Source organism: Eumetopias jubatus, unplaced genomic scaffold, assembly GCF_037043125.1.
Source record: "Eumetopias jubatus isolate StellerSeaLion01/CBP00866 unplaced genomic scaffold, mEumJub1_p1.0 scaffold_13, whole genome shotgun sequence".
NCBI lineage: Eukaryota > Metazoa > Chordata > Mammalia > Carnivora > Otariidae > Eumetopias > Eumetopias jubatus.
The window spans coordinates 26,675,240-26,887,537 of NW_028274819.1; the positions used below are offsets into that span (position 1 = coordinate 26,675,240).

General features: G+C 49.2%; 1 protein-coding gene across 1 annotated transcript; it reads left to right on the plus strand.

Annotated features, from left to right (window-relative positions):
* The first annotated feature begins 38,232 nt into the window (after nt 1-38,232).
* Nucleotides 38,233-207,176, plus strand: ABTB2 (ankyrin repeat and BTB domain containing 2). Its single transcript, XM_028087702.1, has 17 exons — nt 38,233-39,508; nt 162,510-162,656; nt 168,536-168,749; nt 188,063-188,215; nt 189,494-189,659; nt 192,436-192,525; nt 192,973-193,074; nt 195,030-195,126; nt 195,418-195,553; nt 197,523-197,752; nt 198,964-199,142; nt 199,531-199,636; nt 199,846-199,948; nt 200,424-200,514; nt 204,846-204,914; nt 205,522-205,635; nt 206,885-207,176. The coding sequence occupies exons 1-17, from the start codon at nt 38,626-38,628 to the stop codon at nt 207,080-207,082; spliced, it is 3,078 nt and encodes a 1,025-aa protein (XP_027943503.1). The 5' UTR covers nt 38,233-38,625; the 3' UTR covers nt 207,083-207,176.
* The last annotated feature ends 5,122 nt before the right edge of the window (nt 207,177-212,298 follow it).

Consider the following 212,298-nt stretch of genomic DNA (forward strand, 5'->3'; position numbering starts at 1 on the left):
CTTTGGTTACTTGACCTTGGAGTAAAGCAAATGGAAATAGGTTGAAACTTATTTTTTTTTGAAGATGTGTATTTCCAGAGAAATTCATGCCTAGCAAACAATAAGAGCCTGTGATTACTTAGCCATTAAGGCAATCCACAGACTCTTAAATCCATGAGGTATAAAATGATCTTGTTATTGATACAGCCCCCCACTGAGAGCTTTCTCTCCAAAGCCTTTTTATTTTTTATTATTTTTTAAATTTATTATTTTTAATTCCAATATAATTAATGTACACTGTTATAGTAGTTTCAGGTGTACACTATGGTGATTCAACAATTCTGTACATTACTCAGTGTTCATCATGGTAAGTGTGCTCTTAATCCCCTTTACCTAGTTCACCCAACTCCCCCCCACCCAGGTGCCTTCCCTCTCGCAATCACGGGTTTGTTCTCTATATTTGAGAGTCTGTTTTTTTGTTTGTCTCTTTTTTGCTTTGTTCGTTTGTTTTGTTTCCACATGTGAGTGAAATTGTACGGTATTCATCTTTCTCTGACTGACTTATTTCACTTAGCATTTACCCTCTAGATCCGTCCATGTTGTTGGAAATGGCAAGATTTCATTCTTCTTTATGGCTGAATAATATTCATATGTTATTCATATATACATATACATATACCTTTTCAAATTAGTGTTTTGTATTCTTTGGGTAATAGCCAGTAATGGAATTACTGGATTATTTGGTAATTCTGTTTTTAATTTTTTGAGGAATCTTCATACTGTTTTCCACAGTGGTTGTACCAGTTTGCATTCCCACTAACAGTGCACAAGAGTTCTTTTTTCTCCACATCTTCACCAACACTTACTGCTTCTTGTGTTTTTGATTTTGGTTGTTCTGACATGTGTGAGGTGATATTGTGGTTTTGATTTGCATTTCTCTGACGATTAGTGATGTTGAGCATCTTTTCATGTGTCTCTCAGCCATCTGGATGTCTTCTTTGGGATAATGTCTGTTCATGGTTCCTCCCATTTTTTAATTGGTTTATTTGGCTTTTTGGTGTTGAGCTGTGTAAGTTCTTCATATATTTTGGATAGTAACTGCTTATTGGATATATCATTTGCAAATATATTCTCCCATTCAGTAGATTGTCTTCTTGCTTTGTTGATGATTTCCTTTGCCATGCAGAAGCTTTTATTTTCATGTAGTCCCAATAATTTATTTTTGCTTTTGTTTCCCTTGCCTTGGGGAGACATATCTAGAAAAATGTGGCTATGGCTGATGTCAGAGACATTACTGCCTATGATCTCTTCAAGGATTTTTATGGTTTCAGGTCTCACATTTAGGTCTTTAATCCATTTTGACTTTATTTTTGTTTATGGTGTAGGAAAGTGGCTCAGTTTTATTCTTTTGCATGTTAGCTGTCCAGTTTTCCCAGTACCATTTGTTGAAGAGACTGTCTTTTTCCCATTGCATATTCTTGCCTCTTTGGTCAAAGATTAACTGATGATCTAATCATGGGTTTACTTCTGGGCTCTCTATTCTGTTCTATTGATCTGTGTGTCTATTTTTGTGCCAGTATCATACTGTTTTGATTACTACAGCTTTGTAGTATATCTTGAAATCTGTGTACTTCCATGTTTGTTTTCAAGATTTCTTTGGCTATTTGGGGTCTTTTGTGGTTCCATACAAATTTCAGGATTATTTGTTCTAGTTCTGTGAAAAATACTGTTTGTATTTTGGTAGGGATTGCATTAAATCTGTAGATGGCTTTGGGTGGTATGGGCATTTTAACAGTATCTGTTCTCCCAATCCATGAGCAAGGAATATTTTTCCATTTGTTTGTGTCACCTTTAATTTCTTTCATCCTTGTTTTATTGTTTTCAGATTACAAATCTTTCATCTCCTTGGTTTATTCCTAGGCATTTTATTATTTCTGGTGCAATTGTAAATTGGATTGTTTTCTTAATTTCTTTTTTTGCTACTTCATTATTAGTGTATGGAAATGCAACATATTTCTGTATATTGATTTTGTGTCCTGCGACTTTAGTGAATTCAGGTATCAGTTCTAGTCAGTTTTTGGTGGAGTCATTAGGGTTTTCTATATATAGTATCATGTCATCTGCAAATAGTGAAGGTTTTATTTCTTCCTTACCAATTTGGATGCCTTTCTTTTTCTTGTCTGGTTGCTGTGGCTAGGACTTCCAGTACTATGCTGAATGAAAGTGGTGAGAGAGGACATCCTTATCTTGTTCAGATCTTAGGGGAAAAGCCTTCAGTTTTTCATCATTGAGGATGAAGTTAGCCATGGGCTTTTCATATATGGTTTTATTTTGTTAAGGTATGTTGCTTCTAAACCTACTTTGTCGAGGATTTTTATCATGAATTGATGTACTTTGTCAAATGCTTTTTTTGCATCTATTGAAATGATCATATGGTTTTTATCCTTTCTCCTGTTGATATGATGTCTCACATTGATTGATTTTCAAATACTGAGCCACACATACATCCCAGGAATAAATCATACTTGATCATGGTGAATGATTCTTTTAATGTATTGTTGGATTTGGTTTACTAATTGTTGAGGATTTTTGCATCTATGTTCATCAGAAATATTAGCCTATAGTACTACAGGCTACACTACAAAAATGTAGTGTTTTTATCTGGTCTTGGTATTAGGGAAATGGTGGCTTCATAGAATGAATTTGTAAGCTTTCCTTTCTCTTCTATTTTTTGAAATAGTTTGAGAAGAATAGGTATTAAGTCTTTTTTAAATGTTTGGTAGAATTCAGAGCACCTGGGTGGCTCAGTCGGTTAAGCATCTGCCTTCAGCTCAGGTCATGATCTCAGGGTCCTGGGATTGAGCCCCACTTCAGGCTCCCTGCTCAGCGGGGAGTCTGCATCTCCCTCTCCCTCTGCCCCCCCTACTTTCATGCACAGTCTCTCTCTCAAATAAAGTTAATCATTTTTTTAAAGATTTTATTTATTTATTTGACAGAGAGACAGTGAGAGAGGGAACACAATCCCAAATAAAGTTAATCTTTAATATATAAATATTTAATAAATAAATAAATATGCAATTTTTACAGTTGTTATATCTTCTTATTGGATTTTTCCCTTTATGATTATGTATTGTCCTTCTTTGTCTCTTGTTATAGTCTTTGTTTTAAAGTCTATTTTATCTAATACAAGTATTGCTACCCTGGCTTTCTTTTCACCTCTATTTGCATGACAAATATTTTTCCATTCCTTCACTTTCAATCTTCATGTGTCTTCAGGTCTGAAATAAGTCTCTTAGAGGCAGCAAATAGATGTGCCTTGCCTTTTTTTTTTTTAATCCATTCCATTACCCTGTGTCGTGTGATTGGAGTATTTAGTTCATTTATATTCAAAATAATTATTGATAGGTACATACTTATTGCTATTTTGTTACTTGTTTTACTGCTGCTTTTGTTTTTCTCTGTTCATTCCTTCTCTTGCTCTCTTTTCCCATGGTTTGCTGGCTTTCTTTAGTGATATACTTGGATTCCTTTATTTTTTTGCATATCTATTACTGCTTTTTTTTATTTGTGGTTACCATCAGGTTTATATATAACACCTTGTGCAAAAAACAGTCTATATTAAGTTGATGGTCTCTTAAGTTTGAATCCATTCTTTTTTTTTAATTTTATTTTTAAGTACTCTCTACATCCAATGTGGGGCTTGAACTCACAACCCTGAGATCAAGAGTCATATGCTCTACCAACTGAACCAGGCAAGTGCCCATGAATCCATTCAAAAAGCACTAAATTTTTACTCCTCTCCTCCCATATTTTAGGTATATTGTGTCATACTTTATATCCTTTTATTTTGTGACTCCTTTGACTGATTTTTGTAGCTATACTTAATTTAATTTTATTTATTTTTTTAAATAAGTAAATTGGCTGTGGAATCCAACATGGGGCTTGAACACATGACCCTGAGATCAAGACCTGAGCTGAGATCAAGAGTCAGATGCTTAACTACTGGGTATTTACCCCAAAGACACAGATGTAGTGAAAAGAAGGACCATATGCACCACAATGTTCATAGCAACAATGTCCACAATAGCCAAACTGTGGAAAGAGCCAAGTGAGATACCCTTCAAAAGATGAATGGATAAAGAAGATGTGGTCCATATACACAATGGAATATTATTCAGCCATCAGAAAGGATGAATACCCAACTTTAACATCAATATGGATGGGACTGGAGGAGATTATGCTAAGTGAAATAAGTCAAGCAGAGAAGGTCAATTATCATATGGTTTCACTTATTTGTGGAACATAGGGAATGGCATGGAGGACATTAGGAGAAGGAAGGGAAAAATGAAGGGGGGGAATCGGAGGGGAAGACGAACCATGAGAGACTATGGACTCCAAGAAACAAACTGAGGGTTTTAAGAGGGGAGGGTGGTGGTGGAATGGGTTAGCCCAGTGATGGGTATTAAGGAGGGCACATATTGCATGGAGCACTGGGTGTTATATGAAAATAATGAATCATGGATCACTACATCAAAAACTAATGATGTACTGATGGTGACTAACATAACATAATAAAATAAAATAAAATTGAAAAAAAAAAAAGAGTCAGATGCTTAACTGACTAAGCCACCCAGGCGTCTCTGGATATACTTTTTTACCACTTTTGTGCTTCCTAATTTTCTTACTCCTGCTTATGGTCTTTCCACTCAAAGAGTCCCCTTTAACATTTCCTGTAAAGCTGATTTAGTCATGATGAATTCCTTTAACTTTTGTTTGTCTAGAAAACTCTCTCTCTCCTTGTATTTTGGAACAATAGCCTTGCTGGATAGAGTATTCTTTTTTTTTTTTTAAAGATTTTATTTATTTATTTGAGAGAGAGAGAGAAAGAGAGAGAGAGAAACAGCATGAGAGGGGAGAAGGTCAGAGGGAGAAGCAGGCTCCCCGCTGAGCCGGGAGCCCGATGCGGGACTCGATCCCTGGACTCCGGGATCATGACCTGAGCCGGAGGCAGTCGCTTAACCAACTGAGCCACCCAGGCGCCCCAGGATAGAGTATTCTTGATGGCAGGTTTTTTTTTTCTTTCAGCACTTTGAAAATATCACACCATTTTCTTCTGGCCTGCAAAGTTTTTGCTGAAAAATCAGCTGATAGCCTTATGAGGCTTCTCTTGTATATACCTGTTTTCTTTTCTCTTGTTGCTTTTAAAATTCTCTCCTTATCACTACATTTTAAATACTATGTGTCTTGCTGTGGACTTCTTTGGGTTGATTTTGTTAGGGTCTCGCTACATGTCCTTGATCTAGATTTCTGTTTCCTTTCCTAGATTAGGGAAGTTTTCAGCTATTACTTCCTAAAATAAATTTTCTGCCACTTTTTCTCTCTTCTCCTTCTGGGATTCCTATAATATGAATGTTGTTATGCTTGATGGTGTTGCTGTATTCCTTTAACCTATTCTCATTTTTTATTAATCTTTTTTCTTTCTCATGTTCAGCTTGATTGCTTTCCATTACTCTGTCCTCTAGGTCACTGATCCATTTTTCTGTTTCCTCTAGTCTACTGTTTATTCCATCTGGTACATTTTTAATGTCAGTTATTAAGTTTTTAATCTTTGATTGGTTCTTTATGTTTTCTATCTCTTTATAGAGGTCCTCACTGAGATCCTTCACTCTTTTCTCAAGTCCAGTGAGTATCTTTTTTAAAGATTTTATTTATTTATTAGACAGATTAAGAATGAATGATGGAGAGGGGGAGAGAGAGAGAGAGAGGAGAGGTGAAGCAGACTCCCTGCTGAGCAGAAAGCCCAATGCAGGGCCCGATCCCAGGACCTGGAAATCATGACCTGAGCTGAAGGCAGACGCTTGACCAACTAAGCACCCAGGCACCCCTCCAGTGAATATTTTTATGAACATTACTTTAAATTCTCTATCAGGCATATTACTTATCTCTATTCCATTTAGTTCTCTTGCTGTGATTTTGTCCTGTTCTTTCATTTGAGATACATTCCTCTGTCTCCTCATTTCGTCTAACTCTCTGTGCCTGTTTCTATGTGTTAGGAAAGTCAGCTGTCTCCTACTCTTGCAAGTAGTGGCCTTATGAAGAAGAGGTCCTGCGGTGCCCTGCAGTGCAGTGTCCCCTCTTCACCAGAACCTGGTGCTTCAGAGGTATCTCCTATGTGTGTTGCATGCACCTTGCTGCTGTGGCTGAGCTTTTTCCTTCTGTCCAGTCATCTTCAGTGACTCTCTTCTCCTGTTGTGGTCAGGGTCCTTGTGTTGTTAATGGGCCAGTCTAGGGCCATGTTGGCTTGAGTTGGGTCAGACCAGGCATTTCCCAGAGCTGTGGTAGCACTGAACTGCAGGGTGCTCTCCCTGTGTTATCCCCTGGGGAGCTTTCATTGGCGGGTGGGGCCTGCAGTTAGACCAGCTGTCTGCCCCCAGCCCACTGCTGGGGCTACAGTCAAACTGGTGTGTATGGTTATTTTCCCCTCTCTCTAGAGCAGGAATCACTTTGGTGTGGTACTGGCCCCTATCAGGGCTGCTCACACTTGGTGGCACCACTCCAAAGTCCTTTTTAGATATGGCCGCATTTGTCAGTGGACAAGGGGTGACCTCCAGAAAATACACCATTGTTAACCAGATGAGCTCGCTCACACTTCTGGCAAGAAAAGGAAATCTTGTGATTCCTGCCTGTTAAGATGCACATGCTATGGAACAGAGGCCCCTGTGTAATGTTTCCTATGTTGCCTTATTCTAAATGAGTTTAAATTGTTTGTATTATAGTTATCCTCTTCTTCTCTACCATTCTGTATCAGGGTATAGGGATGATGGAACATCTATTAGCAGCAATTCAACTGACCATGTGGAGCTATACCCAGATCTGAGAGAACTGAACACCATCCGGGGTCCTTATGTCAAAGTTAGATCAAGCAACTTGATAATGCTTTGGATGATCTCCTTTAAGTAGAGAGGCAGAGCTGGACAACAGGAACCGAAAAGCACCCCATGTATAGCAGAGAATCATATCTAGCCTTACAGTATGAAATGGGAGCTGGGGTAGAGCTTAACCACAGGGAAAGGAGTTGGTATAAACTACATGTGGTGGTTGGAGGAGGCAGAAAATACCATGTGGACAAGAGCTGACAAGTTCTGCACTGGCTGGATGATTGGATCCTATCACTACAGGACAGGAGCCCTGAACTTACAATTGTACACCTAGTTCTTGATTGCAGGTCCTGAAACTAGTGGAAGTCAGTTTCAAAAATGCCTGAACAGGATAGGCTTAGGACAGAGCAAAAGAGAAAAGAAACTTCTACTCAAGATAAATATTCAAATAAAATTTTCAGGGCATATAATGAGAATGAATAGAAATAACCAGCTAACGAACTCAGTAATGGAGAAATTAATTCACTCCTCATAAAATGCAACTAGTATTCCACTCTCAAAATTACTTTAAAATAAGTACATTTCAGAAATTCAAGAAAATAAGTGAAGCAATAATATACTTATAAAAAGACAAGAAAATGTAAAAAAAAAAAAGGCAGCTTAAATTGAGAACCAATAGGCATGGAAAAGAACCAATTAGAAATCCTGTAGATGAAAAATATAGTCCTGGAAATAGAAACATATGGTGAACTGGATATACAGGCAGTTCTCACTTTTCACAGTGTAGTGTTAACCCAACTTATGCACATCAGAACTGTGTCCTCACTTGCATCCTTCTGTGATCATTGAGGACACAGATAGGCACAAATTTTTTTTTTAAGATTTTATTTATTTATTTGACAGAGAGATGGAGAGCACAAGTAGGCAAAGCAGCAAGCAGGGAGAGAGGGAGAAGCAGGCTCTCCACTGAGCAAGGAGCCCGATGTGGGACTTGATTCCAAGACTGTGGGATCGTGACCTGAGCCGAAGGCAGCTGCTTAACCAAACCAACTGAGCCACCCAGGTGCCCCAGATAGGCACAAATTTCTTAACATGGTACCATGCAAGGCAAGGATGGCCTGGACCCTAGGCTGGACAAAGTCAAAGAAAGAATTTGTGAATATTGGAAGCTAGTGCAAGAATTCACTGATAGTAAACACAGACCAGTAAAGATATTAAAACATGAATGGAAAACTAAGAGACATAGGGACTAGATTAAAGCACTCTAATACACATTTTTTTAGGCTCTAGAAGAATAGAATGGAATAGAGAGAATATTTAAGGGTCAATAATTGAAGAAAAATGTTAGTTTTCAGATTTTTTTTAAAAAGTGCATATTAAGGGGCACATGGGTGGCGCAGTTGGTTAAGCAGCTGACTCTTGGTTTCTGCTCAGGTCATGATCTCAGGCTCATGAGATGGAGCCCTGAGTCAGGCTCTGGGCTCCGTGTGGAGTCGGCTTCAGATTCTCTCTCCTTCTGCCCTTCCTGCTTGTGTTCTCTCTCTCTCTCTCTCTCTCTGTCTAAAATAAATAAATCTTTTTTTTTAAAGGGATACCTTCCTTTTTTTTTTAAGATTTTATTTATTTATTTGACAGAGACACAGTGAGAGAGGGAACACAAGCAGGAGGAGTGGGAGAGGGAGAAGCAGGCTTCCCGCCCAGCAGGGAGCCCGATGTGAGGCTCGATCCCAGGACCCTGGGATCATGACCTGAGCCAAAGGCAGATGCTTAATGACTGAGCCACCCAGGTGCCCCTAAATAAATCTTTTTTTAAAGTGCATATTAAGTGGGACACCTGGGTGGCTCAGTTGGTTGAGCATCCAACTCTTGATTTCCGCTCAGGTCATGATCTTGGGGTCGTGAGATAGAGCCCCAAGTCTGGCTCTGTGCTTAGCAGGGTGTCTGCTTGGGATTCTCTCTGCCCTGTCCCTCTGCCCCTGCACCCTGTGTGCTCTCTCTCTCTTAAATAAATCTTTTTTTTTTTTTAAGTATGTACTAAGTGATGAAAGAGGAGGGCTAGGAGGATTGCAATAAACAAGGAAAGCCTGTCCATTTTCAGGCATAGAGCATTAAAATTCAAGACTTAAGGGAAAAAACATGTCTGTAGAGGCATGGTTTTAAAGATGGACTCAAATTATACTTCTAAATATAATATTTGACATCTTAATCTAGAGTGTTACCATTTAAGTCATTGTGTAAATAAAGGAGTCCATTCAAAGGCCTTTCTAAAACATCTAACCCAAAGTAAATGAAAATTTTCACTCCCAAAAACAGATACTGGTAGCATCTTTTAAATGACATTTCGCTATCTTACAAACAAAAACCAATGGTCCCACCAGGTACTCCATTATATCCACCTTCTCAGCATCAGTAGCATTAATATGCACACATACAGAGGGGGGAAAGCCTATCGTCTTGTAGCATACACCAAAGGACCCTTGATTCACTGATATGTGACAGGGTGGTGTTGGATATAAATAGACTAAACCACCCATGTATTCTTTTTCAAGTACATTTTGCCTTCTAAGATTTGGCACAAACTTTGTTTTTAATACTTCTGACTAGCTTTTCAGGAGAGGAAATTTTGAATCCATTTCTCAGGATGATTTGTTTCTTGAAGGCAATATTCTGCCCTTCCATTTGAGTATAAGCTACCATAGCTGATGGAGGACTATAACATAATATATGGCTCAAGTGGTTCTCATGTTATAAAATGGTTCTTTACACTTTTATGCTGGCTGAGTGGTATGCCACTGGTTTACCACCACCTGAGTCCAGTGCTGTTCGTAACGACACATTGATACGTCTGATCCATGCAATGACTGCTCCTTAGTGCTGGCTGCCCCCCTCTTCTCATTGCTCTACTTTCCTTTTCCCTCTCATGTTGTCTCTCATTTCTCCTGGGTTCCTCCCAAGCTTCTCAACTTTTGGCCAAAACAACAACATGAATAGATGTCATAAGAAAGTATTTCAAGTTCATGTAAGTGAACATTACCATTGAGAGCTACCAGAGATTTTTGCCAAGTCACAGTGATCACCAGACCTGTTCAAGAACCTAAAGAAGAAAGAGAAAAACAGTGCCCATAAATAACTGTCAAGTATCCAATAATGTACATGGTTTCTCTAGTCATTCTGTATACATCCCCATCACCTGGACCCATTGCTGCATATGTCTCCTTATTTTAACCCTGTTTTCCCAGATCTCTGCTGTTCAGTGGTAGGACTTTAGATTCTTTCTAGTTCCCACTATGAATTGGATCAATTGCAATATCTCTCCAGGTCATTGATTAGCTTCTCTGTTTCACTTGAAAAGTAGACATTCTCTGTTTCCTCCTCCAGATCCACTCTCCACCCTTCTCTATCTATACTCAGGAATCTTGACTTCATCATCCATTTGGCCCCATGGTACACTGGCTTCTTGCTGGGTTCAGCCAATAGGGGGGCTGGCATGAGTTGGGAGGTTAGGAGGACAGGCCAAGACATTCGTACCTCAGCTGCAAAGCTAAAGCTGATGAAGCTTCAACTTTAGAGTTCCTCACCTGTGCATGTTCCTGTTAAACTCCTGGGAAGAGTTCTCACGATGTGTTTACATGTAATGTATTTTCATCCAATTAGAAAAAGGGTAAGATATTTTAATCACAATTGCATATAACCATTGTCTCTTTAGACCCTGAATTCCCTTCCATCACACTATCCTTTTATCAGGTGTCGTTGGGGTGGCTGTGGTTATTTTTAGCATCCTGCTAAGGAGACACTGAGTTGGAGATTCACTTAGTTGGGTTTAGTGGAATTTAATTATGGTGGTACATAGTCTCTTCCAGGTATAGTTAGGTTATTGTTCATAAGGTTTCATAGGCTAGAAAGTGGCAGAGTTATGTCTGATTCTAATACTAAGGATCTGTATTGCCTTTCCCATGTCTGGTGATCATTAATGAGCCTTTGATTTCTCAGCCTCTTGCCAATATTTGACACCCTTTTCCCACTTCCCTTCAGACTCCAGCACACTTTTGTGGTCTTGTCACTGGGTCTTATCTCCCATTTCTGCCTTACCTGTACTCTTCACTCTACCAAGCTAGAATTCTTGCCTTTGCTGAAACTTGCTTGCATTGCCCATGTCTTGCCTTGGCCTGAAATAGTCTTCCCCAATTACAATCACCTAGGTTCTTATTAATTTCTTGCTAGTTTGAAGATGACATAAAATTCATAATACAGTATCACAGCAAGAATGGTTAATATACATCATCAATCCAAGGAGTATTTGGAATTAGCCATGACACAAGAAAATTCTAAATGTCCTGAAATCTTACAAATCTTATATAAAATAAAGTATTGCTTTCCTCAAATTTGACAATTCATCATTATCAAAAATACATTTTGTATTATATAAAATATGCTATTTTCCCGGATTTTGTGATGTGTATGGTACTTCCCAGATTATTCAAGTTTGTAAGTTGTGATTTCTTTTAAAGAAATAAAGGTTATTTTGTGTTCTTTTCCCTAATGAGGTACTGCAAATTATTTAAGTGTCAGACCCCCGAAAATCTGGACCCACCCCTACCAGGCCCACAGCTCCTCAAGAGAGCCATTTCCTACAGCTACAGGTGTAATTATTCACCTTTTGTCTTTGCCTCTTCTAACCCAGGGGTGGTAAAGCCTACCTGATAATCACAGGTGCTTCATCCTCCCCTGTTGCTTTCCCTTAACTCTAATCACACTTTTTGTGTAGGCCCTTCATGAAAATTCCCTTAATGATCCCTTCAGAGTGTGCTATCTCCTGCTGTGATCCTGACTGATACAACTTGTAAAAAGCAAAATAATGTGATGCATTTTTTTTTAAGATTTTACTTATTTATTTGAGAGAGAGAATGAGAAAGAGAGAGCACGAGGGGGGAGGGTCAGAGGGAGAAGCAGACTCCCTGCTGAGCAGGAAGCCCATGCGGGACTCGATCCCGGGACTCCAGGATCATGACCTGAGCCGAAGGCAGTCGCCCAACCAACTGAGCCACCCAGGCGCCCTAATGTGATGCATTTTAAGGAACAGTTTCTGGAGCTATTATAGGCCTATCTTGATCAATATTTATTTCCAACCAACATGGTATAGGGCAGCAATTCTCAAACTTTTTGACTTAAAAAGTCAAATGTTAAAAATTATTGAGGACTTCAAAGAGTTTTCTTTTATCAATGTTGGAATTATATTTATATATGGATAAAAATTGCAACTGAGAAATTTTAGAAATTTATTTTTTAATTTTTTTATTTTATTTACTTTATTTTAAAATAAAAACAATAAGCCTATTCAAAACAATTAGTGCGAATAATGAGATTGTTTTACATTTTAGCAAAACCTTTCATGGCTGACATAACAAAGGACAATTGGATTCTCATACCTGTCTTGGCCTTCCATCTTCTGCAATATCATGTCATGTAACTCTTGGCAAACTCCACCATATACTTGTGAGAGAATGAAAGTGGAAAAGGCAAGTAACATCTTAGTATTATCAGGATAATCTTTACCTCATTGACCCCTGAAAGGGCCTTGGGAACCTACAGGGTTTTCTGAACCACACTTTGAGAATCACTGGTGTAAAGAAATAGACTGATTTGAGAGTCAGGAGCCTTAGGTTTTGGTCCTAATTCTACCATCTCCCAGCAATGTGGTCTGCAAGAAATTATTTAACTTTTTTAAAACATAGTTTCCACATCTACTAAGTGAAGCATCCAAACGGAAGAACTTAGAATATTACTAATACTAAAATTCTTTAATTTATAATTAAATGTTTACTAGAGGAAATATTAGCTGTCTTTGAGTCACTTTGGAAGTTACCTAATGAGATGTCAGTATGGTTCATCCAAATGTTACTGGAAGTCAAGTGCCATAGTATTGAGCTTCATTTCTGAAGGTAGGCATCAGAAAAATAAAGAAAGAAAAAAAATATATCTAATTATGATTTGTTTTGTTGAGAAATCCATATTGAAACTCTCAATCTCAACATTGCTAAACAATCATTTAAGATACAATGTGGTTATGATGAGACATGTTAAAGCTTCCTTAGAAAATTACAACAATGATACCCAACTTCCCATGAGCTAGGAACTTAAAGAATTAAGTGGCAAATATGTGGCCAACCTCAAAGATACTTGGCATAAATGTTTTTAACCACCCCCCCAAAATGTAATTGTGAGCAAAACAATATTATTAAATTCTGAGGGTAGAAGTTCTCATATTTTAAGAACTGAAGTTTAGGAAAAACAATCTCTGCAGCTTACTGACTGTGTTGGACAAAGGGCAGAGATGGCTTTTATAACTCTCCCCACCCTTCCTGGGATGTGTCCAGCCCATTGAGCAGCTTTGTAATGCAATATCCAGTTATACTGGATCTCTGGAGGTGGAGCTGAGGTTGCACTTTGTCAATGTGAGAGCAATGCGCACCAGTAACACAATCCCTGCTTTTCCTTAATTTTTCCTGGGGCTTGATTTTATATGTGGACTCACAGAAAACTGCCACTGGCATAAGGGAAGAGTGATGATGGTAGATACCAGGGGTAAGGGGGAATAAAAAATATCAGGATCCACTGGGGAAGTCAGTTATTGTAGGTAGGGCAATGTCAATACAGTAGACATCTGTTCCATTGAGAAAAGACTTTTGTTTAACATAAGGAGCTTTCAGTGTAAGTCATGTTCTTTGGATATGTCATAAAGTGATCTAACCTGTCAATAGTAGGCTGGAGTATTGGAATCTCACCCCTTACACCAATGGAAACTGTAACTGAATTTAGTTTTCTTTGCAGTTTCTCCAAATGTACACTCATCATGAACCTTTTGATTCATAACTTAAGTGCTGTTAAGTAAAACTAGCTCTGAATTGAAAATTGAATTCTGCTGGCTAGCCCGTCCTCAGTTGTTCAGCATTCAAAAAGCTCTTATTGGGCATCTACATATGCAGGCAATGCAGGTTCAACAGTTAGTAAACAGTCATGGTCTCTGCGCAACAGACCTGAACATCTACTCTTTCTCCAGTTAGCAATATCATTGTTCCAGGAATTAGGAAGTCAACTGTTCCCAAAGGACAATTGACTAAGCCAGAAAGAACCATCCACCCCCCCTCAAGTTATCAATTTTAAAATAGGGGTTCAACTGTATTATTCACACACACACACACACACACACACACACAGGTTTTATGGTTTTGATGTCACATTTTCCATCTTTTTATCTTGTGTATCCCTTAACTAAAAATAGAAGGCATCCATACTGGAAAGTAAGAAGTAAAACTGCCACTATTTGCAGATGACATGGTATTATATATAGTAAACCCTAAAAAACTGTTAGAAAAAAAGACGAATTCAGTAAGCTTACAGGACACAAAATCAATACACAAAAATCTGTTGTGTTTCTATACACGAATAAAGAGCTATCAGAAAGAGAAATTAAGAAATTAAGAAAACAATCCCATTTACAATTGCATCAAAAAGAATAAAATACCTAAGAATAAATTTAACCAAGGAAATGTATTGAAAAATACAAGACATTAATGAAAGAAATTGAAGACTACACAAATAAGTGGAAATATATTCCATGCTCATGGATGGAAGAATTAATATTGTTGAACTGTCCATACTACCCAAAGCTATATACAGATTCAGTGCAATCCCTATCAAAATTCCAATGTCATTTTTCACAGAAATAGAAAAAACAATCTTAAAATTTGTATGGAACCATAAAAGACCGTGAAAAGCCAAAGAACTCGGGAGAAAGAACAAAGCTGGAGGCACTACACTCTCTGATTTCAAACTTCATTACAAAGACTTAATAATTAAAACAGTATGATATTGGCATAAAAATAGACACACAGATCAATGAAACAGAGATTTAGATTAATGGAACAAAATAGAAAGCTCAGAAATAAACCCATACATATATAGCCTATTTATGACATGCAAAGGAATGAAACTGGACCACTATCTTATACCATTCACAAAAATTAACTCAAAATGGATTAAAGACTTCAACATAAGACCTGAAGCCATAAAACTCTTAGAAGAAAAGATAGGCAGTAAGCTCTTTGGCATAGGATTCAGTGAGGAATTTTTTAATCTGACACCAAACGAAAAAGCAACAAAAGCAAAAATAAACAAGTGGGACTACATCAAACTAAAAAGCTTTTGCACAGTGAAGTAAGACATCAACAAAATGATAAGGCAACCTACTGAATGGGAGAAGATATTTGTAAAGTATATATCTGATAAGGGATTAATACCCATATATATAAAGAATGCCTACAACTGAATTGCAAACCCCCCAAAAAAAACTTGATTAAAAATGGGCAGATCTGGGGCGCCTGGGTGGCTCAGATGGTTAAGCGTCTGCCTTCAGCTTAGGTCATGATCCCAGGGTCCTGGGATCGAGCCCCACATCAGGCTCCCTGCTCAGCGGGGAGTCTGCTTCTCCCCATCCCTCTGCTTCTCCCCCTGCTCATGCTCTCTCTCTCTCTCTCTCTGTGTCTCTGTGTCTCAAATGAATAAATTAAAAAATCTTAAAAAAGGCAGATCTGAACATTTTTTTTCAGAAAAGACATACAGATGGTCAGCTTATACATGAAAAGATGCTCTACATCATTAATCATCAGGGAAATGCAAATCAAAATGCAAAATAGGTGTGAGATATCATCTCACACCTATTAGAATGGCTATTATCAAAAACACTAGAAATAAATGTTGACAAGAGTGTGGAAAAAAGGAGACCTATGTACTCTTAGTGGGAATGTAAATTGGTACAGCCACTATGGAAAATAGTGTGGAGCTTCCTCCAAAAAATAAAACAGAACTACCATATGATCTAGCAATTCCACCTCTGGGTATTTATCCAAAGAAAATGAAAACACTAACTCAAAAAGATATAGACACCCCCATGTTTATTGCAGCATTATTTATAATAGCCAAGATATGGAAACAAGCTAAGTATCCATTGATGGATGAATGGATAAAGCAAGTGTGGTGTATATATAGGGGCGCCTGACACTCAGTCAAAAGAGCATGCAACTCTTGATCTTGGGGTCATGAATTTGAGCCCCATGCTGGGTATAGAAATTACTAAAAAATAAACGAATTTAAAAAAAATTGTGATACACACACACACACACACACACACACACACACATATTTATTTATTTATTTATAATGGAATGTTATTCAACCACAAAAAAGAATGAAATCTTGCCATTTGCAACACATTGATGGACCCGAGATTCTGCAAATCCAACAAGCTTTCAGGTAGTGCTGATGCTTCTGGTCTGAGGACCATACTCTCTCCCTTTCTAGACCATACACCAGGCATCCTGCCCAAAGGGTCACATAGCACAAGCTTTGTCCATGGGTCCATCTTCCTGATTATAGCCCACATTACTGGTGTGCATACCACCAGGACTGAGGTCCACTCCAAGGAGTGGCTATTTGAGGGTGAGGTGACAGAGCTTAGACATGCAGGGATGTCCATGATTGCATATGAAAATCCCCATGGTGTGAGATGATGAAGGAGGGGGCACAGGAAGAAAAGAAGGACATGTACTAGGAGTGGGTGGGGGGTTGGTGGGCAGGGTCTGGCTCTCCCCACACTGCCAAATTCCAGTAGGGAACCAGAAGTCCAAGAATTCTGTTTGTTATGAAGTTTGTGAGTTTGTCATGTTTGTTATGAAGTTTGTTATGTAGTTTGTAGTTTGTTATGAAGGCAACTTTGTCAAGGTAGGGCAGTACAAATTTTATTTCATAGTTTAATATTTAATAGTTTAATAGTTTGTTAAATATTTAAGCAAATAGTATGTGAGCCTCCCTTCTTATTGCCCACCCTGACTTGGGCCATGCAATGTTAGGGACAGGTGCCTACAAAGAAGATTTGCTTCAAGTGAGACCAAGAGTCCTGTGGGAGCTGGAACTGGCCAGAACAAAATTTCACCAGGAATGTGCAGAAATTCTCGCGAAGATGTGCAGTGGGAGGCTTAAGCTAACATCTGGACTACATTTAAATGTTTGGAAAATAGCAAAATATGATAAGACTGTATATACTTGATAAAAAGATGATCTCATCCCCAGAAAACTTACAATCACATCAGAGAGGATGTAATCAAAGACAAGTAATACATTAGCGACAATTTATCTGATACATACAATACATGTCATGATACAAAGACAAGTAATACATTAGCGACAATTTATCTGATATGTATATACTATTGAATATATATACATATATATTCATATATATACATATATATTCATATATAATATATATATACTCTGAGGAACTGTTGAACACTCAAGCAAATTAAATAACATCTAAAATGTTGAGGGCATTGCATTAGTTTCCTAGCTAATAGAGAAATGGCAAAAACTAGGAGAATTACCAACATTATTTCAGTGGATCTATACTTGACCTTTCAATGTGAAGGGTTACAACAAGATTCCAAAACCACAGTCACACCTCTGTGTACACAGAAAATCAGAGCGCAAAATATTCTTTTCTTCACAAGGCTATTGAAAGTCCTGACAAGTGGAACATACTTGCTTTCACCAGATTTTCTTTCTTATTGGCTAACTTCAGTGGCTATTAGAGATCAAGTTTGGCAAGGTCAATTAGGAGCAGTATCAAGTGTGAAGAGTCTTGGCCCAGAAGTCAGAGCCCACCGGGTTTGAGCCTCAACTTTGGACTCTAATGAGCTATGCAACCCAGGGAAGCTGTTAAACCTCTCTGTGGCTCCTCTGTAAACTAACATGACTATGAGGGCTTCAGCACAAACATTCTGTGGTGTCTATGAATATATTATTGTTTTCATTCTTAAAGTACTGCTGCTGATGGTATGATTTTCTGTCGCCAAAAGAACTAACACATATTACAGAGTTAAAGAGGAAACAGAAGTTGAGTCTCATTTTTGCCGATGAGAATATTGAGGTCAAGTTCAGAAAGAATCTGTACCAGTTAAGGCTCCCATATCAGGGGAAATATATTGATTTGAAATTAAAAAGCCCAGGAATAGGCAAGGTTTTCAGTTGTTCATTCTTCTAGGTTCAAGCTCAATGAAAAGGTACTCACTCTTCAGTCTAGGATCTTATTTGAATTTGCCAATAGTCCCACAATTTAGGTATTATTAGTCCCCTTTATTAAATACAAGTACCTACTTCATGGATCTGTGTTGAATTTAAAATAAAGCCATGCATAAAAAAAGCATTCAGCACAATCCCTGGCACAAAGAGCAATAAGTAGCATCTATTTTATATATGTACATCTTATATATTTTATTATATATAACATGTCACATATATTTTATTGTCTATACTAGTGAACTTTAAATTGTGCTCCAAGGAAAATAAAAGTTTCCATGGTTTCCACAAACAATGAAATATCTGCCATCAATGATGAGAATTACTGAATAAGGAGTCCATCTGTTGCTTTTTTGAAATGTATTTTATGTATTTGTACGTTCCATGTAAAACTTTGCTGGAAAAAATGGGTTTGATGGCTAAAAATATACTTAAAAACCACTGATGTGTTCCAATCCATTAATTTACTAATTATAAAACTGAATCACAAAGAGCTGAAGTTCTTAAATTCTCTGCTTTGAACATCTTAATAAATCGGTTAGGACATACTCGATTATAAGTAACAGAAAATCCAAATTAACTGGCTTAAATAATAAAGGCAAATGATCAGTCACGTAACTAACAGAAAGGCCTGTAAGTAGGGCCTCTTTCCCAGTTGGATTGCTTCAACAGCTCAGTGAGGTCAGCACTGCCTGTCTGTCCTATGTGCCTCCCCAACGGTTTTATCTTGTACCTGGCTTCCCTGTGATGCAAAATGGCTGCAACTATTGCAGACTTGAAGACCATCCCAGGTATTCAGGAAGAGAGAATTCTGCCATGGCAGCATGCCATGGGAGAATTCTAACATTCACCTTGGTTAGAGCAGTTTGAGTCATGTGTCTACTTCTGAAACAACTCCTGTGTCCAGAGGGATTACATATGCCATTCAGGGTACAACCTTGAAGTTGAGGGGGATGTTGTCCACCTTCCTCCAAAGCACACAGGCTGTGAATGGGGGATATGCTCAAACCAAAGCCTGGAGATCGTTAGGAAGAGAGAAAGAGGGAACAAGTGCTAATATAGCCTAAAATGTTTGGTTTTGGGTAAGTTACTTCCCTTCTTTTATCAAATAAGATATTGGACTTGATCAGGGATCTCAAGTGTTAAGATGCCTAAAAATTGCCCAGGTTACTCATAAAACCTGCCAATTCAAAGACCCCATGCTAGGCAGTTTACATTTTTCTGAAGGCCACACATAGAGAAACACTGGACAAGATCAGGGCTACTCAAAGTGAGGGCCAAGGACATATGCCCGTTTATGAACTGTTTGCTAAGGCTCCGTGATGAGGTAAGGAGCTCATTCCAGAATACAAATCAACTGTGACACTCAGCACACTAATTGAGCTAATTTTTTTTTTTTTTTTTTTTAGTACCTATTATGTGCTTGACACTTGTGGTGCCTCAATAAAATGAGTAAAAAAAAAAAAAAAAAACTATGCCCTTGCAAAGTTTGTCTTAGCAAACCTAAATTAACCCAATTTCCCATCATTCTTGGTATAGAGAATAAAAGAAACATTGCATTAGATAGGAAATACAACAGAATGCTATGCAGTCCAGTTTAGGTAGAAAACAGATTTTTTTTAATGAAAAAAGCAGTATACTGATAATTGGATCAGAGAAGAGTTTCATTCTCCAATTATAATGGTTATCAGAGGGCAGCCTCTCTGCAGACACTGATAACCAGGGAATAGAGAAGGTGGGTCACAGTGAGACATATAGGGATCCAACACATAGGGGACCACAAGGCACTAGATGCTGCAAAATCTCACCCTTCAGGCAGCAGCTTGGAGAAAGTGAGGGCAGGAACACTTTACATGGTCCTGGGGACGTTTTACTCTCTTCATGCCATTGTTGCCAACCAGATAATACTTCCTTAATATGACACTCTGGGATTAGGTGGCTGATTCACAGGGAATCTAAATTCAGAAATGGCCCCATGACACTAATGAAGGCTGGGCAACAGGACAACCTGGCACTGATCCTTGTTTTCTTTAGCTTTCTTGTTGAAGCACATCCTTTGTGACAAATCATATATCCTTGCATGTGTTTGTTCCTCTGGGGTATGTTATATTATAAAACGTTATTCAGGGATAATATTTCAAAATTCTGTTGGAATGAGATAAAGGGGCTTAAATTTAGAAAATTAGATTTACCAATGTCAGTAACCTTGTATTTTAGAGTTAGATGAGTAGAGAAGCAGTGTTGGGTGATGTAAAAAGCCCAGACCCTGGAGATAAATAGATTTGAGTTTCAATTCCAGTTCTGTCCATTCAACTGTGTCACTTAGGCCTTATTTTATAAATGTGGGTAATATTTGTACTTACTTCTTAAGGTTGTTGTGAGAATTATAGGAGCAATTCATCTAAAGCACTTAGCACCCTGCCTAAGCACTTACTTAATTATTCAAATTAAACATAAACTAAGAAAAATCTAGTCAGCAAGTTAAGAGTGTAATAGATATGGCAGGCATACTGGTAGTAGTAAAGATCTGGGTTGGTGTAAGAGACATCCTTTTATTCTATTTCTGATAACCATACTCCAGTTTTGCTCTCAGAAATCACCTACATCCTGCCCCTCCCCCCAATCCATCTGCTTAAGCATGAGTTGATGCCACCCCCAGATTCATGACTAAAGCTTGATGGGTCAGGTCATTGGATGACACTGCCATTGTAATGGCTTTAGGGGTGAGAACATGACCCAGTTGCAGCCAGTGAGATAGAATGACAGTTTTGCTGGGAAAGCTGAGAGAAAGAAGCCTAACCTTATTCTGTTGAACTTGAAGCTTGAAGAAGGTGCCCACGGCTTTTGGCCATCTTTTGCCCCAGATAGGGGGAGGGGGGATGCAGGGAAGCCAACACAGAGAAAAGCAGAGCACAGTGATGACAAGAAAGAGTCCTGATGACATAATTTGCTGCCTAAATTCACCTGTGCCAAAGTTTTGGTTAAATGAGACAGTAAGTTCCCTTTTTGGCTTATGTTATTTTTGTAATCAAAAGAACCTAAACTGATACACCCACAGATTCACATTGTAAGATACTTGCATTAGAAAATAGACCTAGAAACTGTCCAGCTTATTTTCTGAGGCTGGTATATAAGTAATGGGGACGGGGAGGAAAGCATATGATCATCTCAATGGATACAAAAAAGAGATTTGATAAAATTCAGTATCCATTGATGATTAAAAAAAAAAAAAACTCTTAACAAACCAGGAATAGAAGGAACCTTCCTTAATCTTAATCTGATAAATGGTACCTGGAAAAAAACCCAGCAAATAATCAACTGAGTGAATCATTGAATTCTTCCCCTTGGAGGTTATAAACAAGACAAAGACAGTTCTATTCATAACCTCTACTTAATGTTGTTGGGTATACCAGAGGCCCTAGATAGTGCGATAAAGCAAGACAAATAAATAAAAGACACAGCAATTAGAAAAGAAGAAAGAAAAATTCATTTACCGATTATATAATAATGACATTAAAAAACCCAAAGAATCTACTTTATATTATTAGGGCAGTGAGAGATTTTAGCAAGGTTGCTAGGATACAAAGTCAATAAAGAAAAATAAACAACATTTCTGTACCAAAAACAAATAGAAAATAAAATTTGAAAAGGTGTTAGTATAACCAATATCATTGTTAATATTAAGTACCTAGAAACAAATTGTTTTAAAATTATACAAGACTTCTACAGAGAAAATTATAAAATTATATTGAGGTATATTAAAGAAGATCTGGTTAAATGGGAAGATATACCATATTCATTGGCCAAAACACTCAACAGAATTTGGGGTTTTGTCCTGTATTATTTTGTTTTAGAACTTGACAAGCTGACTTTAAAACATACATATATGGTAATGCAAAGGACCAAATATATCCAAGGCAATCTCTTTTTTTTAAAGATTATTTATTTATTTATTAGAGAGAGAGAGAGCAGAGCAAGTAAGAAAAAACACGAGTAGAGGGGGGAAGAGGGAAAAGGAGAAGCAGACTCCCCACTGAGCAGGGAGCCCGACATGGGGCTCCATCTCAGGACCCTGGGATTATGACCTGACCTGAAGGCAGACGCTTAACCAACCAAGCCACCTAGGTGCCCTTATCCAAGATAATCTTAAATAAGAAGCACAATGTCAGAGGATTTGCTCCAACAGATACCAAGATATGTTGATATCAAAGCTACAGTAATTAAATCTGTGTGGAATTGATACAGTAATAGACAAAGAAACCAACAGATAAGAAAAGCATATCCTAAAAAAGGACCCATACATATATGAACTTTGATTTAGACATAAGCGGCACAAGGCATGGAGAAAGGACAGTCTTTTTTTTTTTTAATGATGCCAAGATACTTGACTATATTTGTGGGAAAAAATGAAATTGGACCTAAAAGGTACTGACCTCATTGGTAAGCAGGCACCTGCAATTTAAAAATCACAGGGAGATACCACTGCACATGTGAGGAGATACCTCACACGCATACCAAGCGCTGTGAGGGTGTGAAGCAATAGGTATTTTCACATACAGCCAATGGGAGTGTAAATTGGCTCAGTCACTCTGGAAGACAGATTGACATGATTTATTAAAGGGGAAGAAATGCATACTCTATGACCCAGAAATTCAATTCTACTCCAGGAATGTGCCTATGAGCACAAACATCCACAAAGAAGCATATACATGGTTTGTCATGACCAGAAGCTGGGAACAACCCAAACATCCAGCAACAGTAGAATGGATTTTTACTGAAATGTGATATATTCATATAATGGAATACTATATAGCAATGATGATGAACAAACATTAGTTAAATATAATATGAGTGGATGTTCAAAACAGTCTAGAAGCAAGACAACAGAAACACATACTGTAAAACTATATTTTAAAGTTCAAAATAGGCAAAACTTAAAACATATCGTTTAGTACGCTTACAGAGGTGGTAAAATGATAAAGAAAAGCAAGGATGTGATTAAAATAAAAGCAAGAAGAAGCCTGATGGAGAAAGGCAGGTCTGGGGATGGTCAATATTCTATCAGCGCTGTCCAGTAGAATTTTCTGGGATGATGGAAATTTTCTTTATCTGAGCCAGCCAACTGGGTCAACTTGTAGCCTTTAGTCGTATGTTGCTATTCAGCACCTGAAATGTGGCTGGTGTGACCAAGGAGCGGAATGCTGAATTTTATTTCATTTCTTTCACTAAAACGAAGATTTAAATAGCCACCTGAAGCCAGTAGCTACTATATTGGACGATGTGGTATCTATTTTAGATCAGTCAAGTTTCCTTTTTTTTTTTTTAGGATTTTATTTATTTATCTGATAGAGAGAGAGCGTGCGTACACAAGCACAGGGGCAGGCAGAGGGAGAGGGAGAAGCAGGGAGCCTGAGGTGGGGCTCAGTCCCAGGACCCTGGGATCATGATCTGAGCCGAAGGCAGACGTTTAACCAACTGAGCCACCCAGGCGCCCCGGAACAGTCAAGGTTCTAATGGGAAACAGCAGGCTTACTCAAAATAGGGTTATTTGAGGAGTATTCATTTATAAGACAATAATTACAAAGGTACAGGTGTAGGGGAAACAACCCGGGGATAGCAGCAGCTAAATTGTTACCACGCCTAGGCCTGCAGGGACAAGGAGAATGCTTGGTTCCTGAAATCAGAAGGATAGAAAATTAAGTAGATTCTACCATGTCAAGAGGAGTGGAAAGGCACAGCCAGCCTGAGATGATCTCACATTAGGAACCAAGGGAACAGATGCCCTATCCCCACTCTCTTTCCTTCCTCGGATCTCCAGCGGAGGCTCCCCATCAGCCAGACCCAAGAGGGAGTCAGACAGCACAGTTGCTCATGGGTCCACACTGGTCAGCTTCCAGGATCAACAGCAGGTAGACAATGGATCTAGGGGGAGAAACAGAAGATGGCTAGCACATGGATCTTGACCCCAGTGCTTGCTTCATTATTATTTATTACATCATACTTATACATATTATTCTTTTTTTTCCATATGGGATTGTGGCACGCTCAGGAATGCTGTGAACAAACTCCACAATGGTGTGGACCTTTGGTTTTGTTTGCCTTGTTATGTGTTGGAATTGCACTTCAACATTCTGGATAAAACTAGAGCCATGAACTTGAACTGCAGTTTGTTTTTAAAGATGTGTCTATCAGTCAGGAATGCTTGGGCTGACAATGAAGGGCAACTGACTAACAGTGGTTTCCCAGAGACTATTTTTCACACATTAAAAAAAAAGATCTGGACATGGGCAGCTGTTGGTGTTGGCTCGGTGGTTCAATAGTTTGTGGGCTGGTATCTTCAAGATTCTTCTGAACTTTTCTTGCCGGTCACCAGTGACTAAAACGGCTCCAGGTATGAAGTTGAAGGCACCTAGTGTGGGGCAGGAGGAGGCTCTAGAGGGTATAAGCATCAGAAAAGTGGAAGTTTTCGTCCCTAACCCTCGACAAACTACATCTCATTGGCTGAACTGTGCCACATAGCTACCCTTAGCTGCAAGGAGGCTGGAGACAGGAGTATTTAGCTTTTGCAGCCTTGTTAGGGAAGTTGGCAGGAGCTAAGGGAGTTAGAAACAGCTGTTGCTCAACCAGTTCAGCTATGAATGCCTAAAATATTTCACCTGCAATGTCCAAAATATCTACCATGAGAATGATGAATTCTTTGGCTTGAGGAGTAATTTCTAGAAGGCCTCTATTTATATATACATGTGTGGACTGGAAGTGTGACATACCACCAACACACTTGTGCTCTTTACCATGTTAGCATTGATTCGTTTCTGAAGATTGGCTAGCAGTTGCTGAGTATAAAGCCACCCGTTAAACTAATAAGATAACTAGGCTTTAGCATGGTAGAAATCTACCAGGAAATCTCCAGACATTTAGAGTAGACCTTTAGTATCAGTAATCAGGTGAAGGCACTAAATTTAGCAAGCGGGGCAGGTAGGGCGGAAAGCGCTGAGAGGTCAATTTCACCCATGGAGCTTAGACCAGGATAACTCTCAAAGCCTACTCCTTCAGGGCAAGGCAGAATCTCTTCAGTATGTGCTGCCCTACCATCTGCCTCAAATCAACGAGACATGATAAATGGACATCATGGAGATATGATGACAGGGAGACACAGACCAAGATTTGTCCCCTCATAGTAGGGTGCTCACCAGGAGTGCAGACTCTAGGGCTAGACTCCCAGGGTCCAAATCCAGGCTCCACTCACTCTGTGACTTATTCACAGGGTTGTAATGAGGATTAAACAGTTAATGAATATAAGTAACTTGATGGCATACACAGTATATAGTTACGTGCGATGTAAGAGCTGGCTTCCAAAATTAAAACCTTTCTCCTCTGAACTTATTGATTTTAGGCTTTAATACGTGTATGTTTTTGTTAAAGTCTTAGTTTTCTTTGCTTTTCTTATTATAAAAGCAATAGAGGTTTACTACAAAGAACTTAGAAAAGACAAAGAAACAAAAGAAACTTCTAAGAATCTACAATCTCCCTCCTCCAGACACAACCACTCATCTATATATTTTTGTTTACAAAAATTAGGTCTACTTTGCATACTGCTCTGTATTATGCCCTTTTAAAAATTTTAACATTAAATTAAGAGCATCTTTTCATATTTGTTTATGTATTTAAGATTATTTATTTGTCAGAGAGACAGCAGAAACAGGGGGAGCGGCAGGCAGAGGGAGAAGCAGGCTCCCCACTGAGCAGGGAGCCTGATGCAGGACTTGATCCCAGGACCCTGGGATCATGACCTGAGCCGAAGGCAGGTGCTTAACCAGCTGAGCCACCTAGGTGTCCCATAGGAGCATCTTTTCCTATTTAGAAATATATTTCTACGGTATCTTTTTAGTTGTCACAAATTATTCCTTTAGATGGGTATTCCATAATTATGCTTGTCAATTCTCTGGGGTTGGGCATTGATATTGTTTGTTTTGGTTTAGTTCTTTTGTTCTGTTAACCTTAGAAATAGACACTGACAGTTCTTTTACCAGCAAAAGATGGGCTTATTTGGGAATAAAAGAGAATTGCAATCTGGCACAAATATGCTGCAGTAAAACCATAGGTAAGTCGGGGGACAAAAGAGAGGCCCCCCTTTTTTTAAGGAGAAAAGGGATAATTTGGAAAGGCTGTTATGAACTAAAAGTCCACTGGAGTGGGGAACCTGGGTGGCTCAGTCATTTAAGCCCCCAACTCTTGATTTCCACTGAGGTCATGATCTCAGGGTCCTGTGATCCAGCCCCATGTCAAGGCTCCACACTCAGCGTGGAGTCTGAGGATTCTCTCTCCCTCTCCCTCTGCCCCTCCTCTCTCTCTTTCATCCTCTCTCAAAGAAATAATCTTTATAAAACAAAACAAAAAAAAGTCCACTGGAGTAAACTAGCAGTTCAAAAGTGTGGTGGCTTCTCGTTGGCTGAACTGGGGAGATAAGAAAAGCATGTCCTCCTTCAGCTGGAGCAGTAGAGTGGTTTCCACATGCTTTAACCACAAGGTTAAATCTGAGTAAGGTTGAGTCTGTCTCTTCTTGTTGGGTCTGCAATTGACTACAGAGTGGTAGGGCATGAGAGCTCCCCCTGCCGAAACCTCCCGACTCCATTTTTTAGAGAGATTTCCCATTACTAATTTTCAGTTCTTTTATTTGTTTTTGGTATTATACATGGAACTGTTATCAAGATCCTTAGAGTGACTTTCTTAGGCACATCCACGATAATTTCCTTAGGATAAATTCTCAGAAGTGAAATTACTAAGTCAAAAGTTATGCTTATTTTTAAAGCTTTTGATGAATATGCTTCACCCGATCTCCAGAAAATATGCATTAAAGTATGCACTTATTTCTTTATCCTTCTTAAAAGCACTAAGTATTATCATTTGCTTTGTTTGCAGTTTTCCTGAATACTTTCTGAGATCCCAAACTTGATGGTGTCTTTGAGGTAGAACCCACAACACAAACATGTGATTTCTACAAATTATTTGTCTTCAGCCCTTGGGCCCCTGACCTTTATTCTTAACTTTGCCTGGAGGACCTCCTGTGGTGGATTGGATTTTTGGCATATTTACAGCTGGAGATTCTTTATGTCAGATTCTGATCCGGTTGTTTGAGAGTAGAGTTTCCAGATACTTCTGATCATCATCTAGGTTTGAAAACCACTGCTTTTTTTCAAATCAAAGTTTGTTTTAACATAAATACATCGACTACATTCTTAGGTTAGAGCAAGACAGATGGTGTGATTGTGAATATCATGCTTCGAAACTAAAGTTGAAATCTTTCAACATTCTTTGGTGTGCCAAATACTCAATTATTCAACATTTACTCATCACCCTCTCCATTCTAGACCTAGGTACTAGGGATATGAAGATGAATAATAATAACCCTAGCCCTGGAGAAGCTTGGGCTGAAGGGGAGGCAGATATGTAAACAGATACATCACAATGCAACGTGAAATATACTATTAAATCATTTTTTTCACACGTCATGACAGCACAAATTGCTCTGTGGGGACAATTGGACATTAAGTAACCTTCGGTTCATTCATTTATTTTCATAACACTTAATATGGCCAGGCCTTACACTTTTATTTTCAGAATGTATTGCTTTGCTATAACAAAGCAATATACACTCACTTCAGAAAGACTGGGAAATGCAGGCAAGCAAAAAACAAAAACAGAAAAACTCCAACTTTAAAACTATAACCCCATCTACTTTATCTACCTTGAGCCACTATTACCACTTCAGGATTTTAAGCTGTTTTCTATTTTGTTTTTTAAACAAAAGTAGGATCAAAACATACATGTTTTATAATCTGCTTTTTTCTTTTAATATATCATGAACATATTTCAAGATAAAAGATATTTCTACAACATCATTTTAAATGGTTACATATTATTCTACTATGTGGATATTCTATTATTTATTTTAGCAATCTCCTACTGTTATATATTTACTTTGTTTCTATCTTTTTAGAATCACTGACAATACTGCAATGGATTTTGTTGTTGCTAAATATCTGAGCTCATTCTGATTTCCTTACTACAAATTCCAAGAAGAGGAACCCTGTAACATTTAAAGTACTTCACCTGTAGTCAGATTTAGAGACAATGGCCACAACACAAGACTCCCAGCTCAGTTGTTTTTTGTGGTCTTGGGTTTTAGTACTAGCTGCTGTCAATAAACTCAATCAGAGGTGCATGAATTATGGGCCAAAGCTCAATGACTTTTACCGGTGTGGCTGGCTGGAAGATATCACCATGCTATAAAACACAAGATTATGATTAGTTCTGAAATGTAATGTCTTCTTGAAGCCCGAATGGCAGGCTGCCTGGGATAATTTGTAGACTACCTCCCCACTTTTTTTTTTTTTTTTTTAGATATTTTTCCTAATGTCAATATTTGTAACTCAGACTATCTAAGTGCACCCTTGGCAAGATCCTGCTTGGGCCACATTTAGCTGCAGCTTGCCAAAACCATGGGTATATTTCCTGCTTTGCAAACTTGTATGTGACCTTGCTCCACTCCAACCTGACTGTCAGCATGTTAATTTTGCTCAAATAAAGAGCAGTTTGCTCTCTGGGGGTTATAGTCTTATTCAAAAAAATGAAAAGCAAGACAAGGAGGTGGGAGATTCCTTCAATGACAATGAACCAGAGCCTCCAAGGCAGGTCCAATGATTCCAACACAGCTTGCCCAGTTCTTCCAACTTCACGGTGCCCCAGTTTATCAAATATTAGAAACAACCCTGGAATCACATTATAGAGCACGAAAAGACATAGTCCCCAAGAATATACCCTGAGTTCCACTAGCCCCTCTTAGGTCACCGGTTTCCAGACTAAGTCTGGCAAAGTCTTACTCCATTCTTTTACACTTTGAAAAGTGAATTCCAGCTATATGACAGATGAATTCCAACTATATGACATTCTGGAAAAGACAAAACTATGAAGACAGTAGAAAGATCAGTGGTTGCATTGGGGGAGGGGAGATGAATACGTGGAACACAGAACTTTTAGGGCAGTGAAGCTATTCTGTAGGATCTTATAGTGGTGGCCACATGTCATTATACATTTGTCCAAACCCATAGAATGTATAACACCAAGAGTGAACCCCAACAAAAACTATGGTGATGATAGTGTGTCAGTGTAAGTTCATGAGTTGTAACAAATGTACCCCTGCAGTGAGGGATGCTGATAATGGGGAGACCATGTATATTTGGGGGCAGGGAGTATATGGGAAACCTCTGTACCTCTTATTTTTGGTATGAGCCGAAAACTGCTCTACAAAAATAAAGCCAAAAAGAAGAAGAAGCAGCAGATGTCAGCAAAGCAGAGTTGCCCCATCAGCATTATTACATCAATTACTCCTGAAGAATTTCAGAAGGCAGGTTGTAATTTCAGACTCATGGGTGAGTGGGTGAGGCAAATGGCATTTATTCTTGTCATTAAGATGCCAGAATGGATGTGAAGACGGCCACAGTCTGAGTCATCACTTTATATAATTGTCATATTAACAATAAGCAAGAATAAAGAACATTGACTCTATTGCTTCTGCTCCCTGAAAATAGAATTTTTGTAGTTGAGGTAGTTAGGTAATTGGGAGACCTACTTCATTAAGTAATTTTTAACTGTGGACTGAGTGTTTGGGGTGGCTTTTCCTGTTTGCTGTCATAAATGATGTATCTTGTTAACAATACTGGTTTCTTTCTAGCTGATCTACCTGACCTTGAATCGTCTTCATTTTGAAGAAAGAGTGCTCTAAATTGTAGTTGCTCAGTGAGTATTTGTAAATCCTTTGCTGTACAAGCTTCACAAGCAAACTGTATATAGCCCTACGAGGAGATAGAGTTCTCAGTTTCTGAGCAATGAGTGTTGCATAATTCAGTGTAAGTTCACTGAGTTTGAGGCAACACATATTTATTGAGTGCCTCTTCTGGGTTTAAACAGTGCTAGGCTCTGGAAGGAAAAGGGTATAGAACAAGAGACATAGAACAGCTTTCTTCCAAAAAGAGGTAATGTTGTTGGAAAGAAAAGACACATACCCAAGAAACAATTCAATCATGTTTTGGGCATACATGATAAATGTCATTCATTCATCTATTCAACAAAAATACTGAATGCTTTCCCTGGGCCTGTACTAGGTAGGAATCAGGGATACACAGTTAAATGAAATAAAATCTCTGCCTTCAAGGTGCTTACAGTAAAATGGAAAAAATCAGACAAGTAAATAGGAGTCTCATCACACTATGATGAGGGATGATTACAGTAGAAGTGGGATTGAGGGGTGGTATAGGGTACAGGAAGGTTATAGAAAGCTTCACAAGGAAGATAACTCCAAGAGGCCTGACTCAAAAGAACGGGGGCTTTCTGGAGAAATAACAGATCCAGGTCTGAAGCAGGGAAAGGTAAGCCTTGTTAGATATTTACATTGTTTCTATCTTTTTTAGAATCACTGACAATACTGCAATGGATTTTGTTGTTGCGAAATACCTGAGCTCATTCTAATTTCCTTACCACAAATTCTAAGAAGTAAAAACCCTGTAACATTTGAAATGGGGTGAGGGCATAACATTTGCTTATTAAATCTCTCTAACAAAGTACATTGTTTTCAGAACAGTTAGGTATGAAACAGACAAGGGCACTGAGTGATAAGTAAGTTACAAATTCATACAGGCTAGACTACTAGACAAAATTTCACCTGGAAGCTAGGAGTAGGAACTCTGCTCAAAGGAAGATATGTAGGATTTGAGAAGGCAGCATACTAACTGGTATAACATTTGGGGGGGGGGATTTGTTGATACATATTTTAAAAAAATAAAGAGCATACCCAGTGACCCATAATCCCACCTCTAGAAATTTATCATATAGAAATAATTGAAAGGGGAGAAAGATTCATGTACAAGAAAGTTTATCACAGCATTGTTTGTACAGCAGAGGAGGAGAGACAGAAATGGAAGGAAGGAAAGAAGGAAGGAAGGAAGGAAGGAAGGAGAGAAGGGAGACGGAGGGAGGGAAGGAGGAAGAAAGAAAAAGACAGGAAGAAAGAAGAAGAGAAGCCCCTCAATAAAGGACTAGCTGAAGAAATTTGGTATAGCACACAATGGAATACTATTCTGTCTTTGAAAAGACTGCAGTAAAATACATTACTAACTTGGAAAGATGTCCACATTATCTTTTCACATGATGTCTTGCAAAACATGTGCATAACATAAACTCATCCCTGTGAAAAGAAAAGTGTGTGTGTGTTTATGTGTGTAGAAAAAGATGTATCTGTCAAGCTCAAGGGAAAATTCTGGAAGGCCCAATTGTTAAGGTGCATGAGCCTGAAGGAATAAACAAAGAACTTCTACTTCCTACTCTGTATAGTTTGTTAATTGGTGGGTTTATGGTTGGTACTTACCTTCATTTTATTTTTCATTTATATTTATATTTTAAATATAGAAAGACATGTAAATGTTAGATAAAGTTGCTATCCTAGACTCCTAATATAAACTTTAAAAGGATTTCTTTTCTAACTTAGGGGAGGGTGATGATTTAAAAACCAAAACCATACACAGGAAAAATAATTATTAGAGAATTACTCCCTTCAACATCCTATAGACAGCCCCTTGGTATAAGTGGGAGGTGTATTGGCTTCAATTCAGAAATTAAGAAAACAGATTAATAGTGGTCGTTCATACTGGTAACAACAATTATTTTCACATACGAGGGGAAAACCTCGTCAAGTGTACCCTAAGCCCCATAATCTAAAGCAGCACCCACATTTGCAAGTGTCTTCTTGGCTTCGGGGGCGGTATTTTGCAACCCTGGCACATGTTCTCTTAATGTGACACTCGCAGGACTCAAATGAAGAATGGTACTATTATGGGGCACCTGAGTGGCTCAGTTGGTTGAACAGCCTACTCTTGATTTCGGCTCAGATCATGACCTCACAGTCGTGGGATTGAGCCTGGCGTCAGACTCCGTACTCAGCATGGAGTCTGCATGAGATTCTCTCTCCCTCTCCCTCTGCCACTCCCGCTCATGCTCGCTCTCTCTCTAAAATAAATAAATAAAATCTTAAAAAAAAAAAAAGAACGGTCCTATTAGGCCTGCTTCAAACCACTGAGTCAGCCTAGCAGACAGATTTACATAGACATTACCAATGTTATGACCTTTGAGATTTGCTTTAAAAAATACTGGGAGATGGGGAAGTAGGTGACAGTGTAAGCAAGGCTGGCCACAAACTGATAATCATGAGAGCTGGGTTATAGGTACATGAGAGTTCATTATCAAATTCTGTCTACGTTTGTAATTCTCAGTAATAAAAAGTTTTAACTAAAATCATTCAAGTAGAAGTCAACAAATCTTGGTTATTAATCATATGTCTGATTCTGGTTTGCTGACCAAATTGAGTCAAGAAAAGTTTCCATGTTCCCGTGTTCATCTGTAATATAAGGGATCATCTCTAATGTCCACTAACCTCTTCAATTCCAAGTTGATTCTTTATTTTGGACTGCTTTTTAAAAAGACTAAAATAGGGTTCAATTTTAAAGCTTTGGTGCCAGGGCGCCTGGGGGGCTCAGTCGGTTAAACTTCTGCCTTCGGCTCAGGTCATGATCCCAGGGTCCTGGAATTGAGTCCGACATTGGGCTCCCTGCTCAGTGGGCCTGCTTCTCCCTCTCCCTCTGCCTGCTGCTCTGCCTACTTGTGCTCTCTCTGTCAAATAAATAAATAAATAATCTTTAAAAAAATAAAGCTTTGGTGCTAAATTAAGAGATATTCCCACCATAGTCTTGTCTTCAACCTTGAAATGGCTGAAGAGACCACTGCCTGAACTCTGAGGGACATTCCCTGCAGGCCCATCCCTGTGCTGGGAGCTGTCTATAATCACTCCTGTAATATTGAGCATCCTTGCTTCAGAGAAGACAGAGACATCTTCAGATTATGCAGTGAATTCATAAACAGGAATAGCTATTTGGTCCCAGAGCTATCCACTTGAGAAATGTAAAACTCTTTTATTTATTTTTTTTTAAGATTCCAGTCATTTATTCATGAGAGACAGAGAGAGAGAGGCAGAGGGAGAAGCAGGCTCCCAAGGAGCAGGGAGCCTGATGCAGGACTCGATCCCAGGATTGTGGGATCATGACCCGAGCCGAAGACAGACACCCAACCATCTGAGCCACCCAGGCGCCCTTTAAAACTCTTTTAAAGATCCAACTCATAAGTCAAGAATTTAATTTCTTTAACGAGCAAGTTTTTAGCAAAACGAACAAGAGCGCCACCTGCTGGAGACCTCTGAACTCCCTGCCCTGCAACTTGAAGAGCAAGTTTTCTGGACTCCCTGCACTCCAATCACCCGAGACCCATAGGTTAAAAATGATGTTTCATAGGCTCCAGGCCTACTGAATTAGAAACTCTGCAGGTATGGCTCAAGAATAAGCATTTTTATACCAGTCCCCAGGCACTTTGAGGTTTAAGAGACAAATGCCGTAGCATTCTGGGAATGCTTGTTGAAAATACTTTTACCTGGATCACACTCCAGGCTTCCTGAATCAGGACCTTCAAGAAAGGGGACTGGGACTTCAGATTTGCAATAAGAATGCCAGATGCATCTCACAAGATGACTGTTTAGTAAATATTGCAGAGTTGAATATCATATTCCACCCTAGATATTCTCTTTACCAGGACAGAAGAGCACAGCTGCCGTGCGTTGCTGACTGGCACGTAGAATATCCAGATGTGGGGGTTTGGCACTATTACCCCCATGAGGTTGTTCCTTGGTATTCTGTCCTCTTGTTTGAATTCAGCTCTGTAGTTTTGAGTTCCAGACCATCCCCTAAAATTCTTGCCCTTAATCGCCAGGTGCTGATGGTTTCGTCTCTAATAGCAGCTAACAAATCTATAATACCAGCTGCCTAATAAGCAGAATTTCCCCCTCGGAGAGACATCCCCCCCCATCTTGTTTACTCTGTAAACCTTTTGACTTGTGCCGGTGCCCAAACCCACACCACCTCCTTTTCCCCTGTGGACCAATGCTCTAGGTTTAGATCGACCTTTGGAGTCACATCTGTGTCTAACAGATCACCAAACTCAAACTTTATGCAGGGGTTAGATGGGGAACCTTGTTCCGTTCAGGGATTTATCTGGATTTCTTCCAAGGGTCCTCTGCCTTACCGCCACTGCCTGAGCAGACTCATAAAGCATGGTAACTGTCATTTCTGCTTTGAGCTAAATAAAAAGTCCCAGTTCCTTTGTAGCAGCCCCGGGGCAGGAAGAGTTCTTTGCCCAGTTAAGCCTGCTATATGCTGGGTTCAAGGAAATACAAAAGAGTCTGAAATAAAATACTGTCCATCATGAATATACTAGAGGGAAAAACACAATGCAGAAATTCCCAAACGTAACTACTGATCCTTGTTTCACAAACCAACCCCTGACACCATTCTGCAGAACGTGCTTGGGAGAAGTGTATTTCTTTTCCCCTGGGTCATCTTGGGGGCTCTTTGTTCTAAATGATCTGTATGTCTCTTTAGTCATGAGGTCCAGAAAAAAAAGAGAGAGAGAGAGAAACAACAACAACCCTGTGTCAGGATTGGGCTAACATGGGCTGCATGGAATGGAAGGATTACCTCACAGTTTCCACACCATTGGTTCCCTTTTCAACAACTGAGGGTTCTGCTTGATTTTCCGCCACAAAACTTCTCCGCTAACCATCACGTGCTTGTACAACTATTGGCACCTTTTCCAACCCTTCTTGCATTCCAGAGTATTTTCTTCCTTGGGTTTGTGCCATGTCTCCTCTAGGTGCAACCTGTGTGGTGAGTCAAGGAACTGGCAGTGGCCCTTAGTCAGTGGTTTCTGAGCAGTTCTGCAAAGCATATTTTGCAGAATAGTTAGTCTCATATGCTTGTCTCTCTGCATATTGGGCATGTGTGTTTGTGCGTTGTTGTTGTTGTTTTTAATGGCAGGAACATTGTCTAACGCACCTCCGTAGTGTCTAGCACAGTCCAGACCCAGTAGGTATTCAATAAATATTATTGAGAGAATTTACCAGAAATGATCCACAAACTAAATAGAAACTTGGCCACTCTCTAAATTAAGGACATAAGCTACCTTTCTCATACGAGAGTCTTGTCTGTACTTAGTTTTAACCCCTTCGCTTTCAAGATAAATTCCAGGGTATTTTGTCCCCTAATCTCCAGATTGATTTTGATTTTGTAAGAAATTGTATAACAAAATATGAGACATCAGCCAAGGTAAAGTTTCTGAACTGTATTTCAAGCTTCCTCCCTTATATAATTTTTGCATGGGCAATCCCAGATTTTTAATTACTCACTCCACTGGGAATTCTCCCAATGTTTGCCGTGGTTTCATCATGTTCTTTTTAACGTGTCCAGCTACATGACAGTTGTTTTTCTCCAAAAATGATGTTTGGGCCAGGCCTGGTTTGGGATGATACTTCCTTTTCTTCTAATATAATTTGCATTCCTAACATTAAGCACATTACCACCAGATTGCCTTAGTTAAGCACACACACGTATGTATAAGAAGCCATATCTTTTCTTTCTTGATCCAAAGTTTTTCACCCTGCTTGCCAACTTCCCAAATGACTAACTGAAATCAATCAGTTGGTTAATTTCTAACATGGCTCAATGTATCTTGTCCTCTATATCTTCCTCCGTTTCTTTCTCCCCCCATCACACAAAACACAAAGAGACACACTCCAGGTTCACTCTGTATGTCCAGTTCTCTAGTTGGCAATAGAAGACTTTGGTGAACATATGAAAGACAAGAGATCTACAATCTTAACCATCTTTCATAACTTTCTAGTCCCTTTACCAGATTTTCCCATAACAATTTTCTTCCCTTTTTTAATGAAAAAATTACAACACACATTTCTCTATGTATCTCTAAAAGATAGGAATGTTTAATAAACATACCACACTACCATTACCACATCAAAAAAATAACAGTGATTTCAAAATAGCAAAGATCTGGGCGATGTTCCTGATTTCCGGTTGTTTCATAATGTCAAATGTTTATTGAATCTAAAAAAATCAAATTCCAAATAAATTCCACACATTATGACTAACTAGTTGATATGTCTTAAGTCTTTTTTAGTATATAAGTTTCTAAACCATCTCTTTCTCTCCTTGTAATTTATTTATTAATGAAACTCAACTGTTTTTCCAGTAGAATTTTCCATGGCTAAATTTTGCAGAACAAATCTTTGCGGAGTAGTTTAACATCCACAAGATTCTGAAATTTGGCTGTAGGCATGTTTGATTGTCTTTACACTTCTATGTCATCAGGTCATTTAAATATAAGATAAACGGCATCCGCTCTTTCTCAGGTAACTTTTCCATTCAGTAAGTTCCCTGTTTTAAGCTTCCAGTTAAGAAATTTTCTCTGCTTCTTAAGGGTGTGCACAACAAGAAAGAATGAATGAAAGAAAGAAAGAAAGACAAGAAAAACAAGAAAGAAAGACGGGAAGGAAGGAAGGAAGGTGGGAAGGAAAGAAAAAAAGAATGAGAGAGAGCAAGAAAGAAAAGAAAAGAAAGAAAGAACCAACGGGCCTGTGAGCAATTTCTTTCCTCTAAATGTCCATTAGAGGGCGACATTTGCTTTAAAATTATATTTCCCCTAATAAGTTTTACATCCAATTTGTTTTCGAATTTTTGACATGTTGAACCTCAATACCCACTTTTGACTTCTTATCTCAGTTCTACCAGATGTAGTCCCATCTTGTGTCTTCTGTTAACTTGAGCTCTGCGGACTTGAGTCGTATTTCTCCCACACTTGACTCCGTTCCCACTTCTGACCACGAGGCGACAATATTGCATCAATAAAGACCCGCAGAAAGAAAAAAGCCAAACTGCTGCAGAAAGAGGAGTTTCACAGGGAAAGAGCCATTAATTTCAGAAGGAAAGAGGCAAACCAGACATTTCTAGCTCGTATCCAACTCACGGCCCGAGGTTGGAACTGTGTAAAATACAGCACAAAGGAACCATTCAGGAGCGCGGGAGGCCAATTTGGGGGCAACGCGTGCACAATCTCCTCCTTGACTTTGCGGTCAAGGGGGGCATATGCACGTTCGAGCACGTGTGTGTGCATAGTGCAGGACAGCAGCCGGATGGAGAGGACTGGGCGTCGATCTGCTGGAACCAATAGCGCTCTGACTGACCGCTTCTGGACACAGGCCCTGAGATGTGTTTACCCCGGCGCTGCTGGGAGGTCAGCACTCAATTCACCCTGGAGGAAACTGAGTACCAAGGGGGCGCAGGGCTCGCCCATGGGCACACCGTCAGGAGGTGGTGCATGCCGCCAGGTGTTCGGAGCGCAGGCCAGTGCTAGGTACATTTCTCACCTTCACACACACACTCGGACACGCGCACCTCGGACAGAGAGGATGCACCTGACAGCCAGCAGGACTGTACAGATGTAACAGGGAAGCCCCGGGCCGTTTTGTGAATCTGATAGAAGTTAGGACCCTCTCCCCAGAGTTAATACTCAGAAAACTTCGTAATTTCCCGTGGTGGGGAGGGAGGGGGACCACAGACCTCCTGGAGCCCGTCTATTCATCAGATCTGCTCCGATTGGAACCTAGGATAGCAACGTAAAGAAAACCAGACGGATCCGGGAGAAGCAAGAAGGGACGTCCCTCCTCCCTCTAAACGCAAGTGGAGTTTCATCTCAGAAAACGGGAAGGGCCTGCCAGAAAGTCTGGGAGAGAGGTTTGGTGCCTCGTTTGTGCCCCCCTCCCCCAGTCGGCTGTTCCCCCCACGCTCCCCGGACCCACACTTGACAAGTCAGCCTCGGTGCTTGGCTGCAGAGGGCTTGAAAAGAGGCTGCGAACGCCCAAAGCCTGGACGGCAGGCAGGGGGTTAGGGCACAGTGGCTTTTCCTTTAAATTTTTCTTTAAATCGTCAGCTCCCGTGCCTAACGCTTCGACCCCTCCTTTCCCGGTGTCGGCTCGCACTTCCCGGCGCGCCCGGTGGCTCACCGCCTCTCTTCCCCCTCCTCCACCTTCAACCCAGCGGCTTCACCCGACCCTCGGCCTCCAGCCCCGCCCCCGTCGCCGCGGGGTTTCACCCGCAGCCCCGTTAAATCTGCATAGTGACCGCCCCTGGAGGAGATCATTGGTGCAGCCCCTGCCCGTCGCGGCCGATGATTGGTGAGCCGCCCCGGGTTATTTGCATGCCGGCGGCGGCGGGGTACCCAGCTGTGCCGGCCGCCGGCGCCGCGCAGAAGTTTGCCGAGCGCTTTCTCGCCGCTTGGTCCCGGACTCGCGCGGTGCCGCGAGCCGCCTCCTCCTTCTGCCGCCGCCCTGTTCTCCCGGGATTCCTTCTCTGCGGACAGACGCTCTGCTGGCGGGAGGCTGAGGTGGGCCAAAGCGGAGCACCGAGGAGGAGCGGCGGGGGCCGTTCCAGTGACAGCTTCGCGTCGGACGCGGGGCGCGTGGGGCCCCGGCCGCCGAGAATCTCGCCCACCTTCCCGCGGCCTCCGGGCGGGCGATGTGGCCGCCGAGAGGAAGGAGGGCGCCCCGGAGAGCCTAGAGCCTGTTCCTGCCCACTTGGGGAAGGGAGCATGGAGTTGTGAGCGCCCCTCGCTCGGCGAGGCCGCCGCCGGCAGGCTCCCCATGGCCGGGACGTACAGCTCCACTCTGAAGACGCTGGAGGACTTGACCTTGGACTCCGGGTATGGGGCCGGGGACTCGTGCCGCTCCCTCAGTCTCTCGTCTTCCAAGTCCAACTCGCAGGCGCTCAACTCCTCGGCGCAGCAGCACCGCGGGGCGGCCTGGTGGTGCTACTCCGGCTCCATGAACAGCCGCCACAACAGCTGGGACACGGTGAACACGGTGCTGCCCGAGGACCCCGAAGTGGCCGACCTCTTCTCGCGCTGCCCGCGCCTCCCGGAGCTGGAGGAGTTCCCCTGGACGGAGGGAGACGTGGCCCGGGTGCTTCGCAAAGGCGCCGGCGGCCGGCGCCTGCCGCTGTTCTCCGCCGAGGCGGTGCGGCGCCTGGCCGGGCTGCTCCGCAGGGCGCTCATCCGCGTGGCCCGCGAGGCGCAGCGCCTGAGCGTGCTGCACGCCAAGTGCACCCGCTTCGAGGTGCAGAGCGCCGTGCGCCTGGTGCACAGCTGGGCGCTGGCCGAGAGCTGCGCGCTGGCCGCGGTCAAAGCGCTGTCCCTGTACAGCATGAGCGCCGGCGACGGGCTGCGCCGCGGCAAGTCGGCGCGCTGTGGCCTCACCTTCTCGGTGGGCCGCTTCTTCCGTTGGATGGTGGATACCCGCATCTCCGTGCGCATCCACGAGTACGCGGCCATCTCGCTCACCGCCTGCATGGAGAACCTGGTGGAGGAGATCCGGGCCAGGGTGCTGGCCAGCCAGAGCCCCGACGGTGGAGGGGCTGGGGGCGGGGAGGTATCCGCCGAGGCCCTGGAGATGGTCATCAACAACGACGCCGAGCTCTGGGGCGTCCTGCAGCCCTATGAACATCTCATCTGCGGCAAGAACGCCAATGGTAAGTGTGCGGGCCTCGGCCGTGGACGGATGGCAGAGAATTCCCGCCCTGGGCTACCCACGGGGTGAATTTCCTAGGTTGAAGCTGGTGGGTGTGCCAGGACCTGGGAGAAAACGTTTGCCCTGTGGGTGGAGTCCATCGAATGGCTCTTGGCAAAGAGTTCTTGGGGTGACTGGCTTTCGGAGGATAAAGTTGAGGTTGATGTACTACATCCTGTTCCTCTCGGCGTTGTCACTGTCTGGGTGCTGTTCACTGATTGAGGCTCTTGACCAAGCCATTCCTGAACCTCCCTTGCCGCGAAGCTGCCTGCCTTGCTGCTCTTTGCCTTTCTCAACTGGATCTCTAGGGTTCTTTCCCCAGCAGCAGAGCAGGTGGACTGTGGCTCTGACCCTGGATCTCTCCAGCCCAGTAACAGTAGCCAGAGGGTCCAAACTCTTAAGACCTGAGCCTTGGATAAGTGGGACGGGAGGAAGGGAGCTGGAAGCCCAAGACCAGGTGCAGCTGCCTTGGGCTTTGCAGGCTTGAAGGATGCACTTCAGGCCTCCTCCTTGGAAGGCGGAGAAGTAGTGGTGGGTTCTTAACTGTGTGCTCAGTGTTGTATTAAATGCACAACCTTATGGGCTTTCCTAAAAGAAATGATGACCCAGTAAACTCGGTTATGGGGAAGAGGTGTGGGGGATGGGCAGCTGCATGATTCGGAGTCTGAGAAAGGAACCTGCACTGGGTAGTTGCATTTCTCTGAGGGATGACAAGGCTTCAGTGCAAAGGGTGGAGGGAAGCACTTGACCTTCTCCCTGGTAAGGTTAGGGTGTGACATACATTTAACAGCAAACTGCCTACCAGACTCCAAGTTCAGAAGTCAGCAAACCATAAATTATTTAGAATGGTACTATGACTAGACATCCTTGCAATCTGATTGGAAGGCCATTTTGGGGACAGCCTTTGGTGGTAAACAAAGTAGTCTGTGGAAGAGGCCGGGTGGGTGTTGAAAAGGGATAAAGGGAGTCAAATTTAAACGTGGTTTAACATCAAAATAGCTAAAATGTAAAGTGAGCGCTTAACACGATGACAGTCACTATTCTTAGCACTTTATACGTTAACTCAAGAAATCTTAGCAACTCTATTAGGTAGGTACTCTCTAGTATGATCCTCATTATACTGATGGGGAACCCAAGGTACACAGCAGTTAAGGCATTTACAAAGATTACACAGATATTAAGTGACAAAGCTGAACTTTGAGCCTGGGCAGGCTCCAGAGTTCAAGCTTTTAGCCATCAGAGGCGAGGACACAGCTTCATTCTTAGGAGTCCAGTTTCCAAGGAGGGCAGCTGACACCTAAGGCCTCATTTTGGAGATAGTTTGTATGTAGCAGCATGGCTTGGCTTAGCCCTTCCTTGGTTTGAGTTTTAATTCTGGCACCACCAAAGGAGATGCCTGGAAGGGAATAGCATTTGCCTTTTAATTTTCCTCCTCTTAGGTCAGAGTTGAGGTCAGCCCAGAATCTGTGTTGATGATGTCACAGCTGATAATTGTGCTTTGCCTTCTGAGTTTGTGGTATCAACACCGGGAACATGAGCTCCAGGAGAGGAAGTGGAGGGCAGGGGGATTTCCACCCACCATCATAGCCCAGGGGAGAGTCCTGTACTTTGGGCTAAGGGGGAGGCCCAGACTGAGCTCAAAGAAGGAAAGCTCCTTAGCAGAAAAGACGGAGGCCCCGAGCCTATAAACCAGACTAGAACAAAAGTGGAACAAGAGGTGCCAAACAGAACCAAAAATGCCCTTCATGCACAGCTGGTGCCCAGCAGGTAGAAGAACTTCTCAGTTTTTCTAACTGCAAATTGAAGCTAGAAAGAACAGCTGCTTCTCCAGGGTCCTCTGAAAATGCAAAGTAGCCAGAAATTGCTAGAACACAGGTGTCCTCCACTAAAGGGCTTATCCCAAAGCGCCGTTTCTTATCTAGGGCCATAATTCCTTGGGATTTTCTTTACAGGATGAGTTTTTGACCCCATCACTGACCCTCCTCCCCTACTCCAAACAATCCTTCTCAAGCCGTGGTAGTCAAGACAGCAGGACTCCATGTGACAGACAGCAAAGTTCCCTGGATGTCCAGAGCAAGCGTCTCCCTCTGTGCCTTCCCTGGTCTCCTGGGAAGTCTCTCGCAGGCAAGGTGACCATTCGCTTCCACTTAGGAACACGGATGCTCATTTTTTATACATGAGATCCTGCTGGTGGCCTCCGTAAACAATAACTAGGCTGATTTATGAAGTCTGTTTAGACAAGGTGAAATGACTGTTTAGTAGAGGAGCAGTGAATTACTTATGCCTGAAAGCTGACTTCAGAGGGAAACAGAAATTGCTCAGGGAAGGAATGGAAGATCCAGACCTTTGCCACACTGAAGCCCAGCGCCGGCAAGGTTACCGGTCACGCAGCTGAAGACCAGGGGAGAAGGGGCTACACCCGGGAGGAGGGTGCCGGTCCGCATTCTTGCCCTGCCGGTCTTCCCTTTCAATTATATCTTTATTGTTGTTGTGCCTGCTAATCATACAGCATGGGTACATGCATTTGACTCAGCTATATAGGGCTCTTAAACTTTTAATGTCTTCCAACCAGGAATTTAAGAGCCCTAATCCCTCTACTCCTGGCCATTACTCAGAGTGCTGGGCAAATATGGTTTTGCTCAGCCCAAGATGGATGACAGAAGTTCTGTAGTGTTTATACAACATGATCTCAGCTTCATAGAGCAGCAGGAGTTCTATATCACTTGCTCATTTGGTATTGATGTCCGTGTTCCCAGGGCAGTGTCATTAAGGGATGATATCTCCGTGGCTTCCTTATGGGAGGTAGAGAAACCACTTTAATAGGGTGCTATTTATAAGCATGGAGCTGGCAGAAAATAGAAACGTCTCTGGTTCACTGCCCCCCTCCTCCCTGCCCGCTCTTCCTTATCCCTGTGTGTGAGTTTGATACCGAGACTCACTCCTGGGTTTCTTCTTGGCTGTTTGTCTTACGAAGCTTTCATGAGTGTTCAAAGCATTTGAGAAATCCTCTTCAGTTCCGAGACTGCATGTGAAATGAGAGGATTTTGCTGAGAATATTCTTACTCCAAATCAGTCACCAAGAAGTGCACAAGAGTAGCCCCATCAGAGGTAAGGAGTGCAAACTCTGGAGTCACAGTGTTTGGAGCTCACCTCTGCTGTTTATAAGAGTGACCCGGGGCATATTTCTTAACCATTGTCATCTGTATAATGGGAGGTAATAACAGCACCTAACTCATGAGGTTGGTATGAGATCATGAGGATTGGGTGAGATCATAGATTTAAAGATCTTAGCACGTAGTAAATGCTCAGTAGATGGTAGCAGTTCATTCAACAAATATTTACTGAACACTGACCCTGTGCCCATCGCTGTTAAAAGTGCTATAGATTAAGTGGAGAAAGGGGGAGGGGAGGGCCCGCCTCTCATGAAGCTTATAAACCAGTGACAAATAGGGATTTACCCTTGGTAGTAAATGTTATAAAAAAAAAAAAAGACAAGGTAATGGGGTAGTGTGACTAGAGCTAATCTAAATGACAGCCAAGGAGGGCCTCTCAGGCATGTCACTAGTGATAGGCAGTGTATCAATACCACTGCTATCGAAGAATCTCTAGGCAAAATATAGTGATTGGAGACTTTTCTGAATTATTCAGTTATTTATCATCTGAGGCAAGACCCAACAATCTCATTTATGGCCAAGAAGTACAAGGGCTAAATCTACAGCGGGGAATGTGCTGTTCTCCTGTAGGACACGGTTAGCAAGGAGGTTATAAGGAGATTTCCCTAAGATCATCAATGAAGGGGACAAGGGTTAATTGAGCCACTAGTTGCTATTTAATCAGTTCCCACACCTGGGTAGTCTGAGGGAGGAGGGCAGCTTCTCTTGGACTATTTTATTGAAGTCAAGGGAGCTGGTAAAACTGAAAGCAAGCTTTGGAAATGAAAACTTATTTTTTTTTCCCCTTGAATGCCTGAGAAATGCAACCCAGCCTCAAGTAGTTGGAGGAACAAGGTGGAGTTGTTCTGCTTTTCCCAGAAGGCTTTACCTGACTCCTCCACCCCCACCACCCCCACCCCAGACTGGAAGAGCTGCCCCTCCTTGACATTTCCGCAGCACCCAGAGCATATGCGCCTATCGTTTCCTGCTCGGGTCTGTCCCACCCACCCAACTGTGAGCGCGTTGTCTCCCCCAGTGCCCCACATGGCACCTGGTGCGTAGTGGGTGCTCCATACATACTCGTCAGGCAAATAAATGATTCCACCACACAGACGTTTAATTCCAGAAAGTTGATTTGAAATCCTTGGACACTATGGAAGAACCTTCCCCCTTTTACACCATGGCAGAGAATTTCAAGTTCTTGATGAACAGAGGCAGCGTTTTGGGGGTTCCCAAGCCTTAGGGACATCATTCAGCCTTTGATACCCTAATTTCTCGCAGGGTTCCCAAGGCCAGCTGTGATGAGTAAATGTAAATGGAGGGGTTTCATTTGTATTTCAAAGGTAAATAGGGGATCCCTTCAGGGTGCAGTACCCAAAGTGGGGGTGTCAGAGCAGAAGTCTAATAGGCAGCAGATAAATCAACGGGAGGACTGAGTTGAGAGACGGAGGCAGCCAGTTCCCCTAAGAATAGCATCCCCACCCCTCCCTTGCCCACAGAGCTGCCCCAGAGGGCGATCTCGGTTGATGACTATTGCTCAGAAAAGTTTCCATCCCCTGCCTCCAGTCTGAGAAGGAACTAAGGCAGTTGACTGCCGAGACACTCCTGGGATGCACGAGCAACCCCGAAGTTCCAAAACAAGCCAGAGATACCTTGCTTCTAATCCGCAGGTCTCCATGAGAGGCGGACCCTCCCCTCCCCCTTCTCCTAAGCACCCCAGTGGTCCTTATCCGCCCCACTGTCTGTATCTGTCCTTTGCCAGACAGGACAGGGGGAGGGCGCTTTGGCCTGTCTCCACACTTCCACACTCTGTGCAGCACCTTAAACATTTTTCATCCGTGACCTTACCGGGTCCCCATAAAAATCCATGGAACAGGACACCCTTTCCCAGAATTCACAGCGAGGTCACAGCCATGCCAGGACAGAGCCCCGGATTGCTCAAGCCTTAGGCCTGTGCTTTTCCTGTGAAGAGTTACAGAAATAAAGGTGTGGGGAACTGGTCAGTATGTGACCCTCCCCACCAAACTCTTAGCGACAGCAGTGTTTATTATAGATTTTGTTTGTTGGCAGCCTGCTGTGTCCCGGCACCCTAAATGCATTAGGCCAGTGAATCTTCATAACCAATGGCGAAAACTGGGCTTCAAGATCCAGGCATGGCAGGATCCAGGCATGGATCTGCCCCCAAAGGAGGCCGGGTTACTGTGCTTAACTGCAGCCTCCCAGGTGTCCCAGAGCATGCTCGGCAGGTGCCATCGATCTTAAGGAGCCGTGATTGTTGCTCCTGAGGGGGGCAGGGAGCTCTCCGCCCAGGGAGGGCCTTGCACGTGTCAGCTGCTTGGTGAGCAGTGAGCCCAGCTGAATGGAAAAGCTGCGGCCTCCACTGCCAAACTCTTATGGAGGATGAGTCAGGTCAGGGAAGGAGGAAACACAGTAGGAAAGGCACCCCAAGGGAGCCTGTGTTTAGGCCACTGGTCTCTGGGAGCTCAGCTCACTGGCTCTGGAGTTGGCAAAAAAAGCCTTTAGGATTTCCTTAGAGTCTGCTACGGTGTAGTCCTCACGGGGCGAAATGTCAGTGCTGGGAGCCTGGGGAGAGAAGCCCATATAGCACACACCGAAATGCTTTGGCTTTGAAGTCTGGGTTGGGGCCCAAATTGCTTTGCCTCCGGGAAAGTTGCTCCAAGCCTCCGTTGGGCTACAGTAAAATGAGGGCCTGGTTCTGCGTGGGGCGCTGCACTCGGTGCAGAGTGGGGGCTCCCAGGATGGCCGAGCTGCTGGGTTCAGCGTGAAGAGCAGAGCTGGGGGTTGGACTGCCTGGGTGTCCTTCCTGGCGCCCTTACTTGAGAGCTGTGTGCCTCAGTTTCCTTCTCTATAACAGGATTTCTGAAACCTTGTCACTGGACAGGTTAGACTGGATAGTTTTTGTTGTGGGGTTGGTCCTGTGCATTGCGGGATGCTTAGTAGCATCCGGGCCTCTACCCACTAGATGCTAGACTCTGCCTGACCTCTGTTCTGGCCCCTCTGCTGCCAGCTGTGGCCAGCAAAAGCTTGTCCAGACATTGCCAGGTGTCCCTTAGGGGGCAAAATCACCGCTGATTGAGAAACGCTGCTCTGTAAATAGGACTGAAAAGAGTAAAAGCCTCCGTAAGGAACTTTGTACTCTGGCACATAAAATATTGATCCTAATTATTGCTGTATTTTTGCAGACTTGGGTTGAATGTGCTGGTCATGTTTGCTTTTGCCATAGTGGGAGTCTCTAGGGCAGGGGAAGATCGTGACCCAAATCCCAGGGTGACGAGGATAAATCACAAGGCTTTCCTTGGTGACTAATAGGTAGAAGGAAATTATGGAATCTGGAAAAAGCACCCTCGCACCCTGCTCAGCTATGGCTCGACTGTCCCCAAGATGAAGCCGGCGGGCAGGGGGCAGTGATCAGACCCCTCTCCTCAAGCTCCTGTCTGCCCCCCGCACTGAGGACCATGGCAGTGTGCACGCAAGGCCCTGGGCCCCAGGGAGCCACTCCACTGTGGATATTGGACCCCGCTTGTTGCAGCTGCCAAGTGCTGAGCCACGAGACAGCAGGTGTTTTGTGTTTTGCTGGCTTGTCATGTAAACATACTTTGTGGTCTTCTTGCTTGTTTAAAAAAAAAAAAGGCCTAAATGGCTTTGCAGCTTTGGCGACATGTTTGGAGCCACATGCCAAACTGGGAGGAGAAGCTGAAGGAGCACGGCCCAAGTAAGCCGAGAAGTGCCACGCCGGCCTCTTTAATCGGCTGCTAACTGAGAGCCAGCTGCGGACGAGGCAGTGGGACAAGCTGGAGGAGGGCAAGAGTTGATCTTACCTGTCAGGGAGCGGGGGGTCTAGGAGGGAAAGCAGAGCACACGCCCGGATCCTTACACGGCAGTCCGGGGTCGCTGGCTGCAGTCGGCAAGGACGGCGCTGACTGCTTTCCATCAGCTGTTTCATTTCTGCTCCCAAGCCCTCCTGTGAGGTGGATGTCACGTCTGCCCTGTAGATGGGGACCTGGAAGCTCTTGGTGACGAGAGAGCTCAAAGGGGGAAGAGAGGAGGCCTGGCTGGCTGGGAGGCAGGGCTGCTTTATGAGGATGTGGTATCAGGGCCAGTGGGGTTGCGGCAGGCAGGGCTGTGACAGGGGAGGGGAGGCGGTGCGGGGAGCACAGAGGTTTCCACAGGAGGGAGCGATGTGTGCAGGGACCTGGAAGCCGAAAGCCAGAAGGTTCAGATGCAGGACGGGGAGAGCAGGGCAGATAACACAGCGAAAAAGGACAGCTTTCCCACATCTTTTATCCAGATGTTAAGAAGCCTGCCAGAGCGCAGGAAGAGAGCTTTCCAATACTCATTTTTATAATTCACAAACCGAGTGTCTGCTCCCCGAGCGCATCTCAGCCACAGCCCCAGTCCTCCCGTTACCCCTCTTGTTGATTGGAAGCTTGGCCTCAGCAGTGCCCCCGTCCGTTGTCCTAGCGGTGTAGGGAATGAGAGAAGACTGACCTAGCAGACCTGGGCTGAGAGGGCATGAAGAACAAGGCTTCCGTCAGCCCTGCTTCTCCCATTCAGCCTGGCTTCAGACTCAGCATTTCTTCCCAGGACCCTGAACGGACCCTTTCAGGCTAGAGCAATCGCAGTACCAAATGAAGGTCAGGGCTGACGGACTCGTTAATGAGGCCATCGGATTGACTCTCGCCAAGGCAGGGTTCTCAAATCTGGAGGTGGAGAGGGACATAAAGCAGGGTAAGATACTTTCTTCGGTTATGAGTATCTGACTTGATGTGTTCAATTTCCAGTTTAGCGTTGATCATTTTGGAAAGTAGTAGGTCAGTTCTCAGAGAGGTTTAGTCACCTTCCAGTTCTCGGTGAAGGTATTTCCAGAGCAATGATAATAGAGATTTCAGTCTTATTAAATGTTTGATCTGGTGGAACCACTCTGTCACTCCACGCCATCTGGATTGGACTCCCTAGGGTCCAGCTGAATTCCACTGACAATAATGAAGTGTGATAGGTCATCAATGGCCTAGCTAATAACTCTGCTGTGAGTGCTTTTCCTGACCCCAGTGAAGGAATTTTCTTGTCATTTGAAAAAGAGCCCATGAATGAAATATGCATATACACATATACATACACATATATATTTATCTTATAGTCATTTGTGGTTAATGATTTGGGGTTCATTTTTTTCCAGAAGTGAGTTGAGGAGAGGAGGGTGGGTTCAGGTCCATTATGGGAAAATTAAATAGGGGAACTAAACTTGGAAGTACCAGATAGACAAGATTGGGGTGGGGAGAGATTAAATTGGACCTCAAAGAGGGCAAAACAAGCTTTTAGTGCATAAAAACCATCCCTGAAACTGAGGCCAAGTTTTTGTTAAAAATGAAAAAAAAATTTTTTTTAGTCTGTATCTTTTAAAATGTGAAAATCAGCATTTTCTGTGAGGAGAGTTGTTAATAAACACAAGCTGAAGCTCACACACCAAGCAACTATATGTGCACAAACAGCTAGGACAGTCCAGTTCAGAGAGCAGAGGGTTTGGATCCAGAAAATTCTGTGTTGGAGCACGGCCCCTCCATGACCCGGAGTGAATCACACTGTCTGCTTGGCTCTCTGTTGCTTTATCCGTGGGGTGAAGAGGTTGGGCTAGATTCTCCAAGGGCCCTTCTGTCTCTGATAATGTTTCTAGACCCCACAAGGACACTGTGAAATCATTTTCCTAAGGTCAAGCCCTGTGATTAGTATCCTTGGGAAAGGAACAGCCCGGGATGGAGCTGGATGTGCTCTCTGAAGACCTGGCTGGGTAGTAGGACTAAACACCATCTTTTTCCATTTGGGATTAACTGCAATTACTGTATTAGATATTTCACCCCCTCCCCCCCATAGCGGAGGGATAAGTTCTGTCTCCTCCTGGCCGACCCAGCACTTCAGTGCTCAACAGCTGCGTCCAAACCCTGGCGGGCCAGCACTGTGGTGGGATCCGCTCCCTCCGAGGTGACTTCATGCAGCCGGGGTTTGAGGCCCGCCTACCCAGACTTGGGTATTTATAGCAGGGGAGCAGCTAGAAAAAAAAATTAAATATGCTACACCCATCTTCATACTATGTGGGACAGAGACAGGCATTGTGAGGAATTTAGAAAGCAGGGCTGTATAATCCAGCAAGATATTTTTAAATGTTGTTTGTTGCAGTTGGCAGGGCCGGTTTTTCAAAGAGGAGGGAAAGTAAGAGTAAGTGGGGATGACACGCTTCCAGCAACTCCAAGCACTAGGACGTGGAGCTCAGCAGTCCTGGGTGCATGGGTTCTGACCCCCAGTTTACCCCACAGCCACAAAGTTTGAGCAGGGCTTGGGAAGCTCACCTTGAGATGCTCGGCCAATGGGGTGGCTTATCAACCTCTTCCCCACCAGCCCATCCACCGGAAGAATCCCCAAGTTGAAAATGAATAAAATATTCTCAAGAAGGAGACAGGACAGCCCCAAAAGTTGCTTCTGTGAAAACCAAGGGCCTCGTGCTCGTTCTTTCACTCATCTCAGCAGCTGGGTAGATCAAGTTGTACACGAGCACACACTTTGGAAGCAAGTTACTTGCAGCTGTTCTTCTGGATATAACCCTCCTGGGACGAGCCAGGCAGGCCAGAATGATGCTGGTACCCAACTCAGCAGGTGAGCATGCGCCATGGTAGAGCTGCCTCTGAAAAGGCATCACGGCGAACCTTACCTGTATAGTGGGTGCTTGTACAAAGTATTCTAGGAGAGACCTGTGTGCCTTCTACCATGTCGAGCTTTGAGGAGACAGGTGGTGGGTCGCAGGGGTTGGGAGCACTAGAGAGGCCAAGAGTTGAGGTTAGGGTACATCTGCTTGTTCATCCAACAAATATTTACTGAGGGCTTACTGTGCGCTTGGCACTCTTCCAGGTCTGGTGAAAGAGGCCCAGGGGGATGGGAGGGAGCAGGCCTGGGGGATAAGGAGGAAGAGTAAGGCATGCTGGGAGAATCACAGCGAGGCCAGCCAGGCCGGAGCAGAAGGATCTGGGCAGGGGAAACAGCAAGTGCCTGGTGGGTTCCGGGAAACCAGTGTGGCTGGGCTGGGGCGAGTGCTGGGGAGCAGGGAGTGTTGGAGGAGATGCGGTTGGAGAGCCAGTGGAGGGGTGGTGAGTCAGCTCAGGCCTTGTAGGCCATTGGGTGGCACTTCGACTGTTAATTCGGAGTCTGCAGGGAGCCACTGGAGGGACTGACGCACAGAAATGACATGATCTGATTTGTACTTTAACGAGATCAGCCCCTCTGCTAGGTTGGAAAGGGAACATAGCATCAAGGATGGAACAGAAGCAAAATGGCCGGGGCGCCTGGGTGGCTTAGTTGGTTAAGCGACTGCCTTCGGCTCAGGTCATGATCCCAGGGTCCTGGGATCGAGTCCCACATCGGGCTCCCTGCTCAACGGGAAGCCTGCTTCTCCCTCTCCCACTCCCCCTGCTTATGTTCCCTCTCTTGCTGTCTCTCTCTCTGTCAATTAAATAAAATCTTTAAAAAAAAAACCAGCATGGCCGCTGGGAGTGTTTTACAGTAATCCAGGCGAGACAGGATGGTGGCTTGGATTGGGAGTCAGCGGGGAGGGCATGGGTGTGTTTTGAAATTAGAGCCAATGGGATATGTCAACAGCTTGGATGTGTGAGGCGTGAGAGAGCAATCAGGATGACACCAAGGTTTATGGTCTGAGCACTTGAAAGATGGGAAAAGATGGGTCTGAGCACTTAGAATGGGAACAGCTGTGTGTGGAAGAAGCCGGTTTGAGCCACAGGTCTGCGTGTGACTTTGGTTGCTTGTCCCTCACTTCTGTTTAGAGATATCAAGAAGGAGGTTGGCCTCCAGATCTCCTTGAACACCCTTAATCATATGATGGATTGAAACATTGCACTCCTTTGTCTGACCTGCTGGTGGGCACCGTCCAGCAGGGTCAAATAGGGCCTCAGGCAGGAGAGATTTATTTTCAGTCTTATAATTCCGTGGTTGATGGCCTTAAGAGCCCCTAAAGTTTGCTTTCTAGCTTCTTCATGGGCAGCCATCTGCCTTTAATGAAGATCGTCAAATCTGTTTCCCCGTCATTAACATGAGATCTGTTTAATTAGGTCCAGTTGTTCTGTGGATTGCTCTGACTTCGTGCATGTATCCTTTGGTCCTTGGAAAGTGAGACTCCATTTCAGGCCGTTTTGGGTTCGTAGAGGTCAAATCTGGGTCAGGAATTTAGCCCAAGAGAGAACCTTCTTGGGTGCTTTGAGAAGGTGAAGGGGACTCCAGAGCAGTCTGAGAAAGGCCCGGTGGGAGTGTCTGAGTGCCAGTTAGATGGTGTGGCCCCTTCTCCTCAGGAGGGCCATGCCAGTGCAGGGTGGCCGGGACACGGAGCATGAGTCCCACCGCCTGACTGCTAGCTAGTTACCCGGTCTCTGAGCCTCAGTTTTCCTCTCCTGTTTAATGGGTATTTATCATGGTTCCTGTCTCATAAGGTTGTTTCAGTGGCTCTTGACCTGCATTCACATTATAATCACTTGGAGAGTTTTAAGTGCGCACCCACACACACTCACCTGTGTATGTGTGTGTCTTAAGGCCCCACCTCCAGGAATTCTGATGTAAATGGCCTGGAGTGGGGCCCAGACCACGTGGGTAGCATTCCTGGGAAGTCTGGTGCTCCGTGAGCACTCAGACATTAGCTATTATTGGTGGTAAAAGAATCATTGTTCTAGAGTGCTCATTTCTGCCCCACCCAGGATGGTGACTTCCTTCACTTCGCTGCTTTGCTGCTTCAGCTCACTCATCTGGAAGGATCACCAGAGAACACCCAAGAGAAGCTTGAATTGTTAGGGTTGCATGGAAAGGGCCGAGTTCGATCTAGAATGGTAGTGGTGGGATATAACAAAGTTATTTATCCCATTAGTAAATGAGGTGGGTACTGTTTTGTTCCATCTTTAAGCGGAGGAAACGGAGTCTCAGGTTAAGTCACTTGGCCAAGGTCATGCAGCTAATAAGAAGTAGAGACTGTAATTGAACTCAGGCAGCCTTCCACCAGCTTCTCTACTCTCCGCCACACTGTGTTCCCTTTCTAGCCAGAGAAGCCAAGAGACTGAATTCTCAACTCAGACCCCCAGCACATACCTACCATGTGTGGAGCTTTTCCCAAGTACCAGGCCCTAGGCCATGCACTTCACCTGTATCCTACCATGTCATTCTTAAAATCGCCCAGTGTGGTAAGTCTTCTTACCCTGCCTTTCACAGTGGATGAAAATGAGGCTCAGAGAAGTCCAAGGGGCATAGCTAGTAAATGACACAGCAGGATGCAAACCCAGATCTGTCGGGCTCCAGAGTCCCCATTGACCCTGCTGCTTCTCTCCTTAGGAGTGGCCTGGGTGGGGAAGAAGCACATTTAGTGATTTCCTGAGCAGAGAAAGCGACAGGTTGGTCCAAGAGGGCGAGAGGAACTGAAGCAAGACCAGAGCATCCCTCGCTGCTTCTGAACAACAGAGTCATGTAGGTGCCTTAAAATAGTGGCCTTGCTCGGCGGGGTGGCCGATCGGACAGGCCTGAGGGCTGTGGTTGGAGGTGTTTGTTTCTCTGCATGTTTGAAGAGATCTCCTGCCAAGCTCATTGCTTCTCATCTGTTGCTGTGAATGAAATAACCTCTGAGAGATTGTATGTGTGGGTTGCTTAAAATAGTTCAAGAGGAAGAATGTTTGGAAGCTTTTAGCTCCCTGAGTCTATTTCCTCTTGATTTATGACACCTTAGAGAGTGCTGGGCCTCTTCTTGTTTATTCTTCTGGCTTTTCCTTTCGGCCATATTTTAGCTCTTATGTCACTGTAAACCAAAGGTGTTTGTCCCCAGAAAAAAGTGACAACCTCTCGAGTAGTTTAATGGGGGCAGGGGGCTACACATCTTTTTCTTTTAAAAGGAGAAGAAAAAAATGAGGTGAGGCCGTTTGCTTTGGAAACAGTCATTTCTCTCTCCCAGCTGCAAAAGTTCCCAGATCATAGTGATGGTGTTTGCTCTGGGGCGAGAAGAATTTATTTTATTTTATTCATTTGCACTAAGGCCTGCCCTGGAAGCGGGAGTATTCTTACAACCTTCACTGTGTGGTGCCCAGGAGGCCTGGGCTGTGGGGGAGAGGTGTCGCTCTGTTCTGTGCAGCCACGAACCATGTGAGACTATTTAAATGGAAATTCAGTAAACATTCAATGAGATTTAAAAAAAAAAAAATCACTTCCTTAGGCACGCGAGGCACATTTCTAGTGCCCACTCGTCACACAAGGCTGGTGGCCACCATATTGGACGAGGCAGATAGAGGCCCCTCCATCATGGCAGACAGTTCTGTGGGACACGTGACCATTAGAGTGGGTCACTTGGGGCCAGCTCTCTGGGTTTTCACAGGCCTCAAAATCTGAACTAGTCTCCGACCTCTCTAAAGCCCTCTTGTTTGCAGAAACAAGAAGATTCATGGAAGTGGAGATGAAGGCCATTGATTCTTGTGGCTCTAACCTCTCGACCCTTGACACAAGGTCAGGTTTTACCATTTCCAAGCTGCGTGGCCTAGGGCAAGTCACTTAGCCTCTCTGAAGCGGTGTCCTTGTACTGACAAGGGGTGACAAAGGGTAGTTTAAAGATACCTTGGGATTTTGTAAGGATTAAACAAAATGAAGAAATAGGTGTAAAACACTTAGAATGCTCCACGCATAGCAAGAACACACACATGCTACAAAGTTGTATATGCTTTTCTGAGGATTAAATGAGACAATGCCAAACCAAGCCCCCAGCCTGGTGCCTAGCACAGCCGCCACCAGGCGTGTGCCACCGGCCATCCTGGCGGTCACTGCCTCTGGGCAATGGCATGCGGCATGCTTTCACTTCCTGTGGTGCTCGTGTTTTCTACTCGAGGATGTATTATGTCTGGTTAGAAGAAGTGACCCAGAGGGTGTCAGCTCTCCCAGTGAATGGCTAGGTTTAAGTTTGTGTATCTTGAGCCTCCACATGGTCTTTTTTCTTCCTCCTCTCTTCTTTCTGGAGGACGGTGGGAGTAAAAAGCGTGCCTCTGTGCAGTGGTCATGTCAGGTCCTCACGTGGTAACCACCAGCCTGCTTCCGTCCTGCTGGTTCGGGCTGGGTGACCAGCACCGCCCCGTCCAACGGTGTAATCGGATCTGGGTTTGTTCTATAGGATTAATTTGTGGTGGGAAATGCCCGTATAGTTACGCAGTTGCCACTCGTTTGCCTACAGACAGAATGTGCTAAATCTGCCACTTGTAATGAAATCCACATAACTTGGAACCATGTATAGGGAATCAAATAATTTTCATAATTGTTACAAGAGATGGATTTCAATGAGGGCAATCCAAATGCCACCGAGGGTGGTGCTATCCTTACTTTCCTTCTATAGATGGTTCTACCGAGGGAGACATCACTTTCAAGTAAACACTTCTAAGAGAAGAAAGGAAAGATGTGGGGCCAGGATATTGCATTATCTTGATGTTATTTGTGTAACCTGGGCCCCCCATGAGCCCTTCCAGGCTGACCAAACCCTTGTCCTTTGTGTGGCTTCCCTGGAATTGACAAATCACTCGTGGTTAATCGGTAACTCGGAGCCTTCTTGGCAAATAGTTGCTTTGCTAGTTATCTGTGCCAGGGTCTCCTCCATTATTGGTGGGGCCCCTCAAACGTCAAAAGATCCCAGTGGGGGTGTGTGTGTGTCTGTCCATGTACCTGTAGTGTGAGCCCACACGTCTCCTCTGCCCTCCTAAAATGTAGGCAGTTCTTACATCAGTCATTTCCAGGCCTGGCTGGGGGCTGAAACATCTTGAGGCATTTTCAAAATTCACATTCTGGGCCCCACCTTGGACATAATAAGTAAAAACCTGGAAAACTGGGGCCAGAACATGTATATTTTCTAAAGGCCCCTCAGGTGATTCAGATTTGTGAATTGGCCAAGGTCCCGCGCGCGCACACACACAGCAGGCAGCAGGGGTGGAGTTTGACATCAGAGTTATCAGCCTTCAAAGCCCATGGCTTCCACTGCTGGAAGCTGGCTGGAATTTTAATCACAGTCCTTAGGCTATTGGGAGTGGGTCAAATAAGAATTCTGTATTCTGAATAGAATGTGAGATTTTCCAGAAGAGTCTGCCATGCCATCTTTCCTCACAGCACTGCCCTGTGGCCCTCCAGCCCTGACTTTCGGAGCCTGGTTCTTTCCGTCTGCAGACCCAGCCGCTGACCGAGACCAGCCACCAGTAAACTATGCCAGTCGTCCCTGAGCCTGTCTGTGTTTTAGTCTGCTTTTTCTCTTCTTCCTCCTCCCCCTTCCTCCTTCCCTGCCCGGCCCCTGCATGCAGCTCTTCTCCTGGGACCCAGGCCTACAGTCAGCGCCTTCCTCAATAAATAAATAAATCTGGATCTGGGAGTGGAGCCGTTACCGCCCAGGGTGCAAACTCCACACGGGCCTCTCGGCCACTATCCCTGTTCGTCACTGGTACTCAAATGGTTGTCCTGCTCTGCAGCCTGCGAGGCAGATAGCTTTGTGACGGAGGGGGCAGACATGCAGCGGACCACCTGGATTGAAAGCCTGGATCCGCTGCTTCCTTGATGAGTTTCTTTATATCTCCGAGCCTCAGTTTGCCTGTAAAATGGAGAGAATACTAACCCACCCCTTATGGTAGTTGCAGGGAGTAAGTGAATAACACTTTCTAAAATGCTTGAAATAGTACCTGGCACGTAAATGTCTGGTATGTTAACCATTACGATGATGATCATGAGGACAACGGTGACTATTGGGGGTGGGGGTCCTTGGTGACCCTTCCCAGTCTCATGAGGGCACCCACTCCTGTGTAAGCACATCCTCAGTATTACAGTGGAAAAGATCAAAGGCTTTAGAGACAAATCTGGGTTTAATCCCCACTAAGCTGTTTTTTTTTTTTATGTGAGGTTGGAAAAGCCCCAGAGCCTGTTTTGTTTTTTAATCTATAAAATGAGGATGACAGCATCACCTGCCTTGTGTCATAAAGGTGAAAGGCAAAAACGCAAACAAAGCATGGGCTTAGCTGGCAATGAGTGAATTGGGAAGAAAAATAGGAGTTGAATGAACCGTAGCAATGTAATAGGCAAAAATAAAAATCAGCCTCAAAAGATTATATGTGGCATGATACAATGTTTATAAAGTTAAAAACAAAGTTTTTAAGTGAAAAAGTATTGGAGGGGCACGTGGTGGGCACACTTAACACTGCATAAACGCTCTCCTGAGCGTGGGGGTGGTGAACACCGACGGTGTTTGTGTCCTGTGCAGGGAGGGAGGCCCTGGTGGCTGCCATGCGGAGGGTTGTCAAGGCTCTAGCTTTGTTTTGGAGGTGAGTTCACATTATTACAACTAAATACACATGGTCATGAACCGGGGATTACGATACATCCAATATGCATCCAAAGTGAAGAACTTAGTGGGTTCTCAGTAGGCGATAACTGTCATTATCCCCTGAACCACCTGGACCACACCCTAGGCCACCACGACTACCCTCTGTGATGGCCTGTCGTCTGTGCAAAATGCCCTGAGCACCACACCTTCCCACCCCTAGCCCCAGTGGCTTCCATGTGGGGGGTGTGGGACAGTGGGGAGATCTTGTTGCCTTGCTCTTTCGGTTTGTTGCAGGTCTTGGGCATCAGCTCCCGTGTGTGTCTAACACAGTTGGACAAAGACAGGGCTGTTTTTTGTCCTAGCTGTGCCAGATATAAAGACTTTCATTAGAATCACTTTAGGAGCATTCATGTTCGCCAGGAGATTTTCTTTCCAAGGGAAGGCAATGTTTGGGTTCGATCCGATGGTGTTTGTCTTGGTATGATCTTAGACCTCTCTGCTTTCACTGCCACCATCAAGCATCATGACCTTTGCCTATGGCTTTTCTTTACCCATGGTTCCTTCCCTTAACAGAAAGGGGAAGCGTGGAGGGCATTGGAGACACCCTAGTCCTGTGCCTCTAGGTCCGTGGCATCTGGATCTAAATGATCCTCATGTCCTGCCACCCTCTGAATTTGAAGGAGAGGAGAGAAGAGTATAGGTTTTGGAATTAGGGACACCTAGGTTCAATTTCAGGATCTTCACCGTGTCATTTTGAGGCACAGGTATTATTCGTTTTTCCCTATTTTAAATTGAAGGGCATTAAGAGCGGACTCCTAAATTCCCGTTCAGTTTGATGAAATCGCACCCAGACGTTCAGCTGTGTAATCGACCCAGGTGAAGTTCAAGATCTAAAGTACTCCCATGAGGAAGTGCCCTCATGGTCCTTCTCCCTCTGTACCCACCCCCCATCTGCCCCCAAGTAGCCATTCCCCTGACTTTTGTCACCATCCATTCATTTTGCCTGTTTTGGAACTTCTAGGGGTGGGAACATTATCAAACCTTTCTGATCCCCGTTTTTTTCTTTTCTTTTTGAAAGCAAAATTGTAGTACTTGTAGGGTTAAGAGAATCAAATGAGATACCACGTGTAAAGTCATTAGTAAAATAGGTGTAAAACAGTTAACACCTCCTCAGGTGAAGCTGTTTATTGTTGACTTTTGCCATGGTGGACTTCAGCGTCTTCCCCTGTGTCTCCCCTTCTGCACTCGCCGCAAGGCCTGCTTCCCCGTGCCCTGCACGCCCTTCCCTGCCCTGTGCCCTCTGAGCACCCTTCTGAGATGGTTCCATCTGTGGTTTACAGGGTTTCTCACTGAAACCAGTTCTTCTTAATAAGGCAGGGAAAATGGGCAGGAAAGGAGAGTTCTGCAGCTTTTGCCTGGTTGTTTTGTTTTGTTTTGTTTTTGTTGTTTTTTTCCAAAGAGGGTCTGTCTGTTCTATTAGCAAAATCAACAGAGGCATTGCTGGACTGACTTCCCTGAGTGGGGGATCCTTGGATGCTGCTTTTGCTGAAATGCCAGGAGTTGTGGTCACGGTGAGGTTTCAGAAGCAGTGGGAGGAGCCATCTCTTTCAGTTCCTCAAAAACAAAAAGCAAAATAATCTTCTGTGTTTGCCTGAAATTCTAGGATGATAATTCATTTCCTTAGGTCAAAGGGAGGCACTAATACCGAGTTTGGGCGGGGGGTGCGTTCTGTTTTCACGATGTATGGTTCCCTGTGACCTTGACCCAAATGGTTTTACCCTGTCCTTTCCCGAGGATAGGTCTTCACGAAGGAGGAGGTAGAACCGTGTGGATGGTGGCAGGCAGCGAATGAACAGAGGGCAAAGCGGGGCCGTGAAGGCAGATTCCGTGAATTTGTGATGAGGTCCAGGGCTAAGTCTGCCCACCAGACATTGTACACACACTTACAGAACATCAAGCCGTGTGGTAAAGTACAGGTGCCAAGTTCCAGGCCCTGCCCTTCAGGAAGTAACTTCCAGTCAGGGAGCAGGAATTAAACAGGCATTTGTCACATAGTCTGCTAGATGCTGTGCTTGGAAGACCACGGCCCCTGATCCAGATTGGGGGTGCAGGGTTATCACAGGCCTAGAGCTGGTGTCATTTGCGTGGAGAAAGGTAGATAGAGGTTAACCCTCAGACGTCTACAACACGCAGCCCCCATCTGGGTATCCTTGGGACTCTCACAAAACCCATTTCCAAGGATCACTTCCATCCACCCCATAAAGGAGACTTTGGTTCTACTGAACTGCTTGATGCCTTTGCTGGTGGCAAGACCATTGATAATTCCCCGCCCCGCCCCCCCCCCCAAGCAATGTTATAGCCTCTCTACCCTGGGCAATGAATGGAATGTGGAATACACAGGCCCTCTGATTCTGCAGGAGACTCTCACTTCCCCGCAAGGTGGGTGAGACAGGCCGGGTGGGGAGATCCATTTATAAACTGAAGACTTTATTAGTAAGAGTTTATGAGCAAGAGACGAGCCCTGCCACAGACCCAGAAGAGGGATGTGTTTGTTATGGAAGAAGATACCCACTTGGCATCCCTCACGTGGCCAGTCGCCGCATGTGGGGCCGGGATGCCAGATTGCTGCAGTTACCATGGGACCCAGACTTAGACAGGAAATCATGGTAGGATGGGAAAGAGTCCAAAATACACACGGCTGGTATACAGGCTGCAGTTAGAAAAGAGGAAGAGAACAATCTATCTATTTTCCTGCGCGAGTAGTGCAGAATCAAATGGGGTTGTTTTTCCAAGACTCCTTACGTTTTATGGACCTGATTTTCAAGCTTTAAGTTTTTCCATATTAAGCAATCCTTGGGTTATTTGAAGTGACCCTTTTGTATGTTTGTGGAGAGCACTTCTCAGGCTGGTTATGTGTTTTTTAAAGCTCCCAAACTAAAAAAGAACCAATGTCCCTTCAGCCTGGGGGGACTTTTTTTCTCCAGAACCTGTAAGGAATATCTTTTTGGTTTTGCCACAGCTGTCTCTTTCCTGCGAGCAGCCCCCGTGAAACCCCCACACTCCCTCATTTTACGGGATGTGCCAGTGGAAAATAGCAGGGTTCCTGCTGTAAAGCAGCACTCCTCACGGCTGGGTTTCTTGGAAATCTCTGCCGCCAAGTCCAGCAACTGAAGTTTCTCATTCATAAAGAAGGACCTTTTCATCCTGCCCATGAAGTTGTTAAAAGAAATAGAAAAATCAGGAAGGGGATCTTGCCTTGTACTTCTGCAGATGTAGCTCTGGAAAAGTTCAGAACGGGCCAGACTGTTCATAGCTTGGGAACAGTTCCAGGCCTCCAGAGGAACATTTAACAGGTCGCTACTGATACAGCTTTCCATGAACTGCCGTGATCTGTTTCTCGGGGAGCATGCTAAACTGTCGACGAAATGACAATTATGGCATGGGGTTCGCACCCCTGTGCCCCATTGACAGCTGTCTCTCTTTCTGCTGGGTCAGGTATGATTTATCACTTGAAGTCATTCTATTGGGTTGATTGCCCTCACCCCACACTATGACATTCTGACCACTGCCAATTCAGGAGTGAGGTGAGGGCGATACTCACTAATATGGGGACAGCGCCTTATGGTTTTTACAAAGTCCTTTCCGTTCTGCCTCATTTGAGCTCCATTATAGCTAACGTTTATTGAGCCTTTACTATAGACTGGCTACATTGCTAAACACTTTACAAATTTTACCATGTTTAATCCTTAAAACAATGCTACGTGGTAACACTCCATTTCTATTTTACAGACATGGAAACTGGCCCAGAGAGATTAAGCCTGTGACCTACGATCACATAGCTAGTTGAGGGCGGACCAGGGATTTGAACCCAAATCTACCCAACTCAAAGCCCATGTTGCTAAATGCCACGTGGTAGTGCCTCTCATTCTCCCTGTGCTCCAGGCAGATGGCTTCATTCTCTTATTAGAAGGAACCGAGGGTATGTTTGAGGTCCCAGGGCCAATGAGTGACCCGACTGGGGCCAGACCTCAGGTCTCCTGAGGGACCCATACTTTGTCATTACCCAAGACCTGTGAACCTGAGCAGTATTATCTAAGTGAGGTCACCAGCATTTTTTTTAAAGATTTTATTCATTTATATATTTGAGAGAGTGAGTGAGTGGTAAGGGGAGGGAGAGAGAATCCGAAGCAGCCTCCCCACTGAGGGCAGAGCCTGATGTGGGGCTTGATTCCAGGACCCCAAGATCGTGACCAGAGCCGAAACCAAGAATCAGATGTTTAACCAACAGCCCCCCAGGCATCCCAGGTCACGGGCATTTCTAAGCCAGGAGCCACTTGCTCAGAAGTGGCCAGCCCTGGACCCATTCTTCCGGGCGGCCAGATGGGAAGGATTCTGGGAATCCATGCATCATTCTCCTGGTCCAAGTTTTTGAAGCTGAGAAGCCATCCAGTTACTACTTACAAGTACACTTCTGTTTAAAACTTCTGTGTCAGGACTCCGTAGGTTGCAGACACATATCAAACTAAAGAAGAAAAACGTACACTGGCTTATTTAAAAGTCCTGAAGTAAGGCTGGCTTCAGGGGTGCTTTGATTGAGGGGTTCAATAGGATCTTTGAGGTCCTTTTTTCTCTTGCTTGCTCCCTCTTGATTCTGCTCCTCGGTTGGCTCCATTATCCATCAACTTTTTTCCTCATGATTATAAACTGCAGCAGCCTCAGCTTTAAAGCCTAATAGCAAAGGGGACAAATCTGCTTGCCTGGCAGCTCAAACAAAAACCCTGGACTTTGAGTCTTATTGGCCTGACTGAGGTCTTGGGTCCACCATCGAACCAATCGCTGTAGTCCATTGCCCACATACAGTTCCCATGCTGGAGGGAAGGCTAGGAGCCCTGCTGGTCACAGAACCATGAGGGGGCTCTGGGTAGAAGAGAGAAAAATGGATGCCGTGGAGACAAGGCACTGGGGGACCTGGGAGGCGGGGAGGTAGGCTGGGCGATCTGGGAGGAAAAGTCGGATGGAAAAACCAGTTTTATGGAGAAACACATTTGCCACGTTAGGCTGGGTAAGGATAACTTTTTTTTTTTTGAAGAGAGCTTCAACAGGCCATTAATGCAAATGTGAAGCTCACAAGTGTCTTTTTGTTGCAGCTATTAGAGCAATTATTCTTTATTATATTCACTGACTTCAGTGTACATTTGTTCTAATGTAAACTTTCCTCTCTGGAAGAAAAGCACTTTGGAGTGTGTCTTCAAGAGTCCGATTATAGGTTTGAGGGAAAGAGCCATTAGGTCCCGAATAGCTGGTGACTAGGCTGATTTCTGTCCTGATGGCATCTTAATTTATGCCAGATGGATTGAAGGGCCACCTCTCTTCTGGTCAGTCACTGGCCCGGTGCCACCTGCAAGGCTTAGTGAGACCGTTTGGTCTAAGCTGTGTGTTGTCAAGTATCACAGGCAAGTCCATCTCGCAGATCCTTGCTTTTAATCAGCTGCAGGTGCCCATGGAAGGTGTGATAATATTAGAGGCCACAGGTTTTCAGCATCCTGGATGGCTTGGTGGCTAATTTGCTTTCCATTTCTGAACTAAACCAGACAAGGAGGGGTGTTATTAAATGTTCCTTTTGAAGTACTTACAGCTAACGAGATCCAGATAGTGTGAATATGTAGCCAGCAAGGGTTCCTTGAATGCTTGCCCTGGACCAGCATCGCATAGGCATCGTGGAGGATAAAAAAGGAGTGGTTTCTATGCTGGAGGAATGATCCTGTGGGGGTACCAACAGGAGCTGTTCATTCCGCAGGTCAGGAGCAAAGCACTTCACGTGCAGTGGAGGCTCAGAGAGGTTAGGAACCCTGCCTCAAGTCACACAGCAAGCGAGCCGCAAAGCCAGGCTCACGGTGGGCTCTCCCCAGCTGCACAGCCCGAGTCTGTCACCCCAGTGCCCGTGGATGGAGCCTGTCACTACAGGATTTCTCACCATCCAAAAAAAATGAGTTCTCCCCTGATAACAGATTTCATCACTCATGAAACTGCAGGCCTGGGAAGAAGGAAGATTGCCTGACTGCTGAGGCCGATGCCTTTCCAGAAGGAGGATACTGGGTGGGCCTCCCGCCAGCCTGTCTGACCCACGTGATGCCTCCATCTGTCTGACTTCGGACTCTGAGCTGCTGGTCCAGCCTGTCTGCAACCTGGACAGCAGGACAAGTCTGAGCACAAACCAAATCTGGCTTCGGGAATTGGGTGGGACAGAGAGTTGTCAGAGCTGCTGAGGGCACCCAGTCTCGTTTTCACACACTGTGTGGCTGACACGTCGGAGGGTGCAGGCAGCGTGGGGGTTGGAGATATAAACCACACCGCAAGGAGCCGGGTCTGGGAGGCCAGGCAGCAGACAGAGCGCGTCCTAACTGCACACGCGTACTCCGCTGGGGGTTGTTTAAACCAGATCCTGCCAAGGTCGTAGGAGCAGAAAACATAATGCAGAACCCTTTCTCCTGGGCAGGATCATTTACTTTTTAAAGGCTTTCTCCTCCGCACCCCCCATATAGTTTCCCTTGGTAGAAATGTGAGGTGGGGGGAGAATAGAAGTGAGGGGATTTTTGCCCCAAATCCTTAACAGCATGGACGTAGAGCCCCATGAATCTAGCGTGATGCTGTAGAGTTGAGAATGTACCCCAAGGAATGAGGGTGTAATACTGGACTGGGGATGGTTTTTTCAACAAGGTCACTGATGCCTTGGGGTGGTTTTTCCTCAGAAGCGCATTGAGATTGGAAGGGAACGGGGTGTGAGTACAGAGAACTAGATGTACCTGAGGCCTGGGAGAGAGAGCCAGGCAATGCCACTGGACTCTGGGGCAGCTGAGATGGGGGAGACGGGGTGGGGAGAAGAGGGTCTTTTGGAATGGTTTCCACCTCATCCTGCTAGAAACTTCATCTTTTCTGATGCTTTATGTAAAAGCTAGCATTGTAATGGCCCTCTTTGTCCCAAAGAATTATCTTTGCTCTGAAGTCTACTTGATCTATTTTTTTTTTTAAAGATTTTATTTATTTGACAGAGAGAGAGACAGTGAGAGAGGGAACACAAGCAGGGGGAGTAGGAGAGGGAGAAGCAGGCTTCCTGCGGAGCAGGGACCCCGATGCGGGTCTCGATCCCAGGACCCCCGGGATCATGACCTGAGCCGAAGGCAGACGCTTAACTACTGAGCCACCCAGGCGCCCCTTGATCTGATATTAACGATAGCCACTCCAGTTTTCTTTTGATACATGTTTACATAGTTTATTTCTCTATACATTTAATTTTAACTGGTTCATATCCTATACCAAGTGAATATCTGGTAAACAGCATATAGTTGCATTTTTTTTCCTCTATTCTCACCATCTCTGTCTCCACTGGTGTGTTTAGCCTGTTTACATTTAATATAGATGTTGGTATATTTGGATCTAGGTTCTACCATTTTATTTTTTATTTGTCCCCTCTGTTTTTGTTCCTCTTTCCTTTTTTCTGCCTTTAGATTATTTGAACAATTTTTAGTATTGCCTTTTATCTATTCTTTTTACCATCTCTTTGTGTAGTTATGTTTTTAAAAGTGGTTGATCTAAGGTTTAAAGAAAATACATACTTATGTTTTCACATCAACTGAGAAATGATATCTTCATACTTCAAGTGCAATACAGACTGCTCACCACCATACAAGTCCCTCCATGTAAAATCTAGCTTTAGGGGAAATCATTCTAACCCATCAATCAAGTGGTGTAGAGGTGGGGGGGGGAATGAATGGAAGAATGAAATTTGGTTTATCTCATTTATTCATTCATTCACCTTTATCTAGCATCTAACCAGGCAGCAGAATCCCCTCCCTTCTAGGTTGGATAATCCAAAGACTAGTATTGGTAGTAAGAATAGTAATAATAGCTAACTTGGGTCACTTGCTATGTGTCATGCACTGTTCCAAGTTCTTTACAGGCATTATGTTATTAGTCTGACAACCCTATACCATAGGTACTGCAATTATCTGCATTTTATAAATGAAGAAACTAGGGCACAGAGTGTTTAACTTGCCCAAGGTCACCTAGCCAGTGAACAGCAGACTTTGGACCCATTGATTTTCTCCTGCTGTCAGAGGGTCTCGATGGAGGAACAACGTACTGGAAGGTGTGCAGACTCCTAGTCTGTCCTAGGGATCTTGCCTTCTCTACCATGTTGAGCTCGCCCCCTCCTTCTAGGAGCCTGCTGATGATCCACTAAGAGGCTCCTTTCCCTCTTCCCTATAATCATGGATGGGAGATATTCTCTGTGCCAGGGGTTATGCGCATAATATCAAAGCTCTGAAAATGGACCTCGAATCTGAGGTCAGAACTGGAAGGGACTTCTCTTTAGGTGTGGAATTGGAGGTGGTAGGAGTGAAGCAGCCTGCCATGTAGAGGCAGAGTCTGGACTGGACGCAGGTCTCCTGACTCCTGCTTTTGGTCTTTGTGCCTCCTTGTGCCTTCTTCTAGAAAGGTGTGGGAAGCGTCAGAGTAGCAGGGCTGGAAATTCTGATCTGTAAGTGATAGGGACAGCCAGCAGTCCCCACAGGGGAGCCCTTCCTTGCATGCCAAGCCTCAGAAGGCTTTGGCAGCTGGGCTGTGCTATTTAATAACCTTCTAGAGGTTGATCCAGTGGTCTGGCAATATCACTCACCAAGGCCAAGGTTGGTTTGGAGCCTTCGGTTTTGCATTTCCTGAAGAGGCAGGAATGAACCCCAGAAAGAACTGCTGGAGGGGGAGCTCCATCACACTGACACCTGCTTTTTAATAGCAAGACCTAGTATGGGAATGGCAAGTAGACCTCACCTCGTGGGCCAGGCCTAATCAAATGACCCTAACTGCCTGGAGCACTGTGTTGAATCCAGACTCTGTGGAAAGAATTTGGGGGTCTATCAGGGTTGCCTGTCCTGGGCCCAGGAATGGGCTGGAAGCCTCTTGGTCAGGTGTGTGTCACCTTTAGTGTGCAGAGGCTAAGTAAGTCTTGGACCTTAATTGTAGCACAAGACCTGCCCTCCGAGGATTATTAGAATTAAATGAATATACATAAATTGTTCATTAAATGGTAATCACTCCGGTTAGTGTCAGTGGGGGCTTTTAAGAAGAGAGAGAATTCGATTTCTTCGTTCACATATTTGAGTGCCTTCTATATGCGTGGTGCTAACTTGGCACCAGAGAAAGATTGTATAGGGTATGCTAGGTCATTCTTCTCACGGAGATTGTTCTAGATGGAAGAAACAGGCAGTGACTAGTAAACAAATAGGGTAACTCCAGGTAGCAATGAGTACTGAATGGCAGCAAAATCAGGCTAATAAGATAAAGATCGTGGGGGGGCGGAGTAAAACCAATGCGAGGAGGTGACATCTGGACAGAAGTCTGAGTGTGAGAAGGAGCCAGAAATGCAAGGATCTTGGGAAACATCCCAGGAAGATGGGAGAGAAGGTCCAAAGGGCCTCAAGGAAGAACAGCCTGAAGGCATAGTGAGCTTTCTGAAGGCAAGGTCAGATCATAGCATACCTTACTTACTAAATCCTTGTTACAAAGTATTTTTAAACATTAAAAAGAGTAGAGAATTGTGTAATGCGTGACTGTACATCCATCACCCAGATTCAATAGTTAGCACCATTTTGACACTGTCTTTCTGTCTTTATGCCTCTACTTGGCTGAAATAAATCAAATCCCAGACAGACATCATGACATTTTATCCCCAAATACTTCAGTATGCATCATTTGACGAAATAAGGATTCGCTTATATGTTATATAGCTTCTTACATTTAATTGCACAATGACATCATCATAATTCCTTGATGTAACCCAGTACCTAGTCCATATTCAGATTTACCTGTTGGCCTCAAAAATATCTTCTATAAGTTGGTTAGTTTGAATCAGATTCCAAACAAGATCTGCACATTGCAAATTGTTAACCCAAATGTGTTTTCATGATGGGTAGAATTCTGAGAAAGGCATTTGACATCAGACCCGCATATTGGGATGGTTTTTGCATGCCTCTGTGGCCTGATATATAGTTTAAATCCTTAGGAGCCCAGGAGGACTGTGAACTATGACAGATATTGTTGGGTTATCTCCCAAACTGAAAACAGAACTGCCCCCCCCCCCCCGCCCCATCCTTTGTTCTTGCCAGCGGAACTGTGGCTCTGTTTAGGAATCAGAAGTAAGGTGCATGATGCATCTGGGTGTCTGGGCTTTCCCTCCTGGCCCAGAGGTGAGCCCTGACTGTCCTGACAGTTGTGGTTCTTATCCCCTGAACAGTGATTGATTTAGGAATGGATCTGGGACCTCATTCAGGCCATTGAGGGAAGTCCGCTTGGTGGGGTTTCTGGAAGGGTTTTCCTCTCAAAAGGATGACCCAAGTTTGGGGTCATCTTTTCAGATTTTTGGATGTCATATGGGCATGTCTGGAGCTAAGGCAGGAGCCATCCAATGGCTGTGCAGGGAAATAGGATAGAGCCCACCATCCTGATACAGACTGAGGGGGGTAAGAAATAACTTGGATCCTTGATGATAATGCTGAGCCACAGAACCAACCAACCCTGAAACTCCCGTACCTGAGATAACTTAAGAGCTAATAAATCCCCTTACTGTTTAAGCTACTTTTTGTTGTTTTACACCCAGAAGCATCCCAATAAAGCATTCAGTTCATAGGCATCTTTCTGGAAAAAGAAATGTCATCCCTGATAGGTTTTAATTTTCTTTGGATCATAAAAGGGGAACTGACCTTCAAACTCTTCTTATCCTCCTGCTTAAACCTCTTGTGTGTTTGTGTTTTTTCAAATTGGTTGGTTAACGTTTCTCCTTTTCCTTGGAGCTCTTGGCACAGTGCTCTCTGTGGTTTGTCCGGAATGTTTATGGAGGTCTGACTTCTGTGGAGGTGGAGAGAGAAATCTGCTGATGTCCCTTCTCTCCTTGCAAAGACTGGACCCAAGGCGAAACATCTTTGAATGGTGCAAAGTAAAACTTCATGGGAGATCTTAGTGTACCTGGTTGAAAGAAAGATAAAAACTGTGTTGGTAACAGTAGTGAGCTGTTGTCCTCAGGAGAGGAAAGGCAGCAAGCAGGCCTTGCCCAGGGGAAATAAATTTGGTCCGGTATATATGTGCCAAGAGCATTTGGCAACCCTCTGATGTGGACACACAGTGCTCGTGGAGGAAGTGCTCAGTGATGGCTAGGTGAGTGAATGGACAAGGCACTCCGTGCCACCCACCCAAAACCTGGGCTTCCAGTTTCTACTCTGCTGTGGAGAAAAGAGTCTCCTGTGGTGAGACGTGTCCATTCAGGTGACCTGTTGTCATCAGTTTCTCCACTGGTGGGGAGTTGAAATGCCCATGGCCTTCAACTTGGAGATCATCCAGGGACAGTTTCTCCTCACCAACTAGACTGCTTCTGCCATCGACTACATTTCTAGGGCCCTGTCTCACACATGGCTTGCCCAGGAGATGCAAAATATTTTAGGGTTTGCCCAAGTTTAACATCCTTAAGAAAGTCTGCTCCTTCCTCCTATAAAAACATCAGTGCTTTCAAAGCTAGACTGGTTCCTGTTTGGGTCACCTGTGCACATGCATGGGATAGACAGATATCAAATCACATTCAGCCCTGTGAGCCAAGATCCTGGAGAATGAGCTGTGTGTTAAGAATAAAATTGGGGGGGGCTGCCTGGGTGGCTCAGTCGTTGGGCATCTGCCTTCGGCTCAGGTCGTGATACCAGCATCCTGGGATCGAGCCCCACATCGGGCTCCCTGCTCGGCAGGGAGCGGGCTTCTCCCTCTTCCACTCCCCCTGCTTGTGTTCCTTCTCTCGCTTTGTCTCTCTCTGTCAAATGAATAAATAAAATCTTAAAAAAAATAAAATTAGGAAAACTGTGTTAAGGGATTAGTATGTTCTAGGTCCTAAGCTCTACATGTTTCATACCTAGTAAGTCATTATCCACCTGCTCTCGAAGAAGGAATGGTGTCTCATTTTCCAGGTAACAAAACTTGGAGAGGTGACATAACTTCCCACAAGATGACCATTGGTGGCAAGGGGACTCACACCCAGGTCTGGCTAATTCTGAGCCACTTCCCAAAGTCGGCAGCACAGTCACTGCTCGGCGTGTGGTGGCCGGTCCCTTCTTGCCCATGGCACACCCATGGCTTGGAGCTGTCCTGAACCTAGGTTCCCCTGCCCTGCCTCTTGGAGACACTGGCCGGCCCAGGCATCCCTTGGTCCTGATGGGACCTGTACCTCTGTGACAAGGTTAGAAGAAAGCCCAGATGAGCCTTGCTGATGACTCTGTGGCCTTCTCCACCTGACTGTGGAGGGACCGCAGTGGGATTGTGGGAAAGAAGGATTGAACCAAGGCTTCCTATCCACCAGACTCAGGCCACAGAGCTTCAGTGCGCTGCCTTGCCTGGTCTCGATTCCTGGAGTTTGGGGTGGTCTTTGCTGCAGTGTCGTTCCTGTTACTCTGGAGGGATGACAAAATGTGGTCCCCAGCTGCAGGAGCCTTTGCTGCCACTCTTGCTAAGGCAGTGCTGGTTTCTGGCTCCAGAATTTTAGTCTGGGGAAGAGGTGCCTTTGGCAGTGTAGCTAACTCAGGCTAACAACTGGGACAGTCCTTTGAAAGGCAAGCCAGCTCCCTTCCTTAGCCCTAAGATGATACCTCTTGGTATTTCTTCATCAAAACATCTTGTTTTGGGGCGCCTGGGTGGCTCAGCCATTAGCACCTGCCTTCGGCTCAGGTCATGATCCCAGGGTCCTGGGACTGAGCCCCGCATCGTGCTCCCTGCTCAGTGGGAAGCCTGCTTCTCCCTCTCCCACTCCCCCTGCTTGTGTTCCCACTCTCGCGGTCTCTCTCTCTCTGTCAAATAAATAAATAAATAAAATCTTTAAAAAAACAAACAAACATCTTGTTTCTCTAAACACCAGGTTTTATGGATTCCTTGAGCTGGTGGTTAAGCTGCTCAAGGAAAACCTGAGAGCAACACATTGGATCCTTATCACACGAAGGGTCACCTCCCAACTGGGAACGTGGAGTCCTGACTCGCCGGCTGGCACTAACTGGAAAATAATCCAGTTTGGATTTTGGACTCTGTACTTACTTGGTGATTCACAATTGGGTAAAACCACCTTCTTTCCAAGTGCCCAGAAACCTAAGTTGGAGTTTTGATGATTGCTCCATCATGTAGTTAGAAGCTGAGACTCCAGTCACATCCTGGCTCGGCGACCAGATGGCCAAGTGACCTTTGGCCAGTCACCAGAACCCTCGGAGCCCGTACTTCCTTCTCTGGGGGGGAGGGGCAGGGCATGACTTCTCTAGGGGTGTCTGGTTTGCCCTTCAGATCTGCCATTGGCAGGCTTGCTGACCACTTCCCCTTACTGTTGCTTGTTACATTTGTTCTCTCTGGCAACGCCTACTCATTTGGTGCCCTGTGGGCCAAGTGCTGTCTTTGGAAGTAAGAATACAACACTGGGACAGGGGACATGTCCCAGCGCCTTTACCAGCAGGAAGATTATAGTCTCCAGGGTAGACAAGCCTGTCAAAACATGCTAATGACCGTGATAATGATCTGAACCTAGGGCAGTGGAATCAGAGGGCAAGCAAGGACTGCCTGAGCCTTGTCCACCGATTCTAGAGTAGAAACTAATCTCACAGGTGATGTGCGTCCCCTACCCGAGACAGGTTGTGTTTTTATGAAACATCTGACAGTGCACTCTGAGATGTCAAGAGGTCTTCTGTACATTTCTGGTTGGAGGTTGGAGTCACTCTACCTCTGTTGATCCAGTCGTTGCCTGCTAGTGGCAGAGAATGAAACAACCTTGATGTCTCTCCTGCCCCAAGCCCCTCCTGCAAAGCCGTTCTGGAGCTGATACTGATGGGGCCTGAGTGTTCTGCCCAGATCTTCAAGTTTCTTCCCCATATGCCTTTCTGGGCTTCCCCCCATGAGGTCACTGGCATATGGAGTGGGGAGCTGTGTCGTAGACTGCTTGCATCTTCAGCCTCACTACTACCTTATGCACCCATAGATCCTTAGTACACCCTTCATGCAGTCCATTATGATAGGCCCAGCTGAGTTTGATTCATTCTGGGAAGCTCTTTATTTTATTTTTTTTTAAAGATTTTATTTGGGAGAGAGAGTACATAGGTGGGAGGAGAGGGACAATGGGAGAGGGAGAAGCAGACCCCCGGCTGAGCAGGGAGCCCAATATGGGGCTCGATCCCAGGACCCCATGATCATGGCCTGAGCCAATAGTGGATGCTTAACTAACTGAGCCACCCAGGTGTCCCTTGGAAGCTCTTTATATACAGTCTTATTGTTGCAGTTTTATCACTTTTAAGTATGTGGTATATTTAAAATGTGTATGTGTAGGTATGTATTTACATATTTGTGTGTATGCTGAAGCTCACAGATTAGCAGCAGCACCAATGGAAACAGTAACTTGGCCTTGGCATTTTCACCACTCAGCCTGGTGCATTTGTACTTGATGATGAGATACTTGTGGCAAACACATGTTTACACTTGGTCACTGACTTAAGCCTGTCGGTTTTAGGAAAGCAAATGAGCAGAATGTAGGAGATGATCCAGAGAGTATCTTTGCCTCCCAAAGGATTAGGAGGTTCAGACCATTGGCTGGGCTGGAGCAGAGTTTACAATGAAATCATTTCTAGAAAGTGAATACTTACCTACTGAGGAGTTCTTGTCTCTTCAGAGGGTCCCAATTACTGATGGTTGAAAAAGGACAAAAGGGAACAGCTTGCAGCTTGTCTAATAACCCATGTGACAAGTGGTACTGTGTGGCCAGAGCCTGGGACTGACCACAGAACACGAGCTCATATTGGTTGCCCTCGGCCGAGAGCTGTTTCCACCCCATGCCGCACGGAGCACCCGTAGAAGGCTGGAACCATAGTTTCCATCCTGCTAGGTGGGTGAAGCAGAGTGATGTTAGCATTTTTAGCCCTTTTTGAACAAATCTGGCCACTGGGTCACGAAGTTGGTTCTGGCCATGTCAGGTGTTAGGACACTGCAAACCGTTTTTTTCTTACCTTACGACTTTAACTGTAAACATTAAATTAGCAGCTTGACACTGGTTGGTTAAAAGTTGCTATGTAAGCTGACCTGGACAAATTATCCTATGCCACTTCACATCCCTTCTTTGTAAAGGGACTGACTAGCACAGGTATTTGGGGATTCTGTCCATGGGTCAGAAGCACGGACATCCTGCCATGGAAGATAGCCTAACACATGAAGGGTGGTTGCTTTCGATTGCTACTAAGAAAAGAGAAATTGGATTGGAGACCTGTGTGCCTGAGAACCAGACTCATGGTGGAAAAATAAAAAGCCTCAAGGCTGTGGCCGGCCAGAGGTCTCCCTCTCCTCCCTGCTGCATCTGCTGAGGCTTGTGGGCGAGCTGGGATTTAGGTAAGGGGAGGAGAAACGCAGGAGAAAGGAGCTGGTTGTGGGGGAGAGAGGAGAACGGGAACCCAGAACTCATCCCTGGAATCAATCTAATTGTTCCCATTCCTCCTCATGAATATTTGGAGCTGTATTCCCCAGAGCTTTTTGACTGCCCCAAAACAGCTTTCCCTTGTTTCAGAGTTTCCCAGAGATGGGTTTTTGAGCTTCAGGGAGCGAGACCACAGACCCCTCCGATTCTGGGCTCAGGAGAGCCCTGGACACAGGTAATTTCAGACGGACCCCCTTCTCTCCATCAGCAGAAATCAGTCGGCCCGAACTGGGTGTGTTTATTCAGTGAAATCCAGGAACCTCAAGCCACTGGTTTTAATCAGGACAACTCGCTTTGTGGTAATTGGGGCTCCTCAACCAAGGATCTGGTCCCACTTAGGTTTCGAAATGCCGGCAAGCTTGTTTCCACAGAGTGTCTGCCACTCACGTGGCCCTCCTGCAAACGCAGACTATCCCAAACACAGACTCACTGAAGCACAGGCCTCCTTTTAATGTGGAATTCTGAATGCTTCTGGCAGAAATTTTTCCAGTCTTTGCTTTTTTTTTTTTTTTTTTTTAAAGGAGGGTAAGATAATACTTGATGGCCTTTCTGGAGAAGTCATTTGGAGAGATGAGCTGGAACGTGGCAAAGTGAAAATGGTCAGAAGCAATGCGGGGCTGATTATGTCTTGTACACTCCATTTCTCCCTCAGCTTCTCAGAGCCAACCCCTAACGGCAGGGCCAGCCTCCTGGGTGTGTATCCTATGGGGTCTCATAAGGCCCCACTCAGAAGGGCCCCCACACTTACTGACTTACTGTCACTATCTGGAAACTCTTCATGTTTGAATGAGGGGCTCCATACTTTCATTTTGCCCTGATCCCCACAAGTCATATGGCGCGTCATAGCAAGGGGGTTCAGGCAGCAGGGGTGGACCCCTGGGCTGAAGGCTGGGCTCTACCACTCACCCGCCATGAGACCTGGGGCTAGGGGACGCTGACCTCTTAGCCTCCTTTCTAATGAGAACCTGTCCCCTACAGCTGCTGTGGAGAGGAGGAAAGGTTATGCCCTGCAGCAGGTAGCCCAGTGAGGGGCAAGTAGGCCCTTGAAAACACACATCTGGCTTGCCTTTCTAGTCCTTTCCTTGTGTAACAAATACTGTTGAACACATATGCTACTGCTTCATTTGTGTCCCCCTTAATTCATGTGTTGAAGCCCCCCCCCGCCCCCCGCCGTGTGGCTATATCTAGAGATCAGTTCTTCAGGAGGGAGTTAAGGATAAATGAGGTCCTAAAGGTGGGGGCCTAATCTGATAGGATTGGTGGCATTCTAAGAGGGAGAATGGGGGGGGAGTGGAGAGAGATCCATGTGAGAACACAGTGAGACCGCAGTTGGTCCTCTGCAAGCTCTCACCAGAAACCAAACCTTGCTGAGCCTTGATCTTGGACTTTCCAGCCTGCAGAACTGAGAGGAAATAAGTTTCTGTTGTTTTAGCCACTCAGTCTGTGCTATTTCATTCCAGCGGCCCCAGCTGACTAATACGACATACTGGGTGCTGGATCAGACTTGGGGTAGAGCCACTTCATCGCGGAAACCATACCTGGGCCCTGCCTTCACCGAAGGGAAAGTATCAGCTCAGACCCACCCCTCCCTCCCTGAACAGCTTGCAGAGGTCTCTGCTCTGTCTCGGTTTATCCAGGAGGAGCAGCGGGACCCCCAGGACGTGCAGAATGGCTGTGCATCCAGCTTTGCCCTTGCTGGGCTTGGGAGGGGGTGGGTATCAAAGAATCAGAGCCACGCTCATGGGAGCGTCCCGGGAAGTATTTTCCATCACCCCTCGGTCACTGGCATCAGCCTCCTCCTGCTGCTGTTGTAAAATTTGGGACCTGTTTATGAGATGTTTACTCGTTTAGCACACCACTGGCAGGCCCCTCACCCCAGCGCTGCATGTCAGCCAGGTCACGCCCCTGTGACCTGCCCCCAGCTTGGAGAAGAACTTGGCCTTAACCTCCCTCTGAGGGTCGGGGGGGGGGGAGGTGGTTGAGGTTTATGCAGCGAGTCTGTGAACTCTTGCTACTCGTTGCCCTGGTGGTGGTAGTAACAACGATAACCAGCCGCGCCTGATGAATGTTAAGCCCCAGGCGCGGCTCTGAGTGCTTTATGCATATTAACTCGTTTTGCCAGAGTGGCCAAGTCCTACTGCTAAGCCTATTTCACAGATGAAGAAACTGAGGCCCGTGAGTCCTCACAGTGGCCTGTGTCTCGCTTATATGGCATGGCTGATTGTGTGTGCGTGTGCAGGCATGTGTACTACCAACACCTGCTATCTCTCTGGGTGTTTGAGATGACTTCTCCAGATGTCCACCTATCAGATGGCCCTTGGTTGTCCATGAGGGAGGGACGGGCCTGAACTTAACCACGGGGGGCAGGAGGTGGGGCTTCTCTGGTGAGTCTGGCTGCGATGCAGGCTGCCGCTCAGGTGTTGGCTCGTCTTTTGAGCCAGGTGGCCAGCAAGGAACTACCAGCCACTTGAAAGAATGTGGTCAAACCACCTCCTACCCAGGAGACAACTGGGATGCTCAGGAGACAGCCAATAGTAGGATCTGTCTGTGAGCCAGCCCTCCGGGGGGCCTCTTTGGGGTGTCTGGTCATCCTCTTACTCCTCTTCCCACTGCCAGCCACCCTCCAGCCGCTGACCTCATTTCACAGAAGCCTCCAGAACCCTTGAGCAAAAAAAAAAAAAAAAAAAATGCACGTGGGCTCGTGTATGTAGAAATTGCCCCACTGACAATGAGCTCTTATTAACCCTTTTAGTCCCTGGGCCATTTCCAAATCAAGAATACAGATTTGATTTAGTGTGTGTATCTCACTTGCTAAGGAAGGTTTTTTTTCTTTTTTTAATTTTTTAAAGAACATGGTTTTCAGAATCACTTAAGCTTGGTTGAGACCCAGCTGCACCACTTGCTAGCTCTATAACCTATCACAAGTTACTTACCTTCTCTGAGCTTGTTTCCTTTGGTAAAGTGAGAATAATAGAAACTATTGCACAGGGCTGTGGAGAGGATTGAGTGTGATAATGCCCGAAACACATTTATATAGTTCATGGCGTATAGTAAGTGCTCAGTAAACATTAGGTGCCGCTGTTAAGCAGTCTGAGGTAAAGGAATATTCTTGGGGAGGCTCATTTTTCTTAGATCAAATGAGAGAGGAAAGAAGAAACAGGAACTCTGAGGATTGCAAACCAGTTTGAAGCAGGGAACATTTTAGAGTGATCTTTTTGATCTGGAAATAGTAAAGTACTGAACACTACTGGGCCCAAAAGCCAGAGACCAGGTTCCAATGCAGCAAGTATCTGTCCAGCCCTACCAATGTGTATGGTTCATTCTTGTTATCCTGGAGGCAACCTCTACCTGTAGCTACCAACCCCAGTTCTCAGTTGAGAAAGCTTGCCGGATTCTGCAGAGTTGAGCCAGAAGTTTCTGACTCCCCAAATCCAGTGTTTCTTACCTCTCAGAGACCCTCTGCAGATGAGTGGAGAATGTGGGTTTTCCTGGGATTCCAGTGATGAACCAAACCGGGAACTCCCTTGGGTACATCTGGATGTGCTCTGTCACTTGGAAGACGCCTTTCCAGGCAGAACCACCTGATGTTCCAGAGGATTATTTTGAGTCACTTTCTCTGAATGAACTGACAATTAGAAGTCCTGCCCCAGGGGCGCCTGGCTGGCTCAGCCGGTAGAGCACACAACTCTTGATCTCAGGGTTGTTGAGTTCGAACCCCACGTTGGGTATAGAGATTACTTAAAAAAAAAGTCCTGTCCCAGCAGAGAGTAAAAGTCAATTGCTCCCTCTTTTACTATAGGCTTCCACTCAAGAGCAATGGCGTAATTACCCTAAGGCAGGATGCTAGGCACCAGGGCTGAGTGTAAATGATTGCCTCACGTTGAAATTGTATACCTTATTTAAAAAAAAATTTTTTTTTTTTAAATTTTATTCTCAGCCCTGGAGAGCAACCTCAGCTACCACCCCTGAAAGAACTGTTCTCCCTCTCTCTCAATTAAAATGTCAGTGGCAACTGCAGAATTTCTAGGTGAGGTGAGGCGCTGCCTTAATCTGTTTTCAGGGGGGGTAGTTGAGGGGTTGGTTTGCAGCTCCCTGTGCAGAAGGTCGTCTTTTACAGCAAATTTATGTGGGTTGGTTTGGAGCTAAGGCCACCCAGAGGCCAGCTGAGGCCTTGTCCAAGCCTCTCTGGTACTTGGACGATGAGACATCACCTTCAGTATTTTTAGACCTCTGGGCGGCAGATAAATTTAGAAGCATGGTAGTGTGCCTTTCTGGGCCTGTAGCATGCAAGTGTTGTGTTCCTGTCCAGCTTCACAGCTTGCAGTTCTCCGAGGGGTGACGCCGTCCTTCCTGGTGTGCGTGAGGCCTGCCAGGATCCACCAGCCTGAGCTGGGAGGCAGAGAGCAGAGAAGCAGTTCCTTCTCACAGGCCGAAAAGGTCAGTTACAGAGGGCAGTGGACGACCGGGCTGTGTGTGGAGCCCCTTGGGAGTAGAGCAATGCCCTCTCCCTGGGATTTCCTTCAAGACTATGCCATCCTAAGTCCGACTGGTATCCCCCCTCGGGCCCTGGGCTGAGGAGAGGGACCACCACCGAGGAGCAGCCTCCCTTCAGAAAATATCACACCTGTGCACACATGTGTTCTCAAAGCTGGTTTTGATGTGGAAGAACTCTGCTGGGGATGGAGGATAGGGAAGGGCAGGTGGACAGCGAGGTTCATCAGGGGGCTGTGCATTAAACAGTGCATGACCACAATGCAGCCCATCCCCTAGAGGAGAACCGTGTGCCTGCTGTACCATGCACACCTGACCCCACTGGGTCAAGGATGTCTCCTGAAGCCAGGCTCTGAAGGGGAGGACTTGAGTGTGGGTGCTTGAGGGGAGGGACTGTGCAGGGAAAGGAAACAGTCTGTGCAAAGGCCCTGAGGCAGAAGTCAGCAAGGACTTGAAGACTGGTGTGGTTTGGCTGGGGAGGTAAGCACGACTAAGGATTGTGGTATCTGTCCTGAGTTAGGGGTTGTCACGGTCAGAACTGTGCTTGCAAAGGAAGGATCGCTCTAGCTGGAGAGTGGATGGGTCCTTGGGGCAGGAGTGGTGAGCAAGAGGCCTCTGTGGAGGCTCTGGGGTGCTGCAGGGGAGAGGGAGCAAGCTCAGACCAGGTAGCATTGGAGATTGAGGCAAGTTAGGTGGTTTGAAGGATACCCCAGTGACAGATTTGGAAGCTGATTAGATATTGGTAGCATTGAGAGGGACGTGTTGATCGGGACTCAGGTGTCTGGCGTTCACGGCAGGGTAGATGCGGAGGCTTTCATTGAGGTAGGGGGAGGGGCCTATGGGGAGAGGACCAGGTTTGGGACATGCTGAGATTGGGGTTATCTGTGAGATATCCAAATGAAGTTGTAAGTAACAAGTTGGATAATGGATCTGAAGAGGACTTGAAAATCATCCACATTTAGGTGAGCAGTATCTAGACGTCCTGGAGTCCTTCCTGGTGCTCTGCCCCTTCTAGGCCTTATCTCCTTCCACCAACAAGCATGTGACACACACATACAGGGCTTATCCCCCTATTAGAAACGAGAGTGGAGGCCTGGTGGGTGGAGGAAGATGCCTCCCAAACTACATGGGTAATCAGTCTCAGGGTCAGGCCTAAGTGATCTGAAGCTCACCCTGTGCCATCATGGGGCAATCCAGGTTTAGTGAGGCCTCAAGTTTATGCATTTAAGAAAAAGAATCCAAAATTACTAATGCAACATGAACATGAAAGCAAGTATTTATTTAGAATGAAAAAGATACTACAACACATTTATGAAAGCTGACATGTCACAAAATCCAGAACAATCATTTGATTAACTGCCTGATACCCTTTGACAGCACTTTTTCCCCACATTTTTTGGCTTTGATCACCTCTTCATATGACAATGCTTTTAAACTCCTTTCTATAGGGATAATTCAGTCTTCCCTTTAGAATAGTTTATCAAAAGTTTGTTTTTCTTGCATCACTGATAGTTTAGAAAACTTTATTTTGGCTTTATTACTCATTGTTGGTGATGTCAAATACTTATAGGATTGTTGTTAAATTTAGGCAAACAGTGATCACATTTACTTACAAGCGGTGAGATTTAGAAGAATTTCCTACAAACTAGCTTCTGGCCCTATGCGTTCTGAGCTTCATTTCTTCTTTGCTGGTGCTGAGCACAGTAGTACCCAGTCCTACCTTCATATGACCCACGCCCTGTGTCAGGACACATTCGACACCAGGGATGCATCTGGTTGTCCTTTGTACACTGGGAAGGTTAATGATATATTAACTGTATGTGGAAATGACTGCTAACCACTAAGCCTAGTGGACTGTATCCCCAACTCAACGCCTCCTCACCCAGCTCCCGGAAGTGCCCACCTAATGCTCTTAGACACTGGATGGATGGCCAGTTGGAGGGAAGAGACAGCAGTCATAACTGGTGTCAGTCATCTTGCTTTGGCCAAATTTTGTAAAAACACGTGTCCAGCTGAGCACATGACTAGACCCCATCATCAAGGGTTCTGGACGGGACCTGTGCATGTAGGGGTTGCCCAAAATTTAAGCTTCCTTGGCTTCACCGTAAATCTGCCTCAGCTGAAACCTCAACCCATCAGACCGTGGGGACGCATGTCAGCCAGGGTAGCTGCACATTCATGGGCTGTAAGCGCTCAAACCTTATCACTGCAATAAAACTCAACTGTTTAGACGGGAGCATTTTAAAAGTGTTTCACACGGTTTCCTGTTTTTTGAAACAGAGTAGCTGAGCAGACATGAGTGTGTTCTTGATGACTCATAGTCTTCGTATGAGTCTCCTTATAGCACCTGCTTGCTCGGAGGGAGTGATTCATGCAGGGACCCCAAGATGTGACCAGGTGTTGACACCAATACCAAATGGCCCCTCACTTAGTCTTGAGTCATGGCTGCTTTCTCTTTTTGTACATTTTTTTTAAAAGTTGGGGGAGGGACAGAGAGGGGCAAGGAGAGAGAGGATCTCAAGGAGACTCCTCACTGAGTGTGGAGCCTGACATGGGGCTCGATCCCAGGACCCCGAGATCATGACTTGAGCCAAAACCAAGAGTCAGACGCTTAACCAACTTGAGCCACCCAGGTGCCCCTCTTTTTGTACATTTTTAAGCCTTTCTAAAGCTGTTAACTGTCATTTCTTCTTCAAACAAGCTATGGTCCGAGGGACAAAAAACCGGCCAGCTTACTTGGAGTCAGTACAGTCTTCTGAGTATCTGTTATGTGTCAGGTGATGACGAGCTGGGAACTGTTCACATAGTAATAATGATGAATGTTAATGAGCATCATTGAGTGAGTGCTCTGTATCAGGTGTTCTAAGCCCATCATCCTTATCCACTCATTAGTCCCCATAGTATGGGTCCTCACCAGCTATGATGTAAGTGCTACTATTATTACCTCCATCCTGCTGGTGAGGAGGCTGAGACTCTGAGAAGTGAAGTGACTTGTCCAAGATCATGAAGCAGGAGATTCAGGGCTGGGATTCCATCCTGCATGGTCTGGCTCCAGAGCCACATTCTTAACCACTGGTGCCCCATGGCTTCTCAAAGTGTACTCTCTCTCGGATATGTTTTACACTGTGTTTTAAGATTCAGGAAATCAGAGCTCAGAGAAATTAAGGAACTTGCCCAAGTACTCTCTCGAAAGAAATGTTTTACACTGTGTTTTAAGATTCAGGAAATCAGAGCTCAAAGAAATTAAGGAACTTGCCCAAGGACCCTGATTCTAAAACACTCACCTTTTTTATTCTGCCATGTTGTAACTCAGAGAATCATCTACTATGGTGCTGGACTTCTAACCACTGGTAATGTAGAATCCGACCTGGAGAGCATTACCTGTATCCCCAAGGAGATCACTCTCTTGAATGTTACGCAGAAGGAAAAAATTGTGGTGTGAATCTGGAGAGCCCTCCTGTTGGAGCCACGAATGGGGTCCAGGACATTACTGTTGACTGTTCAAGCTCTTGTCCTTCATTTTCTGATTGTTGGCTGAGTTCTCGTTGGTGGAGATTGCCGAAGAGCTAGGTTTTGGGTACGTGAAGTGTTGAGTTATCCAAGAGCTCTGGGAGGTAGTAGAGATGCAGGATATGCATACAAGGGGATCAGGGAAGACCTAGGGGAAAATGTGATTCAGCTGACCATGGTTGGTCATTTCTCAGTTCTGATTTCACAAGTATTTTAGAGAAGTGCCCTAGTTGTTCTGGACTTCGTGTGTGACTGAGTGAAAGTTACCTTTTGGAGCACTTCAGGCACTGGTTGCTGTTGACTAGCCCAGCAGTACCAAGAGGGAGTCTGGATGGTTTGGGACATTGCTTTATAGGTTCTTAGGATACTGAGCTCTGAGTGAGTGAGTGAGTGATTCATTCAGGGAGGCATGCAAGAAAGTCAATCTCACACTCATTGGCCCCTCACTGAGTCACTGAGTCTTCTTGCTTGAAGATTTATTCTGCTTTGCTTTTTTTTTTTTTTTTTTTTGTAAGTCCCTTTTACACTCTTGGCTGTCATTTCTTGCTGTGGCTGGAAAACCAAGTAGGCAAGCTTTGGTTCGGTCACTGGGCACTTTTGAATTCCTGTTGTGTGTTGGGCTCATCAAAGTTCTCATGTAGCAGCATTTTCTAAGTATCATAAGGTAATGTTTGTTTATAAAAAGGAAAAGACAACTAAAGGAAAATGGCTCACTTTCCAGTCTTTCTTTTCCTAAAGCAGAAATATTTTTACTGACTGGCAAAAAGCAAGAACACAAGTGAAAATCTTTTCTTTTTTTCTTTTTTTGAGAGAGAGAGTGAGCATGCAGGGGAAGGAGCAGAGGGAGAGAGGGAAAGAGAGAATCAAGCTGGCTTCACGCCCGGTGCAGAGCCTGATGTGGGGCTCGATCTCACAGCCCTGAGATCATGACCTGGGCCAAAATCACAAGTTGGACGCTGAACCAGCTGAGCCACCCAGGCAGCCCCAAGCGAATACCTTTTTGAAAACAACTCAGATGTATAGTGGGCTCCATTTGCTTTGAACTTTATCTCCTTTGCTGGGTCTACAGTGTTGCTTAATGAGAAAATTGGCTTAGATTCATGGTGCTGAGACCTCACAAATACTTAATCATCACATGAAAGTTATTTTAGTCGCTGAACTGTACTTTGAGATGGACTTTTTTTAAGATTTTTTAAAATTCATTTGAGACAGAGACAGCACAAGGAGGGGAGAAAGGCAGAGGGAGAGGGAGAAGCAGACTCCCCGCTGAGCAGGGAGCCTGATGTGGGGCTCGATCCCAGGACCCTGAGATCATGACCTGAGCCAAAGGCAGATGCTTAACCATCTGAGCCACCCCAGGCACCCTGAGAGTGGACTGTTGTACATTTTATAATTATTTTCCCCTCTAAGAAATGGAGTCCAAATTGTACAAATCCTATTGTATTATTTTATGTAATTGAGGCTTTGCTGGCTCTTCATATTTTTAGAAGTAAATGTAAGGCTGTGGATTGATACCAGGTAACGTTACCTTGTCAGTATTAGCTTTCTTGAGAACGACAGTGTGAGGTAGAAGAACATCAGGTGGGCCCTGCATACCGATACAGGAAGCCACGTGCCTGCAGCTTGCAGGTGGCTCAGCAAAAAAGAGAACATACATGTGGCAGAATGGTAACACTTGGTGAATCGAGGTGAAGGGCATACGGGTACTCATTGTATTTGCCTTCCCATTTCTCTAAGTTTAGACGTTTGCAAAACGAAAAGTTGGAGGGGAAGCATAATGTGACGTCTTTTGTCCTCTAACTCAGCTCTCTGAGGACAGGCATCACCACGAATGAAATAGACTGAGATATCAGGTCTTTATTGCCTCCTCTTCTCTTACTCCTCTCATTTCCAATCCAGCCTCGAAGCCACTAGTAGGCTATATATATGAGGTGCATGATTGTTTTCTGCCAGGATTTCTGCAAAATCTCAGCAACTGCTCCCTTGACTTGATTGCTCAGTTTGCCGGGAAAGAGGTCCCTGAGCTGTGACTGCCCCCCGCCCCCCCCGCCCCGTGATGCCTTCGGGAGTATCAGCCGCTTCAGATTGCAAGGTTTACTCCTTACAGGCGGGGGGGGGGGGGGGGGGGGGGGGGCGGAATGATGCGCGGTGTGTTACACATGCCCGCGGGAACAAGCTTGTCCCATAAAGGCTTGCTCCGCTCACACGCTTCAGGAAAACGCTGCCAAGAGTTCACGTATGAGCCCAGGCCTGGTCTCTTGGGTGTTTGTTGCTGAGTTTTAGCGTGGAGGCCCAGCTTAACGTTTTGATTTTCGGCCCGAGGATGCAAGGGCCTCCTCTAGATCCAGCGCACCTATGTGGGGTCTTCATTTGGAGCCCGTATTTTCTTTAGCCTGCGATGTATGCTCTGCTGTGGAAGCCAGTGATCCGCACTTGTGAGCTATTCTGTATGCTGTTCCGGAGAGTGTTAACCTTACACGGCTGCTAGGCTCTGATGTCAGTGCATCCCGCCGAAATGACACATGGCCCGGATTTCTCCTGACAATCCCTTAAGTGGCCTGAAAGTACACGGAGAGCAGCGCCCGGAAACTGAGGCCGAAAGAGGGAGGACGGGTTCTTGCCCCTGCCCCTGCCCCACCCTCGCTCCAGGGCCTAGGCCCCGTGAGGGGACTGGCAGCCTACATGCCAGTCTGCGGGGCTGCTCCAGCCATCGGTTGGCCTAGAACCCTCTTGGCTAGACTGCCTGGGTTCAAAGCCTGGCCCCACCGCTTCATAGCTGTGTGTCCACGGACAGTCACTTGACCTGTGTGTCTGTCTCCTCATCTGTGAAATGGGAGTCTTACCTACCTCAGAGGCCGTTAGGAAGATGAAGTGAATTCACAGATCGCAAGTGCCACTGATAATGCTGCCACAAAATTAGCTTCATGTAAGTGTTTGCTACTAGAAGCCTTTTTCCTTCAAGTGTTTCTATTTGCATTCATGTCAGTTAAATGCATTTAAAGAGTGCATTTGAGCTGGCAGTTTAAAAAGAAAACATTTGATCCCTTCTTTTGCTAGACAGGAAGCTCCTACGCAGTGCCACTCATGAATTCCTTGCAAATGATGAAGATCGCCTTTGATGTGGGGAGGCTGCTTCTGATCTTCTTATCACTGCATAAAGTGACCCATGCTTGATTGGTTAATAAAAATGGAAGGTAGAATTGGAAAGGAAAGCTTTGTAAGCCGTCGGATGGTGGCTGATGATCAGCTGACCTGTGGTTGGGTCCTGCTCAGTGCAGGAAGTCACCTTTACACCACTTCCTCTGCCTCTCCGTGGCTCTTCCTCGTGGCCAATGAAGTCAGCTGACCGCTGCCATCTTCCTAAGTACCATAAACCCAGTCGGACTGTGGGGAGTGGGAGATGCTCATTGTGTGGTCTCTCTCCTTGCTTCCCACCTGAGAAAGTGTCCCATGGCCTCTGTCTTAAAGGCCTGAAGGACAGGAATGTTGGGAATGAAATTCATCAGGAATAAATCTGCCAGAGCCAGGAAATGGAGTTAGAGGTGCCTTATCAGGTGCTGATCTGAACCCTGCCCTCCCAGAGAAGCGCCAACAACCCAAGATCCAGATATACAGAGCTTGACAGCTCCAGACCCCTGGCTAGCCCAGAACACCCCCACCCCATGCATCTGGGATGCCTTCTGGGTAATAAACCAAACTGCCAGGAGTGTCCCCGCTTCCCTTCTGACTGGGGCTTCAGATATAAGGGTTCAACAGGTCCTGTTTCAGAGGGTTTGGAGGCTCCTTAGCATTAGCTGACCACAGGGAACATCTTGCTTTGCTCCAGAAGATATTTTCAAGGCCAAAAACACTGAATCATTGGAGGGCCACAGCCCCACTGACCAGCACAAACTGATGACAGAAATGGTGGACCCACACCAGCACTTGATTTCAAGGCCTTGGTAACCTTTCCGGCTATTGCTTGAGCCCTCTGTGGCTGGAGAGCTGGTGGACCTTCTCCTCCTGGAGATTTTCATGCAAGAATTCCTGCTCTCAAGTTTCCCCCAATGGAATATCCCTCGATGGATCTGAATCTGTCTGAGCGTGACTTTCAGATAGGAAGATAAGAGTTTAATTTTAGTAAAGAAGCCAGGGAGAGATTAAAATCCTGTCTATATATCATCTGAGAATGGTGAAATTAATCACAGCACTTGCATATGGTGAAATGTATGCATCCATTAAAGAGTACATATTTGAGGGAAATGTGGTGGCCTAGGGAAATGCTTAGCAAATATCCAGTTGTGGTGGGCAGGAAGGCGGGACAGGAAACTCTATCTGCCATGGTCCAGTTCTGTAAAAACGTATGTCAGCTGTGTGTGGAAATGTACCAAAGTGTTACTAGTGATTAACTTAGGGAGTTGGAAACACACAGGACTTTTGATTTCTTTATTCTTTCTAATATTTGCCAGATTTTGTGCCCTGAACGTGTATGGTGTTGAAATGTTTTCTAATGTTACGTATCCCGCAGTGAGGAGAAGCTGAGGAGTTCTGAATGCTCCGAGGTGGATTCTTCTCTGGATTGCAGACGGAGGGTCATGCTAAAATGATTGGGTTTCAACAGAATTGCAAAGCTCACCAGCATTTCCCTCTTCTCTCCCTTTCAGCCTTGAGGCGAGGCCTGCATGCTTTGCTAGTGGATGTGACTGCACCAGTGTACTTACTCATTGTTTATGCTCGCTTTTTGATGGACAGGAAGAGTACACATTTGTTGATTTAGATTTTTTAAAAATCTCAGTGTAGTCAGAATGATCATTGGAAGATCCATTTCGAGTCCACAGGCCCTTATGTGCGGCCCTGTTGTCTGAAAAACTCGGAAAACACAATTTTTATCTTCAAGTCATTTGCTGGCTTGACGAGGTGGGTGGGTGTCCTCTGAACAGCAACAACCAGAGGAAAGGGGTGTGTTTAGGAACATATGAGGAGCTCTCTCTTCTCTGGTGTCCTTTATGACCACAGTGAGCCAGGTGTGCCAAGACACTGGCAGAGGCCTGCCAGTTTGTGAGTTGCTTTTCTGTAATAGCCTTAGAAGCTGGGAAACTAACCAGCTACAGAAATGCCCTGTAATTGGACAGAAAGACATGAGACCACAGAGATGTAGATAGAGCTGCTTCATCCTCTCTCCTTTCATGCCTCCTTGTTAATGGCAAAGATCAAAGACAGTCATATCTACCCCTAGGATGGAATGGATCCTCCCCTCCCCCACTCATAATAAATGAGATGGATGGATGAATGGATGGGTGGAAGGAAGGGTAAGTAAAGTTAACCCAACCTGAAGAGAGTTTATGATTCATATTCTTTTCATGAGAAACAAACAAAGAGCAAAGGAAGGAAAACAAAAGGGTAGAAACATTTATAGTCCTTTCGGGGATTGTTGCAACTTGAAACCTCTTCTCATTGGTTGTGTTTATTGAGTACCAAGAGTTTGAGCTCATTCCCCCACCCCCAATTTTCTTCTTTTAAAAGAAAGGATGAAAAAGCTATGAGGGGATGTATGAGCTCTGATTATGCCCAATTACATTTGGCAAGCCCAAGACAAAAATTAATGGGACCAGATTATTCTTCTGCACGAGAGGCAGTATTGCCCAGCCTAACGATTTTAGCTCTTGCCATGCCGGAGATCGTCAAACAAATTAATAGCATGCTAATGGGTGCCTTTCAGGCCTCTCGTTTATATTAATGAGTTCCACTCCATCCGATAACCAGTGATTTATAGCGTTGGAACTTGGGGCCTGGGTGTAGAGATTGTCTTTTGTCACTCTTCCTGGGGTAGAGCAGCCAGCCTAACAAGCTAAATGGTAGGGTTTTGTAATTGAATTCTAAAATGTGAAATGCCTGATACGAGAACATTTCATTCTGATCATGGCTGTGGCAATTGAAAGGCCTTCACTATGTCTCCCACTACCCAAAGCTGAATGCAGTCTGATTTGGGTTTCCGCAACTTGTGAGACGGGAGTGTGACATGATTCTTAATGTAGGGGTGGGTATTCATGCTGAGCTTGCATGGCAGTGAGATTCAGTGGGCTTGTAGAATTGCTCCGCTAAAAGAAAACAATATATTTTTAAAAGCCTTGAAAGCAACCCCTTTCTTACCTTGAAGGTCCTCTCATCTGCCCCCCTTCTCCTTCCCCCACATGAACAAGAGGCAGAGAGCTCGGTGCCAGGCCCTGTGCCATCTGTTTTACTCTCGTCTCACTTATTCCCAGTAGTTTTGTGAAGCAGGTAGTAATAGTACCCCCATCTTACAGAGGTGAAACCAGAGCCCACAAAGGTTCTCAGAGCCATTAAGTGGTGGACGTGGGATGTCAGCCTCAGCAACCCTCTGCTGCCTCCCACATCTCCCACTTCTCACTTACTTCCAGTGGAGGAACAGTGCAGAATGGGAGCCCCAGACCAGCAAACTCCAAACGCCCTTGGCACCAGGGCCCAAAGGATCACTGATGTCCGTTTGAGCCTGGGAAAAGAAAAGCCAGTTGCAAATGAAAAGGCCCAGCCCCCGGAAGGCTTCAGGCAGGGTTTGCTCGCTGGCCTACATTGTCCCACGAGGAGTGGTGGGCTGCCAGGTCCCCGATGGAGTAGGATATGCAGAGCTGAAGCCTCCTCGGGCTTGCCAAACAACCGCCGTCATTGTTTTCCACGAGGACTACACTGTCACGACTTCCCAAACACACAGTCCTTCCGAACGAGGGAACCCGATACCCTTGGAGATCCTGGCTTAAACATCACAGGAACGTCCTGCTTAAATTATTATTATTTTTTACATCAATTTGGATTCATTTTCTTTGGTCCATGACCACCGTGTATAGCCATGTCCTAGAAACGATCCAAAGACAGCTTATTTTTCATAAGCAGTAGTCTGGAAATTTAATTGATATGCCATTCCTGCCTCCTGGTCCAAATCCCTGCCCAGTCCATCCTCCTTACCTACTTTGACTTTGATTCTTTTAGTTCTTCCTATTTTACAATCACCAGCCATTCCAGAAAAACATCTGCTAAAAAGATCCATTCCCCCGTGTGGGAATTAAGTACATATTTTAACTTCAGACAATTTTACTTAATGTTTTCTACATTGCATGGAACAGAGGATTAATGCAGACGTCCCTGAAAATCTCCTATGAAACCTTAAGCTGCATCTTCAATCACTCAAACCATTCAAGGGCCGGAATTTGAAAAGATGGTTAAGAAGCACCAAGAATGAAATTAGAACAGGGATCTTCATTAATTTAAACATTTATGCAGGCCCAGTTGTACGTAGGAAACGCTCAACTCTTGCTTTGGTGTATCCAAGCCGAGCATGGTTTTCTATGGGAAGACTGGAGAGTAAAATGGCTTTTAAAAGTAATTGGTTTAAAAGAAAAAAAAAAAAAAGAGAGAGAGATACTCCTCCCCCACCACGACCCAAGTTTCCTTCTGTAACCTTTAGTGTTTTAAAGGTAGAAATTGAAGACCTGAGTTTTATGCCAAGGGTATGCCATGAGTGATTGAGGCTGGTCAGTCATATTGCACTGGGATGTGGACATATGTTATGTGGTGTATATTGGAGTGGTTGGTAGCCAGGGGTCCTGGGTTCTGGTTCCATGTCTCACATGCCTCGTGTGATTGTGATCGTGGGCAAGTCACTTGGCCTAAGTCTGAGTGAGATGACAAAAGTTGGACAGACTGTCTGTATATACTTAGCTTGAGCATATGGTTATGTTTTCATTTTAAGATATTTTACTCCAAAGCACATTAGAAAAAGCTAACCAGAATTTAGCTGGCATTCTTCAAGTTAACCACTTAAAAAATACATAGTTGAGAAGCCAGGAGAAAGAACCAGCCCGAGGTACAAAGGCTTCCAAAAGGCAAGGAACTTTTAAGGAAAAGCAGATCTGTTCCTGGTTTCACGCAGAGAGCATCTGCCATGCGCCAGGCATGAGGCGAGCAAGTGGGGATATAAGATGGATAGGTACATAGAGCGCCAAGACTAAACTATCGTCCTTAGGGAAATCCTTTTATAAAAGGTGTTTCCTTTCATGGTAAGCCACCTATAGATGGCTAAGTTGTCCATATGTCCTAACAGGCTTTTAGTCCTATGGACACAGGCTTTTATTCGTACATACAAACTCCTGAATGGTGGTAAATTTGTCTACATCTTTGAGCATGTCAGAGTTGTCCAGAAGTCCAGCTTTTTTTTTTTTTTTAAAACCTTTCCTTTGCCATCTTGTTGTCAGTGAGACCTCCCTGTGGGCTGGAGGACATTACTGACCTACAGCCTCCTTGGGGAGTGGCTGTTTGTTTCTCCCACGCTCTGTGTACAAAGGGCCTGGATATAGGTCAGAACTCTCCCTGGCTCCTTATTGTCATTTCTAGACCTTTCCCCCCTGTTTTCTCCTTAAAAAGAAAAACAAACAAACAAACTTCCAGTTCCTTCAAAGCCTCGGGCATTTTGGATCACACCACCTGCCCCTCCTCCTTATTTCACTAATGGCACATCTTCAGGTCCCCACCCTTCCTTGAAGATGGGGGCCCCTGCCTCACTGCCCTTCTTGCCACAGCCACCCCCACCTCACTCCGGGCAGCGTCAGCACCCAGAGAGAAACTGCCCTCTGGGTTCCTGGACCTCCTCATTCCCAGTGGTCTTGTCCTTTACTGACTTCAGCCACCTGCTCTTGGACACCTCCCCGGGCCCTGTCATGACCACTGACTGCAGCATCTCTGAAGTCCTCTCGCGCACGCGCGCTCTCTCTCCACCACCTCCTATCTTTCTGGCTTAATTCTTGTGTCCTGACACTCGAGTGGTGCCTCTATTCCAGTGGGACCTCCAATCCATTGATCCCACAGTCCACAAACACCCTTCATTCTTTTCTCCCCTCCCTACCCACATTAGATTTCAGGACCCGTCACTATCATCACTGCCTTGTCCGTCACTCCATCTCACACTTTCTGGAAAATCTTAACCTTCGTTAAACCCTCCTCTGCCCTCCGCCTGCTGGCGGCCAAATAACTGAACGTGGCTGGAAGAGAACATGTACACAATCCTCCTGATTAGATTCACTTTAAATTTATGGCCACACACCTCAACTGAGCTTTCTGCTTTGCTTGGCAGTCCATTCACTCTTTTATTTTCCCCACACCTCCTCTCCTTTCCGAAACCTTAAACACTTTCCCCTTCTCTGTGCAGTTGCTGACTTTGCTGTATATATCACTGAGAAAATGCCATCAGAAGGGAACCTCCTTCTGTTGCCTTTGCCAAATCGAATGACCTCCTTGCATCTGTCTCCACATAACTCCTGTGCCTCCAGTGGATGACCTGTTTCTCCACCTGTCCGTGGCCAACCATCTCCTTCTATATGAGCATCCCACCTGCTCTAGCCTCTGAAAGAGCTCCTATAGTTCTTCCAGCTCTGCTGGATTGTTCTCATCAGCAACGACACCATCTTACATAGACACCATCTTACACCTCCTAAAGTTTTCTTTTCACTTGACCCCGTGCCCATGGCCCCCTCCCATTTCTATGTTCCAGTCTACAGTAAAACCCTCCTGAAAATGTTGTCTCTAGATAGTATCATCATTTCCTCCCCTCTCCTTCTCTGTTGGGCCCACCAACAATCAGGGTTTTGTCTACTCCACTCCACTGGAGTTGTCCTTGTGGAGAGATCCACAGCTCCTGGATTGCCAGACTCTGGCCCATTCTATGTGCCTCATCTGACGGGATCTCACAGACACCTCATTTTCCTTTTGACTTTGACAAAATTTTGGAGGTAGAGATGCAAGCACAGAACAAAGAATCCCCCTCTCCCTTTCACCCAGACCCCCAGTGTGAACATTCTACCAGGTTTGCTCTGCCCTTCCCCCCATCTCTTTCTTCCACTGTGTGTGTACAACATTGGACCCAGCGGGTCACTCTTCCTCCCTGGAACAGGTTTTTTATTGGTGTCTAGAGCACCCTTACTCTCCTTCACAGTCCCTCTGGCAGGTTCTTCCTCCTCCTTCCCCAGAGGGCTAGAGAGCTCTCCCGTGCTTGGCCTTGGGCCCTCTTCATCTCTGCTCTCTCCTTGGGGGATCTCATTTGGTTCTGAGACTCACATTGTACCTCCAGCCTGGACTGCCTCCCTCAACCCCCGGCTCTTCTCCCGCTGCCTTCTGTGTCCCATCAGGTGTCACAGATTTGATGCCCCAAAACTGAGGTCCTGTTTTCACCTTCCCAGACGCTCTTATCACCTTGGGCTCCTTATATCCACAAGTGGCATATTTTAGTCACTCTGCCAAAAACGTAGTGGTTGTCCTCCATGATTCTTTCCTCTATCACACGTCCCATCCATGAGCCAGCCTGCTGGCTCTGCCTACAAAGAATCCCTGTTTCCACGCCATTGCTCTAATCTGGGCCGCTGTCTTCTCTCCCCTCCATGACATCAGCATCCTCCTAACCTGTCCGCCTGGGAACCAGAGCTTACCTTGCCACTCGCTTGGCCAGAGGCCTCTCATCACACTTAAAATTAAATCCAAGCTCCTTCAGTGGCTTCCAAGCCCTCTGTGATCTGGCCCCTGCGTTCCTGGGTGACTCCTCTGCTACCAACCCTCAGGGCTATGCACCTGCTGACCTTCACCCAGGTGGCCCTTTGTCACAGGTGCGGGTCTCTCACTTGGTGCGGGTCTCTGCTTCACTGCCTCCTCCTCCAGCACCCCCATGCCTCCCCCATTCCCTTGTCCTGCTTAATTGTTCTTCATACCGACAGCTGCTATCTGCTATGTATATTTGCTTATCGTCCATAACCCCCTTTCCTCCCACTGGAAGGGAAGACCCTTAAGGCAGAACTTTGGTCCGTTTGCTATCAAATGCCCTGGCGCTTGTTAGTGTAGGAAGTGTTCCACAGAGCATCCCATATTCCAGGGGGGCAAAGGCAAAATGGCTGGTTTCTGAGAAGACTGGAGACCAGTGGCCCTGGCCTGGCCACTGTCTTCACCATGACTAAAAGGATCCTCCCCTGGCTGGTTTCAGGTTAACGCCAACATTTTACCAATTTGCAAAGTAGGAAAGATCATCTTTGTGCCACCAGGCATGTAGCTTCGTGTAACCCCTTATGAAGTTTCTTTAGCAAAGCGAGTCTTTGCTAAATCATTCCCAGCCCTGTTGTAGACTGCTATGGCTTTTCCTTCATTACTGGGGAGGGAGCGGGGTTACTGTATGAACAAAAGGAATGCAGCCCTGGTCCTGATCCAGTGGACTGTAGACCAGGGTTTCAAGCAGTATGAACTATCTGTTTGATTTCAGGTCTATTTAGATTTGCTTGCCATCTGCCACAGTTCCATAGATCTACAAAGTGTGTAGGCTGGGTTTGGAATCAGTGTATATGGCCCATGTTTTAGATGTGGAAATCTGCTGAGCTCAGGTTCCTACCACATTCATTTAAATGGTACCTTTGTTTGATTTGTGTGAGCCATTCGAAGAACCTTTTTTAAAAACCCGTACTCCAATTTAGCCCCAAGTAGGGATGTTTCTTTTCGGGCCATTTTTGCCCAACTGAAAGCCAATTCACGTTAAATGGTAACATTAAAAGCAATGTAAAAAATAAATCTAATCAAGATCCATTGGAGGAACAGTTTTCAGCCCCTTGTCTCACCCCTGGAGAGCATGCAGCCATGTCTGTCCTAGCCTGGGATCTCCCAGAGTCAGCCCGCCAGTGTCGCTGCCCCCCCCCACCCCCGTGTGTGTTCCGTTGACAAAGGGGTCTCCAGCTCTGCTCCCTCCAGGCTGGGAATGTTGTTTACAGACCCCCTCACCCCAGCAGGAGAGCCTGGCTGGGAAGCAGAAGCTGGTCCACTTGGGATGAAGACATCAAAGCAGATTCTGATCCAATTAGAAAAAGATACTATTGTCCTCTGAATTCCCAAAGTTTAGCAGGCTGTTAGGAACACTTGGCCAGTTTCCTTGGGCATCACTGTGGCATTGACTTGGATCTGAAGCTCATTGATCTACACACATAAGGACAGGCTCCAGTCTCTCTCGGGTGTGCAGGGAGCCTGAGAAATCTGGGACCCTCTTGCTCCTTTCTCTACCGGCCGATGAAGGTTTTCAGAGTTTTGCACAGTGGCTATAAAATTCTATTTTTTCCTCAGTTCATCTTAAATGAGCGTTAGTCTCTTGTGTCTTAGAAAGCAGAATATGAACACTTTATTGGGGAAAAAATTTATAACTGTTTCCATTTATAGCACTTCGGAGAATGAACATGGGAAATAGTTTAAGCTGGTAATTTTAGCTATTAGTCCTGGCTGTTGAATTCCCGGAGACACTTATCCGTCTGTGTTCAAGTCGCAATTATTCTGTCCTCTCTGGCACACACTTTTCTATTGTTCCACTTTTTTTTTTTCCTTCCCCTCTGTAGCTTTCCTGAAGGCCACCTGTCTTTGATGATGTATAGATGATTTTCATATCTGCCATATGTGGCTAATGGGCTGCCTAAAATATCAGCTTTCTTCAACTACTACCATCTATTATAGAGAAGAACCACACTTTTAAAGGCTAGAAGTTATTTTCCTGGGGTTACTTGGATTGGCATGGACTGCTGAGTCAGGGAGGAATTAGAACCTTAACAAGAGAAAGTCATGCCTTCTCTGCTCCCCTGGCCACAGTGTAACCCCTTAACTCCTGCTGCCATCTTGAAACTGCAGATGATTGATCTCAGATGGGACTGAACCCAAATCCAGTCCCACTCTGCAAAGATACCTGCCCTCATCCAGTTGTTTGTATGCTTTAATCGTTTCATGATTTTGTCCATACCTAAATATGTGGGCTGTAAACAGATTTCATTTTACTCAATATTTCTCTTTAAATCCAGCTTTAAAAATTCAGCCTTGTTCTGAGTCATACTGTCCACACCATTGAGTTTGATGGGCTTGTTTTATTTTTTGTAATACATTACACATGTTACTATTGATTTTTTAAAGTGTTAATCCAGATATCACTAAATTTCCTGACACTGCACTAAGAGTAATATTTTTTTTGCATAAGTGCTGTTTTTCTTCAATAATGATTTAGAAATAGCTTTTTGAGAGAATCAGAAGGTCTGTATTTAGAGTATACGTAGATTTTAAACCCCATTCTGATTTTAGATATGCAAAAACTCAAGACATGCACAAGCACGTTGTGGTGCTATATAAAAGTGAGGAATTTGCAGGACTTTCTCTGAATAAAAATAGAGCATTAGGAACATTGTTTGAGATAGAAACAAAATAAAGATTAGAATCACCAGGGCCCTCACAGTGTTTAAGATTTTAATTAAAAAAAAAAAAAAAGGAAAAGGAGAAAGGGTAAGAAAATGCTTCAGTCAATCTGTCATGTGCCCTCACTTAACAATGCAAATTTATGAGTGTATTTGGATCTCTCCTGCTCTCTTTCAAATAAACATAACTTTAATGGCTGGCACTCTGGCCCAGATATTTCAGATGGAGCCTCTTTTGCCAGCTACCCTAAGCAAAGAGTTGTACCTCACCCAGGAAATTCCTATTCATGCATAATCCCTATCCTCTCCTTAGAACCCTGTTAAACCTGACATTCTTTTTCACAAAGGGGATGACTGTACTGATTTTTGTCTGATCACATTTGGTCATTGTAAAAAATGAAAGCAAGACAGAACGCACACATATCCCACTATCTTACTCCAGAGCCACACCCAAACTCAAACTTCAGCCGTATTCCTCCATTTATTTTCGTTTTTTTAAACGTATTTTTTGAACTGTGGTAAAAACAAATAAAATTGACCTCCTTAACCATGTTTAGGTAGTTTAGTAGTATGAAATATATTCACATTGTTGTTAAACAGATCTCCAGAACTTTCTCATCTTGAGAATCTGGCACTCAGTTTAAACCTGTTAAACAGCTCCCTTCTTCCCCCTCCTGCCAGCCCCTGGTAAGCATTCTACTTTCTGTTTTTATGAATTAGACGACTTTAGCTATCTTATATACGTGGAATCTTACAGTATTTGCCTCTCTGTGACTGGTTTATTTCACTCAACATAATGTCCTCAGGGTTCACCCATGTTGTAGCCTATGTCAGATCTCCTTCCTTCTTAAGGCCGAATAATATTCCATTATATGTATATACGATATTTTATTTACCCATTCATCCATTGGTGGACATTTGGGTAGCTCCGATCTCTTGGCTATTGTGAACAATGTTGCTGTGAACACAGGTAGGTAGATAATCTCTTCCAGACCTTGCTTTCGATTCTTTTGCATATATACCCAGAAGTAGATATTGCTGGATCACATGGTAGGCCTATTTTTAATATTTTGAGGATTTAATATTTTGTTTTCCATAGTGGTTGTACCATTGTACCATTTTATAGTCCTGCCTACCAAGGATGTTTCTTCACATCCTTGCCAGCAATTGTTATTTTCTGATTTGGGGATAGTAGCCATCCTGACAGGTATGAGGTAGTGTCTCCTTGTACATCCTTCCTGTCTTTATGTCTATGTAGCACGCATCTTTAAAACATAAGTGGGATCATATTATATGTGCTTTCATTGTAAGAAACACCTTTTCTCTATTGCTATATTTTTGTAAAAGGCTATTAACTTACATAAATATTTTAACTCTTAGTACCAAGGGAATAACACAGGCTAAAGCAGGAGACTAGGTTAGTTTGGTTTTGTTATTTTTAGACCAGGTATTTTCAACCACTTTTCTAATGAATCCATTTGGAATCATTTTTTAATTCTATTTTTGCATATGAAAATTTTTGTAATAACTTTGTAATACCCCAGTGTTTTTATTAATTCACTCCTTTTTTCTGACCTTAGGAGAAAAATAGAGTGAGCTAACATTCATCTACTTGTTTGCTGACTCTTACTGTATGCTGAGAGGAGCGTTAGCTTATGAGCAAACATGGAAATGGGCATTCTGAGAAAGTCTGAGGTGGGGGGGCTGTGGGGCTTATAAAATCCAAAGCAGGAGAAGCGTTTGGGGGCCAGTATCAAAATTCCATTGTAGGAGTCAATACAACTGGTTTGCTCTGATTTAGGAGTCCCACTCAAATGTTTTCAGGGGCTGGGCCATTCATCTTGGTTCATTTTGTTAACGAAGGTACTGGAGGTAGGACAACTGGGAATAGTTAGGACTACGTAGTCAGCTGCAGGCCCCGACCAAAAGCTATTCAAATTTAAACTTAAAAAAAAAAAAAAAAAAAGGCAAAGTTGTGTGGGCCAAGCAACACACATCTGGCCTGAATTGGGCCCATGGGTACAATTTGACATCTGCTACGGAGCTGGTTCTTTATGGGATATTCTTTGCCTTGGGGATTGATTCACCATCTCTCAGGTTTTAGTGACCTGCCCCTAGGCCTCCCTTATTCAGGCCCCAGAGCCTACGCTCCTGGCTCATGCCCAGGGCCCATTCGGGCTGGCCTGCTAGGAAAGACTGTCTCATCAGTTGACTTTAATAAGTCATTTGCATGGGGAGGAAGACTTAGGGTCAGGGTAGCTTCAAATTATGGCCTGAGCACGGTTGGTTTGAGGGATCTCAAGAAGGCCATGGGCTTCTTGGTGGTCCTGGAGTCAGGTCTGATCAGACTCCACCTCTCCTGCCTACCAGTCATGTAGCTCTGGAAGGTAAATTGCTTTGCCTTTCTAGGCTTCAGGTTCTGCCTCTGAGAATGGGATAATGGCAATGATGAAGGGGTTGTCATGAGATCATATAAGACAGTGTAGGTAAAGTGCCTGGCACAGAGCCCAGCATGCAGTCAGCCTGCATTAGCATTAACCACAGCTGTTCGAACTTAGAGGCCTTGTGGGTACGCCATGGTGAACCCCTAAAAGTCATTGCACAGTGTTGTGTTGACATGCACTTTATTTTTCCTGGGGGTTGGGGTGGGGGGATCGTTACCTTTCCTAAGACTCTAAACATCCACCAAGATAGAACAGTGAAGCTGTTTAGGGAAGCTGAGGATGTCATTACCGACGTGACAAGCAGCTCCTCCTGGACCTAGAAGTACAAAGTCGTGTTTGGTTAGCTCTTTGCATCGTCATCAGAACCTGACTGATCGTAGATTTACACCGTTGACCTACTGTCTTCATGGGCCAGCCAGTTTTGCCGGCAGTGTCGATATCAGAATTGGAAAAGCAGATTCTCCTTCAGCCCACATGACCCCAGTGAAAATGTCCATGTTGCTGGGTTTCCACGTGAAGGCAGGGGTAGGGGTGCAGCCATGTGATGAATCACCCCAGAGGGACTATGAAGGTCACTGCTGATGTTATGACCAGATGCAGGAGCGCCCAAAGGAAAGCTGGGCTTTTTGTCAGGGCGATAAAGGCAAGCATTTCTGAGGATACTCTGCTGCACTCTTCCTTGCACACCCAGAGAGTGGTTTCTGCAGCAACACAGAAGCCTGCTTCCAGGGCAGCGGCCTTGGAAACGTGGCTGAGGGTCGTCCTTCATTGTCATCCCCCTGTGAACCCTTGAGTCCCTAACCACTGCCTCCCGCCTCCCCCCTCCCCCTCCCCCAGGGCCAAAAACATGACTAAGGAGACAAATGAGGCCATGGAAAAAAGAGCACACCTCGTGCTCTGTGCTGCTTGATAGTTCCAGAGCTCAGGGAGCGCGCTCAGAAAACTTGGAAGGGATGCCCGGCTGCCAGGGTCCCCAGCTACTGGAAAAATAGGATTATTCTTGCACTTGGGACAACTCCGAGGAGTGTTCTCATCCCTGGTTTGTTTCCTTTGTTTATGCAGTGGGGCCTTTGAGACGACAGGATAGAAATTGGCAGAGAAAAAGTGAGATCGGTTACAGGACAGATAGAGGACCAGACCGATGGACCAGTCTGTGATAATACAAGTATAACAAAATGTAAGTGATGACCCTAGTCTTTGTGGTGGCTACACAGGAGTTCACCATAAAATGTTTTCAACTTTGCTGTACATTTGAAAATTTTTCAATAACCAAATGGGGGGGGGGAATGAAATATTTGGGTGCAAAACTTTTGGGAAAGGGCAAAAGAGAATTCATAAATTTGTGATTTCACTGCTCCTCCTCGCCCCCTCCCCTACCCTCGTGATCCTTTTCCCATTTTGTTCAAGCTCTGTCATCTTCATGGTCTAGTCGCTGTGTTTGGGCACGTTTGGGCCCATCCTATGTGATGTGGATATGACGGTGAGCAGGATGGTCTTCTGCCTGCCGAACATACATCCTTCTCTCTTTTGTGGAGAGGACAGACAAGCAATAGTGAAATGTTCCAGAATTAGAAAAAAAAGCCACAGAAACACAGTGCTCCATGCAGAGGGCTCAGGAAAGACCTCTCGAGGGAGGACGTTGGAGCTGGGGCCTGAGCGAACAGAAGGCACTGACTATGTGAGATGAAGGGAGGAGTGTTACAGGTGGGGCCCAGCTGGTGCAGAGGCCTAGAGATGGGGACGAGCTTGGTGTATCTGAGGAAGGAAAAGAAGGCTAAGGTTGGGGGGTGTGGGAGGAAGAGCGGCTGAAAGATCAGGAACAGAGCCAGAGGCTCGCAAGACAGGCCTAGAATGTTCCTCTGATTGCAGGAGGCAGCCATGGGTGGGGGTGGGGAGGGCATTCCATTGAGTAGATCTCTGGGTACCATTCACATTGCATATGATGAATGGGGTCCCCAAAGCTGAGTTATGCAAGTTGAGGCCCTGCTGTAGGCAGAGAGGCTGTGTGTGTTGTGTTTAGGCTGTCACTGGAAGGATTTGGAAGAAGTGGCTCTATTTGGCGAGTAGGATCAGTCCATCATTCATAATTGCAGAATTTCTCCACCCCCGTCCCAGGAGGGGTTCATATCATCTGTTGGTTCATATTTTTTTTAATTATCTTTATATGGTAAAATTGGCTTTTCGGGGTGTGTACAGTTCTGTGAGTTTTAATGCGTGTGTACGTTTGTATAACCATCACCACAGTCAAGATACAGAACAGTTCCATCACTCCCAAAAGCTCCCATTTGCTCTGCTTTATGGTCACCCTCTCCCCCTGCCCAGCCCCCGAAAACCACTGTTCTGTTCTACATCATGATGGTCTATCTTTTGAGAGTATCATGTACACGGAATCCCGTAACACGTAACTTCTAAGTCTGGCTGTTTTTACGCAGCATCATGTCCATGAATATGTTTTTCAGCCTCCTGGGGACACGTTGAAAATAACAGTTAAATGGCTTTTGTTTCGCTGGGAGTGAGGGCAGGGGAACGAACAGCACGAAAATGGTGGCAGATCGTGGGGACCTCGGTGGGCAGTGGGAAAGGAAGGCTGGAGGAAGTCCACGCAGGTGAAGGGAGGCCAGATGAAGTGTGAACTTCCTTTGGTTTTCCCCAAGAAACCTTCAGTACTGTTGGGTTATAGAGTTGAATCTATTTGGAGGATGGGCCAAAAGTCAGCCTTCTGCTTTTCAAGGTACGCACGGGCCGAGGACAGAGGCTGCCCGCCGGGTTCCCATCCATCCCAGATGCAAACTGCAGGGGGACAACTTTTGGCTAATTAAACAGAAAACATGGAATGAAAGGATTAGGAGAGTGGTTGCCTTACTCGGTCCTGGGTCCCTGTTCCTGAAAAGCAGCGCGAGACCGGCTGGTCAGATGCTATGCCCTTGGGCTGGGACAGGGGCTGGTTAGCTCTGCCCTGCTCCCGAAAAGGCAGGAATCCCTGACTAAATCCAGCCGTTTGTGCACATGTGATGGGGTGAGTGTAACAGGACCAAAGGGTGGGGTGGTGGGCCCCAGCCTTCCCAGCGAGGCTCCCGTAAGCACTGGCCCCCCTTTGACCTTCCTGAGATGCCATGGATAGAATGGCTTTGTAAATGACAAACCTGCTGTGGTCTTTTTAATAGTAACTGTCCGCTGCTGCACCTTCCCAGTTAAAAGAGCTGCAAGATAATTAAAAAAAGAGGGGGTGGTAGGGAGGCCAACCTGTTTTCCCACTGGCAAGAATGCGTTGCCATGTCCCTCTGGTTACCACCAGAGCAGAGCACACTCCAGGTCCTGCTGCATAATGATGAGTCCCTGGAGACCCCCCGATAGTGATCGATAGCCCCCGCCTAGCTCTGGGGCTCGCATAATGAGCTGCGCAGCCCTGCCAGAGTCCCTGGCCAGCCTCAGGGAAGCCTCCCCTCCCCCACCGTCCACTGGTACAACGAACACCCCCACACACACCCGCCACCTCAGTTGGGTTTCCCTTTGATTGGCAGAGGCCTGTTATTTCCGCCTGGGTTGTCTGACAGCCCCTCCGCCTGGTCTAATTATGCCGGTCTGTTCGGGCCACCGTGACCCCAGGAAGGCTTTATCAGATTGTCCAACTGACCGTGACCAGATCTGCAGCACCTGCCTCCCTTGCTGATGGAGGAGGGAAGGTGTTTATACACCGCCGAGCTGGGGGATGATTGACTGGCCAGGGTCCTGGGCTGAGGACTGGCCGTCTGAGTGTCAGGGATGAAAAATGGAGTCGCCTCACCACCCAGCCTCATTAAGGCCCCTCCAGGTCTAGACAGTGTCAAGTGGGGGGTGTGCAAGCTCAGCGCCTGCTGCCATTGTTCGGGGCCCTCGGGGACACGCTTACGGCTGGAGCGGGCTACTTGGGTCCATCTCTTACCATTTTTATGTCCTCTGCTCTCCCTACCTTTCCTGTTAACAGTAGTCCATTCCCTGCTTTCTGTTCATCCTTCTCTAATTCCCCCTAAATGTGGCTTCACACCCTCCTTCTAGTGTCAGAAGCAGCCAATCGGAATGACTGTTCGGAGTTGATTTTTTTTTTTTTTTCTGTCATGAGTTCCCTGCTTCTGAATGGAATCTCTGGTACCCCCACCTGGTTCAGGTACCCAGGGGTGTTTCTGGCTCTACAGCGTTTCTGTAGGGCAGCCCAAGCATGGGGGCTGCTCCCTCTGGTAACTGTGGTGTAAACAGCTCATTTTTATAGGAACATGAAGTCGTCAAGGTCCTTTAGAGTTCCATCTAGATCATTTGCTAACTGGTCACTAGTGACCCGAGGAGGTAAGAGTTTTCCAAAAGCCAGACCATTTTTGCCCTCCTGGGTGATGGGATTGGGACTGAGCCAAGCCCCCCATCTGAGAATCACGGATTGGGCTTTGCTTCTCAAACTGTGGGCCCTGGACCAGCCTCAGCATCACCTGGGAATGCAGGTTAGAAATGCAGAGTGTCCGGCCCCACCCCAGACCTGCTGAATTCAAGTGTGCACTTTGACAGGATCTCAGGGATCATGTATATGGTGCAGTTCGAGAAGCTCTGTACGAGGACATTATAAACCTGGGTAGGGGATAAGAGAACCCAGCAACTTACTCCCATAACACTGGCTGGTGAAGAGTCTATTCTCCCTTCCTTCTGGCTTTGGAGGGGACCTCGTTAGGAAACAAGAAAACCAGTTTGAAACATCTTTACTCACAGGAAGGAGCCAAGTGTGGGTCTTGACCCCAGGGGACTAAGCTTCCTGGCAGCTTCTCATTCTTGGGGAAATGTTTTGGTGTTGAAAGACCACCTACAAAAAAATAGTGTCCTCTGGGGCCACCTTGTGTTGATACCCTCTAGACTGGCTGGCATTTAGTGACAATTTTCTGTCTTGATCTGTGCACTAAATTACTACTATTTGCCTTTGCACTGATCTGAAACTTTGAAGCTTGGATTTATGGGATGGTGGTTTTGTTTTGTTTTCTGTATATATTTTTACACTTGCTAAATGGACACATGATCCTTCTTCAATCAAAAGAAAACGTTTTATGATTTTTTACAACTAACACGTTCAATGTAGACAAACTTTAAAAATAATGTGCTGCTTTTTGATGACCCATAAGGTCATCTATAATCTCACCATTTGGAGAGTGCCTTCAGGAGGTCAATGCACGGGGGGGCCTGGGTGGCTCAGTTAAGTGCCTTTGGCTCAGGTCATGATCCCAGGGTCCTGGGATCGAGTCCTGTGACCAGCTCCCTCCTCAGCGGGGAGCCTGCTTCTCCCTCTCCCTCTGCTCCTCCCCCTGCTCGTGCTTTCTCTTGCTCTCTCAAATAAATAAATAAAATCTTAAAAAAAAAAAAGGTTAATGCACACAGTTTTTTTTTACAGAAATGTGCTCTCACTTGCATACTATTTTATAATCTGTTCATTCAATACACAATAAATATCATTCCAAGTCAGTAAATATAAGTCTTCTACATATTCATTCTTAATGTCTTGCAAAGTATTTGATCACATGGGACACTCTCCATAATGGATTTATGTCATTCATCACCTGTGACTGGGCAATTTGGTTTACAGTTTCTTTCTGTTTTATCAACACTCTCATGAGCTTCATCTGTAGCAAAATATTTGCACATGGTTTAAATGGTCACTTTAGGATAACTTTTTGAATACGTATAAAAATCAGATTTGAATCAGAGGCCCAAAGTTCCAAGAGCTGGGAGGTGGACTTTGAGATGTAACTCCCTCCTGGGTTGTAGCCCGTATCCATTCATATGGACCTCAGGAGAGTAAGCTGTCGATATGCTGGAACCAGGGGCTGCAGCTTCATTGTGGCAAATGGCTCTTAGTATCATCGGGGTTTTCTGAAGAAAACAAATTGTTTGGCCTCTGGAACTCAGTGGCCTGCCTAGCAGGTAGCCACAAAGGGCTGTGTGAGTATCTCAAAGCACAGTTGGCCCAGCATTGGTGATAGTTATAGGACTGTCTCAACAGAAGGGCTCAGGGGAGGTGCAGAGGCTCTTGTAAGCAGGTGGGAAGCATGACACTGTCTGCACGTATTGAGGCCATACCCTGGACTTTGGTAGAAGCCAGGACAGATCCGAGGCTTGGGTGTGGGCAGCTGTGCTATGGAACTTGAGGTGGTTTCAAGCCGGGGCAGAGCTGGGAGCCGAGCTCGCAGAGTGGCGTGACCTCCACACCAAAGGGCAGACACAGATCTGAGAGCCAGCCTATGTGGGGCCAGGGCCGGCGGTTTTAGTAAGAAGGTCTTAGAGAACTCTTGCTGTGTCCTTGGTGTATACTGAAGAGCTCTTGCAACACACTGAAGGGGTGTCTGCACCTGCCTGCAGGAGGGGGTACACACTCCAGGTCCAGAAAGGACTCTGCTGGGTGTCAGCCTGTTGCTCTTCACTTAGACTCTGCCTCTGAAGACTACTGGGCCATCCTTGGCTAAGTCACTTAACTTCTGTAGAAAACAGGGTGGTTGTAAGGATTAGAAGTGACAACATATAAAGCAACCCCCTTAGTATCGGACTGAATGGGAGGTGCTTACATTGTCCATCGGTCTTCAGGGCTTAATGCAGTCTACTCTGTAAGAGTTGAAGAACCATTATCTGGAGGCACATCCCACTAGTATGCCTGTTAGTTTAGTAATAGGGGCTCTAAGGTCAAAAGGCTTTAGGACTGCTATTGTTCCTACCAGACCTGGGCTGGGAAAACAATCACTGTCAACAGATTATTGAGCTACACCTTTCTAAAATGACAAGGAGAAGAAGAGAGGGCCCCCGTGGCAGCTGCTGGAGCTAGAAAGGGGCCGGGTGGCTGAAGGTTTCTGAAGAGGGCATTCTGCACAGGCTACAGCAAGAACTGTGTGATGCTCTCCTCTCTGGCCCGTATGCTGGGGGCAGACCAGCCCAGCAGACAAGGGCAGGAGACACAGCCCAGGAAGTTAGCCTGGTTTAACTCACCATCTTAGCTCCAGACTCACCGTCCTTTGCCATGATATCTAGGATGGTGATCTAGCCTGCATGTACCAGGGTCCCATCCCAGCTCCATCCTTTCTGCTTGTGTGACCCGGGACAAGTTTCTAACCATTCTTGATTCAGTGTTCTCATCTGTACAATGGGCATAATAGTAATAGTACCTACCGCATAGGATCCTTGAGAGGATCAAATGGGTTTATTTATAAAAAGCATTTAGAATACTGACTGGATATAGAAGGCGTTTTCTCTCTGAATGCTTGCCAGTGCCTTCTGGGGCTGGAATCTCCACGCCTCAGGCCTTTCCTCCTAACATCTTTCTCCTCAAGAGCAGAATCCCCATCTGATCCATTTAGCCCCCACAGTATGTAGTACAAAGTAAGGACTCCTAAATGTTTGTTGGGTAGATAGGTGGGGGCAGCTTGGGCTATGACACCAGGTAGACCTGGGTTCAAATCCTGACTTTGCCCCTGTCTCCAGACCTTTGACTGCCCTGGCCTCATTGCTTCATTTGTAAAATGGGCTCAATCGTAGACTTCTTACAGGGCTCAGGCAGTGAAGATTAACATATGGAACAAATGCACAGCACATGGCAGGAGCGAGCTTTCAGGAAGCAATGGTGCTCGTGCTGAGGAGTGAGGTGGCTCCTCAGTGGTCCTCACTCTACCACATTAAGTAGGTGGTTTGTGCATTTTTTTCAGGTTTCATTTTGAAGTAAGAAGATGATTTCTGGTTTCTATTTCATTTTCCCCAGTGACTGTCAGACTCTAGGAAGAAAGCAGGACCTCCGTGCACACATGCATCCTCTCCCATAGAGCTGCATTTCTGCGTCTTTCACAAGTCATTCTCAAACATTAGGCCACCCGAGAGGTTCACTGTGGCCTTTGGAGTCCACTGCATGTCCATAGTGGCCAGGATCACTGGGCACCTCCCCAGCCTGTTTGTGGTGGTAGCCTGACTTGGAGCGCATCTCCTAAGTGTTGCCAAGTTGGCATTGAGTCTCCTACTTGGAAAGGCCAAACACACAGCTTTGTGTGTGCAGTGATTTAATGCTCACGAATGCGCCTATGCGGTGTCCACTCCCACCAGAGTGTTGGACATTTGGGAGACCTGGCAAGCAGTAAAGCTGTGTTTCTGACAGGCTCTGAGCCTACAAGGTGCTATGGGAGGCCATGATGCTGTGATTCTGGCCATTGTGTGCTCCCAGGAGCTGGTGACGCTCAGCCATTCCCTCATTATGGAAGCCAGCACATTGGACAGCCTTGGTTTCCTTATCTGTGAATTTGGGGTGGTGATTACGAAGTAGAGGACCCCAGTATCACCTAGTCCCCAAAGTGAATCTCAGAACACTGGTCATGTAAAAATGTACCACAGGAAAAGTTCCGTGGCCAAATATGTTTAGAAAATGCATTACACTGTCTTTCCTTCTTGGCATTTTATAATACGCATTACTACACATTCAAGGCTCTTGAGAAGTCGTGCAGTAAAGGAACAAACTTAACATTGTTCGACCCAGTAGTGCCCAGATGTAATTCACCATGAACGCTTTTTTTTTTTTTCCATATAACATCTATTAGCATTGCTAGGGGCTAGGTAAAAAACACTGAAGAAATCTATTTTAAAAGAGTTTATAACTAGTGATATGTGAATATTAAGGGAGAATCTGTAATTTTTTAATAAGACCCTTAGAAAATGGTGGGATTTTAATTCAAGTAGTTTTAAGGAGCTGGCAAAAAAAAGTATTGGGTAAATTTTTTGTGGCAACTTTTAGATTTGATCATAAAATACTCAATGTCTGACCAGCCTAGACCCACATGACCCACCAGAAGATGCTCCATTGTGGGGTCAGACTTACACTGGAGGAGTAAAAGTAAAATTTGAAATTGCAGAGATGCTCTTTATGAGACCCTGGATTAACTGGGGTTGTGCATTCAAGTAGTTCCCTTTGAGCCTTTAAGCACACATTTTCAGCCAATTGCGCGTCTCCTGGACCAGCCCCTGATCTAGTTGTTACGGCTAGATCGAGTAGTATTAGATTAAAGCAGTATGAAAGATCGAGGGTGATAGATTTATCCCAAAAAATATTTTTCATATACTTTGTGTCTCTGGGGATAGCACTAAACCACAAAACTGCCTTGCATTGGAATTGCCTTGACGAGAATCATTTGAAAATGTGAGTGTCCTCCTAATGCTGCACCGTGGAAATCGGGATGAATTACCAGACCCCCACGAGCCTCATTGCTCACTTCCTTAGACTGTTCTCGTAAGGAATGGAAACGTGGATCTGCAGGTCACCAGTATCCTGGATTTGAGAGTTCATTAGGTCACTCCTGAAACCTCTGTGCCAACTAAGCAAGAAACAATGGATCCAGTGCAAGCTTTTGTTTATTATTATAGTCCTCCAACTGTACATCCCACTCACCCCTTTGCTCCTGTGGCTGGTCAAGCTAATTTGATTTGACATCCTGGCATTCGAGATTTGTCAAGTATTGTAACCCTAAGCGGTACTAATATTGAAAACCATACTTGAAATTTATATAATCCAGATGTGCATGCCAATAAAGCAGATGAAATGGCAGGCTTGGGCCAGAGAGAGTAAGAGAGTGGATGTGTGTGTGTGTGTGTGTGTGTGTGTGTGTGTGTGTGTGTAAGAATCCTGTTGCCCTATATTTTTTCCACATGGTATATATATAGCCAAGAAGGATTTTATGTATTAATATTTTCCCTTAAGAATAGTAACTGGATTATGAAATATAGCTTTAAGTAAGTACCAGCATTGGTTTTATTTGCAGCCAAGAATAACTGATTAAGTTTTGGGGAGCAGGAAGGTCTATTTTAAATGCTTTTTAAAACTTTTAAATTGGTCAGGACCCTTCAGCAGTGTGGCCTAGGGAATTATTAGTCACACCGAGTCAGGAGTTTTGACATGGCTCTCTTTAATGTCAATTTCTTTTTTTCCTACTTGGACATTTCATTCTTCTCATTGGAGGGCCTTCGGTGTGATTCCGAAAATCCCCCTGAGTTGTTATTTCTGAGCCCTCCCACGTTGATAAGGCCCAAAGGCCATTTCTATTCTCGGTAAGCTCAAAAAGCCACTGAATTAAATGCGAAAAGGTGTCCCAAGTATGTGACGGCGACCTTGCTTTGAGTGCTTGAGAGTCTCCTCTCTCCACTGGCTGGTGGTGGGCCCCCTGTGACCCGCCCCCCCCCCCAGCAGGACAGTCACCTGCTCTGGCCATTGCTTCTCTCACCTGTGAAGACCACAGCCAACCTGATAGAATAGTGCATGCAGCTCACCTAACAGGGTTGACGGTTTTGGTGCTCTTGACATGAAAGGGTGGCAGGATGTATTATTATTCCTCGGCCTGCTGTGCATAATTAACAACTATCCTTAACTAGACCCGGCAGACCAGGGAAGACTGGCCATACCAGCTTAGGAAAAGCAGATGGGAAATGATATGAAAAGGAGGCACAGAGCTGAGACCCACCGATGTGGGGGGTGACTTCTGGACTTAGGAGCCGCCGTTGGGTCCCAGTGTCATCCGCGGCTGTTTCTAGACAGGACATCAAAGGTCATGTTGCTGTTTTAGCCCCTTCTTAGGGCAGAATCAAAGGAAAATGATGCCTGATATTCAGGCGAAGCTTGCAGCAAGCTGTCGTCCCCACAGTTTCCCCTCAACCGAACGGCTCTGGAGAAAATCTAGTGTGTGCTGTTTCCACAGCAGGCAGGATGGCACGTTTTTCACGGGGTGGGTGGTGGGGGAGTCCACCAGCTTTTCTTTTGTCATAGTTTACAGCCCGAACTCTAAGCGGGTGCAGAGGACCATGCCTGTGACTCTGGCCCTCCTCGGGGAGCCTTAGCCTGTGGGTTGCGGCCCTGTTCCGGCTCAGGTCTGGAGTAAGGAATCCTGTCACGGAGCCAAGCTAAAGAGATTCCAAATGATGGAATCTGATTTTCCCGTTGGGTTTTGAGGTGAGGGCATCAGTGTATGGTGTATTCGGCCCCCATGGTTTGTTTAGTTCACAGACACTCAGGCCCAGGGTGTAGAATGAGGGATCTCCAGCTGGCCCAGCCAGCGTGGAGCGCAGGTGACTCACCAACACCTAGAGATGTCCGTCCCCTCCGTGAGGCTCAGCAGCCCCAGCACTGGGGCCCCGGGCAGGAGTCCCATGGCCAAGGCCACTGGTCCAGTTCCCCTGCTGACGTCATTCCCCGCCCTCCCCCCACCCCCACCCCACACGTCTGGAATGACTGGCAGCTTCGGCCTGAGGATGAGAGCCGGCTGGAAGTGGAAAAGCAGGAGAGGTTTCCAGGGCACAAACGCATCGTGGGGTTTCAAGGCCCCTTTGCCCAGTATGTATGGTGCCAGGCCGAGCCAGTGTGGGCTGAGCCACACAGCTAATAGGATCCCAAGACTGAAATGGGGTTCTGCGCGTCCACTGGTCTGACTGACCCTTTATCTCCCAGACGAAACACAGTAAGACCTGCTTGGCCAAAAAAAAAAAAAAAAAGCCAGTAAAGAAAACAAAAAAAAACCTGTTTTTTCTTTTTAATGTTATCCAGCTGACGTGTGCTGGTTTTTGTTTGTTCATATGTAGCAACCATTCCAATCCACTACCTCATGCAGGGATGCATTAAGATCATACTGGAAGGGCTGTATGCAGGACCGAGCCAACCATGCATCATGGCGTTCATAAAGGGCAAAACAAGAGCCAGACTAGAGGAGGTATGGCTGCGGGGTAGGGGTGTAGCCCAGTGGCTCTGAGAGCTCCCACGTGGGAGTTCTTGAGCCTGGGTTTGAATCCTGGCTCTGTGGCTTATCGGCTCTGAGCCTCTCTAACCTTCTATTTTTCTACTGTGAAATGGGGTGATGGTACCACAGCTTACGTTGGTCTGACAGCTGAGTGTGCCTAGCACAAAGCAAGTGCTAATCCATGGTGGCTGGGAGCATGACAGTTGTCCCCCCTCCTCCCATAGCAACAGCCTGTTTGGGGGTGCTGCCCTCCATGCAGCTGTACGTGTCTCATCTCCTTCCTCTTTTCTACATCGCTGTCCCGATACTAGTGCACACGGGCATGTAAGTTCTTGGAACTTTGCCCTTGAAGCCAGACCGTGTGGCCACCATCAGCTCTCCTCCCACGGGCCCATTGTCAGGATGGGTTCCTGTTTTGTCCACCCCCTCTAAGGTCTGCTAGTGCTGCTCCACCAGGAAGCCCATCTAGGGCCCACCAGTCGGATGGATAGGAGGAGTCTTTCAGAGAAAGCCTGAGTGTTCTGGAATACTGCCATCCGGGGTCAAGTGCTGGCCTCCGAGAGGTAGAAAGCCCAGTAGAGCCAGCCAGCTCTGCCCCTCCCACGTTCCCTGCCAGCTTGCTTTTCCAAAACAGTGGGCCTGGAGTCCATCAAGGTTCCACAACAGAGACCCCGGGCCTTCCAAAAAGCAGGTTCAGGCCCAGACTGCCTGACTTTTCTCCAGAAAGCAACAAGGGTTTATTCCAAAACAAAACAGCAACAAAAGCAGACGCCCGGTATTTCCTTGGCTCACTTCTATAAAGCATCCTGACCACCAAAGGGAAAGAAAGGTCTGAGCTCCATGACAGAGGCAGGCCAAAACTATTCTCCCCCCCTCTCTTCCTGGGTCCCAGAAATAGGAAAAAATGTGAGCATCGTAATAGCTAAAATTCATGGAGTGTTTTCTTAAGTGCCTACCTGGTACTATTTAAGCACTTAACATATATTAAGTTATTTAATCCTAATGATCCTGCCAGAGAAGTTCTATTCTTGTTGTTCTCCTTTTATAGATAAGAGGACTAGGGCACAGAGCAGTTAAGTAACTTGCTGGAGGTCACACAGCCAGTAATGGCCAAACTCAGTTCTAGAACCCAGACAGCCTGGAATTAGAGGCTGCACACTTAACCACAGCCCTATGCTGCTTCTTATGATAGTTATAAATTCTAAAATGGTTTTAATCATAAAAATAAACCATTAAAAATGTGATAAAATGGCATAGAACTATAGATACACATTATTCTGACGTCCATTTCCTAGTTTTGCTATGGTACTGTAGCTATGTAAGATGTATCCATCTAGGGGAATTGGGTGAAGGATAGACAGGACCTTTCTGTACAATCTTGCCACTTCCTGTGAATCTATAATTGTTTCTCGGTTAAAGGTTCCAACAAACAAACCACTGGCAACATTGTATTGTGTTCTGATTGTATACCAAGCAATGTGCTAAGCACTTTACAGACATTATTTTATTTCATCCTCCCAGCAACCCGCGGAGGTGTGGGTGCCTTACCACTTTCAGTTCCAGATGAAGAAACTGAGGCTTGGCGAGCTTAAACAGTGATGGACAGTCACTGGGAAGTTGTGAGGCCACCGGGCATTCCTGCCTCCAGAGCATGAGCGCAGAATGCACCTTTGGAAGTAGGAAGATTTAGAAGGCGTGTGACATGTCACGCACCACTGCGTCAGGCTCTGCTGTCAACCTCCCCGTGGGACAGGTAGCTCCTTGGAACTGCCCCAGACCTTGTTCAGTCTGCGGCAGACCCGAGGAGGAGTGCAGTCAGTCAAGTGTCATCATCTTCTTTCCTTCTCCTCTCCTCCTTCCGGCAGTCCCCTTCCTTCCCATGGAGGATGTGCTGGTCACTGGAGTTCAGTGGCCCTTGGCGGGATGTCCTTGGGGCTGCATGGCAGGTGTTTCTCACCTCCCAGGGAAAGAGTGGACTTTGGGGGCTCAGACCTAGGTTCAGATCCCTGCTTGATTTCTCATCAGGTTTTTTACCTTAAGAAAGTCGCTTAAACTCCGAGCGCTGTTTCATTTATTTTTATTTTTATTTTATCTGTATAATGGGAACAATAATAGTACCTCCTTGTTTTATTACATGCACCCGGTGCATGAATGTTCCATAAGTGTTGATTTCCACGTGCTGGCTCAGCAAACACTGGGCCCTGCTGGGTGCTACACACAGCATTGCGTTAGCCAGTCAAAGCCTTTGCTGAGGTTTGGCAATGAGGATGCCAGGGTTTCAGGAATGACCGCAACATGGTTCTGCCATCAAAGAGAATGTAATGGGTCATGGTGCAAAAGGCAAGTTATCAGTATGTAGAGAGTATAAACTGGGAGCAAGGTACCCACTGAGCCTTGAGCTCCTTCCTCTGGATCCAGAGTCTGAATGTTGGACCCAAGCCAGGCCCCTTGCTGGGATCCAAGGACACTGTTGTGATTTGGAAGAGGGAACATTATCAATCACCATGCTGGATGGCATCAGTGATTATCATCTTCATTTCCATCAAAGGTGTCTTGTGACGGGATACCATCAAGTTCAATTTAGTCTGAATAGGGACATGGCAAGGACTTATTTTCCATTTCTGCTCTGGGCTGAACCTGCCTTGAATAATTCAGTGTTCATCTACTTCCAAACACCAAGCCTTTTTTTTTTACCCCCTTGTACTGCTCTATTCAGGGTCGTGTGACTGCTTGTTTCTCCCTGTCTCCTCTCCAAAAACCCACCTACCCACACCTTTGGCTGCTAGTAATGAGTGTTTGAGGGAAAGAGAATCGACTTTATGTACTACAAGGTGGCATCACCTGCCTGAAGTTTAGAGACAGGCTTCAGGGCAGAGGCTGCGCGCAGAGGCCTATGGGTATCTTTTGACCTAATACTCCTAAAAAAAAAACAGAAACAAAAAAAAAAACCTTATGCTATCATTTAAAATTCAGAGATTTCCTGATCTGGCAACAGTTGGCTAAAGCTAAGTAACATCTGCCCCCTCTGATGGAGCAGATGTTCTCCAATATGCTGTGCATCTCTGTCCCCCAAACTTCAATCATTTACCTTGCGTGCCCGACCCCATAAGCATCTTGTTGTCAACTCCTGACACAGATGAAGAAGGAAACTGTCTTGAACGGTATAGCTGATTAGAAGCATCAGGAGCTAATCAGGCCCTGGCCGGTCCTGAGACTCAGCTCCTTACTCTGTGTGGGCACAGCGGAAGCATTGGGAGCTGCTCCAAGTCCATCCTCCTCCGAGGTCAGCATTACACCTGGTCATCCTAGTTAGGAAGCTAGGATTCTAGAGGAGAATTCTCTGCTCCACACCAAGAGCCCAATCATGGCAGAATTCCTAGAAAAATGATGGGAAGATGACAAACGGTGACTCAGGGGGTTGTGGATACACATGTACATCTTGGGGGAGTAGCCTGCTTGGCGTATATTTGGGTGATGTGGAGTATTAGCTGGGGTACCAGACAAGGAGTCAGATGTACGTTTCTGTCTGGCTTTACCGCTTGCTAACTGGGCATTTGACTTACTGGAGTCTCTGTTTTCTCATCTATAAAATGGGAATAATGTCTAGTGTGCCCACCAGTGGGGTGGATAAGAGGATCAGGTTACCTGATCCTATGAAAATACGCTATGAAGCGCAAAGTTGTGTTGAAAAATGAGGTAATATGACAGCAGTGGTGTGCTGTGGGAAAACATACTGTCTCATCTCTCTGGTAGCGTGAAGATCAGGGGTCTGCGAGCTGGGGCGCTGGGACAAATCCTGCCCCCGAAGAATGGTTTTCACATTTGAAATGGTTGAAAAACAGTAAAAGATAAATAATGCTTAATGGCACATAGAATTTCTATGAAGTTCAGATTTCAGTGTCTGTAAATAAAGTTTCGTTGGAACTCAGCCATGCCCCTTTGTTTATGTATTGTCTATGGCTGCTTTCCCATAGAATGGCAAAGTTGGGTTGTTGTGACAGAGACCAGATGGCCCCCCAAAGTATAAAATATTTACTATCTGACCTTTTACAGTAAAAACTTACCAACCTCTAGGGAAGAACATGGAAGGATAGTGACTCAATCCCCTATTTGTTTTTCTTCTTGTCTCCTCCCAGCCAGACTTAGGTACTGTTGCAAATAGATGGCCCCAGGAATATTTTCAGATCTAAAACCACACAGGCACATCCTCCACGGCCCATAGCGGGTCTGCCCTTCATGACAAAGCCAAGGGTTTCTCTCAATTTAACTGCCGTGGAGCAACGCTCCCATTCTCTGGGCTCCAGCTAGGGGCACTTCCCGATGAAAACCACAGCATTTTTCATAAAACCAATCCCCTTTTAGCAAAAACCGCAAAAGGAGAAGAGGCTGTTCCTGTCACAATGGGCATTTCTCCAGCATATTAACCGCTGAACGGGCCTGGTGGGCAGTTTCCTCCCCTCAGCCACAGACTGACAGCTCCAATAAGCCTGCAAGAGAGTGTTAGGGCTGGGGTACCTGGGGGGCCCAGTCGGTTGAGCGACTGCCTTCGGCTCAGGTCATGATCCCGGGGTCCTGGGATCGAGCCCCGCATCGGGTTCCCTGCTCGGCGGGGAGCCTGTTTCTCCCTTTCCCTCTGCAGCTTCTGCTTCTCTCTCGCTCACGCTCTCTCTCTCAAATAAAAAAAAAAAAAAGAGTGTTAGGGCTGAACTGTGTCCCCAAAAGATATGTTGAAATTCTAGCCCCCGGTACCTCAGAGTGTGACAGTGTGACATTATTTGGAAGTCGGGTTGTTGCTGATGAAATTAAGTAAGATGAAGTCCTAATAGAGTAGGGTGGGCGGCTAATCTAACATGACCAGCATCCTTCTCAGAAGAAGGAACTTGCAGCACAGACACACGGGGAGAGGAGCACCGTGCGTGGGTAGAGGCTGAGGTTGGAGCAATGCGTCTATAAGCCGAGGGATGCCAAGGATTGGCAGCCACGACTGGCAGCTAGAAAGAAGCAAGAAAGGATTCTGCCCCGAGAAAGCATGGCCTTGTGGACGCCTTGATCTCAGACTTGTAGTCTCCAGACGTGTAAGAGAATACATTTCTGTTGCTTGAAGCCACCCCGTCCGTGGTATTTTGTTACAGCAGCCCTAGGAAACGCATTGGGCAGCTTGCCCACCTTCCATGCAGCCTCCTGATGCCTTTCAAGGCACTTGGCGTTAACCCTGTTCTACAAATGGGGGAACAGAGGCGCGGCCGGCTTCAGGGAGCTGCCTGAGGCTTGGGCCGGTGGCAGAGCAGGACCCAGACCCAGGCCTTCCGGTTCCCAGCTGCTGTGAGGGATGGTCCAGCAAATGGCATTCCTCCTGCTGGTCCAGAGCATCTTCCCGGAGGGAAGGGTCCGCTCTCCAAGTGACGGATCCTTTGCCTCTTGTTTCTCATTCCAGGAGTTGCACCAAGCATTTCTCTCCTGTGGTCAGGTGAACTTGTGTGCATGAGCTCTCAAATGTGCAAGAGGAAAATTCAGTCGGTAACTTAAACAAAAACAGCGGAGTTGGGGAGATGTGTTTTGTATACATCTGTGTATTATTTACAATTGGGAAAGAATGGAAGAGGAGGGAACGTATCCGTTCTCTTAGCCATCTTCCAGTGCATCCGAAAAATGTGCTAAAGAGATCCTTGGGGAGAGCTCCCAAATAAAACCCCAACATGGGAAGTGATTTCACAAGGGCTCCTGGAAAGCACAAGAACATTGATACACTTCCTTCTTAGGCAGCACCTGGTTGCCCAAGCTCTTGCATAACATGTAAGTGAAATCCACACCAAAAACTTCCTGAAATGCTGTGCTTTTCCACACTCAGAAGATTGCTTTAATGCTCCCAGGTCACAGACTTGTGAAGAAACTCCGCTTCCAAGTGAAATGCTTACCACTGAAAGTGACATTTTGTTCAAGACCCTTGTTTACTAGTGGGAATATTTTTGAGCATACAGACACGTGTCAAGAGTTGTATGAAGAGCCCCAACCACATACCCGTTACCCAGACTCAACAGTTACTGAGATCTTGCCCCACTTCCCCTGTGTGTCCCCGTTGTTGCTGGAGTATTTGAAAGCATAATCCCATAGCTCATGTCATTTTATCCCTTCCTGCTGCAGTAAACATCTCAAAAAAAAAAAAAGTTGCTTCTCTTATGACGATGGTATCATTGCCATGTCTGTGTACCCTCGCAGTGACGGGTGCCATGCTCCCTAGTTTGTGTTCAGAGGTCAGGGCTAGGGTTTTTAACTTCATGGCTGGAAATGGAGGCTGTGAGGGAGGGAGTAAGGGCATCGGGGATCAGCAAGAGGCTGGGGTTGGGATCCAGGAAAGAAAATTTGAGGAAGTCCTCTGGGACGGTGAAGGGCTTTCAGAAACTCAGCAAGACTGAGCCCACATGGGGTGTTCTTGGCCAGTTGAGTCTTTCCCCCAGGGATGTTGGGACCCACGTTTCTCCATGGAGTTCTGCCAGCATTGGCTGGCTCTCCCAAGGGCCGCTGTCTCTTGGACACCCGAGAGTTGGATGCCCAGCCTCGGCTCTGGAGGACTCAGCATTCATGACATATGGCTGGCAGCGCCCTGATGCGCTCTCCTGGTTGCTGCCAATAAAGAGAATTGTTTTTTTCTCTGAGCTTGTTCATTTCCATCAAGAGAACTTCCCTCTCCTACCACCACCACCCCCCACACACACAAAAAGGAGGGCGAAGCTTTTTTGGAATTTGTTTTTAGTGGGCTCTCTCAAAAGGAGCTTTATGTTTATTTTTTGAGTGGCTCTCTGGCCTGTTGTGTCCATTTATCATGCCTCACTAGCAGCGCCCCCCCCCCCCCGCCCCGTCTCTCCTTTACTCGGCAAGCCTAAACTTCATCAGACTGCTCCTAACGACTACCACATGTCCGCAGAGGGCGCAGGGGCAGGGGAGGTGGGAGCTGGGAAATGAAGGAATCCTCCCAGGAGCACAGTAGCGTATTAAAATTCAATGGCTTAGTCATCAGAGTCTTCAGCCCAAGCACTGAAGAAAAAGAACTGAATATTCTGTAACAGTCTTGCGGATCACAGAGGAAGGGGGCAGCGGGGGGAGGGAGGGAGGCAGAGGTTGTGGTTTTTAGATAGAGGAGTTCATGCTGTAGAGAACAATTAGGGCCTTTGCTCAGAAATAACAAGACCCACTACTGTTTTCCTGCTCGATAGGAGGAGTGCACAGCGTCAGCCAGAAGGGATCGCTCCAGTAGGCTAGCTCAGCTCCCAGATGAGGAAATGGGGGCTCAGGCAGGGGATGGGACTTCAGAGTCGCACGAGGAGTTAGTGGTAGAGGTGGGACCGGATCCCAGGCCTCGGCATCTCTCCATCCGTGTTCTCTTCTCGCTCAAAGAGGGCATCTTCCTTTGGCTGGTACGTCCGTTTGGGGCTGGTAGCGGAAGGGACCCCTCTGGGCTACCTGTGGGTGGCAACCCCGAGATGTCAGAGGACTCAGCCAGTGACTTTGTAGACTGTGGAAATGCTGATGCAGCCTTGCCCCATCCTCTACCCCTCTCTGCTAGAGAGAACAGAAAGTGTGTGGGCCGTTTACACAGCTCAGGTTTTAAGGACTATAAAAGACCCGCCTCCCAAACTGGTTGCACTCACTTCTCTTCCTTCCTTTATCTGTGCTTCTCGCTTAGGAAGGACAGGCCTATTGCCCTTTCCTTTATCCTTAGATAAAGCAACTGAGTCATAAGAGAGTAAGGACTGGAAGTCCTGAGTTATCAGTGGAAGAGCAGGCTCCGCAATGCGTATCTCCTCGTTCCTGGCCCTTTGTGCTGGATTACTGTCCCCTACTTCTGGTGACTGAGGATGTTGAAGGGTAGAGGGATTGTGAAATCTTAGGCTAGAAGAACATTTACAGGAAAGCAAAGCTAAGCCCCTTATTCTAAGGATGAAGGAACCAGGCCAGGAAGGGGAGGTTGGTGCCCTGCAGAGTCAGGCCCAAAGATGTGTTGCATCTGCGCAAGGCAGTAGCCCTGGGACACACTTCTGAGCAGTTCAGCATCCCAGGAGGGTACTGAAGAGTGGCCGGTCCATGACACCCATCACTGGTCCTATTCAGGGAGAGCATTATAGCTGACTAGGGGCTTTGAGGCTCTGTTTGGGTTTCTTTGATCAGTGCCGGGGGCGCAGTGGGGGTGGGGGGGCAGGCACTGAAAGAGGCAGAAAAAGCAATCAACTCAACTAAATGTTGGCAGCAAAATGTCAAACAAGATGATTTTCTGAACAAGTTTGAAAGATCTCCCTTAGGGGAGCTGGGCAAATTCCCATGGATTAGGGCCATTGGGCATGATTTCCAAGGGCATCAGTCCACTCTAGCTTCCCCAGCATACTGTAGATACACCAGCTGTATCCAGACCTCTCATCGTGCCTCTTCCTGTCGACGGTCCCAGGGAAGGAGCCACGGTCCACGTGTGCTCTGGATGTGTTGCCATTTAATTGTGGAAGTAGCGTACATGGAAGCTCTCATCTCACAGTGGAAGAAATCAGGGCAGAGGGAGAGTCTAGCTTAGAATCCCAGCCTGTGGGTCTCAGCGCACGGTGCTCCCCATCCAGTGCTCCTCTCCGAGCTGCTGCTCAAAGATCAGGAGGGCTTGGAGCCCTTTCTCTGGTCCTGCTGGAGAAGCCTGGTAAGTCCTGGACCTCTTCCCTCAGAGAAGGTGGGAAACTTCCTCTCTTAATACCACTGATCTTACAGAGCAAAGCCAATCAAAAGACATTCCGTGAAGACGTCAGTGTGGAAAGGGGAGCTGCCTGGGCCCACAGCATCCCCCACAACCACCCTGTTAGCGGTTTCTGGTTCTCTCTTCTAGGCCCCCCGGATCACAACCTCCCCAGCAACTGTCAGCAGGAGGGTAGGGGGCAGGGGGTGGAGCAGGGTGGTGGTATCATGCACATCAAATGTGCCTCTAGGTTCGAACAGGATCTTGCTCTTTGGACTTGGAGGAGAGGGCTCCTGGGGAGCAAGTCTAGGCTCATGGTCTTTGTTTCCCCACTGGGCCTAGATTTGAGCTCTGTGGTCTACCGGGGCCTGACGGGAGAGAGCCGCACCTGCCCCGCACCTGCCCGAGAATGGGTCAACCACATGTATGAAAGGCTCTGGGAAAAGCCGAGCCCCTTTGGTGACCTGGGCCTGTCATGGGTGACAGTAAAAGTAAAGCAAGAGCAGACCTGCTGTTTATAAGTGTGGGGGTAGAGGTGAGGACTCTGTCCCCAGAGGTATGCTAATTAAAAGCTGCTAACCTGCAAAAGAACTTATGTTTAAACCCCACCTCCCCTCCACATCCACCCCGCTTCATGCTGATGGTAGTTCTCATTGCAATAAAGCCTTTTATTTCCCCCCACTGAGCCTTTATTAATGAATTTCTAGCCAGAGCCCAAAGCTCAGGAATGTGAAGGATGAACCTGGCTCTCATGCACACACTTGCACACGTGGACCCCTACCCACGAGCCCAAACACACAGGGCTCCCCTCCATGTCCCCTCCTTCATCACAGGCAGCATCTCTCAAGAGATGAACCCTTAACCTGTCAGAGCTTCCATGGGCCCGAAGTGCCTAATGAAAACCAGAGCTGTGAAACACTCCCGATGCTGAACCAGTCCCCGGAGCTGTTTCACTCTTATGCCCTGGGCTGCAAGTGAGCTCCATTCAAAACAAAGCTGGGGCGCATTATCTCCTTGGCCTAGGTTTGTCTCCTGCGGCTGCCTTGTCCGACCTCTGCCGGCACTCTGATGTGCTGATGTGCTGGATTGGGCCCTTCCCCCCGCCACCCACGTCTGCTATTCAGGGAGAGGGCAGCGCTGGGTACCACCCTCCGCCCCCAGGCAGCCGGGGTGCCCAGGTGAAGGCCACCAGTGAAAGCTGGCAGGAAATAGTATGGCATGAGTTTGGCAAACCTTTGTGGAGGCCCTTGAGAAAACAGTATTGCGTTATTGTCACCATTAATAATAGCCCTTTATTTGAGCCTCGCTGGGACAATGCTCCAAACAAAGCTGAGAGGAACTAACAGTCCCTGCCGTGGGGCCTTGTAATTTATCAAGGCTAATGGAGGAAGACAAATCACCGGGGAGACGTTGTGGGGATGGGCCGGGGATAGCTTATGTGGCTGCTGGAGGTACAATCAAAAGAGACCCCCAAGGCCTCGTTCTGTGTTCCTATTTGCTCTGTTGCAAGAGCACCACATCTCCAGCCCCACCTTTGTCTTGTCTCTTCCACCGTGTTTGGGGCTCTTGAAGACTCCGAAAAGAGAGCGAGAATAAAGTCGGGCTGACCGAGGTCTAAATCTCGGCTCCCACACAGCAGTGTGGCCTTGGGTGCTTTCCTGTATTTCCGAGCCTCAGGCCCCTCCTCTGTGGAGGCACTGGGACCAGTGATCATGGGAGCACAAGCCCCTCGCATCGCTCAAGGGATAAGCTGATTGAAGAGGATTGGCCTGAAGTGTTTCTGTGCGCCTTCAAGAGAGGCTGCAAACGCTGTGCTTGGCCCCAGCCCACGCTGCCACTTACCGTGAACCTACTGTGTGCCAAGCGCAGAACCTGTTGCATTTCTGGACCACATTTACTTCTCCGTGGAAGAGTAGTCATGAGAATGAGAAGCCCCCGTGCTGCTTCTGATGAGGACGTGAGTCCGCCTTGTTCTCTTGCTGGGGGCCCGGCTCACCGTGCCAGGGGCGTGGTGGTATTTGGGGCTGGAAGGGTCTGTGACAACCAGAGCCCACCCTGCCAAGTTGGAAGTTGTGCGGGCCTCCAGAAAGACACAGCCAGTAGCTGCAGCTGTGTTGCAACAAGCCTGATTTAATTTGGGGGGTGGTACAGACAGCACTCTGTGGTGTTTGTTAAAAGCCAGAAGAATGCAGCTTTTTCACCAATCTGTGAAAATGGCTGTGCGTTGGGTGGGGGACGCCAGAGGAGAATGTGTGAGAGCATTTTAAAAGAGTGAAAATGCTGATAATTATAAATTTATCATCATGCCCATTATGCATGAGATCTAAGTGGATTAACTCATTACAGCTACGGAAGCATCAGGTTTCTTGAGGCCTCTTTACTCCCAGGGTTTAAAATTCTCTTCTGACCTCTCTGTGAATCTGTAAAATGGGACTCTCATCATTGTCAGTAGCCATGGCCCTTCGTAGTCCTTTTATCACCACCTTGGTTTCTTGGAAGTAAAAAGCCAGCAGGACATTAAAAAAAAATACATTTTTCCCCATAATGCAATTGGCATGAACCCAAAAATGTTTTTTGTGTTTTTCTTTTTTGGTGGGGGGAGGATTTTTGTAAGTTAAATCTTCTTTCAAATGCATGAGAAAAACAGGCCACTTACTGGAATCCTATGGTAAATAGTTTTGTAAAGCGAAGAGGCATCTGTGTATTTTTCTTTTAGGTCAGTCTGGATTTTTCATATCCACAACTATTGCTCTGTGTGTTCAACCATTTCGGCCGCGTTTGTTTTCACATTCACTTCTCTTTCCCCTAGAAAGTCTTTCAGATTCTTGAACCTCAGGGAAGAAATGGAGACAGGAGATGTGAAATGTGCCCTATGGAGTATGACTGAAATGTAAGGATACTCTGAACCCACACAGGACAGAATGAGGCGTTTGGCGGAGATGGGGCCGTGGGAGCCTCCGTGTCCCCTCAGCTCTGCCCTCACCCTTGGCGTGGCCTTGGGCAGGACACTTGGTCTCCATGGGGGGTCAGTTTTAATATCTGTAAAAGGAGGGATTCAAAGAGTTGAGAAAACCCCATGAAATGAGTAACTGTTATGGAATTCTTCCAAAGAGGCAGTGCTGGGCCAAGTGTCCATTTAGAAAAACTGTTACTCTGTTGTTAATCAGTGCAGATTTATCCCTAGAAAGGGTCAGGAGTGTTTCTGGACGACGTTCCGGGGGAAAAGCCTGATCTGGGAATTCTACTGCATCCTCGAGGCCCCGGCGCGGTGGTGTGCGCCACCAACATGTCCTCTTGGGAGACCCCTCATTGAATTACGCCACGATCGGCAGTTGGGACCTTGAAAATGTATTATTCAAGAGGCAGCGCACCGCCCTGCCAGGGCAGGTACTTTATCAACCAGGATCAGATGGGCTATTGAACTCAGAAAATCCTCATTTTGTATTCGGCTTGTTTCTGCCTGTACCACCTGACCATGGTCCTCATCAGCTCCCAGGACCTCTGGGGATTTCACAGGGACGCCTCAAGGTGCTTGGACGGTGGTTGGGATTCTGTCCACTCTGCATCTGGGCAGGAGCACCATCAAAAGCAATCTCTCCAGACAGAGCCTTACATTTAGCAGAGATCTTTTTTTCCTTTTTTTAAAGTTCGTTTTTGGGGAAGCTCCCTGGGGATTCACTGACTAATCCTAGTTCTCTAGGGGGGCTGAACTTTTGAGGACAGCGATACTCGCGCCCCTGTGACCCACCCAGCCAGTTCTGAAAAGCCATTGATTGGTGACACTCAGCTGCTCAGGAATATAACCAGTCAGCATTTTGTAACACTCTAGGCCAGAGCCCGCCTGCTGAAAGGGGGGGAAGGAGGTAGATACCCCGCAAATCCCTAAATGTCAAAAGGCTGAATTTGCACATGCCCAGATGAAAGAGGTCTGCTTGTTTCTGGGAAGTAATGGAGCTGAGCTGGGGAGGATTGTACAACCTGCCCTCCCCCCTATCGGAAAAATGTTCATCTTCTGGAAGTTTCCATGGCAGTTCTTACCCGCTCTCCAAACTACTTATAGGAATTTAGGGGTTACAGCTGCATGACCTCTGTTCTCTCACCCACCTTGTTCCTGCTATGAAATCACCATCCGTGATTCTAGACCACAGCTGTAGCACCTGACCCTCCTGTCCTCATTCAGGCTCAAAGGTGATGTCGGACACATGGGACCTCACTAGAGACGATGGGTGGGAGAGCAGAGGTTGAGCTGGGATAGGGAGACCCATCAGGCTGTTAGACCAAAACGTTAACAGGCCTGACACCAGTAAGAGAATAATAGCAATAATTGACGATAGCAAACACACTGAGTGCTTGGACTTGGCTGAGCATCTGTTAAATTGCTCACACATAGGATGATGTGCATGGAGCAGTGGTGTGTATATTTACACAACCAGGTATGTAAGCCCCTTAGTAATGGCCCCCTCCCCCCACATACACATCACAGCCTTCTGAATAAGCACACTCTGGTAGAGCTCTCTCTGTGCTGGGCACCCTTCTAAGTACTGTACAAACTCTAGCTCCCCACAACCCTAAGAGGCATGTGCTTTCCATTTGACACGTGATCCTGAAGCACTGAGAAGCTAAGTAACTTGCCAAAGTGACGCAAGATTATCCTCAGTCTTCTGCTGGGTCATTAACTCCATCTCTGTAAACCCCTAACAGCTGTATTTTTCTCATCTATGAAGCAGGTATGAAAGTTCTTCCTTCTGCCTCTCCCTCACTGTGAGGATTAAATGGAAAAAAGTTAATGATAAAGCAGAGCAGAAACTTGTGTTATTCTGTATTCAAATGAGCAGTAGAGAAGGCATGTGAGGAGTATCTCATAATGATCACTATCTGCTGTAATGAGTAATCTAGACTTACAAGCCAACATGGCAATCCACAGGTATGTCACGGCACCTCATCTTAAACCTTGAGACTTCTATAAGTCAACCAGAAAAAGACAATTACCGTATGATCTCATTCATATGTGGAATTTAAGAAACAAAATAGAGGATCATAGGAGAAGGGAGGGAAAAATAAAATAAGACAAAATCAGAGAGGGAGACAAACCGTAAGAGACTCTTAACTATAGGGAACCAACTGAGGGTGGCTGGAGGGGAGGTGGGTGGGGGGATGGGGTAACTGGGTGATGGGCATTAAGGAGGGCACATGATGTAATGAGCACTGGGTGTTATATGCAACTGATGAATCACTGACCTCTGCCTCTGAAATTAATAATACATTATATGTTAATTGAATTTAAGTAAAATTTTTTTAAAAAGAACAACAAAAACCCCTTGAGATTTCTATTGGACAAAATGGGTTGGGGCTTTTGAGGGGAGCCCTGAGACAGTGGAGTTTTGGGGTCATTGGAGCAGTCTGCCTGCAGGCCTTAAAGGGGAACCGGGGGTGCTGCCTCTCTGTGGGTCTTGCCCTGCCCCCTCCCCCCCCACACACAGGGAGTCTGGCCTTCCTGGGGAAGGTGAGGCAACGTGGCTCACGATTGGTGGGATATGCTCTGGAGGGATTTGGTGGCTTCACAGGATTGGTAATTCTCAGGTAGAGAATGTCTCCTCTGGGGGCAATGCATCAGGGCCCGTCTTGGCTAGAAGATGGCTGCTCCCGAGTTGGCCTCCTCAGTTTTGTGGCTGGGTGTCCTGACATTAGAAGGTGTGAGCTTGGCTGAGCTTTTCTCTCTTTGAAAAGAAAGAAAAAGGGTAACTGTCAGAGTGCTTTGCTGAAGGCAGTTTGGTGGCTTTTTCATCAACAGTGATCGGAGGTTTGATTTTATGGTGTTGTCCAGTATTATAGGCACTCGCCTCACGTGACTAAGTTTACATTTCAATTCATGTTAAATTAAGACAGGCGCATGAGCCCCATATCAAGTGCCCACAGCCAAGACGGGACTAATGACCATGATGTTGGACTGCATAGATATAAAACATCTTCGTCATTAACAGAAAATTCTTGCCGTTAGCTGATTCTTCTGGGTATATGAGGGCAAGCCTGCTCCTTCTGAGGCTGGCTTCTTGTGGCCCCTTCTAGTCCAGAAACTCTTCTTCATCTCTTGGAGTCCTAGAGGGGCTCCTGGAGACTCAGCTGCTCTGAGTTGCTTTTTGGTAAGAACCAATTCTCAATGCCTCAGTCGTGCTTTTGCTTCTGATGCCATAGAACCGGGTCTTTCGAAGACACACGTGGCCCCTGGGTTCATTTTTCTTTTAATTTCTCCCTCCAGTGGGAGGACCCAGGGGTGTCCATTCATTCTGGAGCAGTTGCCCTCCCTGTGTGTTCACAATGGACTCAGCTGATTCGAGTCAGGATTCAGAGGTCAGTCTTAAGACCTGCCTTCATAAAAAAACCATCTCACAGGGCCAGGTGCTCTTCATGCCAACTGTTGAGGCTCCTTTCATGCATGAGGAATAACAGAACTATCCTGTGTATTTAGAATTTTATAAATGTCTTAAATGAGTTTGTGTTTAAGCAGCTCAGCTACAGAGCAGGTAGTTGACTCCTGTGAGTGGTCTTATGTCTGCATGAGCTGTGCTGTGGTAGAGTTTCAGAGCCACCCCAGAAACCGTGGGCTGCAGACCGGGCACATCCTGGCTCATTCTTGCAGCTGCACGGCTACGGCATTCCCCCAGTCAGCTCTCCAGCCAGAGGCTTCAGGATGTCATTTTCCTTTTGGATAGCCCGTGGCTCCCCGTATATTCCTCCCCACTGGAGTGAGTGAGTGTGTGAGTGTGTGTGTGTGTGTGTGTGTGTGTGTGTGTGTGTGTGAGAGAGAGAGAGAGAGAGAGAGTTGCAGTAAGACACTGAGAAAATAGACTTCGTGAAACATGTTTCACTTGGGAAAGCAAAAAAAAAGAATTATTGGCGATTTTGCCTCAAGTGTTTGGAACCTGGCACCAGCCTCGTTTTCCAACATTAAGCCTCCAAATGTCACCCGGTACAGGTTGCCGACACCGTGTCTCATTACCGTCTTGATTCTCCCCCCTACTCAGCCTCCTTTTCCCAAACAAACCCTTTACATCTCGAAGGTCAGAACCCCGGACGGCTTTTTACACAGCCACCATATGGTGTTTGCTTTAGCATAGATCCACAAATGATGTGTTGTTATAGTGGAGGTGCAGAAAATTATATGACAAAACCGGGTTTGTTTCTCTGCTAGAAACCCAAGGCTGAAATACTGCAGTCTTCCTTCAAGCCTGACTCAGAAGACGAAAGGGAGCCTTTCCCAGAATTAGGGGGCATTCACCAGGGACCAGAGGGGAAAACATAGCATTGCCCTGGTCACTAGTGGCTGAACTAGTAGATTATTTTCTGTCTGTATTTTATGAAACTCATGTGTTGTGTTTGTTTCTCGTGTAATTTATTTCTGCCTCTAGATGTCCCCCTGCCTGCCAGGAGATTGTAACCTGTCTGTAGTATGGGTGTGTGATTATAAATCGACGGTAGCATGGACATCATAGCTGAGACTCATCAGTTGGATTTCACAAAGGACCAAGAGTGGGAATGAGTGTTGACTGGGTGCCAGGGTGTTTGGCAAGGACTTAATGCCCACCCAGTGTATTATACCATTTTTGGCTGAATGGCGATGTCCTAAGGATTGGATTGGTCCTAAAGGAAATGATCAGGAGTTGGGTTTCATTTACCAAGGCATTAGAATGTCCTTGATGCCAGAATGTGGGATCACAATATTTTCCCCCCTAATTATGGCTTCTGAGATAAGACTGGTGGACCAGGGAAAGAATTTATCTAATTTCTGCCTCATTTTCCTCACCTTTAGAAAGATGACTTGGAACCACACAGGAGCTTAGAAGGATCTTGAATCCTGACTACCTGTCCCTTTGGTCTGAGGAGACCATACCCCAGGCTTTCTAGAATGTTCTGCCATGTGCATCTGTCCCTCTTATTTCTCAGCATGGAGGAGGGGAAGGTGAGAAAGTGACGTGTCTGTTTAATAGTGGAGCCAGAGTGGGACCCAGTCAAGACCATCTCTCCTGGCCCTCAGGTCAGAGGTCAAATTTGAGTAAAGGACATGTGATGAAAATAGTTTGAGAGCTTAGAGTGAAATGTTGAATTCAACTTGAGCAAATCCCCGTGCTTCGGTTTTCTCCTCTGTTAAAGGGGTTAAATTCACTTGCCCTGTTTGCCTGAAAATGGAATGATACAGTACCTATGGAAGTACTTTGCACAAAATATGATTTTATATCTGTGTTGTCCAGGATGGTAGCCACTAACCACACATGGCGATTTAAATTTAAATTAATTGAAACTAAATGAAAGTAAAAATTTAGTTCCTGATATTCACTGGCCATCCTTTAAGTGCCCAGTAGCCACATATGACTGGCGGCCACCTTATGCGCCAGCACCACTGCACACCAGCGTAAGCAATTGGGTGCTAATAGAAGCCTGTTCTGCAGTCAGAAGGAATGCGGGCTTGGCGCTTACAGTCCCGAGGGAAGTTTAGCATGGGGAACGGGGATTCAATCTAGGCTCTATCAGTCACCAGCCGTAGGACTTGGGAGGTGACCTGGATTTTCTGAGCCTCCGCTTCCTCGTCTGTAACATGGAAAACACAGCAGTACCCTCCTTACAGGGTAGACGTGAGGGTTTCATGAAATTGTGTCTGCCAAGCAGTCAGCTCAGTACCTGGCACTTCGTAAGCGCTCATATGATTTCTTGTTAAGTCATAATGTGTTAAGCTGTGGGCTGCTAGGCCATATGGGAAAATACACGTCTACACGGTCCCCGCCCTTTGACCTACGTAAGGAAGGACAGGTGAACTTCCCCAAGGGGGTGTTGAAGGAGGGAATGTGGTCACCTTAAGCCCGAGGGCCAGACAGGGCAGCTTTGTTCCTAGCACCCCGAATGCCAAAGAGGTAGCCCTCCCACTGGGTGGGGGAGTGAGGAGGAGCACTGTTCCGACGCCAGAAGAAGCCGAGATAACCATGGGCTTTTTGCTTCCTCTCTGGCTCCCCCCGGAATCAGTGTGGCTATTTCAATAAGCCAGGCTGGCTTCTCTGAGCTGGGCTGCATCTGTGCAGTAGGGCCTGGGCCGGGGCAGCGGCCGAATGGGCGGTGTTCCCTGTCCTTCTGAAGGAAGGAAGTGACGAACCCCAGGCCTCTGCTGTCCCCTGGCCCAGGTGCTGGTGATGAGATGAGAGACGGTGGCAGTGATGCTCCCAGTCCAGAAGGGGCCACGGCGTTTGGTTTCGCAGCAGGCAAGCCTGCTGTCATCCGGGAAGAATGCTGAGGAGATAACGGGCCAATCTCCCCCAGCATGGGGATGAGCATTAGCTGGGAAGTGGGGGAGGGAGCTCAGAGCCAGCGCTAACAGGAGGCTTTTCCACTGAGAGCAGCTGTGGAAGCCCCTTTCCTCCTGGGATGGAGGGATGGAGTCAGGCCTGAGCTGTGCATGAGCCAGGTGATGGCCACCTGGAACGAGACAGGAGAGGACCTGGTGTCCAGGTCTGGACCCCTGATGGCTCCCTGGAGACCACCTCGCCTCTTCTGGCCCAGCTAGTAGTTTCATTGGCCCTGGCACTAGATTAGGGAGGACTCTTGTGGTTGCAAGTTATACAAAACATCTTTGAGGATAAAGTAGAAATACAAAAAGAAAAGGGTTATTGGAAGCAGGCAGAGCCCAAAGGCAGGAGAGCTGAGCCTTGTGATGTGCTGGCACCAAGGTCTGGCAGAATACACCCCATCTCCTTTTCTCCCTCCTTCTTCTCCTTCCTGATTTCCTCTTTCCTGTCGGCTTCTTTGTAAACAAGGTCACAGTTAGGGATTGGGGCTCGGGGTGTGTGCCCTAAATGCACACCTTGGGAACCTTTCTAGATTCCCTTTCCAATTCTCCGGGAAGGGGTCAGTGGTCTCGTGGGGGCTGGGTCATGCTATCCAAATGGCACCCTCCCCCTGTGACTAAGGAGGGCTATTCAAGCAGTGGTCATTATGAGCTGTCTAGACAGACCAAAAGGAAGTGGAGAAATGTGAGGATTCAGGAAGGGACCTGGCATCTGGCCCCCTGACTGGCTCCAGTTATCCCTCCCCCAGGTGTGGAGTGTAGGGCCCTGGCTTGGGGACAGGGCCATATCAGGTGGCCTTCCTTGCAATTCACCTCCTGGAGCCTGAACTCAGAACCTCCACTGACCGTTAGAGTTGCTTCTCTCTTGAGAGTCTCCCCTTTAGAAATTCGTGGTGAGCCCCCCCCCCGGGGGGGGGGCCTGGGAGGAGACGGGGCTCAGATCCCCCAGTGCCCCACACTCCACACCCTGTGAGTACTTGGAATGGGATGGGGTGAGGGAAGTTTCTTCTCTACCGGCTTCTGAGTTCCCACGAACACAGGCAGAACTGCAATAATCAGGAGCCATTTCAGTCTTTTTATCTTCCAAACCACGGTTATTTTAGTCTGCAGTAGATCACCTCTCCTCATGCTACAGATATCCTTGCATTATTCCTCTGCTGTTTCATGAGAACAACTGTGTCCTCAACTCCACAGATAGCTGTGTCCATTCTGAGGCATACACCGAATATCTGTGTACTGCTTCATTCGAAAGAACTTGGTCACTGATTTGCATTGTGCTTGGTCCCAGGAAAAAAAAAAAGTCAAGGAATCTTACAAAAATGCATCAAATATGAGACGAACTGAGTAAAGAATTCTGCTTTTACCCTTTCAGTCAGACTGTATCTCTCTTGTGGCCCAGAGCGCCTGACACCCTACTGGGCACAGGAGTGGATGCCTGGTCAACCGTGACTGGGGAGAAGGGGGCAGACAGGGTCCCCTCAACAGAACCAGTCCCCCCAACGTCCCCCTGGTGCTGGGGGGAGGGCGCAGGGTGTCTGTGCATGCTTCTGGCCATACTTCGTGCATCTCCCTTTCACAAAGAGCTCAGCTGCTCACCCTTCGGCTCTCACACAGGCAGAGCAGAAATAGTGTTGGGCTGTCTGAGCAGGCCCCTCGCCCTTCACTGAGGCATGATTCACTTAGGAGTGATGTGTTCCCACGCCCACTGGCAGCCTCGCCCCCTCTATTTTGGTTTGGTTGTCATAGGAGAAGGGAGGAGCCAGGGTCCTTGCGTCTAAGAGGCCCTTCCCCACTTCCCTCTACCACAGCCAAAACAGCCCTTGCCCCTAAGCCAGGGTGGAATGTTCATCTCTTAGCCCACCAGCTTCTGCTTGTCCGTTCTGTGGGCACCTGCCCTCCTTCCCTTCCTCTTTGGGGTAATGTCAGATTCTGATGGAGGGGTAAGCATAGAGATTAAGAACATGTGCTTGGATGTCGGACCAGTGTGGTTCCAGCTCTGCCCCAAACAAGCTGTGTGACCTTACAAGTAACGTAGCCTCTCTGGACCTCGACTTTCTCATCTCTAAAGTGGGGACGATGGTATCCACCTCTGCACGTTATCCCGAGGAATAAGTGAGCAGAAGGCGATCTGTGCGGTGCCTGACACGTGGCAGGGTCTCACTAACGGCGGCTGTAGTGTTGGTAGGGAGGCACCCAATGTGCATGTTGCAGAAGGAAGCTCAGGGCTTCTGTTGCCCCTCTTTGAGGGGGAATCTCAGTCATGGCTTCTGGGGTTTGGGAGGAATTGATGCGGAGACTGGAAGGAGGAGGTGTTCTGCCATGACTGTTCACTTTCCACATCCATCCCCCCTCTCCCAGGACTAAGTTTCATCCCCATATGAGCAGAAAGCTGACCCTAGGGTCATTTGAGGAGTTGTTGCAGTTGGCCCAAACACTGTCATTTGATGTCTATGAAGCCCCCCCACCCCCGCCTCCTTTTCGCCACAGGAAACCCATGCTTCCTTGGACCAGGACGGAAGGGATTCTGGACACACATCTGTCATGACTTTATTCAGCAAGTATTTACTGACGTGTGCCACGCATTTCCATGGGTGCTGGGAGTGAACCCCCTGCCCCTACGGAACTCATGATCTGGGAGCGCTCAAACATTCGCAAGGCCTTTCAGGAGACTTGGAGAGACTTCTCTTGCACGGATGCCTTCAGCGTCCCCTTATGGCCAGGAGATGACGTTCAGACTCCCTGCCCCCACGTACCTCGCCGGCATTTCTGGCCCCACTCTCCCATGAACACCTGCCCCTCACACCCCCTCTTCTTTCTGTTTGGGGGCCGCTCACTCTCTTCTGCCTTTGCTCCTCCCTGGACCCTTACCCCTGCCTCTTTCTGCCTGAGCTTCCCTGCTCTTCTTCCAGGGCCAGCTCGGGTTGTCCCGGAGTACCCCCCCGCCCCGCCCCCAGAAGCCATCCTGGCCCCTGGGCGCCATTAGCGGCCATGCTGCTGCGGCCATGGATACACCTGCACGCAGGCCAGGCCTTGTCTCATGAGCCGCGCTGCTGGCTCTGCAAACGCAGGGCTGGGACTCAGGCTTCTTCCACTCTGCTGCTGGTGTGTCGGGACGGGGCTTACCAAAGAGTTCCCCGAGGGGGACAGAGCTCCAAGTTAGGTGTTCAGGTGGGCTCAGGCTCAAGACACCTTGCCTTGGGGGCACCTGGGTGGCTCAGTTGGTTAAGCAACTGCCTTCAACTCAGGTCATGATCCTGGAGTCCCTGGATCGAGTCCCACATCGGGCTCCCTGCTCAGCAGGGAGTCTGCTTCTCCCTCTGACCCTCTTCCCTCTCATGCTCTCTGTCTCTCATTCTCTCTCTCTCAAATAAATAAATAAAATCTTTAAAAAAAAAAAAAGACACCTTGCCTTGGTCAGGAGGTGGTGGAGCGACCCACCCCAGTGGCCTGCCCTCTTGCCGACGTTCCAGGCCTTGACCCTGTGGCACTGTGTGAGCCTCCCTGCGTGCTGCTGACTCCCTGAGAAGCTGCAGGGGGTTACTCGGGTCAGAGACACGGCAAGCTGGTTGCTTTTGTAGCATCCCATTTAAGTCTTTACCTAACCCTGGATGTTCGGGGTGTAAAACTAGTAGTTCACCAGTTCTGTGCAACTTTTTCAGTTGCTCCTTGGCGCCCATGTAATACCGCCTTGACCATGGCTGCACCTCCGGGCCAGATGGAGACCCGTCCCTAGCGGCGCAGAGCCTGCAGGCTCAGGATGCTGCCGAGCTTCCGCGGGGGTCCCCGCTCCAGTCTGTGGCCAGCGCTAGCGACGTGCAGGTCATGACCGCCTCGGCACCGAATCCGGGTTGCCGGCGTCTTCTAGTTCTGTGATGCCTCCTAGTTTTTACAATTTGAAGGAGTCATCGTATCATGATGAGTTCAATGGATTTTGCTGACGTGTCCCCCCCAGAATCAACGTGCCCCTTTTAAAAACGTTGTACGTTTGCATTCATTTATGAAAACCACACTTGTGAACTAAGTCACTTGTTTCGCTTTTCTACGTAACCTCTCTTGAACACCCTGAGGGGAGGGGCTGTGTGCCTTCAGGTTCCCGCCCCCACCTTCAGGTCCACCTCTGCAGTGGACTGGGCCACAACTCCACTCCACATTCTGCTTTTTAATAATTCCTCCTTTGAGTAAGAGCCGTCCTGGCTTCTTAGGAATGTGGACTGGAAAATGAAGCCATAGTTAAAGGAAGTGAGGAAGTTTCTTTTTTATATAGGAGGGCATCTAAGTCAGGGTGTTGGGGAGGAGGGAGCAAGCAGTCTGGGGCCCCAGCCAGCCCCTCTGTCCTTCCACTGCCCTTTGTGTGGGACGGCTGCCGGTGGTCACACCCTGCCAGGAACTGACAGCGAAAACCAGTACATACGTGACAGACACTTGTCGCCCCAGGAAAAGGGAGGCCTTGCTCCTCTCCTAGGGTCCAGGTGTTTCTGTGGTTGCAGCATTGAAGGCTGGGATTCTTTTCCAGTTTACAGTATGGTCCAGAAGAGCACAGTGGCTCCACATACTTGGGGGGGGGGTGTGGGGCAGCCTTAGAGGGGAGCGGGTAGGTCCTGGGCTTTTCAGCCATAGCTGGCTGCTGGATCTTTTAGCCAGCGTCCTACAAATCTGCTTTGAGGAGCCTCTCTATCCCTTAGGAAGAGGTGTTCCATGAGGAGCCTGATTTCTGAGAACAATGTAACAATAGGGTAAAGAACATCAACTCTGAAACCGGCTGGCTTGTGTTTGAATCGTGGCTTGACCTGTTAGCTGTGGAAGCTGGGCCAGGTTATGTCAGCTTTCTGTGGCCCAGTCTTCTCATCTATTGAGGACAGTGACATAGTGGCAAAGACTTGGAGGGACAATTCTGTTCTAAGTACTTCCTACTTTTAATTCCCGTGCTCCTCAGAACCACACTATGAGGTGGGTTCCATTATTATCCGCCTGTCCCCATGCTGGAGGTCCCCAATTCATCCTCTGCAGGTGGAATTGTCCCTCTCGGGGAGGGGGCAAGGACAGCACCTTCACCCTCCCCAAGGCAGAGACTGGCTGCCAGGAGGTGATTCTCTACCCTTACTTCCTTCTCCCCAGTACCCCTCAGGCTCTGGAGTAGGGTAGGGGGGACTTTCCCTGACCCCTAGATCAAATTAGCCCTCTTCTCTGAGTGCTCAAATACCCTGTAATAGTATTCATTCATCCATTCAACAAATGTTTACCAAATGCCTGGAATGTGCCAGACACTGTCTTGGGTGTTTGAGATAGGTCAGAGAATAAAATACACATCTCTGCCTTTATGTTCCCGTGGGGTTGAGGGGTGGGGATGGGAAGACAACCAGCGGTGAAGACAGTGAGTGTATATTGTACGTGAGGGGGGGAGGGGGGGAGACATGGGCAAGAATGGAAGGAGGGGCAGGAGAGCAGGTGGTGGAGTCAGAGTTTGAAATAGGGTAGTCAGGGTGGACTTTCATGACTGTAACACAGGCTGCAAGGAGGTGAGAGAACTTGCCATGGGAGAACATTCTGGACAAAAGGGACAGCCTGCCCAAAGGCCTGAGTTCTAGTGAGACACAGGGCAGTAGGATCTGAGATGCCCTGGGGCCAGCCCCACGGGACACTACAGGCCATTCTCAGGACTCCACTCTGAGTGAGACGGGGAGTCCTTGGAGGGCTGCGAGCAGAGGGGCGACACGGTCTGAGGTATGTGCTGAAGGGGCAGTTCCGACTGCTGCGTTGAGTCTGGGCTTGGGATGACCTCGTTAGTACTTTTTGGTCACTATCTCTTTCCTCTTAGCTTGTGAGCCTCATGTGGGGAGGGCTGTGGCCTCGTTGGCGCTCTAACACCCGCAGCTGCTAGACAGTCGCTTGTTCTCAGTGAATACGTAACGGAAGGCCTTCTGTCACAGGTGTGATAGTGACAGGGAGGGGTGGGCAGCACCCCGTGATCCACCTTCGGGACCAATCTTTCCCTTACTGGCAGTGGGTTGGCTCTGGGTTCTGCCAGTGGGGCCCAGATGTGGCTCCGCGCTCAGGAGAGAAGCAGCAGTCCGCCAAAAAGCTTCTACTTGTCTTCATTATAGGACTCTGCACTTGGTAAAGGAGCCCCGGGTGTGTGGAAGCACGTGAGGCGCCCCAGGGAGGAGGCAGGGCTGAGGTCTGAAGCCAGCCCTCCTGTGACCAACCCCCACATCAGCTCCTGCTCATCCCTCTGCACCAGAGGAGAACAAGCAAACAAAAGGCAGCGTAGCTCCAGACAACTTGGGGTGTCAGCCACAGCTTGTCCCAGCGAGTGCCTCCCGTGTCTTGGCACCTCGGGGACGTCTTCGGGTCTTTTGCTCACAGCAGAGCCGTGGGAAACTCAGAGTCAGGCCTCGGGTCTGCCCAGCCAAGCATTTCCCTTTGCAGTCTGTTTCCCTGGGCATACCCCCAAACGGGTTCCCGTTCCTGGGTGGCTTGCTTCAGGCAGTGATTTCTCAGCAGCCCCCCTGCCTGCAGGGATGGTTTCACGGGGAGGTGGCTCCAGGGAGGCAGGGTGGTGAACAGTTCCCTTCTGGAGAGGAAACTGGACCCAGTGTGAGTAGCTTCCGACCTTGAGAAGTTTCAGCCTAATCGTGTGTGTGCGCGAGATGACACGCATGTCAGTCACAGGGCAGTTCACAGTCACGGTAAGAGTAACAATAGCTGATGTGAATTGAAGACTTGGGTCCCCGGATCCTGCCCAGCGCTTTATGTGGATTACTTTATTTAGCACTGACAGTCTTATAAGTAGGTCCTAGTACCCCCATTTTACAGATGAGGAAATTGAGGCCTAAAGCATTTAAACAGTGTGCCCAAGTTCGCCCAGCTAGTAAGGGGAGGTGGGTGCGGAGGGGGTGGGAGTGTGACTATTTACAGCCACCCAGCCAGACTGACTCTCAACCCCGCTCCCACCCACTCTGCGGAGAGCAGCCGAAACGAGGTGATCTCCATGGAAGGCTTAAGCGGGCAAAAGTGCTCACTCAGTTATAATGAAGGTCCCTGATTATCCCTGTTACCCGTGCGCTTTATTAGCCTGCGTTTTGTGCTGGGGGCCCAGCTGTGGATTATTCTAGTCACATGCTAAAAATGTGCAGGGTTTTCAGTCCCTTTGTGTTGCCCGTGAAACTGCTGTTTATCTACTTTTCCCACAGCCAGCCCAGGCCTGCTTCCCTTTTCACTTTGAGCTTTCAAAGGACAGGGGAGTCCTGACAGATTGTCCTCTTATCTCCTAAGTATTTTAGAGTTGTTTATTCATTTAACAACTGGAAGTGATTTAAAGAGAGAGAGAAAAAAAACCCACAACACCCCTTTTGGTCAACAGTGACATCTCCTTAGGTCAGCATCCTGGTTCCCCAGGCAGGCCTGGTCTGCCGGTACCCAGGCTGGTGCCAGGAAAGAAGCTGATCTCATTTCTCTCTGTAGGTCCAGAGCTAGTGCCGGGCCTGTCATGGGACTGGTGCAGAAACCGAGGTGGTTTGAGAGTTACAGGCGTTGTTAGGCTCAGGAACCAATGCTTCAAATTCCATCCCTTCTGCAGACACATCCACTCATGTCCTAGGGTACAGAAGGATCTTGGCCACGGTCAGGAGGGGTTTTCCAGCATAATTTTTTTATAAGGCAGTGGAATGCCCTCTGCTGAGTCACCGAGCCGATACCTGGGGCTGGGGCGTGTCCTTGAAGAGCATCCCGCTCAGGATGTCTCAGGGCTTCATTCTGGTCTGACTTAACTGCTTGACTTTAGGGCTGTCCATGGACGGACTTCGAGTGTTCATCTTCCAAACACTGAGTCTGTGCCAGGTGCATTTCATAAATGATCTTACTGAGTCCTCCTGGAAGCCTCATAAAAGAACCAATATTGTTCCCATTTTCACAGATAGACAATAACAATCTGGAAAATGGGGATAAGACGAGGGTCTATCTCCCAGGATTATGTTTGAGGATGAAATGAGATACTGAATGGGAAGTACTTAGCAAGAGTGCTGGATTGCAGTAAATGCCAGTAGATGTTAGTATTACTTTCTGGGGGGCAGGGAGGGTTATGGGTGAGGAAAGTGGGGTTAGGAAGGGCCAGGTGATTTACCCCAGGGCAGGAGGCTAGTCCTGGCAGAAGCAGACCTCTCTTACCCCTCTGGGTGTGGGGACCACAGCCTCCCCGTCTGCAGCTCCTGGCTGTTCCTGACCTATGTGTGATGGCTCCTCCAAAGGGGGAAAGCCCCACCAGCAGGCACCCCTGTGCAGGCAGCCCACCTCCAGTCTGCTGCCTCATCAGGCTCCCCGACAGGTGGGCAGGGTGGAGATGAGGAGAGGTATGGCTGGGAGGGAGGCAGGGGAGTAGGGAAAGATGCCCTAGTCTGGGAGGAGCCTTGGTTCTGCTGGGGTCAGGCCCTCGGGGAGGCCCCGTAAGTGACCCACCAGCCTCCACTTAGCAGCAGTGACCTCTTTCTGAACTGTAGTTCCCCCTTCTGGAAAATGAAGATGGTGGTTGTGCCCATCCTGTAGGGACTTTGGTGGAGGTTAACTGAGGCGATGCATGGGGAACCGCGTAGCTTGGGGCAGAAGTGGGGCTCCGTGGCCTGCAGTGACTAGCTAGATCTGTCACACGGCCCTGTGACAGAGACAACCACACTTGTCATTTTTCCCGCGAGTCCAACAGCCCCTCCTCCCCCAGGACGCCAGCACCGGTCCTTCCCTTGGGATGAATGCAGTTGCAACTGCAGAGAGCTCCTTTATGGGATTCCTCCCCTCCCACCCCCGCCCCCCAAAATAGGAACCACCCCTGGTCCCGCAAGAGCTTCCGCTCCCGGGGTGCCGTGTGGCATGGTGCAGCAGTGGCATGATGCGAGCGTTGGCTGTGTCACAGTCCCATCCCAACTACCCACATGCCCGATACTGTGCCCCGAGCCCCTGACGGACCGGGAGGGCGTGGCGAGGTCTGACTCACGGGTGACAGCAGAGCTACTTCACAGACTTGGGCCTGGATGAATCTTGGTTTCATTTATAAAAGGCAAAGCCCACTCTTTTCATTGTCATAATGCAGCCTCAGAGGTGGGGGTTTCCAGGAGCATAGTTAAGGTCAAGAGTGACGCCACCCAGAGACTCCAGATGGGAGGCCCAGGCAGCATTCTCTGCTTTTTGATGCGCTTGGTTGGTTAAAGCAAATGAGGGGCTGGGAGGCAAGATCACCCTTGTGGAGCTTTCACAAGGCACCTGGAAGGGGTTAGCTGCTCACAGCAGCGTTTTGGGGGCTGTGGCCTGTTTCTGACTGAAACTCAGCCTGGATCCTAAAAGCTTGGCATCTTTCACGGATAAGGAAGGGGGACAAGTGTTTACATATTAGAATAAAATGTAGCCACAGTTACATTCTATCTACAGAATACAAGATGGACAAGGTCTCTTAAAAATAATAATAAATGAGCAATATTGGAACTCTGGATGGAGGGGATGCAAAACAAAACTGCTGGGCCCTTTTCCTGGCTCCAACCTGGACTCCCAGAGAGCTGCCTGTGTGTGTGTGGTTCATGGTGTCCTTCCAGTATCTTCCACTCCGTCATTTCTTCACTCCTTCTATGGTACTTGGGCAATAGGGATGTCATCTGGCTGGAAATTCAGATGACGGAGGCACCCTTGGACTGTCCCTGGGGTGAAGGCCGCCTCCTCTCCCGACCCCCATCCTCTTCCCCAGAAATGCACGAGTGAATGTTTGATTACATTTTCCATTTCTCCTTTGTGAGGCTGTAGAACAGAGGTATGAACCCAGTTAATCCTCACAACGCCCCATGAAGGAGGTTACTAACTGTTACTTCCACGGTACAGATGAGGAAACTGAGCAGTTAAGTAATTTGCCCAAAGTCACACAGTAACTGGTGGAGCTGAGACTAGAACTCAAACCATCTGGCTCTCAAATTCTTTTAACCCCTGTGCCATAATGCCACCCTTGGAGAAAAAAGCAACTGCCTCTTCTCTGTTCCCTGTCTCTCGCTTGCCACCCATACCCTGTGAACTTGGTCTTTCTGAAGATTTCAGCCCAGGCACTCAAGGGCAGGATGCTTCAGTGGAGTGGGCACAGGGAATGAGTGACCTGAACATCTATTGCATGATTAGTTTATTATGACAACATCTCCCCTGTCCCTGATTAGCTAGTGCTGACAGTGGAGGGGCTGGGGTCCCTCCTTCAGGGGCATGGTTGCCAGCAGAGGAAGCGAAGCCCAGTGCTTGGGAGCCCATGTGCTTTGGCCAGGTGGATCGTCACAGATTCCCTGGAATCCTAGCTTCCCACCTTTGAGGTCTTTGTATCAGCAGCTTGGCTTCCCCGCTAGCAAATGGAGTGGGTGCATCAAATGGAAGTTTCCGGCACTGGGAAGGAGGGCGTTTCTTTGAGAGCTCTCTTGGCTCCCGCTTTAAGGAGGCAGGGTGGTGGGGCGGGCGTGGCCTGCACACACACACAACCTTTTCTTCTCCCCTGTTCTCAGAAGCCCAGGAAAAAATGGACTGTGATGATTAACCATTGAGGTTTTCATATGAATTGTCAAATCTTCTGTGTCCATTAAACTATCTTGTGGTGAGGAAATTGTATAGCTGAAATGAGAAACTCCACCTAACTCTTAAGTGATAATTCAGTCCCCAGGCTCTTGGGTCTTTATCCAATAAAAAAAAAAAAAAAAAGCCTAGACTCCTCGCTTCTCTGGGGAAATGGTCAATTCAGACTAGAACATCTTCCCGCCCTTTGTCTGGCAGTGGGTCTCTGGTGAATTTTTGCCAAGGGGTGGGGGGAGCGTGGGAGAGGGGGCCTGGGGCACGGAAAGAGTGACAACTGCCGTTAGCCCCCAAGTGTCGGTTCTTTCCATGGACTCTTGTCAGAGAGACTTACCTTGTACTGCAGTATAGGTCTGAGTCACGGAACAAGGCCTGTCTTGCAGTTTGTTTGGGTGGTTGTTCTTTGCTGGCAAAAAGCCCAAGGTGGGGGTGGGTGGGTTAGGAGAGACGGAGATGCCTGAGCGTGAGTTCTTGGTTAGCTCAGCCTCAGGGTAAACTGCTTTCTGTGCTTCTGAAAAGTTCTGTAGGTGGGAACCAAATCCAGGAGCTAGATAAAAGGCAAGGCTGTGAATCCCTCCCCACTCTTTATCAAACTGTACTCGTTTCACGGGTATTTACTGAGCACCAGGGACACAATGATGAAGAGGCCAGACTCGGCCCTGGCCCTCGTGGAGCTTCTAATCAGCTGAGAACACAGATGCTAGTGATGTAGTAGGGTGTGAGCAGACGCAAAGAGAATAGCCCAGCTCAGGCAGAGTGGAGTCACTTAGCGTAGCTTCCAGGCCTGGCTTTGTCATTTATAAAGTAGGGCTCACAGCCCCCCTCATGGGCTGTTACAAAGCTTAATGGGATTGTATATGTTAAGTATTTAACATATGGTAGGTCCTGGATTAATACTTATGCAAATGCATGGGTGCATATGAATATGGTCATACGGTTGCTATTCATCCAACACATATTTATTGAGCACCTATTATATCCCAGGCATTATTAGCAATGCTAATATAGCAATGACTCAAACAGACAAAAGCCCTGCCTCATGGGGATTAGATAATATTCATGAAGAAAATAATTTAGCAGAATGCATAATCTATTTGATGGTGAGCCATGTAGTAGAGAAAAATATTGCCGGGAACGTGAATAGGGAAAGCTGGAGGTGGGCAGATACAAGTCAGGGGAGACCTCACTGAAAGAGTTATATTTGTGAAAAGCCTTAGAAGAGGTGAGGGAGGGAGCCAGCCATGCAGATACCCGGGGAAAGGAGCAGCAAGTTCAAAGGCCCTGTGGCTGCATCATGCCTGTCTTGTTAGAGCAGCCAAGGGGGCCAGTGTGGTGTGGCCAGAGAGGTAGGGGTATGGGAAGATGACATAGGGCTCTGAAGCCAATTTAAAGACCTACGCAGAGTGCAGTGCTGGATGGAAGGAGGGCACACAGCAGGGTGGGCCATAGGAGGGCTTTGAATAGAGGAAAGGCATGATCAGACTTGACTTCTTGGTCTTAACAGGATCCTTCTCTTTGTTCCACTGGGAATGGAATATAAAGAGAGAAGCAGGGAGATCAGCTAGGCCACTGCAGAAAGCCATGTGAGCAATGATGGTTTCGTGGACCAGGTAATACCCAGGAAGACTGGAAGATGGAAACTGATGTCCTCAGGGAAGATAGCACATTTCTGGGTAGAGGTGGCCTGCTCTGTCCCATGTTGACCTTCCTTCTCAGATGCCAGAGGAAATTGATGGTAACCAGGGTACCCTGACCCTGGGGTACCCTGGCTCCCTGTTAGTCCCCCTTGAGAAAACTAGAGTGTCTGAAAAAGTCAAGGCCACACTTTTTCTCTCCAAGTAAGTTGAGAGCTACAGAAATACAGGTGGGCTAGACTTGGACTTTCCTTGGAAGGGAGTGTTTCCAGGATTTCTTTCCTTTGACTGGGACTTTGTTTTCATTGGAGCATCTTGGTGCCTTCACAGCTGTTTATACCTGTGCTCCTTTAGTTGTGATTTAGGGAAGGAGTTGGAGATCCAAATTACCTTTAGGAGGATGTCCTACCTTCTCGGCTGTGTAGCCTAGGGCTCTTCTTGAGTGGGTCCCCCATTTAAGCCAGCCTGAATTGGGCAAGTACAGATTTATACAAATAATAATTCAGAAGGGAGACTATCCTTTACAAAGAGCGTCTTGTGGTCATAAGAACCACGAATAATCTGGCAAAGGAACTTACAGAGATAATAGGGAAACGATGTAAATTCAGAACATCCAGAAATGTCATGGGGTCTAGTGATGGTGATTGTTATAAAAACTACCAATATTGTTTATTCTGTATCCATCGCCATATTTAATTTCCCTAACAACCCCATAGAGGTGGTGCTGTGGACTCTTACAGATCAGAGCACACAGGCACAATGATTCAGAGGTAGGTGATCTGTCCCCAAAGCCCCTGCTCTTGGCCGTGACTCTAAATAGCTTGCTTTCCTTGTACAATTTAAATGATAGTAAGTCTTTATGTTTACATTCAACTTTCTCATAAACTTGAGGATCACAGTTAATAGCTGCCAGAACATTTCCATGGAACCTGGAGTCCAGATCCCTGAGGGTTCCCAGATGGCCCTGGCTGGCCCAAGCCACTGAGGCTGTCTAGAATGATTAGGGCAGAGGAAGGTGCTAATCCATCAAGGGGCGGCGCTTCGCAGCTGATGTGAATTTGTTTATTCCCCCCGCCCCTCTTTGTCTGTTTGCCACCCCCCTCCCTCCTGGGCCCTGCCGACAAGCCTGATGTATGGGCATCTCAATCACTTCTGCTTCCCCTGGAGATCAAGGCCGGGCCTTGGGCCCTGAGGCCTCCCGGAGTAAATCAGTAAATTGTGGGGAGGGGTGCAGGGATGGACCAAAAGAGAATGGGGTCCTCTCCGCTTCTAACTACCTGGAATCTGCTGCATATCCTGAAGAGGAAGGAGGAGATCCCCCCACCCTGACCTTGCAAGAAGCTGCCCTCTGGGAAATCTGGAGGGGCAGGGTCCTTCTCCGGCCCCGCACATAAGCTTCTCTGAAAGCCCTCGGATGAACCAGTCCAAATCAGGAAGAATTTTTTTTTCCTGAAAAGTATATGAAACTGTACCCTGTGTATTCCGCCCTTCACCCAAGGCCAGAGGTGGAAGACAAGTGTGAACTCTCTAAACGTCCATAAGAGAAAAGGAAGAAAATTTCCGTACCTTCCCAGCTATTTCAAATGCATTTTTAGATTTCCCATGAAGAGATGTTTCCAAATGGCCTCTTCTTTCAGGAAAAGAGCTCCCTCTATTTCAGTTCTTTAGTTTTCTTAACCCCTTTCCTCCAGCCTCTATCTAATTTTTTACCCCCCACCCCCAACCCAGAACAAGAATCACCAGGGACTTCCCACCAGGACCTCTTTCCTCCTCTTGATTGCTAGAGCTGTCCCCACCAGGCCTTGGCCCACGACAACAGCACTTTCTTTTCCTTCTGGAGATTGACCGCCCGTAGGCAGCCGAGAAACCGGGTGCTGTTCTGGTCCCGAGCGTGCAGCCCTCTGTTCAGGGCTCTGCTACCTGGGAGGTTTGTACTGGGGTACGGCTGTGCCGCTTCCTGGCTCTGTCTACTACCTGGGGCACAAAGACTGTTCAGTTAGCTAATGGCTGAACTCCTGAAGCTAGTGAGTGCCGTTAGCTGGACTGAGCAGCCTGGATCAGGAAAAGGTTTGCAAAATGGCAGTCAGTGATGGGTTGTTTGTTGCTGCTTCCTAGACCCGTGGCTTGTGGTTTATGAGCCAAATGGCAGGATCCCCACGCAGACAGGGTCCTATCCAGGACTCTGATGGGCACATCCTCTTAGGAAGGTGGGATTACAGGCACTGGTTCCTTTTGACCTTCCTCTCTGCCAACCCTTTCCTGTGGGGCTGCTTGAACAAAGGCAGATTCATTAAGTACTGGGGATGTGGCAGTTTATGGCAGGGTCCAGGATCCTTCTCACCTCTGATGATGATGACAGAAAGAGCCCATGCATTGGTTTCTTAAACTCTTGCAGTGTCAGGCATTGGGTTTAGGGCTTATGTGCATTTGCCCTCTTAATTCTCCCCATACCCACTAGAGAGAAGACACCATATCCATTTTACAGATGAAGAAACTGAGGTCTAGAAGAAGTCAGATAAGTTACCCAGGTCACAGTGGAACAGCTGGTTAATAGCATTCATTTTTATCCCCCAGAAGATATTTACTGAGCACCTCTCACGTGCCCACCATCATTCAGGCAACTCCTGCCAGAAGGAGTTTGCGTTTTGGAGGGGAGCACCAGACCCTGAACATTTAAGCAAACAACCACAGCAGTCTTTGTCTTAGTGCTTCAGGGGAACTGAAAGAGTGCCCTTCGCTGCCTGAGCCAAGAGGGCCAGAAGTCTCTGAACCCGGCAGGAGCAGGGACCACCACCCTGCAGCCTGGGTGCCCCATCAGGCAGAATTAGTCCCCTGGATGGCCCCAGCCCCCAGCACGGCCGTGTAGCCTTGCGTTTGCATGAGGAAACAATTACGTGCAAAGCACCTTGGTCTTGTTTTATGAGAAGCTGAGCCAGAGCTGACAGGGTATTCCTGCAATGCTGGCACTTGGAGGCACAACAGAGAATCGCATCTTCTCCTCCACGGGCCAGAACCAGCCCTGGCGCCTCCCTAGCTCAGCCTCACCCTCACCCAGTGCAAGCAGTTGTCTTGTTATCGGTGAAAGTAACTCAGGAATCTCCCTGACGGGGAAGCCCTGGGTCATTTACTGTGGTTCTCATATTCTGGGTACACCTTGTGCTCTAGGCAGGCCAGGGTGTTCTCATCAGCTGTTACTAGTTCTGCTTGAGATGGGAGCCCCCGTCCCTTCCCTACTTACCTCACTGAGTCAGTGCTCAGCGGGCCCTGCTGGGGTGTCCACAGCGCCCCAGCAGCATGATCTCACTCTGGAAGCTCCTCTGCCTGACTCATGGCCTGCTCAGGGCACCTCCTCCCAGGAGCTGCTCTGACGGCCGCCCCCACCCCAGCGGAGGAAGAGCCAAGAGAAGGGGAAATCCCTTACTGAGCCAGTAGAAAGCCCAGGCACCAGGGGGCCAGCTGTGGACATGGTCCTAATGCAGGGAGGCAGTTGTAGCAGGAAATTGTGCAGATCTTAAACACACACACACACACACACACACACACACACACACACACACACACACACACACACACATATATCCAAGTATAATCAGCTGAAAAAATGTCCACAAAAGATAGGATTTAGGGGCGCCTGGGTGGCTCAGTCATTAAGCGTCTGCCTTCGGCTTGGGTCATGGTCCCAGGGTCCTGGGATCGAGCCCCGCATCGGGCTCCCTGCTCAGCGGAGAGCCTGCTTCTCCCTCTCCTGCTCCCCCTGCTTGTGTTCCCTCTCTCGCTCTCTCTGTCAAATAAATAAATAAAATCTTTAAAAAAAAAAAGATTTAGTGTTAGGGTAATAACGACATTATATTTTACCTATCTGTGGAAGAAATATTGATATGTTAATATATACAGAAAAAACCATTTGAAGAAAAAGTTTGTGCTAAATTAATAAGTTACCTCTGGAAGGTAAGATTATAGGAAACTTCCTTTTTTAAAATTTGTGTTTTTCTGCTTTTTAAATAATAACCACATTTATCTCTATAATCAGAAAAAATACATATATATTTTGGGGGAAAAAATGAATAAAGCAACCTGAAGTGTCCTAAAGGACGTCAGCCTCGTTAAATGCCTAGCTACCCAAAGGTGCCCAGTAAGTGCACAAAGTGCCTGAGATGGGCCGGAACCCTCACCCAACAAACGCCAGCTGCCTCCCTGGTCACAGAAGGACCAAACCAATTCCACAGGGCACCTCCCATCACGGCCCCCGGCCCAGGGAAAAGGGAAAAGCACCAAATTCTCCACCATTACATCTTCTGGGCCTAGCACCATGCCTGGCCCCCAGTAAGGGCTCAGTAAAATGTTTTATGAATGGATATACAAATCAATAGATACAGGGCAATCAAGTATTACAAGTGCCATATGAGATAAGTGTCTGCAGAATTTTAGACAGATTTTAGAGATTCCAGGACAGGTCACCTTACTAGGAATTTGAGAAGTACACATGATGTTTCTGGCACATTCTTTTTTTTAGAATTTACCTATTTAATAACATTTAAGTTTCAGATTTACAGAAAAGTTGCAAGAATAGTACAGCAAGTTCCCAAATACTCCGCACCTAATTTCCCCTATCATCATCTTAGAAAGTCGCATTGTACATTTGTCACAATGAATGAATGAATATTGATGTGTTGTTTTTGGCTAAAGTCTATACTCCAATAGGATTTCCTTAGTTTTTACCTAACGGTCTTTTTCTGCCACAGCATCCTGTGTTATATTTAAAGTCCCATGTCTCCTTAGATTCCCTTTGGCTCTGACAGTTTCTTAGACTCTCCTTGTTCTTGGTGAGCATAACATTTAGAGGAGTACTGGTTATGTATTTTGTGGAATATCCTTCAATTTGGGCTTGAGGTTTTTCCTCATGATTAGATGGGGATTGTAGGTTTTGGGGGCAGAAGATCACAGAGGTCAAGCACCCTGCTTCTCACGTCCTGTCAAAGGTCCATAATATCAACGTGACTCATCACTGATGACATTAACCCCAACCACCTGGCTGAGATACTGTTTGTCAGGTTTCTCTGCTGTAAAGGTACCCTTCCTTCACCAGCCCTTTCCATACTGTACTCCTTAGGAGGAATCACTGTGCCCATCCCACACTTAAGGGGAATGAATTTATGCCCCACCTTCTAGAGGGAGATGCATTTACATAAGTTAGTTGGAATTATTTAGTATGAAGGATGTATCTATTTTCACCTTCAGTCATTCCATCATTATTAATCATATGGACACATGGATATTTATTTTCTACTCTGGATTATAATCCAATGCCATGTGATTTTTTATTGCTCGCAGTGTTCCAGCGTGGGCCATTGGGAGCTCTTTTCAGTGGGCTCCTGCATCCTTTGACACACCCTGTCGTTTTCTTTTTTTGGCCCCTCTCATACTTTCTGGTGCTACATGTTCCAAGCTCATCTTTTGTACAGCTGCCCCATTTCTAGAATCTGCCATTTCTCTGATGGGACTCAGGTCCTTTTTTTGGAGAATGGCATTAGAACCCTGGGTCAGGGGTGGCATATGCTCATTGCTCCTGGGCTGTCTGAGACATTACTTTTAGGAATATTTTCAGAAACAGGGAAAAGAGGAGTCACATCTGTACTAAAGTTTTGTGATGAAATTAGAGGGAAGGGGCTAGAAGAGGCAGTCTAAGCCTCTTGCCAAATCAGCGACTTTAGGTGGACACCACTCAAAATCCTGTGGCCTCTGCTTTGTGGAGTGAATGGGGTTGGAAACAGGCAAATAAATGGTCACAGGTCCTTTAGGGAGGGACTGCTCATTCAGGAACTGTGGGGGGGCGGGCAGGCCTCCCCATTGCTAACTTACAAGGACTTTCTCTGGTCACCGCCTGGCCCCAGGGACCATTTCTAGCCCATTCTGTGTCCCAGGCACTGCCCTAGGCTCTCACTGGACCCTCACAGCAGCCTGCAGGGTACTTTGTTGGTCCCATTTCACTGCTGAAAGGCTGAAGATGTGCCCAGCATCCCTGGGTAAGGGACTAACCTGGCATTCAAACCTCATTGTGGCCCTCAAATTCTCCTTTATTGAGCTGTGCTGTCCCTCAGCCCCTCAGTGTGCTCTGTGAACTCACTAGCCTTGAGTGCTTGGGGACTCTGGTGTCCCCAAGTCCACGGGTCCACCCTCTCTGCTTTCTCTCATCAGAATGGTCCTCACAGGGAAACGTAAGGACTGTGTGTGTGTGTGTGTGTGTGTGTGTGTGTGTGTGTGTGTGTACACATGTACATGTGCCCATGTGTCCATCCCACAGGCTCTCCAGGGGCTTCTGCACAGACTTCTATCTCCCCCGCCACCCCCGGAAGGAAGTTATATCCAACCAGAGGCCCTGATGCTGGGAACTAAATGATGGTTAGTTTCAAAAGACAGGAAGGTGAACACATGTAGGAGACCCAGAACAAAGCAGGCTAGCGGAGCCTGCAACAGGTGGCAGTGACCGTGGAGACATTTAAAGGCTTGTCTCAAAGATTTTAATGGCCTGAGAAAATGCTTTGCGGTGTAGTAAGTGAAATGCTACAACCCCGCATGTTTAAAAAACATATCAATACTTCTTTCAGTAATGGCATTATGGGCCACTTTTATTTTTTACCTTGCCCTGGACTATATTTTCTATATTTTTCTGAAGTAAACGTGCATTAATGATGATTATAATAGAAGTAATTTTACATAGAGCTGGTGAGGAAGCTTCATTCTTAGGATCATCCTAATCTCCTAGGACTGATTTCTTATGAAATGTGTTTCTTATTTTTCTCTGTGCTTCCTCCACGTCTTCTATGGCGGCACACCTCCTAAGGAGGCCCATTCTAGCATCGAATCCTTGCCAAAGAATAAATATATTTTTAAAAAACTGTCACAGAACAAGATACAGCTTCGTACCCACTAGGATGGTTTTAACCAAAAAGACAGTAGCAAGAGTTGGTGAGGAGGCAAGCAAAATGGGAACCTTCCTAGACCACTGGTGGGAACATAAGATGATGCCGTCACTGTGGAAAACAGTTGGGCAGTTCTTCAAAAACTGAAACATGGCATTACCCTCTGACCCATCAGTTTCACTCCTAGAGATACACTTGGGAGAACCAAAAATGTATGTCCTCACAGAAACTTGCATGTGAATGTTCATAGCTGTATTCTCCCCAGTAGCCCCCAAGTGGAAACCAACCAAATGTTCATCCACAAATCAAGAGGGACATGACATGTGGTTGACACATACAACCGAAGATCATGCGGGCACAAAAAGGAGGCAAGGACTGACACATGCTGCAGCACGGATGAACCTTGAAAACATTAAACTCCGTAAGAGAAGCCAGATACTAAAGACTGCTTCTTGTGCTACTCCATCTATATGAGCCGTCCAAGATAGTTGCGCTCCGAGAGACAGGAAGTCGGTTGCTGGTTGCCAGGGCTGCAGGGGGCAGGGTGGGGAGGGGGTGGGCAGTGAGTGTGGATCCTAAGGGGCACAGGGTGTCTTTTGGGGTGACGAAAATGTTCTGGAATTAAATAGTGGTACGTTTCCACAACTCTGTGACTATACTAAAAACCACTGAAGTGTACTTTTCTAAGGGGTGAGTTGTTTTTTGTTTTGTGTTTTTTTCGGGGTGGGGGGAGAGAGAATCTTAAGCAGGCTCTACACCCAACAGGGAGCCCCACATGGGGCTCGATCTTACAACCCTGAGATCATGACGTAAGCCGAAATCAAGAGTCAGACCGACGCTTAACCGACTGAGCCACCCAGGTGCCCCTAAAGGATGAGTTTTAGGATATATGAACTGTATCTCAAGTTAACAAAAACAACCACTTGTGACTTGTAAATGCTAGGCCCAGGTTTCCTGTAACGGAGCAGTGAGGCATGCGGACTCTTGCTTCCTAACCGTGGGGTGTCAGGCAAGTGGCTTAACATCTCACGGCATGGCTCGCTTAATGGTAAAATGGGGACACCGTTCAATCTCAGGTTCCCTGGGACATTTAGTTCTGACCCCATGTGCCCTCTGCACATTGGCCTCCAGTCTGCAGTTGTCAACTGCTCCCTGAGGAGGCAGGGCCGTCATTCCTATAAGGGGAGCTTCACTTTTACTTTGCATCCCCATAGGAGAGCCCCTCTATTAAAACCGCCCCTTCTGAGAAACCGGGCTCCTGCGGGGTGGGGCCGCTGGAGGGCTCATCCTGCCAAGCCATTCCCAATGTTTATTTGAAGACTGAGAGTCAAATAGGCAGTGGCTTTTTCTAAAACTTTAGTTAATGGAAATGTCACAAGGGTTCTAAGTTCAAAGCAGTTGTGTAGCACTCGTGTTTATTTTTCAGATAAACACTTTCTTCTCTTTCCCTTTCTCCCTTCTTCCCTCCTTCTGCCTCTCTCTCCCTCCCTCTCTCCCTCTGTTTCTTTTTACGGTAAAGGAGTAGGAGAGCTCAGGGCGAAGAGGGTGGGCTCTACAGTCTCGGTCGGCTTGACCAGCACAGTGGCGGCCAGGCCTTGAGGATGGTTCCTGCGCTCGGCTCCCCAGCCCATCTTTTGGATCGGGATCGGGGCTGGGGGGGGCTGAGGCAGGCGGCCGCGCTGCCACACCCTCTCTCGACTGCCTGTGGCCGAGCGGTCAGCCCCGGCGGGCCCCTGCGCTCTGACACCTGCCCTCCTGGACCTGCTGTTGGAGGGACGGATGTCACGGAGACGGTGGTTTTCTTTAACCTTTCACGTCATCTGAAGCTGAACCCATTGTCTTGGTTTGCTTTAATATTGCAAGTGTCCGATTCGTGCTCTCCGAACCTGGGTTTTTCGTGCTTACTGTGTTCTTGGCATTACAGAGACGGCAGAGAGAAGGAAGGAGGGAGATGAAAAATACCGCGTCTGCCCTGCATAAGCTACCCACCTCGGATCACAGAGAACTCCTCTGTCGAGCCTGAGGACTTAGGAGAAGAGCAGAGTGCAGTGGTAGTCACAATGAGCCGGTGGTGACGGTGGCATGGACAGAGGACAGTTTCTGTTCCCTGGGCGCCCACTCCATGCCTGGCACCATACTAAGCCTACAGGCATGTGGTCTCAGCTGAGCCTCATTCTTGCTTTCTGAGAGTGCCTTTCACAGGCAGGGAGACGGGCTCAGAGAGGGTGTCATTTGTCTCAAGCCACATGGCAAGTAAGCGGTGGAACCAAGCGTTGAGGGTGGTCCTGCCTAACTCACGAGGCCTGGGGTCCTAACCTGCACTGTTGTCGGGGTAGGAGGCTCTGGGAAGGGGGGCCCGTCGCTAGGGAGAAAGAGCGTGGCCACCGTTAGGGAAGCCACCAGTGGCGAAGCTGCACTCGTGACCATTTCAGACTCTGAGGCAGTCAGGGTAGACACACACACCACACACCCCAGAGTTGTGCAGGAGTCCTGGGCTCCCAGATTTAGGAGGGGTGGAGGCATGGCCCATGGGGAGCTTGTGATAGAGGTAGGGCCCCCCCTCCCCATGGGAAGGGGATAGGTGTACTGGTGTGGGCACAGGACCAGGAGTATAGAAGCTGCAACAAGACAGAATTGGATTGAATAAGAGCTTTCTAGCAGTTGGAGCTGCGCGTGAACTCTCTTAGGAGGAAGTGAGTTTGGGGTCCCTGGGACCATGCCCTCTGACAGCCCCTTGGCGCGTCCGCTGGACGTGTCACACATCAGAGCCGTGATCAGCTGGAGCTACGGGTACTGGGTGGGGGGCTAATATAGATAACACGATGGCCACATGTTAAATCTGGCCCGCAGGTAAGCACAGGTAGGGCTGGAGGCCGTGTGGTTTCTGTAGTCCCTTCCAGCCTCCGCTATGTAAATATGGGGTGTGTTCTGGTTCACGTGCAGGGTGGAGAGTGAGAGTAGGTCCAGTGGTATTTGTGTGTGTTTCAGTAAAGCCCTGGGATGGAGAAGGAATCTCCTGAAACTTCATCAAGGAGGTTAAAAGACTTTGATTCTTTCTCACCATGGCCATCTGGCGGGTGACGTGGAAGCTAGATAGTAAGATCTCCAAGGTGACAAATTGCTTCATTCAGCTTCAGTGGAGTTTGGGGTGTGCCAACTTGTGGATGCTTTGAGAATGAGCCTGATGCTGGGGGGCAGGAGATGCTTTCTCTGCCCTCCACTCGCCTAGACCTGCCGCCCCCTGGGTGCCGCCCCCAGCCACAGGCAGAAGCTGCGAAGCAGAGATGACAGAGCTAGGATGGGGGCAAGAGAAACAGCCCTGGGAGGAGAAGGCTCATCTGCTCAAGCATGAGTGAGAGTTGGGGTGCTGTGTTGGCAGTGGCCTCTGCTTATGATGATGATGATGATCATGGAGGGTGGCATAAACAGAGCTGGGGCGCTACACACGGAGAAGTGAGAAAAGGCTGAGTTAGCAGAGGGTTTGGGAGCAGCAGTGGACCCCTCCGTCAGTGCTGCTCAAATCCAAGAAAGAACCAGCCCAGCTGTCTTGAAAGGACTTCCCTGAGGTGCCTCTTCTCTGGCCCATCGCCAGCACAGCTTCAGTCAGGGAGGGCCCGGGAAAGGGGTTTTGCCCAAAAAGGCTGATTCACTATTTCCACTCAGTCCGCGGCGGTCTTGGTGGGCAGATCACACGCCAGCCTTGTAAACTCACTCTCCGTTTGTCCGTGTGACGTTTATAGCCCCATGGGGAGCTGGCTTTTTAATGAGCCTAATTTGAGACTGTAAGTAGGAGTTTGTAAAACAAACAGCGAGGGACTCTGGCCAAAGCCCAAAGTTGTAGTTTAAGTGCACAGGGTCACATACAGCTCTGCAGACAGGCAGAGACTCTGCCATACCCAAGGCAGGCGGACAAAAGAGCTCCCCCAAGGAAAGGCCTCCATCCCAGGGAAGCTTGCTGCAGGCTCTTTTTCCCCCAGAAACCTGTGACTTAGCAAGAGATCTTCCCATTTGGGTTCTACGTGGAAAGCACTGGAAGTCCTGGGTTTCCTGGCGGGGGGGGGGGGGGGGGGCTTTGGCAGCAGACCTGTGTGCAAGTCCAGGGCTAGATGTCAGTGGGCCAGAGACCCCAAGTGCTCCTCCCTGGAATTCAGCCACATAGCCAGCCCTTTGAGGCCTCTGTGAGTGAGTCTGTCATCCAAAGACACATGTGAGGAAACCTCACATCTTCCTGGGGCTTAATTCCCTTTTGGTGAGACCTGGTTTTCAAATGAAGAAAGAGGTGGAAGGTGCTGATGGATGTCTGTTAGGAGGCCCTGATAAGGTCACCTAATGGTGGGAGAGGAGGTTCCTCACCTCCCAGGTAGAGGCCTCACTTGAGGACGCTTCTCAGTGCGAGAGCACCAGAGTTTGAAGTGACTCAGGGAACACTGCCCACTGTGAAGTCATATTAGAGGTGTCCCTCCTGACTCACCCAAAATAATGGCAGTAAATGCTGTGAACCTCAGGATGGTGTGTGCTGCTGCCATTGAAAACAATGATGAGAAACCTTCTTTGGGTCCATGGAGAATGTTCATGAAATATTAAGTGAAAATTAATTAATTTTTTAAAGATTTATTTAAAGTATAGATGTACACTCAAAGCATATTCAAATGCCTGAAGGATATAAAACCATAACGTCAGTGGTGATTATCTCAAGGTGGTAAAGTTACCACGATTTTTATTTTCTTTTTGCTTACCTGCATTTTTTGAAATTAAACTGTGAGTGGCATTGCACAGATACTCACCTAGTAGCGGCCGAATGGTCTACCAGGAAGGTCCACCATGAAGTTTCCGGTCTGAACTAAATGAAGGCTGGAGTTGCTCTTGCCCCCCCAAGCCCTTAGGGAGCTTGGCGTTGTGGACCAGAACTGCTCTGTTCTTGGTGGGGTCTGAGGGGCATTTCCACAGCCAGCCAGAATGGACAGTGGGCTTTGAGCAGTCATCCACCCTTCATGAAGACATGGGGGCCCTGGGAGTGGGGGACTTTGTAGGACTTTCCACATGATTTCATTCGAACAAAGGTTTCTATGGCATAAAAATAGTTTTGGAAACGGGATTTACAGAAATCATCTTGGTATTAGAGAAATCACTTCATCTGCAAGTCACAGGAAACCCGACTGTTAGAGTCCGAATCACGTCCCTCCAAAATTCATATGTTGACGTCCTAACCCCCGGTACCTCAGCGTGTCACTGTACTCGGAAATAGAGCATTTAGGCAGGTAATGAAGGTAAAATGAGGCCATATGAGTGGGTCCTCATGCATTATGACTGGTGTCCTTGTAGGAAGAGATTAGGACACAGAAACACAAAGCAGGGAGAGCACGGTCATGTATCAGCCAAGGAGGGAGGCCTCAGGAGAAAACAGCCCTGCCAGCACCTGATCTTACACTTCCAGCCTCCAGGATTGTGAGAATACAACTTTCTGTAAGCCACCCAGTCTGTGGAACTTTGTTACCGCAGCCCTAGAAAACGAATGCGCTGACCAACAGGGGGTTGTTTTTCTCCTGTAAAACATTCAGAGACAAGCATCTCCTGCTAGTAGTTAGCTGCTTGGTGAGGCTGTCAGAGACCCAGGCTCTTTCTACTTTCTGCTCTGCCATCCTGAGCACTGGTTCTCATCTGGCTCTTGTCCCTTCCTGTGGCACCCCCACACACACACTGAAGGACGGTGGGCCCTGGACAGTGCTCCAGCTTTTGCCGCGGATGGCCTGCCTCCTGGTTGCACAACGGCTGCTGCTGCACCTTCTTCAGATGCTGTGTCACATTGGAGGTCATCAGAAAAGCAGGAGTTCTGCCAGCTGGATGGCCTGTCCCCTTAGGTCGGGAAAGCAACAGTTTCCAGAACCCCTGAAGTCTTGAATTTATGTCCCATTGTCTGAAACCATGTTGCACAGCTATAGGGAGGCCAAGGAAGTGTCCCCTAGGGTTCAGAGTATGTGACTGTTCCAGACAGAGTAGTTCCGGGGTTCTGTTAGAAAGAAGGAATGGCATTGCATTGGTCACAGAGCCTTGGCACGGTTTCGAGCATCCAGCGACTGTTTTCATACATCTTAATAGGGAAAGATCGTGGTGTCCTTCAAGATCCTGGGAGTGACCCAGTGAGGTCTGGGATGTCCTCAGCCCAGAAATGAGCAATTCTGTAAGAGACCTCCTTTCTAGAAATTAGTTTCCTTCCCTGTACCTCCTGCATCCTCTTCAGCCCACTCTGGTATTGCGTGATGTTGCTCAGCCATGGGTTGACCAGAGACTGTTTGCTTCTCATAAAGTCTGTAAAATCCCTTTGGGGTTCTTGGAGTAAGTGGGGGCTTTCTGAAACATCTTGTTATTTTTTCCCTCCTTAGCTCATGTTGGCACATAGCAAAAGCCCTCTCTCCAGACTCTGTCCAAATTTCTATTACGGAGATTCCAGACCCCCCTGCCTCCCAACACACGCACGTATCCTACTGCATTTTAATTATTTGTCTGCATGTTTTTCCTCTCCTCTAGAGCAGCATCCTGTGTCTGTTCACCTCTGTGTTCCTAGTGCCAAGCTCAGGGTAATTAATAGGCACATAAGGGATATTTGCATAAGTGAATGAATCATGGGAATAGCACAGTGCTAAAATTTCCGTAGCCTGCTCAGATACTTATTTCAAATTGGAAGCCATCAGTTAACCTTGACACAGGGTCCCAGGGCCTTAGAGAATGTGTTCTCTGTTGCAGGATTTAACTGCTTGCAAGCAGCCGTTTCTGTGTGTGTGTGTGTGTGTGTGTGTGTGTGTGTGGAGTGTGTGTGAGTTCTGTATGAGTAACGAAGGGGGCACCATCACCTCTGGGCCCTGGTGTCCCCAGTGCACTCAGCACTGGGTATCTTTGTTCAGACCCAGATTTCAAGGCATGTGTTGTAAAAATTCTCCCATTCTTCGTGAGTTATCTTTTTGAGCCTGATGGATTGAAATTTGCCAACTGCTTCAAGTTGACCTAGGACCATCACCAATTTTAAAGGTAGTCAAATACAGTTTTCACTTCTTTGGCCTTAAAAATGGTACCTTGCTGAATTTGAGTTCTAAAAACTACCATCTGCTACCTCTGTCTTTGATGTCGAAGTGCTTTATGCAAAAGCTGAAAGAAATGTGCAGCTTTATTGAGGTAGGAGCCCAGACAGCGGCCCCGGGTGGGTTTGGGACCGTGAAGTCCTGCGGCAGAGGTGTCGTCAGCCAGCAGCATGGCTCCTGGTCCAGTTCACACACTGCTGCTTGATTTCTCTGTTGACATGCGCGTACGACTGTGTCACTCAACAGCTCAAACCCCTTCAGTGGGTCCGCACTGCCCTCAGGACTGAGCCCCAGCTCCTTAGACTCTTGTGGCTAGTACCCTCCCCCTGACCCCCCCCAGGCCCCTCCCCGGAGGCCCGTCCCAGTCTGCCCATAGCTCTGCACCACCACCCCCAGTCCCTCCAGGCAGCTCTGAATCAGGACCGGGGTCAGCAGGCCACATCCCACCTGACACCTATGACACCTGTTTCCGTAGGGTCCCCAAGCTAAGAATGAGTTTATTTTTAAATGGTTGAAAAAGTTCATTAAAAGAAGGCTATTTCACAACACATGAAGATGATATGAGATGCAAATCCGTGTTTATAGTTCCATACATGGAACACAGCCACGCACATTTGTTTGTGTAGCATATGTGCACAGTACACAGGCCGTCTTAAGCAGTTGTGACCGAGACCTGCAAAGCCAAAAATATTTACTCTCTGACTCTTTACAGAAAAAGTTTGCCAACCCTTGGATTAGTACTAGCTCCAAGGGTGGATGGAGAGAGAGCAATGATCTCCATTAGCCACCTCCCAGGCTGCTCCAAATAAACACATCTCTAGTAGAGATAATGTGCTTGCTCTATCAGGCCTCTCCCCAACCTATCACTGCCCCAGACCCTTCCTAAACAGGCTTTTCCTCTCCTTGGAAGACCCACCCAGTCCCTTCATCAGATTGGCATTTACTCATCAGCTGAGATGTCCCTTCCTCCAGGAAGCCTTCCTTGACCACTAGCCCTGGATAGTCTGGCTTGGACACCCCTCCTCTGGGATCCTTGTGCTGACTCTAGCCCTTTCCACACAATACTGACTTGGTTGGTATACTGTCTGTCCTCCTTCCCTAGACTGTAAACATCAAGAGGGTAGGAACCTTGTCTGTTCACTTTTCTATCCCAGAGCATAGCTACTTCTGGCGCATGATTAGGTCATCGATAAATAGCTATTGTATAAATGAGTGAGTGAACAAATGCAGAATAAATAACCCATCTTTCATGAGTAAAGCATGATTTTTTATCCGTGTAGACCACGGTGGTCTTCAGAAAAATAATGGGATAGATTGGCTTCGGGTCCATCCCTTCTTCCTAATGTGGTAAGTACTTTAATATGGTATCTGATGGTTTTATTCCAAAGCCATTGGCCCTGGGAACCAATGAAGCCATTTATAAGAATATTCCCATTTACTGCACACTTACTATGTGTCAGGCATTTTGCTAAATGCTCACTTAACCTCTTTTAATCCTCAATCCTGTGAACTAGGAGCTATTAAGCCTTTTGCACAGATGAGGACATTGAGGCTCAGAGATGTTAAGTAACTAGCCCAAGGTCACACAGCTAATAAGATTCAGAGCTGGATTTTAAACCCTCTTCTCTCTGACTCATGCTATTAAATCATCTAGAGAGTCTAACAGTTAAAATCCTTTGGAATGGGACCCAAAGCCGAGTGAAGCAGGTTATATTTGTTAGAAGAACTCTAGCGCAGTAAATTTCTGACTAATGCACTCATGATCTGTTAATAAATGCCTTGGCCATCTGCCCTGGACCTTGTGATATTTGCCTCTTTTTTAACCCCCAAGGGGTGACTGGTGTGTGTGTTTTAGGTGCTTGGCTTATTTATCCCTCTCCTCCCCTCTGGGCTGATACTTAAAGACTTCTCTGCTCCCCTTTTTTTTCCTCCCAGCAGCGCTGCTCCCTAGCAAGAGATGTGGCTCAGGAACCAGTCCTGGCCCGAGCTTTGCGTCCTCTCCCATCCCCGTGCCCACCGCTACCCCCACACCAGTGCTGGCAGTGCCAGGCTCCTTTTCTCAATTGGTGATACTGGTCATGTGGTGTGAAGACTTTCCTGGCTGTCCCTGTCCTCAGTTACCAGCACGTTGCAGCCTGCACCTGCCTTGGTGGGTGCTGGAGGTCCAGGCCACCATGAGGGCTGCATCATGATCACACAGACTCAGTGCAGTGAGTACACAGCTGGGCCGGTTATCAGGATGCCCAAGGAGTCCGACTGGTGACACAGCCCCTGAGCCGTCCAGAGTCACCACCACCTGGCCAGGGGAAGGCGCTGGCTCTCAGAGGGGCAGATTCTTAGAATGAGGCATGTAGACAAAATCTTATAGCAATGTAGAACAGTTTCTGCCTTGATTTCTTCCAAAAGGAATATCATTTCTTCTTACCTTTTTTTTTTTTTGGTAGTAATAATTCTATAAAACAACAAGGTTTTCCTTTTATTTACCTTTTTTATTTTTTTGCCTCCATGAACTCGCAATGGTTATAATGTGGTTTTGTTTTTATTAAAATACATGTGGTCATTATTTAATCACTAGAAAAAGTATGAATAATGGAGAAAAAATTCATCGAAAATTCTCCCATGCAGAAGTAACTAGCTTTTGGGGTTCATGAGTGGCTCAGTCAGTTAAGTGTCTGCCTTCAGCTCAGGTCATGATCCCGGGGTCCCGGAATCGAGCCCTGCATCGGGCTCCCTACTCATCAGGCAGGGAGTCTATTCTCCCTCTCCCTCTGCCCCTCTCCCTCCTCGTGCGCACTCCTTCTCTCTCTCTCAAATAAATAAATTCTTAAAAAAAAAAAAAAAGAACTATCTCTTAGGATAGATGACCTCCATTCTGGCTCTTTACAGGTAACTAGATTATAGTGTTTTTCTTTTTAACATATGCTTGTTTTCTTATATAAATATTTAATTTCTGATAACTAATTTTCTGCCATATTTGAAGTTATGGATATTCCTTTGCTCACCAGAAGCATTGGCCACCCTCCTCATTCTCTAAGGATCTCCCTCCCTCCCTGTCCCCTATTTCCCTTATAGCAACACATTTTACTATGCCAATAAATCATATGCATTGTAAAAAAAAATAAATAAATAAAGTTTAGAAAGCATGGGAATGCAAAACCTTTTTAAAACCCTAGCATAGAGAGAACCACTCTTACCTGGGTGGCTGTGTGCATTGATGAGGGAAAAGGCTGATATTTTAGGGTGATGACTGTGTGTACCACCCATGCATGCTGAATGTGTTGCCTTATACAAAAGGGGCGCTCTGTTGGCCTTGGCTCACAGGAATTCATGTGCTCACCCAGTATGGGTCAAGAACAGCATTCAACAAAGGCCCATGGTCATGTGGTGGCTTCTTTTTTTAAGAGGCAGCAGTTCCAAGGCTCACGCTTCCTGCACTCAAGTTCTTGATGTGTTACATCAATGCTTTGCAGAGAGGCCACCCAGAATCTCTTAAAAAGTACTCTAAACACCATGGAGATGTTTTTCCAGGGGAAAAGGCTCAGTAGGTCACTGTGAGTTTTCTGCCCCATACTGCCCGATGTTGTGACTGTTGCTGGTTTTTCCAGAGTTCACCTTTAGGTTTAATTTCCTGAAATTGATCTGCTTGGTTACTCTGGCTTTATTTTACTCTCTTGCAAAGAAGGGAAATGGCAATGAAAAGACTGCATTTTATTAGGTTTTTACGCCCCCCCAAATTAAGCAGCAATCTGTGATCTCTACTAGATTGTTCTTTTACGGGCTCCTAACATTCATCCTCCGGGTCTAGGACAGAACTGATCTGTGGCTTAATGAACAAGCAGACAGAATGCCGGGGAGCCAGCATTCCTCGTGGAGATTCCAGGGTGGGCTGTTGTTCTATGGTGGCCCCCCTTGGGGCCCCCTGAGCATTGAGTGAGTCAGCCCTGGGGTTGGAGGTGATGCTGCCAGCTGGAGGGGAAGGAGGCGGCCCCAAGGCCAGCTCCCCAAGCAAGTCCTCTGCCAGGAGGCCCAGGATGGTCACGGGCTCCAGAGGGAGGTGAATTGCAGCCCAGAATTCATGGTGAGGTTTGCTTTTTACCATTTTCTTTTTAATCAACTTTTTAAAGAGAATTGGGGATGCTGGCAATGAACATGTTGTACTTGAGACGGCTTTGATCTTGCCCTGGGTTCTCTGGCCCCTAGCTCCCTGGGCAGTCATAAATGTGCATTATTATTTTACTGTTTCACAGTGAGCTCCTCGTCCCCTGGGCCTGACTGAACTGGATGACCATCTTTAGCCATTGGTGTTCTGATAACTTAGCCAGAGTCAGGTGTCAACCAGACCACCATTGTTTACTTTTAATTTCCTGACCCTGAAGAAGAAGGGAAAACGCACTGCTAATGGGAACGGTGCATGCAGAAGCAAGTGTCTGTCCCTGGGCTTGAATGGCGAGAGCCCCACATGGGAAGGTGTGCTGTGGTGGTGACGCATATGGATTCCAGTGTCGGACGGGCTGGGACTGAATCCCACCTCTGCCATTTTCTAGCTTTGTGACCTTAGCCTAGTGACCCGACCATCTAAACCTCAGTGTCTCTCAGTGGTACATGGAGCTAGTAGCTATGTGCTACTAGTAATAAGACCCCTGCTGGGGTCTATTGTGTGGGTTCAGATGCTGGCCTTCACCCCATTGCTGGCTTAGAGTACCACTCACCATGTGGTAGCCCATCTCCATTCATTATTATTATTTTTTGGGTTTTTTTTTGGAGGGGGCAGAGGCAGAGAGAGAATCTTAAGCAGGCTCTGTGCTGGGAACAGAGCCTAACGTGGGGCTCAATTTCATGACCCTGAGATCATGACCTGAGCTGAAATCAAGAGTTGGATGCTTAACCAACTGAGCCACCCGGGCGTCCCTCCATTCATCATTAACCCATGGTTAAAACCTGCTTCCCAAACTCAGACCACACTCCAGCCCCCCTCCCCCCGGCTCTCATCTTCTTCCGCCTGAACTCTGAGCCTCACAGCGTAGTGGTCTCATCTTCAGCCATGAGTTAGATGAGCTTTCGCTTATTCTTGATGAATCAGTTTTACATGAATGATGGACGGTTCGCCAGGTTTTTCCTTCTTATTTCCTTCCCCTCCCCCCCCACCTTGCCTCAACACCCACCCCCAACCTTTTTTGGCCCCGGAATGTCAGGAGAAATAACCACTCAGTGAAGTTTTTCTAGAATTGACTGTCTTGTGCTCCATTTGAGTCTCTCTGAAAACTAGTCATGCTTTAACTTTTCAGCACTTTGTTTCAGTATGACTAATATCCAACACTGGGCATTAAATGTGCTATATATAAAATTCCAGATCAGAGAATGGAAACACTTTTTAAAAAGTAAAAAGTGTTGGATTATGTGGGCTATTTGGAAACCGTTCAGTAGGGCAATATAATTTTTATTTTCAGAAGCTTATGGATTGAACCCCACCCAAGCTTCCAGCTCCTAAGAAAACCAGCAGAACACACCCTGCCAAGTTTCCTCACAAGGGCAATAAAAGAGTAATCCTCGGCATCCCGGTTTTCATTTTAAAGAAACAGGAGACCGGCGGTGGCCTTTGCCGTCTTCACAAATGAGCTTCCCTGAGCCAGTTGCTGGTGGGTCGGTCCGGGGGGGAGTGTCACGGGCAGGGGTGGGGGACGCAGGCTCGCACGGGGATCTGGGCCCACTGTAGTCACAGTGCCCTGAAAAGAACATTTACAAGTCTGCAGAGAAGGCTGGTAATAGCTTCTTGAATTGGGGCGGGTGGGGGGAGCAGTTATATTACAGTCTTGATGGTTTTTTGATGACTGGTCAGAAAAGCTGAACCATAAATCTATCCAGTTTTCACCAAAAAAGGACATCTTCTTTACATTTAAAATTGTGCGTGTGTGTGTACTGGGTAGGGGGTATGATAGTTGTGGGGGAAATCAAATCATAGGAAATCATAATAACAGGGTCTGTTTGTTCCCGCTGTTGACACTTAGGACGTTAGTGGAATGAAAGCAGCGAGAAAGTTTTGAGCGCTGCACATCAGTGCTAGAGTACACAGAGAGGCCCGTTGGAGCATAGGGTCCCGGTGCCAGAGAAGATTCTAGAAGCCACAACTCTACCCCAGTGTTTCACAGAGACGAGAACGAAATCCCCATGGATTTGGCCTTTGGACTGAGCCCTGCTTCTGAAAAGCCTTCGCACTGAAAGTCTGGTTTGTCAACCCAGCGTGCAGTCCATCGCTTCTGGCTTGCTGCTTGCTTGGAGGAGCTCACACCCTGGAGAACTGAAACCCAGGCTGAGTCCTGGTTGGCGAGGGAGGGCAAGAAGGCGGGGTTCCCAGGCCTAGGCTCAGGGGTTTTCCCACCTAGCTCAGTGGCGCCCTCTCTGGGCACTGGTGGAGAATCTCTTGGGCAGGAAGCGTGTTGCTTTTCCAAACCCAGGGCTGGCACAGAGCCAAGGGACCAAACTCACAAAACAGCTTGGAGCCACAGGGATCAGATATGCGTAGGCTTCTTGACTCTGCCGATTTCCTGGGAGGTGCTGGGGATTTCCCCCATTCACTGGTAGATCTGTTTTCATCCCTAAATTTCAGAGAAAGAAAATGATCCGTTGTTACCTGTGGAAAGGTTATTTTCCCTTGTTGTGGGGTGTTGGGGAGTCACTGAAGAGTACCAAGCCAAAGTGAGTAAGAGTACTGACCAGAGTAAGGGACAGCAAGGTTGGAACAAGACTGGTGGGAGGAGACAGGTGAGTATCTGGTGAGGGAAGAGAGTGGTTGGACTGGGGTCATGGCAGGGGCGGAGTTCTGAGACGCCCAAGTGGTCAAAGCAGTGAGGCTTGCAGTTGGTCCATTGATCGGGTAGGTGGAGGACAAGAGGGAGGCTTGATAAGGGTGACTCACCGGGCTGTCCTTGTGCAACTGGGCGGATGCAGCGCTGTGCTCAGGAGGGGACGGGGGAGGAGACAGCCACGGCTTTGAGAAATGAGATAATGAGTTCCAAAATTCAGGAGTTGGGCAACCAGATTGAGCAAAATTGAGTGAGGGCTGGTGACGGTTCTGTGTCTAGATTGAGAAATGCAAAGCTTCACATGCAGCTAGAGCACATTCGAAGGGAACGTTGAACAGAGTTGCTCATTACAGAAGAGGGAGGTAAAGGATCACTGCTTCCGACTCCGTAGGTCATGTCCCGGGAATGATGGAGTGAGGCATTAGGTTTTCTCTGTCACTTTCACAGAGTTCACAGGGATTGATCAGGGATGTCCTTATTAACTCATCAAGGGAAACAGTCCACCATGCTTGCTTTTTGATCGGGACTGAAGTAAATAATTTTTCCTAAGGATTTTACAAAAATGGGAGAAAAAAAGAGATGCTCTTTCTTTTTTTCTTTTCTTTTGGTTGTGTGTGTGTGTGTGTGTGTGTGTGTGTATGTAAATCCCTTTTTCCAGAATGGCCTTGTGCTGGGCAGCCCCTATCATAAAGCGGGGAGTGTGTGGGGCAAAGAAGGCCCTGAAGTATTGAGAGGACACAAAGATTGTCCATCTCCACTGAGAGCTGTGAGGAGCAGGCTTATAAGAATTTCAGATTGAGGGAAAAAAAGGCTTTTGTAGGGGCAGATGTGGAACTCAAGTTGTGGAGCTGTATTCTGGAAAGATCCAAGGGAATAAGGGGACAGCCTCCATCTGCAGACTTCCACGGGAGGCCTCCAGGGATCCTTGGCAAGAGGTGCTCGGGGAACCATTAAAAGGAAAGTCCCATCTCTGGGTCTTAGTTTCTCTTTCTTCCTGTCAAACCCCAGGCCCACACAGAATGGAACCCCTCTTCTCGCAAATCCCTGGGGCTGTTTAAAGGACGAGCAGCGAGATTGAAATTCTAGCCCCAGTTCAGTGTCTGCCCCTCAGTAACCTCGGGCTAGCCTTCTGGGGGCCTCGGGTTCCTCATCTTCGAGATGGGTGCAGAGTCTGTCATGAAGCTTGGGGGATTAAAGAGGATGGTGTGTGCCCGGCACACAGGAAGCCCTCAGTGAAAGCCGGACGTGGCCATTACCCCGCCTCTCGCGCTGGAAGAACGCGTTGCCTAATGCTGAACGTCTCTTCAAAGCAAAAGCTGTGGTGCTGTCAGTGATTGTTATTAATAAAAGGTTCATAATTACTTTTGCCATGGTATTAAGTGAAAGCCCCTGTGGTGGGCGATGACTAGGAAGGTGGGAGCTGTTATTAATGGACCTGCCAGCTCCCGTTACTGGGTCCAGTGCTGTCATCTTTCTCTCTGGGAACCCTTTGACAAATCTGCTGAATTTCCTATTCCCTTGCCATAAGCGCTGTAAATTTGATCCACTTGTCCCCAGCGTTGTTTCTGTAGATTAATAATGAAGAAGGGAGGGGAGCAGAGCCGGCGCAGGACCCGTAGATGTGTGGAAACTCCCAAATGTTTGGGCTGTCTATGGGTTGGAGCGTGTGTGCGTGCATGTGTGTGTGTGTCTATGGGTTGGAGCGTGTGTGCGTGCATGTGTGTGTGTGTCTATGGGTTGGAGCGTGTGTGCGTACGTGTGTGTGTGTGTCTGGGTTGGAGCGCGCGCACGCGTGTGTGTGTGTCTGGGTTGGAGTGTGCGTGCGTGTGTGTGTCTATGGGTTGGAGCGTGCGTGTGTGTGTGTGTCTATGGGTTGGAGCGTGCATGCATGCGTGTGCATCTGTGGGTTGGAGTGTGCGTGCGTGTGTGTCTATGGGTTGGAGCGTGCGTGTGTGTGTGTGTGTGTCTATGGGTTGGAGCGTGCATGCGTGTCTGTGGGTTGAAGCGTGCATGTGTGTCTATGGGTTGGAGCGTGCATGCGTGCATGTGTGTCTGGGTTGGAGCGTGCATGTGTGTGTGTCTGTGGGTTGGAGCGTGCGTGCGTGCGTGTCTGTGGGTTGGAGCGTGCGTGCGTGCGTGTGTGTCTATGGGTTGGAGCATGCATGCGTGTGTGTGTGTGTCTGGGTTGGAGCGTGCATGCGTGTGTGTGTCTATGGGTTGGAGCGTGCGTGCGTGTGTGTGTGTCTATGGGTTGGAGCGTGCATGCGTGTGTGTGTGTCTGTGGGTTGGAGCATGCATGCGTGTGTGTGTGTGTCTGGGTTGGAGCGTGCATGCGTGTGTGTGTCTATGGGTTGGAGCGTGCGTGTGTGTGTGTCTATGGGTTGGAGCATGCGTGCGTGTGTGTGTATGGGTTGGAGCGTGCCTGCATGTGTATGTCTATGGGTTAGAGGTGCGTGCATGTGTGTGTGTCTCTGGGTTGGCACAGGTGTGTGTGTGTGTGCACGCACACATGCGTGTATGGGTTGGAGTGTGCATGCGTGCGTGTGTGTGTGTGTATGTGTGTGTTGGAGGGGAGCAAATTCTCTTTTGTTTTACTTGTTTTAATTCTCAGAGCCAGCTGTTCCTAATGTGTTCGGGTACTCAGCCTCAGGGAGAGTTTCTGCTTTGGGACACAGGGCTAGGGGGCAGGGGGAACCCCATCATGCCCTCCTTCTCCCACTGGAAACAGTGCTCTGAGGAAGTGCTTTGATGCCCTGCCGTGCCGTGTGGGCACCAGATGGGAGGGGAGGGGCCGCCGCCATGCAGGAGGGGTGACGGGGGACTCGGGGGGGTAGTGAGGCAGCATGGAGGAGGCAGGGAGGCTGGGTGAGGGGGAGGCCAGGTGAGGAGGGCAGGGCGGACTGTCAGCAGAGCCATCAGAGAACACTGCAGGGTCTGGGCAGGAGGAAGACTGCCATGTGTGTTTGCCCCCCACCCCATGGAACACAGTGGGAGGCTTCTTGGGTGAACTGGGCAGAGGTGAGACGGCCATAGGTGAGCCTTGGTGGGGTGCTCCTCGGATGTGGGCTTCCAAGAGGGGAGAAGTGTACCCATTTGAAAGCTCGCCGCATCCAGACTCGGCTCCTAGCTCTGCCACTAAGTTAAACGAGTTATTCAAACTCTCTGAACATCAGTCCTCCAAGATCTAAGTTGGACACAGCAGTGCCTGCCTTGTAGAAAGGATAAATTCGTGGAGTAAATTAAGCCTCCATTCCCAGCACATAGCAGAAATAACAGCAACAGCTCCCAACAGAGCCCTTCCTCGGTGGCATACACTGGTGCAAGCATGGACATCCACAGCTCAGTTCGTCCTCACGGCCTCACTACGAACCAGGGGCTTGCCTTACCCTTAGCTATGGCGCAAGGAATCCGAGGCACAAAGAAGGGAAGCCACTGGCCCGAGATCACACCGCTGGTGCCAGAGCCAGAATCAGGAACCCAAACGTTCCAGCTCTAAGGCCCTGTCTTGACCGTTCTGCTTCACCTTCTCTGGCTGTCACCATCCTCATCACATTTCTGTGTGCAGGATAGGGAATTCTCACCCGGATTTGGCCACATCCCAGGGGTTCTCCAGCTATCTTAAGGAATTTTAAGAGATCTTCCCAAAAGTGACCGATTAAATTCCTGTGGGTATTTTTCTTTAAAAAAAAAAAAAAGTTCCAGGGGGTGTGGGACAAAGATGCATTGACTGAAGAAACAGCAGTTACTGAAAGCTGGGAATCTCTGTGGCCACGGGCTCTTAAGAACCAACATGTAATTTTAAGCCAGTCTGATTTTGCTTTTCTGGTGCTTTCTAAGAAGCCACACAAATTTACAGGCTGTCACCCTCTGGGATTGATTCTGACAGCTCTGTCCCTCTGGCCCTGAAGTGCTAATGAAAAACACTAATTGGACTTGGCCAGTGGCTGGGATGCATCCCCTTTCTCTGTGATTTGTTCTCGTCCCTTTCTTGGCAGGAAGAGGGAACGGGGACAGCATGAGGCAGTGGGAGGACTCGGGGAGGGGGCGGTCCCACCCTTCGGGTGGGCACGGTGGGCATTCACATCCCCTGAGGTCTGTGAAGGCAAAGCCAGGTCTCTTTGTCACCCCAGCGTCCTGAATGTCACACAAGGCCTGGGCCGAGGGAGACACTCTCAATAGTCAGTGAATGAGGAAGTGAAGGAATGAATGAATTCTTATATGGCCCAGGAGCTCGGGTAGGCCAGTTCCTTCTGCAGCTCCAAGAAACCACATCTACAGTTGGGCTGCTCCTCATTCTGGCTTCTGTAGAACTCAGATGTCCTCAAGTGCAGCTTTGACATTTGCCCACTGACTACAGCCCCCCCCCCACCCCCCTCTACCAGAAGCTGCAGGGCTGGGCCTGTGGACCTTTTCTCCCTTCCTGAACTTACCTGTCTACCTGTTTCCCCACAGGTGTCCTCTCCCTCCCCGCGTACTTCAGTCCTTACAACGGTGGGTCCCTGGGCCACGACGAGCGAGCCGATGCCTATGCTCAGCTGGAGCTCCGGACCCTGGAGCAGTCCCTCCTGGCCACCTGTGTGGGAAGCATTTCAGAGCTGAGTAAGTGTGGTGCATCCCAGTCTAGCTGGCTCTAAGGGGGAGGTCGGGTAAGAGTTCACCTTCTAGATTCCAGCCTCCTCCTCCACACTGTCTCTGAAAGCCAGATCCTTCTAGGCCAGAGATGGCAAACTGGTGGCCCACAAGCATGTATGGTTTGGTTGGCACATGGGCTGAATCATACGCAAATCTGGACCTCTGGTTTCTCTTGAAAAATCAGATGACCTAGTGCCTCCGCACCCCCTTCCTGCAGTGCAGTGATCAGGGGGAGCTAAGTAGCAGCAAAGTGGGCAGCATGTTTCCCCTGCATTGTCATATAGCTTGGTGTTCTATAGCTGGCCCGATCCGTTCATTCATTTCACCTGCCTGGCCCACAGTGCTCTGCATTTACAACTGCTGTTCTTTCTTAAAGTGCCCCCGGAAATCTCAGTGCAGAAAATGGAAGATAAAAGCAGAGTGAAGTTGGTTGTGCTGGGGTGGCCTCAGCCCTGCAGTGGCCCTGGGCTTCTCCTGGCATCTCAGGGCCCTGCAGAACACAGTTGGAAACCCCTTAGGCTAGGGCATTACTGTTTGGCAACTGCTTCAAAAGAGTGTGTTAGGCAAGAAATCTCATGCATCTCCTGATCTCTCTCTCTCTCTCTCTCTCTCTCTCTCTCTCTCTCTCATTGTCCCAGTTATTTAAGAAATGAGACTGCACACTCCTCCTCCTCAGTTCTCCTATGTGGCCCCATGAGACCGCCCAGTGGTGGGCGGGGACACACACAGGGGTCGAGGTGCATGGTGTGGAAACAGGTGCAGTTTCACTCTGCTCTAGCCCTTCCCAATCGTGATTTCCTTGAGCTTTCTAAATGGTGAATGGCAACCCTTTTGTTTCTTCAGGACACTGCTTTCTCCCTCCCTCCCTCCTCCTCCTTCCCAGAGCAGGAAAGAAAGTGCCTGGTTCAAGGTCACAGAGCAGATGCATCATAGGGCTGGGAGAGAAGGCAGGACTTCTGGCTCTGTCTCCTGGGGGCGTCACAGAAGTCAGGGCTGGTGCCTGGCTGCCCCAGGACCCTGTAGGAAGTGGGCTCAGGTATGTCTGGCTTAAGTGGTCACCCTTCTACTTGCTTGGGGCTATGGGCTTCCTAGACGTGGCTAGCAGCCTGGCCACCAGCATCTCAAGGAGCCGACATCAGGATTGGAGTCTGATCCTTTGCCTTTTACCATGGCCGCCTCTGTGCCCATGATAACCCACAGCTAGGCAAAGGGAGAGCCATTCAGAAACTTTCCTCAAGGGAGGGGCTTGTCATCATTCTGCCCTTATCATCCAGCCCCTATTGGTTCTACCTTCTAAAAATATCCCAAGTTTTAGTTTGCCCCTTTTGCCATCTCCACTCCTGTCAACTCAGCGCAATCTAGGGCCATGTCAAACACAAATTGGATTGTGTCACTCATCTGCTCAATAACCGCTCCATCCTCCATGGCTTCCCAGCTCACTCAGTGAAATCTAAAATTCTCCCCATAGCCCAAAGTCCAGTATATGATCTGGCTTCATCACCTACTACTCTTCTCTTGTGGCCCGTGCTCCTGCCACCCTGGCCTCCTGGCCAAGATCCTCCCTCCCCAGGGTCTTTGCACTGGCTCTTCCCTCTGCCTGTGACCATTTCCCCCAGACACCCAACTATGTTCGTCCTTCATTTCATTTTCTTCAAGTCTCTGCCCAAATGATACCTTATTAGACAGGCCTTCCCTGAGCATCCCCTGTATAGATGAGCACCCCATTCTCATTCCTCAGTCTCCATCCCTTACAACTTTAGTTCATTCAAAGCACTGGTCACCACTTAAAATGTATCATATTTACTTGTAAATAGTTTGTCATTTCTTTCCCCTGACTAGAATGTCAGCTTCATGAGAATAGACTTTCTGTTTTATTCCCTGCTGTACCATATTCCCACAATTAGAATAGTACATGATGCTGTGTGTGTGTGTGTGTGTGTGTGTGTGTGTGTAAAGGAATGAGTTCTGTATTGTCCAGTGTTTGCCTCCCAAAACCCACCTAAGATGGACCCACACCCTGGCCCAGCTCCTTGGGGAAAAGGAAAGATGCATTTCCTTCGCATCTTTTTACAGATGACGGAACAGGCTGGATCATATGCCACGTTGCCCCACCTCCCCACCCTGAAACCAGGGTTTTTGCTAACCCACAGTGAAGGAGGGAGGAGGCGAAGGTGGAGGCAGATAATGCAGATTTTCTCTCTGAGACTAAAGAACTTAATGAGGCTAGTGATACTTGGCACTCTGAGCTCCTTGTACCTAAAAGTTTACCGTGGGTTTAACATTCATTAACTCCCTGCACCTAGCCAGGACCAGCCTGCCAGGTGGGTTTGGAAGTTTCTTTCTTGTATCAGGCCTGGCTGCACAGGGAATGTAGGCACTTGTATTTTTCTCTGTCCCTCTCTCCCAACAAAAAGGTAAATGGGAGGGAGTACGAGATAAACAAACCTAAGTATTTCTTTTTAAAGGTAGCCAGATGGCATAGGCCTCATTTTGAAGACAGAGTTACCTTGCAGATCTTGCCTGCTTTTATTTGATGGCTCATAATGAGGGTTGGAGAGATGAGGAGCCCGCAGCACCTCTCACCGAGGCTCTCCTGATTAGCCAGCAGTATGGGCTTGCTTTTCTGTGCCTTGTGGGCATTTCTGGGCTTCAGACTGAGGTTTCATCGAGCTTGGCATCAGCTGATTCTCAAGTACAAGGACATTTCTGGAGCAGCTCTGTGCGCTCACCTGCATGAAAGCAAGAGTGCAGGCCAGTCTGGGCCATGACTTCTCAAGTCAGCTGTGGTGACGCACCCAGATGCTATGCCCCGACTCTGTTGCAGACTGAAATCTTTGTAAAATAGAATAGAAAACGCATGTCGAGAAACATGAAACCAAAGACATGTAAAAAGCAAGCCAGTTTTTAAAAAATTATTAAATCACTCTGTCAAATTGCCATGAGACTTTTTTAAAGCTCACTCTCAGTTTCTAAAATTAGCTTATTTTGATCCAATCACAAACAGTAACAGTTTGCAGCCCTGTCCCAGTGCACAGACCACACTTTCATGGAGCCATGGCCCAGAGCATGCGTCTGGGATTCAGGGTCCCCAGGTCGAGTCCTGGCTGGTTCACTTACTGGTACAGCCGGGACAAATCATTTAACTTCTCTGAGCCTGTTTCCTCATTTGTAAAATGGAAATACCTCCCTCACGGGGAAGTTGTGGAGATTAGATGAGATCTAGTCTATTTTTCCCATCTCTTGAGCCTAAAAAATATGAGGTGGCAGGGAGGAAGCCCGCTGGGAAGAATACCCAAGGCGAGTGGTTGGCTTTGGCCGAAAGGGAGGGCTGCCGAGCAGTGTGAGTTTTTAGATGCATGATCAGAGTTGTTTGCAGGCATCTGCTTCTTGGTCTCTGAGAGACTGACGGCACGCAGCTGGGCCTGGAGCGGAGGGGCTGGGGACCTGCGTCTCCAGTGGCCATCCTGCTGCTTTTGTGGTCCTTCCCCCCACCCCAAATCTTTGGAAGGCCTCTCTCTGTACTCCGCTTCCTTTTAGGGAATGCTTAAGAGTCGCTTCCATTTCTTCCTTGATTCTGGCTGGTAACGTGCTGCCAAAAGGGTTCTACACCAATAACAATAAAACAATCATAAACATAATTAATGATAATGGCTTCTCCCTTGTCAAGCCTTTGAAGTGTTTCCACAAGGTCTCTCTTTGATGCTATCAGGGACTCTGACTTCTCCTTGTGGTCCTGTGATGCTGCCAAAAGTTATGACACTTTGACCTGGAGAAATGGAAGCCAGGTTTCAGCTGATTGCATCCACCTTAGCTTTACAACTAGCTGGCATGAGGCGGGTTGGTCTGGGGGTTGTTGATGCCAGTTTCTGCCACCAGGAGCCCGAGGGCAGGGCTGGGACCCAGCATCTCAGGGCTCAGACTCCTCCTATCCTGGGAAATGTGGGGCAAGGCTTGACTGCATGGAAAAGAATCCTGGAAGGAAGAGCAGCGTATAAGGTGGCCTGGAAGATAGAGGAATAATAGCAATAAGACGTTAATGGTAATGGTGTTATAGTTCATCTTTACCAAGTACTCTGCCAAGCATGATGTTAAGAGTGTTTTACACTTACTTGAATCCTCACAGTTTTGAGGTTAGATAGGTAGATTCCATTTTACAGATGAGGAAATGGAGGCTCTGATGAGAAACTTCTGTAAGGCATATGGTTGGAAATAGCAGAGCCCTGATTGGAAGCCAGGCATAGCTGACTCTGGAATCTGGGCTCTCGTCCATTAACCTGGCAATTCTGTAACCTCACTGCACAGGAGATTCACCAAGGGAACTTCTACAAAAGAGGATGCCCAGACCAATTAAATCAGTCTTGGGGATGGGAGCCAGGGGTCCATAAGTCATGAGGTACCCAGGCAGCTGAGCTACAGTCACAGGGACAAGCAGAGTCAGGTGTGGAGAGACAAAGGGGAGCGGGGCGTGGAGGTCTCCAACTTCAGGGATGTCATTTTCCCTGCTCGGAAGCCAGACACTGTCGCTGAGGCTGTCCCAGGAGAAGTTGGCCACTAATGGGCTCAAGTCAAGCCCCTCCAGAAGCTGTATTTTAAAATGAAATGGATGTGTAAGGCTATTTCATGATTCTGTAAATGTTGGGGGGGGTGCCTATCATGCAGGAGACCCCATGCAGGTGCTAGGGACGCAGGGGAGCAGAGAACCAGACTCATGGAGGCTGTATCATGAAGGTTAATTGAATAAATGACCTGGTTCTGCCACTCACTGAATGCCCTTCACCAGATTAAAACCTCTTTTCTTTCGCCTGAGGGCCAGCCTTGTCCAGAGGCTTTCTCTGGAAGGAGCTATCTCTAAGGAACTGCCGTGGCAGGGGGGAGAAGGGGGAGCTGGCCCCCAGGCAAGGCCCCCCTCAGTTCTCAGGCCTGAGGAGAATGGAAGGGTGCCACTCTTCCCAGAACAGAGGAGCCCGCAGGTGCCTGGGGCTGTGTGGCCCATCCTGTCTCAGCATTGTGGCCTCACACAATGATGGGACATTTCCTGTCCCAGGCCAGTGGGATATTGAAAAGACTTGACTTGGGCAGTTGACACCGTGCAGGATATGAGGACCTGAGGACCCCACAGACTTCAGTGGGTCAGGCCTGGGTCACAGTTCAGTTCATGCCTGCATTCAAATCCAGAGCCTACCATTTACTAGCCACAGGACCTTGGCTGGTTAAGCTCTGTGCACCTTGGCCTCCCTGTGACCGGGGAAACGTAGGGGGTCAGTTAAGTGTTCGTTTACCAGATAAGCCTCAATTGCTTCACCTATAAAATGGGGATAATACTGGGCTCCAGTGTTGAAAGGATCAAATGAGAGCCCATTTCTGGGAAACCAAACACTCGGCACACACTGAGCACTCAGGGCCGGTGGCCGTGGTTGTCTAACCCGATGTGTTGGAGATGGAGGGACCTGCCCTGCGGAGGCACCTGGGCTTTGGGCAGGATGGCCCGGGGAAGGGCCACCGCGCAGCCTGGCACTGCGTGTCAGAGGCCGGGGCTCCCTGGGTCAAAGGGCTGGGGAAAGGCCCACGGGGTGGTGGAGGGAGTGGGGATGTTGAAAGAGAAACCACATTAGCATAAGTTCTGAAGGAGACCAGCCCTGCCAAGTCTGTAGCGCGGCTGTTCGGGCCAGCCTGGCTGGGAAAGGAAAACGAAATTGCTGGTGTGTGTCTCGGGTGACAGTCTCCACCTCTGCCTGCTGGCTCCCGGGGAAACAGTAATTCCGCGCCGCGGCCAGGGGAGCCACAGGAGCCTTGGAAGGATGGGGCTGGTGAACTCAGACTTCTTTTCTCTTCCGCCCTCCCCACAGGTGACCTGGTGTCCCGCGCCATGCACCACATGCAGGGGCGCCGCCCGCTCTGCCCGGGCTCCAGCCCCGCCCGCCAGGCCCGCCAGCCGCCCCAGCCCATCACCTGGTCCCCCGACGCCCTCCACACGCTCTACTACTTCCTGCGCTGTCCACAGATGGAGTCCATGGAGAACCCCAACCTGGAACCCCCAAGGATGGCCCTGAACAACGAACGGTAGGGGTCTCCCCGGGGCTGTTCAGCGGGTGGGATGCGGCCAGCACAGGCCTGGCCCTGGCGTGCCGTTGTGCTGTTCACCCTGGGCGGGGGTGGCCTGGGGTCGTCGAGGCTCAGAGTGGATTTGGGCTTCTGTCTCGGGTGCTCCAGCGCTAACGCTCACTTCCTGGGCTCTCTGACACTCAGTCACCCTTTTGATAAAAGCAGGTATTCACAGCTGCCGGGAAAGGTGCTAGTGAGGACTGAGCGAGGGCTCTGAGGAAAAGCGCTCAGGACAGCGTCTGGGTGGAACGGGCCTTCCGTCGATGGTAGCTGTCACCTCCTGTGATTGTGGCGATGCCACCATTCCCATTGTCGGCAGGGATCTAAGGCCTGCTCTGCCCTGCCCCGTCCGCTCAGGCTACGGACGAGAGCATCATGGCTCTGGCAGGTTAGTGGTTGAATAGCCCCAGGACCCAGGCCTGCTGCTCTCTCTACAGAATCCTAACCCTTCCCTGGCTGAGAGCAGGGCTGCTAAAAACAGATGTGAAGGTTTTGCCCTGCACAGGGGGACCCAGTGAGGGGCACAAGTGGGAGACAAACACAGGGTCATGTCAGCCTGAAGACCAGGTACCTTTTCTAGTTGGTCTTACTCAGAGGGCTGCTGCCTTTTAAAATTTTTCTCCCTAGAGAGGATGCTTTTTTATAATTTGCCCAGAACATCATATATGCTAGCATGAGCCTCGCCTCATGGTTAACATGGCCACCCAGCAGGGTCTGTCCAGGGGCTCAAGAGTTGCATGCTTAAAGGTCCTGGGAGTAAGGAAGACGTGCCCTTGGTTTAGAAAGCACCATCGGCATGCATTCCAGCACTCCATAGGCCCCGGAGAGGGAGCGAGCCTGAGGGGCTCTGTGCCACATGGTGGAAGAAGATGGCCTACAGCCTTGAAGAGCGAAGGCTACAGCTTTCCCAGGCCCCCCACCCCAGCTGGCCTGCTGCCTTGGAGAGGCACTGGGTCTCGTCAACTTTGCGGTCCTCACGCCTGCTCCCCGGCCAGGCCCGCTTCTCCGTTGCCCCCCATGGTCACAGAAAACAAAGGTGCGGTGCACTGCAGCTCATTCAAAACAGCCATCATGAAAATATGGGAAATCCTGCGGACACATGGCAAACGTTGCAGGCTGGGAATGCCGTGGCCCAGGAGTCAAGGGGTCTGGGCACAAACAGCGTTCATGGACCTTGAGAACCTTGTGCAAGTTTTCAGACCTCTCTGAGCCTCCACCTCCTCTGCTATAAACAGGGTGGTGGTAATGAAGCAGTTGTAAGGACTGAATTGTGATGGTCAACATTTCCTGAGTACTTACTAGGCGCTAGGCACCGTGCTGAGCATTTGGCATGTGTACCCACAGGAAATGCGTGTGCTTCACAGCCCCATTTGACAGATGAGGAAGTGGAGGCAGAGAGAGATTTGATAACTTGCCGAGGCCACGGAGGCTGTGCTCACAACCAGTACATGTGCAGTACTGTGAGACAGGAGACATAAAGCAGCCATGGCCCAGGGACACACATGTAGTAGGTTTCCAGTAAAGGCTGCCGCTGCTTGATGATAACCGGTGTCTTTATTAGATCGTCTGGGAGATGGACAGCGGATGCAGGGCCCAGGTAAGTTACTCCGGGCCTGACCCCGAGCAAGAAGGCAGCGGGGGGAGGCTCCAGGCTTCCTGAAGGAAGCACCCGGCAGGAAGGTGGAACCAGAGAAGAGGCCCAAAGCCACAGCTGTTTCTGCTTTGTGGAGAAATTGCTGTGGTTTCCAGAGTTGGCTGGGCGGGAGAAAGGGCAAGGAAAACCTGTGAAGAGTGCGGGGGACTCGCTGGTTTTTTGATGAGGTCCCAAGGGTGCTAGGCGGGGCCTGATCACCCAAGCAAATGTGTCTGGGAGAAGATGAAGAGCCTTCTTTGGGCCCACTGCCCTGGCCTGGGCCGCTTGGCCCTCTGGTGGTGACCGTGGCTGTTGGCCGTGGGGCAAGCCAGGGAGGTGCTCCTCTGCAGCCGTCGTGCCCAGAACCCCTTGGCTGTCTTGGTGGCTGCCCTCTGGCCTTCCTCCTGGGAGAATTCCCGGCCCCAGTGCTCTACAGCACAGCAGCGGGGTTTCTGTATGACCTGGGCTGTTGTCTGGACGTGATCATAGTAGCTAAGCTTCAGTGGCAACGTGTGTGTGTGTGTGTGTGTGTGTGTGTGTGTGTGTAGATATCTCATTTAACATCCACCGTGTGTGTGTGTGTGTGTGTGTAGATATCTCATTATTTAACATCCACCCTGTCTGTGGCACAAAAAAATTGGTAGCTAAGCCATTTTTCCATGAATCATTTCGAATGAATATTAGATACACGAGGAATTGGAACCACCATTAGGAAAAAAGTATCCAGACATTTCAGATTTGGGCACAAAAAGGAGGACACCCTAAAAATACCCAGGTTGGCAGATAGCCTGACAGCCGTGTGGTGGCCCGGCTCCTGGCTACTGAAAGGGGTCCTGCCATGCTTGGACTCCGTTGGATGGGGCAGGCCCTGGGGACCCTGGCTGGCCCTTCCTCGGGGCCACCGAGCTCACGTTCCATGGCAGGCAAAGCCACACGTCTCCTCAAGGCACCACCACGCTGGTATCCTCACCAGAGCTCTGGGGAAACCTCTCTATACACGCAAATAATCGGACTTGGCTCCAGGGTAACAGAGCTTTGCTTTTGTGAGTCTGGGGATGGCTGTCTGTCTCTTTCTGTCCCCTATACCCCCATTTCATTGACTCTTGAAGTTCCTCCATCTGTCCCATGTGAGGAGTGTGGGGGCCAAGTGCACCCAGCCAGAATCCAGAGCCTCTGACTGCCGGTGTGATGGTGGAATGGGGTCCTGCAGACCTCTGTTCAGGGAGTGGATGGCTTGGGGAGTTCTGGGTCTGTGGGGATTTAGTGATCTCTTCCCACTGCCTTGCTCACAGAGGCTAAGGAACTCAGTTTGGTGGAATGGGTTTGGCCACATGGTAGCACTGATTGATGCCATCCAGGTCTGTGCTCAGAGATTTCCGCTTGGAGGAAATGGTCCTTCTTCCTTCCCACAGGAGGCCGTGTGACCCCATCCATGCTGATAAAGGGTGGGACATGCGTTCCTCTCTCTGTGTGAGGCTCATCACGGCCTTCCCTGCTAAGTCATGTGCTGCCTCTGCACGGCTCAGTCGGGCTTTAGTATCTCCCCGGGAGGGGCCGTCTCCCCAGAGCCTCCTGCTCTGGGTGTGGGAGGGGAGGTGGTGGGAGGAAGGAGCTGCAGAAACAGTAGGAGTCCAGGGTAGGCAGGCGGGGTGGCTTTGCAAGGGACAGCCGGGCCCTCTAGCATACTTGTATGTGCCGTCACAGTGAGCCAGCAGCGCTAGGGAGAGGAGCCCAGGCTTTGGCCCCAAGGCCTCGACCCTGGTCCAGCCTCCCGCACAGGCCCCTCCACGCTCCAGGCTCCTCACCTGTGAAGTGGGGAGGACAAAGTGCGGTACACATAAAAGGTAGCCTTTCTACCTACCTTGTTTCTTTTGTGCCCCACAGATCAGCAAGGTAGGTGCTAGAATGACCTCCATTTTACAAACGAAGGCACGAGGCCGGAGGGGGCACCCAGCTGCTAAGTGCTGGGCAGGGATTTGAACCAGGTCTCTCCGACCTCAAAGCCCTTGCCCTTCACTGTGCCCAGCTGCAGCTGCCCCACCTGGCTGCTAAGCCCTGGTCCTCAAGCTCTCAAGGCTCCCCGGGTGGGTCTCCCAGGGCCATGCTGGCCCCACCTGCCTGTCCATTCCCAGCACCCGTCCCTTGCCACCCTGGGAGAGCCTCACAGATGGAACCTCCCTGCGCCCTCCCAGAGCACCTTTCCTGCCCGGCAGCTCTGCATCACAGGCACGGGCAAGGCACAAGGCAGGGTCTCAAACACAGGATTAGTCACAGCTGCTGCCCTGCAGGGCATGTCATCACCCGAGACCAAGCTTGAAAAGTGAAAGAACTTGCTGTCAGAGATCCAGCGTTGCCCATGGAGATGGGGGAGCCTCCTTCCCCCGAGGTCTGGAGGAGAATGGACAGCCATCTGGCTAAGTGTGGTCCTTGCTAGTCGTGCCTGGAGGCGGTGGGATGAGCTAGCCGAAAGAGCATCCTGGGTGGAAGATACCTCCTTGGCCATCATCCTCCTGGGATGGCGTCTGGGAAGAGGGGAGGAAGGCAGCATGGACACCCAGGAGCGGCAGGAGGTCTGCCAGCTCGCCAGCACATTGCTGGAGGAAAGCGTCATCAAGCAGAACCCGTGAGGGAGACAGATAGTTCATGGTGCAGAGAGGGCTGAGGCACACAGGAGGCGAACCAATTTTCTGCTTCAGAACCTCGGGCGCTGGAGGGCCCGGGCTCAGCAAGTGGCATTCCCAGGTGCATCTGATCTGATGGCAGCAGCAGCGGAGACTATCTGAGAATCCTAGGAATGACAGCAGGCCACTTGTCCACAGACCAGTGCGTTTGCTGGAGCCCGGGCCTCTCCCTGGCCCCGCCCGGTGCCCCTTACTGGCGGGAAGCACACTCAGAAGGCTTGCGGGCTGCCGAGGCCCAGGACGCTCAGCCAGGAGGAGCGTGGGAGCCGAGTCAGCGTGATGGGAGACAGAGCCTGGAAGTGTCCGGCGTCATGACTTCCTAGCCTGCCAGAGCCCTGTCTGAGGAGGGGACTGTATTCAAACACGTACCTTTCAGATTGGACTTACCACTTAGTGATTTTAGAGCCTTCGGTCAGTAGGTTCCTCCAAAGCTCGGTTCTATAGACCACCAACACATAGTCCTTACGATCACTTGTAAGGTGCGAGGTCTAAATGAGCTCACATTCCTAATATTCTAGAACAGGACCTGGGACACAGTAAATGCCACATATGAGCTACTATGATGATTAACATGACCACTTGTACTGGGCAGAGGGAACAGCGTGCAGAGACCGCAAGGCAGGGGAGAATGGGGTCCCCAGCCAAGACAGACAGGAGCAACGTGGTAGAGAAGAAGGAATCGGGGGGCAGGACGAAGCTGCAGGGAAGCCAGGGCCGCGTGGGCCAAGATAAGGAGAGGGCTCAGTTTGGCCTGGAGGGTTCTGGCCCCGTCCTCTGGCTTGGTGCTTGCTGTGATTGGCTGGTTCTTCTTTGCCCTCACACCAGCCTGCCTCACTCAGTGCCCGGACCCTGCCGAGAGTGAGGAGAGCAGAGGGCGGGCAGCCCTTCCGACTCTGCTTGCCTTGATGCTGGGAGGAGAGGCGTTTCCTACTGAGATCCAGCCCAGCGCCCCGGCCTAGAGCAGTCCGGTGTGTGGTTCTGCCCCACCAGACAGCTTCAGGAGGGACTAGGGGCCCAACGTGCTGGTTTGATACTCATCTGAGGACGCAGTTCCCAGAGCTCTAGCTCTGCTCAGGTTCCGGGGCTGCTCAGAGGACGAAACCCTCATCCGGGTGGGGTCCTGGTGGAAGACGGTGTGTGTCTGGCCCTGCTCTTAGCTGCTCCATTCCATGTCAGGCTAGTCAAGAAGTTTCCAGCAAGTGTGTGAACAGAATTTGGAAGTGGTGACGCCAGCCAAGGCACCGGCCATTGCAGGTCCCCTCACTTCCCCCGAAGTCCACTCCTGGGGTTTTAGATCCCGCCCAAGAGGAGAAAGATTCCATGAGCTTCTCACGTCACTCTGGAGGTGGTCTCTCTGCTGTCTTCCAGCAGTATGGCGGGTCAGCTCATCTTTCAAGGCCTCAGTTTCCTTGTTGGGAAAATGGCGAAGGTACGATGACCACTGGCAGTAAGCGAGATAATACGGCGAAGCACTGAGCTCAGTGCCTGGCTCATAAAAAATACGTGTTAAATGTCGGCTGCCACCCTCCTCCTCATTACTGGTCAGAAACGTGTTTAGATGACACATGTTTGACACCCAGAGTGGGCTCTCTTCGTTGACCTAGAATGGCATTTCTTAAAAGGTGGTTCTCAAGTACTGATACGTGACTGCTCTTACTAATACTGACATTACTAACTGAACCACTGCTAATAATGCAACTAGTAACGTGACTCCTTACAAGCACTGCCCTGACCAGCATTTAGAGAGCACATTCCAAGTGGCAGATACCATCTTCAGTGCTTTGCTTATTAACCCACGTTTCTCCCTGTACTTCTGACAGTCAATGGGGAAGGGATATGAGAGAACTATGAAGAGTGCCTTCTGTGATGGAGTCTCCAGCCTCATGAGGGAGGCTGGACCAAGAAAGGAGACCAAGACAGGAGATCAAGAATGAGCAAAACCCACCCGCTGCATGGTCACATGTAGGTTGGCCCTCAGGCTGTGCAGCCGGCCCGGTCCGTCCCAGCTCTGCCGCTGATGAACTGGGTGGCCTCGGGCATGTCATTTAGCTTCCATGCCTTGGTCTCTTCTTAACAGGGGTATTGTGGGGATCGAGTTAATATAATGAAAGCCCTTGGAGCAGCTCCTGGAGCAGCTCCTGGAGCACAGGATGCTCTGTCATCCTCACCACGGCCATATTCAGGGGGATCTCAAGGGGCCTGGCAGGCTCGGGGAGGGCATCAGAGCAGCAGGATTTCAACGGGGCCTTAAAGGACAGCCACAGGAAGATGGGGACAGGCCAAGTGGCATGGGGCAGCAAAAGTCACAGAAGGACTTTGTTGTTTCAAAGTATTTATTTCATGACAAAACCGGATCTACATTTTAAAATCACAAGAATTTGGTGTTTGTTTTTTCAAGTTCTCACTGACTGCGTTACTAGGCTAATACGTCCAGGTGGGGCTAGAGCAGCTCTCCAGGGGAAAAGTACATCCTCAGAGGTGCCTGAGGGTCAAGTCCAGTTCCTGCCCCTCTGGCTCTGGGATCTGAGCAAGTCCAGCTTCCCGTCTGAGCCTCAGTTTCCCCCCTGTGTAAAGTGAGCCACGTCTGATGGTTCCTGTGCTTCCAGATTCTGCCTCCAAGGGGCACCCCCCCAGGTTCTGGGGAAATACTCTCTGTACAAGAGAGGTACAAAGCGAGGAGAGGCGCCTCTTTGTTCCATTCCAGATGCAGAAGGGGGGATGTCTCCCCTCAGCCGAGCACTTTACATAAATAGGAAGCGCCACGGATAGGCTGTGTGCTCAGTCTGAAGAAGTGGGCTCGTTAATCTTTTGCTCAGCTTGCGAAAGTGTTTTCTTATCAAATAATAGAGATGATGGCAGTGGGGGCTTGATGGGACTGACTTAGGGTTCCCTTAAATACCATCTCAAGAAGATTTGCAATGTTAAGCTCTTTTTTCTCTTTTCCTCTCCCCCTTTCTGTGCATTAAATTCCCATCTGCTTACTCAAAGTAGAAGTCAAAGAAATCAGAATAGTGATTGGGTGAATTAGTACCTGTTTCCCCGTGTTCCCCGGACTGGCGCCCCCAGTCACCTCGGAAGGGGCTTGCTTACAGGCCGCCGTGCACAGCAAGTGGTCCCTCCCACGCCCGGTCCCTCCCCGTCACTTTACCCACTGCTGCTTTCCTCCAGAGCACCTTCCTTGGCCCGCTGATACCTGGCAGTGACGCATCTGTCTGCTTACTTGTCCGTCCCCCGCTCCCCACCCTCTAGAATGTGAGCACCATAGATGGGCTTTGTTCCCGCTGTGTGACCGGCACAGAGAACAGTCCCTGGCACATAGTAGGCCGTTAGCTAAGTTGTTCGGTTAATGAAACAGGAGCCTGAAGGTTGGACTCTGGTGTCAGAACGACCGCAGCATGGGGTCTCTGCTCTGCCAGTTCCGAGCTGGCTGACTTTGGGCAGCTTATTTCATTTCTCTGGCCTCAGCCTCTCAGCTTTCACTGGAGAATGGCTTGATCTACTTCCAGAGGTTCTTGTGGCAGTTATGGGAGGTTGTACGTCTAAAGGAGTTAGCACAGAGTAAGCTTCTTCAAACGTGGTAGCTGCTATTATCCGTGTAATTACTGTTTTCGTCAACCTTATGGAAGGCCTAAAACAACTAAATCGTGTTTAATGCATAAATAATCCAGAAACAATGGTGAATTTTAAAAAGTCACGTTTACTCAGAAGGCATGTTTTCTTGGGGCGCCTGGCTGGCTCAGTCAGTTAAGCGGCCGACTCTTGGTTTCGGCTCAGGTCATGATCCCAGGGTCGTGAGATGGAGCCCCGTGTCAGGCTCAGCGGGGCGTCTGCTGGACATTCTCTCTTTCCCTCTCCCCCTCCATCCCTCCCCCTGCTCACTCTCCCGCTCTCTCTAAAATAAATAAATCTAAAAAAAAAAAATGCATGTTTTCTCTCCCTCTCATATACATGCCCTCAGTCCCTGCAATTCCTTTAACTCAGCCCTGACAGAAGCCAGGGAGCCAGGCAAGTGACAGAGAGGGTGAAGTAGACCAGATGTCACAAAGGACTGAGTGAGGCCTGCTTCGGACAGAGATGTGTACAAACTTTAGATTTATCACAACCTACCATCCAAGGATTGAAGAAAACTTTAAAACCCGAATTTCATCCACCCATTGGTTCAAAGACCAAGCGGACTGAGGGTCAGACGCTCTCCACCATTACTGGGGTACCCTGGCCCCTTGCTTGCTGGTTTGGCCCCAATGCCCCCACAAGATGGGTTGTGGTTACTAGGTTTCAGCTGGGGAATGAGACAATCTGGTGTATTTTACACAGGCTGGAAGCATCTAGTCAAAGCTTCACAGTCTGTAAAGCACTTTACATACACGGCTCTCGGATAGATTTTCACGAGAGCTCCTGGAGAAAGCGGTTACTGTTCCCATTTACAGATGAGCAGACTGAGGCCTGGAGAGGGTCAGAGAGGCAGCCAAGGTCCCAGGTAGGAAGAGACAGATCGGACGGAGCTCAGGCAGGGAGGCCTGATTATAACAGCACAGCATTCACATCATCAGGGGTGCTGTGTCCCTCCCACCTCCCAGGAGAGAGGAGGCAGGACCCTGGGAGCCGGGTCTCTTGGGCAGCACTGCCTCTACCCAGCATGACGTAGGCGGCCGGCGCTCAATCACTTGGGACCTCTTCCTGGGCAGACGAGCGTGTGCTGGCTCACAGTGGCCAGCCTGACGGTGGGCATCTGTCCAGCCTCTGACAAGGAATGAGCCAGGGATTGGGGGCAGACAAAGGAAGCGGCAGTGCCAGATAACGGGGGATGGAGACTGGGCAGGATCCCGGCCCTGCTGTTGACAAGTGCCCCCGGGGGCTGCCTGTTGCGGCTGACTTCCTGCCCCATTGTTGGGGCCACCGGTCCTCACAGAAAAGAAGACTGGGAGGGAGCCACCCGGCCTGGGGGCTTCATTCATCGGCTGTGTTTTTGTAACAATCCTCTTTGTCTGCACTATCGAGCCTTGGTGTGCTGGGAAATCCCAGCTCTGCAGGGAATGGACTTCGCTTTCTCAACAGTGGCTTCCAGGGCTGAGCCACTGACGTCCCAAGCGCGGAGGGGACAGGAGAGCAGCTCAGGTGATGTCTGCAGGCCGGCCGGGCTGCTCTCTGGCCCGCTCTTCCTGCCTGCCACACAGCTCTACACAGGGATCCCCCTCCTCCCACAGGACCGACCACCTGGGACTTGCCCCCACTTTGCTACTTTCATATTGGAAATTTGGGGGGAAAGTCTCTTCAGAGGTCTGGAGAATACCCCTGAGAGTCTGGGGCCCAGTCCAGCCTCCCGTTCCCTGCTGATTTCAGGGCTGATGAGGCCGTAGGTGCAGAAGCTGGCCTGGGGGAGCCACTGAGGCCAGCCCTTTGTCTACTCTGCCCGATTCCCAGGTTTCAGCCAGATGGCAGGCTCAGAGCATTCTGCGTGTGGCAGTTTGGTCTCGCAAAAGACCCCAGAACCTGTTTGTTTTTCCTTTTAAAGCTGAACAGTTTGCCAGTGGCTAGCTATGTGGCCTTGGATCTGTGTCTCAACCCCTCAAAGCCTCAGTCTCCACATTTGTAAAATGCACACTGATAATTAGACCTCCCCTGCACAGTGGCTGTATTAGAAATAGGGTCATGTGTGCAGAGTGGTCTCATGCCTGCTCAACACGTAGTAGGTCCTCAACAGGTTGGAGGCCTTGCCCGTCTGGCTTGCGTACGGTGGAAGAGTTGGTGGTCTCTCATCAGCCATCCCGGACCCCGAGCAGAGGTGAAGAAGGTGGGTCTCTTGCCCATGGCAGCTCTGCAGGTGAGGTATGGTGGGTAGGCCAAGGTAGCCACACCCCAGTGGAGAGAGGCCTGCTTTGACACCACTCCCCGCCAGGGGTGTGGGGAGCAGTACCACTGTGGCCTGTTGGACCAGCCACCTGTGCACCGGCCACCATGCGGGGAACTGGTGCCTGAGAAACGGGCCTGACGCCCCGGTGCGCCCAGCACCCTCCCTGCAGCGCGACCAGGCGACAGGGTGGTGGCCTGTGTGCAGGCTCTCCCCTGGAATCTGTACCGGCTCTCCCATGGAGACGCCACCCTGGACGCAGGCCCAGTTACCGAAGACAGATGGCTGTGTCCCCTCCACCAGGGCGCAGCAGCACGCAGACATCTGCAGAAGCATGTCTGCTGCCTCCCTCCCGGAGAAGGCTCCCCCAGCATCCTTGTCCTGCCCCCCGCCCCGAAATTACGGGAGGTCACCCCGGTCAGTGGAGCCCCACCCCGGGACACTGCTCCTGGGTCGAAAATTCTGTGAAATGGTTGTCTTTTTTTTTTTTTTTTTTAAGATTTTATTTATTTGAGAGAGAAGGACAGAGCACAAGCAGGGACAGCAGGAGAGAGAAGCAGGCTTCCTGCTGAGCAGGGAGCCCGACGCAGGGCTCCATCCCAGGACCCTGAGATCCTGAGCTGAAGGCAGACTCTTTACCTACTGAGCTACCCAGGCGCCCCTGGTTGGCTTTTTATCTGGGAAGTATTTTCTTTTTCTGAAGGCAACCATTTGCCAATACCCAAGCCAACTCAAGCCTCCAAGAATGAAAGACGAAGTCGGTCCCCATTTCACAAGCTCCTTTGCTTGTTGGGCCTGATGCCCTCGACTCCATAGCACATGGAGCCCCCTGGGAAGAACTCTGGAGCTCCACAGAGAGTTCTGGAGTGAGAGCGGACCCCTGAAAATACGGTTGCAGCCTGAAGGCTTTGCCACCAGGAGGGAGAAACGTGCCACACGTTTACAGATTCAAAGATTGCATTTCTAACATGGGCCCCTGTGCTGAGAGGTGGGAGATGTCAGTGAGCAAAAGTCGCTGCCTTTGGAGAAATTATAGTCTGAAGAGAAAGCAGGTTTACACTCGAATGAAATGATGACAGATAGGGTAGGGACTGCGAAGGCACAGGGCTGGGGGGCAGAATGGAGAGCCGCTTCGGGTGGGCAGGAGGGGACGGCGTGAGCCCACCATGTGCTTTACCCTCCTGCTAGGGTGACCCGATGTTTTGGTTTGTCTGAGACAGTTTGCTGTCCAGTGTGATTGGCAACAATTCTCCATTTTCCTCTCAGAAGTGGGCCAGTTTGGGTGACAAAAGATACGGTTATTGTGCCTAAAACTCCTCATCCCTAAGATGAGGGAGATGGGGAAGGGTCAGGAAAGTGGAGGACCAGAGCTGATTTCCTAAGCTGAGTGGCAGCGGAATGCTCTGTGCTGGAGCTGGGGGCTGGGGTACACAGCCCAGGACCTCATCCCAGCTCTGTCACTTACCGAGGTGTGTGATCTGGGGCAAGGTAGTCCACCTCGCTAGGCCTTGGTTTCCCCATGTGTGAAATGGGGGTAATAATAGTAGCTACCTCGTAACATCGTAACATCGATAATGAGGGTTAAATGAGTCAATAGGTATGGGGGGCTTAAAAGAGTGCCAGGTGCGTAGCGTGCTCTAGAAATGTTAGTTGTTAGTATTCTTCTGTTATTCCTGCATGCCTCGGGAGCCCAGCCAAGATGCCCAGTTGTCACCTGATTGACCTCCCATCCCACTGCCCACTTTTAGCCCTGGGAAGAGGCAGAGAAATTGCTCATGGCTAATCATGACTTGGTCATATTCTAAATTTATATCCATATGTATATCTGGTCAAGTAGAGGTTTTTTTAGGCCTCTAATCCATAACAGATGAGTTTTAATACGAAAAGAGTATTTCCCCCTCAGCAAGCCCTGAGCTCTGCTTCTGACACCAGTCCTCTGACCCCCACGTGGAGACTTTGCCGTGGGTCAGCTCAGGTGCTGGGGCAGAGTGGGTGCTGGAGAACGTAGGCCTGGGGATCAGAGGAGGTGCTTACTCGACTCTGACTCCCAGCTGGGCCAAACCATTTCTGGTTTACCAAGCAATTCTAGAAAATTAATTAGTCCAAGATGTGAACCGGACTAGAATTGCTTCCTTTGTGCTGAGAGTTGCCTCTGACTTCAGTGGGACACGGTGGCTTTTTTTCTGTATGGAAGGTTTGGCTTAGTGTTTTAGGCCACAGTGGCTCTCGCAAATCTTAGACAACCGATGGTGAAGGCCGCAGAGCCGGCGTGGTAGAGCTGACCTTGACCTTCCCAGAGGAGTCTGCCTGCAGAGCTGTCGTTCAGTTGGGCAGAGCGGGGCCTCTTTGCTGGTTCCTGATGCTTCCACTCTATGGCCCCAGCCCAGACAGCATGGGGCTGGGGGGGGGGGGGGGCGGGGAACGGGAGCAGTGCATCCACAGGGGGAGCTAGGAGGAGGGTGATGCAGCAGGGAGATGGCCCCATGCAACCCCAGTGCTTGGCAGTGGCTCCATCTGAAGGTGGCACAGATTCAAGGGGAGAACATAGGGCTGAGGGTGGGAGACTGGCGGGCCGCCATGAGGTTCCTCTCCTGGACTGAGGGTGCTCACAGGCAAGGTGGGCTGAGCTTCCTGGGGAAGGGGGCATTCTCCTTAGGGAGCAAGACGAAGGCGGCAAGGACCCCCCAAACCCTTTTCCAGCCCCTGGAGCCAGATCCACACCCAGAGCCCTCTGTGCTCCCTGCCAAGGCTGGAAGTGAAGAAACCGCCGCCTGGTTTTCCCAGGGCTGAGCTCAGGCCAGGTCTCCAGGCCCTGCCCAGCCTGTGGGCACAGAGGGGACGGACCTGCCGGGGGCGGGTGGGGTGGACAGAGGCACGGGCCTTCTCATGGCTCGGGGTGCACAGCCTCCAGTTACAGGCCTGTACCCCCCCTGCAAACTGCCCCTCTACCCGAGGCCACTGCCCACCTCGAGGAAGAACAGAGCCTGCTTTGAGCTGGAAATTAGAGTCGTTTCCTGTTCCATGTTGTTAAGACACTGCTTATAGGGCTGTAATCCCAATAAATCTTATGCTTGCTGAGTGGGGCCGGGTTTATTATTTTTTCCAGGCTGTAGGGACCTTTAAAAACCAAGGCCTTAAGAAGTTTATTCTCTTTCATTTTTTTTTTTTTAAGGGGGGAAAAAGTGGCTTTTGCAGGCCCAGTCCTCTTGAAGGGCCTTATGAGCCCCTTGGCTTGATATACTCAGGTTCAGGTATATGATTAACTGAGAGACATGAGGAGAAACTGAGTCATGACACGTGGGGCTGGTCTCCCTGGTGCTGCTGAACTGGCTCTGTGACCTTGGGCGGAGCCCTTGGCCCCAGGGCGTTTCCATTTCCTCCCCTAGCAAAGAGGAGTCACGTGGAAACCCTTTCCCACTGGTGCACCTCCTGGACGGTCCCACGTCGCGGTAACCGCTGTTTTGCGTGCACACAGACACATGCTGCCGGTCTGTGGCCCTCTTAAGTGGCTTGGTTTGTCACAGCGGCAGCCCCACCCCATGTGCAGGTATGCACGAGTGTGACCATTTCAGCAGCACTTGGGGTGGGCAGGGAGCGCAGGTCCCTGGCCGTCATTCCATGCCCACCCACCCCCATGTCAGGTGGTGGTGAGTCTGTTCCTTGTCGTCTCCTCCCCCATGCACGATCCTCGACCGCCAAGGCCAAGAGCCTACGCTGCCCAGAAACAGCTTCCAGATCACACTCAACATAGTGGTTGCATTTGTTTTGTCTGTTTTATGAGCTGGGATGGAGTGGGTGATGGGCAGTTTGCTGGCAGGCTTTTGCAATCTTTACATGTTTATACTTGCTGCAGGGCTGGGGAGGGGAGAGTCGGCCCCACTTGAAGAGCTAGAGTTGAGGCATTTAATAGGACCAGATTCCTATAGCCTGTTTTGCTATTATGTGTTTTCTCTATCAACAGATACTAACATAGTAATAATAGTTCACCTTTATTGAGAACTTGCCATGGGCCAAATGCTGGGCTAAGCACTTCCATGCATATTTCTCGTGAGGTGGTCCTATTATTTATACCCATTTCACTGATGGGACGACTGAGGCTGAGGGGGCACAGGATCACAATTGAGTTTATTGGTGGTAATGCTGGGATCCCAACCTAGAAGGCTCCCTCCTGAGCCCACACTCTAGATCACTGCAGAGTAGATAGAGCCATTGTCACAGGGAGTCTGTGAAATAGCAGCAAAAGAGGTTCTCACAATGGGAAATATCTAGAAGCCACTTCTTTAAGAGAAAAACAGGCCCAAAGAGTGTAATGATCTGCCCCAGGTTATAGAGCCAGTTCCCTTGCTTCCAGGACACTGGGGCTTTCTTGCAGTGAGGATGCTGCAGGGAAGGGGGCTAGGAGCCTCAGTTCACTGGGCTGGGAAGGTGCATGCAAATCATACAGTATTCTAGAATTGGCCAAACCGTGTGCCATCAGAGGCAGAATCCCAGCCCCACACTCAGCCCAAGTACAGCCTTGTCTTTTATGTTTTTTTTTTTTTTAAAGGATTTTATTTATTTATTTGACAGAGAGAGGGCACAAGTAGGCAGAGTGGCAGACAGATGGAGAGGGAGAAACAGGCTCTCCGCTGAGCAGGGAGCTTGATGTGGGGCTCGATCCCAAGACCCCAGGATCATGACCTGAGCCAAAGGCAGCCGCTTAACGGACTGAGCCACCCAGGCGCCCCCAAGTACAGCCTTGTCTTAAGGTGATTCTCAAAGTGTGGTCTGGGGACCCCCTAGGGTCCCAGAGACTTCAGGAGTCTATAGGGTCAAAATTATTTTTGTAAGAATAAGGTGTTATTTGCCTTTTCACTCTCATCTTCTCACATGTGTCCAGGGGAGTTTTACAGAATCTATGTGACAGGTGATGACAGTACACCAAAGGTTGATGGGGGATGCGAACTTGCATATTTACATGTTTGAACATTTTCTGGGGTGTTTTTTTTTTTTTAAATTTTATTTATTTGAGAGAGAAAGAGAGCACGCGGGGGAAGTGACTGCGGCAGAAGGAGAAGCAGGCTCCCCGCGGAGCAGGGAGCCTGACTCGGGGCTCGGTCCCAGGACCCTGGGATCATGACCTGAGCCGAAGGCAGATGCTTAACCGACTGAGCCACCCAGGTGCCCCTAACATTTTCTGTTTTGGTTTCTGATACAGTAAATAGCCGTAGAATAACACACTTAAACAAAAGCTCTTTGGAGGCCTCAATAATTTGCGAGAGTACAAAGGGATCCTGGGGCCAAAGCACTCCAGAACCGCTATTCAGAGATACTGGACCCAGCAAGGAGGAGTCTCGGTGGCAGAGGGGCCGACCAAAGGCATTTCCTTCAGCCATGCCCCCACCCCCTCTGGCACAGCAGACACCCGCCCTGGCAGTGAAAGGCTTGTGGCCAAGCTCGGCCTAGAGGAATGGCAAGGAGAGAAAAACCGCCTTTTTCTTTGGGAGGGGACCAAGCATGGGGGCAATGCAGATGTCTGACATTCCCAGCCTCGCTCCTCTGGAGCCCTCTCCCCCAGCAGGGAGGAGGCACCCGCGGCTGGTACGGATGGGAGTTTTTACAGGGATTTTCCAGAATGTCCAGGAGTACAGGCCAGCTTCTCAGCATGTCCAGTGGGCTACATGAAATTACCAGAAAGGAAGTAGTAGCCTGGAACCCACAGGCCAAGGGAAGGATGTTACTGAGAAAGCCCATGAATTGCTTGTCCCATTACCTTCCCATGGACCACAGGGGGGTGGGTAGGCCAGGGAAAAGGGCCTGAAGAGGTCAGTGTGGGGACTGGCACCGCCTTGTTTATGGACAGGTGGACACCGGCCACTACTGCAGAGGTGGAGGGACACACTTAACCCTGGAGGATTTCTGTGTGTTGAGAATATCTAGTCAGTGTTCAGTTCAGGAAACAGAAACCACTCTAGGTATTTTAAGCAGGAAGGGATTTAATGCAGGGAATTAGATGCCAATAGAATCATTGGAAGAGCTCAAGGAGCAGGTTCAAGGCCAAGCCTCCAAAGAGATACCAGACTTCTTCAGCGGGCGGTGCTGCTTCCTCTGAGACATGCCCTGGAAATGCGATTCCGATTGAAGCTGGAATCAAGACATCTTTGTGGTTGCTTTCGGGAGCACTACCACAGCCCCTGAAGCACTCGGGAAGGTGGAAAATGGACACTAGAAGGGTCTGTAAGAAAAGAAAAAATAGACCTCATGTCTCATGACCTGGCTTGCTAGCAGAAACAGACAAAGGTGGGCTCGACCTCACACCTATTCACCAGATCTCACGCAGCTGCATCTTAATGGAGAAACCTAATTTGCCTCCAGGACCCTAGCTGCAAAGGAGTCTGGGAAATGTAGTTTTCAACGTTTTATGTCTCCAACAAAGATGGGATAATGGAGGCTGAATGAGCCAGTCCCCAGTACCTGCCCACCGAGGTTATCAACGCTGTATTTTTTCATGTGCCAAGTTCTAAGAGGCCTGGAGCATAATGAATCACAACACCATCTGATTAGACTTGGCGATTCCCCAAGTTCCCTCCTGGATTTCCCCTAGTGCAGCTGGGAGATGCTGCTTAGAGCTTCAGTGTCCATACTTGGCACTTGGTCTTGGCTGTTGGCCACAACATGGAAGAGTGGCTGGCAAATCCACGAACTATCTTTTCATTTACACTTCAGTTCCAATCCTGGTGGTTTAGATAAAGCCTTCCCCTTGGATCAGAAGAACTGATATATATAGAAATATGTGTCTGAGCTTGCCTTCTAGCATTGCAATGTCAGAATTGGAAAATCCTGGACTATTTGGGGAGAATTCAAATGAGTATTTATAATCAAAGTTCTATAAACAGAGGAGGAGTTCACAAATGGCTTGTTGTTCCTTCCTACATTCTATAAGCTCCCCCCATAGAGTCCTGGCTTTCCGCACTCCAGCAAGTCAGCACTATGCCCGTGAAAATTATATGCCATTCTTTTCTGAGCAGAAACAGGAGTTGGTCCAGAAGTGAAAACTTAGATCCATACAAGTTCCTGATGCTCAGCCACACTTTTGGTCATTTGGCCAGTGTTTATTGAGGACATAGTGTGTTCAGGCCCCATGCTGGGCCTACTTGGGAGTACGCAGACATGAGCAGGCCATCGTTCTTGTTCTGAGGCACAGTGGGTCTGGTCAGGAAGATGAGACACACTCACTGATGGAAGAGCAAGTTCTAAGGGATCTCGGAGCAGGAAGAGATTATTTTCCTCGGGGAGAGAGGGTCTGGGAGGGCTTCTGGAAAGAGAAGGTACTGGAACTGAGCCTTGAAGGATAAACAGGGTCTGGATGGGCAGAGGTGAAAGCAGGTTCATTCTCCTGAGGAGGTAGGGAGGGCGGGGTGGGTGAGAACCACAGGGGCCTGGTGGTGTGGTGTGTCCTGGCAAAGGATATGAGCCAGGACTGGAAATGGGTTAGGGTGACATCCAGGGCACTCTTGAAGGCCAAGACCAGCCAGGCTTCCCCCACCCGTGACTCTCCTCACCACTCCAATTAGTACACTCAGACCCAGATAGGTTTTCTGAAATGACGGAACCAGAAGATCAAAATAACTTCCAAATGAACCACCTTCAAGATCATATCTGCTTATTTTGTTGAAAAATAAACAAAAGCATCCTTTCCCTCAAGGAGAGAAGCTCTTCAAGTTCTGGCGATTTTCCTGAGTGGAAATCTGAGACGGTGATCTGAGGGTCTCTCGTTGATTCCAGTTGACTGACTTAGTGGCTGAGGAGAGAGAGCGGAGGGCCTTTTCCTGGTCACAGTACCTCTCTGCACGTCTGGGGCAAGATGGCGGTGACAGCAGAGGCCTAATGCTCAAGGAGCCCAGGGCAGCAGAGGGAGCGGGGTGTGGAGGAGTGGCAGGTATCAGGAGGGCGGGGAGCACACACAGGAACGGGAGGCGGACTCGGGCTGTCCTTAGAACAGCCACAAGGGGCAGGGTGCCAGGGCTGCCTCATCCTTGTGACCGGGCAAGGAAAGCTCTGGGCAGAGCAGGCTTGTTGTCCATTGAGTCATACAGCCAAAGACTGGCCGTCAGGGTGGCCCGAACCACTAAGATGAGTTGGACTGTGAGGAGGTCTCCCAAGACGGCCTTCACCACAGGAGACTTGCCAGAACTGATAGAGGACAGGAGGCAAGCCTGTCTCAGTAGCGAGCGGACCCCGCCTCCCCGCCTCCCCAGTGGTAACCCAGATCAGGCGGGATGGGGCTGGGAGGGCCTGGGGCAGGGAGAGGGCGGGCCCCTGAGCCGCTGTGCTGGCCGTATTGCTCAATGCCAGGGGGCACTAGTCCCATTCCGTGTGAATGGCGCCCCCTGGTGACATATGGACTACCTCATGAGTGGTGCCCCCTGGAGTTGGCAACTCAGACGCCTTGCCCAACAGAAGTCTCTTCCTGCTTCCACCTAGTGCCCCATGTTGCTGTGGCCCTGGGTTTTTAGTGTTAGGCCCCGAGACAATTGTCCCCGTAGGACGGGGAGCACCACGCTGAGGCGGCTCCGGCCTGCCACAGGAAGTGACGTAAGGCCCACCTTAGCCCAGGTGCAGGGTGAGGAAGGGGCGACCGTGAGCTGTGTGCCGTACATCATCTCACACAGCTCCACGACAGCCCCTCTCACAGATGGAAGGGGCAGGCTCGGGCCACGCTGGTCTGTGGTGATGGAGCACAGCTGCTCGGACAAAGCTGGGGTGGGAGCCTGGGTCTGTGGGACTCTTGCCCCCTCACGCCCCCCCCCACCACCCAGGAGGCAGTCTCCCCTTCTGCGGAGAGAGACCCGGAGACCCCGTCCGAATTCAGGGTCCCGCCTCGACACACTGGCAAACGCTTCCTTTCACTGGTCACCTAAGACCCTCGGGTTCTGCCCGTGGCCCAGGATGGGACTTCCTCCTGACTCCTCACTGTATCTGTGGAATGGGACAAATCGGGGTCTCTGTGAGGACGAGGAGCATGCCCCCTCCGCACCTCACCGCCTCTGTAGCCGGTCTCGGGGCATGCGTGCTGGCGGGCGCGCCCCACCGGCCTCACCCCCCACCCCCTCTCTCTGCTGCCTCCCAGGCCCTTCATGCTGCTGCCGCCGCTGATGGAGTGGATGCGCGTGGCCATCACCTACGCAGAGCACCGCCGCAGCCTCACCGTGGACAGCGGCGACATCCGGCAGGCCGCCCGGCTGCTGCTGCCCGGCCTGGACTGTGAGCCCCGCCAGCTCAAGTACGGAACCGGCGAGGCGTGAGCTCGCAGCACACCTCCCTCTCCGGGACGTTGCGGGGGCGGGGGGCCCTCCCAGGGCGTGCTCTGTGGGCGCCGTGTCTGTTAGACGGATCGTTCCAGACCCAGGCTGCTTTCCGCTGGTCACGGAGCAGACACACATTTGGATCTGGGCAGGAGAGCCCTCACAGGCTGGCTCTGTGGGATATTTGGGGGGGGGGGTGGTAATCAGCAAAAGCGGGTCCTTCCTCTCCTCTGTTCCTACACTTGCCACTATTTTTTTTCAACTATTCGTTGGTGTAGGCGCTGGGCTGAGCCCTTCCTTTGTACATGCGTCATCTTGGTTCTCATGACAACTTTAGAGAAGGAGGGGCTGTAATGCCCATGTTACAAATGGGGAAACTGGGCATCGGGGAGGAATACTGATTTGTCCACAGATACTCAGCTAGCCAAGTGTCTGAATTTGAACCCAGGTCTGGGTTCTTAACTTTGGCCCCAAGCCTGGGCTCTTAACTTTGTCCCAGCATGACCGTCTTATATTGGACTGGTCTCCTGAAGTCCGTCTGGAGAATGTTCTCCGTGGCCATCCTTGTCATATGAGAGACTTGCCTTTTTTTTTTTTTTTTTTTTTTGACCATTTGCCCCAACTGCAGTTATATCCTCCTCTGTCTCCGTGGCAAATTCCCAAATGTCATTCTGGGACGTGAACTTTCCACACTTTGGCTCCAGGCCGAAGCCCCCTGTGGGAAGCCTGTGGTGTGCCGTCTCATAGATGTAGTTTTTAATCTGTGACTCTCGTTGGTGGGATGGCTGGATGGCAGTGGGATTCTGGGCCGTTCTCCACCATCTGTTTGGTCATTCCGGGCCTCCTCGGGAAGCCCTTGAGGAGAGAGGATGTAAGCCAGGAACTGGAACTGGGCCACAGTGGCCGTCCTCTAGTCCGAGGGTAGTCTTCGCCCTGCAGAAAGCACACGGGCGAGCACCGAGGCCCATGTCCGGGCTGGAGCTGCGTCCTGCTCAGGCAGAGTCTCTGGTGGGTTGTTCCTGAGGGGACTTCATTTCCTGACAATGGACAGCTCCGAGCTCTTCTTTAACATGTTTGTAGAAGAGCAGACGTCTGTGCTCACATCACTGAGCATGACAAGGCCAGTTGCTGCCGATGGAACCGAAATTCCCCGTCCTTCCCCTCCACACTGTCGTCCTGCCCCTCGTCAGCCTCACCTCCTTGAGAGGCGCTCCCACACAGTCCTGCTCACACACCTGCGGGTCTCATCTATGCAGACCCGAGTGCTGTTTCAGCTCCTTCAGGAGGCTGGACGCCCGAGCAGCCACCGAAAAATTCAACCAGGACCTGGGCTTCCGCATGCTCAACTGTGGCAGGACAGACCTCATCAACCAGGCCATCGACGCCCTGGGCCCAGACGGGGTGAACACTATGGATGACCAGGTGCGTGCGGAGAGCTCCGCTAGCCAGGTGCGGGGGACAGAGGCAGGGACTTGCCGTGCGAGAGAGGGTGGCATAGTCCTTCCGTTCCAAACCGAGGCCACTCCGCTCGGTGCTTCTGAGGAGTGGGCAGCCTCCCGTTGCTGGTGGGGCATCAGCTGGAAGACGTTCCTAGCGCCGCTGGGGAAACCTTTGTAACAGATTCTGCTTCCACTGGCTGGAAGGCCAAAGACTGTCCCGGATGGTGCAGGGCTGGGAAGAAGTCTGGAGGAGTCCCAGCTGAATTTCCAGCTGTGAATACTAGTCACTGGGGTGTGGGCCCTGGGCGCCTCGTGTGCCTACTCTGTATACCAAGCCCACAGAACCTGCTGCTTTCATGGAGTTAACGTTCTAGTCGGGGAAACACGCGCTAAGAAATAGAAACGTAAAATACAGAGTATGTCCGTGAAAAGTGCTAGAGAGTAAAATGAAGCCGGAAAAGGAAGCATTAGAAATGATTTACAATTTTAGATAGAATTTAAGGGGTTTTGTTTGCTTTGTTTATTGTTTTTGCTGTGAAGAGCTAACATTTGTAGAGCATTGATATGTTCCAGGCACTGTTCAAAGCGCTTTGTCCAGATGAACTCATTCAGTCTTGACAGTGGCCCTAGGATGTCATGCTATTATTATCCCCATTTTATAGATGAGGAAAACTGAGGTACAGCGAAGTTGGTTTACCTGAGGTCACACAGCTAGTATGGAGCAGAGCCGGGGTTAGAAGCAGTCTGACCCCAAGCTCTTCACCACTATGGGCTGTCCAGTTTGTTTGTCTGACACCAATCCGTGCATCTTCGCCACGTAGGTGATGGCTCTGTGGTTTGGAAGGCCACACGGACGCGGGGGGAATGCTCCATGACAGCAGAGGGCTTGGGTGGAATGCTGTCCCGTGAGATGCCAGCGCAGGACAGGGCGTGCTGAAGTGCCAGGTCAACCACGAGGCCAGGGTGGACCTGGACAGGTGACAGGTCGAGCAGAACGGCTGGGGAACAGGGCCTCCGGGGCGGGGGGGGGGTGGGGCGCTGAGGCAGAGAGTGGTAGGGCAGGCACTCCAGGGAGAAGAGATGACCCGGAGCAGGAGCGTGGAGCTGGGACGGTCAGGGCGTGGGCTGGGCCAGCAGGGAGGACACAGGCTGGGTGCTGGACCTCCTTGGGGTGCCTCTGTCAGGGCCAGTCCCTGGGCCTTGCAGGGGCTTTCATCCTGGGGTGTCCTCCCCCTGCCCGGGGTGCCAGGGTGAGGCCCGAGCCATCCGCCCAGTCACAGCCATGGCATCTTGGACCACCTCCCCGAGGGTCACCTTCCTCGCTTCCATCAAAGGCGGACAGCAGTCCCTGCCCCGTAGGGTTCGGGGACGCTTCTGCATCTGGCACATAATAAAGGCTCAGTAAGCGTTCTTCTGGGTTTCGCTGTCCATGTGATGACAGCGACCATTAGCCGTGAGCTCTGTTCCTCAGCCCTTCATGCTTTTCCTTCCCTATGGACCTGGAGTGGGGGGCGGGGGGGCTGACACAAAAAAGACTCCAAGCCAATGTAAACCCTGGACCACGTACAGACGTGTAGAGAACAAAGTCAAGCAAGTGCGGAGGGGGCTGAAACCCAGCCAGAGCCGCCCTCGGCGGCACTTGGCTCTTCTCTGAATACTCGATCCTGTTTGTGCCTTCGGCCTTGGTATTTATGGGACGATCTGTGGGTAAACAGCTCTTTCGCCCATGATTAATGTCAGGCCATTTCTTTATCTCTGGGCACTAGGCAGGGATTTATGAGGTAAGAAGATCTTGTCTACACACAAATAACCTAATAAATAACATCGCAGGGCTCCAGACACACGCTCACCAGGAGCCAGCTGTGGGATAACACTTTCCACTGCCGCTTCTGCTATTACTGGCCCTGGAGAAAGATCCCCAGCCAGGAGGCAGCCCGGCGAGCCGTCCACCCAAACTCGGGGAGGATCTGGGCCTCTGCTTTCAGGAAAGCTCTGACTTGCTCAGTAGCACAAGAGATGCGAGTCAGACCCCTGTCTGCGCTCTGTGAGCTGCCTCTGAAGGGGAGGAGCTTCGCGGCTCAGGTGGATCCGGGGTCCTGTGCGAGTTCCTCCTCCTTGTGTGACCCGGCCTTGGGTCTCTCGGTTCCTCGTCTGTAAAAGGGGGATAATAATAGAGCCTCCTTAATAGGGATGTTACGGTGATTCGATGAGATGTTGCACGTAAATCACCTCAGGGAGGGACTTAGGGGCCCAGGGCCTGGGGCGGGTTAGGATATGGCAGGCAGTATAACACCGGGGCAGCGATGGGCTCGCTGCGTTCTTGAGATTCCTTAGCTCTTGAGGTCAGCTTTCTCTGCGCTAGGCACTTGACACATGGTCACTCGTCTTCTTCACAACAACCCTATGAGCCAGATACTGTTGTTGGTCTCATTTTAAAGAAGAAACTGAGGCACAGAGAGAAATGAGTGACCTGGACATGGTTTACTGCTCGCCATGGCAGAGGGGGCTTCGGGGCCCGTGCTCCTCACCCCTCTGGTGTCCCACAGTGCTTCTGGAAATGGCCCCTACTCAGGCCTCACGGGCTGCATGTCCAGTGCACCCGGAAGGGGCAGGAGGGCGAGCCACGGTGCAGGGCCGCTCTGGATGAGCAGCTGAATCAAGCAGGAGCCCGGACTGTGGTTTCTGGCACAGACGCCTGTGGAATACGTGGCACTGCGTCCATTCCCAGATGGTTTAGCATCAACCTTTGCTTCACATAGGGTCTGACGCCGCTGATGTACGCCTGCGCGGCCGGGGACGAGGCAATGGTCCAGATGCTGATTGATGCGGGAGCGAACTTGGACATCCAGGTGAGCAGCCATGGCGGGGCGCCTGGCCCAGCGAGGGAGCACCCCACGGTCTCCAGCAGCTGCGTTGGGTGCGGTATTTGGAGGGATGGGAATACAGATGCACAGAGATAACAGTGAGCCAGGAGCGCTTTTCCTGGCACGCGGGCTTCCTGTCTGAGAGCAGGGAGCTGAGCGGAGAGCATGGGCACGGTTCTGTTATGGCACAGTCTCGTCCCTGCCGTGTCTGTACCCAGCGCAGGCAGCACCAACCGACCATCCTGCTGAGCCTTGTCTACGGGGTGCGCCACACAGACGTGACCAGTTAAACAGAAAGCACTCGGATAGGCTCCTAGTCACCATCCCTACAGGATGCCCCCCTCACTCCAGTGCCCGTGTCACCTGCCCAGGAATGGCACTCACCCAAAAAAAAAAAAAAAAAAAAAATGGATCCTTTGTGGGATTTTCCAGGTTCCAAGCAACTCTCCCAAGCACCCCTCCATCCACCCCGACAGCCGGCACTGGACCTCGCTGACGTTCGCTGTGCTGCATGGACACATCTCTGTGGTGCAGGTGAGCTCCTGCCACGTGTGCAGCAAGCCCTCGCTCGCCAGGGGGGCTGGGCCCTGAATGTAGCCCTGCCTGCCTGGAACCAGAGAGAGCAGAGGAGCTGCTTCGGGCCGCGCACTGGGTCAGCAGGATAGACCCCGCCCCCCGGTTTGCCTCAAGGAGGGGGCTTTAGCATAAGGATGCGTGTGGAATCTTGTGGAAGGAGCCCAGGTCCGAGCAGTCCCAGGCCTGCCCGGCTTCTCTGTATCTGTCCGGCAGTCTCCGGGCACGCTGGAATCGGCACGTGTGCTCCACTTCCTCTCCTCTGACCACTTGCCCAGCCGTAGCCCTTTCTGCTCCCCCATGAATGGTCCCGCAGAGCCGGCCCTATATCAGGGCGTCCTGGTTCTGCCCACCCCCGTTAACAGGCTTAGTCTTTGCATGACCCAGGTCCTGAGAGAGGAGTCAGAGCGGCACGGCTCACCTGTCCAGCCAAGTCACGCCATGTGGTGCCCACGGTGGCCCAGGTAGCTGTGACTGGTGTGAGGGTGGGGTTCAGGCCCAGAAGCAGAGCCAAGCAGTGGCCCACCCCAGGTAGGGCACTTGCTACTCAACTCCCAGACTCCTTTGCTCCGCAGGCCACTGGGGAATACGGGGTTGCACACTCCTTCCTGAGAGTTCATGTGTCACCCTCGCAGACTGTCTGCTACACCTAGCAAGTCCTCTGAGGGCAGGGGCCGTGTCCAGTCTGTTCAGCAGCAGCAGCACGGCCCTGGCCTGTCGTAGTGACTCAGCAGATGGTCTGCACCAGGCCAGCTGCCGTCCCCCGCCTGCTTGCTGCTTGCTGCCCTCCTGAGCACTGAGCAGAGTTCCGGCCTAGCCCAGACCAGCCGGCAGGGCCATGCTCTGGACCTGCCTGGACCGGCGCCCAGTTTCGCCCCATCAGGTGGGCCTCCACCTCCCCCACCTTGGCGCACTGGCTCTGATGGCAGTGCCACAACTGGTTTCTGACTGACGAGAGCCTCCAGCCAACAGCCGTTCCCCACTTCCCACACACTGGGGCACAGGCTTGCAGGTCAGCCTGCCCGCTCGTGCCTGGTCTCCAGGTATGGGGCCGGCGGGGTTTCCCCTAGGTTTGGTGTTCCAGAAACCCGGGAAGGATCGAAGTGCTCCCTCCAGGGCAGCCGGTCAGGAAAGGTGAGGTGCAGCCCAAAGTCACCTGTTAGAGCAGCACAGACACCACCCCTGCCCCAAGGCAAAGCCAGGCCCAGCTCAGCTGGAACTGCTTGGCGTCTGTTAGCCCTGTGCCGTCTTGCCCTTGCCAAAATGGAGAGAGGCGTCCCGGACAGCGAGGTCTTGCCCTGGCCCTATGCCTCCCAGCCTTGGGTAGCTTGCCTGCCAGACCTCTCCAGGGAGATCACTTGAAGCCTCTGGTTATTAAATCCCTGTGGTGGGTTGAGCACCATTTCATTTCATGCCCAGCATGGCGGCAAGGCTGGCCTCTGGCCATTTTTGAGATGAAGCCTGGGGCTTCAGGAGCTGAGGTTCGTGCCCCGCCCCAGGTCACTCTCTGGTTGGTGGCCAGCACTGACACTCAGCTCTTTCTGTGTCTTTCCCTGTGTCTTTCCCACTACCTCTGCTGCCCCCAGAGCCTCAGTTTCCCCTGGTAGATTGGGGGCGATGCAATCGATTCGTAGGAAAGTGTTTGTTTGAAAGAAAAAGACAGCTCAGAGGTCCCCACAGTTCAGGGCCTTGGTCCAAAACCACAAGAGTAGAGGTGAAGATTCTAGAAACTTAAAGACCTGAGGGTAACTTCAAGTTCCAGAGTTCAGGTTCCTCAGCTGCCCAGGTGAGCTGGATCTTGGTCACATGCCTGCAGGGAACCAGAGGCCCTTCCCCCAAAGCCTCCCCTGCACACCTCCCAGACACTCCCTGCCACGCTGACGTGTCCTGCTCCATGCCTGCCCTGTGCCCTGCAGCTGCTGCTGGATGCCGGGGCCCACGTGGAGGGCTCAGCGGTGAGTGGCGGTGAGGACAGCTACACGGAGACCCCCCTGCAGCTGGCCTCTGCGGCTGGTAGGTATACAGACAGCTGCCCTGCCCAGCAAGGGTCCCCCGCTGCCCCAAGGCTCCGCCTTGCCCTCCCTGTGGCATCATTCAGCCTGGCGGGGCCTGCAGCCGGACTTGCGGCCACATGCCCAGGTCCCTGAGGTGAGCCTGGAGACCTCTCCTTTTGGCCTCTGGGGGCTCCCTGTCGCCCCATTCATCAGCATTTCTGTGGAGTTCGGCAGCCAGGCGGCAGCCCGTAGAGGCACACGATGATATGGGTGGTGGGAGCATCTCCCCTCTGTCTGCCTTGTCTTCCAGGGAACTATGAGCTGGTCAGCTTGTTGCTGAGCCGAGGCGCTGACCCCCTGCTCAGCATGCTCGAAGCCAATGGCATGGCCTCCTCCCTCCATGAGGATATGAACTGCTTCAGCCACTCGGCCGCCCATGGCCACAGGTACGCACCTGGGGTTCCTGCCCCATGTGAAGTGGGAGCATGAAACAGGCTTTCAGTAGTCCGAGTCCCCCATGGGGAGCAGGAGAGCTAGAGATCTTTCCAGATGGGGGTTCTGTGTGAAAGTCATCCAGAAAGAAGATACAGGTCTTCAACCAGCAGAGAGGCCTCAGATGTTGGAGGCCCTGAGACTCTGGGTGGCGGAGACGGCCCCCTTGCGTGGAGAGCCCCCCCCCCCACCCCCGCTGTTTCCTGGTGGAGCTGGGACTGCAGCCCGGGTCTCCCTACGCCTGGGGCAGGCCTTCCCACTTCCCGTAGACTCTGCCCTGCACGTCAGGCCACCCTGGGGTCACATCCCTTCCCGACTTGGTGGTTCTTTTCCAGGGCTCCAGGGGCTTCGCACAGCATATGGCTTAGGGGCGATGCAATCGATTTCATAGGAGAGTGTTTGTTTGAAAGAAAAAAACAGCTCAGAGGTCCCCACAGCTCAGGGCTCCTGGCGGCTGTGTGAGAAATCACATCCCATTCCAGGAGCAGATGGTGGACCTTGCTTTGTGGGAGCCAGGCCTGCCCAGGGGTGTGACAGGGAGGGCAGCAGGCTGCGACCAGAGCCATCCAGCAGCTCTGGGGGGCAGAGTGAGACAAGAGAGGCAGTTATTAGAAGCCAGAAAAGGGGCCAGAAGGGAAGGGTGGGTGGGACAGCTACTTCCTGTTCTCCAGCACCATTCTCGAAAAGCAGAGAGTGCCCTACTGTGGCCCCCTCCCTAGAATGCTTTCCTCTACAGCTTCTGCCGCTTAAATCACCCTCCCCTCCGCCCCCAGTACCGTACTGCACATCAGTGCCGCTAGGCCTTTTCACCCAGCCCCCAGCGCCCCACGTTTTCCCCTGTTGCAGCCTCTTCACCCTGTGCGGACACACTGTCCACGCACCTGCTTCCCATTTTCTCTCTGGAACACAGGACTTAGGGGACAGGGGTGGTGGCCGGCTCAGCTTCCCATGCCAGCACGCAGCACAAACGAGGTGCTCTGTAAGCTCAGTGAGCTAGCAAAGCGACAGTGGGATGACCCTGGGTCTCTCGAGGGGGTCTCTGCCCGACGCAACACAACCTCCATCCGAGCAGGGAATGGGCTGGGCAGGGCTGCTGGGAGGAGGCGCAGCCCCCAGGTGACCTGTGGACCCGCTCCCTGCTGCAGCCATCCCAGGCCACAGGATGTGACAGAATGAGCCCGGGGTATGGAACCAGCAGTCCTGGGCCTGAGTCCGCACTCCTGCCTGTGTGACCTTGAGCATGACGCAGTCATCGGCCATGAGCGGTGGGGTCCACGGGCTCTCACAGGGTTAATGCAGCAGTAGACAGGAACGTGCTCTGTCAAGTCCAACATTCTACACACGGGAAGTCCACGTAACCGGCATTGTGACTTCAGGTCGTCCTTGTTCATGGTGGTCTGGGACTCAGAGGCATATGAGCATGTGCTGGGTTTCAGACCCTTCCCGCAAGTGCAGGTGGCTGCCATCTCAGGGTTCTGCCGTGCATCAGGCCCTACACCCGATGCCGTCACGTTGGCCTCCCATTAACCCGGGATGAGGGTGACACGGGTACCCCGCTCTGCAGATGACAGAGCAGTCAGGGCACAGAGAGGCAGAGCAACCTGTGTGAGATCACACAGCCAGGATGGCAGGGCCTGTTTGGCCCCAAGGCCCATGACTTAGTAGTACCAGGATGGTGGGGGGGGGGGTCGCCTCAGGGCCAGTCCACCCGTACCCTCCCCTGCCTCTCTCAGATGGCTGCAGATGGAGGGTGCTGGGAGCCCTGGCCCAGCCTGCCTGGGAGGGGAAGACCGTGAGCCCCTAGCGCCCACAGGTGCCCCACAGCAGCCCATCTAGGCCACGGGGCTCAGGAGGGCACCTCAGGCGGGCACCGTCCACGGTGAGGGCCTCAGGCATCCCCGTCTTCCATCCGTTGGCCCGCAGGAACGTCCTGAGGAAGCTCCTGACGCAGCCCCAGCAGGCCAAAGCAGACGTGCTGTCCCTGGAGGAGATCCTGGCCGAGGGCGTGGAGGAGAGTGACGCCTCCAGCCAGGGCAGCAGCAGCGAGGGGCCCGTGCGGCTGAGCCGGACCCGCACGAAGGCCCTGCAGGAGGCCATGTACTACAGCGCCGAGCACGGCTACGTGGACATCACCATGGAGCTGCGGGCGCTGGGTGAGGCCCCGCGGGCGTGCCCACATGCGACACGGGCACTCTGCTGCTCTTTTAAGAGCAGACTGGAAGAGGGCCAGGGCCCGCAGGGGCGGCCGGGCACGGGGCAGACTCCACCCTGAGCCTCAGATGGTCCTCTGCGGGGATGCGTCGGGGGGCATCGCCCCAGCCCTCCAGCCTCGGGCCCTTCCTCCTCCCTGGGCGGAGCCTCACGGCCCCCCGGCCTGGCCGCGGCCTGCGATGTGCAACCCTGTGAGCATCTGCCTCACTATGGTAAACATTTCTGGTCAACTAGAGGCTCTCCTGTCACTTGGCCACACTCGTTCGCTCCTTGGGTCTGCGAGTCTGTGGACGCTCCTTCCTGCGGGGAGGCCGCCCCGACAGGCAGACCTGGGCCAGATCCCAGCTGGTCCACTGTCACTGGTACTGCCGATCCTCGTTTACGTAAGACTGTGAAGTCACACGAGGCCCAGGGCCTGGGGCCAGCTCTCCGTGAGCTCTACGTGCACGATGGCAGTGTGGAACGTCCTAGTAGCCGCCACACTTGCAGCCAGTCAGGCTCAGTGTTCCTCACTGTAAACGGGTATATCGTTCCCAGCTACAGTCAGAACACCGAGGATGCTAACGCCACCTATGTCACTGTGTCCCTGGGGAATGCCATCGTCCTCTTTTTACTCCATAGTGAGGCTGGCGGGGAGCAGCTTGCTCTCTAATTACCAAAGAAATTACTAGCTTTTGTCATGACCTCCACAGAGTAGTTTTAAGTTAGTTTATGGCCCCACTGACACTCTCCAGGGAGCTGGTACACAGTAATTATATGGCACTGGATGTCAGTGCCCTGAGTGCCGGACAGGCATGGGCCCGGGTGTCCGGCCTGTTTCCCAGACCTCCGAGTGCACCTGGCCAGCCCTCGTAATTGATGGGTCTTCCCAGGAAGTCATTCCAGGGCCCCAAAAACAGTGGGGCTGGGGTGGCCCCAGGCTGAGCCGTCTGGGTGCCCTGCCCTTGGGTCGGAGCCGTTCCTCCGCCCTATCTGATGGGGACACCCAAACTCCCCTCTGACCTCTCGGCAGGGCCTGTTGGGGTCCATGGAAGCTCTGGTTCCCTGGCTTCAGAGTCCCTCGGCATGAGGGAATGGGGCGGGAGCCCGCCTGGGGAGGGGGTGTGTGCAGGCCATGCCCTGCGGAGGTGACGACTGCCCGCCCTTCCCCCAGGTGTCCCCTGGAAGCTGCACGTGTGGATCGAGTCTCTGAGGACCTCCTTCTCCCAGTCGCGCTACTCAGTGGTGCAGAGCCTCCTGCGGGACTTCAGCTCCATCAAGGAGGAGGAGTACAACGAGGAGCTGGTGACCGAGGGCTTGCAGCTCATGTTCGACATCCTTAAGACCAGCAAAGTGAGTGACGTCAGGCAGGTCCCCACCCTGCGCGCCGAGCATGTTGGCTTCCGAGGCCCTGGCCCAGACCTCACGTGCACACGCACACGCACGCACACACGCACACGCACGCAGGCCCCCTCCCGCACACCCCACGGCTGGACTGCCACGGCCTGGCTGCAGAGGCCGGAGGCTGTGGATCTGTCGGGGCGGGAGCCCGGCCAGAAAAGCAACTTGGGGACTCCGTGATGGAGGCACGGGCATCTCTCGCCAGGCCAGATCCAGGAGGAACCGAAAGACGGCGGCTGCTCTGAGCCGGGTCTGGACTTCGGAAGCGAGCCTGCCGTGTCTGCGGCCACGGCAGGTGGCCAGGCGGCCTCACGGGCCCTCCCTCTCCTCTGCCCCGCAGAACGACGCCGTCACGCAGCAGCTGGCCGCCATCTTCACGCACTGCTACGGCAGCAGCCCGGTGCCCAGCATTCCCGAGATCCGGAAGACGCTGCCCGCCAGGCTGGGTGAGGCCTGCGCCCCCCCCGCGCCTGCGACCAGCCGCCCCTTGTCCTTCCCAGAGCTCCATCCCGTCTCTCCTCCTGTTCCTCTCCACGCATCTTGGTCTGCTGTTCCCTGTTCCTGGGGCCTCAGTGTCTCTGTTCTCCCCCTGTGTACCCCGCCCCCAGCACCTGGGGGCCCCTCGGTCACGTCCCTTCTCTCCCTTCGGGCACAGATCCTCACTTTCTGAACAACAAGGAGATGTCCGACGTGACCTTCCTGGTGGAAGGAAAGCTCTTTTATGCACACAAGGTCCTGCTGGTGACGGCTTCTAACAGGTAGGCCGCCTCGGGGAACAAGCCCCAGCCCCGGACAGGTGGGGCCGGCCTCCCATAGCCGCGAGGTGACACCGGTTCCAGGGAGGAGCCTCTGCCCCGCGGAGGTGGGTCCCCCTGTGGCCGTGGAGCCCCCGCCACCCCACAGGGCTGGGACCCAGCGTCCAAGAGGCGCTCCGAAGGTCGAGGTCTTGCTTCCGATTATTAGAAAATGTTCTGGAATGCAGAGTCACCTTCCAGGCCACAAGCATCACCGTCACTCACGGGGGGCAGTGGGGACAGATCGGGGCCCGGCCCAGCTGTCAGCCCAGGATGATGTAAGCTGCCATTTGCAGAGAGTTATTTTGGGAGCGGTGCAGTAATTTTAAAAATGCCCCATCTCCCGGTGACCGGTCGGGTGATGGATGGCACCATTGCTGCTTGGGATGAAATCAAAGTCATGTGCAAGACCCACCTTGTTTCACCTCCTTTGCTCCAGGTTCAAGACGCTGATGACCAATAAATCAGAACAAGATGGCGACGGCGGCAAAACCATCGAGATCAGTGACATGAAGTACCACATTTTCCAGGTGGGTGGGCCTCCGTGCTGCGCGCCTCTCAGGGTGGGGGGTGGCCTCCCCCAGGGACCCACGGCTTTGTCCATCTGGGCTGGGAGGCAGCTGGGAGTTGACCATAATCTTGCACTCTGTCCCCACTGCTTTCTGCGTTCACCAAACCCGTGGTCCGGTTGGAGCAGCAGCGTCTGCCCCAGGCCACGGTAGCCCTTCCGGTGCGGGCTGATAGTTTTCAGAGCCTCGCTCCTGAGTCCTGAGCTCTGACCACTGGGCGAGGGGCCTGGGCGGACGGACGGCAGACCTGTGACGCCTGGCACCCACCACACGTTGTCTGTAGGAGCCCTCGTTCCTCAGGGTGGGCTCCCCGCAGCACACACCTGTGCGTCAGCCCCCTGCCCTCCCGCGTGCCAACAAGCCCCCTGGCGGCTGGCGTGCACACGCTCTGAGGAGCGTGGTGTGGGCTGCACCAGTCCTCCCGAGCGTTGGACCCCAGCCCGGCAGGCCTGGCAGAAAAAGCCAGCTGAGCCCATCCTGGTTGTGGAAGACCAAGGGTCGGTTTTTCGGTCCCTCAGCTTTGGAGAACATCAGAGGTTGCGTGATGGAAAGTCCACAGGCTGGCCGCCAGTCGAGGCCAGAGAGTCTGGAGGGAGGAGCCTGGCTGGGATCTCAGCCGAGCCCCGGCTGCGAGCTCCTGCCTGGGACGTGGCGACTCCAGGTCTCCAGGCTGTGTGGTGGGCCCTGGGCTGCAGGGACGACCCCCAGGGGCTGGGGCTGAGGCCAGGGGGCAGCCGGGATGGGCTCCAGGGCCTGGCCCTGCACAGGACAGCTCTGTGGCCTCATAGGACGGATCAGTCTCACGGAAGCACAGGGAGCCCCCATTTAAAATGGCCTAGTTTCCCCTCATGCTGTCTTCACTCATTTACTGTTTAGCACTTTGTCATCTCTGGACAGGGTGAGGACAGCAGTAAACAGGACAGGGCCCTGCCCCCCAGGAGACGGGACTCCGAGAGGGTGAGAGGTGTGGGGGCAGCACCGGGGGCACAGGAGGGGGCCACCTAACCCACAGGGCAGTGGCTGTCAGGAGCCGGGGCAGCCGGCCGGCCGCGGGGGCTCCAGGCAGGGGGACGGTGCACGCCAAACTCCAGAAGAAGAGACCACATATGCTCCAGAACTGCTCTCTGGTCCAGTCTGGTTCAGGGGTTCAGAAGACACTGCCCCGAGGAGCCATCGCATGAGGGGTTTGACCTTTAACCTACCAAGGAAGCTTCCTGAAAGGTCATCACCGCTAACACTTAGCCAGGCGTGGCTCCAAGTGCTGTGCCCCTGCTCATCAGTTACACGTTGGGGCACAGCATGGTCCTAGGAGGGGTAGGTGGATTATTCCGTCAAGAGGCACAGAGAAGTAAGTGACTTGCCTGAGGTCACACAGCTGGGAAGTGAGAGCGCCGGGATTCAATCCAAGGCTGTGTGGCATGGTCAAGTTCGCATTTACGGAGCTCACTCAGAGGGTGAGGAAGGGCCCAGAGGAGCCACAGCCCCAGCCAGGGGGCCAGGTAGGAGGCTGTAGAGAAGTCTAGTCATGTGATGAGGGTGAGCAGGTAGCGGCAGTGGGGTGGGGGAGGTGCATGAGGGGAGAGTGGACCAGACCCAGGGACTGGCACCGGCAGCGGAGTGGGGGTGTCTCTGCTTCCCCCGTTTCCAGCCCTTGATCCAAACTCACTGGCAAGGGAGCAGCTCTAGAACCTTGTTTGGCTAAGAAGCCCAGCTTCTGGGCGAGCTGGAACATGAGGTGGGGTCACGGTCAGACACAGGAGGGCAGCACAGGAGCGGCAGCGGGGCCGGGCGAGGGTGGGGGTCCGTGCAGGCACCCGGGTGACCACGGCCGTGGAGCTGCCCTGCAGGGCTGCCCTCGCTCACTGGGAGGACGCCTGTGCCAGGGCGGCCTTAGCGGCCACATGACTCATCAAGGCTGTGGGGAGGGCCCGATGGGAACACCAGGTCTCACACCCCTGGCACCCAGGGGCCTGGGCAGGGTGGGCTCTGTGGCTGTAGATCTCCGCCATCAGGGGAGAGCGCCGTTTCCGGGGGAGCCTCCACATGTTGACTCCTGCTCTCTGGGCTCCTTGGAGGGCTCAGCCTGAAGTCTTCGATCCCGGGCCAGAGCTTCCTAACAAAGCCCGGATGTTTTAGAGCAGCTCCTGAGTATCTCAGTGGCTTTCACTGCCCTGGGAGAGAGAGACAGACAGACAGAGACAGACAGATGAGGGGGAGGGAAGGAGGTCGGTCATTGTATTTGTTTTCCAGAGGAGGAAACCAGCCCGAGGAGATCTGAGCTGTGCCATCCAAGAGAAAGATAACACAAGCCACCTATGTAATTTAACATTTCGTAGTAGCCACATAAAAAAGCAAAAAGAAATGGGTGAAATTAATTTTAATAGTATATTCTTTAACCCTTTATATAAGCCCAAATATTACATGCAGTCAGTACAAAAATTAATGATGTATTTTACATTCTTTTTCATACTAAGTTCTGCCAATCCAGTGTGTACCTGACACAGCACATCTCAGTTCAGACCAGTCTTGTTTCACACGCTTGAGAGCTACACCTGACCAGCGGCTGTAGCATCAGTGCAGGTCGAGACGCTTGCCTGTCTGGCTTGACCCCCGTCCCACCCGTGCAGTGTCGGTGGCCTTCCCGCACTCAGGTTCCTGGGTTCCTGTTCAGGCCAGAAGCAAACCGTGCGGCCCCTCTGCAGCTGAACCTTCCCCGGGCCTTTCCCAGAGCGCCGGGCAGCCTGCTGGGAGGCACATGACCCCCGTCCTGCCTGAGGGTTGCCGGGCTGGACAAAACCCATCTACCCAGCCTGCCGGCCACCCAGCTCCCTGAGCAAGCGCAAGGGAGCAGTACTGGTCTGACATCTATGGACTAATATGCATTCAAGTGACCTCAGGGAGCTCCACGGGCCACAGCTGGCTGCACCTTGTCAAAACCAGCTCCTGAAAGGCAGAGGCTGGGAAGGGGAGCTGCAGGTTGCTGCCCACAACCCTGCATCCCATCTTGCTGAGGGGCTTCCCTGAGGCCGTCTCTTAGCCTTCCATCCTGGGAGCCCCTGCCCACCCGCCCACTCCACTCGCAGCCCTGGGCCAGGGGCTCTTGCCCTGGCTCATCCAGGGCTGCCCTGTGGTGCGGTCCTGAACAGCTCGGAGCCCAGCCCCAGCGGGCAGGGGGGTGGAGCGGAAGAACCCAGGCCTGGGGCCCGCCGAGGCACACTTTTGCCTCCTGGAGGGACAGACACACGGAGCACACTGTGTGCTCCAGCAGGGGCTGCGGAAGGCCTGTGGGTGCACCACCTGTCTGTGGGGGAGGGGAGGGATGGAGGTCTCGGGCGCCGACCTTGGGCCTGGACAGACTGGTCAGGCCATCTCCGCACTCCCGTTCCCCGGAGTTGGGCTCCTTCCCTAGACCCTCCGGTGCCTCTTCCAGCCCGGGGCCCTGCTAATAACAGAGCCCAACTATGCCGGCAGGAGCCGTGTTTACTTACACACTTGCCAGCTCCTTGCTGGGGCTGTTCCTTCAGCCAACCAGTGCGAACCGCTTTTCTTTTTCCAGCGGTGAACTTCCCGGCCTCCAGTGTGATGGCAGAGTTCGTAACTTAGACCTCAACAAAACTGTCATTCCCCACTCCTGGGCCACCTCATTTGATATCTGGGACCCCTCTGTTCCCAGAAGCCCCAGGCAGGTCTGGGCCAGGCAGTGAGGTGACCTCTGGAGCACATCCCGACCTCAGCTCTGTGCTTGCCGTCCAAGGGAACAAATCCAGGGGGGAGACAGGGTCTGGCTCTCACCTCCACATTGGAGTCCCAGCACAGACGGGGAAGTTGGAAGCGGCTTCTGAGGGCAGCACCCCCATCCCGGGTCCATATTTAGAATGTAGGTGAGAGAAATGTGCAACGTGCCATCTAGGGGTCTGGTGTGGGAAGCAGGAGACCTGAGTGACTCAAGCCATGCTGCCTTCCCCCACCCCGGGCCTCAGTTTCCCCATCTGTGAATAGTACTTTTCTTTCTGGGCTCACTGGGCTGTCCTGAGGATCGGAGTGGAGCCACCCCATGGAAGGAGGCCTGTCCTACACACAGGTGATCAGCAGAATCTCGGGGCTGACTTCTGGAGACTGCACAGACACAAATAGTAGCCTCAGGGAGTTGGGGGACGTGCACGTGTCCACCTGCGGAAGGACGGAGGGCACAACCAGGCCCAGGGTGGAGAGCGGCACTCTACTGGAGGCAGATAAGGACACAGGCCCTGTGGGTCCGTTTGGTGTTCACGCGGGGTCTCTTCTCGCCACAGATGATGATGCAGTATCTGTACTACGGAGGGACAGAAGCCATGGACATCCCAGCCGCCGACATCCTGGAGGTGAGGTCCCGGCGCCGGGGAGAGGGGTGGGAGCCTGTGTGCCCCGTGCCCAGCTGCTGGCACTCAGGGACAGGGCATCTGGAGAGCCGAGAGGGGAGGTGGCCTCTTCCAGGACCTCCTGATTCCCTGCTGGTCCTTTCTCTTCCTGTGACAGGAAGGGCCTTTCGCCCATCTGCCTCCTGGGCCAGGCCCGGGGGAGGGGGGAAGGGCGGAGGGATGATGGGCCCAGTAGGATCAAAGGCAGCCCAGCCCCTCCCCCCCCACCTCCTCACTGCTTAGAAAGCCGACCCCCTGCGGGTCAGGCGCCTGCCTAGAAGGTCCGGGAGACAAGGAGCGCAGCTCAGGGTTGAAGACCTTCTGAGGTCAGGCATCCCATCCAGTGTCTGTCCCTCATCCTGTGCCTTGCAAAGTGTCCCAGCAAGTCCCCAGGTGACCTGGAACAGAAAGAAATCAGTCCTCAGATTTGACCTGCGAAGGCGGGCAGGGCCCCGAGGATTAGGAGAAACCAGGGCCCGCGGCACGGAGCAGCCTTCTGTTCCCCGACGCCTGGGCCATGGGCCTGCTGCCCGCATCCAAGGCCATGTTCCCTCCCCCGCCCCCCCCCCAGCTGCTCTCGGCTGCCAGCCTGTTCCAGCTGGATGCCCTGCAGAGACACTGCGAGATCCTGTGCTCCCAGACCCTCAGCGTGGAGAGCGCCGTGAACACCTACAAGTACGCCAAGGTGAGCGCCGCCCGCCGCCTCCCGCGGGCTCATTGTGCCGGGGCTGTGCCGGGCCAGGCCGACGGGCCGTGGAAGGGGTGGAGGGGGGCTAGTGATGCCCTCCGTAGCTTGGGCTCCCCGCTGTTCCGCAGAGCAGCCTGCAGCTCCGGAGGGGAGCTTCACAAGCTGGCGGGCCTGGGCCAAAGGGCTGAGCTTCTCCGAGTCACATCACTTCCTTAGGTTCTTACTTGGTTTTTCCCCCCAACCTGTCCTTAATTTTACCCCCTCGGCACAGCCATCTGCTCAGGTGCTCGGGCTCAAAACTTGGAAGTTACATATATATTAATTTGCCCCATCTGGGCCAGCTCCCTCCCTGTGAACACATCAGCAGTCTGTCCACTTTCTTCCATGTCCACTGTGCCCACCCTGTCCCGAGCCACCATCACCTCTCCGGACCATGACATTGACCCGATCTCCCTCTGCTTGGCTGTCACCGTGCAGTTTCCAGGCTCTTTGACAAGCGTTAAGACTATGTCACTCCTCTACTTAAAGTGTCCCTCCCACGAAGCTTCCTCTGTTCGCAGCCTAAATATCACACTGGCCGGCCCCCAGGACCCCTCCCACATCTTCCACGTGGCTTACTTAGCTCCCACTTCCCCCACGGCTCTGGCAATAACTATCCCCTCCCCCAGGAAAGCGCAGGCCTGCCGACTCCACTGGCCTCTCCCATGAGGCACCTGGCACTTTCCTCACAGCACTGACCACCGTCTGCTGTGACCTTACTTGGTTCTCTGGCTTCCCTGTCTCCCCCAAAGTAGAACATCAGCTCTAAGAGCACACTGCAGAGACCTGGCCCCCAGAACTTGGTGCCCAGTGCCTGGCCCGGAGTGGACACTTGATAGTTGTTGAGTTAAAATCATGACTGAGCATCTACCGGGTGAACTGCTCAGGTGCCCGGCTTGGGCTGGGCTCCCTGTCCCAGGCATTGGTAAGGAAGCTTCAAACCAACAAGGGTGTCTGCCGGTCAGTAATGGCAACAGTGGGAAATAGGCCAAGAAAATGATGGGGCCAACACAGTGATGTTCCTGGTGGCACAGCTGGGATTTGAACCCAGAATAGTCCCATCTGGAGGAGAGAATTATGGAAGAAATCCAGATAAGGGGAAGGCTCTTGGCCCCTGGGTGAGATTTGGGGGCAGGGTGGGGAGGTGTGCAGTTTCCGGCGGGGCTGTGCGAAGGCCGTGGCTCTCACACTCCCCCGCCCCCAACAGATCCACAACGCCCCTGAACTGGCCCTGTTCTGTGAAGGCTTCTTCCTCAAGCACATGAAGGCCCTGCTCGAGCAGGACTCCTTCCGGCAGCTCATCTACAGCCGCAACAGCAAGGTGCAGGGCCTGGACCCTCTGCAGGACCTACAGAGCACCCTGGCTGAGCGTGTGCACTCTGTCTACATCACCTCTCGGGTCTAAGGGCGGTGGGGGCGCAGCAGGGCGGCACAGCCTGCGGCCTCTGGGCCGGGGCTCTGGCTCTAGGCATCCCTTGGGGGGAGAGGGGGGCGGGCGGTGTGAAAGGCTGGGAGCAAGTGCTTCCGGGGGCGTCTGAACAAGTACATACCTGGGGCCTGTGGGTGGGTCAGAGCCTCGCTGCGGGGGTGGGGGCACTGGTGAGCCAGGCTCATGGGACTCAGTTTCCCCCTCATTCCGCAGACACCCTCTCCGGTGTCAGTCTGTCCTTGGGTAGGCTGATGTGCTCTGAGCCCCCTGTCCCTGGGCGGCCCCACCGTCAACCCCTCTGCCCCAGGGTGGTTTGCCTGAGTGTTGGGCAGACAAGGCCAAAAGGTGGCCCTCCCCCCACTCCTGACCCCATACTGTTTGCACCTTGAGGGCCACGGTGCACTTACCGTCGTGCGCCCCTTCTCCCCTCCTGGAGGTCTGGGCTTGATCCTGATTCACCCCCGCTTGAAATAGCTTCTGACCATTCATTCCAGGCTCTGACCACCCACAGTCCCCAGGCCTCCCCAAGCTCAGACTGTGCCAGCTGGGGCCCTTGGCGGTATGGGCATCCTGATGGAGGTAGAGAACTTACACCCTGGGCCCCAGGCCACTTCATGCCGAAACTGGTATTTTTCCTCAAGGTCACATCAGAAAGGCTGCCCAAATCCTTGAACTTCTTCCTCAAGGCTATGCCTTTGTGATGTGAGCCTCCAAGGGCCTGAAGATCCCTGCCCAGAGGGTCACTTACAGTCCTATTTTCTTTGGTGTCTAGGCCTACAGAGGCCGTCCTTTGGAGGAGCACACCCCTGCTCTGTTAGTGCGAGAAGGCGATTGTCCCAGCTGACACCCTGGGACTTCCAGGCCGAGCTGGAGGCGGCATGGGAGTGCCCAGGGTCCACGGACGAGTCTGCTGGCCACAGCTTTTGTTCCTGCTGCTTCTAGAGGCCAGTCCTGAAACCCCAAGCCTAGAGTGAGGCAGCCTCCGGGGGCTCGGGAAGCAGATCCCTCCGTGTCGCCCTGGCTGGGTCTCTAGAGCAGGGCACTTCTCGTGGGAACCGCGGGTCCGGGGGTGGAAGGGGTGGGGCATTGGGGGGAGCAGAGGACATGCCGTGGCCCCGACACCTGTCGTATTTACGGACCAGACACTGGGGTGGCATCCGGACAGCTTGTTCTGGGGGTCACCTTCTTCAGGCTGTCTGGCTGCACCTTAGAAACTATTTATTCACCAAGAGCCCTGGGCACTTCAGGAGGTGTCACTTTGGTTACCTTGAAAAGCCCCCAGGGGCTTGCAATCTTGGAAAATATTTTTTGACTAGCTGCTTGAGCTGGATGTACAAAGGAATAGGCGTTATTTTATTGCTGTAATAATGTATGATACTGTAACTGTACATTAATGTCACTTATTGTAAATGTACCAGGGTTTTATTAACAATAAACAAACACTTGTTAACAATGACCAAGGCCTTGTCACTCCTGCTAGGGAGTTGCTCAGAGCTGGGGAAGAGAACCCAGGGCTAATTCCCTGGTTAGTTACTCGGGCCTCCAGCCCCAAGCTGGGTTAGGACTCCCCCTACATACATACATACATACATACATACACGCACGCACGCGCACACACACGCGCACACACACACTACCCCTGTCAAACAAGGTAGCTGAGGATATAAAATCTTTCTCCTCTGTTAAGCACTTAGGTGCCATTTATGAGGACAGAAAAGGTGTTTGTGTGGAGGGCCGGGAGCCCCCTGCCAGGAGTAAGATGGCTGTCAGGGGCTTTTCGGATCTTCTCTGAGCCCAGGCCACCCCCAGCGCCCTCACGTGGGAACTACCATTGGGGTTGTCATAATGGTTCTCTGCAAACCCTTGTGAGGCCCGGTGAGGTGGAGGCAGGGCCTCCGCCCCCTGAGGAGGCGGCACCTGTCCCTCGGCGGCTGCTGTCTCCAGCCCAGCTGAGCCCAAGCTGGTCTGTGCCACCTGGGAATGGAGAGAGGACAGTGAGCTGGTGACTTGGGCCCAAGGGTCTTCAGGACCAGTTATAGTTTGTTTTAGGTATGACGTCCAGGCAGAAATAAAGGTTTTTTTAAATGTTTGCTACCTGAGGCAGGTCACTAGAAACACTGGCCCAAGTGGCTGTGGTTCAGTAACTGATAGGCCAGAACTCAGAAGCTGGGGGACAACATGAAGACCTCAGGGTGTTAGCTGGGGGTCAGTCCAGGAAACGTCCAATGCCCAGCTTTGCGGGGCAGGGGTCCAGGCCCAGCAGCTTGAGGCCCAGCCTGGGGCCCTGGCCTGGCTGGGGAGGGGGCCCTGCATGGACCCACAGCGCCCTCTGGGGGCCACAGGGAGGAGGCGCACCACTCGGCACCGTCCTGGGTGGAGGCCCCTGGGAGCTTGGTTCAGGGGGCTGTCCCTGCCCAGCACTTGCCATCTGCAGTGCCTACCCTTCAAGGGTCTGCGTCCACCCTCCCCACAAGCCTCTCCCCCCTCTCCTTGTGCCCTCCTGTAGCACATGCCTCAGTCAAGTACCTAGAGAGCGTAGCTGTTTTCTCTTTTGGGGGGGGCAGGCTAAAGGGAAGGCAATGTAAGGCAGGGCGGGGACCCCTTTGAGCCTATGTGTAGCAGAACACACTTAAGAAAGCATTTCAGTAACAGAGGGGTGCCTGGGTGGCTCAGTCAGTTAAGTGTCTGCCTCTTGATCTCAGGGTCGTGGGTTCAAGCCCCACGGTTACTGGGCTTACTTAACAAATAACAGAAAAAAATCAGGTTCTTCCAAGGAGGCTAGGGGGACTAGAAGAGAAGTGGAGGTGTTTGGTCACCTTACCTTATCCCTGGTGGCTGGGTCTCCTCCTCGGGGCCACTGCTCCAGAGCATGGGGTCCATTTCTCCTCTAGCTGCCCACTTCAGGCTCTGGCAGCCAAAGGCAGGCTGCAGGAGAGAAAGTGAACTTGGCCTTCGCAGAGTCCCAGGGAAACGGGCTGAAAGCAAGTTCTATACCAGAGGGACTTCAGTCTCCCACAGCCGCCCTGCAGGCAACGACAGCAGCTGGAGCCTGGGCCTTGTCCGCAAAGGAAACCCTCTCCAGACATGAGGGTCGCCTGCCTTCCTGCCCCCACTCCTCCTTCCCCTTAACTTTGCTCTCTGCTGGTTTCCCAGTGCCAGCCAGACGCCAGAACCACGGCAACGTTCTCAGCTGAACCACCTACAGCACCACAGGAGAGCCTCAGGCCTTCCATCAGCCGCCACCCCAAATCCACACATTTCCCCTTTAACCAGCTGCCCACAGAACGGGGCATCCCCTCCCCCCTCCCCCCCGCCCCAGGCTGAGGCCTGACCCGCCCACTGAGGCCTGCGAGCAGGCTGCTGGGGCAATGGCCCTCAGATAATGAGTCCACATTTTTCCAAGGTGGCGGTCACTTATTTCCTCCCCTCCCCCAGCCTCCACAGCCCTTTGTGTCCAACTCCTGGTCACTCGAGTCCTCTGGGGCGGCAGGGGCCAGATGAGCGGTGAAGCCCTGGAGCAGGCCGGCGGGAGCCCCATCCCGGCTCAGGGGGATGGAGCCCATTTAGGCATCTTCTTTGTTCAGGCTTCTTGAGCCCCTTCCCGTCCGGGTGACAGCATTCATAGCCAGCCTTTCTGAATTCATTTCGCCAGTGACATTTCCCGAGACAGCTTAGCTTTACAGATGTCACTCTGTCTGGGGGCCAGATGGCGAGGTCTGGGGGAGGTGTGCTTTGTCAGTCAGGTTCAGAGAACCCAAGATCACAACCCCCAAGTGCAGAGACCTGTTTAAGAACATACGCTTTGCCAGGAAATGGGCCGGGACTGTAGGTAGTAGGCAAATGTAGCTTCCTCTTTGCGTGCAGAGGGCAAGGCGGCCTCAGAGATGAAGGACAACCTTGTTGGAAGCCGACAGCCCAACAGGTCTGACCGCCAGGTGCAACTTCTTGCTGCCCAAGTGGGACTCTTCAGCTCAGCCTGTGGCTTTAGAACAAAGCCGGTCTTACTCTTAGCGCTTGTGTGTCACCGAGCAGCATCCCTGGTTAGGCAGACGCGGGCCCCGTGACAGATTTCTGGAGCCCTAGCCGCACACCAGGAACCGTGGTCCACTCCTCATACTCGGCTCCACTCACTCCTCTCAACAGCCCAGGAGGTGGGATCGATCACTGCCACCTGCATCTCACACATGTCGACCTGGACAGCAGGTGCAGGTGAGTGGCGTGCCCCAGGTCACAGGGAGACTCAGGGCCGAGCAGGGTGGAGAGGTCTGGCTTTAAGGGACCTCCTCCCTGCAACCCGGAGCAGAGCACAAGCCAGGCTTCGGGGCTGGAGAGGCCACAAAAGGGCAAGGGCCGGGCCCTCCTACCCCTGGGAGGACATGGCTGGACAGTTTTAAGAAACCACCCAGCTGTGACCATTTGGGATTCTGACTTTGCTTTTAAGTCTCTCTCTCCTAAGAAAATCTTCTTTGAAAGACAACCTCAGGCACTCACCTGAAAAAAGGTCAAAAATTAGTCTCGTTGCCCCTCTCAGCACACCGTCCTGCAGACCTGACACGGGGGGTCTGCGGGCAGGAACCTGCAGATCCAGGAGACGAAAGGCCCCGAGGCCTGTGTGGACAAGATGCAGGGGTCCCTAGTCCGGACAGAATCTGCCCTCCTTGCTGTGGGTGTGAGTCCTGGGCAGTATGCCTTTAATCCTCCTCGGTCCAGAAGCTCCCCTTCCTTCCCTGCCACGTCAGACTTCGTGGAAACTGGATTACACATCATGGCAGAGGAAAGGGTCTTTGGACTCATGGAAGACCAGTCCTTTTAAATTCTATGAAAAACCAAGGCACATCAGTAACCAAGGGCTCCATGTGAATTTTCCAGATAAAAAGAAGAGCGAGCATGGAAGCTGAAGACTGATGCAGCCAGGGAGCTGTGCAGGACTGCCCTCAGCTCCCGTGCGTGGCACCGGGAAACGGCAGATCAGAACAAGAGCACACGTGAGCCGACTTCCACCTTGAGCCATGCTTGTACCAGGGACAGGGATAAGGAACAATCCTACAGAAACCGGCAGAGGCCCTTCAGGATCAAGGCTTCTTGGAACCAGAAAGGGATACCATCAAACACACACACCAAAGTTTGTGTGAAGCCACCACCTAATTTCTGTCCCCAATTCCTGTCTCCTGACAGGAATGCGGGGGGAAAAG

What these genes read in the sequence shown, in the direction of transcription:
- ABTB2 (XM_028087702.1), top strand. Translation starts at nt 38,626, where the DNA reads ATGGCCGGGACGTACAGCTCCACTCTGAAGACGCTGGAGGACTTGACC. An exon ending in GAGCGAACTTGGACATCCAG is followed by an intron (nt 192,526 to 192,972) that starts GTGAGCAGCCAT and finishes GGGATTTTCCAG; the next exon opens with GTTCCAAGCAACTCTCCCAA. An exon ending in GACGCTGCCCGCCAGGCTGG is followed by an intron (nt 199,637 to 199,845) that starts GTGAGGCCTGCG and finishes CTTCGGGCACAG; the next exon opens with ATCCTCACTTTCTGAACAAC.